At 37.6% G+C, this 288,358-nt stretch overlaps 7 protein-coding genes and 1 long non-coding RNA gene across 9 annotated transcripts in view; 7 read left to right on the top strand and 1 right to left on the bottom strand.

Moving 5' to 3' along the window:
- The first annotated feature begins 110,258 nt into the window (after window positions 1–110,258).
- Window positions 110,259–128,872, top strand: LOC140149528 (uncharacterized). The gene is made up of 4 exons (XM_072171607.1): window positions 110,259–111,175; window positions 120,265–120,957; window positions 122,144–122,182; window positions 127,847–128,872. Exons 1-4 carry the CDS (start codon window positions 110,863–110,865, stop codon window positions 128,536–128,538), a joined length of 1,737 nt encoding a protein of 578 aa, XP_072027708.1. The 5' UTR covers window positions 110,259–110,862; the 3' UTR covers window positions 128,539–128,872.
- A 5,133-nt stretch (window positions 128,873–134,005) lies between these two features.
- Window positions 134,006–143,228, bottom strand: LOC140150493 (tRNA N(3)-cytidine methyltransferase METTL6-like). Its single transcript, XM_072172514.1, has 6 exons — window positions 143,114–143,228; window positions 140,077–140,410; window positions 138,911–139,048; window positions 137,671–137,841; window positions 136,418–136,559; window positions 134,006–135,712 (listed from the first exon to the last, which is right to left on the bottom strand). The coding sequence occupies exons 2-6, from the start codon at window positions 140,311–140,313 to the stop codon at window positions 135,567–135,569; spliced, it is 834 nt and encodes a 277-aa protein (XP_072028615.1). The 5' UTR covers window positions 140,314–140,410; window positions 143,114–143,228; the 3' UTR covers window positions 134,006–135,566.
- A 297-nt stretch (window positions 143,229–143,525) lies between these two features.
- Window positions 143,526–168,103, top strand: LOC140150497 (uncharacterized). 2 transcript variants are annotated; one of them, XM_072172519.1, is made up of 9 exons: window positions 143,526–143,592; window positions 153,758–153,989; window positions 156,915–157,009; window positions 159,486–159,622; window positions 160,986–161,143; window positions 161,811–162,125; window positions 163,505–163,660; window positions 165,166–165,252; window positions 167,519–168,103. In XM_072172519.1, exons 2-9 carry the CDS (start codon window positions 153,881–153,883, stop codon window positions 167,560–167,562), a joined length of 1,101 nt encoding a protein of 366 aa, XP_072028620.1. In that variant the 5' UTR covers window positions 143,526–143,592; window positions 153,758–153,880; the 3' UTR covers window positions 167,563–168,103. The 2 variants fall into 2 exon arrangements, with proteins under 2 accessions (XP_072028620.1, XP_072028621.1); XM_072172520.1 differs by lacking the exon at window positions 161,811–162,125 and having other exon boundaries at window positions 143,535–143,592.
- Window positions 168,104–180,634: 12,531 nt separating this feature from the next.
- Window positions 180,635–189,549, top strand: LOC140149678 (uncharacterized). The gene is made up of 3 exons (XR_011858697.1): window positions 180,635–180,897; window positions 185,916–186,004; window positions 189,527–189,549. It is a non-coding gene; the product is annotated as an uncharacterized lncRNA (long non-coding RNA).
- Window positions 189,550–191,445: 1,896 nt separating this feature from the next.
- Window positions 191,446–217,741, top strand: LOC140150492 (uncharacterized). The gene is made up of 21 exons (XM_072172512.1): window positions 191,446–191,755; window positions 192,368–192,462; window positions 193,070–193,220; window positions 194,309–194,488; window positions 194,631–194,831; window positions 196,087–196,278; window positions 196,754–196,945; window positions 197,793–197,972; window positions 199,168–199,359; window positions 199,694–199,897; window positions 201,239–201,862; window positions 202,182–202,337; window positions 202,598–202,759; window positions 203,323–203,484; window positions 203,719–203,880; window positions 205,353–205,556; window positions 207,215–207,427; window positions 209,450–209,629; window positions 210,245–210,754; window positions 211,056–211,174; window positions 216,242–217,741. Exons 1-20 carry the CDS (start codon window positions 191,479–191,481, stop codon window positions 211,163–211,165), a joined length of 4,347 nt encoding a protein of 1,448 aa, XP_072028613.1. The 5' UTR covers window positions 191,446–191,478; the 3' UTR covers window positions 211,166–211,174; window positions 216,242–217,741.
- Window positions 217,742–225,400: 7,659 nt separating this feature from the next.
- On the top strand, window positions 225,401–250,632 carry LOC140149647 (sushi, von Willebrand factor type A, EGF and pentraxin domain-containing protein 1-like). Its single transcript, XM_072171727.1, has 17 exons — window positions 225,401–225,778; window positions 231,271–231,359; window positions 232,045–232,080; window positions 236,646–236,825; window positions 237,730–237,838; window positions 239,646–240,526; window positions 241,152–241,343; window positions 241,779–241,970; window positions 242,680–242,865; window positions 243,384–243,575; window positions 244,352–244,555; window positions 245,153–245,764; window positions 246,766–246,921; window positions 247,251–247,412; window positions 247,860–248,021; window positions 249,657–249,818; window positions 250,325–250,632. Exons 2-17 carry the CDS (start codon window positions 231,290–231,292, stop codon window positions 250,630–250,632), a joined length of 3,804 nt encoding a protein of 1,267 aa, XP_072027828.1. The 5' UTR covers window positions 225,401–225,778; window positions 231,271–231,289.
- A 628-nt stretch (window positions 250,633–251,260) lies between these two features.
- LOC140150490 (signal peptide, CUB and EGF-like domain-containing protein 2) lies at window positions 251,261–256,464 on the top strand. The gene is made up of 6 exons (XM_072172511.1): window positions 251,261–251,783; window positions 252,785–252,940; window positions 253,270–253,431; window positions 253,879–254,042; window positions 255,680–255,841; window positions 256,348–256,464. The coding sequence occupies exons 1-4, from the start codon at window positions 251,402–251,404 to the stop codon at window positions 253,980–253,982; spliced, it is 804 nt and encodes a 267-aa protein (XP_072028612.1). The 5' UTR covers window positions 251,261–251,401; the 3' UTR covers window positions 253,983–254,042; window positions 255,680–255,841; window positions 256,348–256,464.
- Window positions 256,465–285,875: 29,411 nt separating this feature from the next.
- LOC140150487 (peptidoglycan recognition protein 1-like) overlaps window positions 285,876–288,358 on the top strand; it is a 14,718-nt gene continuing 12,235 nt past the window's right edge. The window contains exon 1 of the mRNA XM_072172510.1: window positions 285,876–286,064. Coding sequence (XP_072028611.1) covers window positions 286,052–286,064 — 13 coding nt within the window. The 5' untranslated portion in view covers window positions 285,876–286,051. The remainder of the gene's footprint in view (window positions 286,065–288,358) is intronic.

The raw sequence follows: 288,358 nt of genomic DNA, 5'->3' as shown, positions 1-288,358 counted from the left end.
AAACTTGGTGGGTGCCATCCTTGATAGGAGGGGAATATAATACGCGAAATAAAATCGAGGTCAACCGAGGTCAAAGGTCATTACGGAGGGGTCAAATTTCAAACTTTGTCCGATCGGGGTCAAACTTGGTGGGTCGAAACCTTTGTATGAGGGGAGCATGAAAAACATTATATGGAGGTCATCCGAGGTCAAAGGTCAAAGGTCATGGATTTCAAACTTTGTCCTATCAGGCTCAAACTTGGTGGGTGGAATCCTCGATCTGAGGGGAATATATATGCATAAACAAAATTGAGGTCAACCAGTGCTCTCACAGCATTAGGGCTCTCACAGCTGCAGGTGCACTAGTACTAATAAAATAATAATAAGCGGGCTGTATCTGTCTGTCTATCTGTCTATCTATCTGTCTGTCCGGCTATGCGTTTTGCCGTGCTACGACGCATCGCGCTGAAATTTCACATATAGATAGGTATCGGGAAAAGCATGTTGGCCATGTGGTTTTCAAGGTCATCGGAGGTCAAGGTCAAAGGTCAAATGGGGAAAATACCCCACGTGGATACAAAGCAGCAAGTGGATAAAAGGAATCCAGTAGACAATCTACAACAAGTTTCAAGCTGCCCAAGCGGGTTTCATTCAGCTTTTGGCTATCTGCCCAATTTGAAATGCACTGTAATGTCTACCCAGAATGCATTGCTGCAAATGATTAGTACATTGCAAACTTTGTCCGATCGGGCCCAAACTTGCTGCCAATGAATTCTATAAGCGCCCATATGCCAATAAGTGCCCACACCCCAATAAGTGCCCATACCCCAATAAGCGCCCATACCCCAATAAGCGCCCATACCCCAATAAGTGCTCTCACAGCATCAGGGCTCTCACAGCCGCAGGTGCACTAGTACTACTAAAATAATAGCCGTTAGATGTGTGTGTGTCTGTCTGTGTGTCTGTCCGGCTATGCGTTTCGCTGCGCTTAGACGCATGGTTCCGATATTTCAGACATATATGGGTACCGGGCGTGCGCTGTTTACCGGGTAGTTTTGAAGGTCATCGGAGGTCAAGGTCAAAGGTCAAAATTTGAAACATTGTCCGATCGGGCCCAAACTTGGTGGGTGGCATCCTTGATACAAGGCGAATATATGCCCGAAATGAAATCGAGGTCGCCCGAGGTCAAAGGTCATTACGGAGGGGTCAAATTTCAAACTTTGTCCGATCTGGGTCAAACTTGGTGGGTCGAAACCTATGTATGAGGGGAGCATGAAAAACATTATATGGAGGTCATCCGAGGTCAAAGGTCAAAGGTCATGGATTTCAAACTTTGCCCTATCAGGCTCAGACTTGGTGGGTGGAATCCTTAGTATGAGGGGAGCATGAAAAAAATTACATTAAGGTCATCCGAGGTCAAAGGTCATCTCGGGTCAAAATTTCAAACTTCGCCCAATTTGGCTAAAAGTATTCTCCATATCACGGGAGCATTAACAAAATCGAACCGAGGTCACTCAAGGTCAAAGGTCGTATGGGGTCAAATGTTAGAGTATGCCCAATTGGGCTTAAACATGGTAAAAAGAATCATTGATATGTCAGGAACATGTCATAAACTCAAAAAGGGTCATCAAGGGTCAATCAGTATCTCTATCATGCAGCTGGCGCCCTAATAGCTACAGGGCCATTACAGCTGCAGGTGCACTAGTACTACTAAAATAACAGCCGTTAGTTGTCTGTGTGTGTGTCTGTCCGGCTATGCGTTCCGCCGCGCTTCGCCGCATCGTTCCGATATTTCACACATATATGGGTATCGGGCGTGCGCTGATTACCGGGTAGTTTCGAAGGTCATCGGAGGTCAAGGTCAAAGGTCAAAATTTCAAACTTTGTCCGATCGGGCCCAAACTTGGTGGGTGCCGTCCTTGATAGGAGGGGAATATAATACGCGAAATAAAATCGCGGTCAACCGGGGTCAAAGGTCATTACGGAGGGGTCAAATTTCAAACTTTGTCCGATCGGGCTCAAACTTGGTGGGTCGAAACCTTCGTATGAGGGGAGCATGAAAAACATTATATGGAGGTCATCCGAGGTCAAAGGTCATGGATTTCAAACTTTGTCCTATCGGGCTCAAACTTGGTGGGTGGAATCCTTGATACGAGGGGAATATATGCATAAAACAAAATTGAGGTCAACCAGTGCTCTCACAGCATCGGGGCTCTCACAGCTGCAGGTGCACTAGTACTAATAAAATAATAAGCGGTCTCTATCTGTCTGTCCGGCTATGCGTTCCGCCGCGCTTCGACGCATTGATGCGATATTTCGGATATGGATAGGTAACGGAAATGCATGTTGACCGGGTGGGTTTAAAGGTCATCGGAGGTCAAAGGTCAAAATTTCAAACTTTGTCCGATCGGGCCCAAACTTGGTAGGTGGGGTCCTTGATACAAGGGGAATATATGCCCAAAATAAAATCGAGGTCAACCGAGGTCAAAGGTCATTACGGAGGGGGTCAAATTTCAAACTTTGTCCGATCGGGCTCAAACTTGGTGGGTGGGATCCTTGATACAAGGGGAATATATGCCCAAAATAAAATTGAGGTCAACCGAGGTCAAAGGTCATTACGGAGGGGTCAAATTTCAAACTTTGCCCGATCGGGCTCAAACTTGGTGGGTCGAAACCTTCTTATGAGGGGAGCATGAAAAACATTATATGGAGGTCATCCGATGTCAAAGGTCAAAGGTCATAGATTTCAAACTTTGTGTTATCGGGCTCAAACTTGGTGGGTGGAATCCTTGATACGAGGGGAATATATGCGCACAACAAAATTAAGGTCAACCAAGGTCAAAGGTCATGTAGGGGCTAAATTTCAACTTTGCCCTATTGGGCTTAATCTTGATAGGTGAAATCCTTCGTATGAGGGGAGCATGAAAAAAATTAGGTCATCTGGGGTCAAACAGTATCGCTATCATACCAGTGCTCTCACAGCATCAGGGCTCTCAAAGCTGCAGGTGCACTATAATAGCCGTTGTCTGTCTGTCTGTCTGTCTGTCCGGCTATGCGTTCCGCCGCGCTTCGATGCATCGTTCCGATATTTCACACATAGATGGGTATCGGGCGTGCGCTGTTTACCGGGTAGTTTCGAAGGTCATCGGAGGTCAAGGTCAAAGGTCATGGGGGAAAATACCCCACGTGGATACAAAGCAGCAAGTGCACATGGATACAAAGAATCCACTAGACAATCTACAACAAGTTTCAAGCTGCCCAAGCAGCTGAACAAGGTCATTCATTCATAGATTCAATTCAGCTTTTGGCTACATGCCCAATTTGAAATGCACTGTAAATGTCTACCCAGCATGCATTGCTGCAAATATGCTATAGTGTCTTCCCAGCATTCATTGCTGAAAATGATTTCTATAAGCGCCCCTACCCCAATAAGCGCCCACATACCCCAATAAGTGCCCACATACCCCCTAATAGCTAAAGGGCTATTACAGCAACAGGCGCACTAGTACTACTAAAATAATAGCCGTTGTCTGTCTGTGTGTCTGTCTGTCTGTCTGTCTGGCTATGCGTTTCGCCGCGCTTCGACGCATGGTTCCGATATTTCAGACATATATGGGTATCAGGCGGGCGCTGTTTACCGGATAGTTTTGAAGGTCATCGGAGGTCAAGGTCAAAGGTCAAAATTTCAAACTTTGTCCGATCGGGCCCAAACTTGGTGGGTGGGATCCTTGATACAAGGGGAATATATGCCCAAAATAAAATCGAGGTCGACCGAGGTCAAAGGTCATTACGGAGGGGTCAAATTTCAAACTTTGTCCAATCGGGCTCAAACTTGGTGGGTCGAAACCTTCGTATGGGGGAGCATGAAAACATTATATGGAGGTCATCCGAGGTTAAAGGTCAAAGGTCATGGATTTCAAACTTTGTCCTATCGGGCTCAAACTTGGTGGGTGGAATCCTTAGTATGAGGAGAGCATGAAAAAAATTACATTAAGGTCATCCGAGGTCAAAGGTCATCTCGGGTCAAAATTTCAAACTTCGCCCAATTTGGCTAAAAGTATTCTCCATATCACGGGAGCATTAACAAAATCGAACCGAGGTCACTCAAGGTCAAAGGTCGTATGGGGTCAAATGTTAGAGTATGCCCAATTGGGCTTAAACATGGTAAAAAGAATCATTGATATGTCAGGAACATGTCATAAACTCAAAAAGGGTCATCAAGGGTCAATCAGTAGGGCCTATCTCTATCATGCAGCTGGCGCCCTAATAGCTACAGGGCCATTACAGCTGCAGGTGCACTAGTACTACTAAAATAATAGCCGTTGTCTGTCTGTGTGTCTGTCTGTCTGTCCGGCTATGCGTTTCGCCGCGCTTCGACGTATGGTTCCGATATTTCAGACATATATGGGTATCAGGCGGGCGCTGTTTACCGGGTAGTTTCGAAGGTCATCGGAGGTCAAGGTCAAAGGTCAAAATTTCAAACTTTGTCCGATCGGGCCCAAACTTGGTGGGTGGGATCCTTCATATGAGGGGAATATATGCCCGAAATAAAATCGAGGTCGACTGAGGTCAAAGGTCATTAGGGAGGGGTCAAATTTCAAACTTGGTCAGATCGGGCTCAAACTTGGTGGGTCGAAACCTTCGTATGAGGGGAGCATGAAAAACATATGGAGGTCATCCGAGGTCAAAGGTCATGGATTTCAAACTTTGTCCTATCGGGCTCAAACTTGGTGGGTGGAATCCTTGATACGAGGGGAATATATGCGCAAAACAAAATTGAGGTCAACCGAGGTCAAAGGTCATGTAGGGGCTAAATTTAAACTTTGCCCTATTGGGCTTAAACTTGATAGGTGGAATCCTTCGTGTGAGGGGAGCATGAAAAAAATTACACCGAGGTCTTAGGCCGGTCATCAAACAGTATCGCTATGGAGCATGAAAAAAATTACACCGAGGTCTTAGGCCGGTCATCAAACAGTATCGCTATCATGCCAGTGCTCTCACAGTATCAGGGCTCTCACAGCTGCAGGTGCACTAGTTCTACTATACTAAAATAACCAGCAAAGTGTGTCTGTCTGTCTGTCCGGCTATGCATTTCGCCACGCTGCGACGCATCGATCCGATATTTCGGATATGGATAGGTATTGGAAAAAGCATATTGACCGCATTGTTTTTGAAGTCATCGGAGGTCAAGGTCAAAGGTCAAAATTTCAAACTTTGTCCGATTGGGCTCAAACTTGGTGAGTGGGATTCTAGATACGAGGGGAATATATGCCCGAAATAAAATCGAGGTCAGCCGAGGTCAAAGGTCATTACGGAGGGGTCAAAGTTCAAACTTTGTCTGATCGGGCTCAAACTTGGTGGGTGCGATTCTAGATATGAGGGGAATATATGCCCGAAATAAAATCGAGATCAGCCGAGGTCAAAGGTCATTACAGAGGGGTCACATTTCAAACTTTGTCCGATCAGGCTCAAACTTGGTGGGTGGAATCCTTGATACGAGAGAAATATATGCCCAAAATAAGATTGAGGTCAAAGGTCATTATGGAGGGGTCAAATTTCAATTTTTGTCCGATTGGGCTCAAACTTAGTGGGTGGAATCTTCGATATGAGGGGAACATGTAAAAAATATAATCAAGGTCATCTGAGGTCAAAGGTCATCCAGGAACTACATTTTAATATCACGGGAGCATGAACAAAATCAAACAGAGGTCACTGGAGGGCGAAGGTCAAATGGTGTCAGTATATGCCCAATTAGGCTTAAAAGTAGTAAAAAGAATGACGGGAACATGTCAAAAAGTCAAAGGGGGTCATTAGGGGTCAAATAGCATCGCTATCAGTAACTCTCACAGCAACGGGTGAACTAGTGTTACCTAATTTTCAAGGGATTAATAATTCCCTGAAGGTTTTTGTTTTTGGTTTGATGCTCAGTGCCCTCCTGCACAGTCCACTTGAAATCACAATAACAGACAGCTAAAAGGTACAACATTCAAATAATTCTGACATTTTAATTATATTGTTATGCACACATTTACTAGGTACTACTGAATACATTGCTCATTGTAAATACATCAGAATTAACTTGACATTGTGGATTAAAGTGGCAAGTTTGATGAAAAATGGGAAAAAATCATGGAACTGGAGTAGAAAATGGAAAACACATAATATGGGGATCCATGACAATCATAATTGCCAAATTCAGCTTATATTTACATTTGAATTATTGGCTTTTTTTTTAATGTCCATTTAGAAAAAGGCCTAGGCAAACCCTGTTGTTACTGATGTTTTCTTTAATTCCTTTATTTTACTTGCACAGGGCCGATTTGTGGCTTTAATTTTGCCATTTTTTTTTTTCGGTACCATGATCTCACGATAGTAATGACTTGGATCTGGGTATTGGATTTTTACATAGTGTTTCTAAAACATCAATTTTTCGAATATAATCTTTCTCAAGATTCTACTGAATATATTGTTCATTATACAGTAAGCCACAAAATTAAGGTACTAGTTACGTTCACCAGTTTATATCCCAATCAAAGACAGATATGTCATAATTGGAACCAGCAGCCAATAGCCAGATCTTTTAGCTCAAATTTAAGACCTCATTCGTTGAAATTGTCCAAGAAATAAAGACACGGTGATCCAAAAACCCAAGGAGGTGCCAATTTAAAACTTGGCAGTTTGCTCCATTGCATGCCATATTGATTTGTACAGAAAGCGTTCGCGAAAAAGAGAAAGCGTTGTGCTTCCATTGGTAAGCATGTTAAAACTAGTGTTGTGTATTCATTGATAAGAACACCTTTTGTTTTCGTTTCTTCATTAGGTTTTAGATCACCGTTTCTTTAATTCTCAACCAATTTCAAATAAGGTCTTAAATCAGAGCTAAAGAGTACAGGTATTGACTGATTGTTTTAATTTGGACATATTTGTCTTTCTTTAGTATATAGAAGGGTGAACACAACTGGTACCTTCATTCTTTATGTAGATCAGTTTAATATTTACATATAGTCTAGATTAAAGTGGCAAGTTTGACCTAAAATCACAGAATTGGAGTAGAAAACGGAAAACACAGATGCCATAATTTATATACAAAAATCATCATGAACGATATACAGACGAACACGAAAAGACTGGTTGTGAGGAAATGTCACCGTAGTATAGTGGAATGTGTACCTAGTACAGTGGAGCTTGGTTTATGTCAGTGCAACCACGCACGCATGGCACATGACGAACGGGAATTACGGCACATGTTATTGCTTGCCTTCCCAGAATGCAATTCACGCATACCAAGTATTGGGTTGCAAATTTTGCTATTTATTCACATTTACGCAGAAAATGCTCTCATTTTTTTCACAAAGCTGCATAATGGGGACAATATTTGATATTACAATCCATATCCAAAACCAATAGGGTTACCCCCTTTAAAGGTACAACTTTCAAATAATTCTAACACTTTAATATATTGTTATACACACATTTACTAGATACTACTGTTTTCCATAGTGGCATATCCACCTTACGCCAAGTTTTATACACATTTTAAAATAGTAAACAAACTAAGACATATCGGCAAAATGAAAAACATTGCACGTCATACTGGCATTTACCTCGCTTCATTCCATAGTGGCTAGGGTCGCCTTACACCACTGGAATGAAGCCAATGTAAATAAACGCCATATGGGTTATACGGCAACCTCAGCTTAGGGTATTGTGTTCCGTGTGTTTCATACCCGGGGGGGGGGGGGCACTCAACACAAATGACCATACGGGTATGCTCCCCGGAAAGACCCACCTTTTTGGGTTTCGCAGCTCCGAAAGACCCCCTACATTTGACCAAAATAAAGCTCTGAAAGACCCTTGATTTTGATAATTTCAGCTCTAAAAGACCCAAAAATTGCTCATTCCTCACATTTCTAGTTTTTTTCAGGCGATTTTCAACCAAAAAGCCAAGAAGAACCCTTGATTTTGACTTTTCGCAGCTCCAAAAGACCCCATTTTACTTGTTCACAGCCCGGTTCGCAGCTCCGAAAGACCCCCTTTTACCGGTACGCCGTCAGCTCCCAAAGACCCACCACCTCAAAATTCCGGGGAGCATACCCACCAAAATTTTGATGTGCCCCCCGGGTTTCATACTCGTACTTATTGTTTTCAATATGCCAGAAATGATATGTCTTTATTTCTTTTGAAAGTTATATAAAGATAAAATATATTTATTTTACTACAGAAATTGCACATGAAGTACAAGTACAAATATAATGAATGTCTGATTGACACAACTTTATTTTACATGTATATTGGTATTTCTTCAAACCCAATTTTCTTGAAAAGTTGTTATTCACGTTGGAATGAAGCGGACGAATTGTGTGAATTGCTTCAATCTACTTATTGACAAGCTACATTGACTGTTCTCTATTCAAGTTTGATCATGTTTAGAAGTTTACTGAAGTTTTAGTGCCGAATATATCATGCATGACTATCTGCCAGTTGCATAAACTTATTTCACATTCAAGTAGGATTTCTGTTATCTTGACGTGGTCCACTTATTGTACTAATGCCACTCTCAATGCCACGGGAACTGCAAGAAGATAAGCACCGACAGCAAATCTTTTTCAGAGTATCACGCATTGCATGACGAAATTTTTGACAGCAACAGACATACAGGATTGGGTTGATACAAGAGTTCAGCATTAGGAACATAAACCCTATGATAAAAGCTGTTTGTTGTTGTCTTGTGTTTAGAAAGTCAATGTTAGTCACATCTTCAAGTATTTGATCCAATTTTGTAAATCGAAGTGGCAATTGACAGAGGAAAAAGAGTATGTTGTTGAGAACCAATGTACGAGTAACTTGATTCTGAGCTAACCGCATTTGTTTACTATCGTTTATAAGTTTTCGGTTCATCAAAACTAAAATAATTTTGATAGAAATACAGCTATTAATCAGAAAGCAACTAAAAAATATACCCACTGAGAGTACTTGTGAATATACCATATATGGCTCACAAAATGCAACATTAACAGGCAGTTGTGAGAATGCTTCGTCAGGAGGCCAAATGAAACAGGTTGGATAAATTTTATGTCCAGATGTTTGTACTACACTCAGTGCTGAACCAATCAACCATGCTGCAATTATCATCTTCAATGTACGCCTTTCTCCTTTCATCAGGTGGTGATTGATAGGTGTGCAAATGGCCAGATATCTTTCCACAGAAATCAATGTGAGAAATGCCACTGACACATAGTAGGGGAGAGTCGCAGTTATAATACGAAAATAACAATCTAGATTTGAACTATGCAGAAAATCCTGGATTACATCCGATGTCCAATAATCCAAACTTCCCCACATACATACAAATGCTAGAAAGAAAATATCTGCGATGGCTAAGTTGCTCATGAAAGCAGTCAAGCTACTCTTCATTTCTGGAATTGTTAAGACTGATATCAAGAAGGTAACATTTCCAAATATGCCAAAAGCACACACTAGTGGCCCTATAAAAATGTAGATAGCTGCATCATTAACCGAGAAAATCCATACCATTGCTAAAGCTGGATCAGTTACATTGATGATATTATCTGCCCCCAAACAAGTGTTGTTCTTTTGAGCAGCTTCCATGATGAAAGTACTTAGTGCCAGCGACAATTTCTTTCACAATCAGAAAAGAATGTTGTGATATGTTAGTATTTCAACCGTTTCAATTTCACAGGCACAAATTAATGCCTAGACGTTGATCCACAAGCCTCAGCACACTTTACAGTAATAGCTTTGATTTGACATAAATTGTCACTTCATAGGTTTGTTGCCTTCCTATCAGTCTATATACAGTAGTCACTGCAGTTATACAGTTAAATGCAAATGTGAGTGGAATAGCTTGTTGATGCTGGCTTCGCCCAGCTTTTGTTCCAAATATGGATACAGAATATTTTTTTATTAGACCCCAAATCAAATCTGAACAGATTGCAAGGCATAGAGTCACTGATCACATGATCATACCAACCAATAATGTGCATGATGTGGGCCAGTTCAAAAGAATAATTAAATCTATATTCGCTGGTCTGAGCATGATCAGGAAGAATGTTCAGTGATTTATAGTCCTATGAAAGGCCTCTCCTGCATATCCTTGAAATTATTTTAGTTCAATAGTAATGAAGTAATAACACTTATATTCAAATTCTCACAATGAAGAGGGAATAATATAAGATATGCTTTATGCAGACCTAATGGAGTTGCCATACAGGTGGATGAAGGTCAATTGATTTGATAGATTTGGTAATGGCCTGAGACTACAATGCAGTTTCACTTAATAAATAATGATAATAATAATAATAATAATAATAATAATAATAATAATAAAAAGAAGAAGAAACACATTTATATAGCCCGTCTATCTAGTTATCTCATCCGAGGCACAAAGAGTAATGCATGGAACATAACAATGGCAAAAAAACCATTAAGTAGCACTATTCAAGTACGTCGTTAAGTGTTGATTTTATTACACAGTTTCAGATGTTGTGAATATTATGGGCCCAGGGATCCAAATATTAAAACAAAAGGCTGACCCTTTCACTGAAAATAAAGCAGCGTCAGGACTATAAGTATGTTACACCATTTTTAAATTATCATTTCTATAATTGCCTTTTTGCCCTCACATCCAAAAATTTGCCAAAGTTGTTCATTCACAACATTTATCATACTTATTATGATAGTTTGAGAGAGGATGATTATTCTCTTAGAATAAGAAGCTTAGAAAAACCAACATTTGCTCTTTACGTCAATGCTTTGTTTCACTTAAGGTCATGCGTTATGAATTGGGGTATAGTAAAAGGGGGTGGTGTTACATTTTTCCATTTCTTTCAGGACATTTTGTCCCAGATCTCTAGAATGTAAAGAGGTACTGAACTAGAAATGGTCTCCTTTTGTAATTTATCTAGCTAAAACTGGAAAGTAAAAACTTCACATTGTATTTACTTTTTGAGATACTAGTGCACCTGCAGCTGTGAGAGCCCTGATGCTGTGAGAGCACCGGCATGATAGCATTTCTGTTTGACCCCAGATGACCTTGGTGTAATTTTTTTCATGCCCCCCTCATACAAAGGATTCCACCTATCAAGTTTAAGCCCAATAGGGTAAAGTTTAAATTTAGCCCCTACATGACCTTTGACCTTGGTTGACCTCAATTTTATTTTATGCATATATTCCCCTCGCATCAAGGATTCCACCCACCAATTTTGAGCCCGATAGGACAAAGTTTGAAATCCATGACCTTTGACCTCGGATGACCTCCATATAATGTTTTTCATGCTCCCCTCGTACGAAGGTTTCGACCCACCAAGTTTGAGCCCGATTGAACAAAGTTTGAAATTTGACCCCTCCGTAATGACCTTTGACCTCGGTTGACCTTGATTTTATTTCGCGCATTATATTCGCCTCCTATCAAGGATTCCACCCACCAAATTTGGGCCTGATTGGACAAAGTTTGAAATTTTGACCTTTGACCTTGACCTCCGATGACCCTCAAAACCACATGGCCAACATGCTTTTCCCAATACCTACCTATATCCAAAATTTCAGCACGATGCGTCGAAGTGCGGCGAAACGCATAGCCGGACAGACAGACAGACAGATAGATACACAGATACACAGATAGACAGATAGAGACCGCTTATTATTTTATTAGTATAGATTGCAATTCAAACGATGCAAAGTCAGGGGTGGTGGTGCCTACGATTGATGTGCCTACGAGGCATGTGTTAAAGTATAGGGAATATTGATTTTTAGTGCCTCTCAAATTTATTTTTACTGTAACTTCATAACCCAGCAAGGTATTGGCAGGGCTATGCTACTCAGCTCATTTGCATAGCAAAATGACCCGTCTCCTCTGCAGCCAATTTGGTTTCGCTCCATCGAAATCAAGCTGGTCACGGAGGAGACTACCCTCCTTTGTGTTTGTTCATTTGTGTGTGGAGAGCCCTTCTTGGAGTCCATTTGGACTTAGGCTACGCTCTCAGCTAGAGTCCGACGCTGCATTGCACTAGAAATACCTATTCTGTGAAATCGCTATAGAGCCAACCGGGAACACGTATTCGTTTTGAAAATATAGCATTAAAATTAGTATCACCCTTGTGGCCCCCGTGCAGTGGAAACCTTAATTCTTTCATTAAAAGAAAATTAAAATTAAAAAAAACACGGATCTACCTGTGCACCTATAAAATGGGCACAGCAATTTGTCTCAAATATGAATGAATTTAAAGAAACATACGGGATATGATGAACATTGACCTGACGCCATGATAGTAGGATCTATTAGTCGTTTTATATACAATGTATATACCGTGTTGTCATAATACCAATATTTGTCATAATATATAACGAGTAATATTTAGTATTGTAAATATGCAGTTCATATGCACAAACGAACACTGATCTTTATAATATTCAGGTTGTTGTACATCTCATATAACATGTCATGTAGGAGGTCATATGTGTTGACCTTCTCCTATTGTATTTGTTCATCTGTGTATGGAGAGGATTAACGCCATTAAAACTCCATCAGTATTAGGGCGTAGTTCAGTGAACTCACCAGATTGCTATTCCAAGTACTTTGATAATACAGATAATATCGTCGTCTGTATTCCATAGTGGCGTATAGTGGGGCGCCGCGAATAAACAACTTTTTGAGAAAATCGGGTTTGAAGAAATGCCAATTTAAAATCGAGTTGTGTAAATCAGACATTCATTATATTTTGTAAATGATGTGAAATTTCTGTAGTAAACTAAATAGATTTTATTGTTATATATTTATCAAAAGAAATAAATACATACTATTGCTGGCAAACTGAAAATAAAACTATACGTCACTTTGGAAAACAAACAAAACGCAATACCCTAACCTAACGTTAACTGTACGCCACCTCGGTCGCCGTGTAATCCCTATGGCGTTACTTTTCGTCGTTCGTATTCCATAGTGGCGTATAGGTCCGATACGTGTACGCCACTATGACATACGATGTTTTTCATTTTTGCCGATATTTCATAATTATAAAATGTGTATAAAAAGTGGCGTATGGTCGATACGCCACTATGGAATACAAAAATGCCACTTTGTAACTATACGCCACATTTAATTAATTAATTACTAATTAATTAGCTAATTATGACTGATGAGACTTAAGGCGTGTTTCTATTGGGACCGTTTACCGGTAAAAAGACGGTAAAGGGATTATTTCTGCTCAATAGAAACTGACCTTCCCCGCTATTTACCGGTAAACAGGGGCGAGTTTTTACCGGTAACGTTTTCCTTCTTGAGGAAGGAAAATAGCGGGGACGCTTACCGGTAAACGTCAATAGAAACTCACTCCGTTCCGATTGAATGCGCATACAGGGAAGAAAACGGAAGTTGAGTCGCGAAATTGACCTCTGCATCATCAATGAGCTAGCTTGTTTATGTATTATACCATGATTATACCATTCCGTTCGCAAAAATTCTTAGGCCTAATCACATACAAATATTTGACTCACTTGCTATAAATAAAGTAAATGGAAGAAATATTCATAATGCATTATCCCTGCATTATACATATCATGCTAAATATTTAACATGAGTTATGATTTATGACCCTAGTAAAAGCCATGAAATAAAACAACAACAACAACATCAGCGGATGAATCCAGCTGTGCATGCGGAAAAAAAATAGAAATCAACTCGGATCCGCGGCGGTGTGTGCTTCAGAAAATTAGAAAGATTTCATGAATTTAATATTATGTTGTTGATGTTAAATTACTATTCGCTAAAAATAATTAACTGAAATTAAACTGTGAAAGATTAAATTCTAAGATCTATATTTTTTGCGCGCAACAATACTGAGTACTCACGTCGATATCACTGAGGGGGATTTCCCAATGGCGTAATTTGATGTACGAGAACGAATGAAATTAAACGCTAATAAAAAAAACATTATTCTTCAGTCTTCTTTTCTCATGTTTGCTACCTCATTTTTAGCCAAACAATTAAGGGCTGGGGTATGAACGTTTGGACAGTATTTATTTTGGGACATTAGAGCACATCAGACATATCGAATTGCATTCTGAATACGAAGAATGTCATTCTGATATCAAATAATTTTGGTTTTTTAAATTCGCAATTTAATACACATTTTATGGCAAATCATTAAAAATTGATATTTTTGATATTTAACAGTACTCGAAGTAAACTTTATAAATCTGATGATTTATAGTTAACGTGTATGTAGGTGGGATGAAATGCCGACGATCAATTGAAAATTTTGACCTTTCGTATTGAAGATATGGATTTTTTTCCCAAAACACCAAAAAAAATTAGGTCTTTTTGGGAAAAAATCTATATCTTCAATATGAAAGGTCAAAATTTTCAATTGACCGTCGGCTTTTCCTCCCTGCTACATACACTTTAAGAATATATCATTAGATTTATATAATTTACTTCGAGGACTGTTATATATCAAAATTTGAAAAATATCAAATTTTTATAATTTGTCATAAAATTTGTATTATATTGTGATTTTCAAAAAATGAAAATTATTTGATATCAGAAAGACATGCTTCGTATTCAGAATGCAATTAGATAGGTCTGAGGTGCTCTCATGTCCCACAAAAAATACTGTCGAAACGCAATAAACGCTCATTTTAGATCCCTTAAGAAAATACTACAATATTAAAATCCACAATGCTTTGCGATTGACCCGGGGATTGACCCCAGTGCACGACCTTTCGCCGGCAAACTTTAAAGGTGTGTCAATTGACGCTGTTCATCGAGTGTTTAGTACTGTTTACCGGTAAACAACGTGCAATGGAAACTGACCGTTATCCGCCTTTCGCCGCTATTTGACGGCGAACAGTTTTACCGGTAAAATGCAGGGGACTCAATAGAAACACGCTATTAGAAAAAATGAAAGAGAACATCATTAAAAACATATGTGCCAATTTTCAAAAAAATGACCAAAAATCACTATACGCCACTATGGAATACAGCCGACGATATGTATTAATGGGTCGAGGCGATTGCATTGAAAAACCTAATAAATTATTCATAACAGTTACGTAATCGATCGATAGTGCGGACACTTTTCATTTGCAAACCACCAAAATTTGTGATCTTTTAGCGTTGGAAAAGAAACCACGTGAATAGAGTGCCCTCTCAAGAATAGGTTCTCTGTGGTATTGGGATGGATTATGTACCATTGTTTTGGTATTTATGTCTAGTAGGAAATGTGACCAGTTTTATTCCAAGCTATACAGTCCACAACTTATAAGTTCCCGCCTAATACTTTTTAGAATAAGTCAAAAAATATTTTACAAAATGTAAAAAATGTAAAAAGATTTGTATAGGCCTATTTGTTTTACACATGTGGACCAATTTACAGCGTCACATGTAATTGAGTTCAGTCACAATGGTTAATTGTGTAAGAAAAGAGACAATTTTAAAAGTGGCACCTGAATGCATAGCAATCAGGTTTTCTTTAACAAACACATGAATAGACCTGGTCTACTGTATTGTTTGAGAGCAGACACCTATCGGCTCAGATGCCACTTTTAACATGTTTGCGTTTCGTCAAATATTTTTCGATTTATTTTAAAAAGTATTTAGGGGGAACTTTTAAGTTTTGGACCCTATAGTTTAATTTGTTGTATGTGTGCTGCATTCTGTGTCATGGGTTCTAGGCTTTTCCTATGTACTAAGTATGCATTTATGCTCTGAAATGTTCCAAATGTCATATTTCTTGAAGAAATTACCCTACTTCTGTAAAAGATAACATTTTTAGAAAGAAATTTTATGAGGAATTAAAATATGCCATTGGTTTTTGTGTAGGGCATGAAGGAAACAAGTTTTGATTGATAATGTCTTAAAAATCATAAAAATTATGTACGACTTTTGAACACCCTGTATCTCAGTTAGGCAACATAACTTCCTTACAAGTTTGATGGTTTTTTTGAGAGCCTACAATGTTATTAGCACATCTAAAAAGGTTTTAGCAGAACAAGTGTTTATGTTAGTAAGTAAGAGAGGAAATTTTGTTAATACTTTTTGAACCAAAATATAACTTTTCCACCCTATATAATATTTGAGACACCCTGTATATCAACTTAAAAGTTGCAAAATTTGCCTTTCTTGCACTTTTAGCTTTATGATGATATAAAAGTTGCAGGTTTCTGACAAACATGAAATGAATTACAATCATCTTTGTGTGATTATGTGAAAGTGTGATTATTTTTTCTAATTTTTAGCATGTAACATGTTTGGCCGCCAATTCATGACGCACAAACTTAAGCATTTTGGTACCACGTTTCGCTCAATTCATTTAGACATCTATAATACCACCAACAAGTTGAGATAACATATGTAACACAACAATAAAATTGTATATAGCGCGTAACATACAGCATACGCACTTAACAAGCAAATTAAACTACAACCTTGCAGCTGAATATTAACATTATTATTATTATTAATTTGATGTAGGAAACAAGAAAAATAAGGACTAATTAGGAATTTATTTCTCAAGTCAAACATACAAACAACGAGCAACATGACTTCAAATAAAGTTAACCATACTGACACCAAGATAAGGAAAGTGTAACAAAAGAGCCAACAATAATACTGTCTTATGTTATTACACTGTCATTCCTGAGGGACAGAAACAAGCAAACAAAAAAGAATCAAAATGTTTAAAACTACAATCCTCATCAAAGCAAGATACTATGAAAAATATGCAATATTTTTATCATGTTTATGGCCATATTTCCATTACTTTTAGCATGCTGAAATGAAGGTTTCTTTGGCCTAAAAAAAGCCTAAACCTTTTCTAACATCCCAACCCCTCCTCCATTCCCACCAATCAATGCTGAGTGGCACTAGGTGCATGTGAGCAACAAATGGGATTCAACATTGATCAGGGTAGTGGGGGCCTTATTTGCGTTACCGTATCAAAAGTATCTCAACAATTTTGATGAACAATGTAGATATCATGCTTACGAATTTTTTTTCACATCGAGACCCATGTTTAGGGATTTTTTTACTTAAAAAGTTGCTTATATGACAGTTTTTGACCATTTTGTTCCAAATCAGGACCCATATTTAGATTTTTCTAAAATCGGTACCCATGTTTAGGGTTTTCTTGCAAAAAAAGCGAGCCTCTAGAGCGGCACATCACCATATGCCTTATATACGTGTGTATATTCCCTTTTAATTTTGATACAAACTGGTTAGGGAAAAGAAAGAAAATCGCTAAGCGCATATATGATGCCAATGCGTGTCGCTCTGTCAATCATGAGTTTGTTCAGTCCTTGTGATGTGTTATGATCTTCCTGCACACTGTGTATGTACAGTGTTATGGGCATTACATGCACGTTCTACTAATATTTTGATCATAATAATGAAACGACATAATAATTTATAACATCAACTATACCATAACAGAAAAAGATATGATTTTCTTCAAAATTTTACTAGAAAAGAAGGTGATGAGCGAAGTGTAAAAATCGATTTCATAATTCTCAATGAGAAACGCACATTGTTAGTTACCAGTATTGACATGTCGCATTTGAGGTATATTGTTCATTGGTCATGTATGTCTTATTAACCCTAACACTGGACCCTGCTTTTTGGGATCGGAAGTCAAAGAAGATCCGAAAAAGTCAAGGAGAAGAAGAATTTTTGACTTGGCACCCCCGGGATTCGAACCTATGACCACTCGCATGCCAACCGCACGATCACGGACCGGTAGCTACACGGGTTATTGCTGCCCGGCCAGCAATTCCGTGCTCATATAACACTCAGGCTGATTGTGTCATCGCAGACCCTGGGATTCATGCATGCGCAGAATTTTTCATCGTAAGATTTTGTACGATTTTTGGGTGTTAGGGTTAACGAAGGAAAATGTATTATGTTTGGTATCAGAAAAATTGCATGAATTTACTCTTTCCAAATATGTATTTTGATTTCCCCTCGGCCAATCCTAGTGAAATATATGAACGTTCAAAATGGTATTGAGACTTTTGGGACACCCCGTATGATTCAAAATAACAGGTGGATTTTCAAATAACTTTGATGAGCTTTTATTATATCATACACATTTACTACTGAATAATTTTATGAGTACAAATCACTTTCTTTAATATGCAACATTATAACTTTTTAACAGAATTGCCATAATTTGTAAAGGTTAAATAATTCCTTAATGTCGTTTGGTTTGGTGCTCTATAGTGCTGCACAGCTAGTCCCCTTCAAATCACTGACAAAATAACAAAAAAGGTACAACACTCAAATATGATATTTTAATATATGGTTGTCATGCACACATTTTCATTTACTAGATACTACTGAATATATTGTCCATTATACATGTAGATCAGTTTAACTCTACATGGTCTAGATTAATGTGGCAAGATTGATGGAAATGGAAAAAAATCACTGAATTGGAGAAGAAGATGGAAAACAGAAGATTGGGATATCAACACATAATTGCCAAATTAAGCTTATTTCCAATAAGATTTTGGCTATTTTTAATGCCCATGCATCAAAAGGCCCAAGCAAACCCCATTTTTTACTGATATTTTCTTCAATTCCTTTATTTACTTGACCAGGGCCAAATCAGTGTTCTTAATTTTGCTGTTTTCCTATTGTCGGTAACACAATCTCACAATAGCAATGACTTTCACCATCATGGACTAAAGAGATGCAGACATGCAAAGGCATGCAATGCTGGCACACGGCACAATCGAATGATCAGCCCTCATGAATATGCGAGAATTCACAGCATACAATGCACACAGACTTTGATTGTTGGAAAATAGTTTGTATTAGTCACCATATTGGATTTTTACATAGTGTTTCTAAAATCTAAAATGTCATTGACTTACTGATCAAATTTCCTAGAATCTGTAAGTTTTAGAAAATGCAAAAGAACACAAAATTTAACCTGCAGTAAATGGAAAACTTGTCACTTTAGTCTAGACCTTAATGCAACTAATCTTTTCAAGCAGAATTTTTCTTATTTTATTACAGTTGACTTAATCATTAGATTTAGTGCACATACATTAATTATTATCTTTACTTGAAAGTGCAGTATTTTATGTTTAGAAGATTTGATAACTTTTACATTAATACATATCTGCTATTGTTATATTTATACACATGTTACTACTGAATATATACATATATTTTCATTACACATCACTTTCTTTTGAGTATGTAACTTATTCACTTTTTAATACGATTATTACCAATTTGCAAAGGAGAAATATAATTCCCTCACATTTTTTTCAAAGGTCACTCTCCAGCACTGAAGATGTTACAAGTGGACTTTTATACATACTGGATTTCAATCAATGTGTTACAAGACTCAAATCATGGACTTGGGTGGTTCTTTCATACATGCTATTTTTCGCATGCTCATTACAGGGTGGGCCATTAAAAGTTCACACTTTTTTGATGGCTTATTTCTCAAAAGTGCAAACACATATTGAAATAAGTTGAACATATTTGTAAACCTCTATGTCTGGACTGTCATTGCTGAAAAGGGCATTAACATCCATGGTCTAATTACAAAATGGCGGCCATTTGAAGCAAGGGGTCAAAACCACTTTGCACACACGTAAGTCAAATGGAGCGGATGATCACGCGATATATGGTGGTCGCTGGTTCACACCACAATGGATTAGGAACAAAGGAAGAAAAATAACAGTACGCATGAAAGTTCTGTCAATATTTCTCTTGTAAATTAACCATATTTAAATAAATATTTCTTTTTCAAACAGAATATGTAGCCTTCCAGTTGAACAGAATATGTAACAGTAGCTTTAAATAATCTGCGCAGTTAACGTTTGTTTGCAGTCGCATTCTAGATAATGTGCATAATTTTATACCCGAGTCTTCATGATGGTTATTGCACTATAACATAAATCTTATATAGAGATATAACAAGATAAATTTATAAATAGGTGTCAGGAATGTCTCTCCTTCTCTTCGGAAATTATTTCTTCATATAGACACATGTAAACCGTAGCAGTGCTTCAATGGAAACGAGTTATTTGTCTCAAATTGTCATGAAATTAAAAATATTGTACTAGAAAAGTAAGAATACAAGTAAAATCATATTTGGCTCTGATAAAAATAGTTCTGTTCTTCATTACTGCTTATCATGGTTCCATAAAGTCACGTATTTATGCATGCCACAGTGAAAATGCTTCTGTCTTTAAAGTGTTCTTATCGTCCTTCAACGTGGCCTCCTTGCTCGCGAATACAAATCATCGCACGATCGTACATATGGTGAACTGCTCTTGAAGTAACCCTGGTGCGTCGGATCCTTGTGAACGCATCTGTAATACGTCTCCTCAGCTCCCGCAAATTCCTTGGCGGACCTTCGGCATACACAGACGCCTTGACATCACCCCAAAGCCAGAAGTCCAAAGGTGTCAGATCAGGACTCCTCGGAGGCCACTCCACATGATGTCCAAGGCCGACAACACGATGCGGAAACAACTCCTGCAATCTGTCTCTAACAGCGATAAGACGGTGGGCTGGCGCTCCGTCTTGAAAGAACCACGCCCTGCGGATGGCACCGTTCGCTTGCTGTCCAAATATTTGGACCAGTTGAGGCTCTAGTTGATCATTGATTATGTCGAGGTAAACGTTTCTATTTATGTTCTGGTCAACGAATATCGGTCCTATCAACCGGTTGTTTCCTGTGATGGCTGCGAGAACACTAACTTTGCGTTTGTCATGTGGAACGTTAAAAGCAAAGTCTCTCAGAGGATTGCCTTTCGGTGCATACATCCGTACGTTTTGAGAAGAGACAGACCCGTCCATTTGCAAGTTTGCCTCGTCAACAACAACAGCGGTATCAAGAAAGCGACGTGCTCTGTTAACTAACCAGTTACAAAACTGAAGTCGCCGATTTGGATCTCCTGGTTGCAGTCCATGACGCTTAAGGGATGAGTCTATAGGAATAACGACCAAACAAAGAAATTCTTGTTTAAGCCGTAATATTGTAGTCTTTCAACCCTTTCACAACTTCAGCTGTGTAACTTACAAAAATTCGCGCTAAAAAGTGGTTCTTTTAATTTTAGAAAATACATTAATAATCGCATTGGACTTTTCGTACTGATCGTACTATAAGTGACCACCAGCCTATAATGTTCTAATCACACTATAGACTGGGATTACATGTGACGTCATTGCCAGGCAATTGGTCTCTATTGTTCCTTGTCCGGAAATATGCCCACGCAGTCAGGGACCGTGCTTTTAAAACTCCCGCCAGATCACAATAAGGCCATTGAACTGCGTAGTAGCCATACGTACTCATTGAAGTATAACGGTAGCACGTTCCTTACCGACTCATTATTAATGTGTGGAAAGGGGTCAGGGACGGCATTCTGATCATTCTAATCCTTTCTTTTGAGGTCAATAGATAAAAGAAAGGCCTTGAACACAGGTGCCGAGTTGTAGATAATATTTAATCATCAAAGCTGATGGCATAAGAAATTTCGAGGAGGCAGCGCTTATTATTTCTTGTAAACACAATCTAATGTGGTACTCACTACATGTAGAAGGCCGGGCGGGTCTGCAAATTAGTGCATGAAGCTAGTAAAGATATAGCTTTATGTTCAGTTTAATCAATTAAAATACTATGGCTGGATATCAAAAAAATCGCGAGGCATTAAGTATTAATTTTTATATTATTATGACAAAATCCAGTCCCTTCTCAATTGAATAGGCTCCGAGATTAGACTTTCCTTTCCAAAAATAAATTATATGGCCTAGAGGACATGATATAGGCCTAATCTAAACCCATATTCGGTATCCAGAAACCTTCACAGTCTGAGCGGCGCTTGCACTCGCATCGCATTAAACTAGACAAAGTTCGCTAAACTGAGGCCTGCTTCAATTGCCAACCTTTATCGAGGGGCGAGTTTGAGGTTTCATAGTCATCTATTACCTATACCATTTTTCACCCCGATGTGGCAGTGATGTCAACGCGTTGTGAACAGCTGTTTCGCTCGCGCATCTATGCGGTGTCTTTAAGCGCGTGCGTATGTAGGCCTACACCAGCGCCATCGAACTCCAGCGAGTGATGCTGCGCCTAATAAAATTCGTTTCATATCTCTTTCCCGCCATGAGTGTCGCAAAATACATCATCTCCCCTGGGGAGTACAGAGTTATGTTCATTGCATTCTGGAAAACGGACATTTCGGCTGGTGCCTTCATCACAAAAAAGGAATCCCCGATCATCACGATAATGGCGCGCGATCACGAACACACCCGGCAAGCGGCAGAGCGTTTCAACCAATGACAAGTCTTGATTGTGTCCGTTTGTCTGCAATGCGCGTGCGCTACGCCGCTCATTGCAACCGGCATGGTAGTATGAAACCAGCACAGAGGAGTAAGATATCTTACTCCTCTGTGGAAACCAGCTTTATACTGACGTGACCCCGGATGTGACGTCACTGTCACATCAGGGTGAAATGTAGTCTCGGTACCAGCCGGTTTGTGCTCCTCCATCACCGTTAGTGACGGAGGAGCACAAACCGGCTGGTACCAAGACTAGGTGAAATGGTATTGAACAACGCACACCAGCCAAATTTGTCATAAGTTTGAATAGCCATTAGAACAACCGTGAATATAGTGTCAGAAAGTCTTACACATCTTAGTATAACCTTGTCGTTTAGTGTGATACTGAATGCAGCGCCATATTTGGAATATATTCGTACACGGTGTGGGCAAATAGTTGCTCAAATGTAGGCTAAGTAGGCCTAAATCATGAAAATCGCTTAATCGGAATAATACTAACCAGTAACGGACACTGAGACAGCACTACGTTTGAAGTTTGAGGTAAGTAAAGCTTTTCCTTGTTATAAAAAACAAGGAAAAGGCAGTCATTTTTATCACAACGCGATATTTTAAAAAAGTACATTTTGAGAGGGCCTACGCTGGTTCTTTTGATTCTAGTGTAAAATCTGTTCATCACATGTAGTCCGATTTGGTATCTATGGTCTCATCAAAGTCTTGAGAACTCTTTTTGATGTTATGTTGGTTAACAAAAACGATACTGTTAAAAATAGCGGTATTTATGCAAGCGACGTATCTATTGTGTAAAATGCATTGAAAATTGTCGGCTAAAGAGGGCATAAATTAAAATCGCGAAGAGTAATAGCAACAATAACTATCTACATTCCAAGCGGAAACGCTTTTCAAAAACATACCACCTTTTTCGGGCAATCGCTGAAACCGAAATATGAAATTCCAGGCCATCTGTAAAAAGTGCGTGAGCAGAAATGACCATGAACTTGGGTCACCGAAACAAGTGTTTATATTGGTGTCAGGCCTATCATAGTGATACAACAATTAGCCCCCAATAATGGCTTTCATTTGAACCGTTATTTGTTAAACTGCGATTTTTACTTTTTGAGAAATGAATGAATGTATCAAAAAACTTTTCGAAAGTCGATTTAAAATGGCATAACCCGTTAAGGATCTTGTAAGGGTGCCATTCGATATCATGAGTGATGATTCGTCTGAACGTTGTCCTTGGAATATGGGGACAATTGTTCCGTCAAGTACTCAATCTTGGGTTAGCTTGCAAATCCTTTCTAACATCGGCAATGTGATTGGCTGATCTTCCTGTTCGTGGTCTCCCACTGTTAGATTTGTTCCGATTGAGAACAGTTCCATGTAAGTGAAACTTTTGTTTAATATTATAGATGTGTCGGCAACTAGGAAGTCTGGTATTCGGAAACTGGTTCGGCCATGCATTCAGGACAGAGCGCACCTTTCCGGTTCTTGAAATTTCCTCCTCGATGAAAATTTGTTCCTCCTTTGTAAACTGCCGCATTTTGAACAGCAAGAATCACCTCAAAGTACTTACACGGGTATCTCTAACATGAATGACAAGAACGCACGCAAGGCATTTTAAATTTGAAGTTCCCTCCAAAACTAGTGTATTTGTTATGTAAATGAGCATGTCCAATCAGCCTTTTGTGTCAATTTCACAGGTGAATGATTTTCAAACAGTAAACAACTCATACACGCATGAGTCCGATGACCCCGGCAATGACACTAAAGTAAATGCATATAGAGTCATCAAACTTTTTTAAAACTTGCTTAAGCCTAAAAACTTAATATGCATGATCATTGTCTATAGTCTTACGTGTGTGCAAAGTGGTTTTGACTTCTCTGCTTTAAATGGTCGCCATTTTGTAATTAGACCATGGATGTTAATGCCCTTTTCAGCAATGACAGTCCAGACATAGAGGTTTACAAATATGTTCAACTTATTTCAATATGTGTTTTCATTTCTGAGAAATAAGCCATCGAAAAAGTGTGAACTTTTTACTGGCCCACCCTGTAGACATAGTGGATGAATTTGAGTTGTTCTTTCATACATATGACAGGCTTATGTATAGCAACAATTTCCCATGCTTAACTCAATTTGGCCAAAGTATGGACTTGGGTGGCTTTTGTATTCATATACTCAATTGTGTCAGATTTCTCTAGAAAAAGTTTTTAGAAAATGCAAAGGAACACAAAAATTAACTTGTCATAAATGGAAAACTTGCCACTTTAGTCTAGACCATAATGCAACTAATTTTGTTACATGAATGAAGCCGATGAATTGTGTGAATTGCTTCAATCTACTTATTGACAAGCTACATTGACTGTTCTCTATTCAAGTTTGATAATGTTTAGAAGTTTACTGAAGATTTAGTGCCGTATATATCATGCATGACTATCTGCCAGTTGCATGAACTTATTTCACATTCAAGTAGGATTTCTGTTATCTTGGTGTGGTCCACTTATTGCACTAATGCCAGTCTCAATACCACGGGGACTGCAAGAAGATAAGCAACGACAGCAAAGATTTTTTAGAGTATCACGCATTGCGTGACGAAATTTTTGACAGCAACAGACATACAGGATTGGGTTGATACATGAGTTCAGCAGAAGTAAAACAACTCCTATGGGATAAATTGTTTTGATTTGATTTACATTTAAAAAGCCAATGTTCGTCACATCTTCAAGTATTTCATCCAATAATGTAAATCGATGCGGCAATTGACAAAGGAAAAAGAGTGTGTTGTTGAGAACCAATGTACGCGTAACTTGATTGTTAGCTAACTGCATTTGTTCACTATTGTTTGTAAGTTTTCGGTTCACCATAACTGAAATAATTTTAACGGAAATAATGCAGTTAATCAGAAAACAAACTAAAAATGAACAAATGTTTATTAGTTGTGGAAATAAAAAATCTGCTTTGCAATATGCAACATTAACAGGTAGATGTGAGAATGCTTCTTCTGAAGGCCAAATGAAACAGGTTGGATGAAGTTTATATCCAAATGAATGTACCACGCTAAGTGCTGAACCGATCAACCATACTGCAATTATCATCTTCAATGTACGCTTTCTTCCCTTCATCAGACGATGTTTAATTGGTTTGCAAATTGCCAGGTATCTTTCCATACTAATCAGTGTGACAAAACCCAATGACACAAAGTAGGGGATATATGTAGATATCCAACCAACATAACAATCTATATTTGAACTATGAAGAAATACTTGGCGAACATCTGAGGTCCAATAATCCAAACTTCCCCAAAAACATACAACGGCTAGAAAGAAAATATCTGCGATGGCTAAGTTGCTCATGAAAGCAGTCAAGCTACTCTTCATTTCTGGAATTGTCAAGACTGATATCAAGAAGGTAACATTTCCAAATATGCCGAAAGCACTCATGATAGGCGATGCAAACATATAAGTAGCTGCATCTTTAACAGAGAAAATCCTTTCCGTTGCTAAAGCTGGATCAGTTACATTTATGATATCTGCCCCCAAACAAGAGTTGGTGTTTTGAACAGCATCCATTATGAAATTACTTAACGTCATCAACAATTTCTTTCACAATCAAAAAAGAAAGTTGTGATATGTTGGTTTTACAACAGTTTTTTAAAACTTGCTGATTTGACATAAATTGTTACTTCCCAGGCTTGTTACATGTACCTTCCTATCAGTCCATATACAGTAGCCACTTCAGTTCTACAGTTAATATGTGAGTGGAATGGTGTGTTGATACTGGCTTCACCCAGCTTCTGTACCAAATACATAACACCTATAAAAGCAGTACCTATACATATTTTCTAGATTCTAAAATAAAATCTGAACAGATTGCCAGGCAAAGAGTCACTGATCACATGATCATGCCAACCAATAGTGTGACGTGGGCAAGTTCAAAAGAATAGTTACATTTATATTCGCTGATCTGAGCATGATCAGGAAGAATGTTTACTAAACATTGTTTAGTGACAGTTGTATGATACTCCTCTCCTGTATATCCTTACAGTTACTTAGGGTAGTAATATCAATTCAATGTCCCACAATGAAGAGAGAATAACATGAGATATGCTTAATGTGTGCTATATTGACACTAGATCAGAGAAAAGTAAATGTATGCAAGCTTTTTAGAGGCTAATGAAAACCAACATAAACTGGTTCTACTTTAGAAATGTGCGTTATTTTAAGTGAATTCAATAGATCCAGTTTATACTGACAAATTTACTAAATGTTCTTGCTCAGAATGCATTGGAAGTCCATTATTGCTATTATTATCAAAGTTACATTGTTATGCTAAAGTCACTATTTGCTATACCGACACTAGGAATTAATAGGAGAAAAGTGAATGTATACAAACTTTTCAGAACCTAATGAAAGCCAACATAGACTGGTTCTATTTTAGAAATATGTGTAAATTGATTCAATAGATCAGATCCATGCAATTACAGAGAAGCACATTGAAAGTTCTCTGCTCAAGTCTTGTTAATGTTTATAAGTTTATTTAAGAATTAGTGCCAGATATATTTCATTTATCATACATCACTCTCCTGCATGTTGCATTTGTTGCTGTAACTTATTTCATATTTGAGCAGCATTTCTATTATCTTGCAACGATCCACTTGCATTATTAATGCCAGTCTGGATGACATTGTTACTGCTAATTAGGCTAGTACTACTTCTCTGAATATCCTAACTAAAACTAGTATTTTTATGATCTGAAGTGTAACTGGCGAGTAAGTAATACGTTTATCTTTGTCAATGGAGCAGTTAAACCCAATTTAGCGCTTTTTAGATCACTTTTTTTTAACCACACAGTCATTATGTCAACAATTGTTATTCAAAATTAACAATAGGTCCAGAGTGATGTCACAAAGTACCCTGATACAAACAAAATCAGTACTATCGATGTATTTTGCATACGTTACTTAGAGAATAAAGGTATTGTTTTTAGCCGCTGGAGTGCATCTATCGTCTCATATAACACGGGCGACATCATTATTTTAAGTAAAACAACGAGGCGAAGCCGAGTTGTTTTACGCCAAACAGACGCCGACAGCCGACAGCGGCTAAAAACAATACCTTTATTCTCATTCTTAAACACTTCAATTCAAATAAAATATTATACAAGTTTTAATCAAATTAAATCCTACATTTTGCAAGGAATTACCTAGGGCTTAAAATCGATCGGTCCCGTTGTTGCTGTGCACCTCCGATTGGTCCAAACAGCGAGTACGCGTATCGCGTCGACACACACGCGCTGACCCGTGTGATATTGTGTCATATCACACGGGTAAAGCTGGGTAAGAACCAATAAGATTGCAGGAACGTTCTCAAGTGTTTAAGAATCGATTTTATAGTATAAGCTGTGATTTACTGCAGCATGTTATTTTGTTGCACTTGGCACATGATTCGAAAAACTTATCCTCCAACCATTACATAATTATTGCACAGCCCTTACTTGTTGCAAGTTATCTTCTTATCTTCTCTTTTATACATGCACAATCTGTCTTTCCTTTAGTCAAATAATCCAAAAGGCTATCTGTATAATTTACACATCCAAATAGATAAAACTTTTAAAACTCTCCCAAAGTTGCCAAGTTTCTCATTCACACTATTTATCATACTTACTGTGATAGTTTGAGAGAGAACCATTATTCTCTTTCAATAAGAAGCTGTTAGAAAAACCAACATTTGCTCTTTGCATCAATGCTTTGTTTTACTTAAGCATTTTGGTGCCACTTAATGCTCAATTCATGCAGACATCTATAATACCACCAACAATTTGAGATAACATATAACACAACAATAAAATTGTATATAGCGTTTAACATATAGCATACGCACTTAACAAGGAAAATAAACTACAAACTTGCAGCTGAAGAAAAAGATGTTACCACACACTACACATGGCAAGAACCAAACTACATAATTGTACAGTTTTGTATATAGCAGGATAACCAAATATGATGAGAGCAAATATTAGCTCAATCATCAAGATTGATTTTAGTGTGTTAGGTGCTTGTGCGTATAAACTTGTGCATTCAAATTTACCAAACATTCTTGCTCAAAATGCATTTGAAGTCCATTATTACTATTATTATGTTGTTATGCTAACATCATTATTTACTATATCAATGCTAGAAGTGAATCAGAGGAAAATAAATGTATCCAAACTTTTCAGAGCTTTTTAACATAGACTGATTCTGTTGTAAAAATATGCGTATTTAAGCTACATACGTAGCAAGTTTTAGTAAAAGCTGACAACCAACTTATTTTTTAAATTTGGGTTTACTAAACAATACAACAGCAATAATAACAAGAGCGGTTCTCGGGTTGCACAGTTTTCGGCATACACGGATGGTGGGTAAGGTTGTTGGGTGATGGTATGGTAGTGGGTAAAAACCATTGGTCGTGTTTTATATCTGATGTTCTGTTCAGAACCCTATGTGGACGCAGGCAGGATGGTAACTGGGGAAAGTAGAGGGATGAAGAAAAACATGAAAATGTAAGGGGAAAGAAACCCATGTTTTCTTAATGTGGGACAGGGGTAGTAATTTTCGCTTATATTATAAATTGGTAGGGGATTACAATGTTTAATTTATTAGACAATTCATTGCCAGGGCTTTCTAAGGTTTTACCATTCCAAGATATAAGCAAAATAGTCAAAGGTCACATTTTAGAGCCTATACAGGAGTCAACAATTCAATTGATTTCAATGAAACTGGTCTCAAATTGTTTGTCATGTAAAAAAGTTAGAAAAGGACTAGTTTGCACCGTCAAAAATACTTTGCTACCAAGGAAACATCACCAAATAGGTCATGGTCAATAGGGGTTGGCCTATTTTGCTATATTTCCCTGTAAAGTGTTATAGACAGTGCGAACTATTTTTTTTACTGATTGAATTGAGACCAGTTTTACTGAAATCGTGGCATTTTTCAGTTTGTTTTATCCCTTTTTACTTAGAACTTGAGGGCATTAATATTGCAGGTGACATCAAACTATAATTTTTTTTAATCCATGGGATGAGAGGAATATTAGAGAGCTTGCGATTTCCAAACGTAGACATCGGACGTACGTTGATCTATTCAAAACCACTCTCCTGTATCGAAGCAAGGTCACGTATTTAGCTATTTTTAAAGATATTCCACGTGCGAAATCGACATAGATACATCGTTGAAAATGCATAAAATTTGTCCATTTTACAATATGTTAAAGACAGTCAAAGATAATGAACATACGAAGGAAAGTCTAATTATTATTATGATCCTTTTGTTTGTAACAAATCATTATAATAAAGGTACAGCGATGTGTTAAAATGGACTAAATTTAAACGCAATATTCATACGCAGAGATTGTCTATTGAAATGTGTGTGATACCTTGCGTATAAAAAATTAGCTTGCGATTTGACATTTTGGACTCAACGTAGCATTAAAACGTACGTTCCACCATGGTTCCACGTGGAAATAGGCTGATTTTACCTCGAGTCTAGGTAAAGGAAACGTAGAGAACGAGTGTTTCTCTACGAATGTTATAATCAAAATATCATGTGTTTTTTGTACAGCTGAGGGGTGGTGCAATAACTTTGTGTATCCCCGAGGTGGTGAAGTATTATAGGGGGTGGGGTGGGGGGGGGGGAAAATATTGGTTGGCAGGTCAAAAGGGGGGGGCAAGCATTTTTTTGCAGGTCGAAAGTTGGGTGGGGAGGGCAAGGAAATTTTGGCTCAGATATTTTAGGAACATTAGGAACGCGTTCAAATATGCAAAATTCCTGATCGGTTATTTATGTATTTATTTATTTATTTATTTATTTATATATATATTTATTTATTTATTTATTTATTTATTTATTTATTTATGCGTTGAACCATAGATGTCAAAGAAAGGATGTTCACTTGCACCTATAAGATTAGTATTTTAAAAGAGCTGTATTGTATTCAATCTATGTTTGCAGACATACACAGGTAATTAGTGCAATCTGCTTGTTTTGGCATGGTTGGGCGATCTATTCAAACATTGTATTCATCTATTGGGATTATTACGTCACTTCTTAACTTATAGAGGCCCTGCATTCTTTTATCGATTGGCTCCAAACAAAGGATTTGAACCGGTGTCCTTCATCGTAGTTATGGCGGAGTGCAGTTCAACAAAAGCATGATTGCAATCAACCACGACATTTCGGCTCACACACATAAGAAATGCACTACGATAAAATAGGTTGATGAAAACAGTGCAACAGAGCATTAATGCCCAAAATTGAAAAGCTGTATAATTTATAAACAATATACACTACACATAAAAAATACTACTACAAGGGATTTTCAACATATAAGAATCCAAACAATCAAGTACCAACATGCACAGTTTTGTCCTTATATCACTTTTGGGTTTATAACAAAATGTTTTCAAGCCTCTATCGTGATTGGCAGCTGCATAAGACATCTCTTTGATAGCTGATAATGCCCATCTATTCACCAAGTGGCTATTAACTGATGAGCACTGTCATTATGCTAATATGAAATCATTGTTTATCAACAAAGGCGAGGGACTCGTCTTTCGCTATGCTCAAACAAACTGCTACACTGTTCAATGGCTTTCTTGTACTATATGAAATATGGTGGGTGATTTGAAATGCACGTGCCCTGACCAAACTGCGATGCGTACGCACACTGCAGGGCAAAGAACAATGGAAATTGTCATAATTCGCGCGCATACTGCCGGGCAATGACGTCACATATCAAGTGGTCTATACCCGATCAATGTTGGAGTGCCTATAGCCTATATGTTTAAAATTCAATATGGCTACCGAACTGTCATGTGGTCCAGTGGATTAGTGCGCTGGACTTCTGTATTCTGTATGTAGCAGCGGCGTGGGTTCGAGGCCCACCTGTGCCGAACTGAAATTCCATTTTTTTAAATTTAATATTAGGGAAATGAGACTGGGCGAATTTATGTATGACGTAGAGAGGATTAAGATCCCTTTATTGATCCCTGCCCCCCACCGACTACCCCGGGCTGATTTCATGCAAAACAAATCACCAGATGACTGACTATAGGACATAGCGCCACAACACGAGCGTTGGTAAAGTATGTGGCCTCACTGCAATACATAGCTACGTAAAAACGTACGTGTTAACGTACGTAAAAACGTACGTCCTACGTCTACGTTTGGAAAATCGCAATCTCTCTAATATGGTACCGGTATGCTTTCAACCATATTTAATCAGCTTTGAAACTTTGTTACCTTTTAATGATTTTAATTCAAGATCCTTTTGGGGTTATTCGGGGTCATCCATGGTCAAATCGCAATAGATTGTTGCATGTTCATGAAATTTGGAATGAATGACCCTCGGAGTAAGACAAAAAATTGTTAAGGCCATTTTGGGGTCATCTGGGGTCAAATTGTGATAGATTGTTGTAGGTTCATGAAATTAGGTTGGAACAACCACCAAAGTGAGACAAAAAATGTCAAGGTCATTTTGGGGTCATTTTGGGTCAAACTGCAATATGGAGACACTACTTGGTGGAAGGAAGGATATCCAGCTGTGCTCTGTGCCCATACATATTTTGGTGAAATATATGCAAATTCAAGTAGTGTAGCTAATTTGCATAATTTATGCAAAAATCATCACAAATTGATAGCGGAGTTTGTGGGCAGATTATCTCAAGATCCGTCAGGCATGTGGTAGTGTAATTTGGTGGAAGGAACCATGCACACATTTAGGGTCAAATCACCATAGATTGTTGCAGGTTCATGAACTTTGGTGGGCACACCACCAAAACGAGACAAAAAGTGGCAAGATCATTTTGAGGTCATTTTCAACTTTATGTTACCTATTAGTCAGCGCAAAAACAGGTGAAACTTGTGGTTAGATGACTGCTTTGTGTTATATTATACACATTTACTGCTGAATACGTGTTTTCTAAAATTACAAAATCACTCTCTTTATTATGCAACTTTTTAACAGAATTGTTACCTAATTTTCAAAGGATTAATAATTCCCTGAAGGTTTTTGTCTCACCTGAACTTTTTTCAGGATGGGACTTAGTAATCACTATTTCTGTCTGTCTGTGCGTGGGGTGCGCTTGTAAAACCCTACGAATGAGGACTTTTTTGTGTGTTTTTCCCACTAACTGGGGACTTCGCGCAAAGCGGGGACGTCCCCAGTTGTAAAACTTGGGCTAGGGCTCCCCCTATGGGTGAAGATGTCAAAAATAGCATTACTCCAACTGGGTACTTTTTAGGTGTAGGGTCAGGTCCCCGATTGGTAGGAGTTTGGCACATAAAAGTCCCCGGTCGACACACAACTCATAAAAAAGTCCCCAGTTGTCGGCACACATTACAAGTAGGGGTTGGGGGTGGGGGGTGGATGGATGTATGTGTGTCCGTCCGGAGCTGTATCTGGGGAACCATAAGACTTATGGCGACACTACTTGGTGGGAGGAAGGGTATCCAAGTTTGCTCCGTAACCGTATGTTTTCGGTGAAAAATATGCAAATTAATATAGCTAATTTGCATAATTTATGCGAAAATCAGCGCAAATTGATAGCGGAGTTTGTGCAAAACATGCAAAAACTTTTGTTCTCGGAGACTAGGGGTCGCACGTTCTTCAAACTTGGTGGGTGGGTGCATCTTGACCCCAGACAGAACAAGTTTGTATTGGTTAGTGGGTCAAGGTCACCTGAGGTCATCCAGGGGTCATCTGAGGTCAAATTACTAAAACTGTCGTATGGGTACGAAACTTGGTGGGTACAGTCAACATTTAGAGTCAAATTTTTGGACGGTCATTTCGGGGTCATCCGAGGTCACCACGGGGTCATCTGAGGTCAAATTACTAAAAACTGTCGTATGGGCATGAAACTTGGCGGGTACAGTCAACATTTAGAGTCAAATTTTTGGAAGGTCATTTCGGGGTCATTTGAGGTCACCCAGGGGTCATCTGATGTCAAATTACTAAAAACTGTCTTATGGGCATGAAACTTAGTAGGTACAGTCAACATTTAGAGCCAATTTTTGGAAGGTAATTTCGGGGTCATCCAAGGTCACCCAGGGGCAGAGCTGCCAACTCTCCCTCTTTTCGCAAGAGACTCCCTACTTTTAAACCTTCAGAACCCTTAATTTTTGGTCATCTCCCTGAAATGGAAATGGTTTCGTCCATTATGATGTACACATTTTGACAAATCTCCCTGATTGCAACAGGAAATCTCCCTTTTTTTCAAGATTCAAATGTTGGCAGCTCTGCAGGGGTCATCTGAGGTCAAATTACTAAAAACTGTCGTATGGGCATGAAACTTGGTGGGTACAGTCAACATTTAGAGCCAAAGTTTCAGAAGGTAATTTTGGGGTCATCCAAGGTCACACAGGGGTCATATGAGGTCAAATTACTAAAAACTGTCGTATGGGCATGAAACATGGTGGGTACAGTTAACAATTAGAGCCAAATTTTTGGACGGTCATTTCGGGGTCATCCAAGGTCACCCAGGGGTCATCTGAGGTCAAATTGCTGAAAACTGTTGTATGGGCATGAAACTTGGTGGGTACAGTCAACATTTAGAGTCAAATTTTCGGACGGTCATTTCGGGGTCATCCGAGGTCACCACAGGGTCATCTGAGGTCAAATTACTAAAAACTGTCGTATGGGCATGAAACTTGGTGGGTACAGTCAACATTAAGAGCCAAATTAAAAAGTTAATTTTGGGGTCATCCAAGGTCACCCAGGGGTCATCTGAGGTCAAATTACTAAAACCTGTTATATGGGCATGAAACTTGGTGGGTCACAGTGTCAACACCCTGTATTATAAATATTTTTTTCCATACAGCTCAAAACTCCGTTGAAATCAATATTCTATTATTGACACAGATAAAGAAAGTTTACATATGCATTGTGTTATAGGACGTGCACCTGGAACTTAACTGAATGGGCTAAAGGCGTTCCTTTATACCTATAAAGTATAATTGTCATTCTCAAAATTAAATATATCTCAATTTTTACTTTAGATTTCAAATGTTTTACTTTAAAAATGCAGTAAAAGATATCCACAGCAAGCTGCAAGGCCCCGCTAATTAGTGTACTGCTTTTCGAGTGAGTGTACTGGAAACAAAACCCTGGTTTTACCTGAAAACTAATTTTTTGTGTGTAATAGAAACATCATATGGGGTACTAGAGCATGCGCAAATCATAATAATGTGTAGAATATAGAAACGCTGTGGTATCTCATATGATAGTCATGGCATGCTTAGCCTGAGTCGCTCGGCCTATCTCGAACAAAATCGCGATGTGTAGCTGTTAAAAAACGAGAGGATTCGCTGTACTATCACGGCAATTTTAACACAAAGATATAGGGATGATGACGATGTGTGGGTACAGTCAACATTTAGAGTTTAATTTTTGGAAGGTCATTTTGGGGTCATCCAAGGTCACCCAGGGGCCATCTGAGGTCAAATTACTGAAAACTGTTGTCTGGGCATGGAACTTGGTGGGTACAGTCAACATTTAGAGTTAAATTTTTGGAAGTTCATTTCGGGGTCATCCAAGGTCCAAGGTCACCCAGGGGTCATCTGAGGTCAAATTACTAAAATCTGTCGTATAGGCATGAAACTTGGTGGGTACTGTCAAAATTTAGAGCCAAATTTTTGGAAGGTCATTTCGGGGTCATTAGGGGTCATCTGAGGTCAAATTACTAAAAACGAATGTATGGGCATGAAACTTGGTGGGTACAGTCAACATTTAGAGTCAAATTTTCGGACTGTCATTTCGGGGCATTAATGGTCACACAGGGGTCATCTGAGGTCAAATTACTAAAAACTGTCGTATGGGCATGAATCTTGGTAAGTACACACAACATTTAGAGTCAAATTTTTGAAAGATCATTTTGGGGTCATCCAAGGTCACCTAGGGGTCATCAGAGGTCAAATTACTGAAAACTGTTGTATGGTCATGAAACTTGGTGGGTACAGTCAACATTTAGAGTCAAATTTTTGGAAGGTCATTTCAGGGTCATCTGAGGTCACCCAGGGGCCATCTGAGGTCAAATTACTAAAAACTGTCACATGGGCATGAAACTTGGTGGGTACTGTCAAAATTTAGAGCCAAATTTTTGGAAGGTCATTTCGGGGTCATCTGAGGTCAAATTATTAAAAACGGATGTATGGGCATGAAACTTGGTGGGTACAGTCAACATTCAGAGTCAAATTTTGGAAGGTCATTTCAGGGTCACCCAGGGTCATATGAGGTCAAATTACTAAAAAATGTTGTATGGGCATGAAACTTGGTGGGCATAGTCAACATTTAGAGCCAAATTTTGGAAGGTTATTTTGGGGTTATCCGGGGTCACGGAGGGGTCATCGGAGGTCAAATTACTAAAACCTCGTCTGGGCATGAAACTTGGTGGGTTCAGTCAATATTTAGAGCCAAATTTTGGATGGCAATTTCAAGGTCATCCGAGGTCACTCAGTGGTCACCTGAGGTTAAATTACTAAAAACTGTCACATGGGCATGAAACTTGGTGGGTACAGTCATCATTTAGAGCCAAATTTTTGGACGGTCATTTCAAGGTCATCCGAGGTTAAATTACTAAAAACTGTTGTATGGGCATGAAACTTGATGGGTAATGTCAACATTTAGAGCCTATTTTTGGAAGGTCATTTCGGGGTCACCAGGGGTCATTTGAGGTCAAATTAGTAAAAACTGTTGGATGGGCATGAGACTTGGTGGGTACAGTCACCATCGGCCAGATAATTGTGCCCAACCGAGAACCACCAAAATTTAGGGGTCAAAGGTCAAATTTCAATATTGATCCAATCAAGCTCAAATTGAACAGGCATATCACCATGGCTTGTTGCAGGTTCATTTCTACCAAAAGTTTTTGCGAAAGTAGGTGGTTGCGAAAGCAGGCAAGACTCATGGTTCGAGAACCGCCTTGTTATTTTTGGTTTGATGCTCAGTGCACTGCTGCACAGTCCACTTGAAATCACCTACAAAATAACAGACAGCTAAAAGGTACAACATTCAGATAATTCTGACATTTTAATTATATTGTTATGCACACATTTACTAGGTACTACTGAATACATTGCTCATTATAAATACATCAGAATTAAGTTGACATTGTCAAGATTAAAGTGGCAAGTTTGATGGAAAATGGGAAAAATCATGGAAATTGAGTAGAAAATGGAAAACACATAATATGGGGATCCATATCAATCATAATTGCCAAATTCAGCTTATATTTACATGTAAATTATTGGCTATTTTTTAATGTCCATTTAGAAAAAGGCCCAGGCAAACCCGGTCGTTTGCTGATGTTTTCTTCAATTCCTTTATTTTACTTGCACAGGGCGGATTTGTGGCTTTAATTTTGCCATTTTCTTTTTCGGTACCATGATCTCACGATAGTAATGACTTGGATCTGGGTATTGGATTTTTACATAGTGTTTTTAAAACATCAATTATCATTACATGTAATTTACTGGTCAGATTTTCCTAGAATCTGTAAGTTTTAGAAAATGCAAAAGAACACAAAATTTAAAGACTTGTCACTTTAGTCTAGACCTTAATGCAACTATATTTTCTTGCAGAATTTTGCTTATTTTGTCATTAGATTTAGTGCACACACATTCATTATTATCTTTTACTTGAAAGTGCAGTATTTATGCATATGTGATTCAATTATTGTAACAAATTGCTCTTCATAATCACCTCAGTAACTACAAACTGTAAAATAATTATCTTGCTTATGAAGTGTTGTACAACATTCAAATAATCCTGATATTTTAATCTATAATGCATAGTGTTGTCATACACACATTTACAAGATACTACTGAAATTGTCCATTATAGATCAGTTTAACTTTACAGTGTCTAGATTAAAGTGGCAAGTATCGAAGTGTAGTGTTGTCATGCATACATATACAAGATTCTACTGAATACATTGTCTATTATAGATCAGTTTGACTTTACAGTGTCTGGATTAAAGTGGCAAGTATCGAAGTGTAGTGTTGTCATGCATACATATACAAGATTCTACTGAATACATTGTCTATTATAGATCAGTTTGACTTTACAGTCCCTCATTTCAAATATATAGTTTTGGTTTCTCTATTGTTCAGAAACCAAAAATCAAGGGATTAAAAAGTAGAGCTGATCTGGTTTGCAATCATAACACTATTATGCTGGAAGGACACAGTATAGGGTATATAACCAGAAGTATACAATAGCCTATTGTGCTAACATAATTATTATCGTGATTGATATCGGAAATCTATCCCTCGGACGACAGTTGATGCTCTCTGTCGAAGGTAGGTGGCATATTACACTCACGAGTTCTATGCCTAGAAATCATATACATGCGCGTATATTGAAGGATGGGGCGGGGTGGGGGATTTGTTTGTTTGTATGAAACATAAACGATGCATGGAGATGATTTGATTATGAATTAGTTTATTATCCCCGGAAGCACAACCCATACCTCTTTAAGAGGGGGCTCCCTCCCTATATAACCACCTCTTCCCTAAATTACCCCTTTCCCCTCCTCCTCCCCTACATTCGATATCTTCATCTCGAGCTCTCCTCCCCCTTCTCTTTCACTTCCAATGCTCTCTCTCATCTGTTTCTCTCTCTCCCGGCCCATATCCCCCTTGCCCTCCAACCACCCCCCCCACCACTCACACGCACACACACCCCACACAATCTCTTTTCCCCTCTATCTTCTACTTTTTGCTGTAATAATTGCTTCAGTAAAAGTCATTAGGTTATTAGAGGTCATATAATGGCCTTCCATCGATTCTGGTACATGGGATTAAGGACATGAATCGATTTTGTTTATAGCACCTATACAATTACAATAGTGACCCCTTTTGTAATGTCGAATGCAAATATTTCGATGGTCTATATTTTTTCACAGGTGAATTAGCCTAGACTTATTCGGTTTTGTAAACCACGTCTTTCAATGTAGATTACCATGCTCGATTTCTCTCCTCGTGAATATTGCACTGCGAAATTTAAACATTTCTTTTGTATACTTAAAGTAGGTAACTTCAAATCAAATAATTTTACGATCCACACCACTTATAAGAAACTGAAACCAAAACCGAAACTGACTGACACAAATGTTCGGTTTTAAACAAAAGGTAGAAACAATGAGTTCGATATCTTATGATTCAAGTGGTTAGGCAGGACAATAGGAAACCACGTGACCAAAACCAAAACCAAAACTAAAACTATATATTTGAAATGAGGCAGTGTCTGGATTAAAGTGGCAAGTATCGAAGTGTAGTGTTGTCATGCATACATATACAAGATTCTACTGAATACATTGTCTATTATAGATCAGTTTGACTTTACAGTGTCTGGATTAAAGTGGCAAGTATCAAAGTGTAGTGTTGTCATGCATACATATACAAGATTCTACTGAATACATTGTCTATTATAGATCAGTTTGACTTTACAGTGTCTGGATTAAAGTGGCAAGTATCAAAGTGTAGTGTTGTCATGCATACATATACAAGATTCTACTGAATACATTGTCTATTATAGATCAGTTTGACTTTACAGTGTCTGGATTAAAGTGGCAAGTATCAAAGTGTAGTGTTGTCATGCATACATATACAAGATTCTACTGAATACATTGTCTATTATAGATCAGTTTGACTTTACAGTGTCTGGATTAAAGTGGCAAGTATCAAAGTGTAGTGTTGTCTTCCATACATATACAAGATTCTACTGAATACATTGTCTATTATACAGTAAGCCAAAAAATTAAGGTACCAGTTACGTTCACCAGTTTATATCCCAACCAAAGACAGATATGTCATAATTGGAACCAGCAGCCAATAGCCAGATCTTTTAGCTCAAATTTAAGACCTCATTCGGGGCTCATTCGTTGATATTGTCCAAGAAATAAAGACACAGCGATCCAAAAACCCAAGGAGATGTCAATTTAAAAGTTGGCAGTTTGCTCCATTGCATGCCATATTGAGTTGTACAAAAAGCATTTGTGAAGAAGAGAAAGTGTTGTGCTTCCATTGATTAGCACATTAAAACTAGTGTTGTGTATATTCATTGATAAGAACACCTTTTGTTTTCGTTTCTTCATTAGGTTTTAGATCACCGTTTCTTTAATTCTCAACAAATAAGGTCTTAAATCAGAGTTAAAGAGTACAAGTATTGGCTGATTGTTTTAATTTGGACATATTTGTCTTTATTTAGTATATAGAAGGGTGAACACAACTGGTACCTTCATTATTTGGCTTACTGTAGATCAGTTTAACTTTACATTTAGTCTAGATTAAAGTGGCAAATTTGATGTAAAATCACAGAATTGGAGTAGAAAACGGAAAACACAGAAAACATCAAAGATAATTGCCAAATTTTAAGAAATCAGCTTAAAAGCTGATTTCTCCACCTAAAATATTGGCTATTTTTCATGTCCATTTAGCAAAAGGCCCAAGCAAACCCCATCTGTCACTGATATTTTCTTCAATTCCTTTATTTACTTGACCAGGGCCAATTAGTGTTCTTAATTTTGCTGTTTTTCTTTTCGGTACCACGATCTCACGATAGTAATGAAAATCGCCATCTGATTTTTCACATTTTGTTTCTATAACAATCTGCAGCTTGCAACATCTTGAACAGAAGTAAATTTTCTAGTGCCCTGTAGAAATGCTAACATTGCAAATGTCCATGCAATTATTCTTTAGGCTGAGAAAGATAAAGCTTTGGGCTTACAGGGTTTCAAATTGGAGGAGAACCCAAGAACCGGTTCTCCTGAAGGTTCTCGCTGGATTACAACTAGGAGAACCAAAATTGGTTCTCGTAAGCTTCCAAGTCTCAGATTGCATGTTGTGTTATATTTTATCTTTCTGCAGCAGAAATATGATAGTGCAGGGCGATATATTAATTGTATTCATAAATTATTGCTCTGGTAGTTAATCTGCATCATCATCTATCCCTTGTTCCAATTAAGGCAAAAATTAAATCAGTGACAAAGGCCGATTGGTCAGATGAACTTGGCACTAGTTTTAAGTTTGAGCATTGTTGTGAAAGGGTAGTGAAAGCAACATGCATTGTCTGTCAGAAAAACTGCAAAAAAATTAAGGTTACCTATTTTTCTCAATAATATTTTTGCAGGAATCAGAAACCTTGTTTTGATGAGAACCGAAGGTTCTCGCAAGAGCTCTTTACGAGAACCTAAACAGGTTCCCGCAATTGATTGCGAATTTGAACCCCTGGGCTTCGAAAATAAGAAAATGTCTCAGTATTCCATGCACATAAGTAGCATGTTGCACTTTTCAATGTTTTTTGTAGCTTAATCAGTTTACTGGTGTGGTTAGTATTTACTGTAAACTTGGCAAATCTCAGTCTGATTTTGATTTACTTACAAGTGTTTAAGTTATGGTTAAATAATAAATGGTGCAAGTACACTCATAAGAAAAAAGAATTAAACTATTATGTGCAGATTATAGATCTTAGTGACGAGCTACATTGACTGTTTTCTGTTCATGTTTAATAATGTTTTAAACTTTTTTATATGCTTGTGTTCTATTCATGATACACATTTACTTCGGAATATATATAATTTTTTGTTACAAATAACTTTCTTTAGTATGCAACTTATTCACAGAATTGTTACCAATTTGTAAAGGTTAAATAGTACCTTAGGTTTTTTTTTTTTTATGCTCAGTGCACTGTAGACTATGCCATAGTCGATTTTTGATAAATAAAAATGTTATTAATCATGAACGCATTCAGTTGAACTCGAAATTATACTGATATTTAGTACATCAAAATACTAGTATAAAATGGTTATGAAAAAGTTTAGGCTATATAATTATATGTGTGACAGTAAAAGTAAAGTATAGGCCCTACGTAGGCTTATATTATTGAATGCAACATATCATAATGGCATAATTATAATGACACTTCAATACTGAACAATTCTAATTTTAGAATCTGCCAGTTTATTATCCGAAAAACCAACTATGGACTTTCACTTTTAAGCAGAACTTTACCCCGGGACTCACACACTGTCAATCATACTTGTTTATCAATAAAATCTAACCACAAGACTAAGCATGGTGGTACAATACGCGCTAGATGCATACGTTCATCCACCAGCACAAAAGCGCCGCATTCCCTAGATATTAAAGAGTTTCATTTGTAGGATTGATTAATTAATTCCCTAGATAGTTGTGTACCATGTATAGTTATAATGGTACCAGTACGCCTCGGGAGGATTTAAACAATAACGAGATCTGGGCGACCAATCACAAGCCAGATTCATTTTTAAAGATGCATTACATCATAATTTTAGTTAGGCCAGAAATTGGCCTAACTCTCAATCCAAAGTCAGTAGTCCACTTGGGAAGCTAACAAACAGAGGGCGTACGGTGACTGAAAAGATCAGTTGTGAAAATCTATCAATTGTGCACTCATTAATTAAATCAGAGTTTTAAGCTTAAATGTAATAGCCAGAGTAGTGCACAATTGGCAAGTAGACTACGGAGAAGTCTAAGTGCACTGCTGCTGCTAGTGCTGCATAGTCAACTTCAAATCACCAACAAAATAACAGACAGCTAAAAGGGTACAACATTCAAATAATTCTGACACTTTAATATACTAGATACTACTGTTTTCTATCTAGTGGCATATCCACCTTACACCACATTTTATACACATTTTATAATAGTAAACAAACTAAGACATATCGGCAAAATGAAAAACATTGCACGTCATACTGGCATATTACCTCGCTTCATTCCATAGTGGCTAGGGTCGCCTTACACCACTATGGAAATGAAGCCGATGTAAAGAAACGCCATAGGGGTTATACGGCGACCTCAGCTTAGGGTAATGTGTTCTGTGTGTTTCATACTCGTACTTATTGTTTTCAATTTGCCAGAAGTGATATGTCTTTATTTCTTTTGAAAGTTATATAAAGATAAAATATATTGATTTTACTACAGAAATTGCACATATAATATAATGAATGTCTGATTGACACAACTTTATTTTATATTGTTATTTCTTCAAACCCCATTTTCTCGCAAAGTTGTTTATTCACGTTGGGATGAAGCCGACAAATTGCGTGAATTGCTTCAATCTACTTATTGACAAGCTACATTGACTGTTCACTATTCAAGTTTGATAATGTTTAGAAGTTTACTGAAGATTTAGTGCCGTATATCATGCATGACTATCTGCCAGTTGCATGAACTTATTTCACATTCAAGTAGGATTTCTGTTATCTTGGTGTGGTCCACTTATTGTACTAATACCAGTCTCAATGCCACGGGGACTGTAAGAAGATAAGCAAGAACAGCAAATCTTTTTGAGAGTATCACCCATTGCATGACGAAATTTTTGACAGCAACAGACATACAGGATCGGGTTGATACAGGAGTTCAGCATTAGAAAAAAATACCCTATGCTGTAAAATGTGTTGTTTTGTTTTACATTTAAAAAGTCAATGTTAAGTATTTCATCCAGGAATTCAAATCGAATAGGCAATTGACAGAGGAAAAAGAGTATGTTATTGAGAACCAATGTACGAGTAACTTGATTCTGAACTAACTGCATTTGTTCACTATTGTTTATAAGTTTTCTGTTCATCAAAACTAAAATAATTTTGACAGAAATAGAGCTGTTAATCAGAAAGCAACTAAAGAATACACCCACTAAGAGTACTTGTGGATATACCATATATGACTCGCAAAATGCAACATTAACAGGTAGGTGTGAGAATGCTTCGTCAGGAGGCCAAATGAAACAGTTTGGATGAATTTTATATCCAGATGCTTGTACTAGAGTCAGTGCTGAACCAATTAACCATGCTGCAATTATCATCTTCAATGTACGCCTTTCTCCTTTCATCATGTGGTGGTTGATAGGTGTGCAAATTGCCAGATATCTTTCCACAGAAATCATTGTGAGAAATGCCAATGACACATTGTATGGGAGACCCACAGATATAACAAGAAAATAACAATCTAGATTTGAACTATGCAGAAAATCCTGGATTACATCCGTGGTCAAATAATCCAAACCTCCCCAAAAACATACAACGGCTATAAAGAAAACATCTGCGATGGCTATGTTGCTCATGAAAGCAGTCAAGCTACTCTTCATTTCTGGAATTGTCAAGACTGAGATCAAGAAGATAACATTTCCTAATATGCCAAAAGCACTCACTAGTGGCCCTATAAAAAAGTTCATAGCTGCATCTTTAACCGAGAAAATCCATGCCATTGCTAAAGCTGGATCAGTTACATTGATGATATTATCTGCCCCCAAACAAGTGTTGTTCTTTTGAGCAGCTTCCATGATGAAAGTACTTAGTGCCAGCAACAATTTCTTTCACAATCAAAAAAGAAAGTTGTGATATGTTTGTATTTCAACAGTTGTAATAAAGCGCAGTGATTTATAGTGCGCTACGCACAGGCACAAATTAACGCCTAGACATTGATCCACAAGCCCGGGCCACAAGCCTCAGCACACTTTACAGCACACTCAGCACACTTTACAGTAATATCATTGATTTGACATAAATTGTCACTTCATAGGTTTGTTACCTTCCTATCAGTCCATATACAGTAGTCACTTCAGTTCTACAGTAAATGCACATGTGAGTGAAATGGTTTGTTGATACTGACTTCGCCCAGCTTCTGTACCAAATATGGATGCAAAACAACTAGAAAAGCAACACCTATGAAAAATGTTCTATATCAAATCTGAACAGATTACAAGGAATAGAGTCACTGATCACATGATTATATATACCAACCAATAGTGTGACGTTGGGTCAGTTTTAAAGAATAATTAATCTATATTTGCTGGTCTGAGCATGATCAAGAAGAATGTTCAGTGATTTATAGTCTTATGAAACTCCTCTCTTACATATCCTTAACATTATTTTGAGCTCAATTATGAATTAATAACACTTATATTCCAAGTTTCACAATGAAGAGAGAATAATATAAGATATACTTAATGCACACCTAATGGAGTTGCCATACACGGTGTGGAGATGAAGGTCAATTGATTTGATAGATTTGGTAATGGCCTGAGACTACAATGCAGTTTCACTTAATAAATAATGATAATAATAATAATAATAATAATAATAATAATAAAAAGAAGAAGAAACACATTTATATAGCCCGTCTATCTATTTATCTCATCCGAGGCACAAAGAGAAATGCATGGAACATAACAATGGCAAAAAAACCATTAAGTAGCACTATTCAAGTACGTCGTTAAGTGTTGATATTATTAAACAGTTCCAGATGTTGTGAATATTATGGGCCCAGGGATCCAAATATTAAAACAAAAGGCTGACCCTTTCTCTGCAAATAAAGCGGCGTCAGGACTATAAGTTTGTTACACCATTTTTAAATTATCATTTCTATAATTGCCTTTTTGCCCTCACATCCAAAAATTTGCCAAAGTTGTTCATTCACAACATTTATCATACTTATTATGATAGTTTGAGAGAGGATGATTATTCTCTTAGAATAAGAAGCTGTTAGAAAAACCAACATTTGCTCTTTACGTCAATGCTTTGTTTCACTTAAGGTCATGCGTCATGAATTGGGGTATAGTAAAAGGGGTGGTGTTACATTTTTCCATTTCTTTCAGGACATTTTGTCCCAGATCTCTAGAATGTAAAGAGCTACTGAACTAGAAATGGTCTCCTTTTGTAATTTATCTAGCTAAAACTGGAAAGTAAAAACTTCACATTGTATTTACTTTTTGAGATATTGCAGGGGTGGTGGTGCCTACGATTGATGTGCCTACGAGGCATGTGTTAAAGTATAGGGAATATTGATTTTTAGTGCCTCTCAAATTTATTTTTACTGTAACTTCATAACCCAGCAAGGTATTGGGACGGATTATGTACCATTGTTTTGGTATTTATGTCTGGTAGGAAATGTGACCAGTTTTATTCCAAGCTATACAGTCCACAACTTATAAGTTCCCGCCTAATACTTTTTAGAATAAGTCAAAAAATATTTTACAAAATGTAAAAAATGTAAAAAGATTTGTATAGGCCTATTTGTTTTACACATGTGGACCAATTTACAGCGTCACATGTAATTGAGTTCAGTCACAATGGTTAATTGTGTAAGAAAAGAGACAATTTTAAAAGTGGCACCTGAATGCACAGCAATCAGGTTTTCTTTAACAAACACATGAATAGACCTGGTCTACTGTATTGTTTGAGAGCAGACACCTATGGGCTCAGATGCCACTTTTAACACTGTTTAAAACGGTCTCTTTTTTACATGTTTGCGTTTCGTCAAATATTTTTCGATTTATTTTAAAAAGTATTTAGGGGGAACTTTTAAGTTTTGGACCCTGTAATTTAATTTGTTGTATGTGTGCTGCATTCTGTGTCATGGGTTCTAGGCTTTTCCTATACGTTACTGTACTAAGTATGCATTTATGCTCTGAAATGTTCCAAATGTCATATTTCTTGAAGAAATTACCCTACTTCTGTAAAAGATAACATTTTTAGAAAGAAATTTTATGAGGAATTAAAATATGCCATTGGTTTTTGTGTAGGGCATGAAGGAAACAAGTTTTGATTGATAATGTCTTAAAAATCATAAAAATTATGTACGACTTTTGAACACCATGTATCTCAGTTAGGCAACATAACTTCCTTACAAGTTTGATGGTTTTTTTGAGAGCCTACAATGTTATTAGCACATCTAAAAAGGTTTTAGCAGAACAAGTGTTTATGTTAGTAAGTAAGAGAGGAAAATTTTTAAATACTTTTTGAACCAAAATATAACCTTTCCACCCTATATAATATTTGAGACACCCTGTATATCAACTTAAAAGTTGCAAAATTTGCCTTTCTTGCACTTTTAGCTTTATGATGATATAAAAGTTGCAGGTTTCTGACAAACATGAAATGAATTACAATCATCTTTGTGTGATTATGTGAAAGTGTGATTATTTTTTCTAATTTTTAGCATGTAACATGTTTGGCCCCCAATTCATGACGCACAAACTTAAGCATTTTGGTACCACGTTTCGCTCAATTCATTTAGACATCTATAATACCACCAACAAGTTGAGATAACATATGTAACACAACAATAAAATTGTATATAGCGCGTAACATACAGCATACGCACTTAACAAGCAAATTAAACTACAACCTTGCAGCTGAATATTAACATTATTATTATTATTAATTTGATGTAGGAAACAAGAAAAATAAGGACTAATTAGGAATTTATTTCTCAAGTCAAACATACAAACAACGAGCAACATGACTCATGACATAAAGTTAACCATACTGACACCAAGATAAGGAAAGTGTAACAAAAGAGCCAACAATAATACTGTCTTATGTTATTACACTGTCATTCCTGAGGGACAGAAACAAGCAAACAAAAAAGAATCAAAATGTTTAAAACTACAATCCTCATCAAAGCAAAATACTATGAAAAATATGCAATATTTTTATCATGTTTATGGCCATATTTCCATTACTTTTAGCATGCTGAAATGAAGGTTTCTTTGGCCTAAAAAAAGCCTAAACCTTTTCTAACATTCCAACCCCTCCTCCATTCCCACCAATCAATGCTGAGTGGCACTAGGTGCATGTGAGCAACAAATGGGATTCAACATTGATCAGGGTAGTGGGGGCCTTATTTGCGTTACCGTATCAAAAGTATCTCAACAATTTTGATGAACAATGTAGATATCATGCTTACATGCTCCTTTCTTGTTTGTCCCTGAGGATTAGGCAGTCCCATATTTGAGCTCTGGGTGTGGGGGGGGGGGGTACTCAAATCACATTTTGACAGGGCTGTGCCGCTGGAATTCTGAAACCCCTACCAATGTTTAGAATTTATTTTACCTAAAAAAAATGGCCGATTTTTTTTTTCACATCGAGACCCATGTTTAGGGATTTTTTTACTTAAAAAGTTGCTTATATGACAGTTTTTGACCATTTTGTTCCAAATCAGGACCCATATTTAGATTTTTCTAAAATCGGTACCCATGTTTAGGGTTTTCTTGCAAAAAAAGCGAGCCTCTAGAGCGGCACATCACCATATGCCTTATATACGTGTGTATATTCCCTTTTAATTTTGATACAAACTGGTTAGGGAAAAGAAAGAAAATCGCTAAGCGCATATATGATGCCAATGCGTGTCGCTCTGTCAATCTTGAGTTTGTTCAGTCCTTGTGATGTGTTATGATCTTCCTGCACACTGTGTATGTACAGTGTTATGGGCATTACATGCACGTTCTACTAATATTTTGATCATAATAATGAAACGACATAATAATTTATAACATCAACTATACCATAACAGAAAAAGATAAGATTTTCTTCAAAATTTTACTAGAAAAGAAGGTGATGAGCGAAGTGTAAAAATCGATTTCATAATTCTCAATGAGAAACGCACATTGTTAGTTACCAGTATTGACATGTCGCATTTGAGGTATATTGTTCATTGGTCATGTATGTCTTATTAACCCTAACACTGGACCCTGCTTTTTGGGATCGGAAGTCAAAGAAGATCCGAAAAAGTCAAGGAGAAGAAGAATTTTTGACTTGGCACCCCCGGGATTCGAACCTATGACCCCTCGCATGCCAACCGCACGATCACGGACCGGTAGCTACACGGGTTATTGCTGCCCGGCCAGCAATTCCGTGCTCATATAACACTCAGGCTGATTGTGTCATCGCAGACCCTGGGATTCATGCATGCGCAGAATTTTTCATCGTAAGATTTTGTAAGATTTTTGGGTGTTAGGGTTAACGAAGGAAAATGTATTATGTTTGGTATCAGAAAAATTGCATGAATTTACTCTTTCCAAATATGTATTTTGATTTCCCCTCGGCCAATCCTAGTGAAATATATGAACGTTCAAAATGGTATTGAGACTTTGGGGACACCCTGTATGATTCAAAATAACAGGTGGATTTTCAAATAACTTTGATGAGCTTTTATTATATCATACACATTTACTACTGAATAATTTTATGAGTACAAATCACTTTCTTTAATATGCAACATTATAACTTTTTAACAGAATTGCCATAATTTGTAAAGGTTAAATAATTCCTTAATGTCGTTTGGTTTGGTGCTCTGTAGTGCTGCACAGCTAGTCCCCTTCAAATCACTGACAAAATAACAAAAAAGGTACAACACTCAAATATGATATTTTAATATATGGTTGTCATGCACACATTTTCATTTACTAGATACTACTGAATATATTGTCCATTATAGATCAGTTTAACTCTACATGGTCTAGATTAATGTGGCAAGATTGATGGAAATGGAAAAAAATCACTGAATTGGAGAAGAAGATGGAAAACAGAAGATTGGGATATCAAAACATAATTGCCAAATTAAACTTATTTCCAATAAGATTTTGGCTATTTTTAATGCCCATGCATCAAAAGGCCCAAGCAAACCCCATTTTTTACTGATATTTTCTTCAATTCCTTTATTTACTTGACCAGGGCCAAATCAGTGTTCTTAATTTTGCTGTTTTCCTATTGTCGGTAACACAATCTCACAATAGCAATGACTTTCACCATCATGGACTAAAGAGATGCAGACATGCAAAGGCATGCAATGCTGGCACACGGCACAATCGAATGATCAGCCCTCATGAATATGCGAGAATTCACAGCATACAATGCACACAGACTTTGATTGTTGGAAAATAGTTTGTATTAGTCACCATATTGGATGTTTACATAGTGTTTCTAAAATCTAAAATGTCATTGACTTACTGATCAAATTTCCCTAGAATCTGTAAGTTTTAGAAAATGCAAAAGAACACAAAATTTAACCTGCAGTAAATGGAAAACTTGTCACTTTAGTCTAGACCTTAATGCAACTAATCTTTTCAAGCAGAATTTTTCTTATTTTATTACAGTTGACTTAATCATTAGATTTAGTGCACATACATTAATTATTATCTTTACTTGAAAGTGCAGTATTTTATGTTTAGAAGATTTGATAACTTTTACATTAATACATATCTGCTATTGTTATATTTATACACATGTTACTACTGAATATATACATATATTTTCATTACACATCACTTTCTTTTGAGTATGTAACTTATTCACTTTTTAATACAATTATTACCAATTTGCAAAGGAGAAATATAATTCCCTCACATTTTTTTCAAAAGTCACTCTCCAGCACTGAAGATGTTACAAGTGGACTTTTATACATACTGGATTTCAATCAATGTGTTACAAGACTCAAATCATGGACTTGGGTGGTTCTTTCATACATGCTATTTTTCGCATGCTCATTACAGGGTGGGCCATTAAAAAGTTCACACTTTTTTGATGGCTTATTTCTCAAAAGTGCAAACACATATTGAAATAAGTTGAACATATTTGTAAACCTCTATGTCTGGACTGTCATTGCTGAAAAGGGCATTAACATCCATGGTCTAATTACAAAATGGCGGCCATTTGAAGCAAGGGGTCAAAAACCACTTTGCACACACGTAAGTCAAATGGAGCGGATGATCACGCGATATATGGTGGTCGCTGGTTCACACCACAATGGATTAGGAACAAAGGAAGAAAAATAACAGTACGCATGAAAGTTCTGTCAATATTTCTCTTGTAAATTAACCATATTTAAATAAATATTTCTTTTTCAAACAGAATATGTAGCCTTCCAGTTGAACAGAATATGTAACAGTAGCTTTAAATAATCTGCGCAGTTAACGTTTGTTTGCAGTCGCATTCTAGATAATGTGCATAATTTTATACCCGAGTCTTCATGATGGTTATTGCACTATAACATAAATCTTATATAGAGATATAACAAGATAAATTTATAAATAGGTGTCAGGAATGTCTCTCCTTCTCTTCGGAAATTATTTCTTCATATAGACACATGTAAACCGTAGCAGTGCTTCAATGGAAACGAGTTATTTGTCTCAAATTGTCATGAAATTAAAAATATTGTACTAGAAAAGTAAGAATACAAGTAAAATCATATTTGACTCTGATAAAAAGAGTTCTGTTCTTCATTACTGCTTATCATGGTTCCATAAAGTCACGTATTTATGCATGCCACAGTGAAAATGCTTCTGTCTTTAAAGTGTTCTTATCGTCCTTCAACGTGGCCTCCTTGCTCGCGAATACAAATCATCGCACGATCGTACATATGGTGAACTGCTCTTGAGGTAACCCTGGTGCGTCGGATCCTTGTGAACGCATCTGTAATACGTCTCCTCAGCTCCCGCAAATTCCTTGGCCGACCTTCGGCATACACAGACGCCTTGACATCACCCCAAAGCCAGAAGTCCAAAGGTGTCAGATCAGGACTCCTCGGAGGCCACTCCACATGATGTCCAAGGCCGACAACACGATGCGGAAACAACTCCTGCAATCTGTCTCTAACAGCGATAAGACGGTGGGCTGGCGCTCCGTCTTGAAAGAACCACGCCCTGCGGATGGCCCCGTTCGCTTGCTGTCCAAATATTTGGACCAGTTGAGGCTCTAGTTGATCATTGATTATGTCGAGGTAAACGTTTCTATTTATGTTCTGGTCAACGAATATCGGTCCTATCAACCGGTTGTTTCCTGTGATGGCTGCGAGAACACTAACTTTGCGTTTGTCATGTGGAACGTTAAAAGCAAAGTCTCTCAGAGGATTGCCTTTCGGTGCATACATCCGTACGTTTTGAGAAGAGACAGACCCGTCCATTTGCAAGTTTGCCTCGTCAACAACAACAGCGGTATCAAGAAAGCGACGTGCTCTGTTAACTAACCAGTTACAAAACTGAAGTCGCCGATTTGGATCTCCTGGTTGCAGTCCATGACGCTTAAGGATCTTGTAAGGGTGCCATTCGATATCATGAGTGATGATTCGTCTGAACGTTGTCCTTGGAATATGGGGACAATTGTTCCGTCAAGTACTCAATCTTGGGTTAGCTTGCAAATCCCTTCTAACATCGGCAATGTGATTGGCTGATCTTCCTGTTCGTGGTGTCCCACTGTTAGATTTGTTCCGATTGAGAACAGTTCCATGTAAGTGAAACTTTTGTTTAATATTATAGATGTGTCGGCGACTAGGAAGTCTGGTATTCGGAAACTGGTTCGGCCATGCATTCAGGACAGAGCGCACCTTTCCGGTTCTTGAAATTTCCTCCTCGATGAAAATTTGTTCCTCCTTTGTAAACTGCCGCATTTTGAACAGCAAGAATCACCTCAAAGTACTTACATGGGTATCTCTAACATGAATGACAAGAATGCACGCAAGGCATTTTAAATTTGAAGTTCCCTCCAAAACTAGTGTATTTGTTATGTAAATGAGCATGTCCAATCAGCCTTTTGTGTCAATTTCACAGGTGAATGATTTTCAAACAGTAAACAACTCATACACGCATGAGTCCGATGACCCCGGCAATGACACTAAAGTAAATGCATATAGAGTCATCAAACTTTTTTAAAACTTGCTTAAGTCTAAAAACTTAATATGCATGATCATTGTCTATAGTCTTACGTGTGTGCAAAGTGGTTTTTGACTTCTCTGCTTTAAATGGTCGCCATTTTGTAATTAGACCATGGATGTTAATGCCCTTTTCAGCAATGACAGTCCAGACATAGAGGTTTACAAATATGTTCAACTTATTTCAATATGTGTTTTCATTTCTGAGAAATACGCCATCGAAAAAGTATGAACTTTTTACTGGCCCACCCTGTAGACACAGTGGATGAATTTGAGTTGTTCTTTCATACATATGACAGGCTTATGTATAGCAACAATTTCCCATGCTTAACTCAATTTGGCCAAAGTATGGACTTGGGTGGCTTTTGTATTCATATACTCAATTGTGTCAGATTTCTCTAGAATCTGCAAGTTTTTAGAAAATGCAAAGGAACACAAAAATTAACTTGTCATAAATGGAAAACTTGCCACTTTAGTCTAGACCATAATGCAACTAATTTTGTTACATGAATGAAGCCGATGAATTGTGTGAAATGCTTCCATCTACTTATTGACAAGCTACATTGACTGTTCTCTATTCAAGTTTGATAATGTTTAGAAGTTTACTGAAGATTTAGTGCTGCATATATTATATATGCATACATCACTACCTGCCAGTTGCATTAACTTATTTCACATTCAATTAGGATTTCTGTTATCTTGGTGTGGTCCACTTATTGCACTAATGCCAGTCTCAATTCCGTTTTTTAAAGTTGCAAATCTTTTAAAAACTAGATTGTCTCAGCAGCAGGGGACATTAGGCTGTCATGTGCATCTAGGTGTAGAGGCTTATCCTCTTATTCCCACTTGAGCATTCTCAAGTACACTTAAAGTGTTTAGGTCTCCTGGTCAATTCAGTTTTAATTTAGGGGTTGTTGTTATGTTGTTATAGCAACAAGCTCAGTTTTTCTGTCCAGTCAGCTGTCACTTTAGTGGTGTGCAGCCATTCAGGTTTCCTGTCTTATTTTTTAATTCCTTTGTTATGTCCATAGTTCTCCTAGTGATGCACTTGCAATTGTTCCTTCGATCTTGATGGACCAAAAATCCCACCCACCCTCCCAAAAGCTGGAAGGGTGATTCAGTAACTAAATATGGTTAAAGATACTCCAATAAAATGGTATGTCCAATTATGCTGCTTTATGCTTAAAAATAGAGGCTTTGTATGGAATTTCTTGAAATCTTGAAGAATATCATTAGTAGATTGTCTCCACTTTCTACTGCGTTTTATAGAAGGGAATGAATGCTTTGTATGGAGTTTCTTCAAAACCTGAAAAATCTCGTAAGTAGATTGTCTCCACTTTCTACTGCGTTTTTATAGAGGGTGGTGGAGTTTCTTCAAAACCTGAAGAATCTCGTCAGTAGATTGTCTCCACTTTCTACTGCGTTTTTATAGAGGGTGGTGGAGTTTCTTCGAAACCTGAAGAATCTCGTCAGTAGATTGTCTCCACTTTCTACTGCGTTTTATGGTATTGATTGGTTTTATTGGGCTATTGAATGCTTTGTATGGAGTTTCTTCAAAACCTGAAGAACCTCGTCAGTAGATTGTCTCCACTTTCTACTGCGTTGTACGGTATTGAATGGTTTTATTGGGCTATTGAAAGCTTTGTATGGAGTTTCTTCAAAACCTGAAGAATCTCGTCAGTAGATTGTCTCCACTTTCTACTGCGTTTTATGGTATTGGTTGGTTTTATTGGGCTATTGATTGCTTTGCATGGAGTTTCTTCAAAACCTGAAGAATCTCGTCAGTAGATTGTCTCCACTTTCTACTGCGTTTTATGGTATGTTGGTTTTATTGGGCTATTGGTTGCTTTGTATGGAGTTTCTTCAAAACCTGAAGAATCTCGTCAGTAGATTGTCTCCACTTTCTACTGCGTTTTATGGTATTGAATGTGTTTATTGGGCTATTGAAAGCTTTGTATGGAGTTTCTTCAAAACCTGAAGAATCTCGTCAGTAGATTGTCTCCACTTTCTACTGCGTTTTTATTGAGGGTGGTGGAGTTTCTTCAAAACCTGAAGAATCTCGTCAGTAGATTGTCTCCACTTTCTACTGCGTTTTATAGTGGGCTATTGGTTGCCTTCATGCTTTCCTCCCTTTCTACTGCGGTTTTATACCAGGGTTATAAATGCTTTGTTGCTAATTTGGAGTATCTTTATTTACTTGGTTGTAAATACCAGTGGATTATATATCAGTAAATGGTTTAAGCATTGATGCCGTATCTGCTGAATACAAAATGTTCGTTTGATAGTGTTGGCATTGTTTATTCTTTTGGAGATTTCTAATTATTTAATTGCGGTTAAAAATGCTGTTTTCCAATCCAATCCTCTGTTTGATCCAAAGATGTATCTGTTTAAGATATGCTTAAGATTTGCTTAAGATGAAATTTGGTTAAATGTGATTCAGAAGTCAACTTTTGTTTGTCCAGCCTATATGGTTGGCTTGTACACATTTTCCAATAATTCGTGTATTTATTGATTTATATGAAGATGATAAATAATTCCAAATGCTTGCTGCAATTAATCATCTCAATGTATATAATTTGTTTAATTGATATGAAATCTGTTATTATCTCAATATAGTATTAATTTCTATGAGATTGTGAAATTATTATAATTAAGCTTATGTGTATTAAATGGTCCTCATGATCGTGGGGGCAATGCGGAGTCTATTCTTTGCGTTGTTGTGCTTTCCTGCTGTCTCGAGACAATTCCACGGGGACTGTGAGAAGATAAGCAACAACGGCAAAGATTTTTTAGAGTATCACGCATTGCGTGACGAAATTTTTGACAGCAACAGACATACAGGATCGGGTTGATACAGGAGTTCAGCAGAAGTAAAACAACTCCTATGGGATAAATTGTTTTGATTTGATTTACATTTAAAAAGCCAATGTTCGTCACATCTTCAAGTATTTCATCCAATAATGTAAATCGATGCGGCAATTGACAAAGGAAAAAGAGTGTGTTGTTGAGAACCAATGTACGCGTAACTTGATTGCTAGCTAACTGCATTTGTTCACTATTGTTTGTAAGTTTTCGGTTCACCATAACTGAAATAATTTTAACGGAAATAATGCAGTTAATCAGAAAACAAACTAAAAATGAACAAATGTTTATTAGTTGTGGAAATATCTGCTTTGCAATATGCAACATTAACAGGTAGATGTGAGAATGCTTCTTCTGAAGGCCAAATGAAACAGGTTGGATGAAGTTTATATCCAAATGAATGTACCACGCTAAGTGCTGAACCGATCAACCATACTGCAATTATCATCTTCAATGTACGCTTTCTTCCCTTCATCAGACGATGTTTAATTGGTTTGCAAATTGCCAGGTATCTTTCCATACTAATCAGTGTGACAAAACCCAATGACACAAAGTAGGGGATATATGTAGATATCCAACCAACATAACAATCTATATTTGAACTATGAAGAAATACTTGGCGAACATCTGAGGTCCAATAATCCAAACTTCCCCAAAAACATACAACGGCTAGAAAGAAAATATCTGCGATGGCTAAGTTGCTCATGAAAGCAGTCAAACTACTCTTCATTTCTGGAATTGTCAAGACTGATATCAAGAAGGTAACATTTCCAAATATACCGAAAGCACTCATGATAGGCGATGCAAACATATAAGTAGCTGCATCTTTAACAGAGAAAATCCTTTCCGTTGCTAAAGCTGGATCAGTTACATTTATGATATCTGCCCCCAAACAAGAGTTGGTGTTTTGAACAGCATCCATTATGAAATTACTTAACGTCATCAACAATTAGAAAGAAAGTTGTGATATGTTGGTTTTACAACAGTTTTTTAAAACTTGCTGATTTGACATAAATTGTTACTTCCCAGGCTTGTTACATGTACCTTCCTATCAGTCCATATACAGTAGCCACTTCAGTTCTACAGTTAATATGTGAGTGGAATGGTGTGTTGATACTGGCTTCACCCAGCTTCTGTACCAAATACATAACACCTATAAAAGCAGTACCTATACATATTTTCTAGATTCTAAAATAAAATCTGAACAGATTGCCAGGCAAAGAGTCACTGATCACATGATCATGCCAACCAATAGTGTGACGTGGGCCAGTTCAAAAGAATAGTTACATTTATATTCGCTGATCTGAGCATGATCAGGAAGAATGTTTACTAAACATTGTTTAGTGACAGTTGTATGATACTCCTCTCCTGTATATCCTTACAGTTACTTAGGGTAGTAATATCAATTCAATGTCCCACAATGAAGAGAGAATAACATGAGATATGCTTAATGTGTGCTATATTGACACTAGATCAGAGAAAAGTAAATGTATGCAAGCTTTTTAGAGGCTAATGAAAACCAACATAAACTGGTTCTACTTTAGAAATGTGCGTTATTTTAAGTGAATTCAATAGATCCAGTTTATACTGACAAATTTACTAAATGTTCTTGCTCAGAATGCATTGGAAGTCCATTATTGCTATTATTATCAAAGTTACATTGTTATGCTAAAGTCACTATTTGCTATACCGACACTAGGAATTAATAGGAGAAAAGTGAATGTATACAAACTTTTCAGAACCTAATGTACCTGAAAGCCAACATAGACTGGTTCTATTTTAGAAATATGTGTAAATTGATTCAATAGATCAGATCCATGCAGTTACAGAGAAGCACATTGAAAGTTCTCTGTTCAAGTCTTGTTAATGTTTATAAGTTTATTTAAGAATTAGTGCCAGATATATTTCATTTATCATACATCACTCTCCTGCATGTTGCATTTGTTGCTGTAACTTATTTCATATTTGAGCAGCATTTCTATTATCTTGCAACGATCCACTTGCATTATTAATGCCAGTCTGGATGACATTGTTACTGCTAATTAGGCTACTACTACTTCTCTGAATATCCTAACTAAAACTAGTATTTTTATGATCTGAAGTGTAACTGGCGAGTAAGTAATACGTTTATCTTTGTCAATGGAGCAGTTAAACCCAATTTAGCGCTTTTAGATCACTTTTTTTAACCACACAGTCATTATGTCAACAATTGTTATTCAAAATTAACAATAGGTCCAGAGTGATGTCACAAAGTACCCTGATACAAACAAAATCAGTACTATCGATGTATTTTGCATACGTTACTTAGAGAATAAAGGTATTGTTTTTAGCCGCTGGAGTGCATCTATCGTCTCATATAACACGGGCGACATCATTATTTTAAGTAAAACAACGAGGCGAAGCCGAGTTGTTTTACGCCAAACAGACGCCGACAGCCGACAGCGGCTAAAAACAATACCTTTATTCTCATTCTTAAACACTTCAATTCAAATAAAATATTATACAAGTTTTAATCAAATTAAATCCTACATTTTGCAAGGAATTACCTAGGGCTTAAAATCGATCGGTCCCGTTGTTGCTGTGCACCTCCGATTGGTCCAAACAGCGAGTACGCGTATCGCGTCGACACACGCGCTGACCCGTGTGATATTGTGTCATATCACACGGGTAAAGCTGGGTAAGAACCAATAAGATTGCAGGAACGTTCTCAAGTGTTTAAGAATCGATTTTATAGTATAAGCTGTGATTTACTGCAGCATGTTATTTTATTGCTCTTGGCACATGATTCGAAAAACTTATCCTCCAACCATTACATAATTATTGCACAGCCCTTACTTGTTGCAAGTTATCTTCTTATCTTCTCTTTTATACATGCACAATCTGTCTTTCCTTTAGTCAAATAATCCAAAAGGCTATCTGTATAATTTACACATCCAAATAGATAAAACTTTTAAAACTCTCCCAAAGTTGCCAAGTTTCTCATTCACACTATTTATCATACTTACTGTGATAGTTTGAGAGAGAACCATTATTCTCTTTCAATAAGAAGCTGTTAGAAAAACCAACATTTGCTCTTTGCATCAATGCTTTGTTTTACTTAAGCATTTTGGTGCCACTTAATGCTCAATTCATGCAGACATCTATAATACCACCAACAATTTGAGATAACATATAACACAACAATAAAATTGTATATAGCGCTTAACATACAGCATACGCACTTAACAAGGAAAATAAACTACAAACTTGCAGCTGAAGAAAAAGATGTTACCACACACTACACATGGCAAGAACCAAACTACATAATTGTACAGTTTTGTATATAGCAGGATAACCAAATATGATGAGAGCAAATATTAGCTCAATCATCAAGATGGATTTTAATATGTTAGGTACTTGTGCAAATAATCTTGTGCATTCAAATTTACCAAACATTCTTGCTCAAAATGCATTTGAAGTCCATTATTACTATTATTATGTTGTTATGCTAACATCATTATTTACTATATCAATGCTAGAAGTGAATCAGAGGAAAATAAATGTATCCAAACTTTTCAGAGCTTTTTAACATAGACTGATTCTGTTGTAAAAATATGCGTATTTAAGCTACATACGTAGCAAGTTTTAGTAAAAGCTGACAACCAACTTATTTTTTAAATTTGGGTTTACTAAACAATACAACAGCAATAATAACAAGAGCGGTTCTCAGGTTGCACAGTTTTCGGCATACACGGATGGTGGGTAAGGTTGTTGGGTGATGGTATGGTAGTGGGTAAAAACCATTGGTCATGTTTTATATCTGATGTTCTGTTCAGAACCCTATGTGGACGCAGGCAGGATGGTAACTGGGGAAAGTAGAGGGATGAAGAAAAACATGAAAATGTAAGGGGGAAAGAAACCCATGTTTTCTTAATGTGGGACAGGGGTAGTAATTTTTGCTTATATTATAAATTGGTAGGGGATTACAATGTTTAATTTATTAGACAATTCATTGCCAGGGCTTTCTAAGGTTTTACCATTCCAAGATATAAGCAAAATAGTCAAAGGTCACATTTTAGAGCCTATACAGGAGTCAACAATTCAATTGATTTCAATGAAACTGGTCTCAAATTGTTTGTCATGTAAAAAAGTTAGAAAAGGACTAGTTTGCACCGTCAAAAATACTTTGCTACCAAGGAAACATCACCAAATAGGTCATGGTCAATAGGGGTTGGCCTATTTTGCTATATTTCCCTGTAAAGTGTTATAGACAGTGCGAACTATTTTTTTTTTACTGATTGAATTGAGACCAGTTTTACTGAAATCGTGGCATTTTTCAGTTTGTTTTATCCCTTTTTACTTAGAACTTGAGGGCAGTAATATTGCAGGTGACATCAAACTATAATTTTTTTTAATCCATGGGATGAGAGGAATATTAGAGAGCTTGCGATTTCCAAACGTAGACATCGGACGTACGTTGATCTATTCAAAACCACTCTCCTGTATCGAAGCAAGGTCACGTATTTAGCTATTTTTAAAGATATTTCACGTGCGAAATCGACATAGATACATCGTTGAAAATGCATAAAATTTGTCCATTTTACAATATGTTAAAGACAGTCAAAGATAATGAACATACGAAGGAAAGTCTAATTATTATTATGATCCTTTTTGTTTGTAACAAATCATTATAATAAAGGTACAGCGATGTGTTAAAAATGGACTAAATTTAAACGCAATATTCATACGCAAAGATTGTCTATTGAAATGTGTGTGATACTTTGCGTATAAAAAATTAGCTTGCGATTTGACATTTTGGACTCAACGTAGCATTAAAACGTACGTTCCACCATGGTTCCACATGGAAATAGGCTGATTTTACCTCGAGTCTAGGTAAAGGAAACGTAGAGAACGAGTGTTTCTCTACGAATGTTATAATCAAAATATCATGTGTTTTTGTACAGCTGAGGGTGGTGCAATAACTTTGTGTATCCCCGAGGTGGTGAAGTATTATAGGGGGTGGGGTGGGGGGGGGGGGAAGATTGGTTGGCAGGTCAAAAAGGGGGGCAAGCATTTTTTTGCAGGTCGAAAGTTGGGTGGGGAGGGCAAGGAAATTTTGGCTCAGATATTTTAGGAACATTAGGAACGCGTTCAAATATGCAAAATTCCTGATCGGTTATTTATGTATTTATTTATTTATTTATTTATTTATATATATTTATTTATTTATTTATTTATTTATTTATTTATTTATTTATTTATGCGTTGAACCATAGATGTCAAAGAAAGGATGTTCACTTGCACCTATAAGATTAGTATTTTAAAAGAGCTGTATTGTATTCAATCTATGTTTGCAGACATACACAGGTAATTAGTGCAATCTGCTTGTTTTGGCATGGTTGGGCGATCTATTCAAACATTGTATTCATCTATTGCGATTATTACGTCACTTCTTAACTTATAGAGGCCCTGCATTCTTTTATCGATTGGCTCCAAACAAAGGATTTGAACCGGTGTCCTTCATCGTAGTTATGGCGGAGTGCAGTTCAACAAAAGCATGATTGCAATCAACCACGACATTTCGGCTCACACACATAAGAAATGCACTACGATAAAATAGGTTGATGAAAACAGTGCAACAGAGCATTAATGCCCAAAATTGAAAAGCTGTATAATTTATAAACAATATACACTACACATAAAAAACTACTACTAAAGGGATTTTCAACATATAAGAATCCAAACAATCAAGTACCAACATGCACAGTTTTGTCCTTATATCACTTTTGGGTTTATAACAAAATGTTTTCAAGCCTCTATCGTGATTGGCAGCTGCATAAGACATCTCTTTGATAGCTGATAATGCCCATCTATTCACCAAGTGGCTATTAACTGATGAGCACTGTCATTATGCTAATATGAAATCATTGTTTATCAACAAAGGCGAGGGACTCGTCTTTCGCTATGCTACACTGTTCAATGGCTTTCTTGTACTATATGAAATATGGTGGGTGATTTGAAATGCACGTGCCCTGACCAAACTGCGATGCATACGCACATTGCAGGGCAAAGAACAATGGAAATTGTCATAATTCGCGCGCATACTGCCGGGCAATGACGTCACATATCAAGTGGTCTATACCCGATCAATGTTGGAGTGCCTATAGCCTATATGTTTAAAATTCAATATGGCTACCGAACTGTCATGTGGTCCAGTGGATTAGTGCGCTGGACTTCTGTATTCTGTATGTAGCAGCGGCGTGGGTTCGAGGCCCACCTGTGCCGAACTGAAATTCCATTTTTTTAAATTTAATATTAGGGAAATGAGACTGGGCGAATTTATGTATGACGTAGAGAGGATTAAGATCCCTTTATTGATCCCTGCCCCCCACCGACTACCCCGGGCTGATTTCATGCAAAACAAATCACCAGATGACTGACTATAGGACATAGCGCCACAACACGAGCGTTGGTAAAGTATGTGGCCTCACTGCAATACATAGCTACGTAAAAACGTACGTGTTAACGTACGTAAAAACGTACGTCCTACGTCTACGTTTGGAAAATCACAATCTCTCTAATATGGTACCGGTATGCTTTCAACCATATTTAATCAGCTTTGAAACTTTGTTACCTTTTAATGATTTTAATTCAAGATCCTTTTGGGGTTATTCGGGGTCATCCATGGTCAAATCGCAATAGATTGTTGCATGTTCATGAAATTTGGAATGAATGACCCTCGGAGTAAGACAAAAAATTGTTAAGGCCATTTTGGGGTCATCTGGGGTCAAATTGTGATAGATTGTTGTAGGTTCATGAAATTAGGTTGGAACAACCACCAAAGTGAGACAAAAAATGTCAAGGTCATTTTGGGGTCATTTTGGGTCAAACTGCAATATGGAGACACTACTTGGTGGAAGGAAGGATATCCAGCTGTGCTCTGTGCCCATACATATTTTGGTGAAATATATGCAAATTCAAGTAGTGTAGCTAATTTGCATAATTTATGCAAAAATCATCACAAATTGATAGCGGAGTTTGTGGGCAGATTATCTCAAGATCCGTCAGGCATGTGGTAGTGTAATTTGGTGGAAGGAACCATGCACACATTTAGGGTCAAATCACCATAGATTGTTGCAGGTTCATGAACTTTGTGGGCACACCACCAAAACGAGACAAAAAGTGGCAAGATCATTTTGAGGTCATTTTCAACTTTATGTTACCTATTAGTCAGCGCAAAAACAGGTGAAACTTGTGGTTAGATGACTGCTTTGTGTTATATTATACACATTTACTGCTGAATACGTGTTTTCTAAAATTACAAAATCACTCTCTTTATTATGCAACTTTTTAACAGAATTGTTACCTAATTTTCAAAGGATTAATAATTCCCTGAAGGTTTTTGTCTCACCTGAACTTTTTTCAGGATGGGACTTAGTAATCACTATTTCTGTCTGTCTGTGCGTGGGGTGCGCTTGTAAAACCCTACGAATGAGGACTTTTTTGTGTGTTTTTCCCACTAACTGGGGACTTCGCGCAAAGCGGGGACGTCCCCAGTTGTAAAACTTGGGCTAGGGCTCCCCCTATGGGTGAAGATGTCAAAAATAGCATTACTCCAACTGGGTACTTTTTAGGTGTAGGGTCAGGTCCCCGATTGGTAGGAGTTTGGCACATAAAAGTCCCCGGTCGACACACAACTCATAAAAAGTCCCCAGTTGTCGCACACATTACAAGTAGGGGTGGGGGGGGTGTGGATGGATGTATGTGTGTCTGTCCGGGCTGTATCTGGGGAGCCATAAGACTTATGGCGACACTACTTGGTGGGAGGAAGGGTATCCAAGTTTGCTCCGTAACCGTATGTTTTCGGTGAAAAATATGCAAATTAATATAGCTAATTTGCATAATTTATGCGAAAATCAGCGCAAATTGATAGCGGAGTTTGTGCAAAACATGCAAAACTTTTGTTCTCGGAGACTAGGGGTCGCACGTTCTTCAAACTTGGTGGGTGGGTGCATCTTGACCCCAGACAGAACAAGTTTGTATTGGTTAGTGGGTCAAGGTCACCCGAGGTCATCCAGGGGTCATCTGAGGTCAAATTACTAAAAACTGTCGTATGGGTACGAAACTTGGTGGGTACAGTCAACATTTAGAGTCAAAGTTTCGGAAGGTCATTTCGGGGTCATCCGAGGTCACCCAGGGGTCATCTGAGGTCAAATTACTAAAAACTGTCGTATGGGCATGAAACTTGGCGGGTACAGTCAACATTTAGAGTCAAATTTTGGAAGGTCATGTCGGGGTCATTTGAGGTCACCCAGGGGTCATCTGATGTCAAATTACTAAAAACTGTCTTATGGGCATGAAACTTAGTAGGTACAGTCAACATTTAGAGCCAATTTTTTGGAAGGTAATTTCGGGGTCATCCAAGGTCACCCAGGGGCAGAGCTGCCAACTCTCCCTCTTTTCGCAAGAGACTCCCTACTTTTAAACCTTCAGAACCCTTAATTTTTGGTCATCTCCCTGAAATGGAAATGGTTTCGTCCATTATGATGTACACATTTTGACAAATCTCCCTGATTGCAACAGGAAATCTCCCTTTTTTTCAAGATTCAAATGTTGGCAGCTCTGCAGGGGTCATCTGAGGTCAAATTACTAAACACTCGTATGGGCATGAAACTTGGTGGGTACAGTCAACATTTAGAGCCAAAGTTTCTGGGTAATTTTGGGTCATCCAAGGTCACACAGGGGTCATATGAGGTCAAATTACTAAAAACTGTCGTATGGGCATGAAACATGGTGGGTACAGTCAACAATTAGAGCCAAATTTTTGGAAGGTCATTTCAGGGTCATCCAAGGTCACCCAGGGGTCATCTGAGGTCAAATTACTGAAAACTGTTGTATGGGCATGAAACTTGGTGGGTACAGTCAACATTTAGAGTCAAATTTTCGGACGGTCATTTCGGGGTCATCCGAGGTCACCACAGGGTCATCTGAGGTCAAATTACTAAAAACTGTCGTATGGGCATGAAACTTGGTGGGTACAGTCAACATTAAGAGCCAAATTAAAAAGTTAATTTTGGGGTCATCCAAGGTCACCCAGGGGTCATCTGAGGTCAAATTACTAAAACCTGTTATATGGGCATGAAACTTGGTGGGTCACAGTGTCAACACCCTGTATTATAAATATTTTTTTCCATACAGCTCAATACTCCGTTGAAATCAATATTCTATTATTGACACAGATAAAGAAAGTTTACATATGCATTGTGTTATAGGACGTGCACCTGGAACTTAACTGAATGGGCTAAACGCGTTCCTTTATACCTATAAAGTATAATTGTCATTCTCAAAATTAAATATATCTCAATTTTTACTTTAGATTTCAAATGTTTTACTTTAAAAATGCAGTAAAAGATATCTACAGCAAGCTGCAAGGCCCCGCTAATTAGTGTACTGCTTTTCGAGTGAGTGTACTGGAAACAAAACCCTGGTTTTACCTGAAAACTAATTTTTTTTGTGTAATAGAAACATCATATGGGGTACTAGAGCATGCGCAAATCATAATAATGTGTAGAATATAGAAACGCTGTGGTATCTCATATGATAGTCATGGTATTGCTTAGCCTGAGTCGCTCGGCCTATCTCGAACAAAATCGCGATGTGTAGCTGTTAAAAAAACGAGAGGATTCGCTGTACTATCACGGCAATTTTTAACACAAAGATATAGGGATGATGACGATGTGTGGGTACAGTCAACATTTAGAGTTTAATTTTTGGAAAGGTCATTTTGGGGTCATCCAAGGTCACCCAGGGGCCATCTGAGGTCAAATTACTGAAAACTGTTGTCTGGGCATGGAACTTGGTGGGTACAGTCAACATTTTGAGTTAAATTTTTGGAAGTTCATTTCGGGGTCATCCAAGGTCCAAGGTCACCCAGGGGTCATCTGAGGTCAAATTACTAAAATCTGTCGTATAGGCATGAAACTTGGTGGGTCATTTCGGGGTCATTAGGGGTCATCTGAGGTCAAATTACTAAAAACGAATGTATGGGCATGAAACTTGGTGGGTACAGTCAACATTTAGAGTCAAATTTTCGGACTGTCATTTCGGGGCATAGGAGGTCACACAGGGGTCATCTGAGGTCAAATTACTAAAAACTGTCGTATGGGCATGAATCTTGGTAAGTACACACAACATTTAGAGTCAAATTTTTGAAAGATCATTTTGGGGTCATCCAAGGTCACCTAGGGGTCATCAGAGGTCAAATTACTGAAAACTGTTGTATGGTCGTGAAACTTGGTGGGTACAGTCAACATTTAGAGTCAAATTTTTGGAAGGTCATTTCAGGGTCATCTGAGGTCACCCAGGGGCCATCTGAGGTCAAATTACTAAAAACTGTCACATGGGCATGAAACTTGGTGGGTACTGTCAAAATTTAGAGCCAAATTTTTGGAAGGTCATTTCGGGGTCATCTGAGGTCAAATTATTAAAAACGGATGTATGGGCATGAAACTTGGTGGGTACAGTCAACATTTAGAGTCAAATTTTGGAAGGTCATTTCAGGGTCACCCAGGGTCATATGAGGTCAAATTACTAAAAAATGTATGGGCATGAAACTTGGTGGGCATAGTCAACATTTAGAGCCAAATTTTGGAAGGTTATTTTGGGGTTATCCGGGGTCACGGAGGGGTCATCGGAGGTCAAATTACTAAAACCTCGTCTGGGCATGAAACTTGGTGGGTTCAGTCAATATTTAGAGCCAAATTTTGGATGGCAATTTCAAGGTCATCCGAGGTCACTCAGTGGTCACCTGAGGTTAAATTACTAAAAACTGTCACATGGGCATGAAACTTGGTGGGTACAGTCATCATTTAGAGCCAAATTTTTGGACGGTCATTTCAAGGTCATCCGCGGTTAAATTACTAAAAACTGTTGTATGGGCATGAAACTTGATGGGTAATGTCAACATTTAGAGCCTATTTTTGGAAGGTCATTTCGGGGTCACCAGGGGTCATTTGAGGTCAAATTAGTAAAAACTGTTGGATGGGCATGAGACTTGGTGGGTACAGTCACCATCGGCCAGATAATTGTGCCCAACCGAGAACCACCAAAATTTAGGGGACAACGGTCAAATTTCAATATTGATCCAATCAAGCTCAAATTGAACAGGCATATCACCATGGCTTGTTGCAGGTTCATTTCTACCAAAAGTTTTTGCGAAAGTAGGTGGTTGCGAAAGCAGGCAAGACTCATGGTTCGAGAACCGCCTTGTTATTTTTGGTTTGATGCTCAGTGCACTGCTGCACAGTCCACTTGAAATCACCTACAAAATAACAGACAGCTAAAAGGTACAACATTCAGATAATTCTGACATTTTAATTATATTGTTATGCACACATTTACTAGGTACTACTGAATACATTGCTCATTATAAATACATCAGAATTAAGTTGACATTGTCAAGATTAAAGTGGCAAGTTTGATGGAAAATGGGAAAAAATCATGGAAATTGAGTAGAAAATGGAAAACACATAATATGGGGATCCATATCAATCATAATTGCCAAATTCAGCTTATATTTACATGTAAATTATTGGCTATTTTTTAATGTCCATTTAGAAAAAGGCCCAGGCAAACCCGGTCGTTTGCTGATGTTTTCTTCAATTCCTTTATTTTACTTGCACAGGGCGGATTTGTGGCTTTAATTTTGCCATTTTCTTTTTCGGTACCATGATCTCACGATAGTAATGACTTGGATCTGGGTATTGGATTTTTACATAGTGTTTTTAAAACATCAATTATCATTACATGTAATTTACTGGCCAGATTTTCCTAGAATCTGTAAGTTTTAGAAAATGCAAAAGAACACAAAATTTAAAGACTTGTCACTTTAGTCTAGACCTTAATGCAACTATATTTTCTTGCAGAATTTTGCTTATTTTGTCATTAGATTTAGTGCACACACATTCATTATTATCTTTTACTTGAAAGTGCAGTATTTATGCATATGTGATTCAATTATTGTAACAAATTGCTCTTCATAATTACCTCAGTAACTACAAACTGTAAAATAATTATCTTGCTTATGAAGTGTTGTACAACATTCAAATAATCCTGATATTTTAATCTATAATGCATAGTGTTGTCATGCACACATTTACAAGATACTACTGAAATTGTCCATTATAGATCAGTTTGACTTTACAGTGTCTAGATTAAAGTGGCAAGTATCGAAGTGTAGTGTTGTCATGCATACATATACAAGATTCTACTGAATACATTGTCCATTATACAGTAAGCCAAAAAATTAAGGTACCAGTTACGTTCACCAGTTTATATCCTAACCAAAGACAGATATGTCATAATCGGGTTTTGATTGAGCAAACTTCAATCAAAACCAAAATTGTCATTGGCGTAATAAGCCCTGGGTTTTGTTGAAAAGGGTTTCATTGTCCTGTAGATCAATAAAAGGTGGTGCCATGCGTGTTGTGACATCAGTCCGACACCTGTTGTGCATCCATGCCCTGTGTCGAGTCGCGTGCCAGTAGCCAATCATAGGCAGCGGTTCTGGGGGCGTGGCTGTTTTCTCAGAAATTGTTGCCGGAAAATTCATAAGCTGTTTCGATACCATCCGAAGAGGTCAGGAAAATTTTAAAACCCACCCACCACTCCCTTTATAAAAAATATGATATTAAATGGCATTGTTTCTTTTGCTTTTTACCATTTTGTCCAATATATGAATCAAAATGGAGATACATTGCTGCATTTGAGCAAGTCATTGGGAATGTTTTCACATACTTAATATTTAATGTCAATTCCAAATTAGGCTGTTTGGAAATTGAATGGGGTTGTCCTAATTCCGGAAATGAGTAATGATTAGGTCCAAGCCAAATATGCTGTTTGGGATTTGAAGTGGGTCGTCTCACTTCAGGACCATAAATGGCATCAGATGATATAGCTGTCTGATTGCGTAAAAAGGGTATCAGATGATATTGCTGTCTGATACATATATGATTTCAATGATTGATATATATTGCTTTTAAAGAATAAGCCAGATGATATAGCTGTCTGAGGCGCTAATGAATTTGAATTTAAGCCAGATGATATAGCTGTCTGAGGCGCTAATGAATTTGAATTTAAGCCAGATGATATAGCTGTCTGAGGCGCTAATGAATTTGAATTTAAGCCAGATGATATAGCTGTCTGAGGCGCTAATGAATTTGAATTTATATCTATTTAAAATATCAGATGATATAGCTGTCTGAAGTGATATTAAAAGTATGAAGATAATATAGACAGTTGATTTCCTGTCAACTGTGTATACTCTCAGATATAGCTGTCTGAGGTGATATGTGATATTAAATTAAGTATGAAGAACACAGTTGACACTTGATCAACTGTGTAAATGAAAGGAAATAAAAGATTCGGATGGTAAAGATCCAGCTCCGGCAATAGTTGTGTTTGGTCTACTTATTGCGTCCATAGGACAATTGGAACCAGCAGCCAATAGCCAGATCTTTTAGCTCAAATTTAAGACCTCATTCGTTGATATTGTCCAAGAAATAAAGACACAGCGATCCAAAAACCCAAGGAGATGTCAATTTAAAAGTTGGCAGTTTGCTCCATTGCATGCCATATTGATTTGTACAAAAAGCATTTGTGAAGAAGAGAAAGTGTTGTGCTTCCATTGATTAGCACATTAAAACTAGTGTTGTGTATATTCATTGATAAGAACACCTTTTGTTTTTGTTCCTTCGTTAGGTTTTAGATCACCGTTTCTTTAATTCTCAACAAATAAGGTCTTAAATCAGAGTTAAAGAGTATTGGCTGATTGTTTTAATTTGGACATATTTGTCTTTATTTAGTATATAGAAGGGTGAACACAACTGGTACCTTCATTATTTGGCTTACTGTAGATCAGTTTAACTTTACATTTAGTCTAGATTAAAGTGGCAAGTTTGATGTAAAATCACAGAATTGGAGTAGAAAATGGAAAACACAGAAAACATCAAAGATAATTGCCAAATTAAGCTGATTTCTCCACCTAAAATATTGGCTATTTTTCATGTCCATTTAGCAAAAGGCCCAAGCAAACCCCATCTGTCACTGATATTTTCTTCAATTCCTTTATTTACTTGACCAGGGCCAATTAGTGTTCTTAATTTTGCTGTTTTTCTTTTCGGTACCACGATCTCACGATAGTAATGAAAATCGCCATCTGATTTTTCACATTTTGTTTCTATAACAATCTGCAGCTTGCAACATCTTAAACAGAAGTAAATTTTCTAGTGCCCTGTAGAAATGCTAACATTGCAAATGTCCATGCAATTATTCTTAAGGCTGAGAAAGATAAAGCATGGGCTACCGCTTCGAAAATAAGAAAATGTCTCAGTATCTTAATCAGTTTACTGGTGTGGTTAGTATTGTACTGTAAACTTCTCAAATCTCAGTCTGATTTTGATTTACTTACAAGTGTTTAAGTTATGGTTCAATAATAAATGGTGCAAGTACACTCATAAGAAAGAAGAATTAAACTAGAGCAACTGTGCCCTTTGCAAGGGCACGAGGTAAGTTAGGCGGATGATTGTGACGATCTGATCAAGCAGCAATTACTGTGCTGGATAAGATTAATTTTAATAAGACTGATTCATTAATTGCTGTTTTAATATACCTTGATCGTGGAAAGCTGGCAATTTGAAAAATCAACCTTTGACCTCTGTATGACCCCTTAATTTCAGCTCAATTGAAGCTGAATTGAAAACTTGACCTTTGACCCCTTTATGACCCCTTAATGACCTTAAATGAATTTTAAAGTATTTTAAATATGTTTAGAATGACATAAGGATCATTGCATTTAAATTTCAGCTCAATTAGAGCATTTTAAAACACTTGACCTTTGACCCCTTTATGGCCCCTTAATGACCTTAAATAAATTTCAAAATATTTTAAACATGTTTAGAATGTTATAAGGATCATTGCATATAAATTTCAGCTCAATTTGAGTATTTTCGGTTAAAATGACCTTTTTTGACCCCTGCGACCCCTTGGATGACCTCTGACTTTAAACAACCCATAACTTTTGTAGCCAGCTACCCAATACTGCTTGTGACTGAGTTTGGTCGAAATCCGATCAAGGATGTGGAAGTAGTAGCAAATTGTGAGAAGAAAGAAAGAAAGAAAGAAAGAAAGAACTAGAGCAACTTTGCCCTTTGCAAGGGCACGAGGGAAGTTAGGCGGATGACTGTGATGATCTGATCAAGCAGCAATACTAGTGTGCTGGATAAGATTAATTTTAATAATAAAATTTTTTCTAAATTTTCATTAATTGCCGTTTTAATATAGCCTACCTTGATCGTGGAAAGCTGGCATTTTGAAAAATTGACCTTTGACCTCTGCATGACCCCCTTAATGATCTTAAATGAATTTCAATATATTTAAAACATGTTGAGAATGTCATAAGGATCATTGCATTTAAATTTCAGCTCAATTGGAGCATTTTAAAAAACTGGACCTTTGACCCATTTATGACCCCGTAATGACCTTGAATGAATTTTGAAATATTTTAAACATGTTTAGAATGTCATAAGGATTATTGCATTTAAATTTCAGCTCAATTGGAGCATTTTAAATAACTTGACCTTTGACCCACTTTATGACTCTTAATGACCTTAAATGAATTTTAAAATATTTTTAAAATGTTTAGGATGTCATAAGGATCATTGCATTTAAATTTCAGCTCAATTGAAGCATTTTGAAAAACTTGACCTTTGGCCCCTTTATGACCCCCTTAATGACCTTAAATAAATTTTAAAATATTTTAAACATGTTTATAATGTCATAAGGATCATTGCATATAAATTTCAGCTCAATTGGAGTATTTTCGGTCAAGATGACCTTTTTTGACCCCTGTGACCCCTTGGATGACCTCTGACGTTAAACAACCCATAACTTTTGTAGCCAGCTACCCAATACTGCTTGTGACTGAGTTTGGTCGAAATCCGATCAACGATGTGGAAGCAGTAGCAAATTGTGAGAAGAAAGAAGAAAGAGGAAAGAAATGGCAAGAAAGAAATAAGTTAGGCTGCACGCCTAACTTAAAGAAAGCAGAAAGAAATGGCAAGAAAGAAATGAAGTTAGGCTGCCCGCCTAACATAACTATTATGTGCAGATTATAGATCTTAGTGACGAGCTACATTGACTGTTTTCTGTTCATGTTTAATAATGTTTTAAACTTTTTTATATGCTTGTGTTCTATTCATGATACACATTTACTTCGGAATATATATAATTTTTTGTTACAAATAACTTTCTTTAGTATGCAACTTATTCACAGAATTGTTACCAATTTGTAAAGGTTAAATAGTACCTTAGGTTGTTTGTTTTTTATTTGATGCTCAGTGCACTGCTGCATAGTCCACTTCAAATCACCAACAAAATAACAGACAGCTAAAAGGTACAACATTCAAATAATTCTGACATTTTAATATATTGTTGTTATACACACATTTACTAGATACTACTGTTTTCCATCTAGTGGCATATCCACCTTACACCACATTTTACTGGCATATTACCTCGCTTCATTCCATAGTGGCTAGGGTCGCCTTACACCACTATGGAAATGAAGCCGATGTAAAGAAACGCCACAGGGGTTATACGGCGACCTCAGCTTAGGGTATTGTGTTCTGTGTGTTTCATACTCGTACTTATTGTTTTCAATTTGCCAGAAGTGATATGTCTTTATTTCTTTTGAAAGTTATATAAAGATAAAATATATTGATTTTACTACAGAAATTGCACATATAATATAATGAATGTCTGATTGACACAACTTTATTTTATATTGTTATTTCTTCAAACCCCATTTTCTCGAAAAGTTGTTTATTCACGTTGGGATGAAGCCGACAAATTGCGTGAATTGCTTCAATCTACTTATTGACAAGCTACATTGACTGTTCACTATTCAAGTTTGATAATGTTTAGAAGTTTACTGAAGATTTAGTGCCGTATATATCATGCATGACTATCTGCCAGTTGCATGAACTTATTTCACATTCAATTTGGATTTCTGTTCTCTTGGTGTGGTCCACTTATTGCACTAATACCAGTCTCAATACCACGGGGACTGTAAGAAGATAAGCAAGAACAGCAAATCTTTTTGAGAGTATCGCGCATTGCATGACAAAATTTTTGACAGCAACAGACATACAGGATTGGGTTGATACAGGAGTTCAGCAGTAGAAAAAAATACCCTATGCTGTAAAATGTGTTGTTTTGTTTTACATTTAAAAAGTCAATGTTAAGTATTTCATCCAGGAATTCAAATCGAATTGGCAATTGACAGAGGAAAAAGAGTATGTTATTGAGAACCAATGTACGAGTAACTTGATTCTGAACTAACTGCATTTGTTCACTATTGTTTATAAGTTTTCTGTTCATCAAAACTAAAATAATTTTGACAGAAATAGAGCTGTTAATCAGAAAGCAACTAAAGAATACACCCACTAAGAGTACTTGTGGATATACCATATATGACTCGCAAAATGCAACATTAACAGGTAGGTGTGAGAATGCTTCTTCAGGAGGCCAAATGAAACAGGTTGGATGAATTTTATATCCAGATGCTTGTACTAGAGTCAGTGCTGAACCAATTAACCATGCTGCAATTATCATCTTCAATGTACGCCTTTCTCCTTTCATCATGTGGTGGTTGATAGGTGTGCAAATTGCCAGATATCTTTCCACAGAAATCATTGTGAGAAATGCCAATGACACATTGTATGGGAGACCCACAGATATAACAAGAAAATAACAATCTAGATTTGAACTATGCAGAAAATCCTGGATTACATCCGTGATCAAATAATCCAAACCTGCCCAAAAACATACAACGGCTATAAAGAAAACATCTGCGATGGCTACGTTGCTCATGAAAGCAGTCAAGCTACTCTTCATTTCTGGAATTGTCAAGACTGAGATCAAGAAGATAACATTTCCTAATATGCCAAAAGCACTCACTAGTGGCCCTAGAAAAAAGTACATAGCTGCATCTTTAACCGAGAAAATCCATGCCATTGCTAAAGCTGGATCAGTTACATTGATGATATTATCTGCCCCCAAACAAATGTTGTTCTTTTGAGCAGCATCCATGATGAAATTATTTAGTGCCAGCAACAATTTCTTTCACAATCAAAAAAGAAAGTTGTGATATGTTTGTATTTCAACAGTTGTAATAAAGCGCAGTGATTTATAGTGCGCTACGCACAGGCACAAATTAACGCCTAGACATTGATCCACAAGCCCGGGCCACAAGCCTCAGCACACTTTACAGCACACTCAGCACACTTTACAGTAATCATTGATTTGACATAAATTGTCACTTCATAGGTGTGTTACCTTCCTATCAGTCCATATACAGTAGTCACTTCAGTTCTACAGTTAAAAATGCAAATGTGAGTGAAATGGTTTGTTGATACTGACTTCGCCCAGCTTCTGTACCAAATATGGATGCAAAACAACTAGAAAAGCAACACCTATGAAAAATGTTCTATATCAAATCTGAACAGATTACAAGGAATAGAGTCACTGATCACATGATTATATCAACCAATAGTGTGACGTTGGGTCAGTTTTAAAGAATAATTATATCTATATTTGCTGGTCTGAGCATGATCAGGAAGAATGTTCAGTGATTTATAGTCCTATGAAACTCCTCTCTTACATATCCTTAACATTATTTTGAGCTCAATTATGAATTAATAACACTTATATTCCAAGTTTCACAATGAAGAGAGAATAATATAAGATATGCTTAATGTATACCTAATGGAGTTGCCATACAGGTGTGGAGATGAAGGTCAATTGATTTGATAGATTTGGTAATAGCCTGAGACTACAATGCTGTTTCACTTAAATAATAATAATAATAATAATAATCTATATAATAATACGCTATTCTCTGTCTGTGGATCTGTCTGTAGATCTGTTTGTCTGTCTGTGACTGCTAATGTGAGGCCGTCGTAGGTTGTACGGGGCCCAAACTCGGTGGGTAGGTGTAGTTCTGTCATGGCAAGAAGAAGTTTATGTTCGTTAAGTCATCTGACCCCGGGGCCCCCTCCCAGGGGTCATCTGAGGTCAAATTACTAAAAACTGTCGTATGGGCATGAAACTTGGTAGGTACAGTCAACATTTAGAGCCAAAAATTTGGAAGGTCGTTTCGGGGTCATCCGAGGTCACCCACAGGTCATATGAGGTCAAATTACTAAAAACTGTCGTATGGGCATGAAACTTGGTGGGTACAGACAACATTTAGAGCCAAATTTTTGGGAGGTCATTTTGAGGTCACCCACAGGTCATCTGAGGTCAAATTAGTAAAAACTGTCATATGGGCATGAAACTTGGTGGGTATACAGTCAACATTTAGAGCTAAATTTTTGGAAGGTCATTTTGGGGTCACCAGGGGTCATCTGAGGTCAAATTAGTAAAACTGTCATATGGGTAATTGGGTATGAAACTTGGTGGGTACCGTCACCATCAGCCAGGTAATCGCGTGCAGCCGAGAACCGCCAAATATGGGTAACCGCCTAGTAATAATAATAATAATAATAATAATAAAAGAAGAAGAAGCACATTTAGTTTGATCAGCTCTTAATAGGCGGGAAATGTTAGGCTTTTACCACATACGCCAAAAAGTAGACCTACGTTAAGAGTGCTAATAGTTGACCTGTCTGGCCTATATTTTGTGTGTTAAAGAAAGTAGACAAAGTACAGGAATTCAATTAATAATTTGTGATGCTTCTGGCGAGATGTCACAAGACAATAAATTCTCAAAATAAAATATTAATCCTCGATGTAATAAGGCCCGCCGATTACGAGCTGATCAAAGTATATATAGCCTGTCTATCTTGTTATCTCATCCGAGGCACTGAGAAGAGAGTAATGCATGGAACATAACAATGGCAAAAACCATTAAGTAGCACTATTCAAGTACGTTGTTAAGTGTTGATTTTATTACACAGTTTCAGATGTGAATATTATGGGCCCAGGGATCCAAATATTAAAACAAAAAGGCTGACCCTTTCTCTGAAAATAAAGCAACATCAGGACTATTAAGTTTGTTACACCATTTTTAAATTATCATTTCTATAATTGCCTTTTTGCCCTCCCATCCAAAAATTTTCCAAAGTTGTTCATTCACGACATTTATCATACTTATTATGATAGTTTGAGAGAGGATTATTCTCTTAGAAATATAAGAAGCTGTTAGAAAAAACAACATTTGCTCTTTACATCAATACTTTGTTTCACTTAAGCATTTTGGTGCCACGTATCGCTCAATTATAATCTATAATCTAAGACATCTATAATACCACCAACAATTTGAGATAACATATAACACAACAATAAAATTGTATATAGTGCTTACCATACAGCATACACACTTAACAAGCAAATTAAACTACAAACTTGCAGCTGAATAATAACATTATTATTAATTTGATGTAGGAAAAAAGAAAAATAAGGACTAATTAGGAATTTATTTCTCAAGTCAAACATACAAACAACGAATAACAAGATTTGAATTAAAGTTAACCATAATGACACCAAAATAAGGAAATTGTAAACAATAATACTGTCATTATATTATGTTATTACTAGGCGGTTACCCGTATTTCGCGGTTCTCGGCTGTCATAGTTATTGGCTTTTGTAGATCTCAAAATCGTTGACCATGGATGACCTAACAAACGCAAAACCTGGGCTTCCTTGGCCAAAGTTACACCCACCGACCAAGTTTGAGCTCCATGAGCAATTTGAAATATTTGTTTTTGACCTGTCAACCGTAGGTCTGACAAAAAGGTCACAATGGAACTTTTGTTTGTTAGTCCAATTTCCACCTACCCACCAAGTATGAGCTCCATAGGCAATTTGAAATTTTTACCTTTTTGACCTTTGACCTCTTAACTGTAGGTCTGAAGAAAAGATCACCGTGGAAACTTTTGTTTGTTAGTCCAAGGTCCACCCACCCATCAAGCATGTCAAGTGTGAGTTCCAGAGGGGCAATTTGAAATTTTGACCTTTCTTGACCTATGACCTCTTAACCGTAGGTCTGACGAAAAGGTCACTGTGGAAACTTTTGTTTGTTAGTCCAAGGTCCACCCACCCACCAAGTTTGAGATCCATAGGGACAATTGAAAAATTTTGACATTTCTTGACATATGACCTCTTAACCGTAGGTCTGACGAAAAGATCACCGTGGAAACTTTTGTTTGTTAGTCCAAGGTCCACCCACCCACCAAGTTTGAGCTCCATAGGAGCAATTTGAATTTGTTACCTTTCTTGACCTATGACCTCTTAACCGTAGGTATGATGAAAAGCTCACTGTGGAAACTTTTGTTTGTTAGTCCAAGGTCCACCCACCCACCAAGTTTGAGCTCCATAGGAGCAATTTGAAATTGTTACCTTTCTTGACCTATGACCTCTTAACTGTAGGTATGATGAAAAGGTCACTTTGGAAACTTTTGTTTGTTAGTCCAAGGTCCACCCACCCACCAAGTTTGAGCTCCGTAGGGGCAATTTGAAATTTTTACCTTTCTTGACCTATGACCTCTTAACCGTAGGTCTGACGAAAAGGTCATCGTGGAAACTTTTATTTGTTATTCCAAGTTCCATCCACCCACCAAGTTTGAGCTTCATAGGGGCAGTTTGAAATTTTTACCTTTCTTGACCTTTGACCTCTTAACCGTTGGTCTGACAAAAAGGTCACCGTGGAAACTTTTGTTTGATAGTCCAAGGTCAACACAATGGCATGGCTAGATTTGCCATTTAAAGTATTTGAAATTAGACTTCAATTGAACTTGACCCCGTCCTTGACCTTTGACCTTAAAAAATATAAACTTGTTCTTTCTCATACCAAGCTGCACCCACCCACCAAGTTTGAGCCCCGTATGACCTGCGGTGGCCTCACATTAGCAGTCACAGACAGACACACAGACAGAGAATAGCGTATTATAATATAGACTAGGCGGTTACCCATATTTGGCGGTTCTCGGCTGGGCGCGATTACCTGGCTGATGGTGACTGTACCCACCAAGTTTCAAGCCCATATGACAGTTTTTACTAATTTGACCTCAGATGCCCCTGACCCCAAAATGACCTTCCAAAAATTTGGCTCTAAATGTTAACTGTATCCACCAAGTTTCATGCACATATGACAGTTTTTACTAATTTGACCTCAGATGACCCCTGGGTGCCCTCGGATGACCCCAAAATGACCTTCCAAAATTTTGGCTCTAAATGTTGTCTGTACCCACCAAGTTTCATGCCCATACGACAGTTTTTACTAATTTGGCCTCAGATGACCCCTGGGTGACCTCGGATGACCCGAAAATGACCTTCCAAAATGTTGGCTCTAAATATTGTCTGTACCCACCAAGTTTCATGCCCATACGTCACTTACTAGTAATTTGACCTCAGATGACCCCTGGGTGACCTCGGATGACCCCAAAATTACCTTCCAAAATTTTGGCTCCAAATGTTGACTGTACGCACCAAGTTTCATGCCCATACGACAGTTTTTAGTAATTTGACCTCAGATGACCCCTGGGAGGGGGCCCGGGGTCAGATGACTTAACGAACATGAGCTTCATCTTGCCAGGACAGAACAATAACCACCCACATAGTTTGGGCCCCTGTACAACCTCGACGGCCTCACACGACAGTTTTAGTAATTTGACCTCAGATGACCCCTGGGAGGGGGCCCCAGGGTCAGATGACTTAAAAAACATAAACTTCTTCTTGCCAGGACAGAACTTCACCCACCCACCGAGTTTGGGCCCCGTACGACCTACGACGGCCTCACATTAGCAGTCACAGACAGACAGACAAACAGACAGAGAGACAGAGAATAGCGATTATTATATAGACTAGGCGGTTACCCGTATTTCAAGCGGTTCTCGGCTGTCATAGTTATTAGCTTTTGCAGATCTCAAACCTGGGCTTCTTTGGCCAAAGGTACACCCACCGACCAAGTTTGAGCTCCATGAGCAATTTGAAATCTTTGTTTTTTGACCTCTCAACCGTAGGTCTGACAAAAGGTCACAATGGAACTTTTGTTTGTTAGTCCAATTTCCACCTACCCACCAAGTATGAGCTCCACAGGCAATTTGAAATTTTTACCTTTTTGACCTTTGACCTCTTAACCGTAGGTCTGAAGAAAAGATCACCGTGGAAACTTTTTGATTGTTAGTCAAGGTCCACCCTCTCACCAGAGGGGCAATTTGAAATTTTGACCTTTCTTGACCTATGACCAAGTTTGAGATGCATACAATTGAAAATTTTGACATTTCTTGACCTATGACCTCTTAACCGTAGGTCTGACGAAAAAGGTCACCGTGGAAACTTTTTGTTTGTTAGTCCAAGGTCCACCCACCCACCAAGTTTGAGCTCCATAAGAGCAATTTGAAATTGTTACCTTTCTTGACCTATGACCTCTTAACCGTAGGTATGATGAAAAGGTCACCGTGGAAATGTTTGTTTGTTAGTCCAAGGTCCACCCACCCACCAAGTTTGAGCTCCATAGGAGCAATTTGAAATTGTTACCTTACTTGACCTATGACCTCTTAACCGTAGGTCTGACAAAAAGGTCATCGTGGACACTTTTATTTGTTATTCCTAGTTCCATCCACCCACCAAGTTTGAGCTTCATAGGGGCAGTTTGAAATTGTTTCCTTTCTTGACCGTTGACCTCTTAACCGTTGGTCTGACAAAAAGGTCACCGTGGAAACTTTTGTTTGATAGTCCAAGGTCAACACAATGGCATGGCTAAATTTGCCATTTAAAGTATTTGAAATTAGACTACAATTGAACTTGACCCCGTCCTTGACCTTTGACCTTAAAAAATATAAACTTGTTCTTCCTCATACAAAGCTGCACCCACCCACCAAGTTTGAGCCCCGTATGACCTAAGGTGGCCTCACATTAGCAGTCACAGACAGACAGACAGACAGATCTACAGACAGAGAATAGCGTATTATTATATAGATACTGTCTTTCCTGAGGGACAAAAAAACAAACAATCAAAATATTTAAAACTACAATCCTTATCAAAACACTATGAAAAATGTGGACTTATTTCCATTATTTTTAACATGCTGAAATGGAGATTTCTTTGGTGTCAAGCCTAAACATTTTCTAACATCCAACCCCTCCCTCTTTCCCACCAATCTATGCTAGGTGCCACTAGGTACATGTGAGGCAACAAATAGGATATAACATTGATCAGGGTAGTGGGGGCCTTATTTGCATTACCGTATCAAAAGTATCTCAACAATTTTAATGAACAATGTAGATATCATACTTACATGCTCCTTTCTTGTTTGTCCCTGAGGATTAGGCAGTCCCATATTTTAGCTTTGTCCATTGTTAGTTACCAGTATTGACATGTCGCATTTGAGGTATATTGTTCATTGGTCATGTATGTCTTATTAACCCTAACACTGGACCCTGCTTTTTGGGATCGGAAGTCAAAGAAGATCCAAAAAGTCAAGGAGAAGAAGAATTTTGACTTGGCACCCCGGGATTCAACCTATGACCCTCGCATGCCAACCGCATACGATCACGGACCGGTAGCTACATCGGGTTATTGCGGGCAGCCAGCAATTCCGTGCTCATATAACACTTAGGCTGATTGCGTCATCGCAGACCCTGGGATTCATGCATGCGCAGAATTTTTCATCGTAAGATTTTGTAAGATTTTTGGGTGTTAGGGTTAACGAAGGAAAATGTATTATATTTGGTATCAAAAAAATTGCATGAATTTACTCTTTCCAAATTGTATTTTGATTTCCCCTCGGCCAATTCTAGTGAAAGATATGAACGTTCAAAATGGTATTGAGACTTTTGGGACACCCTGTATGATTCAAAATAACAGGTGCATTTTCAAATAACTTTGATGAGCTTTTATTATATCATACACATTTACTACTGAATAATTTTATGCAGTACAAATCACTTTCTTTAGTATGTAACATTATAGCTTTTTAACAGAATTGCCATAATTTGTAAAGGTTAAATAATTCCTAAGGTCGTTTGGTTTGGTGCTCTGTAGTGCTGCACAGCTAGTCCCCTTCAAATCACTGACAAAATAACAAAAAAGGTACAACACTCAAATATGATATTTTAATATACTAGTGCACCTGCAGCTATGAGAGCCCTGATGCTGTGAGAGCACTGGCATGGTAGCGATACTGTTTGACCCCAGATGACCTTTGACCTCGGTGTAATTTTTTTCATGCTCCCCTCATACGAAGGATTCCACCTATCAAGTTTAAGCCCAATAGGGCAAACTTTAAATTTAGCCCCTACATGACCTTTGACCTCGGTTGACCTCAATTTTGTTTTGCCCATATATTCCCCTCGTATCAAGGATTCCACCCACCAAGTTTGAGCCCGATAGGACAAAGTTTGACATCCATGACCTTTGACCTCGGATGACCTCCATATGTTTTTCATGCTCCCCTCATATGAAGGTTTCGACCCACCAAGTTTGAGCCCGATCGGGCAAAGTTTGAAATTTGACCCCTCCGTAATGACCTTTGACCTCGGTTGACCTCGATTTTATTTCGTGCATTATATTCCCCTCCTATCAAGGATTCTACCCACCAAGTTTGGGCCCGATCGGACAAAGTTTGAAATTTTGACCTTTGACCTTTGACCTTGACCTCCGATGACCTTCAAAACCACATGGCCAACATGCTTTTCCCAATACCTATCTATATCCCAAATTTCAGCACCATGCGTCGAAGCGCGGCGAAACGCATAGCCGGACAGACAGACAGACAGATAGATAGATAGACAGATAGACAGATAGAGACCGCTTATTATTTTATTAGTATAGACTAGTGCACCTGCAGCTGTGAGAGCCCTGATGCTGTGAGAGCACTGGCTGACCTCAATTTTGTATCGAGGATGCCACCCACCAAGTTTGAGCCCGTTAGGACAAAGTTTGAAAGCCATGGCCTTTGGCCTTTGACCTCGGATGACCTCCATATAATGTTTTTCATGCTCCCTCATATAAAGGATTCCACCTACCAAGTTTGAGCCCGATCGGACAAAGTTTGAAATTTGACCCTCCGTAATGACCTTTGCCCTCGGTTGACCTCGATTTTATTTCGCCCTATATTCCCCTTGTATCAAGGGTCCCACCCACCAAATTTGGGCCCGATCGGACAAAGTTTGAAAATTTGACCTTTGACCTTGACCTCCGATGACCTTCAAAACCACACGGTCAACATGCTTTTCCCGGCACCTACCCATGTCCCAAATATCGGATCGATGCGTCGCAGCACGGCGGAACGCATAGCCGGACAGACAGACAGATAGACAGACAGAGACCGCTTATTATTTTAGTATAGTAGATGGTTGTCATGCACACATTTTCATTTATTAGATACTACTGAATACATTGTCCATTATAGATCAGTTTAACTCTACATAGTCTAGATTAAGGTGGCAAGATTGATGGAAATGGAAAAAAATCACTGAATTGGAGAAGATGGAAAACAAAAGATTGGGATATCAAAACATAATTGCCAAATTAAGCTTATTTCCAATAAGATTTTGGCTATTTTTAATGCCCATGCATCAAAAGGCCCAAGCAAACCCCATTTTTGTCTTGCCTGAACTTTGTTCAGGATGGGACTTAGTAGTCACTATTTCTGTCTGTCCGTGCGTGTGTGGGGTGGAGGGGTGTGGGGGGGGTGTGGATGTATGTGTGTCCGTCCGGAGCTGTATCTGGGGAACCGTAAGACCTACGGCGACGCTACTTGGTGGGAGGGAGGGTATCCAAGTTTGCTCCGTAACCGTGTGTTTTCGGTGAAAAATATGCAAATTAACATAGCTAATTTGCATAATTTATGCAAAAATCAGCGCAAATTGATAGCGGAGTTTGTGGACAGACTATCTCAAGATCCGTCGGGCGCATGGTAACGAAACCTAGTGACAAGAATGATACACACCTGCTGATCACCTGATTAGTTTTTCGGCGAAAAGTATGCGCATTTAGTTGTTAATTTACATAATTTTTGCGGAACGATTCTACAAAATATGGTTGGAAATCTGAAGAAATCCGCCTTGTGGAGCTGTATCTGGTGGATTTGTAAGGTCCCTAAGCCCTATGATGATGAAACGTTGTAGGGGGTAGTATGACCAGAGGATCTCAACCCGATTCGATTTTCAGCGCAAAATATGGTAATTAAGTACCTAATTTGCATAATTTATGCATAAAATGCAAAAACCTATTTTCTCGGAGACTAATGTAGGGTTCGCACATTCTTCAAACTTGGTGGGTGGGTGCATCTTCACCCCAGACAGAACAAGTTTGTATTGGTTAGTGCGTCAAGGTCACCCGAGGTCATCCAGGGGTCATCTGAGGTCAAATGACTAAAAACTGTCGTATGGGCACGAAACTTGGTGGGTACGGTCAACATAACGTGGTAGGGGTAGTATGACCAGAGGATCTCAACCCGATTTGATTTTCAGCGCAAAATATGGTAATTAAGTACCTAATTTGCATAATTTATGCATAAAATGCAAAAACCTATTTTCTCAGAGACTAGGGGTCGCACGTTCTTCAAACTTGGTGGGTGGGTGCATCTTCACCCCAGACAGAACAAGTTTGTATTGGTTAGTGCGTCAAGGTCACCCGAGGTCATCCAGGGGTCATCTGAGTGTGTGTAGACCTATGTATTTCCCTTGGGATAGGCCTACTATTTTAGTCCCAATTTGTGGTGTTAGTGACATCACTCTATATGTTTAACAAATTACTCTTATCATACAATGTATTCTTCATGCACACTAGTACCCCCCCCCCATGTGGCCCCCTCCCACACACTCAAAGTTGAGGGGGGTCAAAAATTTAATGAAATGTTGTTTTTATATTGCGCATTATATATATATCAATTTCAGTTATTAGGCCAAAAAAAGACTTTGAAGAATGTCTCTCATGTACAAAAGTATAGGAAACTGAACATTTAAAACCACCTTTTTAGGGTGAAGGAAGCATTTTTTCAAAAAATGTCTAAAACAGGTTTTATGTCAAAATGGTCTATCATACAATGTAGTCTTCATGCACACTAGTACCCCCCCCATGTGGCCCCCCTCCCACACACTCGAAGTTGAGGGGGGGTCAAAAATTTAATGAAATATTGTTTTTATATTGCGCATTATATATATATCAATTTCAGTTATTAGGCCAAAAAAAGACTTTGAAGAATGTCTCTCATGTACAAAAGTATAGGAAACTGAACATTTAAAACCACCTTTTTAGGGTGAAGGAAGCATTTTTTCAAAAAATGTCTAAAACAGGTTTTATGTCAAAAATGGTCTATCATACAATGTAGTCTTCATGCACACTAGTACCCCCCATGTGGCCCCCCTCCCACACACTCGAAGTTGAGGGGGAGGGGAAAATTAATGAAATATTGTTTTTATATTGCACATTATATATATATCAATTTCGGTCATGTAGGCCAAGTTATTAGGCCAAAAAAAAGACTTTGAAGAATGTCTCTCATGTACAAAAGGATAGGAAACTGAACATTTAAAACCACCTTTTTAGGGTGAAGGAAGCATTTTTTCAAAAAAAATGTCTAAAACAGGTTGTTATGTCAAAAATGGTCTCTTTTGGGGTGCTACATCTGCTAAAATGTTTGTCGTCCTGAAATTCTAACTACTGTCAAGGCCCATGGTGGGGTGCCTGCCGGTGGGGTGGGGGAGGCAGTGGATGCCAAGCACAAAAAAAGGTTAATTATTGTCTTATCTTTCTGCTTCACATATATCAACATCAGCCATGTAATAAAGCCAAAAAACTTTTTTAAGAGTGTCTCTTGTACATTAAAGTATAGGAAACTGAAAACTTTAAAGCATGTTAACTGTACCCACCATGCCCATACGACAGTTTTTAGTAATTTGAGCTCAGATGACCCCTGGGTGACCTTGGATGACCCCTAAATTACCTTCCAAAACTGACTCTAAATGTTGACTGTACCCACCAAGTTTCATGCCCATATGACAGTTTTTTAGTAATGTGACCTCAGATGACCCCTGTGTGACCTTGGATGACCCCGAAATTACCTTCCGAAACTTTGACTCTAAATGTTGACTGTACCCACCAAGTTTCATGCCCATATGACAGTTTTTAGTAATTTGACCTCAGATGACCCTTGGGTGACCTCGATGAACCTGAAATAACCTTCCTAACATTTGACTCTAAATGTTGACTGTACCCACCAAGTTTCATGCCCATACGACAGTTTTAGTAATTTGACCTCAGATGATCCCTGGGTGACCTCGGATGACCCCGAAATAATCTTCTGAACATTTGACTCTAAATGTTGACTGTACCCACTAAGTTTCATGCCCATACGACAGTTTTTAGTAGTTTGACCTTAGATGACCCCTGGGTGACCTCGGATGATCCCGAAATAATCTTCCGAACATTTGACTCTAAATGTTGACTGTACCCACCAAGTTTCATGCCCATACGACAGTTTTTAGTAATTTGACCTCAGATGACCCCTGGGTGACCTCGGATGACCCCGAAATAATCTTCTGAACATTTGACTCTAATTGTTGACTGTACCCACCAAGTTTCATGCCCATACGACAGTTTTTAGTGATTTGACTTCAGATGACCCTGGTGACCTCGGATGACCCGAAATAATCTTCCGAACATTTGACTCTAAATGTTGACTGTACCCACCAAGTTTCATGCCCATACGACAGTTTTTAGTCATTTGACCTCAGATGGCCCCTGGATGACCTTGGGTGACCTTGACGCACTAACCAATACAAACTTGTTCTGTCTGGGGTGAAGATGCACCCACCCACCAAGTTTGAAGAACGTGCGACCCCCAGAGATGTCACAGGCTGACCCAAAAAATCCAGAACTTGCGAGCGTAGTGAGCGCAGCGAGCCGAAGCTCGCAAGCAACACGGCCAGGGGTCCGGGGCACGCTTAAGGGCCCCTGGTGGGTCCAGGGCAAAGCCCCATGTAGGGGTCGAGGGGGCGAAGCCCCCCGAAGCCAGATGGTTTCTGCACATTTAGCACCACAGTAAAGGCCATTTCAGAGGGTAAAAAGAACAGTTCAAAGCTCCTGGCTTGTTCTACACTTTTAATAAAAAGTGCTTCCTTCTTCCAGAAAACATGCTTTAAAGTTTTCAGTTTCCTATACTTTAATGTACAAGAGACACTCTTAAAAAAGTTTTTTGGCTTTATTACATGGCTGATGTTGATATATGTGAAGCAGAAAGATAAGACAATAATTAACCTTTTTTTGTGGTCACTGTCAACATTAAGAGTCAAATTTTTGGAAGGGCATTTCGGGGTCACCCAGGGTCATCTGAGGTCAAATTACTAAAACTGTTGTATGGGCATGAAACTTGGTGGGTACAGTCAACATTTAGAGTCAAATGTTCGGAAGGTTATTTCGGGTTCATCCGAGGTCACCCAAGGGTCATCTGAGGTCAAATTACTAAAAACTGTCATATGGACATGAAACTTGGTGGGTACAGTCAACATTTAGAGTCAAAGTTTCGGAAGGTAATTTAGGGTCATCCAAGGTCACCCAGGGTCATCTGAGGTCAAATTACTAAAAAGTGTCGTATGGGCATGACACTTATAGCATACAGTCAACATTAAGAGTCAAATTTTGGAAGGGCATTTCGGGTCACCCAGGGGTCATCTGAGGTCAAATTACTAAAACTGTCAGATGGGCATGAAACTTGGTGGGTACAGTTAACATTTAGAGCCAAATTTTTGGAAGGTCATTTTGGGTCATCCAAGGTCACCCAGGGGTCATCTGAGGTCAAATTACTTAAAACTGTTATATGGCCATGAAACTTGGTGGGTACAGTCAACATTTAGAGTCATTTTTTTGGAAAGTCATTTCGGGGTCATCCAAGGTCACTCAGGGGCATCTGAGGTCAAATTACTAAAAACTGTTGTATGGGCATGAAACTTGGTGGGTACAGTCGACATTTAGAGCCAAATTTTTGGAAGGTCATTTTGGGATCATCGAAGGTCATCCATGGGCATGACACCTGGTGGTTACAGTCAACATTTAAAGTCAAATTTTTGGAAGGTCATTTCAGGGACATCTGAGGTCACCCATCATCTGTGGTCAAATTTCTAAAAACTGTCACAGGGGCATGAAACTTGGTGGGTACAGTCATCATTTAGAGCCAAATTTTTGGACAGTCATTGCAAGGTCATCTGAGGTCACTCAGAGGTCATCTGAAGTCAAATGACTAAAAATTGTTGTATGGGCATGAAACTTGATAGGTACAGTCAACATTTAGAGCCCAATTTTTGGAAGGTCATTTTGGGGTCAGTAGGGGTCATCTGAGGTCAAATTAGTAAAAATTGTCGGATGGGCATGAGACTTGGTGGGTACAGTCACCATCAGCCAGGTAATTGTGCCCAGCCGAGACCCACCAAAATTTAGGGATCAAAGGTCAAATTCCAATATTGGTCCAATCAAGCTCAAATTGAACAGGCAAATCGCCATGTGTTGTTGCAGGTTCATTTACTTCTACCAAAAGTAATTGTAAAAGCAGGCAATCGCGAAAGCAGGCGAGACTCGTGGTTCGAGAACCGCCTTGTTTACTGATATTTTCTTCAATTCCTTTATTTACTTGACCAGGGCCAAATCAGTGTTCTTAATTTTGCCGTTTTCCTTTTCGGTAACACAATCTCACAATAGCAATGACTTTCACCATCATGGACTAAAGAGATGCAGACATGCGAAAGGCATGCATGCAATGCTGGCACACGGCACAATCGAATGATCAGCCCTCATGAATATGCGAGAATTCACAGCATACAATGCACACAGACTTAGATTGTTGGAAAATAGTTTGTATTAGTCTTTGGTCACCATATTGGATTTTTACATAGTGTTTCTAAAATCTAAAATGTCATTGACTTACTGATCAGATTTCCCTAGAATCTGTAAGTTTTAGAAAATGCAAAAGAACACAAAATTTAACCTGCAGTAAATGGAAAAATTGTCACTTTAGTCTAGACCTTAATGCAACTAATCTTTTCAAGCAGAATTTTGCTTATTTTGTACAGTTGACTTAATCATTAGATTTAGTGCACATACATTAATTATTATCTTTACTTGAAAGTGCAGTATTTTATGTTTAGAAGATTTGATAACTTTTACATTAATACATATCTGCTATTGTTATATTTATACACACGTTACTACTGAATATATACATATATTTTCATTACACATCACTTTCTTTTGAGTATGTAACTTATTCACTTTTTAATACAATTATTACCAATTTGCAAAGGAGAAATATAATTCCCTCACATTTTGTGTGTGTTTTCTTTGGTGTTCAGTGCACTGCTGCATAGTCCACTTCAAATCACTGACAAAATAACAGACAGCTAAAAGGTACAACATTCAAATAATACTAATATTTTAATCTATAATGTGTAGAGATGTTATGCACATAATTACTAGATATAACTGAATATAATTATTGTCCATTATAGATCAATTTAACTTTATAGAGTATAGATTAAGGTGGTAAGTAAAATCATAGAATTGTAGTAGAAAACAGAAAACACAGAAAATGGGGATATTAAACATAATTGCCAAATTAAGCTTATTTCTCCACCTAAAATATTGGTTAATTTTAATGTCCATGCAGCAAAAGGCTCAAGCAAACGCCATCTTTTACTGATATTTTCTTCAATTCCTTTATTTTACTTGCCCAGGGCCAAATTAGTGTTCTTAATTTTGCTGGTTTTTTTTGGTTCCACAATCTCACAATAGTAATGACAGTCGCCATATTGGATTTTTACATTGTGTTTACAATTGTGTCAGATTTCTCTAGAATCTGCAAGTTTTTAGAAAATGCAAAGCACTATAGGCAGCCATTCGATGATGTCAATGCCTTTATGCGTTACGTATTAAAAACGCCCAGTCAGATGTATTTTACATCTGCCAAGCACAAGTCACCCAATTTCGAAAATTTGGAACGTTGAATGTACACTCTCATGAATATTGATTGGCAACATTTTCCAATATGTCAGCGCTCAAATCGGACACAATAGAACAATAGACCATTCAGTGCATTGGTAATAAGCATGATAAGCATTCATACAAGGCTGTGTGCAATGACCTCTAACACTTCACGCACACACAGTGTGCTCAATGGGATGAGGCAACAATTATTTAAAGAGACTTTAGTGGGAAAACTTCCATATGGTGACATCAAACTATAATTTTTTTTAATCCATGGGTAATATGGTACCGGTATGCTTTCAGCCATAATTAATCAGCTTTGAAACTTTCTTACCTTTTAATGATTTTAATTCAAGATCCTTTTGGGGTTATTCGGGGTCATCCATGGTCAAATCGCAATAGATTATTGCATGTTCATGAAATTTGGAATGAATGACCCTCGGAGTAAGACAAAAAATTGTTAAGGCCATTTTGGGGTCATCTGGGGTCAAATCGTGATAGATTGTTGTAGGTTCATGAAATTAGGTTGGAACAACCACCAAAGTGAGACAAAAATGTCAAGGTCATTTTGGGGTCATTTTGGGTCAAACTGCAATATGGAGACCACTACTTGATATGGAGGGAAGGATATCCAGCTCGTGCCCATACATAATTATTTTGGTGAAATATATGCAAATTCATGTAGCGTAGCTAATTTGCATAATTTATGCAAAAATCATCACAAATTGATAGCAGAGTTTGTGGGCAGATTATCTCAAGATCCGTCAGGCGTATGGTAGTGAAATTTGGTGGAAGGAACCATGCACACATTCAGGGTCAAATCACCATAGATTGTCACAGGTTCATGAACTTTGATGGGCACACCACCAACACGAGACAAATGGTGGCAAGATCATTTTGAGGTCATTTTTAACTTCATGTTACCTATGGTCAGCGCAAAAACAGGCGAAACTTGTGGTTCAAGGACTGCTTTGTGTTACACATTTACTGCTGAATATTTATTTTATTTATAACATTCGGCCGAAGCCAGGCTAATCCCAATAGTGCTCAGAGGCTACTAAATTTAAGGGACGCCATCCGGATATGACGGGACAGGGATATGGGAAGAGGTCCGATTTTAGATGCAGGAGGAAAACCGGAGCACCCGGAGAAAAACCTGCGAGGACGAGCATGGATCGGCAACCGCCCTCCCACTACACTAACCCGCCCTCCCGTGTTTTTCTAAAATGTTTTCTAAAATTACAAAATCACTCTCTTTATTATGCAACTTTTTAACAGAATTGTTACCTAATTTTCAAAGGATTTATAATTTTCTGAAGGTTTATGTTTTTGGTTTGATGCTCAGTGCACTGCTGCACAGTCCACTTTAAATCACCTACAAAATAACAGACAGCTAAAAGGTGAAACATTCAAATAATTTTGACATTTTAATTATATTGTTATGCACACATATACTAGGTACTACTGAATACATTGCCCTTTATAAATAGATCAGTTTAACTTTACATTGTCAAGATTAAAGTGGCAAGTTTGATGGAAAATGGGAAAAAATCACGGAAATGGAGTAGAAAATGGAAAACACATAAAATGGGAATCCATATCATAACATAATTGCCAAATTCAGCTTTTATTTGTTCCTAAATTATTGGCTATTTTTAATGTCCATTTAGAAAAAGGCCTGGGCAAACCCTGTTGTGACTGATGTTTTCTTCAATTCTGTTATTTTACTTGCCCAGGGCCAATTTGTGGTTTTAATTTTTCCATTTTCCTTTTCGGTACCAAGATTGCATGATAGTAATCACAGACGCTATATTAATCCAGATGATGGTGGATGCGATATCGCTATATTTGACGTCGCCATTGGATTAACACATAATCATGAAATCTTCACAAACAATTCTAAATTTGTTATGTGGTGTCAAAGCAAAATTATCTTACTCTAAAACCGTCGGGGTTCTGCAAAGTACCCCACTGCAAGTATGTTAATTTTCCATTTGTAGTTGCTAACCGTGTATTTTGAATGGGGCTGTCAGCCCTGTATCTTCGCCAGCCTCGTACGTCACGGTCGCGCGTCCTATGCCGCCTGTATTAATCCGGGTATTGGATAGTGTTTCTAAAACCTAAATTTTCATTAACTTACTGGTCAGATTTCCCTAGAATCTGCAAGTTTTAGAAAATGGAAATGAACACACACTTTTACTTTTATAAAATGGGAAACTTGCCTGTTTAGTCTAGACCCTAACCGTAACCGCCTAAGGGCTTTTTGGCGACGGGAAGGGAAAGAAGGAAGGAATAAAGAGAGAAAAGAAGGAAAGAAGTTATTTGCTCTGGGTGGGATTCGAACCCGAGACCCCTCGCATGCCAGGCACTGGGTCGGCGACACTTTGCCACGTGTCTTGGGCTTCGCTGGCCAGCTTAAAACCGTGCCTATATATCACTTAGGGCGATTAAGCGCATCACACCACGTGGGATGCATGCACTGAACAGCACATATATCAAGTAGTATTTTGTAGTATACCGTCCTGTTAGGGTTAATGCAACTATTTTGCTTATTTTGTTACAGTTGACTTAGTCATTAGATTTAGTGCAGACACATTCATTATTATCTTTTACTTGAAAGTGCAGTATTTTATGCATATGTGATTCAATTATTGTAACAAACTGCTCTTCATAATTACCTCAGTAACTACAAACTGAAAAATAATTATCTTGCTTATGAAGTGTTATTTGCTTTTGTTTACCAAAATAAATGCACAGTGCTGAATATCTTTTTATAAGTAAGTTTACTATCAGCAGCTTGCAACATCTTATTCGCTGTCGTAGTGCACGTTAGTAACCATTGGTTACTGCTCCAAGCCTGGGCTCAAACAACTGTTCCGAATTTTGATATGCCATAGTCTTTGTGTTGTGATCCAGTTGACCTAACAACGGTCATATTCTAACGTGCACTACGACAGCGAATAAACAAATGTCAATTTTCATGTAGCCCTGTAGAGATGCTACTATTGCAAATGTCCATGCAATTATTCTTTAGGCTAAGAACGCCAAAGCTTTGATTACCCATGCACATAAGTAGCATGTTGCATTTTTCAGATGTTCTTATAGCTTTTATTCAGTTCATGAAGCTAGTATTACTAGCTTCATGATCAGTGGCAGTGGCAACTCTTTTTTTTTAAATTTATTTGAAGTGCTTAAGGGATCTGGAATGAGCGTTTTAAGCGTTTCGACAATATTTTTTGTGGGACATGAGAGCACATCAGACATATCGAACTGCATTCTGAATACGCAGAATGTCTTACTGATATCAAATAATTTTCATTTTTTGAAATTCACGATATAATACAAATTTTATGATAAATTATTAAAATTTGATGTTTTTCACATTTTTGATATATAACAGTCCTCAAAGTAAATTTTATAAATCTAATGATATATTCTTAAAGTGCATGTAGCTGGGAGGAAAAGCCGACGATCAGTTGAAAATTTTGACCTTTCATATTGAAGATATGGATTTTATTCCCAAAAAGACCTAATTTTTTTTGGTGTTATGGGAAAAAAATCCATATCTTCAATACGAAAGGTCGAAATTTTCAATTGATCGTCGGCTTTTCATCCCACCTACATACACTTCAAGTATAAATCATCGGATTTATAAAGTTTACTTCGAGTACTGTTAAATATCAAAAATATCAATTTTGAATCATTTGCCATAAAATGTGTATTACATTGCGAATTTCAAAAAATAAAAATTATTTGATATCAGAAGGACATTCTTCGTATTCAGAATGCAATTCGATATGGCTGATGCGCTCTCATGTCCCACAAAAAATACGGCCCAAACGTTCATACCCCACCCCTTAATCTATGGTTAAATAGTACATAAATGTTGCAATATTAATATCAAAGATTTCACTAGAATCTGCAAGTTTTAAAAAGTGGAAAAGAACACAAAATTTGACTTTTAGAAAATGGAAACTTGCCACTTTAGTGTAGACCTTTTAAATGCAACTAATTTTTTCAAGCAGAAATTGCTTATTTTGTTATAATTGACTTCAAAATTGACTTGAAAGTGCAGTATTTACATACATACATGATCCAATTATTAGAACAAACTGCTCTTCAATAGTACCTCAGTAACTACAAACTAATAAATGATTATAAAGTGTTGCTTACTTTAGTTTACCGATTTATATAACTGAATTTTTTTTATATAAATAACAAAATTTAACTTTGCTATCTGTAGCCTGTAACATTTTATACAGAAGTCAATTTTCAAGTAGCCCTGTAGAAATTGCATATTTCCAATCATTCTTTAGGCTGCGATCACATAGAAGTATACTATTCGGGTATACGGTGCACGTTTTGCAGGTGCACGCGTATAGCTTAAATCGAGCAAGGCAATTTCATAGTACCGGGTCACATAAGGCTACGATCACATAGAAGTAAACTATTCAGGTATACGGTGCACGTTTTGCAGGTGTACGCGTATAGCTTAAATCGAGCAAGGTAATTTCATAATACCGGGTCACATATATTATAAGAGGGCACTATTCGAAAAGGCCCTATACCTGGGTATACATAGTATAGTATAGTGGGAATCGTGCGTGTTTGATTTTAGTGCAGCGTATGTATGACCGTCCTAATTTTAAAACTAAACCGTATGTGGGTAAATTCATTTGTTTTAATAGATGCACTATATAATTCTGCACATTATGACACCTCATTGAATGCAATGTGACCTCAAGAAGTAAAGTTACAAGCATTTAATTAGACGAAGAAAATTGGTAACTGACCTACTAAGCTATTCACTATATGAAATACGCTCATTTGATCAGGCTGAGTTCACATAGTATACGCCTATGAACTCAGCCTGATCGAATGAGCGTATTTCGTATAGCGAATACCGTATACCGTATACTTCTATGTGATCGCAGCCTTATTAGGCTAAGGAAACTAAAGCTTTGGGTTAAGAAAAAAGAAGAAGAAAAAAATCCGGGTGTCCTATATACATAAGTAGTATATTACATTTTTTTGATGTTTTGTTTTTATAGGTTTTTTAAAACTTGTGTGGTAAGTAGATTAGTGCACTGTAAACATGGAAATTTCAGTCTCACTTGATTTATTTAACAAGTGTTTTATCTGTGGTTAAATAGTACAAATATAAATATAGTGCAAAATTCATTTTCAACTATAACTATTATATAAAATTGAATATTCATACGTAATTTTTTGACTTAGAAGAATTTTTTGACTTAGAAGAATTTTTTAGAAGAACTTAGAAAAATTAGAAGAATTTTTTGGCTCTTAAATTATCAGAGCTATAACATCCGACTGAGGACGCAGTTGGTACTGTTCTAAAGTAGTGGTCAGTTGAATCCTGATTTCTGACTAAATAATCATAAATCCATTTGAATGTGGTTTTGGCCAATAGCATGTCAAAATATTATTAATTTAACTCTTCTACATTGGGCCAAACCTTGATTTATCCATCTCATCCTCCCACTCATCATGTGAGGGTGAAGCAAGATGAAAGTAGTGACAGGAAGTTAACTTGGTTCCTGATTGGTTAGTAGTTTTATTACATCATAATAAGTAATGGTTCTATTGGCTAAAACTTGACTCTGTATTCCAATGTAAATGGTAAATGTAGATATCATATATACCGAATGTAACTTTAGGACATTTCACTTCGTATCTGACGGTCACAACAACAAGACAAATAAACTACACCCTTTGGGTCGATCCCTCAACACTGGACTCTGTGTTAACTCTTCGCTAATTTCTCCATACTACTGTATTAACACCCCGTCATATTACTGTGAAAGCGCTCCCGGTAAGCAATCAAATTTTAAGTAGTGTTGAAGTCAAAAAATTCTTCTAATATAACTATTATGTTCAATTATGTGAATTGCTTCAATAGATCTACTTTATAGTGACAGGCTATATACATCACGTTTTCTGTGCAAGTTTGATAATATTTAGAAGTTTACTGAAGATGTAATAACTTTTTATATAAATAAGGAAATGGACCTCAGACAAACTGGCATTATAATAAAGGAGAGAAAAAAATCAGAACCGTTCGGATTCGAACCAGCACGCACCCACGATTAGATGACTTTAATAACTTTTTATAAACATGTGCTTTTGCATTTGCTACTGAATATATATAATTTTCGTTACAAATCACTTTCATTTGGTATGCAACTTATTCACAGAATTGTTACCAATTAGTAAAGGTTAAATAGTCCCTCAGGTTATTTATTTTTTCTTTGGTGCTCAGTGCACTGCTGCACAGTCCACTTCAAATCACCGACAAAATACATACAGCTAAAAGGTACAACATTCAAATAATGCTGACATTTTAATATGTTATTGTTATACACACATTTTCTAGATACTACTGTTTTCCATAGTGGCATATCCACCTTACACCACATTTTATACACATTTTATAATAGTAAACAAACATATCGGCAAAATGAAAAACATTGCACGTCATACTGGCATATTACCTCGCTTCATTCCATAGTGGCTAGGGTCGCCTTACACCACTATGGAAATGAAGCCGATGTAAAGAAACGCCATAGGGGTTATACGGCGACCTCAGCTTAGGGTATTGTGTTCTGTGTGTTTCATACTCATACTTATTGTTTTCAATTTGCCAGAAGTGATATGTCTTTATTTCTTTTGAAAGTTATATAAAGATAAAATATATTGATTTTACTACAAAAATTGCACATATAATATAATGAATGTCTGATTGACACAACTTTATTTTACATTGGTATTTCTTCAAACCCCATTTTCTCGAAAAGTTGTTTATTCACGTTGGGATGAAGCCGACAAATTGCGTGAATTGCTTCAATCTACTTATTGACAAGCTACATTGACTGTTCACTTTTCAAGTTTGATAATGTTTAGAAGTTTACTGAAGATTTAGTGCCGTATATATATCATGCATCACTATCTGCCAGTTGCATTAACTTATTTCACATTCAATTTGGATTTCTGTTCTCTTGGTGTGGTCCACTTATTGCACTAATGCCAGTCTCAATACCACAGGGACTGTAAGAAGAACAGCAAATCTTTTTCAGAGTATCACGCATTGCATGACGGAATTTTTGACAGCAACAGACATACAGAATCGGGTTGATACAGGAGTTCATCATTAGAAAAGTAAACCCTATGCTGTGAAATGTTTTGCTTTGTTTTACATTTAAAAAGTCAATGTTAAGTATTTCATCCAGGAATCTAAATCGATGTGGCAATTGACAAACAAAAAAGAGTGTGTTGTTGAGAACCAATGTACGGGTAACTTGCTTCTGAACCAACTGCATTTGTTCACTATTGTTTGTAAGTTTTCTGTTCATCAAAACTGAAATAATTTTAACTGACATAGAGCTGTTAATCAGAAAGCAACTAAAGAATACACCCACTGATACTTTTGGAAAGATCATATATGACTCGCAAAATGCAACATTAACAGGTAGGTGTGAGAATGCTTCGTCAGGAGGCCAAATGAAACAGGTTGGATGAAGTTTATATCCAGATGTTTGTACTAGACTCAGTGCTGAACCAACCAACCATGCTGCAATTATCATCTTCAATGTACGCCTTTCTCCTTTCATCATGTGGTGGTTGATAGGTGTGCAAATGGCCAGGTATCTTTCCACAGAAATCATTGTGAGAAATGCCAATGATACGTAGTAGGGGAGAGTCACAGTTATAACACTAACATAACAATCTATATTTGAACTATAAAGAATATCTTGGTGAACATCTGAGGTCCAATAATCCAAACCTGCCCACAGACTTACAAATGCTAGAAAGAAAATATCTGCGATGGCTATGTTGCTCATAAAAGCAGTCAAGCTACTCTTCATTTCTGGAATTGTCAAGACTGATATCAAGAAGGTAACATTTCCCAATATGCCGAAAGCACACACTAGTGGCCCTATAAAAATGTAGATAGGTGCATCATTAACCGAGAAAATCCATACCATTGCTAAAGCTGGATCAGTTACATTGATGATATTATCTGCCCCCAAACAAGTGTTGTTCTTTTGAGCAGCATCCATGATGAAATTATTTAGTGCCAGCTACAATTTCTTTCACAATCAAAAAAGAAAGTTGTGATATGTTTGTATTTCAACAGTTGTAATAAAGCGCAGTGATTTATAGTGCGCTACGCACAGGCACAAATTAACGCCTAGACATTGATCCACAAGCCCGGGCCACAAGCCTCAGCACACTTTACAGCACACTCAGCACACTTTACAGTAATATCATTGATTTGACATAAATTGTCACTTCATAGGTGTGTTACCTTCCTAGCAGTCCATATACAGTAGTCACTTCAGTTCTATAGTTAAAATGCAAATGTGAGTGGAATAGTTTGTTGATACTGGCTTCGCCCAGCTTCTGTACCAAATATGGATACAAAATAACTAGAAAATCAACACCTACGGAAAAATTTTATATCGCCAAATCAAATCTGAACAGATTGCAAGGCAAAGAGACACTGATCACATGATCATACCAACCAATAGTGAGATGTAGGCCAGTTCAAAAGAATAATTATATCTATATTTGCTGGTCTGAGCATGATCAGGAAGAATGTTCAGTGATTTATAGTCTTATGAAAGTCCTCTCTTGCATATCCTTACAATTATTTTGAGTTAATTATGAATTAATAACACTTATATTCCAAGTCTCACAATAAAGAGAGAAGATATGCTTAATGCAGACCTAATGGAGTTGCCATACAGGTGAAGAAATGAAGGTCAATTGATTTGATAGATTTGGTAATGGCCTGAGACTACCATGCAGTTTCACTTAATAAATAATGATAATAATAAGAAACACATTTATATACCCCGTCTATCTAGTTTTCTCATCTGAGGCACAAAGAGAAATGCATGGAACATAACAATGGCAAAAAAGCAATTAAGTAGCATTATTCAAGTGCGTCCTAAAGGGCATTTCGTGATCCACAGCCTCGTCCCCCCCACTTTTCTCAAAAAAGTTGAGATTTTTATAGCACTGGAAACCTCTGACTACATAGTGTTTATGAACCAAAACTTTCTTGCAGATTAATTTGTTTAGCAAAAATATTGTCAAATTTGAATTTCGTTCTGGTATACCAAAATGAAATTGCAACAGTGGCCTATGGAGCAGTGTAATACACATAATCATGCATAACTCGCAAACGCAAAATCGTAATCAACTGAAATTTTGGGAGTAAGCTTTTTTCGTGGATATCTACTGAAAAATGTCATAAAAAGAGGATGTTAGGTTCAAGAAAGTGTTGATATTATTACACAGTTTCAGATGTCATGAAAGGTTATTCCATAGAACTGGAGCTGGAGTTCAACTGGGAAGACTCTGTCCCTATTTTGATATGTTTAATAGGTTAAATATTATGGGCCCAGGGACTCAAATATTAAAACAAAGGGCTGACCCTACTCCCCATTCCAGATAAATACAGCACTAATTTTTTGGGATTAAAAAAATATGATCAATTTCTGCAAAATAAAACATAGCTAAATCCTAATCCTTTAGTTAGTCCTAACTGGCAATAAAAGTAAAATTTTAATATTTGGCCAATTTAGTGAAAAAGAGCCAAAAACATGCATTTGTCATGTTTTCTGACAATCGAGTCACAAAAATCAAAGACTTGGAACAAGTCTAAGCATTCAAAATCGAGTAGATGCCGTAATTTTGCTCCAATTCCAACTTTTTTGTGTTACTATAATTAAATAATGGGTTATAAAAATGAAACATGTCTTTTCCAAAAACTAGAATGCATAAAATGAAATTAGTCTTAGTACAAGTCTTTGAGCTTGATTGTCACAGCATACGAAAAACACCCTAAAAACGCATGTTTTTGGCCCTTATTTTCAAAAATTGGCCAAATATTAAAATTTTACTTTTATTGCCAGTTAGGACTAACTAAAGGATTAGGATTTAGCTATGTTTCATTTGGCAAAACAGAATAATATTTTTTTTATCCAAAAAAATTAGTGCTGTATTTTTCTGGAATACGGAGTAACTCTGCAAATAAAGGAGCGTCAGGACTATAAGTTTTTTTCTGCAATTGATTATCATTTCTATAATTGCCTTATTGCCCTTATAGCAAGAAGTTGCCAAAGTTGTTCATTCACACCATTTATTCAATTCAATTCAAGAGACATTTATTTCACAACTTCAAAAATACATGATATAATGACAAATGCCATAATTTTCAAACCAATTACATACAAAACAAAGTAGTGTATCCGATCACAAGCCCACTGATGACAGTCAAATGCGATCACGTTAAAAGAAGCAACCTATTAAAAGGCAAGAGACAGGACATAAGTGGGCCTGAGACAAGATTAAGAGGGGCATCAATAAAAACCTTTAAAAAGTTGTGGGGTAACACACATGGAGCAAACTCGTGGGCGCAAACACATACAAACAGGAAAAGACAAGACATTACAATAAAATAATTACTGATACTTATTATGATAGTTTTAGAACCATTATTCTCAAAACCTAACATTTGCGGATTAACACCCTTACTTTTAATGCAGACCTGTACCCTCTCCATGGTGATAGGCCAAATATTGCAAGGGACTAAACGTTTTAAAAACCCTCCTGCTGCCCCTCCAAAGACTTGAAAGTATTTAATACTACTGATTTTCAACTTAAGGGGCTATATGAGGGCTTGAGTATACAGCAGAGTATACAGGGTGTATAAAGTAAACAGTTTGAAAAATGCCACTAGTTGAGCCACAAGCACTTGGAAACCTGTACTATCCGTTAATTTTTTCAAATGTGTAGAACAAATCTAATGATTATAATATCTAATTGTGACGTATCATGTCAAAAGGAGACACTTTTGGGCAGGTTATCAATTTTGAGGTTTTTACATATCTTAAATAAAGAGATATTTTGCTCCACAATGCTGTTTTCCCCAATGAAATCGGACATCCCTAAGCGAAGATATTGAGTTTGTAAGTTATGGTATTATAAAATTGGAAATTGAGATACCGGCCTTTAAAAATATTATTGTAAATGATGAGAGTAGGAATTACCTTAGCTTACCTTGAAAAATGTCTCAAAAAATACAAGATGCCAGTTATATTCCAGTCTGAAACTATCTGACAATTTTAAACATTAATAACATCACAAATTCACAACAAACCAAAATTTTGGTATCATTTTAAAGCTTATCGTCTAGTGCTTACATTTTTATTCTAATCATGATATTTCAAAAATGCGACTTGTTCCTGGTTTTGTCAGAACGGGTCACATATGTGTTATAATACGTATGATGTTAAAACAATTTTACTGTAATGACTAAAAAATAACACCACAGATTTTAAATGCAGTCATCACCAATACTCAATACAATTTGTCATATTTTTATTACTAATCCTTCATACCCTGTCACTGATGAAGTTCCATAGATATTTATTCCACTAGTTTAATAGGCTATCCCATGGCATGCTGACAAAAAAATGGATCAGACTTTTGTATAATTTGATTTTCGTGTCATTTTTGAATATCAATAGTCAGGATGGGCATCTGAAATGACGTAACTAAACCAGAAGATGTAGCCTAGGTCTAGACAATAGGCGGATTAGCGGCCATTTTTGTTTCCTACATGATGTTATTCATGTGTAGATATACTTTAGTACACAAATATATAAGTTAACAGGTTTACAATTTTTTAATTAAATTTTGAGTGTACAATATATTCTGTAGTAAATCGATCAAATGACGGTGATTGTTCAGGTATTATATGCTTGATAGAATTAAACTGTCTGACCAGCTAGTATTCTCCTCTGCTGTCAGTGCGATTCCAGTCACTCCATGCCGTGTTGCGAAGGTGGAGAAGACTAAAGCTGTATTGACGAACATGCATGTGTCAAAAATGATGTAGCCCGAGGTCGAACAATAGCGTGACGTAGTTCCCGACATTGCCCCTATGAACAGGCACCCTCCTGGTGCCCCTTGAACTATTCTAATAAAATTTGAATTGATTCTCTTTAATTACCTGTTCATTTTCTGACAAGTTGCATGGTTATTTAGAGAATAAAAGATAGGATTTTGTCTTTTGCCTATCAATATCGTGTCATAATGGATGGGCTGGCCAATATTTTGAGTAGTGGATGCCGCGCGCCGTATCCACTACGATAAAAATATTGGCCAGCTCATCCATTATGACACGATATTGATAGGCAAAAGACAAAATCTATCTTTTATTCTCATTCTTATTCAGTTTTAATGTATTTTTGTGAGAAAAACGGTCTTTTTCAGAAAAAATAAAGTTACTTTTGTGAGGACATCCCGTTGTTTTAAATGAACGAAACCATCACGAACATCTAAGCCGCCCGAATCGCGTTCTTAGTTCTCGCGCGTGTATTACGCTGAACGCATTATCGCTAGCGATCATTGAGGAGCAACAAGCGTGCACGCCGTTAGCGTGGCGGCCTAGCGCCTGACTAATATCACTATCAACTATTGTGAGATATTATACACCGAAAACCAATCAAATTACGTGAATTCTTTACAAGACGCACCCATTGAATAAGAATCATTTTTGATAGAATTTTGGAACATATAATTTAATGGAAAATTATGTTCGTTTTGAATATTATATAGTAGATTTTTTAAAAGTGTAAGTGTCCCACGTGCTATTCAAATTTGAATAGATTCTATTCATTTTTGACTAGGTTATTTTGAGAGTATGCTGAATCATATAATATCTAGACCATCTAAGGTTTGCAAATTGGGAACCTAAAAAGCAGACGATGGTGGCCGACATTATTCAATGTGGCAACAGCCAATAGCGTAAACAAAACAGACAATATGACAGCAACACTGCCTGGATGTTGGACCCAATTATTTTCCCCCCAGCCAAGGTGTGTTTTTAGCTCTATTGGCCCCGTTACAGAAAAAAAATGCACAAAAGATATTTCCCTGTGCAATGTATACATTTTCATATGAAAATAAATAATTTGGATTCAAAATGAATGTGAAGAAAGAAAAAAATTATAGCCAAGAGTGGGAATCGATTTCAGGACCTAATGCGTGGCAGGCGAAGATGTCAACCGCTGCACCACGAGAATACATTTATACATGTGGGAGAAATTTTCAGTATATATCATAACATGTCGTGCGTTATTCATACAAAAAAATTCAAAAAACGGTACTTACAACAAGGTTCACTGTTGAACCTCAACGGGTTTAGACTGATAAAATAGTGCTTGATAACATACATTGTACATACACTTTTGGAATTATTTGAGACATTTTCGTGTTTACGTGTTAAACCAATGACGACATCAAAATTCAGTCAATCTTGGCCCCCCCCCTGCTAAAACCTGAGACACACCTGCAAAGTGAAGAGAGTGAAGCGCGCTTCAGACTCCATATTGTACGTACAATATTGTATGTACAATACTTTTCGTGACGTCAAAAAGTATTACACGTGCAATAAATAGTATGTACCGGGAAAATATATATTTTGCTACAATCATTGGTTGCTTAATTGATACGGAGTTGCCAAATTTCTAAGAGTTCTAAATTTAGTGAATGCACGGAACGATGAACATCTTTTAATGTCTTCTTGTATTCAACCATGGTAGGTATCATAATACCTACCATGATTCAAATAATACTTGAATTATTATATAATCAATGGGCACCTTTTTAAAGTTAATAATACGTCGTATTAATACTAATATTAATAATATTAAAATTATTTGTAGACAGAAAGTTGACGAAACACACATACTTTAACTGGATCTCTAAAGATGCACTCCCGTGAAATATATAACATAAAATAAAACAAAGCGAAGGCGGAAACAGTTGTACAGCAAATTTTCGGTACTGGGCGTACCTTCTTCAGGCTTTATTACATATGAAATGACACAAGAAAACAATCTAAAAACAAGCAAGAAAAATAATGCGTAACGCGTACAAAAACAAGCAGAAAAAGATCGCGACTTAAAAACAACGCGGTGTGAAGGCGCATCTATAAAACAGCAGCGTGAAAAAGAGGGGGACCTATTCAATAAGATTAAGGCCTTGGGTTGAAGGAATGAAGTTTGTTGATCCAGAATTTCTCGCGCTGCTGGCGTCTAAATTTGGATTGGCGACCAAGTGATTCAATGACCGTGACTTTGACATCATCGATGCTATGATCTGGAAGGGAAAAGTGCACGGCAACTGGCTTGTCTGCGTGTTTGGCGTGGTGCTTGATGGTACATCTGTGGTTACGCATTCTTTCTCTTATATTATTACCAGTGAAACACTGGCACATGATCGAGACTAACCCTCGCTTACACAAAGCCCTTCCCGAAGTTCCCCTCATTTCATACAAGAGACCACCCAACCTGAGAAAACATCTTGTTAAGGCCAAAGTTCACAAAAATTCCAATATAGATCCCAAGACTGATAATGGCTGCAAACCTTGTCAGAAACCTCGATGCAAAAACTGCGCCTTTATGCAAGTCACCAGCACTTTCAGTAACAAAAATCGGAGCAAATGCTACACCGTAAGACAAGAAGTCACTTGCAGTACCAATAATGTTGTTTATCTCATTGAATGCGCCAAATGCAACATTCAGTATGTGGGTGAAACTGGTAATAATATAAGAGAAAGAATGCGTAACCACAGATGTACCATCAAGCACCACGCCAAACACGCAGACAAGCCAGTTGCCGTGCACTTTTCCCTTCCAGATCATAGCATCGATGATGTCAAAGTCACGGTCATTGAATCACTGGTCGCCAATCCAAATTTAGACGTCAGCAGCGCGAGAAATTCTGGATCAACAAACTTCATTCCTTCAACCCGAAGGCCTTAATCTTATTGAATAGGTCCCCCCTCTTTTCACGCGCGTTTTATAGATCTTCACACTGCGTTGTTTTTAAGTCGCGATCTTTTTATGCTTGTTTTTTTACGTGTTACGCATTATTTTTCTTGCTTGTTTTTAGATTGTTTTCATGTGTCATTTCATATGTAATAAAGCCTGAAGAAGGTACGCCCAGTACCGAAAATTTGCTGTACAACTGTTTCCCGTCTTCGTTTGTTTTATTTTATTTAATATTAAAATTGTAATAATAATATAAATGGCACATTTAGATCTTATTTATTTATTTATAGATTTATCTATTTAGGCCTATTTATTTATTTATTTATTTATTTATTTATTTATTTATTTATTTATTTATTTATTTATTGATTGATTTATTGATTTATTGATTTATTTATTTATTTATTTATTTATTTATTGATTTATTGATTGATTGATTGATAACTGATTGATTAATTGATTTAGAGATTCATTTATACTGATATTTAGTCATATATTGATTTAGAAAGTTTAAAAGTATTATTTGTAGGCCTTTGTATTTATTCTGGTTCTGATTTTATTGATACTGATATTTTTGTTAATTTTTAAAGTTTTGGCATAGCATTCGTTACATTATAACACGCTGTGTTATGAATTTACAACACCTTTTTACATATTGATATCGTTGAGGCATGTTATGATAGGCCTACTTATGATCATCACAATACATCCATAAACGTGTTAATGCAGTAACCGTGGCGTTAGGGAACGGAAGCCCCCCCATTGATCTGAAATATTAGAAAATCCCATAGGAAAACTGCCGAAAACGGCTTGTGCCCCCCCCTCATCAGAACCGGATGCAACGCCTTCTATACTTTTTCATTCATTAATTATAGGCGTATTAATAGTAATGCGTTGAGTTTTAAAAGTAATATCCGCCTTTTTTCTTTCTTTTTGAAATGACATACGGTACTTGTTACAAAAACAAATCAGCATGGAAAACATTTTTTTTTTCGTCAGAGGCAGATATTTGGCCTATTCAGTGTCATAAAGCTACAAAATAGACGCGATCTTTTAAAATCATTTTTAAATGGCTATTTATTTTTCAACCTTATTGTTTGTATTTGTAATGTTCACACAATCTGAATATGTGCTTGTAGGACAACGATTTTGAATTAAACATGTTAATTGTGATCTTTTAATTCCCCTAGAACACCACAGTTAAGCGTCCAAAATTGTAAGTGGGTTTTCTTTTATATAACCTCATTATTTCGCTAAAATTACTCGAAAACCCTCCTAAGAGTTGTTGTTACTAATAAACATTTCATAATTTTGGGCAAAGGAGAGCCAAATAGTTGACCGAAATCGTATATTTGCACCAATATTTGACTGAAATCGTATATTAACATTACCACCCCTTCGTGGCTTTATTGCAAGCCAAAGTGTGAAACGAGATTACTTGAAATATATATTTCAGAGTTGAAAGAGTTTCAGCCCTACTGAATATATTTCTGAAATATGTCTCTCTGATTGGTTGATGGTCAAGAGGATTACGGCATCCTCAAAGCCTCTTGCTGTAATTCTCTAATCGATATCTATTATAGGACCGATCTTCTGAAATCCATACAACCGTGTCAAATGAAATAGTCTCGAATCATAATTTGTGCACGATACAACGTTGATACGTCAGATTTCGAATTTTATTAAAATAGGCATAAATCACATTGAACAGGTTGAATGCTGGCAAAAGTAGATAAAATAACTATGGGTCGAATTTACATTAATCAGTGTCCTGGGGCCAGGATAACATTTAGGACTCCTTCGAATTCTAAAACAATACTTAACAGCCACCAAAATGGCCTTGCTTTCATTTTCTCATTTAATTTGTTTTAATTTTAATTAATTTCTTTATCCACTGGCTCTCTGGTAAATCCGGTATTGCCAAATATTTCTTGTCCATTACCCGTGTTAATCTATTTATTTATTAAAATGAACCATCTATTAAATTCCTATAATACAATGTATAGGCCTAGTGTATTTGATAACAAATTTGTTTTTATTTTTGATTGGAATTTGGGTTCCATTACACGATTTCATAATAAGATATGTTTGGGCATGGCGGAATTAGTATATGATTAAAAATAGACATACTCTTAGGCCCCTTTTTTAATGTTTGTAGGCCTACATTATTGATATCAATATTTATGTACAAAATGCAAAAGAATGTATATATATTTGATTGTTTTGTAAACATTAAATTTGATGTTTACTCATAATTATGTCTGGAAAGTCAGGGAAAAACTAAGGAGTATCGGTATTTAGTTTCCTGGGAAAGTGGATCAGATGAGCAGTGAGTAAAAACATTTGCCCTAAATCTTTATTTGATTTTTATTGTTTTATGAATTTATTAGGGCTACTGGTAAAGTGCAGAAAAAAACCTCCAAACGCACTCTAGGATTTTTCATCATCAGCAGTAGAAATTTCTCTTGCATAGATTTTCTGGTGACCTCGCTTGGATTTATAGCAAACAATGAACCGTAAGGGTTAAAGCGCGTTATTTAATCTGATTCAACTCGTCGTGGCACGTATATTTATTGCACGTGTAATACTTTTTGACGTCACGAAAAGTATTGTACATACAATATTATACGTACAATACGGAGTCTGAAGCTAGCCTGAGAGAGAAAATGAAGCTTAACTGAGCCAAGAGTTCTTTAAAAGGATGAAATTGCACAATGAAAAAACCTCTTTTCAAATTTTATGAAGGTCATATTATTAAGAGAGTATAAGAAGATTCATTTTTGCCTACAAAATTAAATATCAATTTTGCTATTGTTAGGCTACAGTGTAAATGCTTTTAGAGCTTGCTTACATCTTTTGTGAAAGACGTACTACTTTTTAAATATATCATCATCACTCCCTGTGTGGAAGATTAGGTCATGTCTTCCATAGGGGGTGTATGGATTAAAACAGGAATAGCACCATTTTGACTGGATGGAAATAATAATAGTTAATGCAATAGTGAAAATAAGAAAATAATATAGGCCTATAGCTATCTGTCCATTAAAGGAGGATTTTGTGATCCTAGCATCCTCTTTTTATGACATTTTTCAGTAGATATCCACGAAAAAAGCTTATTTCCGAAATTTCAGTTGATTCTGATTTTGCGTTTGCGAGTTACGCATGATTATGTGTATTACACTGCTCCATAGACAATGTGTTGTAATTTCGTTCTGGTGCACCAGAACGAAATTCAAATTTGTGATATTTTTGCTAAGCGAATTAATCTGCAAGAAATATTTGGTACATAAACATTATGTAGCCAGAGGTATCCAGTGGTGTAAAAATCTCAACTTTTTTTTTTTAATGTGGGGGGATGAGGCTGTGGATCACGAAATGCCCCTTTAAGTGTAATTTGCTCTCAACTGGATTCAAGTCCATTAATAAATAGTTATAAACATCATACTTCTTTCAAATGAATTTGATTTACCTCATTCGGCAATTTGTTGCCTTTGTAGGGCAACAGAGCAAAGTTATAATTTCATGAAATTATGACTTCATGTTCTCCTATAGAACTACATGTTAAACGGCCAAAGTAACCAGTAGGGTTTCTTTATCTTTACCTTGTTATTGCAGCTCAAAATTCAGAAACTCTTCCCAAAAATTATTTCTAGTATTATTTCAGCATTTTGAGTATAGAATAATAAATTAAAAATTTGAAGGAAATTGTACATTAGGGCTTTAGTTGACAACATAACCTTTGCCCCATTTTGATGTAGGTTTGACTTTATACTGGACATACAGCCATGTCCAATGTCATAATGGTCCACTTTGATGTGACTCTTATTGGCAACTTGTATTCATTTCCTGGTACAATGAGCTATTCCAGCTGAAATCCATACACCCCCTGTAGAAGACATTTAATCTCCCACTTAGGGGGAGGGGGTGTATATTTCAAACGGTCTTACCCCATTAACCTTATTTGAAATTCACACTCCCTGTGTGGATGATTAAGATCAGGTCTTCCACAGGGGGTGTATGGATTTCAACTGGAATAGCCCAATTAGTCTACATATACAATCTACACTCACAAGACAACTTGCTGCAAGCGTAAGGCTACTATAGACGAATCCAAATACACGCATTCCTACACCTGACTAGCAGCCTTTAGTTGGGTCCCCGTCGGCTACAATGCCTGGGCTATACAATGCATCCAAAATGTGAACTGATTCGGCCTTGGCGGAAATTTTAAACTGCATTCCATCACCCGTTTTACACCTTCCGCGAAAACACAGGTAGACAAAAGAATGAGTTTACAACACAATACAGTTCCAACAGTTGTGCAAATAAAAGCCGCCTTACACCTAGAGAAGGTCGAGGAGGGTTAATATAATAATACAATAGAGATAATTCCACAGGTAATCCCGTTGCATCTATTCATTTAGGGATTCAATCATGTTTCACCGTTGTTCATCACCGTTTAACAACGATGCGGCACGCGTCGTCTGCGTGGTTTACTTGAGGGCAGCTTTAGCTGACCGGCGAAGTAAACTGCGCAGACGCGCCGAACGCGAGTTGATAAACGGCGATAACAACGGTGAAATGATTGAATCCTTTCAACAACGAAAAGAAGCTAAAGATCGTATAATTCACGATTATTTTACGAGAAAATGTCAGTTAATCATTATCACTAAGTCTTACAAAAACTTCGATGATTTCTCTGTTAATATCAGCAATAAAACTACAGAATAAAACGGCAAAGTTTAGCCGCTACCTGAAAAATACTGAATTCAACTTGTAAGCTTGCATACGCACAAAGGTTCCAGGCATGACGAATTTTTGGCGCTCTCGCAGCTTCTCGCGTAGCGTAGTCTCGCTTCAGCGTTAAGCGCATACGCTACATTAAAAGTGTGGATTCATCACGGATTAACAACGGTTGGCTCCTGTACAAAGGTATAGGAGGAGTTGTTGAAAGATGTACAAATGGATGAACAAAAGGACTATGTATGCCCGGGGTATGTATGAATAGATGCGATAGGATTACCTCTATTGTATATATTATTCTATTAACCCTCCTCGTCTTTGCATCTTCTCTAGGTGTTAGGCGACTTTTATTTGCACAATCGGGCGTTCAAAACACCAGGTTGGTGCTAGCGGGAAACCAAAGATGGCCGACCAAATCCTGACCATGACTTGGCTCCTTGGATTCGTCTATAGTATAAATTTCATTTGAATGAACACAGCTGCCAACCATGTGACGATTGTCCACATACACTGATGTGTAGAAACCTGCTCTAAGTTGCCATAACTCTATGGACAAAATGGACAAAAAAAGTTTACTATTACCCTTGATGAGGGATCGGATAGCAACGTTTGCACAGTTTTTTTTTGTTGGACATGAGAGCACAACAGACATCAAATTGTATTCTGAAAATGAGGAATGTCCTTATGATATCAAATAATTTTGCCTTTTTTTGTGGCAAATTATTAAAAATTAAAATATTTTTTATTTTTCATATTTAAAATTCCTCAAAGTAAAATTTATAAATCTAATGATACATTTAAAATAGACTTGGTGATTTATTAAAGCATTATTTACAATATTGTTTCATGCAGGCCAGCCGAAACAATATTGTAAATAATGCTTTACTAAATCACCAAGTCTATTTTAAATGTATTCCAGCTCCCTTCTTGGTTGAGCACTTTACTGTGGATGATTTACCTTACTTGGATTTATTTAAATCTAATGATATGTATTTAAAGTGTATGTAGCTGGGAGGAAAATCCGATGGTCATTTGAAAATTTCGACCTTTTGTATTGAAGATACACATTTTTTTCTAAACAGACCAAAAAAATTTAGTAGGTTCGTATTTCGCTGGTGGCCAGTGGCGTAGCATCATAGGGGCACTGGGGCATGTGCCCACCAATCGATCTGAAATTTTAGAAAATCACATAGGAAAATTGCCGGAAAATGGCTTGTGCCCCCCAATCATGGTCAGTGCCCCCCCATATGATGACCCACGCTATGCCACTGCTGGTGCTAGTATTGAAACACATGAGTTAAGTTTGCGCAGTGTGTACATGCATACATACAAGAGCGGTTTGTCGGTATTGATGTCACTACCGAACTTGAGATGAACCAAAGAATAGGATCACAAAATCCTCCTTTAACATCATTACAAATAAAAATGCAACATACAAATCATACAAATAGGAGATTGGCTCCCCCTCAGGCTCCTCCCCTCTCTTGGGGCCTCAACCTTTTCATTTTAAGTTGAAATAACAAGGTAAAGTGAAAGAACTTGCCCCACTGGTTATTTTGGCCATTTAACATGCAGTTCTATGGGAGGACATATTATCATAATTTTAAATTATGATAATATGTCGAACTTTGCTCTGTTGACCTACAAAGACAACAAATTTGGCTGATTCCATTTAGGTGCAAGTTGGGACATGTGTAAACATTACAAGTATGCAAAAAAATCAGGTTTGAAAAAAATTACCCAATTTGATATTATAAGATCATACATAATGGCTTTAACTTTTTGTACCCATTTTGGCCACCAAGTCATGAGTGATGGCTCCACTTTAATTTGTTTAGTATTTCTTGGCAGTGGCTCCGGAACCGCCGGGGCCTGGGGGCCCGGCCCCCTCAATAATTTTGGTGGGGGGCCCAAGTACCCTAGAGCCCCCCCCCCCCAATAATCTGAGGTAAAATTCATAATTTTAGGGAAAAATTCGTAATTTTAGGGTAAAATTCATAAATTTGCGGGTAAAATTCATAATTTTAGGGTCAAATTCATAAATTTTCAGGTAAAATTCATAATTTTAGGGTCAGATTCATAAATTTAAGGTAAAATTCATTATTTTAGGGTATGAATACAAAATGTAAGGTACAATTCATGTAAAAATGTATGCATGTCAAAAGCTTCCAGCGCTTGGCGCCGGGAGGATACCCCCCGCACCCACCCCTTCAGCGTTTGGCGCCTCGGAGAAGGCCACAAATTTTGGGCCCCCCCAATATTCAAAATCTTCCGGAGCCTCTGCTTGGTATTTCCCAGTGTGTCCTTCGTGGTATTTGCCAAGAAATTAGAAATACTTGTTATTTCCCACACGCTTAATAATTCCATACACAAAACATATTACCATTATTCCAGTTTTATCAATGCAAAATTATTATAAAACATGATCTTCATCCATGGTGTTGTCTTTTTTTTTTTTAAAGAGAGTTCTTGTTTTAAATCATTTTATTTGAAAAATGCCCGGAAAAATGTCTTCATTTTCATATTTAAAAGTGTAAATGCACTACAAATAAGCACATTCAAGAATTTATTAAATACATTCTGTGTAAACATTGCCCGGAAACATTGTTTTCCAGAATAGTCAGTGAAGGTGAATTATTTTGATAGCCTGCATGTAATATAAATTATGGCACAAATGACATTCCATAATATTATATTGGACACTTGCTTCCCTTGAAAAAGCAAATAATGATTATTTTCAACCCCAACAGTGAGACATTGTTTCCACACTTTCACTTTTTACACCCACATAGGTGTTTTAACGCTGCATACCCAGTATCTATTGTAGAGGCCAATGCACGTGCTTGGGTGGATTTGTAAAACACCTGTTGAGTGTGGGTGTGGTTTTCTGGCAACCATATTCCAGGTATGAATGCTGTGTATTATTGACCCAGTGTTTGTTGATGCATGGTATGTAGCTGTATGTCATCTCATGGCGTTGGTTGCTCTCTCTCTATGCACTGTGTAAAAGGTGGTGTGCGGCCATTACTGCGACTGTGTGATTATGCTCAAATAAGTTATTCTGTGGATCAGCTTGGTTTAGTAATAATTTACTGATTGTATGCATATCTGATGACCAGCTACATATAGCAGCTGCAACTTCACATGGAACTTCTGTCGTATTTTATTACTGATAACTTGTACTACTACTACTACTAGACTGTACGCATAAAATGTGCATGTATTGTGGTCAGTACAAACATTGAATTGTTCAAGTGTTTATTTACATGTATAAATTTCTTGGAGATCTAGTCATCTGTGCATAGACTGTAGAATTGGCAAGTGTATCAAGTTCAAGTTTGACTCCGGCATCTTATTTATACACACTACATATGATGGTAAATGGAAATACTAGCTAGTCCTTGAACTTTGGATTTTAACTGAGACTAACTAGTCTAAACCTTCATAGCTGATAGACTGGTTAGAACTACATCTACATATTTAACCTGCTATCTTCATATGATAGCATAACTTGGATTAATATATCATACCAAATTATTCACATTAAGTGCCTTCAATCTTTTAACTTCCAAACCATGGATCCACTTTGGCGAGCTCTCATCCTCTTCCTCACATGCATCGTTTATCTCTTCGTCGGTGCCGGTATTTTTTCCGTCCTAGAAGGTCATTACGAAAAGGTCACCAAAACTGACATCAACCAGACTATATTTGATTTTCTTAGCAAGCACAAAGATGTTGAGGTCAATGAGCTGCTTACAGTTGTACATAAACTTCATGACGCATTTCATTCTGGGGTCAACGCAGATGAAGTAGTGGAGGGGACATACCATAATAGATGGGATGTGGTCAATGCATTTTATTTCTGTGTTACGACCATCACAACTATTGGTAAGTTATGTGCTACATGTGAAAGGGGAAAGAGATAACTTTGTAATGTAAAGCAAAGAAAAGAAAACTAGAGCAACTGTGCCCTTTGCAAGGGCACGAGATAAGTTAGGCGGATGACTGTGACGATCTGATCAAGCAGCAATACTGTGCTGGATAGTATTAATTTTAATAAGACTGTTTCATTAATTGCCTTTTTAATAATAATATACCTTGATCGTGGAAAGCTGGCATTTTGAAAACTTGACCTTTGACCTCTGTATGACCCCCTTAATGACCTTAAATGATTTTTAAAATATTTAAAACATGTTAAGAATGTCATAAGGATCATTGCATTTAAATTTCAGCGCAATTGAAGCATTTTGAAAACTTGACCTTTGACCTTTCATTGCCCCTTAATGACCTTAAATTAATTTTAAAATATTTTTAACATGTTTAGAATGTCATAAGGTCATTGCATTTAAATTTCCGCTCAATTGGAGCATTTTGGAAAACTTGACCTTTGACCCCTTTATGACCCCTTAATGACCTTGCATGAAATTTAAAATCTTTTTGAAATGTTTAAAATGTCATAAGGATCATTGCATTTAAATTTCAGCTCAATTGGAACATTTTGAAAAACTTGACCTTTTACCCCTTTATGACCCCTTAATGACCTTAAATGAATATTAAAATATTTTAAACATGTTTAGAAGGTCATAAGGATCAATGCATATAAATTTCAGCTCAATTGGAGCATTTTCAGTTATAATGACCTTTTTTGACCCCTGTGACCCCTTGGATGACCTCTGGCATTAAACAACCCATAACCTTTGTAGCCAGCTACCCAATACTGCTTGTGACTGAGTTTGGTCGAAATCCGATCAACGATGTGGAAGTAGTAGCAAATTGTGAGAAGAAAGAAAGAAAGAAATGGCAACTAGAGCAACTGTGCCCTTTGCAAGGGCACGAGGTAAGTTAGGCTGATGATTGTGACGATCTGATCAAGCAGCAATACTGTGCTGCATAAGATTAAGCTGCCATTTTGAAAACTTGACCTTTGACACCTTTATTGCCCCTTAATGATTGACCTTAAATGAATTGTAAAATATTTTAACATGTTTAGAATGTCATGAGGATCATTGCATTTAAATTTCAGTTCAATTGGAGCATTTAGGAACACTTGACCTTTGACCCCTTAATGACCTTAAATGAATTCTAAAATGTTTTTAAAATGTTTAGAATGTCATAAGGATCATTGGATTTAAATTTCAGCTCAATCGAAGCATTTTGAAAAACTTGACCTTTGACCCCTTTATGACCCCTTAATGACCTTAAATGAATTTTAAAATATTTTTTAAATGTTTCAAATGTCATAAGGATCATTGCATTTAAATTTCAGCTCAATTGGAGCATTTTGAAAAACTTGACCTTTGACCCCTTTATGGACCCCTTAATGACCTTAAATAAATTTTAAAATATTTGAAACATGTTTAGAATGTCATAAGGATCATTGCATTTTAATTTCAGCTCAATCGGAGCATTTTCGGTTAAAATGACCTTTTTTGACCCCTGTGACCCCTTGGATGACCTCTGACGTTAAACAACCCATAACATTTGTAGCCAGCTACCCAATACTGCTTGTGACCGAGTTTGGTCGAAATCCGATCAAGGATGTGGAAGTAGTAGCAAATTGTGAGAAGAAGAAGAAAGAAAGAAAGAAAGAAATGGCAAGAAAGAAATAAGTTAGGCTGCCGCCTAACTTAACTAAACAACTGTGCCCTTTGCAAGGGCACGAGGTAAGTAAGCGGCTGACTGTGACGATCTGATCAAGCAGCAACACTGCTGGATAGTATTAATTTTAATAAGACTGTTTCATTAATTGCCGTTTTAATATACCTTCATCGTTGAAAGCTGGCCTTTTGAAAACTTGATCTTTGACCTCTGTATGACCTCCTTAATGACCTTATATGAATTTTAAAATATTTAAAATATGTTAAGAATGTCATAAGGATCATTGCATTTAAATTTCAGCTCAATTGAAACATTTTGAAAACTTGACCTTTGACCCCTATTGCCACTTAATGACCTTATATGAATTTCAAAATATTTTCAACATGTTTAGAATGTCATAAGGATCATTGCATTTACATTTCAGCTCAATTGGAGCATTTTGGAACACTTGACCTTTGACCCCTTTATGACCCCTTAATGACCTTAAATGAATTTTAAAATGTTTTTAGAATGTTTAGAATGTCATAAGGATCATTGCATTTAAATTTCAGCTCAATTGGAGCATTTTAAAAAACGTGACCTTTGACCCCTTTTATTGCCACTTAATGACCTTAAATAAATTTTAAAATATTTTAAATATGTTTAGAATGTCATAAGGATCATTGCATTTAAATTTCAGCTCAATCGAGCATTTTCGGTTAAAATGACCTTTTTGACCCCTGTGACCTCTTGGATGACCTCTGACATTAAACAACCCATGACTTTTGTAGCCAGCTACCCAATACTGCTTGTGACTGAGTTTGGTCAAAATCCGATCAAGGATGTGGAAGTAGTAGCAAATTGTGAGAAGAAGAAGAAAGAAAGAAGAAAGAAATGGCAAGAAAGAAATAAGTTAGGCTGCACGCCTAACTTAACAAGAGCAACAGTGCCCTTTGCCAGGGCACGAGGTAAGTTAGGCGGATGACTGTGACGATCCAGAGAAGATGAGAATATCTCTGAACGATCTGATCAAGCAGCAATACTTTGTGCTGGATAGTATTAATTTGAATAAACTGTTTCATTAATTGCGGTTTTAATATATCTTGATCGTGGAAAGCTTGCATTTTGAAAACTTGACCTTTGACCGCTGTATGACCCCCTTAATGACCTTAAATGCATTTTAAAATGTTTTCAACATGTTTAGAATGTCATAAGGATCATTGCATTTAAATTTCAGCTCAATCGGAGCATTTTGAAAAACTTGACCTTTGACCCGCTTTATGACCCCTTAATGACCTTCAATGAATTCTAAAATGTTTTAAACATGTTTAGAATGTCATAAGGATCATTGCATTTAAATTTCAGCTCAATCAGAGCATTTTCGGTTAAAATGACCTTTTTTGACCCCTGTGACCTCTTGGATGACCTCTGACGTTAAACAACCCATAACTTTTGTAGCCAGCTACCCAATACTGCTTGTGACTGAGTTTGGTCGAAATCCGATCAAGCATGTGGCAGTAGTAGGCTAGTAGCAAATTGTGAGAAAGAAGAAAGAAGAAAGAGGAAAGAAAGAAATGGCAAGAAAGAAATAAGTTAGGCTGCCGCCTAAAACAACTGTGCCCTTTGCAAGAGCACGAGGTAAGATAGGCGGATGACTGTGACGATCTGATCCAGCAGCAACACTGTGCTGAATGGATAGTATTAGTTTTAATAAGACTGTTTCATTAATTGCCGTTTTAATATACCTTGATCGTGGAAAGCTGGTATTTTGAAAACTTGACCTTTGACCTCTGTATGACATCCTTAATGACCTTAAATGAATTTTAAAATATTTAAAACATGTTAAGAATGACATAAGGATCATTGCATTTAAATTTCAGCTCAATTAAAAACATTTTGAAAACTTGACCTTTGACCCCCTTATTGCCCCTTAATGACCTTAAATGAATTTTCAACATGTTTAGAATGTCATAAGGATCATTGCATTTAAATTTCAGCTCAATTGAAGCATTTTAAAAACTTGACCTTTGACCCCTTTATGACCCCTTAATGACCTTAAATGAATTTTAAAATATTTTTGAAATGTTTAGAATGTGATAAGGATCATTGCATTTAAATTTCAGCTTAATTGGAGCATTTTGAAAAACTTGACCTTTGACCCCTTTATGACCCCTTAATGACCTTAAATAAATTTTAAAATATTTTAAACATGTTTAGAATGTCATAAGGATCATTGCATATAAATTTCAGCTCGATTGGAGTATTTTGGGTTAAAATGACCTTTTTTGACCCCTGTGACCCCTTGGATGACCTCTGACTTTAAACAACCCATAACTTTTGTAGCCAGCTACCCAATACTGCTTGTGACTGAGTTTGGTCGAAATCCGATCAAGGATGTGGAAGTAGTAGCAAATTGTGAGAAGAAAGAAGAAAGAAAGAAAGAACTAGAGCAACTGTGCCCTTTGCAAGGGCACGAGGTAAGTTAGGCGGATGATTGTGATGATCTGATCAAGCAATACTGTGCTGGGTGTTGGATAGTATTACTTTTAATAAAACTGTTTTATAAATTGCCGTTTTAGTATACCTTGATCGTGGAAAGCTGGCTGGCATTTTGAAAACTTGACCTTTGACCTCTGTATAACCCCTAATGACCTGAAATGAATTTTGAAATATTTAAAACATGTAAAGAATGTCATAAGGATTATTGCATTTAAATTTCAGCTCAATTGAAGCATTTTGAAAATTTGACCTTTGACCCCTTTGTTGCCCCTTAATGACCTTAAATGAATTTTTAAATATTTTTAACATGTTTAGAAAGTCACAAGGATAATTGCATTTAAATTTCAGCTCAATTGAAGCATTTTGAAAACTTGACCTTTGACCTCTGTATGACCCTTAATGACCTCAAATGAATTTTAAAATATTTTTAACATGTTTAGGATGTCATCAGGATCATTGCATTTAAATTTCAGCTCAATTGGAGCATTTTGAAAAAAAACTTGACCTTTGACCCCTTTATGACCTTAAATAAATTTTAAAATATTTTAAACATGTTTAGAATGTCCTAAGGATCATTGCATTTAAATTTCAGCTCAATCGGAGCATTTTCGGTTAAAATGACCTTTTTTTGACCCCTGTGACCCCTTGGATGACCTCTGACGTTAAACAACCCATAACTTTTGTAGCCAGCTACCCAATACTGCTTGTGACTGAGTTTGGTCGAAATCCGATCAAGGATGTGGAAGTAGTAGCAAATTGTGAGAAAGAAGAAATGGCAAGAAAGAAATAAGTTAGGCTGCCCGCCTAACTTAAAGAACAAGGGCACGAGGTAAGTTAGGCGGATGACTGTGACGATCTGATCAAGCAGCAACACTGTGCTGGATAGTATTAATTTTAATAAAACTGTTTCATTAATTGCCGTTTTAATATACCTTCATCGTTGAAAGCTGGCATTTTGAAAACTTGATCTTTGACCTCTGTATGACCTCCTTAATGACCTTATATGAATTTTAAAATATTTAAAATATGTTAAGAATGTCATAAGGATCATTGCATTTAAATTTCAGCTCAATTGAAACATTTTGAAAACTTGACCGTTGACCCCCTATTGCCACTTAATGACCTTAAATGAATTTCAAAATATTTTCAACATGTTTAGAATGTCATAAGGATCATTGCATTTAAATTTCAGCTCAATTGGAGCATTTTGGAACACTTGACCTTTGACCCCTTTATGACCCCTTAATGACCTTAAATGAATTTTAAAATGTTTTTAGAATGTTTAGAATGTCATAAGGATCATTGCATTTAAATTTCAGCTCAATTGGAGCATTTTGAAAAACGTGACCTTTGACCCCTTTATGGCCCCTTAATGACCTTAAATAAATTTTAAAATATTTAAAATATGTTTAGAATGTCATAAGGATCATTGCATTTAAATTTCAGCTCAATCGGAGCATTTTCGGTTAAAATGACCTTTTTTTGACCCCTGTGACCTCTTGGATGACCTCTGACGTTAAACAACCCATGACTTTTGTAGCCAGCTACCCAATACTGCTTGTGACTGAGTTTGGTCAAAATCCGATCAAGGATGTGGAAGTAGTAGCAAATTGTGAGAAGAAGAAGAAAGAAAGAAGAAAGAAATGGCAAGAAAGAAATAAGTTAGGCTGCACGCCTAACTTAAAGAAAGAAAGAAGAAAGAAATCGCAAGAAAGAAATAAGTTAGGCTGCCCGCCTAACTTAAGAAATAAGTTAGGCTGCCCGCCTAACTTAAGTAAATGTAACTCCAAGATCAGGGTCGGTCAGCCAATTTTTTCCCGGAAATATTTTGTCACAGATCATATTGAAAGAATATGAAATGCAACTAATTTGTATGGTTTGTCAGGCTCAATTTTGGAATATGTCAGATTTTTTAAATTATGACAATTCAACTTTAATATATAAAAAATTTAAAGAAACAACAATGTGACTCAGAAAAAGGGTAATAACTTTTTTTTTTTTTTGCCTAAGATGAAAAGAAAGAGGAACAGAAAAACGAAAAAAAACAAAAAAAACTGAAAAATTATCTACATTTGAAGAGATGAATGCAAAAAGAAAAAATAGAGAGAGTGATAGAAATGGAAAACAAAGTGGAGAGTGAGAGAAAATTTTATATTTTTGTAGCCATAACTCGGCCAAATTCCTCATTTTTTGCACATTTTTGCCCAGAAACACACTTTCTCACGTTAATGACACCCAATTTTTAACATTTCACCACTGAATGACCCCATTTTCTTGGAACCCCACTGAATAACCCCAGTTTTTTAGACAGAAATTGCCACCGATAGACCCTAGTTTTGTATTCCGGTAGGCACAGGTACGTCACATTCATATTCGAGTACCCCGGATGATACACACTATAGAAGTTCTTAACTGCGATGCAACCCCCCCAAACAAAAGGTCCTTTCCAAATGTTGTCCACTTTTCCCAAAATCGTGCTCCCCCCCCTTGGGAAAAAAAAAGTCCACTTTTTCCCAAATTGTGCACAAAGATATAGCCCTACATGTATGTGATGCAATCAAGCAAAATCAGTCAGAACTCAAAACATTGATTTTGAATTATAGCCAAACAAAGGAAATATTTCCTTTTGTTACCTCTTGTTTTTGGAAACTCTTTATAATTGCTCATAGTCATATATATCTTTGCAACAGGTTGTTCAATTTCAATGAGGTTTTCTGCAAAATGCAGCTTTGTAAATGCTTTTTACTATCCTTTTAGAAACTAAACTAAAAATTTAATAGTTCCGACTGATTTAGCTTGATCGCATCACATATCCCAAATTGTATTCACAAGCAGGCAGAAGCTGCATTTTTTAGTGGCATTCCAGGCCAAAGCTATACATATATCATTTCAAAACCGAGTTTTATTGGGTCATGAACCTGCATGTAGAAAGGCCATTATGGCTAACATTGAAAATATCATTAATCTTTCAATATCAATTGTACATGGTTATGACTTTTTATCGACATCATACATACATATCAATACAATGTATAGAATAGGAATTCCAGGATTGGGATTTGATTAATTTACAAAATTTTTTAAAAGAGAATGGATGAACATTTGGATTCTGGATTCAAATACATGTATGTAGCGTCATATCAAAAATTACAATATGTGGGCATGTCATCATGGAATTGTAATATACAAAACAATATAATAATACAAATTGAAAAAAAATTGGTGTGAAAGGCCTGGAAATTTTTTTTTGAGGTAGGCCCACAGATGTAGCAATATTTCCCTCCTTTAAATGCAAAGCAAAATTTCCTGGGAATGGGAATTGACTTCTTGGATTTCACCATGTTTTCCAACCATTCATTGTATACAAGTGCTTACAATGCAGATTGAAAAAGGTGGCTTTTATTTTAATAAACAGGAAGCCCTGCTTAGACAGTTCTCCACAGAAGAACTGACAATACACCTGTTACTTTGATGACAGACAGAACAGAATTTACATGGATAACCATGACTGATTCCCCAAGGAACTTGAACCAAAAGTGAGGCTTTCACTTTAAGCATCATGGTGCTAGCTCCTACATGTAGCTGAACTAACTTCTGGTGAAGGAACTTTATTTATTCCCAATTTTTCCAGCCTTGCCATGCCTATTATGTTGTGGTTTTAAGAAAACGGTCAGAGCTAGAGCATGTGTATAGCTGTATACCTACAGTATTGACATCAAACATATATGTATCCTTGCTGAATCCACTAGTCTACTTCTTCTAGTTGGGTAAAGGTATTTTGCGAGTCCACACCCCTTCTAGTTCAGATGGTGATGGGTTGATTACTTTCTATAGACTGTTATGCTGCTGGTGAAAGACAAACTGCTTTTTTCCTTGGTGGTGTTGTTTTTTAAAGACATTTCTTGTTTAGTTGTGCAAGAAGATGGATATTCATTCAACCTTATTGAACTTTTGTGTTGTGGCAATATAATATTGATGAATTGAATAAGCATTCAAAACAAAATGACTACTCATCCCATCTTTTATTACATATTGACAGGTGGTTGAAAACAGGAAATTGTCCAGGTGGTCTCTTTTAGCTTGTTGTGAATATGTGCATCATATTCATTTTCATTCAAAGAACACAAACATTTAGGGGCTGTGCAATAATTATGTGTTACCCCGGGTGGTGAAATCTCAAAATGGTCTGCCCCCCCCTTTGGCCGTGCCAAAAATCTTTACCCCGCCTTTTGACATGCCAAAAAAACCCTTTGCCTCCCCTTTTGATGTGCCAAAAAATCTTTGCCCCCCTTTGCACATGCAAGATTTTGGGGAACCCGAATTTAAAACCTTAAATTGTCTTATCATATAGTCCGAGCGCAGTGAGCATGAAATTTTATGTATTTGAATGTGTTCCTAACGTTTTCCTAGAAACGGTGCCCAAAATATCAGTGCCAAAAATCGCTTCCCCCCTTTCGACCTGGCAAAAATCGCTTGACCCCCCTTTCGACCTGCCATAAAAATGCTTGCCCCCCTTTAACCACCCCGGGGGTACACATAATTATTGCACCACCCCTTAAGAGCTGACTTTGAAAGGTAAAAAAAAATGCAATATAGCTTAATATTAATCCTTTAGTTAGTCCTACATGTAATTGGCAATGAAAGTAAAACTTTATTATTTGGTCAATTTTTGGAAATAAGGCCCACAAACATGCATTTTTATGGCATTTTTTTACCTTTGAATGTTCTTGCTCTTTTCTATGCCCTGATTAAACCTAAATGTCAACAGCAAAAAAAAAAAAAAAAAAAATTGGATGAGTAGTTTGATTTTGATGCATGCTAATTTTAATTCTTCTGGATTTCTTCAATCTATTCTGTGAATTCTGATACAGTTGTGCTTCTTTTCTCATCATCCTATGCAGGATTTGGTCATCTCAGCCCATCGTCTTATGCCGGTAAAATCTTCTTCATCCTCTATGCACTCATAGGCATCCCAACCATGGCTTGGTTTCTTATTGAAGTGGGACTACTCTTCAAAAAGAAATTCAAAATCCTTCACCAGAAGTTCCAAAACAGTCTTTCCAATCACATCTCTGCACGGCTAGTCCGGTTGACCATCAGCATAATCATAGCCGCCGTTTTGACTTACATTTTCTTGATCGTTATTCCGGCTGGTATTTTTGCGCACGTTGAAGGTTGGTCACATATGGACGCACAGTATTTTGCTTTTAGTGCGATATTCACTATAGGGTTCGGAGATTTAATACCGACTGAGCACAACACAGGATGGCAGGAGTGGATTTATAAACTAGGGACAACATTTTATTACTTCATCGCAATGGTATTCTTAGTAACTATCGGGTGTGTATTGCAAGACTTGCGATCAGACTTTAACGTGGTATCTCATCATCGAATGATGATGGATAATAACGGAGGACAGACTCGGATGGAGGAACAGATGGGTGCCGATGTGGAGGAGAAGGAATTGGCTCTTGGGCATCTTGCATTGCAGACAGCTGATGCTGATACCAATATAGATATAGGTGTAGAGGACAATTATAGTGATGGAGGCGGTGATGATGAGGATATGGGTGATGGGAAATACCGCAGAATATAACTGTTATAGGGTGAAATTACTGCATGAACTATCAAAATATGTGCGAGTTTTTTCATTCATAAATTTTTTAAGGGATGTGGTTATTTTTTTAAAGTAAATGTACATTAGCAGATATCAACCAAAAACTTAGTATGTATCCAACTTTGTGCCTTAAAAGCTTCCATTTTAGTGACAAGAAAATCATTGTTGCAAAATTTTCTTTGTACAAGCACTGCAAGCTCCTGTTTATGCCTGCACAAAATCAAAATTATGTTATGGTATAGTGTGTATCCAAATTTGCTTTACATGTAAGTCTCTGTGTTCAGCAGTGTTTGCTGCAAGGCTATGAAAATGAGATTTGGCATAGGAGGATTGTCATTCTCAATGACAAGAATTTCTTGGTTAAAATTTGAGTCATTTCAGGGCTTGCAGGTAGCCCACCTTTGCACAATATTTTTGTGGGACCTAAGAGCAACCAGATACACCACATTGCATTTTTTTAATACAATACAAATTTTATGGCAAATTATTACATTGCGGATCAAAAAAAAATTCTTTGAAGGTCTTTTATGAAACTTCATGTATATCTTCAATGCGAAAGGTGAAAAATTTCATACGATGATCAGCTTTTTATAAAGATCACTTTGAGGAAAAATGTTTAACTTTTAATAATTTGCCATAAAATTTGTATTATATCGCTAATTTCAAAATTGTTTATCATTTTGGGCCCTTTTGGGGCACCAATTCACTGGTGTTTGTCCTCTTGGCTTTCAGTTTACAATGACCAGTACACGATCAATTTTTCCTCAATTTGTAAGTAGTTGTTGCATCTGTAATACAAACAAACTTGTACTATTTGTTACTACTAGTACTACAAATGTAGTGCAAAACATGGTTTTGACATGCAGTCATTCAAAAAATAGAAAATGCAGCTCACATTTGTCAGATTTTTATTGTGGGATTTTAAAAGGGAGTAGAATGTCTCAAGGTTATAGATGGTGAGGGGGCATTTATAGAGTAATGGGTAGATTTTTATTTTACCTTTTGGGGGGTAATGTGATGAATTGAATATAATGTGAGTTCGCATGTTGTCACTGACTCACTGTCACAAAATATGGACCAGTTTATCACCCAAAATGACCTGGTATACATGTTGTTCATAAGGAATTACATGTATATAAAGAATCCAAATCATGTGATTGTAGGCAGGATCAGGAAAACATTGTGCAAGATATCCAGGGAAGGTAAACTTTTTTTTTACCAAGAAAGCAACCTTCCACAGTGTATTTTACCCATACGAAAAATCATTCCGTACCGTGCATGCACAGATCACTGACAGTGACGCAATCAACCAATCAGCAGTTGGAAAATCGTTTTCCCAATGACGTCATTGCTGCATTTTCATTGATAAATCATTGATCAAATTCAGAATCGTTCAAAAACACAAGTTTTTAATTGCAAATATTAAATTTTTGTGTGTATGAATGTCACTATCTATCTCAAATTAACATTGTGTATTATCGTAGCGTTTAATGCGCTGAAGCTTGTGAGGCTGGTCCGTTGCAAATTTGGCTGTGCTCTTTCGCATATGGCCGCTGTGTGTGTGTGTGGGAACAGGGGTCAGCTATGCACGCGCTGCATGCATAAACACTAGTACTGCTGACTGAGTGTACCAATCGTAGCAGGGTGTAAAATATACAACAAAGTCAATGTTTATTCTCAAATACGTTATGGGGTAAATATAAGCATTTGAATAATTTAACAATAATTTGAACCTGAAAAATAAATGAACATGAAAGTTCATGAGTGATTTGACTTTTGGATAAATATGGGTGCTGCAGCTTTGGAGCTAAGGCAATATGGCGCATTACTTTGAAGTTGGTAATGGGTAAATTACACTGTGCCTTCCCAATAATATCTTAACATACACTGCATATCTTTATTTTCATCCATATACCAGGCATATGAGAGTTCCTCCTGTCAGATTTCAGACTTTTTCATTTATTCTGAATGTACCTTTTGAACTTAAATAATTTTTATAGTTCTTGATGTTTGGTCCCTCGCATGCCTAAAGTCCGATTCAGACTCCACATCGCAGCTGCGATGAAATATGAGCCAGGTTTTTACGAGCTTGGTGGTGAAAATTCTCATCATGCAGTGGAAATTTGAATCAGAATGACCATACATGTAAGGAGATGCAGACTCCACATGGCAGCCACGATGTCACAATATATCATTGCGGTATTTTTAATTTCATTGCGATGCTGCGACATTGTAAAAGTATGGCATTGCGCTGCGATGTGGAGTGTGAATCAAACTTGATAAAAATTCCTTGCAAAGAGGCTTCTTGGAATCCATTCTGTTTCCACCATGGCATGGTTTAATGTAGAACTGCTAAGAATATGCATGCAGTTCAATCCTAAATGACAGGGCATAAAATTGATTTTTATACTGTACTTCCTGTTCCGAAATAATACAGCACTAAATTTTCATGGCACACAATATATACAAAAGAAACAATTTTGAGAAAAAAAATGTGTTTACAACTCTTTAATTGAGCCTAATGTGTAACTGAAAATGAAACTTTAAAATTCAATATTTGGATAATGTATGTAAATAAATGCATTCAGAATTTTGTAGGCTAAAAATAGTACTTTTAGTTTACCAAAGATTCCATCTCAATTTTCAAAAGAAAATTTTTTTGTCTTAAAATTCTGAAAAAATGATTGAAAATTATAACTTAATTGCCAGGAGGGTCAAATGAAGGATTTGGATCTGGATCGAACAACATTGATTCCATCTCAATTTTCAAAAGAAAATTTTTTTGTCTTAAAATTCTGAAAAAATGCTTGAAAATTATAACTTAATTGCCAGGAGGGTCAAATGAAGGATTTGGATCTGGATCGAACAACATTGTACATGTACATGTACATGTATGTATTTACCTGTGTTTACACTGGGCAATAGTCTATCGACTTAAATGTTGTGTTTTGAATTACGTCTGTGGATTAGACCAAAAAAATATAATTGTCTGGTTGCCCTTCCAAGACAAAAATTTGGAGGGTCTGTAGGTCGATCTTTTTTTTTTTTTCATGGGCTCTTCCTCGATATTTTTGGAAAGGCTAGTATTGACAAATGCTTGATCATTTAATGGTAAAAAAAATTGTGTGTTTTTGGACTGGATTTAAATGGAAATACTTCTTGTTTTTAATCAAATATGCACTTAATACCGTAACCACTCGGTTATAAGCCCACCCTTCTAGATGGCAGATTTCACTTCGAAAATGGGGGTGGGCTTATAAACGGGGAAGGGCTAGTGCTTAAATATAAAAATAAGAACAATCACCCCCCATTGGTATATGCCCAATGTACCAGTAATTTCTATCATCTATGTCAATTTCTTAAAATTATAAGTGTGGAATGTTAATTATCAACTGATATTTTTTTATTTTTGTTCTTAAATATGAGAGCAAAGCATTGATTTGATTTAAGAACTTGGCCAAAACTTAGTACTGGGCTTATACCTGAGTGCACCCTTGTTCCCAGAATGTTTTAAAAAATAGGGGTTGAGCTTATAGCCGAAGGTGGGCTTATATACCCAGGTGGTTACGGTAAATAAAATAAGTGAATAACAAATATAAAATGTCCTTGATACTGTCCAAATTTAAGGTTTCTTCTAAAAAAGTGATTGCCAAAAAACCAAAAAAAACCTGACCCAAGATTTCTAGTTTTTTGGGTCGGTCTCTGAGGGCAACCAAACATTATTTTTTGGCCTTAGCATAAATTCATTTGTGCACTTCTACTTCTATGCTGCTCATTCAGCATCACTAGTAGTTTACACTGAATGCGATTCTGAATTCACATTTTAGGAAAGTTGATTTTGTTTCTTTGGTGTTAAATAGAAATGTAACAGCCACTTGTCATGATAAGTAAACTTGATTTCAACGTGTTCATTTTCATTACGGATAAGGAGTAAATAATGATGACTTGACTTATTCAAATTCACTGAAATGAAATGATGATGATTGAAGTCATCATTGGGATTACAACATTATGAATTTAATGATTTACAACTCTTACATATTTATACTTGCATGTATGATACAAATTAAATGGATCATGACTTTACTGAGATCGATTACGACTTTTGGGCAAGTGTAAACAGGGTATATATGTTTCATCGGTCAAAGCAATATACAAATTTTTTTTTTTACCTTGAAACAAATTAATGCTTTATTTTTTCTGACATAATTGTAGTTCCTGATTTTTTTTAATTTCATTTTTTTTTACTAGCATGCTATAAAAATAATTGCAATACCTCCAAGCATAATGACACTGAAATATGAATTAATAAGCATGAATAATGTACATGCATCATTGCATGTTTTTTTAGTAAAAACCATTAATGTAAATCAACAACTTTTTTGTTGTACAAATACCAATTACTATATTTTTCTGTAGGAATATTACATTTTAAACAATGACAGTTGAACTGCTGCAGTCATACATTGTAAAGCAGTAGTATTATTGTATTCAAGTACATATGCCTTCAGATTTTAATTGTATAAAAGTGCCTTTTGTAGATGTGAATTACAATAAAATGTTTGCTTAAAAGAATAAAGAGATTATTTGATTGTTTTATGAGTACTTAATATGGAAACATAACTACGCTATTCAAGTTGAAATGTCTTCCATAGGGGGTGTATGGTTTTCAACTGAGCCCAATTTGTCAACAAAACATTCTCATTTTCTTTTACTTGGTGTGGGTATTAACTAGGATGGTGGCCAAAATGAAAGTGTACACAGAATTGACAAAATACACAAGCATACATACTAGTAATCAGGCTATAGCCATGATTTAGTTGGGGGAGGGGTGTGGGAGCTAAAAAGTGAACCTTTTGTGAATTTTTCCTTTAAAAAAAGGCAAATAGCTGGTCGGCAATAGTCATTATTACTTGCCCTGCATAAAGCACGCCTATCATGTTTTGTTAACCCTAGTACATGTAACTCTCCACAATCCAACAGTAGGAAGCGACTTTAAGGCCCGGCATCTCACATAATCTGATTGCGCAATGATTCTGCGGTACATATAGACACAAAATCGCTGCCTGGGTAGGTAGGGTTAACACTCAAGGCTGGCTATATATCGTCGGGCTTGTGCTCAGCGACCGAGGGGTTGGTTGTTCAAAATTGCACCAGGGAAAACAACTTCTTCTACTTCTACTTCGGTAATTGGCAGAGTCCATAAGTCTGGATGTGATGCCAATGGATGCGGATAACTTTCCTCTTAGCTTCCTTCCTTCCTTCCTTCCACAGGAGTTAAGGTTAAGGACCTACATGTACATGTAGGACCTGTGCACACCAAATCTGATAGGGGCATCATAAGACAATAAAGATACAGGATAGTGAGGTGGTCACTGCTCATATGTCACTTGTCAGCTGCTACATGTGTCTCTTTGTACATAATTATCTAGGAACAAATACCAGACTCATCTCAAGTGGCGGTGACTTCAGATCATCACCAAGTTACATGCTTTGAGAATATGCGGCTTAGTGCAAATTGTTTTGGTTTTTGGCGCGGTATTAAATTTCAATTAGTAGTAGTAGTAGTAGAACATTCCTAAACCATGTGACTTGGGATGATTTGAAGTGACCTCCACTTGAGATGAGTCTGGTATTTATTCCTAGCTATTATGTACAAAGAGACGCATGTAGCAGCCGACAAGTGCATCCTTTTGATATGGATGTATGTACACATATATATACATGGCACGATCTGTTACAACCAATAGAAAAAGAACATTTTGAAAATTTACTTATTATCACCAACATGCCCTTTAAACAAGTACATGTACATATGTACTGCTGAAATCTTTGTATGCTGTCACATCAAGTATATATGTGACATGATCAAGGGGAATGAGTCGGATGTCGCTAATATTGTTTTTGATATATTGGCAAAAACAGTGTTCAAATTCTTATGTTTTATATTGTTTTTAGCCATTGATAAATTGCTCATAACTCAGCAACCAAATGTCCGATTTTGATGGGGTTTGCATCAAAATGTAAGATTTGTAAACGGCCAGAAAATGATGCAAAAAACTTCAAATTGAAAATTGCCGACATGTGACTCATTCCCCTTGATCGTGTCACATATGTTTGAATACACCAATTAAAAGTCCTTAACATGGTGGCAGATCCAGGATTGGGGGGTGTAACATGTGCAGGGGAGTAGCAAGCGGGGGGGACAGGGTGGACAAAATCCATGGCCCCCAGAGTCAGGTGTGGGGTTAGTGGGTGAGACTCTTGAATTCTCCTCTTTTCACTTTACTTTTTTCTCTTTCTCCTTTTTTTTCTCCCCTCTTTTTTGTGAGTGGAAATGACAAGGGGTGGTATTTTGCTCATACATATAAACAAACACCCCAGACAGACACCTTATCTATTATAGCCATCATACATTGAGGGGACAGTGACACAAAGGTGTAACTCATTTTTTTGCAAAAATGATGATTTTGGATTGGATATCGAAATTGTCCGAAACATGAGCACTTTCCAATAAACACATAGAAGTAACTCCATTTTAGCATCCATTGAATCAATGGGCAGTGAAACATAGACTTAACTACATAAGTTAATGTGGCCCATTTCTATTTTTATAATAATACTCATCAAAGTTGGCGGAGCAATATCACGCTGAGAACTTGTTTTTCTAAGAATGCCCAAAATGGAGTTGCGTCTTTGTGTCACTGACACTGACCCTCGACATGTCTATGCAAAACTTATATACTTAGGAGAAACATAGTTTGTGCAATTTTGTTTCCTATAATGTTGATTTCAACAATTCAAATATAAATACTAAATAACTAATTTGTACTGTTTCTCCCTGTGTTTTTTATTCAATCATGCAGGATTTGGTCATCTTTCGCCAGCAACTTCTGCAGGAAAAGTCCTCTTTGGATTCTATGCATTCTTTGGTATCCCACTAATGGCATGGTTTCTGATCGAGTCTGGCACCTTGATGAAAGAACGCATCTTGCTTATGTCACAGAAAATACAAAATGGCCTCTCACACTGCATACGTGCAAATTTCCTCCGTCTGTTCATCACGACACTCATCTTTGTCCTTGCTGGGTATGTCATTCTACTTGTAATTCCTGCTGCTATTATAGCCAGTATTGAAGGCTGGGGACACGCTGACGCTCAGTATTTTTGTTTCGTTTCACTCACAACGATCGGATTTGGGGACTTGATAGCGACTGAACACACTTCTGGATGGGTGGAGTGGGTATATAAGTTAGCTACTACCATGTACTACTTTAACGGAATGGTTGTACTAACAGCAGTTGCGTGCATCTTGTACGAGAAACGCCCCGCTCCGAAGATGGCCACTCACGAAAGGCTGATGAATAACGGAGGTCAGGTTGCCGTGGAAGAGCAAATGCGGGAGCAAATGGTAGCGGATCCAGAAGAGAGGGAGTTGGCATTAGGGCATCTTACTTTACAGGAAGCTGAAGGGCATGTTGAAGTGACTGTTGAGGATGATTATGAGGATGACAATAGTGATGATGGTGGTGGTGATGGAAAGTACAGGAAGCTTTAGCAATGTATATGTTAACCCCATGGGCACTACTGGCCAAGTTACCGGCATCTAAGAACCATTTTGATTGGTTACAAAAAGGACTATATCATGTATTGAGCGAATCGGAGACATGGTAAGAATAGTTAGTAGGGTTGAAGGGATAAGTGCCAAGAGATCTAAAAGCTCGATTTTGATTGGTTACTCAAATGATTATATCCTTTGATAACCAATCACTCACGTGTCTCCGTAAGAAAGGGAGTAGTGCCCAAGGGAATAACAATACTAACTACTAAGGGCCAGTATATAGATCAAAGTTTTGTGTGCATTTTGCAATTACAACAAAGTAATACAAAGATATGCCCCAGTGATAAAAATTTCCATGACAAGATATCCCAAACAAACCTCACAGCAGTCAACCAAATTTGACTGCTGTGAGGTTTGTTTGGGTCATACTAAAATATGGCATTTGTTAGAACAGAAAAATACAAATAAAAAATTTTGACTATATACTGGTCCTGTATAATCCTGTCATTGGAAGATGACAAGCTAGGCCTGTATTAATCTATGAATTCTGACTTTTCCGTCCATACGATAAATCACAGTTATTGTTGTTAGTTGTAGTTAATAGTGTTCAGTATTCGATTTGGTCAGTATCACATTCCAAATGTGACTCAATCTTTAGGACTCATAATGCATTGTCAGAAATCATCACACCCACTGTGGTCTTCATGAAATGACAGGCTACAAAAGCCTTCTTGTATGTATGTAAATGCAAAGCATATCTTGTGATACAACAATTTCTCTACTATCCACTATTCTACTGGTCATATTGGGCTCTTCCATTTAAAATCCACACTACCTCTGTGGAAGATTTTGGAAATATCTTCCACAGAGGGAGTATGAATTTCAAATGGAATTAACACATTAGCAACTCCATTTGAAACTCACTCTCTATCTATGGAAGATTCAGGTTGAATCTTTCTCAAAGGGTGTATGAAATTCAAATGGAACTGCCTAATGTTGTCATTCCATTTGAAATTCATACTCTCCCTGTGGAAGATATTTCCAAAATCTTCCACAGAAGAGTGTGGATTTGAAATGGAATAGCCCATTTAGAGAAATATCACTATTTTAAATTATGTGTTGCTGATGTAGTTGTTGCCCTGATTGCATGATTTGTGATCTGCTTAGTTAGGCCAAGAACAGGCAAAGGTTCATCTCTCAAACTCACCCTACATGTAGTATGTAAAATATGCTTTTGTTGTGTAGGTCTATTTCGGGGTCTTTTTTGTCCAAGAATAATTTCAGGTGAAACAAGAGCTAAAAACCCCCCATTTTGCATAGCTTTTTTATACTTAAAAAAAAGCATAGCATGTGCGTTTTTTGCCAAATGTTTGAGAAACTAACATATTATTTTTTCTTGACTTTAGCTGTCTTGAATGGCACATGTGAAGAAAAACAAATTGGGGCTTGTACTTTTGGTGCCTTGAGATTGAAATCGCCTTTAATTGACCTGTGTGTAGATAGTCAACAAATATTTTCATACAATGTATATAGTTTAGTTGGAAGAAGGGGCTATCGTGCACCCTCTGAAATCAATGGTGAACGGTGTGACATAGATAGGTTAAACTACTTTTTCTGAATCGTTATGACCAGAGGAATACTTTGGTGTGGTTTTCGACAAAATCTGAGCAATTTTAAATTTGAACCCTGTAGTATGAAATTTGACCCCTATTGACCCATGGGACATTTTTTTAACATGGCTTATCGTTTTGTACTGATTGTTTCTGATCTAGAGACGTCGATTACCAGTTGATTTCTGAGGGTGCACGATAGCCCCTTCTTCCAACACAACTAATATTAATTAGAATGATATACTATAAAAGTTTGATATTTTTGCATAAAATGAATTTTTGTGCTTTTTGCACTCAAGGCAACTACAGAAAGAATAAAAATGATGTTTTTATATATAGGTCTATTACCCCATTTACACAGAGCATGAAGTCAGCTTCAGTCGAATAGTTGACTTTAAAACAAAAAACCTCTACATGTACGCCCTCATTTGCTGATGCTTCAATAGCTATTGTGAACTGATTTGAAGTAGAGTTTGAATTTAGAAAAAAATAACCCGGGTTGAGTTCTGAAGGCGATTTAGAAATATGGTAACTCTGTTTATGCACAAGTGAAGTTGCCATTCTCGGATGGGGTCAACACCCCATCAAAAAATTTATGCTACTCCTTAGTCACAATTTTAAATTTTAAGTTACAATATAAGTTAGCTTCTCTCTGTTTACAAGTGGGGTCTACAATGTAAGAAAATCAAAACAAGCAAAAAAGTTAAAAATCAGCAAAGCAAGAAATATTACAAACAATTAGCACTTTCATAGTAACATTCTCAGATTGTTTCCAAGTAATACATAAAACGTAAGTAGGGTGTCGGAATCAACCACCGATTTACCTCAAGTGCCTGCATAATTATATAGTGCCTCCCTTATATTTGCATACACACTATTTATTTAATGTACTATACAGGGGTGTACTTACAAATGTGATGTGATCAAGCAAAATCAGTCGGAAGTCAGGCACTTTTGATATCCAGATATAGCCAAACAAAGAAACAATTGTTTTTTTTAGCTGTTCATTTTTGGAACTAAATGTTCAATTTCAATGGTTTTTTTTCCAAAATGTAGGTTTACAAATAGAGAAAACTGAAAATTAAATATGCCCAACTGATTTTGCTTGATCACACCACAAATGTGACAACATATTCTATGTACACATGTATCTGTTAGTGTATTTGAAGTGAAGGGTTGTACAGGGTGTCCCAGAATGATTTGTACCGTGTTTGCAAAAATAACTAAAAATAGAAGACGGGCAGTGTATCTATTTTTGATACCAGCATTATAATGTTGGACATGTCTCCTACTTATTCTGTTAATTTCAGCACGCTACCTTGATTTGTTTTGGCGTGGCATGCAATAATGTAAAATCGATGAAAAACGACTCGCATACCTTTGAAAAATGGCACGATACGATTAAATGAAGAGCGTGGGATGTTTGGCACAGCATTTCGACAACTACTGTTGGGGTTGCGCCTTAAAGCTTACCAGACAGCTGCAATGTTCGCTCTAGTTCTTACAGTCTTACGAGCACCTGAAGCTTCACTCTGCCGATTCCTGACAGTTCCGTGCTCGTCAAACTTCTTTACGTTATGCACTATGGTCTAATGAATCTTCTTTGCCAGTAAGTTTTTGAAAGAAATCCACGCTGCTGTACACTAAATTGAGGAGCCGTCTTTTCTGTACCACAACCAGTTTGATCTCTGCAAGCATTTCAAATGACATGGACCTCACACCACAATAACTATATTTAAAACTACCGCCAAAGAGAGAATGGGATTAGGCCACAAATCCTTAATTCCATATAATGATTGCTTCGTAACGTCATAAATAATAGATAGATATCAGCTATTTAGTGGAAATATGAACAGGGCACAACTAAAATACCTGCATAACTTTTTCCAAATAACTTTGTGCTGAACTGGTAGTAATGTTACAGATTTGCAAAATAGGTTGCGTTGTCAAAACTTAGAATTCACCATTTTTACGCAATCTTCTATAACTTCTACTAGAAACGTCCAATTTTTAAAATCTAAAAAATCTGAGAAAGCTAAATATATGTAGAACTTAAAATGCAAAACAATATGACCATTCAATATGCCCTTCATACCTAAAAAATCCATCTTTCCCGGTATAGATCATTCTGGGACACCCTGTATTACCAATTTTGGTATTATAAAGTATGATATCATTCAATATTTACGTTGAAATAAAGCATTATAAGCAAACATACAAATGTACATGTATGCTACTGCTTGAAATTATTAATATTTCACATACACCGTAAACGTTCGCCTAATGGCGTACCTGCGCTCATTTGGGGGTAAATTTCATGAGAGCTCCCTCCTCTGAAATCCCAACAAGAATTAAGGTTCTGTGCCCTTATTTGCTGGTGGGAATTTTACGGAAGGGCAGTTTTAGGTTGTGCCTAAAATTCCACTGCGCCAAAAAAAGTATCCTTACACTTGAAAAAAATCCTAATTTGAAAACTAAACCAAACGTGGTTAAATTATCTTTTTTAATAGATGCACTATCTAATCCTGCACATTATGACACCCAATTGAATCCAATGTGACCTCAGGAAGTAAAGTTTTTGATTAGACGAGGGTCCAGTTTTAAAAGTGACAAACTGGCCTATTCAACAAATCCACTGACTAGACTTCTGGTTTGACATAGGTGGGTGGCTCATTTATGCACACCTTCTTTAATTTTAATTTAAAACAAAGTAAAACTGAAACTTAGGAACTGAAAAATGAATGAAATTTTGTGATAAATTAAAAACTTATTGCTTTGAATAAAGCTTGACTGAAGAAACTGTGCTGTCTCTTTGTTGGGCTTGTATAGGCCAGTTTGTCACTTTCAAAACTGGACCTTTGTCTAATCAAATGCTTGTAACTTAACTTCTTGAGGTTACCTTTGATTCAATGGGGTGTCATAATGTGCGGGATTAGATAAAAAAATAAATTCACCCAAATATGGTTTAGTTTTAAATTTAGGGTTTTTTTTAAACTGTAAGGATACTTTTTGTTGCAGTATAGCTATCAGAACAGCATAGGACTTTTTCAAAATTTCAAGGTTAGTTGAATTTTTGTGCTGAAAAAAAAGTCAGTTTTAACTTTAACTAAATTAGTATCTTCTAGTAAGTCACTTTGTACAAAGTTGTAATTCTTAACAACTTTTGTATTGGCATATTTTTGGTGTCTTGCCACAAAATCATGTTTTGATCTCACTGACAAAACCAGCATCTGGTAAAATAGTGGCTTACCTGGACAATTCCCAAGAGTTTATTGTAATCAAAGAGTGAAGGAAAACCCATGGATTTCTTTTAAGCCAGAAAAATGCAGATCTTTCAAATAGCCTTTATAAAATCATGTAGGTATGAAAATAATGTTTTAGTGTGGTATGCACAAAACAAGTTAGACCAGGTCTAACATTAGACATGGTAAGTTAGTAACTATGGAGGTTAGAATTAGGGAGGGATCCTTTCTTTTCCTCCTTTACTCCTAGCGAAATCCGATTATAGTTAAACTGCAGCCATCTAATATTAAGCTACAAACCCTTAACGTGACAGCTCATGATCTACAATAACATAGAAAAAAAAGCGCAGTGATTTGTAGTGCGCTACGCACAGGCACAACACTTAGACGTTGATCCACAAGCCTCAGCACACTTTACATGGAATAAGGTATAAAATACCAAAAAAGTTCCTTCTCCATAGGACTAATCTCCATAGTTAGACCAGGTCTAACTAGACCTGGTCTAACTTGTTTTGTGCATACAGATCTTATGCTGTAAATTAGTTACTAAGGTTATCATTATTGTAACCTTTAAAAAGTGTAATAACACGAAGGATGTCTGATAATGTTGCCCTCTTTTTGCTATTTATTATCAAAACAACAATAACTTGTACATAATGGAAATATTTGAATATAAAAGTTACCTTGCACGCTTTAGATTAGAGTGCTTGTGTAATGGTATGTGTTAATTGAAAATAAATGAATTCAATTCAATTGAAAGTTTTGTTTCTAGTTGTATAGTTCTTTAATTTCATTCTGGTCAAACTTCGCAAGCATTTAATGAAGTTATAATTTGAGGGGCCAGTGACACAAAGATGAGATAATGGTCCACACTGACTTACGTAGTTAAGTCTGTTTCACTGGTCATTGACTTCTATGTGTTTATTGAAAAGTGCTCATGTTTCTGAAAATTTTGATATCAAAATCTCATTTTTGCAAAAAAAAATGAGTTACCTCTGACCCCTCGGATTATTGTTTTATTGACTCACATTTTTTATCATGAACTCCATCTGGAATAGTCCCATCTGGGAACCAAGAAGTGTACCTCTTGCATTTTAAGTGAAGACCAAGAGATTATAGGTGTCTATGAAAGCACAAGCATTACCAATACTATAAATATGTTCCACATTCATTTGGAGTAACCTCTATTTTTGTCAAGATATTAAATTGACAAGCTCACTGACTCTGCACTCCGTATGCAGTTAGGAAGAGATCAATAAGACTTAATTCTGTCACCTATTTCGGACAATGATCCAGGTCCAATGCTCTTTGACCTTTTCTCCAATGCGCCAACGTAATATGGAATCCACTGTAAGGTTTGCACACATTATAGCAGTCCCTACATGTTGCTAGCATGTAGAAAACTCTCACCAGGCGAAACATTATTTTCCCCTCAACATCCAAAACATTGTAAAAGCCACCTTGTCTATAGAGTGTATCCACAAAATAAAGGGTTCACAAATTCTAAGTCCCCCCAAGAAATCTGAAAGCTTTTGTATACATTAGTTCGCTTCAAGTTCGGTAGTGACGTCAATGCTGTTTTGCGGTTGCGCCGCAAGCGTGTCGACAAAACGCCCTTTTGTACACATGCATGTACCCTTTTAACGATTAAGTTTAGGCGCACGATTTGATACTGCGGCCAGCGAAATATGCACATACGTCACTATGTAACTTGAGGTGAACCAAATTTATAGCACATTTTGTTTGACAAAACAGGTCCAATTAACAATGCCACACATTGTTTGCATTCAGTCACAATTGCTAATTATGTAAGAAAAGATGCAGTTTTGAAAGTTGCACATTGGTTCATTAAACTCTGAAAAAATGCAGTAGCCCTGACCTAATATTACTTGTTTGTTTGTTTCTGCACTTCATGCTTTGTGAGAGTTGAATGAACTGAAATGCAACTTTCAAAATTTCTTATAGGACATCATCAAACTTTTGGTTTGTTCCCTAAGGCAGCTTATAATAAAATAATTTCTGTTGACTCCTCTCGGATCCCAAAGCACTGGAAGTCGCACTGTAGGCATCATACTGTTGATGATCAAGTCGATCGATATAATATTCCAGAAGTACTCCTCTGCGAGACTGTTTCACTCTTAACCAGTCTCTTATGTAGCCCTTACTCTTGTTATCACCTATGATCTGGTTTTGTGAATTTTGCTTGTACAAAAACTCTGGGCACAGATATGCCTTCTTTCTTGTTCACTGTTTGCCGTAAAACATAGTCATTGGTGCTTTCTTTGAAGCCAGCAGATACAAACAACTGGTTCAGAAATTCTGGAAATGTAACAAAAATATATGACACAAATATTAAGATCAGTTTTTAAGATAATAGTCCCAGATAACTTGCAGCTTTCAACCAAACAAAGTGATTGGTTACGTCTTTCTTTTCAATTCAACAAATTCTCATGTAGGGATTGAATACACTTATATCATCATCTTGGAACAACTTGCCTTATTGGCCAAAGTGGGACATAACCCAAGTGAGACATTGCCCAAGTGGGACACAGCCCAAGAAGGCCATGGCCCAAGTGGGACATAAACTTAAAGGGAATGATCCAAGTGGGACATTGCTAAGTGGGACTTGGACTATGGCCTAAGTGGGACATGGACTATTAAAGTGAGATTGGACTAACTGGGTCTGGACCAAGTGGATAATTAGATTAAATGGGACATGGACCAAGTGAGAATATACCAAAAGGGATTGGATCAAATGGGATTGGGCGAGTATGTGCGTCCCACAAAATTTTATTTTATGGGAAGTATATTGAGTAAGCTTAAACTAGCTTGATTTTGATTTGAAATTCAATTGCGTCTACATGGATGCAAGACATTGATGCAGCTTACTGAACAATACGTCCAACAATAGAAAATCACATCCTGGATAGACGGACATGCCTTGATAAGAGTTCAAGGTAACATCTTTGTCCTGACACTGAGATGAGGATGTTTCTTTATGCTAGTATCAAAGCAACAATTTACCTTTAGTGAAATAGTATGCTCTTGTGCCATCCTGTCTCACGTAGAAATTGTCCATGAGTTTGTGTCCTTTAGCAAACCTGAGCATTGCATGATCATACAAGCCATAGTCCCTGAAGAGAACACATCCACCTGGTCTTACAACCTGTTTAAAAAGGTAAATCAGTTTGCTACTTTAAGGGTAGACGCGGTATTGTTGGTCGATGCAACCAAAATATTGATTTTCATTATCTTAATCAATATATTATTGAAAAATAACACTTTAATGTTTTGCAAAAGTTCATTCTACAAATCATATACTTTGAAAACTTGCTTGATTTATTGTTGTTAATGAGTTATATACTTTTTTACAAAATGTTGTTGTTTCAGCCCTCTTTACAACATAACTCAAGAACCACAGGGCCTACAAAAGTATATCTGTGATATTTGAATTCTTCTACACACTCGCTATGAAATGATGAATGCAATTTTTGCCAAAGCGCACTACCATTTGCAAGATATTGTGAACTACCATATCGCAACAGTTCAAAATAGTTACTAACTTTAAATAATCTTAATTTTGGATGATGCTGTGTGCAAATATTGAATCAATCAAACAATGAATTAATTAAACAATTTAATTAAATAATTTCACTCAAAGCTCTTCAGAAATTGAAAACCTAATGCACAGTGGTTTTTTTTGTGGGTCAATTTATCTGGATAAAAGCTTTGGGACAAGTTTGCCACAAAATATGTTTGTTGTTTATGTTAAGTGTCACAAAAACATAGCTGCAAAACAATTAAACCTCCACACTTTTTTTTTTTTTGAAAAACAGGAAATATGAATTGACTTGCAATGTTTTTCTCTTCAATAATTAAAAAAAGTTCAAACAATTTTATACTGATGCGCAAGAGAGCTTTGAGTCGAACTATATAATTAAGATGGCCTTATAACCTACGCTCTTTAATTGATACTTGAATATGAAACAACAATTTTGTAATTAAGATTCACAAAGCTGCTCAAAGCTGGAAAAAAAATCCCCTAAAGACCCTATTCTATTCACCAAGCAACACAGTTCATAAACATACCATCAATCTTTTCTGCTTGGATATTAAATGTAATTGTGACATCAAGTTTTCACCTATATATCCAAACAGTATAACTTTCAAAAAGAAATTCTGGCTCTGAGAACATTTACAGGGGGAACAAAATACCATGTTTGTGATATCCAACTTCAGGCTGAGTTTGCTTGATCACGCCACACATCTAGACTTACTTTATGAACATTCTGAAGTGCTTCTATCATCTTGTCAGGATGCACTGCTGATAATACAAACAACATGGTGACCACATCCACATTGCATTCTGGGATATGTGCTACAAGGTCATCTTTGGTGAGGTCACACTGGAAGGCGTTGATTCTATGAGGATCATAAGCTGCATTGTCCTGTTCAAAGTATAATATTGTTCTACTGAATTTAGAAAATAGCTTTTACTTCTGACATATTCCGAATTGTTTTGTATAGATTCCATATCCTTGATCTACATGCAGTTTCTACATTCCACACACACACACTGTAGGTTTATGATAATGTGTCACTGGGATGTGGGAGATTCATCGCACTGTCTTTTAAATGTGTGTTAACATCCAGACATGTATGCATAATAACTTTTTAGCCAGTTGGATTACCAATGCACCTTTTCTTTAAATCCCATAAGCATTTGTAGGTAAAGCTCTGATGTTGTCATCCCGATGCACACATTGTTATTAATTACTGCGCAGCTTTGACATGCGTAGTAATGAAGTTTGATAAACGATGTGCACATTGGCGAGACGTCAACTAGTGACGACATCACAGATCTATCCACAAAGGCTTATGGGATTTACCGAAAAGGTGAATCAAGACAAAACTTTTTGCTAGCACCACATAGTGAGATCAATATTCAGCAAGCAAAATTGCTATCAGTCAGGTATATAATCTGATATTTTACAAGCCTGACTGCAAATTTATTATTCAGCCATTGGCTTTTGGACTGGCATACATGTATATGTAAAGGTACATCCCTGATAACATGATCTCAATATTAATGGTTATCATACCTTCCATGTTTCATGGTTTTTGTACATTGATGATGAACTGCTCAGCATGAATAATATGTAGCAGAGTCTTTTATCATTAAAGCCACACTTTGGAAACTCGGATGTGGAAATAAGTGTATAATCTATGCCAGTTGTAGTCATATTGGATGCCTACATATCTAGGGGAAAGTTAGCTCATATTTGTAAGACTATCCATGCCTTCAAGGTGAAATAAACCTACTCATGTTACCGTCTGGCCATGGTCTGGCCTGCTGTCTGCTGTTTTCTTGGGAAACAATCATTTCCGATGTGGGGGGTTTAATCAAAGTGAAAAAGGTAAAACATTTCAGTGATGGAGTGCACAAACTTCCAAACACAGTAATACTTTTAAATTGCAGTACTTTTTAGCAAAGTGTTATTCAAAATGCTCATTTACCTTGACAAATTGTACAGCTCTAGGGGAGAAATCACAAGCATGTACATAAAGATGTTTACTCTCAGCAATAAGAGGATACAAAGCGTTACCAACACCACAACCAACTTCTAATAGTACTGGTGTTTCACTAGTGCTTCCCTGAAAATAAAGAAAACAGAAACATGTGTATGAAATGAATAGAGGCCTTGCATGTGACGTATCATCCCGTAAATATGGCGGACTACTCAAATGTATTCAACAAAAGCATGATTGCAATCTACCGTGACAGTTCATCTCACACACATAACCCTGCACTACGATCAAATAGGTTGATGACAACATTTGTTTGAATGGACTGCACTCCGCCATAACTACGGTGAAGGACACCGGCTCAAATACTTTGTTTGGAGCCAATCAATAATTTCATGCAGGGCCTCTATACATGGATCAGGCTACAAAGCATAAGGATGGCCCATGGTCCACTCATCAGCCAGGATTGCCCCTCCTCCCCCACCCCTGCATCTCAAATTAATCTTGTTAGTATGTGGTACATATGTAATGTATAAGGAGAAAATTCAAATGTCTCCTCTCCCCTCAAGTCTTGCTCTCAGGAACCTTTATGCCAACAAAGTTCATCTGTAACACCATGCAGAAGAAACTAATAAAACCATAAGAATTCTGATGAAATAAGTATGTCAACAGTGAAAGCATTGTACCTTGTATATAAGTTGGGAGAGTGTTCCATGGTCTGGGGCCATTCACTAAAAAGGCTCTGTGTGGACTGTGTGGATCTGTGTCAAGGGGTCAATTTCACAAAACTTAATGAAAGCTTTGTAAGTCTCAAAATCAATTGTAACTTATGACACATCGTAAAATCCATTTCACTCAAATGATATATGATCGGTACCCTTTGTAAGTAATAGGGATTTACTACAGGGACCCTTTGTAAAGTTATGTTTTATAGGGTTTTCGTAACTTATGAACGGTTACTTGAGTTACGAATGGTTAAAAGTTTAGTGAAAGGGACCCCAGAACATTGATGTGCCTCATATTAGGAACCAGAAGGTTCAAACCATGACCAGAACAGGTGGTCACTAAAGATCCACAAATGGCATGCACCTGCTCCTGCCAATTTAGTAGGCCTATTGTTGAGACTAATAAATTAGTTCATAATATGACATGCTCACCTCTGTTATGCCTGCAAGTTCTTCAAACTCACGAGTTGTCCAGTGTCTATCTTTGAAGAAATTCACAGAGTTTCTCTTGTAAAATAAATCCCAGTTTCTCTGAGCTTCTTTCTCCAGCTTATTTTGCTTAAACTCTGAGACAACCTCTTTGTCGTCTGCTAGTTTTCTCTTTTCCACTTCTGTTAATTCTCTTAAACCACTGGATGTAGCTTGAAATGGATAGTCTGTGTGTGACATTCTATCTAGTTGATGTGCTACTTTTTCTTTAGTGGAAATTCTACTCCTTTCAAATTCATGAAGATCTTGATTTCTTCTCTTTGAATGACTTCAAAATCTGAAATCAAAAAATTTGCAAATACATGTACAATATGTATACAAATACCGTTTGAGGCGAGTAATCGCTCTCGCTCGCACCGCTCGCCCAAACTCAATGTCTTGCGAGCGATTTTTCCATCCAATCAATTGATACAAATTGCTGAGGTAAAAATTATGTCACTTTTGCCAGTTGAAAAAATCTCAAATTCTGAGCGATATCGCTTGACACATGAATGATTTAACCAATCATTTCTTACCACCTGGATTTATTATTTTGCTAATTAATCTTTCTCGATATTTCTATCGCCATAAAGTATAAATGCAATTAAGCAACGAACGATGCATCGCAAAATTTGGCGATTGCTCATCGCTTTTCAAAAGTGGTGCATCGCAATCACTCGACAATAGAGTAGGCCTATAATGCTGGTTTCATACTAAACTATTCTGAATAATCAGTCCCAGAACAAAATGTTAATATCTGACATGATTGTGTTCTGGGTCTGAACTGTTTCCATTCAAAATCTTGATGGCAAATTGGACAAAAGAAGCACATGGTCCTACTTCACAGTTTTTTTAATCCCCGACGTACTTTACTGGCGAGTCACATTAATTAATACCGTAAAAGGCCGTCACGTTCATTGATTGGCTTACGATTTCAAAGAATGGCTTTTGCAACCAATCACAATATGGGTTATATGACGCCCGTCGGAAATTTTGCATACGTCCACGATGACGTCATGACCCAGTACCACGAGGCTGGCTTTTCTGCGAAAGCGAGCCGGTGGTATAAAGTCAGTTTCACACCTGTGTTTTATGGAGCACATCCACAGCGCATTTGACAGATAAAAATAAAATTGGCAATTCTGAGCAACGGGATTCCATGAAATGGACGATTATATGTAAGTTATTCTACAGGATCGGTAATAATTAACAGCTGGTCTGCTGTATTTGAAGTGCATATTAAAGTTTGTAAGTTTGTGATTTCGTATGTTATGTGCAATGATATTATAGGAAGCTTAAATTGGCAGGCTGTCATGCAATTCATCCGTCTCTTCCGAACATATATGGACGTTCAGGGCAAGTCATACTGAAGTATGACTTGCCCACACAGGGTATAGGCATACCTAATACATGTACAATTTCTTGCCGCTTTGAAGATGATTTACTTCACTGCGCAGTCGCAACAGAAACCCTAGCGGTGACCAGCGGCAAACCGATTTATCAATCACTCCATCGCTTTGCCGCTGCGGCAGCACCGCTGGGAGTCAAATCAAATCGGAGCAGTGCCGCTCTGACATAAATGTACGATTTCAGAGTGATACCGCGCATGCCGTGTGCCGCTCCACTTGCAGACAAGAGCAAGCAAGCGACATGATGAAGTGTCATGCCGCTCAGCAGAAAGTGTGAAACCAGCCTAAATTCAGCTTAAGCATTACATTGCTTAAGCTTACATTGTAATTATCACTGCCACTACATTCTACAATCAATGGCAATGCAATGGAATGCATGATCAATCACATGTGACTATAGAGAATGTTCAACAAAATCCTCTAGACTGCCTAACTAGCCTGTATCTCGTTTCGGCCAAAGAATGTCTGTAATACATACCTGTTTTTAATGACTTTGCAACAATGTTTCTATTGTCAGCAATAACAGCTTGCATTCACACTTTTGAGTTTATATGGTGAATTTTCGTACACATCATAAATAAGTGAAATCAGAATATCCTGAAAGGAATTTAGGTAAAGAATTCAACGACACTGACCTCAAGCAGCAGCTAATGTTTTCATGTAAACATGGCGTCATTAAACATTTTAGCCTACGTTTAGATCCTACTACCGGATCGTTGAAACAACAAAACCTCAATCCCGCCTCATTCACTTAATTCACCCACCTTCCTACACCACCAGTTGAAATAAAACTCGAAACATCCCGTGTTATTCCTCAAAACTACATGCACCTTCATTAATAAAAAATTGAAATCCTAGTAGAAATCCGTCATCGAAAATTGTTTGATATAAAACGTCACCAAAAGTAATTTTTCTGAAGAGTAGATACCGCGTGTCAAAATGGCGGCCGCAGTCGCATCCCCCCCGCTCTGTACGTGTACCCAGGTCACGGTATGTCTACGTGACGAACAGTCAAGGTCAGAGAACAGCGCAACCTGTCTGCTGTAATATAATGGCTCCGCCCAATGAACGGCGCTGTCAATCATCCTTATTGCCTTTGTCGAACAGACTTTTACGCAGGTAAGAGCTCACGCTGTCCTCACTTTTAGGATCGACGAAGGCCAGGCCGACACAAGCTGGTTGTGTAGGAGACTATCATCGTGATGCCCACGCTGCAACCATTGGATTACGGAAGAAATATTCATACCAGGACTGAAGCAAATGTGGCCATTTCTATGTTTGTACCGGCATGTACCGCCATTTTTCAACACGGAGCTAGCGGAAAATACTGCAAATTCGTCCAAGGTAAGCAAAGGGTTGGGGATCGCATTTTTAACTTTGACTAAACTGTTTCTGAGTTAAGGCACGCTAAAAGTAGACCATTTCGGGGGCTGTATTTGGTGTACATGTGACGTTTTGAACAGAGTAAAAAACGACCACATATTCGCTATTGCTGAAGTATACTCGCCGAATCATGTACCAATACACAAGGTATTGGTACATGAGATCAGGTATAAAAATCCTCATACAGTATGACAATTATATAAACTTACATCTTTTTTAATGTCCCGACAGGTATACATCAAAACAAAAGGTATACATATAATTAATTATGTATACTCTATATAAAGTTGGTGAACTGCAGCTAATAATCTGTATCTACCGACTCATCCAAGAAGAAGAAGATAAATAAACCAGAATCAAAATTCTCCATGGGCGCCGCCATTTTTAAATGACTGCTACAAAAGACCCTTTAACCCAATCAAATTTAGACCGCTGAAGTTGACCAATATTCAGGCTTCCGTCACTTTTCTTATTAAAATCAATATTAAAACATGTATTCAAATAATACGCATTTTTCTAGAAGGAACTTAATTTAGTACACGCAAAAATTGATATATAGTTTCCTTTTGTCAACCTTTTTTGATCAGCTTGGGTGGCCAAAAAATGACCTTTGATTGACCTTATAAGCGAATCCGTCTTTCTGTCATTTTGCTGCAACAGCTGTTGAATTGTACTTGGAAAAAAATAGGTAAGATACATTGAGATTGACATAGAAGTAAATTCATGTTTGAGAAAATTATGTATTTTAACTTGTGCCTGTGTTATTTCCCAAAAAATTAAGCTGAACAGGGAAAATTTTAGTTAAGCTTATAGCCTTACTGTTGTTCATTCACAACAAATTATCCTTGCCATTCGCCTATTGCACGGTTCCGCCATTCACTCGGTCGGACATCTGGGAACATTCCGGGTTGCCAAAACTTTTTAGCCCAAGTCGCGGGTATTAGCCATGAAATGTCGCCCAAGGGTCATTATTTCTCAATTCACCCAATGGAAAACACCTCACCCCCTTCAAATTTGTTCAAAATTGGTATACAGGGTGATTTTGGCTGGCAAAGCTCAAATTTCAAATTTTAGCTTAATCGGACGTCACGGTTTTACCAGCGCTATGCCCGCCCATTTTGGCGATTTAGAAAAATGGCGCCCATCAATATTATGCTGACCATATCTCCGTAACTGTAGGTCCTACTGAGCTGAAATTGGTGTCATTATTTAGCTAATCTCTCAAAGAATCCAAATCTGCTATCATTTTGTATTTAGGAGTAAGAGAAAATTTGTGACCTTTTTTTGCACTTTGACCTTGAATTTGACCTTATTGCACGTGACCCATGAGGCGAATTTGGGTTGGAATTATACCCCATATGTTGTCTACAAAATATCAAAAATTGGAGGGTAATATTTTTTTTTTGCTAGGCTTTCTAAAGCAAGCATGCAGGTGAAAACACATGTATTTAATGCATGTACATATAGGCCTATATACAATTGGCCTATATTATAATAGTATCATGTGTACAATATACTGAGCCTACATACAAAATTACAGTTTTTCAACCACATGCTTGCTTTATGAAAGCCTAGCAAGAAAACAAAAAATATTACCCCTCCAATTTTTTTATATTATGTAGACAACATATGGAGGTGTAATTCCAATGCAAATTCGCCTCACGGTCACGTGGGCAACAAGGTCAAATTCAAGGTCAAAGTACAGAAAAAAGGTCATATTTTTTCTCTTCCTCCTACACACTAAATGATAGTAGATTTGGATTCTTTGAGAGATTAGCTAAAAAATGACACCAATTTCAGCTCAGTAGGACCTACGGTTACGGAGATATGGTCGCATAATACTGATGGGCGCCATTTTTCAAATAAATCGCCAAAATGGGCGGGCATAGCGCCGAAAACCAGACGTCCGATTAAGCTAAAATTTGAAATTTGAGCTTTACAGCCAAAATCACCCTGTATACCAATTTTGAACAAATTTGAAGGGGGTGAGGTAAAATCATATTTTTTTGGGTGATTTGAGAAATAATGACCCCCTAAATAGCCAAAAAATCGCCCAAAATTTTAAAAGTCGATTTAGGGGTTCCACACCCCGTTTTCTTTTGAATTTTTGGAAAATGCTGAAATAAATTCTAAAAAACAACAAAAACTGAAAAAAAAATGGAAAAAAATTAAATTAAAAAAAAAGTTGAGGTCGTGTGCCACGAATTGGGGGCCAAATGCGTTACATACTTACGGGGGTACTACACCCCTGCCCACTTTTGTGCCTATTTTTGGATTTTTCTCAAAAACTATAGCGGATTGGTGACAAGTAAGATATGTATATTATAGGGCAAGGACTACAACTACTGCACTGGAAATTTTATTTCAGCACAGACAACAGTTGTGGAGTTACAGTCAAAATGATGGAAAACCAATATTTGATCAATAAATCAATAACTACTTGCCTTGAGTTGTTGAATTTTCAGTGCAGTAGTTGTCGGCCTTGCCCCTATAATAGGCCTATACATATCTTACTTACCACCAATGCGCTATAATTGTTGAGAAAAATGCAAAAATAAGCACAAAATTGGCCAGGGGTATAGAACCCCCTTAACAATTGAACAATTTACATGTTTTTGTACTTAAATGGTCTAATTCATAAACTGTTCATCAAAACCCTGTAAAATTATATCACTGTAAAGCTTAGAGTACCAGGAATGAACACGTACAAACAATTGGTCAATATACAGGGTGCCACAAATGTCATATAGGGTGGAAAAGTTGAATTTTGGTTCAAAAAGTATACTTTTTTGTTCCTCTCTTATTTACTAACATAAACACCTGTTCTGCTAAAACCTTTTTAGATGTGCTAATAACATTGTAGGCTTTCAAAAAAGCAAACTTGTAAGGATGAGTTATGTTGCCTAACTGAGATACAGGGTGTTCAAAAGTCGTACATAATTTTTATGATTTTTATTACATTTTCAATCAAAACTTTTTTCCTCCATGCCTCATACAAAAACCAGTGGCATATTTGAATTCCTCATCAAATTTCCATCCAAAAAATGTAAACTTTTACAGCAGTGGGGTAACTCCTTCAAGAAATATGACCTTCAGAACATTTCAGAGCATAAATGAATAGTTAACACAGTAACATAGGAAAAGCCTAGAACCCATGACACAGAATGCAGCACACTTACAACAAATTAACCTAGCTTGGAGTAAAACTGGTCAAATTGTAATCTAGACATCAATACCAAAACAATGGTACATAATCCATCTCAATACCTTGCTGGGTTACAAAGTTGCAGTAAAAAATAAATTAGGAGGCACGAAAAATCAATATTCCCTATACTTTAACACATGCCTCAACCGTAGGCACCTCAACCGTGAGGGCACCTCCACCCCGACTCTGCATCGCTTGAATTGCAATATCTCAAAAAGTATATATACAGTGTGAAGTTTTTACTTTCCACAATTTTAGCTAGATAAATTAGCAACAAAATGAGACCAACACTAGCTCAGTACCCCTCTCCATTCTTGAGATCTGGGACAAAATGTCCCAAATAAAATGAAAAAATGTAACGCCTCCACCTTTTCCTATACCCCAATTAATGACATTTAAAGTCGATTTGAGGGGGTTCTATACCCCCCTTTATTTGGGAATTTTTGGGAAAAGCTGAAATAAATTATAAAAACTGACAAAAATGAAAAAGTTATAAAAAAAAAGAGAACAATTAAAAGACGGCTCAGGGGGTTCTACACCCCTTTTCTTTCTATTTTTTTAATGTTGAAAAAACTAACAAAAACTAATTTTTTGTTATAGGCCTAGGCCTACTGTAAGGAAAATTTATTTGTGAATTTTTGTGGAAATATATAAACTAACAATATTGAAAGAAAAAAATGTTTAAACTGCAAATTGAAATAATGCATGAATGAAAAACTAACAAACATTTTCAAAAATGTAAGGAAAATAAAATGTTGACTTTTGACGGGGTTCTGCACTATCGTTTTAATTTTTGGGAAATGCTGAAACAAATTACAAACAAACGAACAAAAATTATTTTAAAAAATGCCAGGCAAACAAACAAATTAATTAATAGACATGCCATTCATTGCAATGGGGATAGGCCTACAAATATTTGCCTTCAGCTGAGTGATAACAACATGTGCATGTAGGCCCTACTATTTTTAATCAAATTCAAAACGGCCGGTTTTTTTTTTTTTTTTTGATCATCATGCCGCTTTAAAAAGAAAATGTGCGGTAGGTGTTTAAACATTTTTATTTCAAAAGAACTGCCGCCAACGAAAAAAACACCAAAAACTTATGTTGAAGTAGACTGAACTTGGCACCCCGCTGACACTAAGGTAAGAAGCTACTTATTAAGTCGAAAGTCGTCTTAAACCACTTGTGAGTATTTAGATGGGAATATTCTAAGGATAATCCTCCAGCTCAAGTGGTCTTTAGCAACAACATGTGATGCGATTAACCAGCCCCCTCCCTGTGCGTCCCATTGTCATGGGAAGCACACTGACCACAGAGTGTTTTGTAACTTTTGTTTATTGAATTAGTTGTTTGGTGCTTTTGTTGAATGACCATCGGAAAGAATTGGCAATCATGATCAAAAAGTTTTGAAGTCGGCTTTGTCACAAATCGCCCAACATTTAAAAACATTTCATGGGTGAGATTTTCAAAGTAGCCCAAATGTCGCGAAATCGCGGAGCACTTTCTTTGTCGCGGACGGAAGTTGAAAATCGCCCAATTGGGCGCCGAAATCGCGGGTTTGGCAACCCTGGGAACATTGTCCCCTTCGTCCCCTTTGCACAAGCGCGTGCATAGCAACCAGCTCGAGAAAGGGGATCTGCACATGCGTACACTGGTTTTACAAGGCTATTTCCCCTTTCTGACGTCAGCCCAACCGAGAGAATATGCGAGGAGAGCCTCGAACTGGCAATAGACATGAAAGGAAGTATTACGTAACATTACGCAATGTTATATGACTGGTTCAATTCCCATTCAAGCATGCTGCCAGATCGAGGCTCTCCTTGCTAATATGGCGGAACCGTGCAATGGGTGAATGCATGTTGATATGTCTACCTGAGCCAGGGTTCGATTTAGAGGGGTCATTAGAAAATCATATTGGAAAAAGCCTAGTGTTATTTATCTCTAAGACGCGTGAAAGTTGATTCCGAGTTTATCGTCCCCCGCCCGCGTCACTTTTTGGACACCAAAAACACCCGCATCAAATTTTCAAAAATGCCAAAATAATTCATTATTTTCAAAGTATCAGTGTTTTCACCAGTTTTAGCAATTGGAAACATATATTTTTGTTTGTAAAACATAAATTTATAACTTGGAACCAAAACCAGGCTCTTTTCTAACTTTTCTAGTCCCTACCCATATAAAAACATGTATAAGTGTGGCTTTAAATCAACACGCACTTTAGGTCAATAATGAAATCTGATGAAATATTGAAAAATGAAAAATGAAAAAGTCACCTCACCAACCTGGGAAAAAAAAGGGACGATAAACTCGGAATTGACTTTCATGGGCCTAATGAGCGACCCACATGTAGATAGGGGTCCAATAGTCATTTTGTTGATATAGGCCTTTGTCTATTGAAGTTAAATTCCCTCCATATGTTGCTGTGATGATTAATAAATTTTGAAGAATCACAGAAAATAGACACTAACAAAATTGTCTCTTGAGTTAAATGTTCCTTTTTTTTTTTTGTATATTTAAAGGGATCAGCCGGACATGTTATGTTTTGCCCTATTATCATTGTTTATGAATTAACAAACATAACTGGTTCTTTTAAAGTACAAAAACCCCTTCGTTATAACTTAAGATATAAAATTAAAATATCTTTAAATTTCCCAGTATGGGGGCGGCCATTTTTGACCATTTCTTGACGTCACTACAGCGCATTGAGCCCAAGTCAGGCCCAAGTATCGATACAGCCGATTGGGCAATGCTAGTTTTTCCTATGGAGGTTATACACTTCACTCATGTGTGACTTCTAACAAAAGGAGCTGGTTCCTGTAGTATTCGTCATTCAAAAAAATTCAATGCATGACCTCGGAGTTACCTGCATGACTTTGGCGGGCTATTGAAACAGTCATGATTGCATGTTGTTTTCGATTTTCTTTTTCCGTTCGCGCTGATTTCCGTGTTGCCAATATCTCTTATCACATGACCTAAGCGCCCGCCTAATGTGTGCAATGTGACATCACTACAGCCCAACATGGCGACTTCCACTAATGACTTTAATTAATTTTACACTAATTAGCAAAAGTGTTTGATTCTTACAATACCGTCAATGTAACTAGAAAGGCAAGTACTACAATATGTCCTTTTAAAAAAATCGTCCGGCTGTTTCCTTTAATTGGAGAATACTGTCAACTTTTTTCCTATTCGGATCGGGGGCGATTATGCAATTATTACATAAATTATTAGGCCTACATTTTTTCCAGACTTTGAAAAAGCAATTTGAGTAATTTTGAAAATTTTGAATAAGAAAATTAAAGAGTATTTTGTTTTCAGTTATAATCAGTTTTATTTTTATTTTTTTATTTTTTAACTTTTGAATATTTATAACAGTTGCATGCTACATCGATCTACATAAACTCCTTGACCTGAGTATATATTTTTATAGAATTCTCGGAATGTGTTGTGGCCGTGTGTCAGGGGCTAGAACATTTGTTGTGCTAAATTTCAATTTTCTTCTCATTTCCTGTTGTATCTTCCATGGTTGTATAGACCTATGCCTATACGCGCGAGATTCAAACATTCTAATAATAGGCTATTATTCACCAAAGGCAGAAATCAGTTATGATCATGGACTCTATTGTATCTATTATATTGTAATATAATAATGCTGGGTTTTCTCCATATCGCTTTGTAATGGTTTTACATGCACAAATGCATGTAACTTTGGCTCTGTGCATATAGAATTTTGCCTGTGCATGCAAAATTTTGTGTTATTCATCCCATTTTGAGGAAAAAATCAGAGTTGTGCATGTAAATTTTATTTTCTAAATTGAACCCTGACCTGAGCTGAGGCTGTACACAGCCATTCTTCCTGGAATGGCTGTCCGCTATGTACTACGGTGAACCTAAATTGTTTCAGCATAATATGGCTACTTTTTTATCATGTTCAAAATGTGACTTTTTTACACCAAATACACTGGCGTGTCCAAGATCTTTTCCTGCGGGGGCTCAGAGGGGCTTTCAAGTTATGCTGGGGGCTTGCCTTAATGGCTAAAATCGCCAAAAAAAAAAACCCGGCTGATTTTACATGATTTTTAACAAAGTGGGAGGGGCTTCAGCACCCAAAGCCCCGGCCCTGGGCACGCCACTGAAATACAGCCCCCGAAATGGCCTACATTTGTACTTTTTAGTGGACCTCACTCAACTCGGAAAGATTTAGACTTGCTCAAGAAGTTTAGCCAAGAATTTGCTCACCGATAGCTTCACATTCTAGGCTAGAGACCATTGCATTCAAAACCTAGTCGGTTTCACTGAAGCATAACACCGTGTAAAGCAATGGAAATTCAGACGCAAACACAGCTGATCACAATTGGCGATTGCATAATAAATGTTGCTAAAATTAATACACTTCAGCAAAATTTTAGACTGTTAACTTTTAGAGGAGAAACCTTAGAGGAGGACCCATACAGACAAAACCAAATAGATCAACTTGAACAGATTCAACGCAGGGCAATCCGTTTCATATGCGGAAACTACCAACATGAAGCCAGCGTCACCACCATGAGATTAGATCTGGGAATCCCCACCTTGGAGGAGAGACGCAGGCAAGCCCGCTTGACCACATTCAACAACCAAATAGCCATACCAATTCCAGACTACATTAAACCAAGACAACGCACAACTCACCAACAACATCAGCAAAGGTTCATGCGACTTGGTTCTAGCTCGGACAACTACAGGCAAAGCTTCTTCCCAAGAACTCTGCATGACTGGGATGGGCTCCCCTCTAACATCATTGAACTGCCTACAGTAGAGCAGTTCAAGGGAGCCATCAACGCCTAAGTCATCTAGGAGCCACCTTATGAGAGCACATCGCACAAGTGTCCAATGTTTGAGACACCACACACATCCCTCGTTTAGTTGCCGAGCAGGAGTTGACGAGTATTTTCGTAGAAGTAGAAGTGTCCAAAATAGGTAAATCTTGCTCATAAGATACAGTTGACTCATCAATATAACTTTCGTCTAAATTTCAATTTTAACAGAGTAAAAAAGTTACACCGCTGTCCGACCGAAAATCGATAGCAAAGCACTATAACATCAATGCGTTTACAACTATCGTATGCAAATTCGAAGCTAAAGTTCTCGAGTAAACTTGTAGTACTGATAGTTAAAATTACGATCCCCAACCCTTTGCTTACCTTTGGACACATTTATAGAAGACTCTGTGTCAAAAATGCCCTGTACAAACATAGAAATTGCTTCAGTCCTGCCAATTAATGAATATTTCTTACATACTCCAATGGTTCCAACATGGACGAAATTTAGATAAAATCTGGGTGCCAAATTTTACACGTAAAAGCCCATAGCACAACAAAGAGCGTCGGAAACCACCGAACAGCACATCTAATTACAACCATCATATGATTTACTCTGGAAGTCACAATGTATTTTATGAATGAACTCAACCCTTACATAAGCATACACGATGGTGTTCTTGGACCCTGGGAGCTGACATTTTGGTCTATGTGTGTTCTTCTCACTTAGATACAGCATTTGAAAAAAGTACCGTAACGCTTTGTTGAGATAAATCGAACAAAATTTCCGATAACGGGTAATACAAGGATTTCAATTTTTTATAATATGAAGTTAAATGTTGTTTTGAGGAATGACAAAGCTTTTTTCAGGAAGTTCTGAGTTTGTTCCAACGATAGTAGGATACGAGATGTAGACTAAAAGGGTCATATATGGATGCGCGGTGGTGTTCTTGAACTCAGAATTAGCTGGTATCGTTTCGTACTGTCATGTGTAACCTGGTTTTACCGATTTACAGTTGGCGTTTAAAAACAAACTGCATTGCATACACGCAATAAACATGAAGTTGGGTCCTGATTGGCTTATTTCATTAAGTCATCACCTTATGATCAAGATTCACCGATCAATCTGCATAGCATTGCGTGACCAGAGCCGAATTTACCGATGGGCCCGGGCCCAGGGCCCCAAAAATTTGGGGCCTCCAAACTTGCCCTGCGCACTCGAAAAACACCCATGATTTAAGCCAAAATATGGTAAAATTGCAAAATTGTGCATGCTTCCTGCGCACTAGCCTTTTATAACAATTGTTATGTTCATGTTAAAATAATCTGAAATCTTTTTTTTTGTGCACTTTGTGCGCATATTAATTGTAAAATCTGAACAATATATGCTCGTCTTCATCTAAATTCAATTTAATGCTTCCGCCGCCACTGTCGATAGTATACATAAACCAAAACTTGGCCACTTGACATATCTGCTTGAGTACACAAAGTTGGCGAGTTTTAGCCGATTCTTTGGTAAAGACCGAAACCATTACGTCAATCACCTTTTGAAAGCCTGGATTGTGTCTTTCTGGAAGGGCCTTCATATGCATCAGGCTACTTTGCTGAAAGGGCCTTTTCCTGCTGCGTGGTAGTCATGTCATCCCCCAATGTTATGCAAATGTATGTTTCTTATGACCAAAGTTGGGCTAATATTTTAGCCGATATGTTCATATTTGATCATTTTAGCTCAAAATGGACATTGAAATTGGCCAATTTTCTACACTTCGCGCGGAAGTAATTCTGGGAGCAAAAGATGTGCTCTTTCAAATTACACATTTTTGCGTGCTTCACATGCAATTTGTCCCTTTCAATCCTTTGAACAAGTTCATTTGGATTGTTAGATTTCACTGTTGACATATTTCTTTTTGTACAAATCCAATAAAAATGAAGATGTTTAAAAACTCACATTTTAGTGACGTTTCACCACTACACTAGTGGTTTCATCAGACTGGCAACTCATCACATCTGACTGCTTCCTTTTATAGGCAACAGGAACCGCTATAGAGGGTGTGATGAGCACTACACACGAGCCAGCCGCAAGTCATCAATTACAGACATTCACAAGTCAGCTATCACCGATCACGTTGCCTCGACAAACCATTCCATCAATTGGGAGGACTCAAAAGTCATCGATAGAGAAGCTGACAAGACCACCAGATGGCTGAAAGAAGCCATCTGGATTCGCCGAAAAGGAAAAGACACTCTAAACAAGGACGAGGGGGCCTACTCACTCAACAACATCTTTGACCAACTCATCACGCCCTCTATAGCGGTTCCTGTTGCCTATAAAAGGAAGCAGTCAGCTGTGATGAGTTGCCAGTCTGATGAAACCACTAGTGTAGTGGTGAAACGTCACTAAAATGTGAGTTTAACATCTTCATTTTTATTGGATTTGTACAAAAAGAAATATGTCAACAGTGTCCCTTTCAATGTTCATATTTTTATTATTTTAGCTTGAAATTGTCAAATCACAGAATTTGTTCAAGAAACTTAATATCACAGCCAAACCCTACTTTCACTCCATCCCCCAATGTCACAAAGACATTTACACCACAGCTTGTTAACATGCACTGATGAAAGGGGGCACATGCTTTCCTTTTACCCTGGGCTCATAATGGCTCTCGGTGGTACCAAAATTTATAGCATGATTCAACATTTCAGAGAAAGTGCTTTAACCATTTGTCTTTTCAAAATGAAATGTTGTGAAGAACATCAAAAGTATATGTGGTGGAAGCCACAGATACAGATCTCCTTTTCTGATGAAGCATAGATAATGTATATAATAATTTTCATATTCTGTATTGCAGATAATTGATAATCAACACTTTTCAGGAACCTAGCCATAAATCTGTTTTGTCTCAGTTCTTGTGGATGATAAGAATGGCAGCCTAGTAACCAGTGACAGAGGTAGTCCAGGAGCAACCATAATAATGAGCACAAATATAACGGCCGTCTTTGGCAGTAACAGGCATGCACTGAAACTAGGGAAAAGCTTCAGCAGGGACAAGGAGAAGAGGACTGCTTTACATTCTGTCAGATGTAAGTTTTGTTCAAATTAATTTGATTACCACTATTTGTTAAGACAGCGTGATTCAAGAGTTGTAAAGAATTGCTGCAGTGACATAATGATGTAATGCAATGGAATAGGGGGACCTGCATGGGGAGCGAAAACCGCATTCTTATCAAGCATACTAGTATAGATATCTACTTCCAGTCACCGACACTAGCTTTGAAGTTCAGCATGTGCTGCGTTGGCTTAACGTTGTTTCTTGCCTGTAAATATGCGCCACTTTGATCGCACACGTAAAAGTATGTACAACCAAGTAACACTAAGCTAACGTAGAACACGCTAAACTTCTGGCTAGTGCTGGTAACTTGAGGTACATACACTATCATAGTGTTAGTAGAATGACTTTAGGACCCAATAGGACAATTGTGCGCGAAACATGAGGCTTGCTTAAATGGCCGAATTAGGTTAATTTCAGACTAAAACAGGCTAAAAAGAGCACATATTGGTACACACGCCCCCAGGGACCACTATGCAACTGGTACACATGCCCCAGGGACCACTATGCTACTGGTACACACGCCCCAGGGACCACTATGCTGCAACCTGCATTGTTCCAATGGTCTTTGATTTCTGGGCAGGCTCAAGCCCCCGGGACCACTATGCAACTGGTACACATGCCCCAGGGACCACTATGCTACTGGTACACACGCCCCAGGGACCACTATGCTGCAACCTGCATTGTTCCAATGGTCTTTGATTTCTGGGCAGGCTCAAGCCCCCCCCCTCAGGGACCACTATGCAACTGGTACACATGCACCAGGGACCACTATGCTACTGGTACACACGCCCCAGGGACCACTATGCTGCAACCTGCATTGTTCCAATGGTCTTTGATTTCTGGGCAGGCTCAGGGACCACTATGCTACTGGTACACATGCCCCAGGGACCACTATGCTACTGGTACACATGCCCCAGGGACCACTATGCTGCAACCTGCATTGTTCCAATGGTCTTTGATTTCTGGGCAGGCTCAAGCCCCCGGCCGGAATTACTGTTTATGTAATTTAGACAACAGAACCAGTTCACTTTGTCTTGAAATGCAGGCCTTGTCAAAGGTTTTGTAACAAAAAATCATTTATGAGGGCTCCATGCAACACAGCCTTATTCAAATTTTGGGCAAAAAATGAGATTTTTGTACCAAATTTTAAAGAAAATAATGGGCTTTCCAGTGATAACAATGACTTTGATAACAATGACTTATGTCCATTTCCTACCTCAATAAAGCTACAGCTTAGTTCAACATAGCCTTATCGGGATATCAATGCCTAAGTGAGGTCAGAATTATTTAAACACCTTACCTCCCTTCCCCTCCAGTGCAAAACTGAAAATTGGACCGGTAAACACAAAATTTCACCTTAATTTTGGGGGAAAATAGTGTAAAATTGGAAATTGGCCTGGCAGACAGAAAATTTCACCTTAAAAACTGACCCTGATACACCACTGGATGTTTAAAATACTTGGACCCTCCTAAAAGACCACACTGCTCTATCCATTTAATTCTGTCCTATCATGTTTCCTGTGTTACAGAGCTCAGCAAATACACTTTCATGAGGACCATGTTTCTGTGGATAAGGTGCACCGTGGGGCAGTGGTGTACAATGTAGCCTAGGGGTGCAAAGGGGGAGCAGCCGCCCCCTGTGAGAAGTCTTTCCTCCCTCTTCCGTCTCATTTAAGGCCCCCTGGGATGCTGGGAACCCTGTTATTTAAGATTTTTTATGCCTTTTTATACTTTTTAGGCCATATATTATACCCAAAGAGCTTTTAAATAGAAATAGAGTCGCAATAGATTATATAATCTTTTGTTAGTTTGATGCCGATTAGAAGTTGCGACAGGCTATTCATAAAAGTGGTACCATTGTTTCGAATAAAGGGTTCCGCCATTAAATTGGTCACTGATCCGGCATCATATTAACGCTCTACATGACAGGCGTAGTATCAATAAGTGACCACACTACAGTTATGTGTAAGGGCAGTCATGTGTAAAGTGGTACCATTGTACTTACGTATCCCAAATGTGTGCTTGTGTGGGTCTGAACTCTATAAAGGAGGCTTTTGCTGTCGATGCAATCATCTTTACCACCCACCTGACGTTAGGCATTTCATTTAAATAAATTGAATGCTCTTGGTGATCGATTACACATTAGAATGTATGAATTCAAGGCTGCCATGTCCAGTCCATATATCTATATTACACTATAGTAATCGCTATACGTATACATGTAAGTATAAGTCTATAGGCCTATAAAGGTTGTTTTAAAGAAATTTCCATTTAATTTTACTTTAAGAAGGACTGGTATAGAAATAGTGGCGTACCCAATGAGGGGAGGGGGTTGGGAAGGGGCAGATTCACCCCTGTGAGAAGTCTTGGGAGGGGAAGAGGGAGGAGGGGATATGGAGATAGAGAGAGGGCTGGAGGAAGGAAGAAATGAAAAGATATAATAAAGACAAGTAGATAAATAGAAATATAAGGAAAATGATGGGAATGAGAGAGGAGGGTGAGAGGGGACAATGAGAGGGAGGGAGTGATAAAGTGTAGGCCTAGGAAAGAATAAGTACAGAGAAGGGAAAAGAAAGGAATGATGAACACATTTAATAATAATTAATAGGCCTATATAATAACTAAACACATAACAGCACTGGGCAGCCATTCGATGATGTCAATGACTTTATTCTTTACGTAATTAAAACGCCCAGTCAGATGTATTTCACACCTACCAAACACAAGCCACCCAATTTCGAAAACTGGACGTTGAATGTACACTCTCATGAATATTGATTGGCAACATTTTCCAATATGTCAGCGCTCTAATCAGAAACAATAGAACAATAGACCCTGCAGAGCGTTGATTATACCCCCCTGAAAAGTCCTTAACATCTCATTGTATTTTTTCCAGATGACTTTAAGCCTGCATCCATAGACCACTCCAAAGAAGCCCAGTTAGATGTGGGAGAAAAAGGAGAAGTCACCATTACCCTACCAAATGATCAAGTGAGTTATTTTTAAATGAGTTAAGACTTTATAAAAAAAGCTTTGACAATCAGGGTCTTAGGCAGGATTTCAAGGTTTGAGTGTGTAAATTCAAAAACCTGGGTGTGTAAATTTAAAATTTGTGAAACAAAGTATAGACCTTAAATGTGGGCAAAAACTGGGTGTGTTTACAAATTCGGGTGTGTAAAACACTCCCTACATGGCTGGCTGCCTAAGCCTTTTAACACATCCTTCGCTGACGGTGCCTTTATGCATTATGAAAGAGAAATCTCACTCCTTGCTCTTGGTCCATAAATATGCAACTCACAGTGGCCATCTTGAATTTGCAAGTGAAGGAAAATATGCTGGGGTGTACATACATGTTTCAAATTACTATTTCTCATTTATAAGCAGTTTTGAAATTCACCTTTACTGCACACATCCATGGTTCATGCCATGGCAGCCATCTTGGATATACAGGAAGGGGGATATTTCCCATAGACTAATACAAACTATTCACCAACAGTCAAAATTCCTGCCGTGCTTTGTATGCTGTGAATTCTCGCATATTCATGAGGGCATATTGTTCATTTGTATATGTATCTAGCAATCTTATTTATGCAAAAGATATGTTATGTGCAAACATTTCATCTGTCACACTTCATGGAACGATCAGCCCTCATAATCGGGTGATGCTGGGACTTATGTTGGTTAGTCTTTATTCTTAACCCCATGAGAACTACCTGCCGATTGGCCAAAAAGAAGTTTTCATTATCAATTGGCCCAATCAGCAACATTGTTAGAATAATTTGACCACACAAAAAAAATGGGGTGAATTATTTACAAAGCTCCATTCTGATTGGTGATTAAAGTGAAGATACCATGTAATTGACCAATCAGAGGCAATGTTAGATCGGCAGGTAGTGCTCAGGGGTTAAGTCCATAATATTCCCATTGATTGACTATGTGCAGGATTTGTTTTAACATTGTAGTTGGTCCCGTAACCAAGCCTACTGTTGTTGAAATTCTTGTATCCTGAGCCTGACTTGGTTGGTTACAATTTTTTTTGTATATTTTCCAAATCTTTGCAAATGTCACAATTTCACAATTCTTGTTTTTGGCCTGAGCAGTTCAAATTGTTTTGCAAAATTGTTGCAATTTGTTTTGCAAAAGAGGAAGCTTCTGTTAAATTATTTGTTGTATAGGAAATTTCATTCATTACTTCCTTTTCCCGTCATTTCCTTGTTTAGTATTTCAAAACAATTTAATATTGTATAGAAATAAACTTGTATGAAATTGATGTTGAAATGCTTGCTAACAACACAATTAAATATTTTATTAGACATTTAAATTGGTATTTTAAATGCTGTTCCAAAGCATCTGTATATTACAAAATACAGTCTAAGCTCCCTTATGCGGACCTCTTTTATCTGGATCTCTCTGTTATCTGGATGGGTGATCTTTATAGAAAAACATGTTTTTAATGCTTTGAGACCTTGATTTGATTCTCTGAAACATTTAGAAGGCCATCACTATGTTGCATACAGCACGCAAATACCATCAGTTGGTGTTAGGAGGCTATAATTTTCTTCGGAAGGGGGGTCCCAAATTTTCCAAAACACAGCATCAATAAAATTGTGACCCCCCCTATTTCGGCAACAAATATTATATGACCCCCCCACCACCACCGATCATCTTACCCCCTAGTCCCAGGCTAAAATTGAATTGAATTGAAATCAGTCTGTTTTAATAAACATACTATCTGTGGTCATCGTGTGACTCCCTACATTTTGGTCATCAAAAATGTTATGACCCCTCCCCCTTCCGAAGAAAATGATAGCTGGATAAGAGAAAGTTGGACTGTTGAATATTTTAACTACTCCCCATTCCAGATAAATACAGCACTAATTTTTTGGGATTAAAAAGATATGATCAAGTTCTGCAAAATAAAACATAGCTAAATCCTAATCCTTTAGTTAGTCCTAACTGGCAATAAAAGTAAAATTTTAATATTTCGCCAATTTCTTGAAAAAAGAGCCAAAAACATGCATTTTTGGCATGTTTTCTATAATCGAGTCACAAAAATCAAAGACTTGTAACAAGTCTAAGCATTCAAAATCTACAGTAGATGCTGCAATTTTGCTCTAAGTCCCATTTTTTTGTGTTACAATAATTAAATAATTGGTTATAAAAATGAAACATGTCTTTTCCAAAACTAGAATGCATAAACTGAAATTAGTCTTAGTACAAGTCTTTAGGCTTGATTGTTACAACATACTGAAAAACAACCTAAAACGCATGTTTTTGGCCCTTAATTCCAAAAATTGGCTAAATATTAAAATTTTTCTTTTATTGCCAGGTAGGACTAACTAAAGGTTTAGGATTTAGCTATGTTTCATTAGGCAAAACAGGATAATATTTTTTTTATCCCAAAAAATTAGTGCTGTATTTTTCTGGAATGGGGAGTAATACATATATTTTCCTTCTTTTCCTGTAGACCAAAGGAATAAGTTGTACAAAGTTTAAGGGATCCAAGAGGCCTTACCAAAAAGAATGTGTCCTCATATATGACCATACAACAGGAGAGTTTACACTGGAGAAATTATCTAGCAATATACAAGTCAAAAAACAAAGGTAATTTATATTTTTTTGTACACATATGTGACACAATCAAGGGGAATGAGTCGGATGTCACTAATATTGATTTTGAGATATTGGCAAAGAAAGTGTTAAAATTCTTTTGTTTTATATTGTTTTCAGCGATTGATAAATTGACGTAACTTCGCAAAGAAGAGTCGTATCAACATGGGGTTTTCAGTGTCTGAAAGCACTAAATGTCCTCTTTAGACCAGGATCAACATGTCACAATAGAAAAATAACTTCTAATGTGGCCACAAAAAAAACCCATGAAATTTATTTTTTGTATTTCAAAATATTTACAGATTTTGGTGATTTTGAACAACCCTACATGTACTTGAAATCTCTATCCACCCGTAGAACAGTGTTGTTGTTTTTTTTGTCGCCTAAGGCAGAACAAAAATTGATGTTCTTTTGCCATAACTGACCTTATATTATGGTCAATCAGTGTGGTTTTTTTACCGAAGCTATGCGTATAGCTGTTAATAATACTGCCATTTCTGATCAAAACTCTTAAAACCATCAATTTCAGCCATATTTGCATTTTTAAATAGGCGTTAATATTTTGTCTCAAAAACATTAAGGGGGTAGTACACCCCTAGCCAATTTTTTGCTTATTTGTGCGTTTTTCTCAAAAATTATAGCGCATTGGTGACAACTAAGAAATGTATATTATAGGGGCAAGGACTACAACTACTGCACTGAAAATTCAGCAACTCAAGGCAAGTAGTTATTGATTTATTGATCAAATATTGATTTTCCCTCATTTTTGACTGTAACTCTACAACTGTTGTCTTTGCTGAAATAAAATTTCCAGTGTAGCAGTTGTAGTCCTTGCCCCTATAATACACATATCTTACTTGTCCCCAATGCTCTATAGTTTTTGAGAAAAATGCAAAAATAGGCACAAAATTGAGCAGGGGTGTAGTACCCCTTAAATCATATTAGGGTGGTATTCATTACAGTTAATTTTTCAAATTTAGGCTCTGTTGGTTATAGGGTAAACAAGCATTCTTTTACACTTAACCACAAGCATGGCTGTGAATTCACTACAATAGGTAAGTCGATGTATAGGTTTTGCACTGTTTCACTAGCTTATTATGCAATTTCATTAGATAATTTAGTCCTGTTTGGTTCGGGCATTTAAGTGAGAATTTCTGACAGAGTATTTTGAAAGTCGTCTCGTACGGAGACATGGAGCATGGTCAAAAAGTTCATTTCCACATCAGGCGTTTTACAAAGTTCAAAAGTGAACTGAGGATCCATGTTCTAGTTCAAATTTTGGATGATAAGTAGACATTTTTCCTCCCGGGTTTTTCCTGCTAATCTCAAACAAGTGCCATTTTTATGAAAATTTCAGGCAGGAAACCGTTAGCAGACCTCAGTTAACCAGCCGGCCAAGGTCAACGTTGGACCCAAGTAGTGCAATATCTTCCAAAACATCTCCAAATAGGACCGGTAGTGGCACCCCTGGTGGCAAGAAAGATGCAGCATCTCTTCCAGATTTAGACCAAGACGGTATGTATAGGAGAGATAGCTTCAAGAAAAATATTTTAAGGGTCAAAGCCAAAGTTATCGTTTTTGATTTTGGGAATTTGATAGACTTTTTTTCACTATACCTTTCCATAGATGCTCATTGATGTTTATAGAATCAAGTATTGTTTATACTACATTTAAACAATAAAAAGTTAACAAAATGTGCAGTGCGTTTCCATGCCAACACAAAATTAATGATATGGTGGGATGGAATGATAAAGTACACCAAATCGTGAACACAGAACGTTTGTTTAGTTTCTATCAAAATTAAATTCTAAACACTAATATCCTGCTGTTAATATGCAAAGAATGAAAGAAAATGACCTTCACAAATACAAAATACCACTGTGGTAGGGCGGAATGTGGTGGGAAAAACACTTATTTTTATGCAATTTCATTAGATATTCAGTCCTGTTTGGGTCCGGTGGTGGGGCATAATGTTGTGGGACACACTTTTGTCCACCCCATTACTAACTATTGCATATGGTAAGTTGTAAAAAATTGACAATATTGTCTCCACACTCTCTTCCAATGAAAAATTACTATATCAACTCCAGTCAAAATCCAACTTGGCCAAAATTAACTCGGCCTTTCTTTTTACCAACTCTTCCTTGTCTCTCTTTCCCCCCTTTTTTTCACAAAAATGCAGCACTGGACACATTTGTGACAAATATGTGCAAGAAAGGCCATGTCGATCGATTAGTCGATATGTACGCACGCAAAATGGGAAAACGAGGGCAGTTAACAGCAAAGTCGCAGCTGTCTGCCTCTGATAGGAAAGAAATAGCCGACTTTGTGGACTTTGTTGATGACAACAGAGACGAGACTCTTATGAACGTGTATACCATGGTACGAAACATGCCATCGCAAACAGGTCCAGTGTTCAAAACAAAAGTGTTAGAGTATGAATGCTCTGGCGATGTGATGATGCATACGTGCAAGCATCTATTGCAACAATTTGAAGGTAAGGAAGTGAATCAAATTGGAAAAGAGAATGAAATGTTCATAATTTTATATAATTAGATGATTTAGATTTTGGCGCTGAGTTTGGTTTTGACTGAGTTGATAGCAAATTGGTTTGGGCCAAGTTGGTTTGGGCTGAGTAGACTTGGATCTGTGTTATAAAAAGTAGCTGTGAATCCATTATTTTTGTAATCGGAAATGTGTGTTACCCAGGTTTTACTGAAAAAAAAAAACCCTCTCAAAATATGGCGGGATGGAAATATTTTATTTATTTCTAGAAATACATAGTCACTTTTTTGGGTACTGAAATTTCCATCCCTATAGAGACCTCTCAAAGATCTGAAACAATTTTCTTGTTTTCTCTTTTCACAAACAAATATATGATTTTTTTTTCAATTCCATCCCACCACAAGAGATACTAAATTGACTGTAACTTGCTAAAAATCTTTGCCTCTCATAATGACTCCAGACCCTTGAGATTCCCACCATTATTTCTCGATTATCTTCACAATTATGTTTGCTGTTGGGTATCTGTGGAATAAATTACAATATTAGCTGGGCTGACTATTCGCCAGCGAAGTATTATGTGCAATCCGAATATCACCATGTCAACTGGATCACACTTTTGAGTTCTGCACCATGATCGAAATGATCGCTACACAAAGTCTATGGCATGTACTACAATTCCAAAAGGTGTGTGATCCAGTTACCAGGGAGTTATGTAACCACTTCGCTGGCGAATATCAAGCTTAATACTCTTTTCTCCTGGCATGCAGTCAACATAGATTTCTGGCATTTCCATTGCGCCGGGCTGATGCTTTCCATAATTCCCTCTTTGTCGCATTCCTTAGGTTATAGTCCAACTTACCAAATCAGTAATATGTTGTGTATGGGGTTTTTGTGGTTTTTTATGAATTATTTTTCCTTCTCGTCAACAGGGTTGTCAGGGACCCACTTTTAAGTGATTTAGTTTGCTATTAGGGAATGGGCCAGGGACTACATTGACTATATTTTTTGGCTTTATTATGCTTAGGTATAGTTGGCTTTTGCTATGAAAAAGGTGATAAATCCAGGCCCAATTACTGATAATTACCCCCTTTGGTCAATTACACTTCCAGCTAGACAAGCCCACTCCAATGATAAACCACAGCAGACAATCCAAAAGATAGGAAATTGTTATGTAATAATGTTATTATGAAACCTGTTGGCAAACTTTTGATAGTTCTATAATGGGAAATCAGCAGGAGCTAATTGGAGGGATTGGTGGTTTTGATTTTTATTCATTTTTCATAGAGCAAAGAGAGTATATGTTTGTTTGCTTCCCTGGATTATCAATAAATCAAATCAATGAAATAATGTATGATATTTTTGTGTCTTCAGATGTGTCTCCCTTGCAGCCTTCGCCTATCCCCCATGACAAACCAGATGATGACGATTCCTCTTCAAGTTACATGTCAGATAGCGATAGTGATGACAGTAAGTCTAGTGACGAGGAGGATAAACAGATGAAAGTGCCTAAAGAAAGTACTAGCCCAGGTAAGTTAATCAGGGTTGCTAATCTTCTGAAATTTGGCCAGAAAAAAAATCCGAAATGTGTTTTTTTTTTCATTTACGGAATTGGATGATGATAATTCGTCATAAAAATAGCCCAAAAAACTTTTTTTAGGAGGGTGTGATATCCTGCAGCTTACACAAGCCTGTGGCCACCTGTCCAAGGGCCAGATGGATTTTCAGGAAATGGATATGTTGCCCATTTACATCCCTGAGTTATAGTGGCGTAACTAGACTTTTTCATTTGGTGGGGAAAGGGGGGGAAACATAATAAATGAGGGGGCAGGAATCCAGCACCTTTTGGCGACAAAAGAAGTTTATGGTACAAATGCGCGCAGAGCGCGCAAAAATTTTTGGCATATTGAAGCTAAACTTGTGACATATGGTAAAAAAGAGGAATAAACGGGCGCGATGCGCACAAAAATTTGTGTTTTTTAATTTAAGGATAAAGTTACCAGATATGAGGTTAATTAATAACTCTCAGAAGTAGGCCTACTTTAACTTTTTCATTTAGGGGGGGGAACAGGGGCAAGGGTTCAAAATGGGGGGCTCCAGCCCCCCTGTCCCTTTCTCTCTCCTTTGTTGTAGTGCCAGTTCACCTGAGCTTCACTTTCTCAGGCATGTATCCTTTATGATCCTCATATTTATTATTTAATATCTCACACTGGGCTATTCCATTTAAAATCCAACCCCTGTGGAAGATTTTTGAAATATCTTCTACAGGGGAGTATAAATTTCAAATAGAATGAACACATTATGAGAAAGATTCAACCTGAATCTTCAACTGAGGGAGGTTGAGTTTCAAATGGAGCTGCTTATGTGCTCATTCAATTTGAAATTGTTACTCCCCTTGTTGAATATATTTCTAAAATCTTCCACAGGGGTAGTGTGGATTTTAAATGGAATAGCCCATTGTTCTGCTAGGACACAGCAGATAGGCTGCCCCTGCTCATTGTAAAAAAACACGTGAAATATAGTTGTATCATTTCAGTATGTTGCTGTATAGACTACTGCAGTTTGTTGATATCTTTGCAATGAATATGATGAAGTTAGGAAACAGTGTAATCACATTTTTGAGTAAACTCTCAACTAACTAAACCTCGCTGGGAATGCTGGGGATTAAGATGTGGTACAGAATTAGACACTGCAGAGCCTTAGCTTTCATATGACACTAAATAAAGTGTGTACCATGTGTACAACTAACATTTTGTTATTTCCAACATCCACCTATTTTAACCCCCATAATTTTATACTTATTGCGCGACGATGTCATGCCACATTAACGCTAACAGTATTATGTGAATTTAATGTTGAATATATGAGATGTAAAACCAATTATTTTCTTGAAATTTGGCATGACATTTGGAAATTGCATGGATAAATTCAAACTGCATCGTAGTGATATATATGCACTCAAAAATACTGTTATTTCTTATAGTGGTACTAATAAGTATATTCCCTCCAAAATTTGTTTCTTTTCTTTTTTTTAGTGATGCACAAGAGTCCTGTGAAGCCACAACTAGAGAAGCTGAAGACAAATCAGAAACCTCCTAGTCCATGTGTCATAAGCCAGCTCAGTAAGTATAAGATGCTCAGTTGTATATATTTGTAGAGTAATTAATTTACAACCTTGTGCTGCATCTTACCAACAGTGTAGAGCAATAATCTTGAGACAAGTTGCCAGGGAGTTCAAGGCTGAAAATAAGTGGGAGATTGGAGATGTTTGGACCCCAGAAACTCTGAAATGGTCCCTGGTTCCACCTCAATTTTAGATGACCAGGGGACACTTTTGTAATGAATCTGGCTCACTGGATAGTGAACCAAAAATATATAAGGTCCTGTGTCACAACCTGGGGTACCTTTGTGTTACATAGTAAAAAAATTTAATGGTTCAAACATTTTACCTACACATCTCATTTGAAGTGGTTCATCCTCCAGAGCATTTTGACATCTTTTTTATGGAAATCGGTTAAAAAATGAGAGAGTGAGGGCAAAAACAATCACAAAGTAGGGAGGATGTAATCCCACCTCCTTTTTTCCATATTTACAATAATTTTGATCAAGTATTGGTCTTTTAAATGAACTTCTGTATTTATTAACTTGGTTTAGATGTCTGGGAGTCCATCTAGACATTTTTTTACTAGATTCAAATTTTTAATGGGGGTTTTAAATCAAATTTACGATATGAATCCCTCCCCCTAATCCTCCTCACCCTAATCCTCAGCCACCCTTGGCACATTTCATGGCAAACGTCATAAGAAAATAATTTTACAATATTTTAAAACAGGATAAAAACATGAGTAATCCAGAATAAATTAGCCTCAATTTAAGACCTAATTAACTCTTCTAAGGGAAGGAATACTCAAGAGACAGTGTTTTGAAATCCAAGCTGCACATCAAAATGTAACAAAGCCACCTTTTTGAGTATCCCAGTATATGACACAGGATCATAATTCAGTGCAACTAGTGCTTATAACTTATCCAGCTATATCTCCAATGTGTGATTAGTTGTGGTGTTTTTGTTTGCCGCATGCAACATCTTTCTGAACTAATTGTTGCCTTGAGTCCAACTGGACCCAAGGCCAGTTGGACTAGGTATGCTAGCAACAGTTGTACTGGGTATGCTGGGTATGCTAGCAACTTCTGATATCAGCTATACTAGGAATTTCAATTTCAATTGAATGAACACAACTTTCAACAGCTGTACACGATCCAAGCACGATCATATAGCGCATATTTCAAACTACATTGTGAACGCACAACCTTGGATACAATACTAATCAATCTACAAGTGTGTTGGCATGGTTGGATTCAGTTCCGCGTTACGCACGCACAGTCGCACACGCTGGCTTTCATCATGCAGTGCACGTATGTCCCGCTATGTCAGGCTGCGCTCATTCAATTGAAATTTCCTCTGTAGTTGCTATCAGGAAAAATAAAATAAATGATGTATCTAGTTTTGGCAAAATTTGTTGATTCTCACCCCCCCTGAAATTCACTTCCCCCCATCCCCTTGAAAAAAATGCCTGGTGCTGCCAATGCTATGTAAAAACACACCATTACCAGTACATCATTAATGTCTTCTGCAACTTACGATGCCAAAATTTGGACATAGAAATGTGGTACTCATACCATTTTTCAGCAAGTCTGTTTCCTCTGATGTCATGCTGGCATATTCCATTTATAGGCCCTTCGCTCTTGATTACTAGTTTCCTGTTTACCGCCCGCGTTCAAAATTGAAAATCTCAAAATAATTAATTATTTTATTTTTATTTCAAATTTTCTCCTTTAAAATAACTTTCAACTTCTTGTACTTGCCATTTTCTGACTTTAATAATATCAACAATAATGATGAATAAACAAAGAGTACAACTCTACCTTCACTTATTTATAAAATCAAATATTGTTGTGAAATAATTAAATGCCCGCTCTAGTCAAAATGAGTCAATAGTTGCTTGTAATAGTTCAAACTAAATAAAGAAAATAAAAGATAATTAATAATTAATAATTAAAAGTCACCTCGTCCCTTTTTCAAAATCTTTAACAGGAAACTAATAATCGAGTGCGAAGGGCCTGAATCCTTATCTGCCACAGGTGTCTGTGAATAAGAATGGAATTTAACTTAAATTAATACGGCTTTGATCTTTCTCATCAAACCAGTTTAATACCAACTTTAATACCTACTTGGTGTTGACATAATAAATGGATAAAAATTAATATGTTGTGATTCAACATGACATTTCAGTAAATTTCAAAGTTTATCTGGATTTGTTCAAAATGGGGGGTGTGAACTGAAACCCAAAATTTTCTTATGGCTTTATTTATTTATTTATTTTTTTCCAGGTCGTGATTTACAGCTGAGTGAGTCTGACAGTGACAGCGACTGAACATTGACAATAACTAAATGAATGCTGAAATGAAGGTGTATCAATGGCAATATGTTTGCTTCCTCAAGCCTATTGACCTTTGCACTAGTAATCTCAAAACTAGGTTCTACTCGCAAAGTGCAAGTGCACATTGTATGTGCAGACACCTTTCATACAATAATTTGGGATTACAAGAATACTATCCTGCTTTGCCTAATGAAACTGCTAAAGTTTAATCCTCTAGGACTTTGGCTCTAACTGGCAATAAAAGTCTTAATTTCAATAGTTGGCCAATAAGAGGGAAAATAGGCAAAAAACATGCAATTTTGCATTGATAATTGCAGTCATAAAATTCTAAGACTTGGCACAAGCCTAAGCAGTCAACATTTTGAGTATAGCTATGAATTTGCTCAAAATTTTAATATTTTGTGTTAATTTTGATAATTCTGACATGATCTGGTCCATGGGACCAAAGGGGGCATTTTTGAAAATTGAGTTGAGGCATTTTGAAAATTGAGTTACTATAATTATTAGCTTATACCAACTTCAGGTTCTCATTTACTCTAAGGTCTAGCATACTTGGTTCTAAAGTTAAGAAGTTTTGTGATGTCTATTTTCTTATGTATGTTATTGTTTCTTACACCATATTTTTGTCCTTTATCTCATTTTCAAATTTGCCGCTTTCGGCCCCCATGGACCAGATTGTGTCATAATTTGTTACTAAAGATTTAGAAAATGTGTTTTCCAGAAATTAGAATGCATAATTTTATTGCCATGTAGAACTAACTAAAGGATTAGGATTTAGCTATGTTTCATTTGGTAAATTTTGTTAATCACAATAAATGCTGTATTTTTTTCGGAAAAGGCAGTAATTACCATGTACGCTTTGCAAACTGGCACGTTGCTAGAAAGTTTAAAAAACAAAAATACAGGTTTTGCACATGCATTTGGAGGGAGAACTTTGTTTTGGTAGCAGGGTGGCGGATCCGTGCAATGGGTGAATGGGGTCAGTGGTTTGATCATACCACAGGAGGTTGTCCATGTGGGTCGGCAATACAAGCAGTTTGCATTAGTGAACTGAGAAGTACCACAAATAGTGTGATTGTAAACATATAGGAAGCTAGCGTGTATATGCTGACAAATTGAGCGCTCCGTCTACGCTTGGATGAGTGAGGTTGTCACTCTTGAACACTGTACCAACATCAGTCAAATTTGCAGACCTCTGAAGTACTGTGCTGAAAACTATAATACATGGCATATTGGATGGCTTAGGGGAGAGTTAACCCATAATTACAAGACTATTCATGCCTTCAAGGTGAAACAAACCTACTCATGTTACTATTTCGCCATGGTCTGGCCTGCTGTCTCCTGTTTACCTGGGAAACAAGCATTTCCAAGGTGGAGCTTTAAGCTTGCTCAGAAGGCACAGGCATCAGATGTGAATTTTGTTCATTTTGAATATCAACATTCCTAATGAACTTGTTCAAAGGCATCAGATGTTCTAATCTATGGTACAAATGTATATGGGTTTGATATTTGCATCTGATGCATGCATTACATGCTTCCATTTTGTTTGTATGTACAGTACGTACAAGCCATGAGGCTGACAACTGCATCAAGAAAGCAAAACTACTACATGTAAAGTGAACAAATAAGCAATGGGTTTCCATTTAATTTAATTTATTAAGATGTGCCCTGACTCGGAAATCATAGAATTGAATATCTGATTGCTCTACCAACATGGTGTGCCAAAACTTGAAAGAATACGTCTACATAATTTCATAGAATTCGCACACAATGAGTTTCAAACACATCAATTGTTGATTAATCAGCTAGATGAATGCATTGCAGTGCAGTTGAGTTGTTGCTTGTAATTGTGTGAAGCTGGCAAGTGCTGAACCCCACTGTCATCTTATAATTTTGGAACAGGGTATGATTCTTCAAAAATTTTCCTGATTTCAGGATCTTTTGTGGCCAAAATTTATGCAATTGTATTGATTTTCAGCCAGTTTTGGGGTATTTTAGCCCAATTTCAAACAGTTTTTCAGGAATTTCTACTGCTTTCAGGGTATTTCACAAGCTTTGAATCACACCCATGGTGGAATCTCCCATTATGCATTAAAGCCATAAATAATGTATGATTTCTGACACAATCTAATTTTGTTATACTTTGGCCAAAAGGAAAAAATAATTAGTAACAACTTTCATAAGCCAAAATATGATGAGGTAAAATGAAAGGAACCCACATGTACTATCTTGATCACTGAACTGTGGAGCTCTAATGTAATGTCATAATAACGACATTAATTCAGACTTGCTCTGTTTTCTTACAAATGCAACAAATTTGGATGATTCCAATAAAGTATAAATTTGGATATGTTTAAAAATGTTAAAATATGCCCAGAAATCAATTTAAATTAAAAAAAAAAAAAAAAAAAAAAAATTTAAAAGATCATACATTTATGGCTGAAGGAGAAATTTTTTCCGCAGAAAGCAACCAGGTTGAGGCATTACCTACTGGATTTATGATTGTTAAATCTAATCTAAAAACTTTTTTTTTAATCAAGCAAACAATTATGTAGTATGTTTTCTACTTCAGAGAAGTATGATATATATTAAATTATTATGAAACAATTGCAAGTTGCATATGACTCTGTTCTAGTCTGTTTAATTTAAGGGGGTACTTCACCCCTGGCCAATTTTGTGCCTATTTTTACATTTTCCTCAAAAATTATAGCGCATTGGTGACAAGTAAGCTATGTATATTATAGGGGCAAGGACTACAACTACTGCACTGAAAATTCAGCGACTCAGGGCAAGTAGTTATTGATTCATTGATCAAATATTGGTTTTCACTCATTTTTGACTGTAACTCCACAACTGTTGTCTGTATTGAAATAACATTTCCAGTGCAGTAGTTGTAGTCCTTGCCCCTATAATATACATATCTTACTTGTCACCAATGCGCTATCATTTTGAGAAATATGCAAAAATAGGCACAAAATTGGGCAGGGGTGTAGTACCCCCTTAAGACTCTGTAGTCTTAAATAGCACCTTACACACAAAACTACAAATCACCTCAATGAGTTTTAATATGTATGGTCATAATGCGAGGTTAATCTGATAACGGTAAGAGTACCTTATACACAAAACTACAAATCACCTCAATGAGTTTTAATCTGTATGGTCATAATGTGAGGTTAATCTGAAAGAGCACCTTACACACAATAACTACAAATCACCTCAATGAGTTTTAATCTGTATGGTCATAATGTGAGGTTAATCTGGTAACAGAAAGAGCACCTTACACACAAAACTACAAATCACCTCAATGAGTTTTAATCTGTATAGTCATAATGCGAGGTTAATCTGGTAAGGGAAAGAGTACCTTACGCACAATAACTACAAATCACCTCAATGAGTTTTAATCTGTATGGTCATAATGCGAGGTTAATCTGGTAACGGAAAGAGCACCTTACACACAAAACTACAAATCACCTCAATGAGTTTTAATCTGTATAGTCATAATGCGAGGTTAATCTGGTAAGGGAAAGAGGACCTTACGCACAATAACTACAAATCACCTCAATGAGTTTTAATCTGTATGGTCATAATGCGAGGTTAATCTGGTAACGGAAAGAGCACCTTACACACAAAACTACAAATCACCTCAATGAGTTTTAATCTGTATGGTCATAATGTGAGGTTAATCTGAAAGAGCACCTTACACACAATTAACTACAAATCACCTCAATGAGTTTTAATCTGTATGGTCGTAATGCGAGGTTAATCTGGTAACGGAAAGAGCACCTTACACACAAAACTACAAATCACCTCAATGAGTTTTAATCTGTATAGTCATAATGCGAGGTTAATCTGGTAAGGGAAAGAGTACCTTACGCACAATAACTACAAATCACCTCAATGAGTTTTAATCTGTATGGTCATAATGCGAGGTTAATCTGGTAACGGAAAGAGCACCTTACACACAAAACTACAAATCACCTCAATGAGTTTTAATCTGTATGGTCATAATGTGAGGTTAATCTGAAAGAGCACCTTACACACAATTAACTACAAATCACCTCAATGAGTTTTAATCTGTATGGTCGTAATGCGAGGTTAATCTGGTAACGGAAAGAGCACCTTACACACAAAACTACAAATCACCTCAATGAGTTTAATCTGTATAGTCATAATGCGAGGTTAATCTGGTAACGGAAAGAGCACCTTACACACAAAACTACAAATCACCTCAATGAGTTTTAATCTGTATGGTCATAATGCGAGGTTGATCTGGTAACAGAAAGAGCACCTTACACACAAAAACTACAAATCACCTCAATGAGTTTTAATCTGTATGGTCATAATGCGAGGTTAATCTGGTAACGGAAAGAGCACTTTACACACAAAACTACAAATCACCTGAAAGAATTTTAATCTGTATGGTCATAATGCGAGGTTAATCTGGTAACGGAAAGAGCACCTTACACACAAAACTACAAATCACCTCAATGAGTTTTAATCTGTATGGTCATAATGCGAGGTTAATCTGGTAACAGAAAGAGCACCTTACACACAAAAACTACAAATCACCTCAATGAGTTTTAATCTGTATGGTCATAATGCGAGGTTGATCTGGTAACAGAAAGAGCACCTTACACACAAAAACTACAAATCACCTCAATGAGTTTTAATCTGTATGGTCATAATGCGAGGTTAATCTGGTAACGGAAAGAGCACTTTACACACAAAACTACAAATCACCTCAAAGAATTTTAATCTGTATGGTCATAATGCGAGGTTAATCTGGTAACGGAAAGAGCACCTTACACACAAAACTACAAATCACCTCAATGAGTTTTAATCTGTATGGTCATAATGCGAGGTTAATCTGGTAACGGAAAGAGCACTTTACACACAAAACTACAAATCACCTCAAAGAATTTTAATCTGTATGGTCATAATGCGAGGTTAATCTGGTAACGGAAAGAGCACCTTACACACAAAACTACAAATCACCTCAGTGAGTTTTAATCTGTATGGTCATAATGCGAGGTTAATCTGGTAACGGAAAGAGTACTTTACACAGAAAACTACAAATCACCTCAATGAGTTTTAATATGTATGGTCATAATGCGAGGTTAATCTGATAACAGAAAGAGCACCTTACACACAAAACTACAAATCACCTCAATGAGTTTTAATCTGTATGGTCATAATGCGAGGTTAATCTGGTAACGGAAAGAGCACCTTACACACAAAACTACAAATCACCTCAATGAGTTTTAATCTGTATGGTCATAATGCGAGGTTAATCTGGTAACGGAAAGAGCACCTTACACACAAAACTACAAATCACCTCAATGAGTTTTAATCTGTATGGTCATAATGCGATGTTAATCTGGTAACGGAAAGAGCACCTTACACACAAAACTACAAATCACCTAAATGAGTTTTAATATGTATGGTCATAATGCGAGGTTAATCTGGTAACAGAAAGAGCACCTTACACACAAAATTACAAATCACCTCAATGAGTTTTAATCTGTATGGTCATAATGTGAGGTTAATCTGGTAACGGAAAGAGCACCTTACACACAAAACTACAAATCACCTCAATGAGTTTTAATCTGTATGGTCATAATGCGAGGTTAATCTGGTAACGGAAAGAGCACCTTACACACAAAACTACAAATCACCTAAATGAGTTTTAATATGTATGGTCATAATGCGAGGTTAATCTGGTAACAGAAAGAGCACCTTACACAAAAACTACAAATCACCTCAGTGAGTTTTAATCTGTATGGTCATAATGCGAGGTTAATCTGATAACGGAAAGAGTACCTTACACACAAAACTACAAATCACCTCAATGAGTTTTAATCTGTATGGTCATAATGCGAGGTTAATCTGGTAACGAAAAGAGCACCTTACACACAAAACTACAAATCACCTCAATGAGTTTTAATCTGTATGGTCATAATACGAGGTTAATGCGAGGTTAATCTGGTAACGGAAAGAGCACCTTATACACAAAACTACAAATCACCTCAATGAGTTTTAATCTGTATGGTCATAATGCGAGGTTAATCTGGTAACGGAAAGAGCACCTCACACACAAAACTACAAATCACCTCAATGAGTTTTAACCTGTACGGTCATAATGCGAGGTTAATCTGGTAACGGAAAGAGCACCTTACACACAAAACTACAAATCACCTCAATGAGTTTTAATCTGTATGGCCATAATGCGAGGTTAATCTGGTAACGGAAAGAGCACCTTACACACAAAACTACAAATCACCTCAATGAGTTTTAATATGTATGGTCATAATGCGAGGTAAATCTGGTAACGGAAAGAGCACCTTACACACAAAAACTACAAATCAACTCAATGAGTTTTAATATGTATGGTCATAATGCGAGGTTAATCTGGTAATGGAAAGAGCACCTTACACACAAAACTACAAATCACCTCAATGAGTTTTAATCTGTATGGTCATAATGCGAGGTTAATCTGGTAACAGAAAGAGCACCTTACACACAAAAACTACAAATCACCTCAATGAGTTTTAATCTGTATGGTCATAATGTGAGGTTAATCTGGTAACGGAAAGAGCACCTTACACACAAAACTACAAATCACCTCAATGAGTTTTAATCTGTATGGTCATAATGCGAGGTTAATCTGGTAACGGAAAGAGCACCTTACACACAAAACTACAAATCACCTCAATGAGTTTTAATCTGTATGGTCATAATGTGAGGTTAATCTGAAAGAGCACCTTACACACAATTAACTAAAATCACCTCAATGAGTTTTAATCTGTATGGTCGTAATGCGAGGTTAATCTGGTAACGGAAAGAGCACCTTACACACAAAACTACAAATCACCTCAATGAGTTTTAATCTGTATAGTCATAATGCGAGGTTAATCTGGTAAGGGAAAGAGTACCTTACGCACAATAACTACAAATCACCTCAATGAGTTTTAATCTGTATGGTCATAATGCGAGGTTAATCTGGTAACGGAAAGAGCACCTTACACACAAAACTACAAATCACCTCAATGAGTTTTAATCTGTATGGTCATAATGTGAGGTTAATCTGAAAGAGCACCTTACACACAATTAACTACAAATCACCTCAATGAGTTTTAATCTGTATGGTCGTAATGCGAGGTTAATCTGGTAACGGAAAGAGCACCTTACACACAAAACTACAAATCACCTCAATGAGTTTTAATCTGTATAGTCATAATGCGAGGTTAATCTGGTAACGGAAAGAGCACCTTACACACAAAACTACAAATCACCTCAATGAGTTTTAATCTGTATGGTCATAATGCGAGGTTGATCTGGTAACAGAAAGAGCACCTTACACACAAAAAAACTACAAATCACCTCAATGAGTTTTAATCTGTATGGTCATAATGCGAGGTTAATCTGGTAACGGAAAGAGCACTTTACACACAAAACTACAAATCACCTGAAAGAATTTTAATCTGTATGGTCATAATGCGAGGTTGATCTGGTAACAGAAAGAGCACCTTACACACAAAAACTACAAATCACCTCAATGAGTTTTAATCTGTATGGTCATAATGCGAGGTTAATCTGGTAACGGAAAGAGCACTTTACACACAAAACTACAAATCACCTCAAAGAATTTTAATCTGTATGGTCATAATGCGAGGTTAGTCTGGTAACGGAAAGAGCACCTTACACACAAAACTACAAATCACCTCAATGAGTTTTAATCTGTATGGTCATAATGCGAGGTTAATCTGGTAACGGAAAGAGCACTTTACACACAAAACTACAAATCACCTCAAAGAATTTTAATCTGTATGGTCATAATGCGAGGTTAATCTGGTAACGGAAAGAGCACCTTACACACAAAACTACAAATCACCTCAGTGAGTTTTAATCTGTATGGTCATAATGCGAGGTTAATCTGGTAACGGAAAGAGTACTTTACACAGAAAACTACAAATCACCTCAATGAGTTTTAATATGTATGGTCATAATGCGAGGTTAATCTGATAACAGAAAGAGCACCTTACACACAAAACTACAAATCACCTCAGTGAGTTTTAATCTGTATGGTCATAATGCGAGGTTAATCTGGTAACGGAAAGAGTACTTTACACAGAAAACTACAAATCACCTCAATGAGTTTTAATATGTATGGTCATAATGCGAGGTTAATCTGATAACAGAAAGAGCACCTTACACACAAAACTACAAATCACCTCAATGAGTTTTAATCTGTATGGTCATAATGCGAGGTTAATCTGGTAACGGAAAGAGCACCTTACACACAAAACTACAAATCACCTCAATGAGTTTTAATCTGTATGGTCATAATGCGAGGTTAATCTGGTAACGGAAAGAGCACCTTACACACAAAACTACAAATCACCTCAATGAGTTTTAATCTGTATGGTCATAATGCGATGTTAATCTGGTAACGGAAAGAGCACCTTACACACAAAACTACAAATCACCTAAATGAGTTTTAATATGTATGGTCATAATGCGAGGTTAATCTGGTAACAGAAAGAGCACCTTACACACAAAATTACAAATCACCTCAATGAGTTTTAATCTGTATGGTCATAATGTGAGGTTAATCTGGTAACGGAAAGAGCACCTTACACACAAAACTACAAATCACCTCAATGAGTTTTAATCTGTATGGTCATAATGCGAGGTTAATCTGGTAACGGAAAGAGCACCTTACACACAAAACTACAAATCACCTAAATGAGTTTTAATATGTATGGTCATAATGCGAGGTTAATCTGGTAACAGAAAGAGCACCTTACACACAAAACTACAAATCACCTCAGTGAGTTTTAATCTGTATGGTTATAATGCGAGGTTAAGCTGGTAACGGAAAGAGCACCTTACACACAAAACTACAAATCACCTCAATGAGTTTTAATCTGTATGGTTATAATGCGAGGTTAATCTGATAACGGAAAGAGCACCTTACACACAAAACTACAAATCACCTCAATGAGTTTTAATCTGTATGGTTATAATGCGAGGTTAATCTGGTAAAGGAAAGAGCACCTTACACACAAAACTACAAATCACCTCAATGAGTTTTAATATGTATGGTCATAATGCGAGGTTAATCTGGTAACGGAAAGAGCACCTTACACACAAAACTACAAATCACCTCAATGAGTTTTAATCTGTATGGTCATAATGCGAGGTTAATCTGGTAACGGAAAGAGCACCTTACACACAAAACTACAAATCACCTCAATGAGTTTTAATCTGTATGGTCATAATGCGAGGTTAATCTGGTAACGGAAAGAGCACCTTACACACAAAAACTACAAATCACCTCAATGAGTTTTAATCTGTATGGTCATAATGCGAGGTTAATCTGGTAACGGAAAGAGCACCTTACACACAAAACTACAAATCACCTCAATGAGTTTTAATCTGTATGGTCATAATGCGAGGTTAATCTGGTAACGGAAAGAGCACCTTACACACAAAACTACAAATCACCTCAATGAGTTTTAATCTGTATGGTTATAATGCGAGGTTAATCTGGTAACAGAAAGAGCACCTTACACACAAAAACTACAAATCACCTCGATGAGTTTTAATCTCTATGGTCATAATGCGAGGTTAATCTGATAACGGAAAGAGTACCTTACACACAAAACTACAAATCACCTCAATGAGTTTTAATCTGTATGGTCATAATGCGAGGTTAATCTGGTAACGGAAAGAGCACCTTACACACAAAACTACAAATCACCTCAATGAGTTTTAATCTGTATGGTTATAATGCGAGGTTAAGCTGGTAACGGAAAGAGCACCTTACACACAAAACTACAAATCACCTCAATGAGTTTTAATATGTATGGTTATAATGCGAGGTTAATCTGATAACGGAAAGAGTACCTTACACACAAAACTACAAATCACCTCAATGAGTTTTAATCTGTATGGTCATAATGCGAGGTTAGTCTGGTAACGGAAAGAGCACCTTACACACAAAACTACAAATCACCTCAATGAGTTTTAATCTGTATAGTCATAATGCGAGGTTAATCTGGTAACGGAAAGAGCACCTTACACACAAAAACTACAAATCACCTCAATGAGTTTTAATCTGTATGGTTATAATGCGAGGTTAATCTGATAACGGAAAGAGTACCTTACACACAAAAACTACAAATCACCTCAATGAGTTTTAATCTATATAGTCATAATGCGAGGTTAATCTGGTAACGGAAAGAGCACCTTACACACAAAACTACAAATCACCTCAATGAGTTTTAATCTGTATGGTTATAATGCGAGGTTAAGCTGGTAACGGAAAGAGCACCTTACACACAAAACTACAAATCACCTCAATGAGTTTTAATCTGTATGGTCATAATGCGAGGTTAATCTGATAACGGAAAGAGTACCTTACACACAAAACTACAAATCACCTCAATGAGTTTTAATCTGTATGGTCATAATGCGAGGTTAATCTGGTAACGGAAAGAGCACCTTACACACAAAACTACAAATCACCTCAATGAGTTTTAATCTGTATGGTTATAATGCGAGGTTAAGCTGGTAACGGAAAGAGCACCTTACACACAAAAACTACAAATCACCTCAATGAGTTTTAATCTTTATGGTTATAATGCGAGGTTAATCTGATAACGGAAAGAGTACCTTACACACAAAACTACAAATCACCTCAATGAGTTTTAATCTGTATGGTCATAATGCGAGGTTAGTCTGGTAACGGAAAGAGCACCTTACACACAAAACTACAAATCACCTCAATGAGTTTTAATCTGTATAGTCATAATGCGAGGTTAATCTGGTAACGGAAAGAGTACCTTACACACAAAACTACAAATCACCTCAATGAGTTTTAATCTGTATAGTCATAATGCGAGGTTAATCTGGTAACGGAAAGAGCACCTTACACACAAAACTACAAATCACCTCAATGAGTTTTAATCTGTATGGTCATAATGCGAGGTTAATCTGGTAACGGAAAGAGTACCTTACACACAAAACTACAAATCACCTCCATGAGTTTTAATCTGTATGGTCATAATGCGAGGTTAATCTGGTAACGGAAAGAGCACCTTACACACAAAACTACAAATCACCTCAATGAGTTTTAATATGTATGGTCATAATGCGAGGTTAATCTGGTAACGGAAAGAGTACCTTACACACAAAACTACAAATCACCTCCATGAGTTTTAATCTGTATGGTCATAATGCGAGGTTAATCTGGTAACGGAAAGAGTACCTTACACACAAAACTACAAATCACCTCCATGAGTTTTAATCTGTATGGTCATAATGCGAGGTTAATCTGGTAACGGAAAGAGCACCTTACACACAAAACTACAAATCACCTCAATGAATTTTAATCTGTATGGTCATAATGCGAGGTTAATCTGGTAACGGAAAGAGCACCTTACACACAAAACTACAAATCATCTCAATGAGTTTTAATCTCTATGGTCATAATGTGAGGTTAATCTTGTAACGGAAAGAGTACCTTACACACAAAACTACAAATCACCTCAATGAGTTTTAATCTGTATGGTCATAATGCGAGGTTAATCTGGTAACGGAAAGAGCACCTTACACACAAAAACTACAAATCACCTCAATGAGTTTCAATCTGTATGGTCATAATGCGAGGTTAATCTGGTAACGGAAAGAGCACCTTACACACAAAAACTACAAATCACCTCAATGAGTTTTAATCTGTATGGTCATAATGCGAGGTTAATCTGGTAACGGAAAGAGCACCTTACACAAAAAAACTACAAATCACCTCAATGAGTTTTAATCTGTATGGTCATAATGCGAGGTTAATCTGGTAACGGAAAGAGCACCTTACACACAAAACTACAAATCACCTCAATGAGTTTTAATATGTATGGTCATAATGCGAGGTTAATCTGGTAATGGAAAGAGCACCTTACACACAAAAACTACAAATCACCTCGATGAGTTTTAATCTCTATGGTCATAATGCGAGGTTAATCTGGTAACGGAAAGAGTACCTTATACACACAAAACTACAAATCACCTCAATGAATTTTTAATCTGTATGGTCATAATGCGAGGTTAATCTGGTAACGGAAAGAGCACCTTCCACACAAAACTACAAATCACCTCAATGAGTTTTAATCTGTATGGTCATAATGCGAGGTTAATCTGGTAACGGAAAGAGCACCTTACACACAAAAACTACAAATCACCTCAATGAATTTTTACTCTGTATGTTCATAATGCGAGGTTAATCTGGTAACGGAAAGAGCACCTTACACACAAAACTACAAATCACCTCAATGAGTTTTAATCTGTATGGTCATAATGCGAGGTTAATCTGGTAACGGAAAGAGCACCTTACACACAAAAACTACAAATCATCTCAATGAGTTTTAATCTGTATGGTCATAATGCGAGGTTAATCTGGTAACGGAAAGAGCACCTTACACACAAAACTACAAATCACCTCAATGAGTTTTAATCTGTATGGTCATAATGCGAGGTTAATCTGGTAACGGAAAGAGTACCTTACTCACAAAAACTACAAATCACCTCGATAAGTTTGATTATGTATGGTCATTATATTGAAAATTTGTCAGAATTCAGTTGAACATTGTTGCAAATCGGTCAAATAAGAGCTTTGACTTATTTTGTTGTCAGCACCTCTACTTCGAAGCCAGCATTCAGGAATACTTTTTGCTGTGGTAATATCAGCAGTAAAGAAGCGCGATGCAATGATCGGAATACATGGTATATGGCTGTCTACTCCACATACACAACGCCGAACCAAAAGTTCACGCCAATTACATCACACAATGAAATATAACATGATTGAATCGGTATTAAATTTGTGAGCATAAATCTATAAAGATAAAATATGAAATCCATGGGAAATTACGTGGTGTCGGAAAATATTATTTATAGATATAATCATTTAAGTTTGCGGGTTTACGACAAAAAAGTCACCGAAACTAATTTCTCAATATCAGCATAATAAATGAATTATACCTAAATGTTTTTGACTCTCTATATATTGACGCGGCACATTCGGTAACAAAAAGGAACCGCTCTTCTGTGACTTAAGTTTGATTCATTCCCAAGTTTCAGCAATATAAGTTTGTAGCCCAGGTAGTTGGTGGATTCAGTTTGTAACTGCACGATGGCAGTCTAGTCAGGAGGCATATCTCCCTGTGTTAGAGTTTTAGAGTTCTCTTTTTAACCACTTACCCTAACTACTGTTCCACACCTTGGCTTAGCAGAGAGCTTATCTTTAGATTCTGAGGATTTCAGCATTTATAGGTGAGTACTACGATATTAACTTCTTTCATATTCTACTTCTTGTTGAAAAACATGCGAGCAGCCCAGGGGCGTAACCAGACCTGACCTTCCGGGGGGGGCAAGATTGTAAAATTTCGCAATTTCTGAAAAAAAATCGTAGTATTTATGTGCGAGCGGCTTGCCGCGAAGCATTAAACTGGTGGGGTCCAGGGGCCCGCCTTAGGGCCCCTGGTGGGGTCCAGGGGCAGGGGGCGGAGCCCCCTGAAGCTCCTGGTTTTTGGCATATTAGAAGCTAAAAAATCAGTGTTTCAGAGAACAAATTTCACAATGAAAGTAGTAGGACCCTATAGATCTTCTTCCCTTTCTTTCCCTTTTCTCTTCCCCCTTCCCCTTTTTTTCTTCTCCTTTCCCTTTTTTCTTCCCTCCTTTTCTCTCCTTCTCCCCTTTTCCCCTTCCCAATTTTTTGCTCTTCTTCCCAGTTTTTTGTGCCCGGGGGGGGGGGGGCAGCTTGCCCACCCGGCCAGCCCACTGGTTACGCCACTGGAGCAGCCAGTCTTGTCGTTCCGAGGAGGCAGAAACCCCCTGAAATTTCAGAGTAACTCCGCCTGTGGGGTGTTCCTTATTTGTCGCCTAAACATCGCATTACGCAAATTTGCGAGGACCTTAAAATGCTTATATACTTCCCAAAGTCCTCTAGTTGTTGGTGTTCGTCATGCCAAGGCATTACAAAATTCGTAATACCGCTAAGTCCACACAAGGTCAACGCACCGACCGACATTAGTTAGGGGTTTGTCAATTCGCCGTAGAAGTGATGATGTAACAGGATTAACTCTATAGCGTTAGGTTAAAACAATTTTTGAATATATCGCACTGCACTTGTACATTCATGCGTTACCGCTGCATTTCATCCATATCATGCTGGTCACTCGCACCTGTAAGATTAGTATCTTTGAAAAGAGCACAATTGTATTCAGCCTATGATTGCAGACATGCATAGGTGATGAGTGCAACCTACTTGTAGTGCAGGGCGATATATTCAAAAATGATTTCAATTAACCTATTGTTATGGTAGTTAATCCTGTTACATCATCACTTCTAGGGCGAATTGGGGTATACAGCCAATGTCAAGTAGACGATTGACAATTATAGCCAACGGGGGCCATACGGAAGAATGACCCCCACAGAAATTTTCAGGGATAATATGGGGACGGCAAAATTTTGACAAAAAACAAAACTAACTGGAACAGAAAAATTAAACTAGGCTAACTATTTATTATACTCGGCCTCGGTACTTGTTTTAATACCACGATGTGATCATAACAGGTGTCTGGAAAACTGAGGTGAAGGTTCTATACGCTGCACAGTGTCATCGCCCCGATATCTTCATGGCAGAAATCGCCATGATAGGTTGAATCCACAGCCACGCATGGCCATTTTGTTCCGACCTTTGAGACGCATAATGAGCCGAGGGACATCTGACTAAGGCTACTGACAATAGCCTGGTAATTTACCTCTCTGTGTGTGTGTGAGTGAGTATGTATACGCCATTGATGAGGTCAATGGTCATATGCTTTTAGACTGCTTGCACGAGTGAGTGTAGCTAGCCATATACGTTGCGCTATAGCTCGGCACATGTAAAATCAGAATATTTTTGTCAGTTTTTGAGTTCAAGACGCAATGGTTCATTCTCAAGACGCAAGCTAACGACTATCATATCCGTTGAACACGTATATTCAAGTGCAAGGAACGAAATCTGGCTTCTTTAGACTAAATAAATTACGGGAGATATTCAACATTTTCTACCCCGGTATCCAAAGATTTATCGTCTGAATATCAAATTGTGCATAGCACATTCACGTGTATCGATCCCGGCGATTCCCGGGTACATTCATTTCAGTGTCTCTGCTGTATGATGTAATTATTAAAATGTGGTTTCCTGACTACTTTATTTTTTAAAAATCGAAAACTACGCAAATTTGACAAATTTAAGTACAATTTCCTCTCCGATCTGCATCATGTGCATACATACGCATCTGTAAGACGCAGGACGTTGAGAATTGCGCGGGTGATAACTTGGACGCGTGAAAATGATGCAGCAACATAACAATATTCGTGCTGCAGGAAAACGCAAGACTGATATTTAATCTATTGCCATTCTATTTCCAGTAATGTTTAAGTTCTAATGAATGTTTGATGACGTAACATCGATAATATGTTACGTATAATATCTGGTAGAAATATATTATCGATTTTACGTCATCAAACATTCGTTAGAACTTAAACATTACTGGAAATAGAATGGCAATAGATTAAATAACGTAGATATGTTACATACAATATTGTACGTGTAATAAAAAGTCTGCATACTGCTTAATACGCGGCTAGTTACTTGGGTATTAATGCATTTTACCCGCGAACTCACATAATCCCTTCGATACCGAATCACGGTTTAGTGGACATCTTAAAAAGGTTGGTCTGAACCCTGGAAGTATGAAACTGTTGTGCTTAATAACTGTTGGTCTAAAGTATTTAAAAATATTTAGAATGGCAAACACTTGATGAATCCATCTTTGACGTAAAATTTTGGTACAAATGCTCAGTTTGGGTGAAAATGCCAAAAAACAAAACAAACAAAAAACAAAAACATTTTTGACCCAAATTGTTTTTGGTAACATAACAAATATATTTTGGTCAACTTTGAGAAATATTCACCAAAAATGGTTGAAAATGCTAAGTTGTAAAATATCACCAAACAAATCAAGATGTTAGCCATTTGTGAGGTTGTTGGTCAACGTACTTAGCAGTTAGCATAGACCAACAATTTAGCAGTTCATTTATATAAGGCCAAAAGGTTTTCATAATTCCAGGGTTAAGACCCACATTTAAGGCTAATCTTTCAAATAGAACACTTAATCGAACACTTAATTGTAACTTTTTCCCATGTTCATCTGGTTAGCATACCAGGTGATATTGCATTAAATTTTAACCCGCCATTGCACTTATCATTGGGAAATCCCTGAGAAATCCCAATGGTTGTTTGCAAGTTAGCCTATTGTCATGATTGTGGCAAGCAACAAAGATGTTTTTAGGGTCTAATGAACATTTTAAACGAATGCTCAATAAATAAAATAGAACAATGTATCGAAACAAGTCGTAGACGCTATGTACTTTTCACCGGGACTTTTCAGACATATATCTTTTGTATTACTGTGTAGAATGTTGGTGATTATTATCCTCGCTTCCTCAACAAACAGATTATAGTATAGGGCGCTATGGGGTGATTTTTGAGTTAGCATCTAGTTTTCCTACATTATTGGAACCAATGTTTTTAGGCATCCTTACATCTTAAAGGATAAAACTAGAATTGGTTTTTTCTAGGCCCCATACTTCCCACGATGGGTCGAGGGTCATAATGGGGTCAAAGGTTAATATCTATCCTATCAGGCTGTAATATATCTCAAATTGTTCCTCTCATTGCAAGGAATAAAAAAAAGTCAATAATATTGCACTAGGGTGCTTAGTTCAGGAGTAAATAAGGTCAAGTGTTACAGAAGCCAAATTTACAAACTGCACCGATTCAATCGAACTTTGTCTTAAATTACGCATCTCGGCAAACCAAATAGGAAAATATTTTATTTAAGAAATTTATAACCTTATAATCGGATGAAATCATGTGTCAATGTTATGTTTTTACATATTTCTTTTGGACTTTGGCTGCATGAGCTCTGAAGGGGGACATGACACTAGTACAAAAATGCATGTAAATTGTGCATTTCGTGATCCACAGCACCATCCCCCACTTTTCTCAAAAAAAGTTGAGATTTTTATACCACTGGAAACCTCTAGCTACATAATGTTTATGTACAAAAAATTTCTTGCAGATTAATTCGTAATAAGCTTTTTTCGTATATATCTACTAAAAATGTCATAAAAAAGGGAGCACGGTGGCCTAGCGGAAAGGGAGCACGGTGGCCTAGCGGAACGGGCACTGACTCATAATCGAAAGGTTGCGGGTTCGAGCCCCGGCGACGCCATCGTGTTGTGCCCTGGAGTAAGGCACTTTATCTCGATTACTCCTCTCCACCCAGGTGTTTAAATGGGTACCGGCATTCTTAAATGCTGGGAAGGTAACAGACTCGCTGTAGAGGAGTAGCGATCCCCCTATAGCAACATTACATGGAGGAGTCTGGCTCAATCGCCAATGAAAGAGAGATGGGCACTCCGATCACTGTTTATACAGGATCGACTCCTTTACCTTTACTTTTTTTTATGTCATAAAAAGAGGATGCCAGGATCACGAAATACCCCTTTAAGTATATGTTAGATATCTTATGTTAAGGGGAGTAATTTGAGACCAGTTTAGATGAAATCGCACCATTTTTTAATTTTGACCTATATGTATGAAAATTTATAAAATCAATAATTCATGCCGGGAGCTAAATAACATTATGTCTGGTTAGTGCACATTGGTGTTTTTTAACATTAGGGGACATGAAAACCAACACACAGACGATTGCGGTCAAAGGTTTCAAATACTACTACTGTATTGATAATTAGAGTTTCTTGTGTACAAATCCAAAATTTGGGTTGATGTTACGTACCCCAATGACAGTTTCGTGCTAAGACTTAGCACTTTCTCAAATTGACTGACCAATTCCTGCACCTTGACGGCTGCTTCCGGTTGGAGCTGACGTTGGTGGCGCTGTTAGGAGTTGGTCGTAGATGTGCGGTAGAAAGTAGTTCGAAAGTTAGCACGAAACTGTCATTGAGGTACTTAACATCAACCCAAATTTTGGATTTGTACACAAGAAACTCTAATTATCTGTTTTATTGACAATCCTGATGAACTTACTACTGTATTTCAAACCTTATACCTGTCCCGCATTTCCTTGGTATTATTGAAAGCAAGTCCTAATTTCGACATTACTATTGTAAAAGGTCAGACCCTTCTCAAATTATTAGACTTTCTCTGATGGGAAATACTAGTTCGCCATTACCGGTTTTAGACCGTAATATTATTAAGTGGAATATTTTTATAGGTACGATCGACATACGAGAATGTTCCTCGGCAACTCGAAGACGTACGGAGCCGTTATTCTACTGGCAGTGTGCTACATTAACTACAGTGGTATGTGCATAATAGAACTCATCAATCGTGTTAATATTGTATTAACTAATATTATACGTTTATTTATTTATTTATTCCGACTCATTATTACGAGGGAGGTAGTTTGAGGTCGTGGGTTCGAGTCCCAGCGGCAAATGTTCTGACTCCCAGGGCACTACGGACTCCCACACAAAAAGTGGCGTCCCCAAGGTACCACAGTTTAACGTCTGCACCTGATTATCTACGTGAAAAAGTTCTGACACTCCTCTCAAAGGCGTCCGCTATTTTTAAGTTTCTTATAGGATAGTAAAAAGCATTTACAAAGCCGGATTTTACAGAAAACCCCATTGAATTTGAACTACCAGTTCCAAAGATATGACCAATTAAAGAGTTCCAAAACAAGAGGAAACAAAAGGAAATATTTCCTTTGTTTGGCTATATCTCAAAATCAATATTTCCGAGTTCCGACATATATTAACGCTCTACCAGGCAGGAGTCTGTCAATATGTGATGAAAGAAAGTTACTTGAAAGCGCCCTCTTGCATGACTTAAAATGGAACAATAGCAGAATCAAAGCTTGCAACAGTTGGTTATACACTGTCGAAGTTACGTAATAATCGGATTAACTACCATAGCAATAGAGGAATACAATTTTTGAATAGATCGCCCCGCACTACATGCAGATTGCACTAATCACCTGTATATGTCTGCAAACATAGATTGAGTGATCAGCCTTTCTTTGACATCTATGGTTCAATGCATAGGTACCGCGTGAACGTTATAGTGCTGGGCGATCTATTCAAAAATTGAATTAATATATGTCGGAACTCTATTGCTCGTTACCTCGTTACCTCGTTACCCCGTTGAAACTTCCTCCATAGCACATCCACACGGGAGTATCACTGGAGGTTGACTTGAGTGCTGGCTGGGTCTTGTCTAGTCAAAAATTAAGTTGGGGCTTCTGGGTGGTCAAACTTTTACTGTCGTCGTCGTCGTCGGGCACAGGCACCACAGGGAACCTGTTCCAAATTGCAATTGCCTTTGCAAAAAAGGACTGCTTCATGATGTCAGTGTAAGGAGTCTCATGTAAAACAAGCTGGTTTTCATGCCCCCTTCTGCTCCTACTTGGTTTTGGCTTAAAGTATTTTGACCCGTCTATAGCTAACCTGTTCATGATGATCTTCTGAAGGGTTCTTGTTCTGGTCTTGATTCTTCCCTCTTCAATTGTTTTCCAACTGAGCTGTTGTAACATCTCTGTAACACTTGATGTTCGATGAAAATCACCCATCACAAACCTTGCTGCCCTTCTCTGTACTAAAGCGTATTAAAGATGGGGTTTCACCATTGAGTTGTAAAAATTCCTCATCAGGAAGTTGAGAACTCTAGTAGCCTTTCCGACTGCGTAGTGAGTCTGGACATCCCATTTCAAGTTGTTTTGGATATGAATGCCTAAATATTGTGTGGAGGTGACTTCTTCCAGTGTAGTGCCTAGCATCTGGTAGGTTGGGTGACCAGGATCCCGTTTTCTGGAGATACGCATAACCTTGCACTTGCTGGCATTAAATTTCATTCCCCACAGTTCAGCCCAGCTAACTAGCTTATCAAGATCTTCTTGAAACTCCACTTCGTCTTGTGTCCCACGTATACCCCTGTAGACAATGAGGTCGTCTGCAAACATTTTTGCAATGGATGATAGACCGTCAACGATGTCGTTGATAAAAGCGATGAAGTCGTGTGGCCCGGTAACTGTACCTTGCGGTACTCCACTCAGGACTGTATCCCACTCAGACTTCTGACCGTTTACAACCACCCTCTGCTGGCGATGAGTCAGGAAAGTTTTTTTCCATTCAAGTGCGTTACCACGGACGCCGCAGTAGTTCAGCTTCAACAGCAGATGTTTATGAGGCACAACGTCGAAGGCCTTACTAAAGTCTAGAATGGCTATATCAGTGGTAATTGACTTGTTGTGGTAGGAGACGAGGTCATGAAGTGTTGTGATGAGCTGGGTTTCACAAGATCTCTGTTTTCTGAAGGCGTGCTGGCAGTCAGACAGTATGTTTTGGCTGTCAACTGGCTATCTGTCTGGCTATCTGTTTCTGGCTATCAACTATGTGTTCCAGATGTTTACTCAGCACTGAGGTCAGCGACACTGGCCTGTAGTTAGATGGCTTCGCCTTTGACCCTTTTTTAAAGAGCGGAACAATGTCTGCGCGTCTCCAGTCCTCAGGCAAGTAGCCCTCGTCAAGCGACTGTTGGAAGATGTGTGAAACAACAGGTGCCAACTCCTCGGCTGCCAATTTCAGAGCCTTGTTTGGGATGTTGTCTGGTCCCACCGCTTTATTGGCTTTGGTTTCTTTCAGGAGTTTCAGGACGCCAGCTTGATCAACAACTACATCAGGCATGCTTGGGTATGGACTCGGTAGATAAACCGGAGGATCTTCTGCCTCTCTGTTGAAAAAACACTATTAAACTGTTTCATGAGAGCACTGGCTTTACCCAGGTCGTCAGAGATTGCTTGGCCATCCACTTTCAGTGTCTGAACACCAACATTGTCTTTTCTTTTGGCTTTGATGTAATTCCACATGAATTTCTGGTCGTCAGAGGCAGCAATATCAGCAACATGGTTTCTCTCAGCTGTTCTTAACTTTCTCTCCACCTCGCGTTTCACCTTCAGGTACATGTCCCAGTGGTGATCACTACCGGTCTTTTTTGCTTTGATGTAATAACGCTCTTTCTTCCTGCACAATTTCTTGTGCTTCTGAGTGAACCAAGGTGCATTGTTCTTCCCTTTGACAGTCTTTGTAGGCACATGTGTCTTTGTTAAATTAAGCAGTCCATCCCTCAGTCTGCACCAGTTTTCCTTTGTGGATCTTGTTTCAGGTGCACTATCAAGGAAGTTATCAGCAAGGACTTTGGCATCACTTTTGAAGCCCGTCTCGTCGACTTTTCCCCACTTGTAAACTTCCCTAGGTGGTTTTCTTGGTAGCGGAGCTTGCAGCGAGAAACTTGCCAGCACGATGTCATGATCAGCTAAGCCTGAATGAGGAGACACACTGACAGCCAGCGATGGTCTATTGGTGAAACATAGGCTGAGGATGTTCTCGGTACAATTACTGTCTCGTCTGGTTGGTAAGTGAACAAGTTGATCAAGTCCAAAGTCAGCTGCAATTTGGAGAATACTCTCTTGAAGTTCACCGTGAGCAACTTGGCTGTCTTCCCAGGTCATCTTAGGAAGATTAAAATCCCCTCCAATAATAATGTAGGGTGACTTACACTCACTGCGAATTTTCTTAAGGCTGTTGCAAAGGCCATCAAAGTTATGTCTATGTGTTGGCGGTCTGTAGAAGGATGCAATGAAGACGTTTGAATACTCCCCGGTGACAATCTGACACCAGTTCAGCTCGTCGTCACTTGTTGATAAATCAGGTCGCTCAATGCTATGGTAATTAATCCTGTTACATAATCACTTCGACAGCGTATACCATGAAGATGGTTATAGATGCTTTCGTTCACGATATTTTCCGTTCTTTTGTTTACTTTTAGATTCATCGCGTTCCCATGCTCCTAGTGGTGAGTACACGTGTCAATCATAAATTATTAGAATTGCTCAAATTGTTCAAGTAATCATGTGATATCGATATTAATGATAAAGTGTCTAGTTTATTTCAGCCTTTTTTTTGCCGGATTATCTGCTAATTCCCCGGGCTAATTCGCCGTCGAAGTAGTTACATAACTTGATCGATGACCAAGAAATAGGTCTATTCAAAGATTGTGTAGGCTTATCTTGTAGTGGTCAACAAATCATGAAAACAGCGCAGGGTATTCAAACTATGCTGCGTATATCATGGGCCCGGTGTAGACCAGTTGCTGGGGCAACGATCAAGTTACGTATCTACTGCTTCGTCAAATTTTGGAATGTGGTCGTCAGGTCCCGCAAATAATACTGTGCAGAGGTGGATGACCGAGCCCTTAAACACATTAAATATTGTAAAAAGTACATTATTTTGTGCGTTTTCTACGTTTTCTGCGCGTTCATGTCGTACGTGTAGTATCTTCAATACTGGCTAAATAAGCGACCTCGCTCAGGAGGGTGAAAGTGCATAGGAACAATGCCGGGAACTACGTCACGCTATTGTTCGACCTAGGCTACATCATTTTAACGCATGCGTGTTCGTCAATACAGCTTTAGTCTCCTCCACCTTCGCAACACGGTACGTGGAGTGACCGGAATCACACTGACGGCGGAGGAGAATACTAGCTGGTCAGACAATTTAATTATATCAGGCATATAATACCCTGAACAATCACCGTCATTTGATCGATTTACTACAGAATATAATGTATACACAAAATATAATTTTAAAATTGTAAACCTGTTAACTTATATATTTGTGTACTAAAGTATAAGGACACGGGAATAAAATGGCCGCTAATCCGCCTTTTGTCTTGACTTAGGCTACATCTTCCGGTTTGTTACGTAATACTAGGATGCCCATCCCTTTGTATCGATCCCTGCCTCGCTTCGTCACAGCGTGATGATTTTGAATAGTGCAATCACAGTTTATGGGAATCGCAAACTCTCTAATATTTAACTGTCCCCCTTCTATACAAAAACTAAATTTGTATTGCACTGCACATTTTTGCTTCTAGCTCGTCTAATGACATCACTTTCTGTACACAAATGTGGAAACCATTCTAATGTATGCAAAAATGGGGTTTGATTTTGATGTTTATTATTATATTCTCTTTGTACCAAAATGGTCATTTCTATCGACAAAAACTCCAAATCGTTTATATTCATACTCCATCGCAATAAAATCCATCCAATTCCCGTATCCATAATTATGAAATCCTCATTACTAATTGTGTTGAAATGTTTTTAAGGGGGTACAACACCCCTGGCCAATTTTGTGCATATTTTTGCATTTTTCTCAAAAATGATAACGCATTGGTGACAAGGAAGATATTTATATTATAGGGGCAAGGACTACAACCACTGCACTGGAAATTCAGCAACTCAAGGCAAGTAGTTACTGACTTATTGATCAAATACTGGTTTCCCTCATTTTTGACTGTAACTCCACAACTGCTGTCTGTGCTGAAATAAATTTACCAGTGCAGTAGTTGTAGTCCTTGCCCCTATAATATACATATCTTACTTGTCACCAATGCGCTATAATTTTTGAGAAAAATGCAAAAATAGGTACAAAATTGGGCAGGGGTGTAGTACCCCCTTAAGAGAATATAGCAAACCAAATGGAGGAATTACATAATTTACAAATACTTCGAGAATTCAATAGAAATGTCAAAAAGTTGCAGCTCACGTTCATAGTAGTTTTACAGAGCCCATTTGTCTCTGGGAAATTTGCTAGTTACCCGTATTTTCACCAATTTTGTTGCAAAAATATAGGTAAAAATCTGTTGTATAAGAATTTGTTGGACTTACACTTCAATGGAATAGTTTCCATTTTAATATCACCTAATGGAAGTTTTTTATGCAAATTCAACCATCGAATGACGGGATAAATTATTGTCTCCTCCTCGTCATCAGATCGAGTTATTTCCAAAAATGGCGTTTATATTTCTTTACAGATTGCCCTGGTTTACCTAGTATAAGTTTCGGTTCGCGCAGCTGCTCTGACGGTTACAAGCACGGGAGTCGATGTGTTTACTCTTGTTCCAATGGTTTTGCAAAATGTTCAGGGACAAACTACTGTTTTACATGTGATTGCGGAGATTGGAAACCTGGTAGTATTAATCCCAGATGTTGCGGTAAATATATATTCTGTAAAATTATGTAATTAGAAGCAAACAAACAAGAGACCTAAACAAACAAAAAAGCAAACAGACAGCACATTTCTACTACCGGCCTTTTCGAACAAAAACATTACTTGTATATATAATTTGTGATCCGCTCTGACAAAACCAGAATAAGTCGCATTTTTTACATTTCATGATTTGCATACAAATGTAAGCACTAGACAATAAGCTTAAAAATGATACCAAAATTATATAAATAGCATCAATACTTTTTAAGTTGTCGATAATTTAGTAAATGATACCTTGATATTTTTGCGAAATTGCTATTCTGAGTAATGCGACAGTTAGTTTCCTGCATTACACGGGATTGAATAGGGAATATCATAGTTCAATTGTTATTTATTGATTAAATAAACCTCTTTTTAATAAGTACTTTCAGAGATTTGAAAGTCCACTTAGTCCCACAGTCAAATACCATGAAATTGAGAATAAATTCCAAAATTTCAATCTTTTTTATTGAAATGTCATCTTGAAAGGCCTGCAACTCAAAAGCATGTCGGGCGACTTGTTCCGTTTTTTTTTTTTTTAAGCTGGTCACATTTTTTTTACAATTTGTATTTACAGATATACAAGCACCGACTATTACATGTCCTATTTCAATCACGAAGAAAGCAGATCGACTCTTATCTTCTACTGTTGTACAATGGAGAACCCCAGTTGTAAGTATAGTTATATCTGATATTGTGCTATAGACCTTCATCAGCAAATGAACGCAGAATATTTGTTGAGTGCCTATGCTCCTATGATTATACCAATTCGAACAAATTGTTAATAATACTGCGAAATCGCTCAAAATGGAGATTTTATCCTGAAAACTTCACGAATGAGATGTAATAGGGGGTCTTTTCAAAGTTCGCCGACAAGCATGAATACCCACGATTACACGTAGTGCCGGAACCGGGTTCTGTCCCGATCAATTTTTTGATCCCTGTATATCCCCATGGGGTCATTTTGGAGACATTTATTTCAAACTGGGTGCCACGTTGCACTACACAGATTCCGAATCAGTAGGCCTAAAGATATAGAAAACACCAAAAAACATCATGGACTATAATTCTGGGTTAAGACAAAATGTGGGGTTTCACAACCAGACAAGACTGTCTAATTCTCACCCAAAACAGGCATTTTTGTACATTTTCTTCTTCCACCGAAAGCCCCTTATTTTGAAACTCACAGCCTTACACCTGCATCAATTTCTTATAGATACCGGCGCAGTGGCTTGCTTTTTAATGAGCATTTTATTAATGCTACATGATTTACTTTCAGGCACGCGACAACTCTGGAACAGCAACGGTACGCTTAACGTCTTCACAGCCACCCGGGTCAACCTTTACAGAAGGAAGACATATTATTTCTTACGAAGCTCGTGATCCAACTGGTCACAGGAGCTACTGCTCCTTTACGGTCACAGTCACGGGTGAGAAGTATGATATTATATGCAGGGTGTTTCATGTTTCATACTAAGTTGATACATTGAGCTCAATGCGCTCGAAGCGCGCGAAAATGTGCAATTTTACAATATTATATAGGCTACCCAAATCAAGGTGTTTACCGAGTGTGTGCGTATTCAAACAGTACTAAGAACAAGGAATATTTGTTTTCCTTTTTTCTTTGAGTTGTGGGAGGGGGGCATCGGACCTGATGGGAGGCACAAGCCGTTTTTCGGCAAATTTCCTATGGGCTTTTCTAAATTTTCAAATCGATTTTGGGGGCACATGCCTCCTGTGCCCCTATGACGACTGGAGGAAATCGCTCCTGCCTTTCCACCGTAGGCACGTCACTGCTTTGCCCTCTTCTTTAGGGACAATGCACTCTATAGGATATATGTGACGTGTCATGTCAAAATCAGACACTTTTGGGCAGGTTATAAAATATGTTGAGGTTTTTAAATATCTTAAATATAGAGATATTTTGCTCCATAACGCCACATTCCCCAATGAAATCGGACATTCCTAAGCGAAGATAATGAGTTCTATGGTAAGTTATGGTAATATAAAATTGGAAATTGAGATATCGGCCTTTAAAAATATTATTGACAATGTTGAGAGTAGGAATTACCTTGAAAAATGTCTCAAAAAATACAAGATGCCAGTTATATTCCGGTCTGAAACTATCAGACAATATTTTTAACATTAATAACATCAGAAATTCGCAACAAACCCAAATTGTGAAAAAATCAACCCGGGCAGATTGTTGGCTATTTCTCCATTTACGATCCTGCCCAAAAGTGTCTGCTTTTGACATGACACGTCACATATTTCTCAATAACTCAAGACAATGTTAAGAAGTTGCGATGTTTTATGCCCGTCTAACTATAGTCCTGTTCAAAATTAGTCATTCATAGTTGCGCAAGAAATTGAAACCACGCATATATTATGTACGTGTGTTGTAGTAATGTAATTCATGATTTCAGAATAAGTACCAGGTGTGAACATGCCATTCAATTTACAATTATTATTTATCTTTTGAAAACCGTTTTCATTTCTTGTTGCTGTTGTGCTGCAGTAAACAGGTGTGATAGACCAAATGACGTAGAACACCAAACGATGACTTGTAATGATCAGGAATTCAAATATGGCACAACCTGCTCGTTTTCTTGTGATGCTGGCTGGTGTCTAGATGGGGACAATGAACTTCTTTGTGACAACCAGGGGTCTTGGAATCCCAACCAACCTGCATGCACACGTTAGTGAATTTTCTTTTCTTTTCTTTTCTTTTCTTTTCTTTCTAGTCTTAAATAGTCTTTATAGTTCTTTCATTCTTTTATACTACTTGAACCTTTATCCGTCATGTCACTTTATTTCTATCAAATTTATTTATATTTCAGCCACACAGTGTCCTTCCTTACGTCCTCCAGCCAATGGTTACATTGTAACGTCAAATACTTGTTCTACAAGTATTGGTAGTGTATGTGAGGTTGCTTGCGACGATGGGTACAGCCTAAGTGACAATGCTCGCCGTTTTTGTCTGATGCAAGTTGGATCTGGATGTTCAGGTGCATGGAGCGGACAAGATATTATTTGCAATCGTAAGCAAAACATTATGTAATTATATTATTATGTTTATTATTTCCACTCATGTTACCAATATTTTTACTTACGATTGGATCGGGCCCCCAATATTTTGATAATGGGGGGATGGTCCATGCAATCATCCCTCAATGTTGACGTTTGCATTTGGGTTTCTGACCACATTAACCTTATATTTGCCCATGTTAGCCTCAAAAGTGTCAATATTTGCGCTCTTGTCTTCGCTCGAATTTGTTCCACTTTGCACCATATCTCACCATTTTCGCTTCAATATGGTAAACATTTTCGGTGCTTCGCACACATGTACCATAAACTTATTGTTTCCAAAAGGCGCTGGATTCACTATACTTTAAGGATTTTTCCACCCCACCTCATGTCAAAAAAATAATCTACGCCACTTGAGAGGGCAGATTGATACAATTCAACAAAATGAGTTCTTTTAAAATATTCTACCTTACATGGAACCCATTACGCACAATCTTTGAGTTAAATTGCTTGGTTTGGATAATAGAAAAGGAAATGTCGCAGACATTATAACCCCGGATTATAACATTTCCATAAAAAATAGAAAATTGGAATTAACTACCAGCGCCGATGTCGTCAATGCGTGTCACTCCATTCGGTTGTGCTACGACACGATCCTTTATGTGTGTCGCCATGTACCATGTGTACGCACTGTTATGAACATCAAGTATGCGTTCGACTAATCTTTCCATCGTAATAATAAAACGACGGTTCCTGCGTTTTATTCAAAATCTCGGATTGTGACTAAACTACAGCACCTAGAGCCTTGATTTTGCAGGGTATGTTAGTTTAATAAAGAACATTATAATTATGCAAAAAACAGAATTTTGAAAAATATTGAAGGCGTTTTCCTCAGCAAATGTTATAACATGGCCTTAAGGGATAGTACACCACAAAATCACCGTTTTCTTGTTCATATCACTGCACTGGAATGGAACACATCTCAGGTGGAAAACTCAAGGGGAAAGCTTTTAATTGGGTCACCCACTTTAAAGAACACATCCACCCCACCCCAAACTCACGCCCCCCACACACACCCCCCCACGCACCCCCCCCCACACACACACACATACATCACTCATATACCCACCCGCGTCATGTGCAGCCATTTTGCCATAATTGTGTCTTACATGATTGTACCTGTAATTATTATAATGGATAATAGTAAAACAAGTCAAAGTTAAACTCAAAGTAGGGACCTTGTCTTCTCACAATCGTTCATGATATTAGGTGTCATGTGTCCTCTGTTGGTGGTATCGTCGCCAGCTTCCATCACTGGATGTACTGCAGGTACGGAAGCAGTACCATCAGGAACATCCTGCCAGTTGCAGTGCCCTAATGGCTACCGCGGTGTTGGGGATGAGCACGAAGCCGTTTGCAATGGAGATGGTACCTGGAGCAATGAGGATTTCCAGTGTGAATGTGAGTAATTACATGAAATATGACCAAATGCTCAAACATCTTCTTGTATATTGCACTTAAATAATTAAAACTAGAAACATTCGCTAAGTACTTAACAACATTGTCGAAATTCATTGTTGTAACACAATAATCTGATCAAACCCGCAAAAGGTCTCCAAACACTTGGCCATCATTTATTTCACTAGTCACGCTAGTCTTTTTCTGGTTTGAATTCCGAAATAAAGTCTTGTCTCATGACGTGGTAAGCGTGAGAATCAAGTTAGAGTTCTTTCTTTAGGTTTTTACCAAACATTTTCATTATTTGCTTTGCTTTACTTTGTTTTACCGTCGAGTATTTATTGGTGCGTTGACATAGAGAAAAATAGGTACTTGTAAACGCCATGCAGCGAATTTACGGAACATCTGTGCGATTCCACATACAAATACCTGTTGACACGTCTAGTTAAATTTTACTTCCATGTATTCTATCCTACAGTGATCAACTGTGACTCTCTACAAGAGGTTTTCCCAGCCTATCATTCTGGCTGTAACAATGCTCCTGGAACAGATCCAATCGGTGCATCTTGTCAATGGTACTGCAGAACTGGTTATTTTTACAGCGGCGGTTCAGGTGTTTCAACTTGTCAACCGGATGGTACATGGGATTACACAGATTTCACTTGTGAAGGTAAGTAAGTAATACATGAATATCGTACTGATATTTTGAATATTTTTGTAGTTGTTCCAATCTGTTCAAATTACTTTAGTATGAATGCCAGTTCAAAATGTTTTTTTGCACTACAGGAACATATGTACGAACGTTTTTAAATCCAAAGTGTCGTTTGCCCGAAAAATAAAGTTCGGCCCTTACCCAGAAAGTTGATTTGTTCGGAAAAATTATTTATCCAAAGGTTTGTAATCCCTAAAGGTTCTTCTTAGTCCAAAAATAATAATTTCAAAGGTCGTTGGTCAAATAAATTAGATTCTTTCATCCAAAAGGGTGTTTCGCAGAAACATACATAAGTGTTTTCGTAAAGAGAAAGGCCTTTTAAACGTGTTCTTCTCATAATTTGTGAAACTGATTGCCCACTACGATAAAGTTTCACTGAACACAGAAATTCCTCTCAACTGAAGTCAGAGGGATATAATTTCAATGACGCATATGTTCTGTTACGCTGCCTCCCTGGGTTCAGAACTCGCAGAGAAATGTGATGGCAAATCGGCTCTTCTCATTACGTTTAATAGAAAACAGATTGCCATGACTAGCGCTTCACTGATCACAGAGATTCCTCTCATCTGAAGTCAGAAGTACATACTTTCAATGAGGCGGACGTCAAAATTCAGTTACGCCACCACCGTGGGCTAAAAACTCAGGACAAGTGACGCAACTGCCTACCCCAGTCTACAACCCCATCATCATGAGAAAAAAGATAGAAAGTTCCATGGCTGTGGTGCTGAACTATCAAGTAAGTGTGTATGTTGTTGAGAGAACTTCTATGATTTCATTATCGATACATATTATTTTTTCCTTACAGCAATTACGTGCTCACCTTTGACCGCAACCATTCCGACTATCATTGAATGCAATGGGTACTCATATGGGTCGTCATGCCAGTGGAGCTGTGCGTCTGGATATCGTGGTGTTGGCTCAGATACATCAACGTGTCTTGCTGACAATGGTGGAACGTGGAACAATCAGGACTTTATTTGCGAAGGTTATATGCATGTTGCTTTTAAAATATTAAAGTCGTCTACAGAATTAATAAGATAGTAGTAATATTATTAGAGAATTTTGGAATTAAATCAAATTCTGGAACTTAAATTTTGCAACTTTGCGACGTTGACCAGTCCAGCGGGACAGTTGCCTGATGAAGTCTGGTGGTTGTAGATGCAACGTCGCAAAGTTGCAAAAAGTAAGTTCAAGTATTTGATTTTATTCCAAAACTCTGTTTGAAACTGCTAGATGACTAAGAACATTCACTCAGAAGCTACTCACGATGGTGATGATGGCAGTATCATACCTAGAATCTGGATCATAGCTTCCTCTTTTGAAAGGTTCTGATATTTCAAATATACGTAGAGTTTGTGTAGCATAAATAACAAGTGCCAATTTTAGGTCACGGTTTTTGGTGTGCTAGGACTATAGCCTGCCGACAGATTGGGTGTCAACAAGTAATCGAAACTACGCGTATTCACTGAAAGTCCCGGAAATCCTTTCAAATCATATCTTGAAGACCGTATAGCATGTGAATATAAGGGTACATACAATTAATATGTATGTCACGTAACTGGTATCACAATGCAAATATATTCCTCCAAAAGACCCAGAGAGGACTGAAAGTTCTATCTTTAACATCTGGCGCGAAGAAACAGACGAAGGATCTGAAATGATTTGTAAGTGTTATTTGGAAATTGCTTAATAATCGGCATTACAAAATGATATATCTACTCGCATCTTTGGTGACGTTTATATCACACTGGCATCCCATGCCACTGCTTTAGGTTCAAAACCACCATGTCCCTATTACACAGTTAACAGTTTTCTATGGAAAAGTGGGTACTTTGAAGAACGATATTATCATAGGGTGACAAGGTCACTTTCAAGGTGGCAAACTTTGACAAAAATGGTCTGCCTTTGCTCCTGGCTACGCCACTGCTGAAAAGATATCATACAAGGCTGAATCTGCAAATGACCAAAATGTCAACATTTAATATGATGACCTTCGACTTCTTTATTTTAAAGCACCAAACATGAAGACAGAATTACGGTGCCCCCTCAATTTTGTGTTGGCTACATACAAAGCTGCATACTGGAATATGGATGTCGAGCGCCGCTGTACAACCTTTAAAGACGCTGTCAGAGAAGGCGTGGTAATCATTTCGAATTTTGTCTAATTTCGTCTTTTGCAGAGATAACATGTGCCTCATTGGTAGAAACCCATCCATCATATCATACTGGCTGCAATAAACCACCTGATGGCACGGATGAGGTCGGTGATATTTGTCAATGGTATTGCAGGAGTGGATTCTATGGTACTGGAACAAACACTTCTACTTGTCTACCAGATGGAACTTGGGATAATACAAACTACAACTGTGAAGGTAGCCATCGATTTCCACCAGTGGAATTATTTTGATTTCTATTATTTTTCAATGTTAGATGTCGTTGAAACAGTGTTTACCCTCTTGTAAAAACAAGTTATTGTTGTTAGATATCGTGTTATGCTTATTATCAGTACCAGTAGTCACAAAGCCCAAGTTGATGCAATGTCAACCAGACCGAAAATGCCGTACTGCGCAGGTCAGCAACCAATCACGCCCGCCTTTGTCCTGACGTCAGACGCAAACTAATCTTAGTTTATAAGGCGGTACAATAATATTCTACACACTCGTAAACTAATGATTTTAATTTTTATATGCATTTATATATTTTCAGTTGTACAATGTGAATCTCTCGATGTTCCAAATAACGGATCTATGGTTTGTGATACCACAGGCAATGTAAGATTTTGTTATATCAACTGTCGAGTTGGTTTTGATATCCCAAGAAGTGTGAGTCGTAATGACGATTTCCAACAACCATACGTGTGCCGAAACGCAGCATGGCTGAATCCCAACTACATGGTACCTGATTGTGAAAGTAAGCCACTAGTGACACAATTCGCTGTCGTAGTGCACGTTACAATATGACCGTTGCTAGGCCAACTGGATCACGCTTTCTTTGTTACGAACCACTGATCGAAATGATCACAACACAAAACCTATGGCATATCAAAATTCGGAACAGGTGTATGAGCCCAGGCTTGGAGCAGTAACCAATGGTTACTAACGTGCACTACGACAGCGAATACCATTTTTAAAAGGGATGTTCGGTGCTCCTAATTGGTATTGACGATGAGGAGGAATTGCGGGGTAGAATATGTTAAAGTGTTTTGCAGAATCGACGAAAGAGTTGCGGCGGAAGCATTAAAATGGGAGGGGAGCATATTTTGTGCCGGTGTTTACTGGGACATTTCCCACAGAAATTTTTTCAATTTCAGACTATATTCGCCAAAAATGAAGGTGAATTGTGGTGTTTGATGTACCAAATTTACAATTTACCCTATTTCGGCCCCAAACATTGCTTTAACACTAACACCTAAAAATCTTACAAGGAAAACCACTGCGCATGCATGCATTCCACGTGATGGCATTGCGCAATCGCCGTAAGTCATTTATGGGCACCAAGCCGCTGGTCGGGCAAGCGACTCCCCCGGTGATCGTGTGCGTGGCACCCGAGGGGTCCCATGGTCCATTCCCGGGGTGCCAAGTGAAATCTTTCTTCATCTTCTCTCCTTTTTCGTTCCTTCTCTGCCTTCCGATGGCAATAAAGCATGTTCCTTGTTAGAGTTAATTATTCTTCGATTCCCTTCCGCTTCCGTCGCCTATGTGAAGGAACCATTGTTACAAATAGGAGCCACCGTGTAGACCTAACTATTCTTTTCAGTAATCCCCGTGTTGCACAGTGTCTTTGGAATACCCGGAATTGAAGAGTACAATTTTCATTGAGCGCGCATGCATTTCGCTAGGCATCACACTCGGGTCAGTCGGGGTCACATCATTAAAATTTAATTTATTCCTACCAAATCAGTCTGATAATAATAATAGTAGTAAAATTTATATTTTTGCTATTTTTGCATGATAAACTACTTGCTTTTTTCGTATGATCAAAGAATATGTTACACTCGCACTCTGTCTTAAGAATATGATATTGCGCGTGATATAATTATGTTGTACTATCTACTGCTCGCGTGTTGAATGCTCTCCCTGCGCATATCCCTAGTATCAGGCACCGGGTCAACTATACCAAGGATATTAATACTGGGTGGAAACTTGTCAGCAGTCTATATAATCTGATATTTTCATGCCGTTACTGCCTAAAAAAATAAAATATAAAATATAAAAAAGTCACTCAACATTATATTATTTCTTTTTCATAAAGGCACTAGAAGACCAACAAATTTTCTCGGCTCTGTCGATCTTTATTACTATTCCGATGCACCCTGCACTGACGAGAACACCATACAAGAAATAGAGACAAACTTTGAATCCCTCATTCTCAGTTCAATGTATGCAACGGAATATTGTACCGGTAATGAGGGGAATTGTGGCGTAAATAATGTTGAAGTATTTTGCGGAAGCACAAGGCGGCGACGAAGTGCCGAGAATAATATCAATTGGAAAACGTCTGGAAAAACGTCCATAAAAAATCAGAAGCGCTTAGATGCTCAACTTCGTCACACAACGCGGCAAAAAGGAAACAAGGCGACACAGATGAAAAGAAATAGTCTATTTGAATTTACTGTATCTGTTGAACTCACAATGACCTTTAACCCAGACCCAGCCACCGATATGGCTGATGCATCATGGGACGCGGTTGATAATTTGTATGATATGATGGATGAGTTGTACGTAATGGCGGAAAATGATCAACTAGTTCCTAACGTTAATGGTATGCAGATAAATACCCGACAACAGGATGGTTATCCTATGAATTATTGGGATGAAGAAGTGTGTCCAGAATGTGATCCTGGATACGTAGAAGCCACTGAATCTGTACTCTGCAGTAAGTATCTCAATATTCGATAAATCAGTACTAAGGTTCGTGCATATACTGCACCAATGAACCACAAAATTGGTCAAGTCCGCGTAAGTCAGAGGTTATTCAACATTTTAAGATTCATGGCTGGTTTACATAAATTATATCAGAGTGAGTTTATCCTCAATGCATTGCATTATAGGTTATCAGCCACATTCAGTGGGGTAAATAGTATATTGTTGTCCCGGCTTGGTGTATGATCAAACATGTATTGTTTCTAGTGATATATCTTCATTATGTACATTTCTGTTGAATCTTTTCTTATGACTTTGCACTTTGTATGTAGCTGCCTGTTTTCTAGGAACGTACAATGTAAATGGTGGATGTGAAGGATGCCCAATCGGGACATACCAAGACGAGAAAGCTCAAATACAGTGCAAACTTTGCCCAGAAGGAATGTCAACTCTCCGCACTGGCTCTCAAGATATAACGGATTGCAAGAGTAAGGAGCTTGTAGTATAGATAAGATTACCCAGAATTAGACTCATCTATAATAAATACACCCTCGAAGTTCAGAGAAGCCCAATAATGCCCATGTTACATGTATTATGCTAGATGGGACATTTACCAATCATTTTAGTTGTATGGCAGCTTATGGCTAGGATATATCTAACAGGTTTTGTAAATTTGTTTAAAAGTGGATAAAATGATTTGTATATTATAAGCTTATCTTTTCTTTTTGTTTGTTTTGGGTTCATTTAGCGATATGTCACCCCGGACAGTATTCTACAACAGGCTTAGCACCATGCTCCAGTTGCTCAGCAGGGTCTTACCAACCTCTCACAAGAAGCACTGAGTGTATTCTATGTCCAGATGGTCAGAGCACTGTTCAAAGTGGATACCAGTCACAAGATAATTGCGAAGGTAGTTAGTTATATTGCTTTTGTGATATCTTGCTTGAATATACCCTGGGCCTTATACCTTTGTTAATCCGTGGGCGATATGTAATATCATACAAAGAAACTCTATTCCGTCAAGAACAGGGGCGGAGCCAGGGGAATCGGGGTTGCCCCCCCCCCCCTTCAAAAAAATAATAGGGATAAAATGTCGACGGTTAAAGTTAAAGTATCCTTAAAATGACTTAAAACGGGACAAAAAACTTAACAAATGGGGACGAAATTTGCCCTTGCCCACTAAAATACTGGAAAGAAAGATGATTTTGTTATTAACAAAAAAGAAAAAAGATAGAAAGAAGCATGAGTCACCATGCATTGAATCCCGTCATTTCCCGTAGAGTTGTTGCGTTTTGGCAATTACTGAAACCTAAAATGTTTCGATGTAAGATGAGTTGTTGTACCATGTGATGTATTAACATAATTACCTTTGACAAGAAATCAACACCTTCAAAATATCTACATTATCATGATTATTGTCACATACTTAATATATTCCGGTCTCCTTTCACGTTCCGACCATTGTAATCACAGATGTGTGTTTACCTGGGGAGATTTCATCAACTGGTGTCGTTCCGTGCACTGCTTGCTCACGTGGTTCTTACCAGCCTGATCAGATGGCGACGGGATGCTTAGCCTGCCCAGCAGGACAAAGTACAGCTCAAGAGGGCTCACAATTTCAATCGGATTGTAAAGGTTCGTATTCGTTTGAATATTCGAAGATCACTTAGGCAGATTGGATGCATGACCGTGTTATCGTAAGTTTAAGCCGGATGTAACTCAAAATGTGAACACGACTATAAACGGGTAATCATTCATAGAGATTCTTTTGGGAACAAAAACTGACGATGGCATGAAAAATTGGTAAAAAACGTAAAGGACGTGCATCTAACGTATTAAAAATGAATTTTATATTTCTGTTGAAATCAGAGCAATGTTTACCGGGATTTTGGTCCAACACTGGTCTAACTCCTTGCTTGGAATGTGAAGTCAACTCATACCAAACTGAATCGGGTCAAACTGAATGCACATCATGTCCAGATAATACGGGCACCATTGAGACTGGTGCAAACAGTGTAAGCCAATGTGTGGGTAAGTGTCGTCAAGCAAATCTTGGCAATACAAAGTGCATCCCTATTAGCAGATAAATATTTGCGCCAAATTGCGGGAAACCTTTTCACTTGACAAAACGGTGACACAGGGTTTGCATTACTATCTTACCATCCGGAAGGAAGGTTTTATTGCAAACTCTAATGGTGACCCGCAGGTCAAATTGCTAGAATCCATAGTATCAAATCACTTCGTTATTAGAAGTAGAAAGATTAAAACATTTAACTGCACTCAACCCGGTTATTTTCCCAAATATTTTAGAACCTACTTTTTCCTTCCTCAGTGGGTAATGGTGTGTGACATGCTGCTGAGATCAGTGTTTCTAGAAGATCTTCTACTAGAGTTCCCAGTTGGTTTCACTGATTTCAGTTGTACATGTACACTGGAGGTAGTTCGTACCCTTGCGAGGTGTTGAATTTGAGCTGCGGGTCTCTCCTAATGTGGATTGCTTCACGGATTTCCTTGTGTACAGCAGTGAATTTGAAAAAGACAAAGTCATGCCTGATATTTGGACATAATGAAGAAAAAGTCGTGATAGCCTTAACATACTTAATGTACAAAGCTGATAAACCTAATGTATGAAGCTCAGCAACTATTTTAAATTGTTGTGATTGGACAGTGCACGGAATATTGCGATTGGTAGTGAGCTTTGGCAATAATTGCATTAATCATTTCATAGCAAGTGTGTAAAAAAATTTAAATATCACAGACATACTTTTGTAGGTCCTGTGGTTCTCGAGTTATGTTGTAAAGAGGGCACAACTCATTAACAACAATAAATCAAGCAAGTTTTTAAAGTATGTGATTTGTAGAATGAACTTTTGGAAAACATCAAAGTGTTATTTTTCAATAATATAGGCCTATTGATTTAGATAATGAAAATCGAATTGTTTTAGCTGCTTCGACCAACAATACCTTAAGTATGCCAGAACTGTTATACGATCTGGCCCATTGGGGCCAAAGGCGGCAAATTTGAAACTGAGATAAAGGTAAAAAATGTGAAGTAAGAAAAACAATAATAAACATAAGAAAGTAGGCATCAAAACACTTCATAACTTTAGAACCAAGTATGCTAGACCTTTGGGGTTTTCAGTAAATGATAGCCTATTGTATGTGTAATGCAATAATTACAGTAAGTCAATTTTCAAAAATACCTCCTTTGGCCCCCATGGACCAGATCGTGTCACATATAGTACTCGCGATTTATATTATTTTGAATGGAATATTATCTGTAAAACATGCCTATTAAAAACGGCAAGTTGCTGTCAAAATAACAACAAGAGCAAACAAAGAAACAAAATAATATCAAGCTCAAGCCCCAGCAATTGTCATGCCTGTTTTTGTAACGAATAGTATATTCTTAATAATATCAAAATCAATGACTCCCTATTGTTGTTTGATTCAGCTACCCATTGACATCATATCAATGTATGATTCTCCTTCGTTTAATTCAGTTACCCAGTGCAGTTTTACAGAAACATTCAACAGTCTGCCAGGTGTGTTTTTACAGTGCACCGATTCAAATAGTTTTGGGAGTAGTTGTACACTTCAATGCCAAGAAGGCTATGAAATGACCAGTATCAGTGTAACAATCTTGTGTCTCGAGGACGGAACGTGGAACGTAACTGATTTTACATCCCTTGCACCAGTATGTCAAGGTAAATTTAATTAAGGAGGATCATTGTCCAATATCTTTTTTACGGTATTAGGGACGCATCATTAAACTTCAAGGGTGGGGTTAGGAAGTTTTGAAAAAAAAAACTTCCCCACTTATACACTTTCCCCACCAACACCTAACAGTGTATAATTGCATCTTGCCGCATTTTGGCGGAGAAAGAATAAAAAATTGCCCGACCCCAACTTACTAATCCCCCTCTTAAAAAAAAAAAAAGGAAGGTTTTATTTCAAACTCTAATGGTGACCCGCAGGTCAAATTGCTAGAATTGAACATTAAACACACCTAAACAGACACAATGCAATTTGCAGGCAGCAGCTTAATCAGCGCCAATATTGCAAACATTGAAACAAACAACTATACAAACATCCAATCCAACCCAACCCATCCCCCAGTAGGCAATGAGGATAAAGTGCCTTGCCCAAGGGCACAACACGTTGGCACGAGCGGGGCTCGAACGCGCAACCTATGGATTATGAGTCGGGCGCCTTATCCACTCGGCCACACGTGCTCCCACAAAGTCTAATGGTGCCAATTTGTGCACCTAACATGGCTTCCACTATAAACCACATAAATCCATCTGTCCAGTGTGATATACTGTCTCAATGAAATCACGGTGTGTGATGCTTGTACGAAATTTGGGGTAGAACCATTTCATCAGCAGGGGTGATCTAAACCAACAACAAGGAAAAGGAAGATATTTTTTCATATCATAGTAATATACTAATTGAGAGTTATTTATTAGATCACATTCTCGTGAAAGAATGGACACCCATGGAAGACAAAATTAACATAAAACACTATGATGTCACTAATTGAGAACAATTATACCTTACATTTCAAAGAGATTATAAGTGCCGTTACTAATTGAGCATAATTCTCATGGTAGACATCAAAAATTCTCGTTTCCCAAAAGGCTAGAGCAAATATTGTACCATCCAGAAAGGATTGTCAAGACGCATGTCTTTAAACGAATAGGAATTTCCTGAAAGACGTAAAAGTTTGTAGAAATTGGCCTTGTGCCAGCTTGGCGTAGAGTGGGAATAGGGGTAGTGCGAGCTGTAACCCTCTCCGATTATCATGGGTCGTTGTTGAGTTTCTACGTGAATAACATTTAAAACAAACAAACAATTAAACAAACAAACACGCACACACCCGTAGCTTCCCCGGTCAGAACAAAAAATAACCAAAAATCCCATTATTTTTGACAAAAATGCCAGCTTTTCGGCAAATTTTCAGATTTGCACCCCTCATGCTGCCGCCATCGCTACTGATGTTTGCCTATATTATCATCAATTGTTCCATGCACTTGATTGTTGCTTATTAACAAACAAAAGACAAACAAAAACCAGGAAAGGGCGTGAGCAAATCTCAAAAGCACATGCAAAAATTGTGATGTGACATCACAATTTTTTAAATATTGAGTAATCAGTTTTAGAGGTGCGGTTTTTGAGGTTTGCCATTTTTAGCTGCAGTACTAGTGTGCATCAAAATAGTATACAGTTTGATCATTTAGTAGTTTGTAAACACATATGACATATTTTAGATAGAACAGACCTTCGAGAATAGGACTCTGAGTTTCATGCCAAAAAGGCAATCGTCATATATAACAAACGGTCACATTCTTATTTTCATTTAAAGTCAAAACTTGTGAGCCAGTCGTTCCACCATTACCAGCTCATGCACGAGTAGATACAAGATACCCGTGTTCTAACCAGTATGGGAGTAGCTGTAAGATAGTATGCGAAGACAGGACAGTGCTACGAGGAAGTAGTCAAGCCACATGTGATTATGACTCTGTGATAGAGCACACATATTGGTCATGGGACCAAGAACCTTACTGTCTAGGAAAGGGTAAGCTTTATATAATGATCCTCTATGGCAAGCCAAGGGGTCCAAAAGCGTGGAACTGCTACGCGTAGCTTCTTTCTCGTTACGTGCAGCTTATTAACCAATCAGATTCGCGGTTTTAAACACGTGGAGCTGATGTAAACATCCTCTCTCACAAATATTACTTTGTTAATTTTTGTAAATGAAAATATCTGTAGTATATCAGCAAAAAATGGTATAGGTGCTATTAAGGGGGTACTACACCCCTTCCCAATTTTGTGCCTATTTTTGCATTTTTCTCAAAAATTATAGCGCATTAGTGACAAGTAAGATATGTATATTATAGGGGCAAGGACTACAACTACTGCACTGGAAATTTTATTTCAGCACAGACAACAGTTGTGGAGTTACAGTCCAAAATGAGGGAAAACCAATATTTGAACAATAAATCAATAACTACTTGCCTTGAGTTGCTGAATTTTCAGTGCAGTAGTCGTAGTCCTTGCCCCTATTATATACATATCTTACTTGTCACCAATGCGCTATCATTTTTGAGAAAAATGCAAAAATAGGCACAAAATTGGCCAGGGGTGTAGTACCCCCTTAAAGAAATATCTGAACAGATTGATGATTGTTCTATATTTAGGGGGCTATCATTTTCTTCGGAAGGGGATCCCAAATATAGGGGGTCATACATTTTTGGAAAGAAAAAAATAAGGGGGAGGGGTCATAAATTGATAATGACAAAATGTAGGGAGTCACAAGATGACTACAGATAATGTGTTTATTGTATTCAAAAAGACTGATTTCAATACAATTTTAGCCTGTCTAGGGGGTAAGGTGTATCGGTGGTGGGAGTCGGGGTCATAACATTTTGATGCCGAAATAGTGATTGCCGCAATTTTATTGACGCCGACTTTTGTAAATTTAGGAACCCCCTTCCGAAAAAAATGATGACCCATTTTACTCTCTCCATATTTACGCAGTGGCATGTGATATCGCTTTCCCTGCAATATCTTTACACAGCGCTTTACATCAGTAGTAGTTGTTGTTTGACCTTCATATCCCCTGCACCGCTAATACAGCCCGAGTATAAAGTTACTTGCTGTTAAACACGGTGTAAACTTGGAAACACTAAATAAATATGCTTTGTGTCATTTTAGCCAGGCATATTAGCAACATGTTCTCTTGACACGTGCTGTGATTTGGCCTCCTTACCCGCTCGTTATCTATGCTAATTCCGTAAATTAAGATAATAATTGTGAAAGAGGATACCTAGCACTATACTACGCGCAGCTAACGACCCAACCACGTGATTAAATTTGACTATTTTGATTGGTCAAACAGCTGCTCGTAACGAGAAAGAAGCTACGCGTAGCAGTTCCACGCTTTTGGACCCCTTGGCCTGCCATAATCCTCTTATTCTCGATATAAGACCCAATAGGAATGGGTTTCAGCTTGCTTTCAAGTAATATGTAACCAGCTGGGACACGGCGGGTTAAAGGTTTTCCCAACAGGGAAGGACATTTCCTTACTTCAAAGGACTGAAAGAACTGCATCTTAAAACGGTATGCGTTTAGCGAATACCGTATACAATATACTTCTATGTGATCGCAGCCTTACGCAGTCAATGTCAAAGCTGTCATTAAGCCTGGACCATTGAATCATAAATCGCATGAAATTCCCTTACATTTACAACTTAACACTGGAAATGCTGTGATAAGAGTATGAAGACAAGTTTTAATAAGTAGGTCTACGGATGATGTCTCTAAAATTAGCTGCTTTTATTCCCTACGCTCATAGCTAAGTAACAGCCTCATGAGTAAAACAGTTAATTCCCTTCTCTATTGCCATTACTTGCACTATTTTTAGTCCAAAAGGTGGGTTGGGTTAACATAATTTAAATAACTGAATTACAATTGCCCTGTAATTAGCCATGTCTCTAGTATAGTTGAAGAAATGTGAAAACAATCAAAATATTATACCATATTGTTGTTGTTGAAAAGCTTTAATCTTAGACCATTTTCAATGTCTTCTTTGTTCAAGATCAAACCTGCCCATCGCGACCAATACCCCAAAATGGTTTTTGGTCTTGTAATCTACGCGGATCTATTTGCAATGTACGATGTAATGGAGGAAAAGACGTCAGAAAGATTGAGGGTTCTCAATACGTCTGTACCAATGAAGTATGGGTGCCTCCAATGCCACCAACAATCGCATGCAAAGGTAAGGAAGGGTAAATTACACTGGGTTTCAGAGAAGAACGGCAGGCCCTTGCTCAGATTAACGCGAGCGCCCTGTTAATGAGCGACATACGTGGAGCTTTGTGTTCACTTCAAGGGCGCCGATCTGCGCCAACCAACGATTTAACGCACAATCGGCCAATCAGATTATAAGTCTGTTGCTATGATTGTCAGACGATTGAATCAGCCAATCAGAACCCCACTTCCGTGTTTACGCTGTGCACGCTCTTAAAATGTAAACTAGTGCCGGTCTTTTTTGGCAAAAACTGTAAAGTTGCACAATTTGTGCACAAGTAGTCATAAGAAACACACACTTTGATATGGCCAAAGGAAGTAAAAAGGAATATTCTCATTGGGACTGACAGAAAGCACCCACATACAGGTGAATTAAAATGAGCTAATTTGCGAAATAAGAATTGTTCAATATAATTACATGTATAAAGGGTAGATTGATTAGAGCGGGTCTCAAATATTTTAGAAGTAGACATTTTTTTTGACTTCGAAATGGTAGCATACGAGCGGATTGATTAGGTTTGGCCTAAAAATGTTAAAGATAATTATGTTATTTATAAAACAAATATTTTTTCTCTGCTATTAGTAACCACACCAGGAAAGGACATCCAGCAGACCAATGATGCTCAATTTGACAGTGCTGATAACTGCACTGACGTGGAGCTCATACAACGTATTCGAGCCGGAGTTGATACGTATTTGACTTCAACATTTTTCGGCGAAACATGTCAAGACAAATGCGTCGTTCAGGACGTCGACATTTCCTGCCAAGAAAATATGGAATCTGACCGTCGCCGCCGTCGTCGTCGTCGCAAGCGCCAGGAAGCAACACATGAGTTCAACATGAGGGTTTGTTTTACTGTGAAAGTAGATATCAACGAAACAGCTACCAACGACGATATCGCCGACGACGTGGAAGCAATATCCTATATAACACAGAAGATATCCAGGGAAATACAAGATGGCACCTTCAATGCCTACGTCGGAGGCATGTCCATCGCGTCCATACCTGTGAATGGCAGCCCATTAGAGAGCAGCGAGATAGTACAGACGTGTCCTGGAGGGTATTCAAAAGCTGCGTCTACGTTGACATGTAGTAAGTCTCATTTTTGGCTGTATTTATATAGAAAATAGACTGGAATAAATGCTTATTTAAGCTGCTAACCAACTTACTTTTGTTAATTCGGGCATGCTGAATACGAATATATCGTCTGCCAAACTGTATTTGAGCTCCATCAGCCTTAAAAAGAACCTACAGTTATTCCTGTAGGATCAGATTCACTCAAAAACATATCAAATTATTCGTCTGGTCCTAAGGATCACAAAATGTAAAATTTCTGTGTAGGCTTCTGCTGGTGAAAAACTTTAATTATACAAATAAATGCTTTGTTTTGCAGTTGCTTGTGATGTGAATACCTTTGAAAGTAATGGCGAATGTCACCCATGTCCTGCCAATCAGTACCAACCACAGGAGGGGCAGACATCCTGCATAGGGCCAGAAAAATAGGCTTCAATGGTAGGTATAACTATAAACTACAATCGATACGCGTACCGGTTACACATCATAAAATATTTCTAGAGCGAGTGCAGCACAAATAGCGTCTATTGTAAAATCAACTTTGCACATATAATTTCGACATCGAATATTCGTTCAACAAGTATCGTTGGTGCAGCGGTACGGGCTCTGCCTTGTAATCGGTGGATTGCGAGTTCGAGCTGCGGTGGTGCCATTGTGTTGTGCTCTTAGGCAAGGCGTTTTACCTTACTTGCCTCTCTCCACCCAGTCTTCAGTCTTCAGTCTTTATGCTCCTAAATAAAGCAGATAGCTTGTCCAAGGAGAAATGTGCTGCTCAAAACACAGGTGCAGATGTGCCAATAGTGCAGGATATGTACAAGATGTGCGAGTAAAAATGAACTCTAGATGCTTAGAGAACCTGGTGGACTGCAGAAGGCTGTAAAGCTCTAACTGCAGCGAGTGCTGCTGACTGGAAGGCTTGGACTGATGTTGATGTTACAGCTTCCACAGGCAGGCAGTTCCAAATTGGTATCGTGCGAATGAAGAAAGAATACTTGTAAGTGTCCTGAGATGCTCGGATGGGCTGATACCGGAGATGGTGGGTTAATCTCCCAACGGTTGGATGCAGTTTGATGATGGGTGGAAAGTTGACATTTATGAGTCCATGATGTATTTTGTGGAACATTGAACACTGAATGAACAGTCTCCTTGTTTTAAGAAGGTCCAGATCTAACTGGTGAAGTAGTGGTGTGACGCTAGCCCGCCTATCAAAGTTTCCACACATAAATCGGGCTGCTTGGCGCTGGACTGTTTCCAATGACTTGATGTCCCTAGATGTATATGGGCTCCATGCTGATGCAGCATATTCAAGCTGAGGTGTTACTAAACTTTGGTAAGCCTTTAGTTTCACCTTCTGTGAGCATGGTCCAAGATTTCTTCGGATGATGCCAAGGGTACTCACTGCCTTAGATCGAATGTTAGCAATGTGCTCTTTGAAAGTCAAATCACTGGAAATGGTGACTCTGAGATATTTGTGACTAGCAACTTTTGGATGACTTGTTCAGCTACAGAGTGATTGAAGACAGACTGCTGCTTTTACGGGTGATGGTGAGATGTTGACATTTTGATGCATTGAAGGCCATTTGCCAACTGTCAGCCCATGCAAAGAAGCAGCTTGCAGATCTTGCTGTAATATCTGATGATCTTCAGGTCCCAGGATTTCTCGGTATAGGATGCTATCATCGGCGAATAATCTGATGTTGGACTTTATCCCACTTGCAATATCATTAATATAAATCAAGAAGAGTGTAGGACCAAGGACAGATCCTTGTGGGACCCCTGATTGTACTGGGGCCCAAGCTGAGCACTGACCATTGATGTTAACAGACTGTTTGCGATCTGACAAGAAGCCTTGTATCCATTTGAGTGTTCTTCCCCTGATGCCATAATGGTCTAACTTTGTGGCCAATCTATGATGAGGGACCTTATCAAAGGCCTTACTAAAGTCCAGCAACAGAACATCCATTTGCCCACTTCTATTCAAGCATTCTGCCCAGTCATGAACTGCCTCGATAAGTTGCGTCTCGCAGGATCTTTTTTTCCCCGGAAGCCATGCTGGTTGTCTACTATGATGTCATTTGCAGAGAGATGTTTGGACATGTGTGATAGAACAATATGCTCCATTATCTTGCATGAGATACAGGTCAAACTGATTGGCCTGTAATTTGCTGGATTGGATTTGGTACCCTTTTTGTATATCCCACTCACATGAGCTTTCCTCCAGTCATCTGGAAGCTGGCCAGTCGCATACGATTGCCGAAAGATATAATGCAACATTGGACCTATCTCAGTGGCATAGTCATGAAGAAGTCTGGCAGGAATGCTATCAGGTCCCCCAGCTTTAGATGTGTTTAACTGCGCCAGTTGTTTAATCACTCCAGCCAGTTCGATGTCTAAGTCATCTATGCTGGAGAATGGTGAGGGCCCTTGTCAGGTACGGATGTCAGGTCTTCATGCGTAAAAACCGATGAAAACTGTCTATTTAGCGCCTCCGCTTTTGATTTGTCAGATGTAAAAGACTCTCCATCAACTACCAAGGTAGGTATGCCAACAGCTTCCCGCCTCAGTGATCTTATAAATGACCAAAATGTTTTCGGGCTGGTATCAAGACTAGGCCCTAAGATTTCTTCCATGTAGTGATGGTACGATTCACGGAGTAATTTGGTTACATGATTACGCTGTTTCTTGTAAGAGCTCCAGAGTCTCTCAGATTTGGATTTTCTTGCAGCACTGTATAATTTGTCCCGTTTCCTCATATGCTTGATTATATGATGGTTTATCCAGGGGTGGGATGGTTTCCCCTTGGACATATGATGGGGGACAGACTTTTCCATAGCTTCCAACAAAAAGGTTTTAAACATATTCCAGTTTTCATTGACTGTTCTTGTGTCTGGCTTACTCTGGAAAAACTCAGTAGAATTCTGTTCAAGTATGTTCTTTAGATTTTCTGTGTCTGCTTTCTTAAAGTTGAATACCTTATGTGGTCATTTGTTTTGCCGTTTAGGTGCCAGATTGATTTCAAAGATTAGTATATCGTGATCACTGATGCCGGAAGCAACTCTAATATTGTTCACGATATTTGGGTTTGTTGTACACACCAAGTCTAAAACATTTTGAGAACGGGGTCTTGTAATCAGTCTGTTCAGCTGGGTCAACCCTGTTTCGGTGAGGAAGTCGAGGAACCCATCATGCAGCTTTTTGCGTGGGCTTCCAACTTTGGTCACACCAAGATCCCAATTTATATCAGGAAGGTTAAAGTCACCACATAATAAGATATTTGTGTGACTTCCATTGTTCTTGTTCATAATCTTGGCTAAGCTGTCAAATAAATGGTCGAAAGGTTCAGATCCACTTTTAGGTGGATGGTAAAAACTACCAATGTAGATCTTCCCGGCATTGACAAATTCCATAGATGACCACAATATTTCACAAGGGGTATCTAACTCGGGCATATCCACCGAGACAAAACAATCTTTCACAGCAAGAAAGACCCCTCCGCCTGCTTCATTCCTATCTTTACGGGTGACATTATACCCTTCTGGGAAAATTGAGTATGTTGGAATTGTTGAGCCTAATTTAGACTCGCAACCTATGATGACATCCGGATTATGTTCTTTCACAACTGCTTGAAAAGACAGTCTTCCCTTTTCACCTTTCAATCCATCGCAATTGATCACCATTGTTTTCAGCTTTGGCAAGCTACGTTTCTTTGTTTTCGGTGACGGTTTGGATCTACGATCATTAGATTTTGTTGGAGTAGAAGTGTCTTGAGGAACAAAATTGCTACTTATATTAAGTTCAGATTCGTCAGTTAATGCTTCAAAGGAATTATGACTAGAAAACTGATCACTGTTGAAGAATGCAGAACCAATGTTGGGCATTCCACATTTGTTGCAGAGCCAAGACAAATTTAGATGACACACATACAGCTGGTAAATTTGGCCTGAGATAATGGCACAGTCTTTATGATACCAAACATCACAGGTGTCACATTGTATGGCTACATGCCCATCTTCAACTTCGTGATCACAAATTCCACACAGATACTCTGGGCCTGGGTTGGGCTCAACACCACTTAGGATAAGAATTAATATGATTGTTTGATGTGTGCGTAAACCATTTAAGTTGGACTTCATCAAGCCCCTGGCCTGATAGTTATGCTCTTTGGATCTAGTATAATGAGCCAGTGATAACTGGTGGTTAAAGCTATCTTGGGCTTTGTCAAACTGTGGCTCATTATTGAAAGAAGCATTGTTCTCAAAGGTCTCAAATGGTAGATTGGTAGAGCATGTAGGGGATACACATATGACCTACACGTAGTAGAGTGAGGAGACACTCAAGGCAAATCGGAAAAGAATATCCATAATTATGATGGTTTGTAATCAGTTCCAAACATTGACAATGCACTGCATGCCAGTACAGGTATGAAGTGATGAAGGCTACGTAAAATTACACCCAGTTCCACAAAAATTCAATATGGCCGCCTATTGTTAATATTTGGCGGGAAAATTTTTAGAAGTCCAGGCTGCAATTTGGTGTAGAGTCAGACTCCAATCCTCTTCAGATAATCAAAATGGTACTGGTACACTCTTCCGGTGTCTTTATTTAAGAGACAAGTAAAAGGAATCACCGACCTGTTAATGTCCATATGATGATGTAAGCTTAACATAGTACAACACTTAGCAAGTCTGCTGAATTTGGAAGACTATAAGTGCCAAATATGGTGGATAAAATGGCACTGAAATTTCTCCAACCAGAATCCAATACAATGTCCAAAAAGCAGCTCCCCGGGTTTCAGATGATATTAATCCACACCAGGATCCAATTTTTGAGTTGAAAATAAGTATGATGCATAAGAAATAATGAATTTTTCTGGGAGCACAAAAAGACACAACCTTTCCTGTATCATGAGCAGCACAAAACACCCAGGGGTGAAATGGGGAGCTGTTGTGAATATTGAGCACCACCCAAAGGAGTGAGCATGCCTTGAGTATTGTATGGCAGCTGACATATTCTAACGACAGCTTTGGTACATGTGTACATGTGAAAGGCGCTGTATAAATACCAACATTTAATTTTATAATTTTATCTTCTAATGAATGTGTGTTGACGGAAAATTGATTATGTTATATCGAATGTCGGGTGGAAATATATTACTGATTTTACGTCATCAAAAATTCGTTAGAAGTTAAATATTGGAAATAGAATGGGAATAGGACAAATAACGCAAACATGTTGCATCGAATATTCTACATCCATTGCAAAACGAGTTTGCACCAAGATATGATCGATAAAAGGGACGGGCATAACACGTATTGAGAGTTTTACATTGTGTTCTTCCCAACAAAGAAGATGAAGGCTGAAAGGGACAAAATTTCTGAAACTAAATGGTCCACGAACAGATTGAATGTTCAGAGTCGGAAAAAAAGGAAAATCTGTTTTGGGATTTGTTTTGAATGTTTTCCCTTCTATAATTGTTTTTAATTTCTTTTTCTTTCTCCTTTGCAGGGAACGCAACAAAGTTAATAAGAGGGACGTCTGTTGCATTTTATATTAATTATGCATCAATAAAATTAAGCTAGAAACCTTGTCCTGCGGGCCCGAACCACCTGAAGTTTTTAAAATTGGCAAAAACATTCTTCTGTACCGACCTTAAGTTCTGAAAACTTTCAAATATCTTTTTATTTTATTTTTAAGCAGCTACCTTCGACTATACGAATTTATAAATACGCACGTGACACATGGGCACGGTATACCAATTTACCAAGACCAGCAAGCGCAAAAATCCTCATGCCATTAAATTTAGATAAATATCATCACATTTAAGTATGTTAATTAAAATTGAATAGCAAAATTATGACACATAGGGATTCCAAATTTGTAATATGTTATCAAAAACAACATTATGAATTAGTAAGTATCTGCAGACGGAAAAAATATTTATCGAAACGTTTACAATATAATCAAAAAGTTGAACAAAATAGACAATTTTGCTGCAGTCTCGCGTTGAAAGAAAACCCGCCATGAAGAAGGTGACTTCGAGACTTACTGTCTACATGTTGTTATGGCAGCGCGGAGGTGGTCATGTGCGTATTTATAAATATAGTCGAAGCAGGCTGTTAATTGACGAAAATGCTATGATTTTATTGACAACTCTCAACCACTCTTCTAAGATCAAATAATACACAACAATCCGACGGACCAACCCTATTTCAGGAATCCCGTGGCAAGGTTTCCTATTGTATTACTATTATACACAGAAATATTACAATGCAGCAGAGGCCTAGTGCGAAAAAATACCGATATTTAAAAAGCAATATAATTATATTCAGTGGCAGTAGAAGAATATTTTGTTCGGTTTTTTTTTTTGGTTTTTTTTTGAGACTTTGCGAGCAAAATATTTTAAATTACAGACTGTTGTAGCTTCAAAAGAAGGTGAATATTGCTCTTTGATGGACTATTCCGCGGGAATCGCGAGATTGTTCGATTTAAGCCCATTTGGGCCCCAAAACATGGTGTTTTTTTGTGGCTAAAAAGAAAGATGCACGGGCAATTATTGCATTTTTTCTTCTATCACGATTTTAGGGGGGCGAAACATGACAAAATGCTGGCCGCTTGCTACAAGATATGTTAAATACTAATAGTATATATACTAACAGGGGCGTAGCCAGGGGTGATGTGGTGTTGCGATGCATCCACATGTTAAAAAGTATACCTTAGAATGTCCAAATTATAAAGCAAAAATAAGAAAGGGGTCACTTTCAATTAGTAGGGGATTAAGTCCACTTTTTGTATGTAAGCAAATATATTAAGTAAAAGACGAGGGGAAAAGGTCCACTTTTTGGTACTTCTACACCCTACCCACCCCAAATATATCCTGGATACGCCCCTGCGTACTAACATACTTATGTTTGAAATGGCGGTGTTGGTCACTATCTCCTGTTATGGAAGGGCGTACGTGCTGGACATGTCACCTTTCATATTTTTGTTTCAATCAGCACATTGGTAGTTTTACAGTATAGCTTATTATTTCCTCATATTTTACCCAGTAAGCTTATTCACAAGGTATAAAAATCAATCATAATACATTATCTATTTGAATGTATGGCCAAGTTCCAAAATCCATTACTGGAAGTTACTGCAAAGTATAAATGATTTATTATTTTGTTTTATTAATAACAGTATACTTGTTTCATGCACATATAGTGTACGTTGTGATTTTTTCTAAGCGCTAGATGTAATGGATTTAGAATAACGCACTGAACTGATTATTAATTAAGGCAATGGAGGACCTACAGTGTTTTGGGTTCCTAAAATCTGGCATGTGAAAATGAGTGTGGGGGTAACGATTATTTGGATGAAAGGGGGGGGGGGAGATTCACAGAGGGCGAGTAAATACTTTTTGTTTTGGGCAGACCATTTTAATAATTCATCCCGGTTACGCATAATTATTGCACAGTGCCCATTCAAACACCTTGATGGATGAGTGGGGCAAATTGCATGTAAGTTTCTTGCTCAAGGACACAAGCCAGGGCTTGAATCTACTATCTTGTTTATAAGCCACTAAACTAAAAAACGAACGAGTAATATGTGATTAATAATATGTAATGTAATGGGGTTATTCCAGTTGAGATCCATACACCTGCTATGTAATACAATTAAATACATGCCATAATCTTCCACACAGCTAGTGTGAATTTCAAATGGGGTTACCTGAATAGATGAGTCCCTTTGAAATCTACACTCCCTGTCCCTGTCCGATTCAAAAGATTCCAATAAAGTATAAGTTGGGATATGTGTAAAACATTTAAAAATATGCCAAAAATTCGATTTTAATTTTAAGAAATCATTCAAACAGATCATACATTATGGATGAAGTGTAAGCATTTCTTTCCACAGAAAGCAACCAGGTTGAGGCATTACCTATTTATGGTTGTACAAGGTGTGTATAAAAAGGGTAATGTAAAAAGTAAATATTATACAATGCCACAGGATACAATGCAAATAAATCAGTTTTAGGGCTTGACTCAAGGTAGTAACAAAATAAAGGAAGATAGAGGAGAACACGTTTTTGATGAAGTAAGTCGTTTCTGCACGCTGGATCTCCTGTCATTAACATAGTGAAATTAATATTAATCTTTTGCATTTAGTTTATAGCTATATATAGACGAATCCAATTTCATGCATTCCTGCTCCTCAATAGCAGCCATTAGCCGCGGCGGGTACCCAACTATCCCACCTAAAATGTGGGATGATGCGGCCTTGAAGGGTATTATAAACTGCATTCTATCACCCGTGTAACACGTAGACAAAAGAATGATGACAGTTTACAACACAAAAGAATCTAACATCGAATTTTAAGCGGGTGTAATCCATCCAATTGGGTACTTACAACACCTGTTTGGTGCATGCGGGTACCCAAATATGGCCGACCAAATCCTGACCATGGCTTGGCTCTTTGGATTCGTCTATACTGTAAGAATATTGTACATTTCTGACAGAACTCTAAAAATAAAACTCAAAAACTGAGTCAAATGGAGAATTTTTTCTTTTCTTCATTTGGTTTCCGGATCCGAGTGCCATGTAGACACATGCTATTGACCTTTTCGGTCAATCCCATAAGCCTTTGCGAGTATACCTGAGATGTCATGCCGATCTGCGCCGATGCGCACATCGTTTATCTAACATCATTACTGCGCATTACAAGACGGTGTGACGTCAAATGACGACATCTCAGGTGTACTCGAAAAGGCTTATGGGATTTACTGAAAAGGTCAATTATGGATGCGCATCCCGCAAGATCGCATTTATGTGGAGTCACCTATGCACTGATTCACATAAAAGCTTCCGATCATTTTGATGAGTATTAATCTGTACTGTTAGAAACATTTCTCTAAATTAAAAGGAAATTTGTGACAGCTCAAACGGACAGACGTAAAAACCCTCCAAGCATTTTTTCGATTTTTACAAAATGTTTCTGATTTTTCACAAATGTTTTTGTATTACCTTTAAAAACTGCAGTTGAAATTAATAAAAAATTCTCGATAAATCGTTGGTTTAACGACTGATACCCATTTTGGAGGCATATTATAAATGAAATTTCTGTAAAAAAATATCCGTGGAATATTTACAATTAAAAGACGACAAGTTGCTGTGAATTGAAATGGACAAGGGAATCCCTATATTGGACCAAGCATGAAGTTTTCAACGTTTGCGCAATCATTCTTTTATAACATAACTTAGTTTGAAGTCACTGTGAAAATACGTGATGTTGGAAAATAATATTATAAATATAATCATTTATGATTGCGGTTTATCGCCTAGACTATGCCATAGTCGATTTTTGATAAATAAAAGCATGTTATTAATCATGATGAAAGCATTCAGTTGAACTCGAAATTATACTGATATTTATTACATCAAAATACTAGTATAAAATTGTTATGAAAAAGTTTATATAATTATATTAGTGACGGTAAAAGTAAAGTGTACGTAGGCTTATATTATTGAATGCAACATATCATAATGTCATAATTATATTGGCACTTCAATACTGAACAATTCTGATTTTAGAATCTACCAGTTTATTAATCGCGAAAGTCCGAGTTAAAAATCGACTATGTACATTGCATTTTAAACTGGACTTTGAACGGGCAAAGTCCCTAACACACACACACACACTGTCAATCATACTTGTTTATCAATCCAATTTAACCGCAAGCAAGTATAAGACGCGCTCATGCACCTACTGAGAGTTTAATGTTCCCGGCAACACAAAGGCCGCATAGTTGTGTACCATGTAGTTATTAATGGTAATGGCAGGTGCCCGGAGGATTTAAACCATAACGAGATCTGGGCGACCAATCACAAGCCAGATCCATTTAAAGATGCATTACATCATGACCAATTTTAGTAGGCCAGAAATCCGACAATCTCATCCATTGACAACCGTGTTAAGCATGTAAACCGCAATCCAAAGTAAGTAGTCCACTTGGGAAGCTAACAAATAGAGGGAGTACGGTGACTGAAAAGATCAGTTGTGAAAATCTATCAATTGTGCACAGTTTTAAGCTTAAATACAATATACAGAGTATGCACAGTGGGCAAGTGGACCTACGGAGTAGTCTATTTATCGCCATGACAAAAGTCTCAGAAACTAGAAGACATGAGGTCCGACCAACAGCTATTTTGTTCATTCCTGTTCTAACTAATTCCAGCGGGCGGTCTGTGGCTAGTAAGGAATCGTCTTTGACCATGCGCTGATAGCGTTATCATAAATAAGCCAGCCCTCAACGTTCAACTACCCATACCATATTCTGGCTGGTCAGGAGTATATTTAATATCCCGAATTTATATGCCTACCAGTTCGATCGTATAACCGATTTACAGGAGCATATTTGTTACCATGATTAATAAATTCATATTTATCGTATAATAAAATGGGGCCAAATGTATATGATGTATACATAGTATGAGGATCACAAGAATAATATCTTCTACGGACTTGGCTACTAAGCATGTCGGGAAGGATATTGACCTATCTCAGTTATTATTTTAGACATGGGGTCCGACTTATGGCCCACGTCACTGTGTGCGATCATGCGTGAGAGGCAATTCCCGATATCATGTTAAAAGCTGTTAAATTCCCTGTTTGGTCTGGCTGAAAAAAGTCAAATTTTATGTAAGTGACATGGCATCAGCATGATCAGGGAACCTATTCAATTGATCATGATGGTATCCAGGAAGGGCGAGTGACAAAAAGTTACGCATTCCAAAGTGGTTTAACAAGTCTATGAGGCACATCGTCATCATCCCTATATCTTCGTATCAAAAATTGCCGTGATAGTACGATGAATCCTCACGTTTTTCAACAGCTACGCATGGTGATTTTATTCGAGATAGGCCGAGCGACTCAGGCTAAGCATACAATGTGAGATTTTGAGAGTCTGCCACACTGTTTCTATTCTATGTTTTTACGATTTTCGCATGATCAGATATGGCTGGCCGTAACCGCCACAACGTGGAGCTGCTACGCGTAGCTTACTTTTTGCTTCGCGGAGCTAAATTGACCAATCATGTTAGATCTTTTCATTACGCGGAGCCAGTTGATGCATCCTCGTTCCAGAGAGAGAAAACTCTTGCCAAAATTAATGTTTACTATGTGGATTTTAAGGTTACACGAAGAAACGTATAAAAAACGTATAAAAGACGTATAAAGTTGTTCTCTAAAACCGCGTTTTCTCAGCAATCAAATATCGCAGTGAGTCCAATGTTGGTGCATGGACATATCTTAACATTATTTTTGTGTCTTTATACAAATTTTTAGAATCCGTTTGAAAATCCTTCGTTTAAATCATTTTTACGCACCGTGTTCACAAGATCAAAAACACGTTCCATGCAGTTTTTTTCAAATATTCGCTCCGTATAAAACTACGCCGAGTGATTGTTTTCTCCTTTTTTGTATTGAACTACAAATCGACCAAAAATATAATGTTGCCATGGGGAAGAACCAAAAACAGTACCGATTAAATTTTATTAGCCCGTTTTTGGGAACAATTTTCGAGAATCTTGTACCACAAAACACTGTTATGTTACATTATCGATATCTGGATTGTGGAACATTAATTTTGATTTCTAACTGCCTACATTATTTCTCAAAAGTATGTCGATTCCTTTCCCATTTGAATTTCACTCCAAATTTAAGCTACTTTTGTAAAAATCGAGGTTTTTCGCCATCGATACCTCCGACATTTACAGCGGTGAGGAGATTGTTTATCATAAGAGCCTGGTATGCACTATTCCATAATAGTCAGTTTGAGATCAATCGATTTCATAGATCGCTCAGTAGCTCAAGCGGTTAGCGCGCTGGTATCGTTCGACTATATAATACTATAGTTTTGAGCTGGAAAACTTTGGTACGGGTTCGAGTCCCTATGTGGTCCATTCCATCTATTTTATTTTATTTTTCTCTCACTTTTTTTCTTGTTCGTTTCTTTCTTTCTGACTGCAGCGATTGATTGTTTTTGCCCGGTTTTTTTCATTATATCATTCAGGAATTTTTAGGCTATACTAGTCTAGGCGCGGTCTATTTATATATTTTTTACATATTAGATTAACAAAATATTGGTTGTTGGTTTTTGTTACTGTTGTTGTAGTTATTGTTGTAGGCCTATATATTGCATAATCAGGGTATAAATAGGCATACTAGGGCTAATCATCAGCCTATAGAAGCATTGATTTATTTCACGACAGATATCATCCAGGATAATTTTAAAAATTGAAAATTTAGAAAATCCAAAGGAAAATTGCCGAAAACGGCTGCCCACAATCACCCCCCCCAATATCAGCCCATTATGGTCCTATCATGGTCGCCCCTTCCCTATCCCTGCAACATATAGGATGACTCACGAGCCGCGGTTTGTCCGTGTTCTAGTTCAGATTGATACACTATTGTACGCGTGAGTTCATTCTTTTCTGCATGGCTGTTTCCATTATTAACTTCCGCCCCTCTGGAATCAAGCCTTGAAAATCAATTGCATTTAACCTTAAATGAATCGAATGTAAATAAACCACAAACAGTTGTACAGGATCAATACCATTGTTTGATTAGTGTATAATTATGTTACCTTGCATGCATGTGTCATGTGTGTGGCGTGTTTGTTTGTTTGTCTACTGTGTCAGGCCAGGATCACGGACACCCACGGTACTGATACTGTCATACTAGCACGGTGATCCTATTGTTGAATGCTGTTGACTTTAAAATAATCATGATGCAGTCATGTCTACAGTAGAATTCACCACGACCTTTGAAGGACTTAAACCCCATTAAAAGCTATTAAACCAAGATAACACTCAATGAAAACAGCTCAACTATGTTACATCGGATCTTTTCTGGTTAAATACACACTGCACTTGTGTCTGTTTTACCTGTGCAATGAGCAATGAGCTGGTATTATAGTTTCAGTTGGGTGAATGATTATAAAGCGAACGCAAGGTAACAATACTGTCTGGGCTTTTGTTTACGAAATGAGACAATAGTCTGCTTATTGTTAACCAGCGTTCTTGAAAATGAGAAGCATAATGGTTTGCAGACTTAACACGGCTTAGAAATGATTTGTTCATATTTTTTGGTGTTATCTGTCGTTTACATATCCTTCCTAAAACACAAAAGTACCAATATTTCCAAACACCTAAATTAGCTAAAAATTTAGGAAATGTTACAAAACTATATTTTCTAGAATTTCAGAGAATACTTTAAATATTGGCTGGTTATTTTTTACACAGTGACGTCAACTAGGCAATGGCATAATACTTCTAACATACACTAGGTCACGCGTCAATGGTGAGCGCACTGAGTATTGTGTATAGGAAAACGGGCAGTACCGTAACTACAGTATGTATGGCCTACTACTAGTATATAAAGTAAATCCGAACTGGTTTGCTGAAGGTCGAATTCCGCAGGCCCCGCCGCGCAAGATGTACAAATCAGCTCCCGGCGATACACTGCAGATCGCAGAATTGTGTGCATGGTTTACCACCACTCTGCCTAGCTATATAGTTGTGTACAATACTGTATGAGTTTCTTGTGAGTGCATGTCCATCTTAATAATAAGTCGGTTCGTACTTTTCATAAACTACTTTTTGAATCATAACTTTCGTGACCGAGGATATCTTGCAACTACGTGAAGCTCGTCTGGCAAATTCTTAATGAATAAATTCGCTTCACGTAATGAGTAAGTCGTACTTGATTGGTCAGTTTTACCTCCGAGTAATGAAAAACTCTAACATGATTGGTCAATTTGGCTCCACGGAGCAAAAAGTCAGCTACGCGTAGCAGCTCCACGTTGTGGCGGTTGCGGCCTGCCATATCAGTATCCCATATGATATTTCTATTGCAAGAAAATTTTATTTGTTGTCACGTAAATCACAGGTTTCGTTTAAATTAACTACCTGGAAATTAAATTAACTAATTAGTGAGGACCGGTATTTTGCTGTGGATATGTTTAACTGCAATTTTGATGTAAAACATTTGAAATCCGCTGTAAAAATTGTGATAATATTCAACTCTTTGAGAAAAAATTATATAAAGGAATGCTTGTAAAACCAGGTGCAATACAATGTACATTATTGACACACTATCACTCTCTTTATCTACGTCAATAATAGAATAATCGATTTCAATCGAATTGAATACGTTGCTCCATTTTGAGTTTGTAGTTGACTACTGAGCGACCTAAGCGATCGATTGCTAGCCAATCAGATATAACTCCTTTTCTTGCGTTCAGTGAAATACCACTCGCCTGTCGCTCACTACCACTCGCCCGTCGCTCACCAACGGAGTATTAAATTTATATTTATCGCATAGGGCGTCGACACTGTGCGTCCCCACCTACATAATTATACAAACAAACACGGGGAAGTTATATACAATATGAGCGATTCAATATCAAATTCAAAACTTATGAACATAAATCTGTTCAGACAAGATTGTTCTTGAATAAAATCTTGTTAAATTGCAGGATCATAAAATTTCTAAAAATAAACAAATCACCAGTTGTTTTGTTGAATCTCTGACGTCATGGTAGTCTTAAGTCCCCGGAAAAAAACAATTTGTTTGGGAATACTATAATTTGTGGTTTATCTCCATGACAAAAGGCACCGAAACCAATTTCACAATCTCGGAATAATTATTGAATTCATGCCTAATCCGCATTATAATAAGGTGGTGTGACTCTCGATATTAGCGCAATCGCATTTTTGGTTAAAAAGACCCACTCTACTGTGGCAAAAGTTGTATCATTTCCAAGTTTCGACATATTAGCAGCGCATCTGGTAGACTCACACAGTTTGCAGCAACTCCATCACGATAAGTAAGGAGGTCTTTCTTTCTGTCTTCAATCTATATCTTTGAGTTGTAGAGTACCATTTCAACCACATGAGATCCAATGAGACGCAGTACTTAACTTCTGCAATAAGCCTTCTCTAACTTCTGCGATACGGCTGGTCTTTACATAAAGTTTATGATACTGACGATTTCAGCATTAGGTAAGTAAATGTCAATTTATTTATCATATAATATTATTTTTATACGGATAAATTTGATGTAAAAGCATGGCTGTCGATTGTTAAATCGCAATTTTATTTGCACACGGTTTTATTACAACTGGTCACATTGTTGGAAAAGTTTGTTTTTACTGTTTATGTTGTTTTTAATTTATATAACAGCAAGTTGTCGTTTTTAATTGACATTTCACGGATATTTTACAGGAATTTCTTTATGTACATCCCAAAAATGGCTATTTGCCGTGACACTGCAGAATGATCAAAAAGTCCATTAACATGTTTAAAGACTGAGACTATTAAACTAGTCTCAGTTAAACATTGTTAAAGGTAATACTAAAATGGTCAGAAAATGCAATATTGTTGACAGCTTAGTTGCCAATGATATGAAAAACAAACCTGTTATTTCCCCGTTTGAAAGCAGACAATTCTGCGTGAAAGCAGAAAAAAACATGAAAGTTCTGTTAAAAAAAACCCGAATATTCTGCTTAAACAATTCAGAAAAGTTATAAGATCCAAAACATTCTTTGAAAAAAAAACACATCAAAAGTAACTAAACTGCCAGCACAACAGTTTTTCACTTACACTTATACTTAAGGTCAACTCGCCATTGTTATTGAACTTGTACATGGGGAAAGTCCCACAGAAATCCCAACGCTTATTGCTAGTTTACCTATTGTTGCTAACAAAGATTTTTTTGTGGTCTAATGAACATTTTCAGGAATTATGTCATAAAAAATGCGAAATAAATCAAATCGAACAATATATCGAAACACTTCTCAAGCGGATGCTTTACACTTTCGCTGCGTACCGACAGGCACTTTTTCCATTTAAGGGCTGGGATAGCGACGTTTTCAAGTATTTTTTGTGGGACCTGAGAGCACATCAGACATATCTAATTGCATTTTAACTATCTAGTTATTTTTGCGATATAAGACGCATTTTATGGCAAATGATTAAAAATTTATATTTTTGATATTTAACGGTCCTTGAAGTAAATTGTATAGCGATGATGACAAGCCGTCCATCATTTGAAAATTGTGACCTACCGTATTGAAGATATAGATTTTTCCCAAAAACACCCAAAAAAATAGGTCGTTTTGAGAAAAAATATCTTAAATATGAAAAGTCAAAATTTTCAATTGATGGTCGGCATCAAATTCTAATAATTTGCCATAAAATTCATATTATATCGCGAATTTAAAAAAAATCTAATTATTTGATATCAGAAGGACATTCCTCGTATTCAGAGTGCAATTTGATATATCTGATGTACTCAGATCTGAGGTCCCACAAAAAATAATGTGCAAACGTTGCTATCCGAGTTAGGCTAAACTAGTGCGGTTACCGCACCACACCTGAACCATGGTGATTTATCCCCCCACCATTCCCCGGGATCTACGTCTATGGTGTAGAAGAATTCAAATATCACAGATACATATGGAAAAGTCTTCGATTACACTACACGGTTGAGTGCATAGCATCGAAGAGCTGTGGAGCTTCTAGCTGAAAAATGGGTCTCTTTGATTGGTTTTTGTCGAAACCTCAAGTGTTCCCTTCATCCAGGTGAATGAGAGAGCAATATTACAAAAAAACACATTAAGCACCAAAAAAGGTGGATGGATGCACTTAAAACCACATAACAAAGGAATTATAACACAATATTACATAACAAGTGCATGATCAGTTAGGCATGGAAATCACAATCCAGTTATAGTGTCTAACAAGTTTATTGATAAATACACTTCAGATCAAAATGAACAAAGTCAAAAGTAAATGGCGTGATTGGGGCTCGAGCAAACTGGCATATGAAAATATTGAGAGAGAAAAAATCAGGACTCAGCGGGGATTGAACCCCGGTCGCTGGATTACAGGTCCAGAGCTTTTCCACTGTTCTACCTGAGTTCACAGTCGGCACTCGGGCAATCTCAACTTAAGTCCCCATGATAACTCTCTCATTGTGTCTCAGCAGCCAATTATATATTAAATAATGAAGAAGGAGACGGCCTATATGCTTCACCCTAGCAGGGCGTAAGACAATGCGAAACACAAATTAATATATGCGAGGATCGGAAATAAATGATGCAAGCTCGAGAAATTATAATTTAAATGGCGTGATTGGGGCTCGAGCAAACTGGCATATGAAAATATTGAGAGAAAAAATCAGGACTCAGCGGGGATTGAACCCCGGTCGCTGGATTACCGGTCCAGAGCTTTACCACTGTTCTACCTGAGTTCACAGTCGGCACTCAGGCAATCTCAACTTAAGTCCCCATGATAACTCTCTCATTGTGTCTCAGCGGCCAATTATATATTAATTAATGAAGAAGGAGGCGGCCTATATGCTTCACCCTAGCAGGGCGTAAGACAATGCGAAACACAAATTAATATATGCGAGGATCGGAAATAAATGATGCAAGCTCGAGAAATTATAATTTAAATGGCGTGATTGGGGCTCGAGCAAACTGGCATATGAAAATATTGAGAGAGAAAAAATCAGGACTCAGCGGGGATTGAACCCCGGTCGCTGGATTACCGGTCCAGAGCTTTTCCACTGTTCTACCTGAGTTCACAGTCGGCATCAGATAACTTAAGTCCCCATGATAACTCTCTCATTGTGTCTCAGCAGCCAATTATATATTAAATAATGAAGAAGGAGACGGCCTATATGCTTCACCCTAGCAGGGCGTAAGACAATGCGAAACACAAATTAATATATGCGAGGATCGGAAATAAATGATGCAAGCTCGAGAAATTATAATTTAAATGGCGTGATTGGGGCTCGAGCAAACTGGCATATGAAAATATTGAGAGAAAAAATCAGGACTCAGCGGGGATTGAACCCCGGTCGCTGGATTACCGGTCCAGAGCTTTACGCCGTACCACTGTTCTACCTGAGTTCACAGTCGGCACTCGGGCAATCTCAACTTAAGTCCCCATGATAACTCTCTCATTGTGTCTCAGCGGCCAATTATATATTAATTAATGAAGAAGGAGGCGGCCTATATGCTTCACCCTAGCAGGGCGTAAGACAATGCGAAACACAAATTAATATATGCGAGGATCGGAAATAAATGATGCAAGCTCGAGAAATTATAATTTAAATGGCGTGATTGGGGCTCGAGCAAACTGGCATATGAAAATATTGAGAGAGAAAAAATCAGGACTCAGCGGGGATTGAACCCCGGTCGCTGGATTACCGGTCCAGAGCTTTACCACTGTTCTACCTGAGTTCACAGTCGGCACTCGGGCAATCTCAACTTAAGTCCCCATGATAACTCTCTCATTGTGTCTCAGCGGCCAATTATATATTAAATAATGAAGAAGGAGGCGGCCTATATGCTTCACCCTAGCAGGGCGTAAGACAATGCGAAACACAAATTAATATATGCGAGGATCGGAAATAAATGATGCAAGCTCGAGAAATTATAATTTAAATGGCGTGATTGGGGCTCGAGCAAACTGGCATATGAAAATATTGAGAGAGAAAAAATCAGGACTCAGCGGGGATTGAACCCCGGTCGCTGGATTACCGGTCCAGAGCTTTACCACTGTTCTAAAGTCAAAAGTATTATAACAGATAATAAAATTGATTGATCATAAAAGTCATATCAATTAAAATACTTGAGCCAAATAAAGTTCAAAAGGCATTAAGAAGATACTTATTAGCATGACGGCATTTACTAATTAGTTCAGATCTGCTGTTCAACGTGGTGGATTTATCGGCTGTAATAATGAAATATTTTTCCCGTAAGCAGAGTTGACAGCGTTTGGAAGCATTTGAATATGAGTTAGAATGTTTTAGAATAGACCATTTTATACCAACTTTGATATAATTCCTTTTTTATGTGGTTTTAAGTGCACCCTCCACCTTTTTGGTGCTTAAGGAAGGGGTATGAACGTTTGGACAGTATTTATTGTGGGACATTAGAGCATCAGACATATCGAATTGGCTTCTGAATACGAAAAATGTCCTTCTGTTATCAAATAATTTTGATTTTTTGAAATTCGCAATGTAATACACATTTTATGGCAAATCATTAAAATTGATATTTTTGATATCTAACAGTACTTGAAGTAAACTTTATAAATCTGATGATTTATACTTAAAGTGTATGTAGGTGGGATGAACAGCCGACGATCAATTGAAAATTTTGACCTTTCGTATTAAAGATATGGATTTTTTTCCCCAAAACACCAAAAAAAATAGGTCTTTTGGGGAAACAAATCCATATCTTCAATATAAAAGGTCAAAATTTTCAATTGATCGTCGGCTTTTCCTCCCAGCTACATACACTTTAAGAATATATCATTAGATTTATAAAATTTATTTCGAGGACTGTTCTATATCAAAAATTTGAAAAATATCAAATTTTAATAATTTGTCATAAAATTTGCATTATATCGTGAATTTCAAAAAATGAAAATTATTTGATATCGGAAAGACATGCTTCGTATTCAGAATGCAATTCGATACGTCTGAGGTGCTCTCATATCCCACAAAAAATACTGTCGAAACGTCATAAACGCTCATTCTAGATCCCTTAATGTGTTTTTCTGTAATATTGCTCTCTCATTTACCTGAGGAGCCTTAGGGTGAAACAGACTGTAGTGAATCAACATGGAGTAAATTTACACATTTTCTTCTTTTTATGTATACATTTTAAAATGTATACATTCTTGAGCTTCCTGATATTTCACCTACAAATACTAGTGTTTTTTAATTCATTAAATGTTATTTATTTTTCATTTAACAAAAGAGCTGCATACATGGTTTACATAAACTTAACGCTTACTTCACAAATATTAGAAACAAAAATTACACGCCCTCCTCGATATCGTGGGCCAGGGCTCACTTAACCCTTACACGCCTGAATACTACAACATACTACTTGATATATTCGCTGTTCTTGCGTGCATCCCACGTGGTGTGATGACGCAATCACGTTAAGTGATGTATAGGCACGGTTTTGCTGGCCAGCGAAGCCCAAGACCCGTGGCAAAGTTTCGCCGATTCAGTGCTTGGCACGCGAGTGGTCTCAGGTTCGAATCCCACCCAGAGCAAAAAACTTCTTTCTTTGTTTTCTCTCTTTATTCCTATCTTTCTTTCCCTTCCCGTCGCCAAAAAGCCCTTGCGGCTTAGGGTTAAAGTGAGTAATACACCAGTCAAATGATTACCGTAGATAAAAAGGTCAAACAATTTGACAATAACATTTCAACTAGACCGGATTGAATTATAACATTATTGCTGCTTTATAATCAATGTGTATTTCTGCACAAAAATTTCACTTTTTTGTTACGGTTGATTTTGCTAGTTAATGAAGAGGCTCAATTTACAACTTGACATACGGGCAAGTAATGACTGTGTTATAACTTGCCCGACGCATATTGCCTTACCAAAGATAAGGCCTAGTGCTTAATTCGAGCCCTGTTAGCCAATGCAATAAAATAATAATGTAACTTGATTGTTTTTACAGGTACTCTCAACATACGAAAATGTTCGTCGTCAAATCGAAGACGTACGGAGCCGTTATTCTATTGGTAGTGTTCTACATTAACTACAGTGGTATGTGCACATTAAATACAACTCATTAATATCTTATTGATTGATTGATTGATTGGTTGATTGATTTATCGATCGATCGATCGATCATTCATTCATTCATTCTACCATTATGGAATGTTTCTACTTATTTTGGTAACATTTAAAATCAAAGATGGACGCCATTATGGCCGACACTAAATCACAAAAAATATTAATGTCATTAGGCTACAAGGGATCAAATGACCAGACACGTTGGTCCAATTGGTCCAACTTGGTCCAATTCAAAATTCAAGATGGCCGCGAGTTTTAGGATGGCCGCCCCTAAATTACAATGATATCAATGTTACAAAGGATAAAAGATCATACATGCACCAAAATTTGAAGTTAGCCTTCTTTTGAATCCCTTATAAGGATACTAACATTAGACGCTTGATAATTATAATATGGTGGCTATTAATATTTATCATTTATTGGTGGCATGCTAAAAATGGCAGTCATCTTAGAATTTCAAGTGGCTAATGCAAATTTTGGTGCTTGTGTGATCTTTTAATCCTTTGTTGTATTGATATTTGTAATTTAGGGGCGGCTATCTTTAAAATGGCGGCCATCTTGGATTTTGGATCGGCTAACATTTTTTGAAAATGTTGTATCACCTGAATGAAAAGTTCACTGTATTTTTTTCGTTCTTCTTTTGTTTATCCTTTAGATTCATGCAGTTCGGATCCACCTGCCCCGCCACCTGGTAAGTACATGGTAATCATACGAATAGCTCAAAAATCAGCGGATCATCATTATTATTTTAATGTCGATATCAATGTGAATGATCTCATTTTGGACATGTCTTGCTAATTGATCCGCTTACCATACTGTGCAATCTACTAGGACAAAACAAAGATTATATCCTTATTTATGTACCGTTGGGGTTCCCTCTCCTCTAATAAAAAATCGTAAGTAGGCTATGGGTCTTTATATCTTTTTGGTTTCGGTTCCTGTTTCAGTATTCGGTTTCAGATCTCATTGTTATTTTGAAGTGTTAGCATGGTACGTGTGAACAATCCTTTTATTTATAATATGTCAAAAGAAGACACTTTTGGGCAGGTTATCAATTTTGAGGTTTTTACATATCTTAAATATAGAGATATTTTGCTCCACAATGCAGTTTTCTCCAATGTATTCGGACATTTCTAAGCGAAGATATAGAGTTTGTAAGTTATGGTATTATAAAATTGGAAATTGAGATATCGGCCTTTTAAAATATTATTGACAATGTTGAGAGTAGGAATTACCTTGAAAAATGTCTCAAAAAATACAAGATGCGAGTTATATTATGGTCTGAAACTATTAGACAATATTTTTAACATTACATCATAAATTCGCAACAAACGCAAATAATTTGTGAAAAAATCACCCCGGGCAGATTTATTGCTATTTCTCCATTTACGATCCTGCCCAAAAGTGTCTCCTTTTAACATGACACGTCACATATAGTCTTTTGTTGCTCACTAAAAAAAGTTGAACGAAGAGAATTTCTGTTTTCGATTTGTTGAGTTATGTTAATTTCTAACATGAAACCTTGAGATGAGAGGGTTTGTGCTAATCTAGACAAAAGAAGTGTCTAAATTTTACGGTCTTAAATTCGCGATAAGTTGTACGGCTTCAATTGACATGCGTTTGGTGTATATGCCCATCTGCCTAGGCGGGAGTGGCTCGTGAAATAGTCTAGCATCAAAATATACACTAATCAGTGTTGCCCGGGGTGTTGCCAAGAAGTATTGGGTAGTTTTAGGCATGTAGGTATACTTGTTCGTGCAATCACACACACATTGGTCATATCGAGGGTTCAGAACCAGAAAGCCGTAATTCATTATGACCAGCTCGCACAAAATGAGCATAACGTTGGCTCCTTGCTTTTGTCTTCAAAAATCAATATTCCCTCCACTATGTCTTTTGTTGTCTATTGAATTTTGTCATAATTAATGGACTGTATCTTCTATAGTGCTCTGGCGACTTTACACTCATTTTGTGGGAGCAGGTGATTTTCAGTTGAGGCTTTCAGTCTGGCTCTCAACCCGCGATATGATTATGTAGAGATGAAACGGGGAATTATTTTCGTCCCAAAATACACATTAAAACTTGATAATTGCGTTGAAGCGTAACTGATTAATTTCATTCTTTGGTGTTACAAGTGGAATTTGTAATCTTATGATGAGTTGGCCTATATGCGAGGACATAACACATCTTGTCTTATCCAGCCTTGATTGACAGCAGGCATCCACCTCTATTGAAATATTAAGCTGATTGGTACTTCAAACTAACAATGAATTCAAATTACAGATCAACTCACATAATCCCTTGCATTTTCGTTTCTGAACAATAGAGGAACCGAAACCAAAAAGATAGAAAGACCCCGTGTTTTCATCTGACGACGGCTTTTTCTGCCAGCTCGCCTATTCTCTCAGTGTGCCAGGTGGCGCTCTGAAGCACTGCTGTGGTCTTCACAAGAGTACGCCATCTCGCTCAATCTGATGCCAAGTGCGTTGCACCATGCATTCCTTGGCTAAAAACCAGATTCACGTCATTGGTTCAAGATTTTGGTGGACGTCCCCTTCCTCGTCGGCCTTCCATAGCCCCTTGTTCAATTTGTTTTTCCACAATGTTTCGTGACAATATGACCAAAGTACTCAACTCTTTTCCTGTCATTCTTTGGCATAGCCTAAGACTCGCATCCGTAAGCAGCAATGGAATACCCAGTTGCATGTAATAGGCGTACCTTGAGGTCAATTGATAGGCCTCGGCTTTTGCATATGCTTGACATGCCTTGCACAGCTGTCCTTGTAATAGCCAGTCTTCTCTTAATTTCAGTTGTACTGTCACCGATGTTGTTCATCATTGAACCCAGGTATTCAAATTACTTCACTTCCTCAACCTGCGGTCCAACTATCACAAAGTCAACACTATTTGCTCTCTGTCTACAACCATTATTTTGTTGTCGATCGTCTTGGTTTTCAGGAGAAGACTTTTTTCTTTCTTCACTGGCCTCTTTGAAACGCTTCAAAAGATCAACATGATCAATCAGCTCTACTCTGCTGCTATAAATAAGAGTGGTATCACAAGCGTACCTCAGGTTGATCCTTCACTCCACCTTCAAACCCCTCCAAAGCTGTTCTTATGGTGTCTTTAGAGTAGATGTTAAAGAGGTTTGATGATAGTACGCAGCCCTGCCGTAAGCCTGCCTCTTCAACCAATCTGTGTCCCCACTACTTGTTCTGACTTCAGATTCTTGGTCTTCATATGAGCGGCTGATCAGGTCTACAAGATGGATTGGGAAACCCATCTTCGTCATAGTTTCCCACATCTGAGGATGGCTAACGCAGTCAAAAGCTTTACTGTAATCTATGAAGCACATGTAGAGATGAAGTCTATTCTCTCTGTAATTCTCAATAACATTTCTGATGTTGACAATTTGGTCCCAAGTCCCATCCCACTTCCTTCACGAAATCCTGCCTGCTAATCAGATATTTCTCGCTCCAGTTTGTTTTTCATTCTCTTTTATTTCGTTCTGGTGTACCAGAACGAAATTACAACACAGTGGCTATGGGGCAGTGTAATGCACATAATCATGCATAACTCGAAAACGCAAAATCGGAATCAACTGGAATTCTAGGATCACAAAATACTCCTTTAATAGAAAAATAAATATATAAATAGAGAGGAGAGATAGTCATAACACCAGTGTGCATCACACTAGCTTTTACATGACAACTCAAAGAGTAGTAAGGTGTTTCTGTGTGGGGATGCGCCATCACCTCAAAAATCACCTCAGAATGAAATCGCTAATTCAGTAATTGAGTCATGATTTACCCTAGGATCAGACACCTCTAGCTCTAGCAAGTAGAATGAAAGCCTATTATAATAGTATTCTAGACAAATCATGGATGGAACTTGCAACTAACCAAGCCAATGTTGGCTTACCTATCCTAGCAAACTGGTATGCAAAAAGAAGAACAAATAAAATGAGCAAGAGTGAAGTGACATGAAAGAGTAAAGAACCAGCCCCTCACCTCGCCTATTATGACATATTCAAACTCAACCGGACCTTGGATTTTCAAAGCTTATACAGGCTAAGTAAAAAGTTAACATGGTTAACCGATTATAGTTGAGAGTTTGCGAAATGCATTTATCTTTTCCAAAATTACTCTATTGTGAAACCCTCTACAGTACAATAAGCCAAATTGGCATTGGAAATTTGCAATGCATTGTGGGACAGTTTTTGCAGTTTTGGGACACTTTGCCCTCTGACCTATTGGGAATGATTCCGAAAAATTGGTTTTTGTGCGTACAAAATATAATCTAAAATGTTTTACAAGAATAAATACAAACCCCCAAAAACATTATTATAAAATAAATTAACTATTTAGATATTGTTAATGGTAACATTATGACAATAATAAATAAATTAATAATAATAACAGCAATTTCCCAGATATGTCAGAGGTCAAAGTGTCCCAAAACTGCTCAATGTTACAATGGTGATTGGGCTTATTATTAATGTACAACGAACCGGGACGTTGACGTCGAAGTCGAAGTAAATTTGGAACAGCATTTCGCAAACCTTCTTCTTATCAGGATTCACCAAAGTATAGATTGTCCTGTCTTTGAAGTATAGTTCTTTAGTTATATAGGCAAAATCGTCATAAAGTCAAACATTGATCTTTTGTCTATAACGCAAGAACTATTAGTACGTTGGAGGAATAAATATTCATCCTAGCGACCATGTTGGATTTATACAAATTAGGCACTGTTCCACTGTTTTAAGAGACTTTTGAAATGTTTGGTTTGCGATTTTAGGAGACGGAGACAAATGATTGTGCGATTCTGATGCTATTCTGCGGCTCTCAAGCTAAATGTAATAACACCACGGTCGTCTCGTGCGATTATCTTGACGAATACACTTTGCTCAGTGAATTAGGCCTAAAAAAATGTTTGATTGGCGTAACATTATAAAGTAAAAGGGGTAGGTCGGTCGGCATTTTTACACACATTTTAAGCTATAAACATTATATACGTATGATAAAGGCTTTGTACCTTTTTTCTTTTCTTTTTTTTAAAATTTTTTTAAAAAAAATTTTTGGTATTTTTTGCAAAAAAATAAGAAAAAGTCTTGGGTCTGGCCTATTTGTAGAATAAGTCCTGTTACGCCAATCAAACAATGTTTTAGGCATTATCCTTATCATAATGAAGCTTAGTCAATACACTCAATAATCATAATAATTCTGTAATTAGGTCTATCTATTGCTTTATCTGCAGATTGTTCTGGTGTATATCATCCTCATCACGGCCATGTTAGCTGCTCTAATGGTAACAGGCACGGAAGTCGATGTACTTACTCTTGTTCCAGTGGTTTTGGCATATGTTCAGGGAGGAACCATTGTTTTACATGTAATTCTGGACATTGGGGACCTGGTGACATTAATCCGCCATGTTGCGGTATGATTAAACTTCAAATTTGTCGCTTTTTTGTAAAGCGCAATTATCTTATAATTCGATAGCTTAGTGCCAGAAGTAGGTAAGTGCAATAGCTGCCCTGTGTAGCTACTCTGTGTCGATGAGTACAATACACTGTGTATATTGCCAAATGTTCACAGGGCAGCTATTTAATACACTTACCCACCCCTGGTACTGAGCAGTCGAATTGCGCTATTATAAGTCTGTGATTTTTGTTTGTATAATCAGACAAAAACAAAACACCCGGCAAAAACAAGCAATTAATTACAAACAATTCATAACCTCATGAATATACGCAATGTTTGCGATCCAATTACATTTAGTTATTTGTGAAAACGCGAACGCAAATCGAGGTCATTAATATCTCACAATTGACCGCAAAATGCGTAATTGTTCCAATGTCGCACACAATTGACCGGCGTTTGCGTGTTGTTGTGCGTCGAATAAACTGTGCGCGCGCTGGCTACCGTATTTGGATTGCGCGCTACCATATTTGCACAGATTTTGATACGCACGTTTGTTATTGGTCGTCATGTTTTAGCCTGTTCGATTTTTGGAAAGGGAAGATGTAAAAATCATCTATTTTTATAAACTTTTGAGCAAAATTTTGTGTTATTTTGTAAGGTGAAGAGATTAAAGTGACGGTTATGAATGAGGTTAATAACTTTGCATCGGTAATATGTCGGGCATTGTGAAAAATCTAAACATTTTGCTTTGGACCTCGGAATATCCCTCGGGGCTACGCCCCTCGGGTTATTCCTCGGTTCCAAAGGCAAAATGTTTCGATTTTTCACAATGCCCTCCAAATAACCGATGCGCAGTTATTAACCTCTAAGCAATAACATTCCATTATCGGCGATTTATTGTTTAATAACTTGTATTTCAGATATACAAGCACCGACTATTACATGTCCTAGTTCAATCACGAAGAGAGCAGATGCACTCTTAACATCCACTGTTGTAGAATGGAGTCCCGCAGTTGTAAGTATAATTTTGTACCATTTGAACATATCTTTATCACCGCATATATCATATACATCCTAACACTTTTATTCTCAAATTCCAAAAGTAGTCAATCAAATTCGAAACTACTATCTCACCATATTAGTTCTTCGGTAAGTCCAGTTAAAACACAAGGCTTCTGCATATCTGCATTAGGGTGGGGCGAAAAACACTTTTTTTCTCGGAGACTACATACTAGTAATACTATTGTGCTGAAATATCAGTAAGATCGGAGCATGTTTTGCCCAGGCAGTAGATTTTCACAAAATCTCTACTTATTTGCTATTTCTTACTGTGTAACTCTATAGAGAAATCATTAGGGATAACCTGGGAAAAGTAGACATTCAGATGACATCATAGCCAATATTAAACACTTCGGGGAGTTCGTTTGGACCCTCTAGAACATATCCAAATAGCAACCAGTCTCCAATTCGTTACCATTATTTTTTCTAAAGACATGTATGTATTCAAATATTGATGATATATAAGTTGCTAAATTAAGGGGTAGGGGTAGCATTATGGAGCATTTCTCCAGTTCTACTTTCACAATTATAGTCTTGTTACATAGATATGAACTGCAAAAGTACAAACAATACATGAGGTATGATTTTAGAGCAGCTCTGACTTGACCAGGGGTTAAAAGGTCATGTGACAAAACATGGCTACCCGAAAATCATATATCATTTAGTTTTAGTAATGTTGCAGCTCATATCTATGCTACAAGACCAAAATTGTAAAATTTGATTGAGCAGAACTGGGGAAATGCTTCATAATGCCACCCCTACCCCCTAAATTTAGCAACTCAAATATCACCAATATTTACCTACATACATGTCTTTAGCAAAAGTAATGGTAACGAATTGGAGACTGCTTGCTATTTGGTGATGTTCAAGAGGGTCCAAACAAACTACCCAAAGTGTTTAATATTTGCTATGATGTCATCTGAATGCCTACTTCCCCCATATTGTTCCTACTGATTTCTCTATATAGAGTTATACAGTAAGAAATAGCAAATAAGTAGGGTTTTTTTGAAAATCTACTGCCTGGGTGAAACGTGCTTCGATCTTACTGATATTTCAGCACAATACTAGTATGTACCCCAGTAAAATTCTCCGAGAGTTCCAAGTCGATCAGAGAAAAAACATGTTTTTCGCCCCAGATTCTGCATATGGCACGCTCCGATGCATCCAGCATGTCCAGAGCGACCTACAGTCCAATACGTACTACGTTGTACGAATATCGGGCTACGATCACTATCAAGTATCATCGCTTTTGTTACAAGACAACGGGACAACATTTTGACATACCAGCCCAAAACATAAATAGCAAATTTAACGAAGTCTTTGATCTTAATGAAAAAATATTATTTCTATTGTTATTCCTTCCACTGTTTGTCATCTAATCGATCCTTTTTGTTAATATTTTGTTGAAAAGATGGTATTGGCAGGGACACTAGATACGATCCCTGATATTGGTATCAAACACAACTGGTTATCAACTCGTCAAAATGTCTTTCATTACAAGTGAGAACACTCTTGGTCTTCTCGGTGTACCTTAAAAAATAAAGTTTGTTCTAAAAACGGATGGTTATGGTTAGAGTTAACTCTAACTGACATCCAGACTGTGTGTTGATATGGATGAAGCTTTTTTTACCTCTGCCTTTTTAAAACAAAGCATGGGTCATTGACAAGACCAAAAGGCATTTTGACATTCGGTAGAGTTGCCATACGTCGCGCATGTTTTGATACTGTAAACAAAACACCAGTCACAGGATAATATTTGTTAATCCCAAAATATTAGTGCTGCATTTTTCTGGAATCTGGACGACGACGGTCCCTCCGGAAACAACGTCGCTGCCACCAGGTGTGACGACGGCCGGGACAACGACGGTCCCTCCGGCAACAACGCCGTTGCCACCAGGTGTGACGACGACAGGGACGACGACGGTCCCTCCAGCAGGTGTGACGACGGCCGGGACGACAAAGGTCTCTCCAGCAACAACGACGCTGCCACCAGGTGTGACGACGTTTGGGACGACGACGATCCTCCGGCAACAACGCCGTTGCCACCAGGTGTGACGACGGCAGGGACGACGACGGTCCCTCCAGCAACAACGGCGCTGCCACCACGTGTGACGACGGCCGAGACGACGACGATCCCTCCGGCAGCAACGCCGTTGCCACCAGGTGTGACCACGGCCGAGACGACGGCTGTCCCTCCAGCAACAACGGTGCTGTCACCAGGTGTGACGACGGCCGGGACAAGGGCGGTACCTCCAGCAACAACGGCGCTGCCACCAGGTGTGACGACGGCCGGTACGACGACGGTCCCTCCAGCAACAACGGCGCTGCCACCAGGTGTGACGACGGCCGGTACGACGACGGTCCCTCCAGCAACACCGGTGCTGCCACCAGGTGTGACGACGGCCGGGACGACGACGGTCCCTCCGGCAACAACGTCGCTGCCACCAGGTGTGACAACGGCCGGGACGACGACGGTTCCTCCAGCAACAACGACGCAGCCAATAACAGCACCTGTTATACTACCCGTTGGTAGTGAATGTGATATTGCTTGCGATGATGGGTACCGTCTAAGTGACAACAATGCTCGTCGTTTTTGTCAGATACAAGTGGGGTATGGATGTTCTGCTGCATGGAGTGGACACGATATTGTATGCAATCGTAAGCAAAACCAGCATATGATAAAACATTTTGTTAATTTATTAAAATTTAATATTATGCTTATTTTTCCACTCATGTTAGCAAAATTAATGTTAGCAAGGACGTCAGGATATTGGTAATTGACAATTATGTGAAAATAATTTTAACACATTGAGCTCTTTTTGAAAAGAAATCATATATACATTAAAGATGGGTGGTCCAATTTTATCTGATGGTGTTTTCTACCTTACATGGATGCATAGAGATGAATAGAAATAGGTTTGAGTGAAAAAGCACTATTTTTGGCCCAAAATATGTGTGATGGTGCACTTTATTCATACTACCGAAACAAAACTTTTCTAGGGTCTTGAGAAGATGTGGTCTTTCAACTGACGCCAAACATCTCAATATTGATAGGGAAAGAAAGTGGATAGATGATGCTTTCAATTGGGTCATTCACCTTTAAAAACTGCATCCACCCTCATCACCCCCACATCCACGCACCCCACCTATCGATGAATATAAAGGCATTTTGCCGTAATTGTGATTGTGAAACACAGTGTTTTGCACAAGCACGAGTCGACTGCAACTACTTCCATTTGCTAAAAGTATTTTTCTTTTAACTTTCGTTGCTCTGTGATAATAGGTGTCATGTGTCCTCTGTTGGTGGTATCGTCACCAGCTTCCATCACTGGATGTATTGCAGGTACGGAAGCAGTTCCATCGGGAACATCCTGCCAGTTGCAGTGTCCTGATGGATATCGTGGTATTGGGGATGAGTACCAAGCCGTTTGCAATGGAGATGGCTCCTGGAGCAACGAGGATTTCCAATGTGAAGGTGACTTTCATGTACAAATATTTTAGAGTACTTTACTGAACTTGTAGAATTCAAAATATCACAAGAGAAAAAAACTATAATATTCCGAAAAGGTCTCTTCTAAACGATCGATCCGAAACACTTTTCCTTCAAAATGTATTTGTTTGTTGTGAAATTGGAAATAAAGTTGATGATTTTGATTTGATCCGGCGCGCATCGTTGACGCAGTAGAAGGATATTGGCGAAGCTCAACATTCATGTCTCAAACGTGGTCAGCGTGAGATAAGTTACACTTCTGTTTTTATTGATTTTTAGTTTCCATTCAATGGTCGTTATGGGCGGACATTGGAAAATTGGGCTCTATTATTACTTAGATTACTCCCATTCAGCGAAGTTATTGGCAATTTGTTGCTGTGCTATAATACACGTATACATTCGATGTATTCTATCCTACAGTGATCAGCTGTGATTCTCTACAAGAGGTTTTCCCAGCCTATCATTCTAGCTGTAACAAGGCTCCTGAAACAGATGAAGTCGGTGCATCTTGTCAATGGTACTGCAGAACTGGTTATTTTTACAGTGGTGGTTCAAATGTTTCAACTTGTCAACCAGATGGTACATGGGATTACACAGATTTTACTTGTGAAGGTAAGTAAGTAATAATAATCATCGGGCTGGGTGATATTCTGGAGTGTTTTGTTCCAAATCGTTATTACTCCAAGGGTTGGTTTGTACAAGCACGCCTTTGTATGAAATAAGTTCATAAACCCGAAAGGTTTTGTAAAGAAGAGTCACTTGCTAATATTCCGAAATGTCGTTTGTGCGGCAATTACAATTGAGTCCAAACAGGTTCAAATATTACACGAATCGTTGGTTCGCAAGATAACGAAGTTCTTTTCTCCGAACAAAATACACACAATGACCCTTTGGAGAAAAAAACCCAACTTCGGTCTAAAAGAAATGTAATAGTTCATGCATGATATACAGGTTAGATGTTCTTCTCATTATGTTTGGGAAACTGATTGTTCACCATGTTAACGCGTCATTGAACACGAGAGGGGTTCCTCTCAGCTGAAATAAGAGGATCACATTTTCATTGAGGCGTCAGGCGGATCTCAAAGTTCTGTTACACCGCCTCCCTAGGTCCAGTACAAGAGACGTCCTATCTGTCCAAGTCTATAACCCCATCATCAAGTCACAAGACTCCAGTGCACCCCGCAAGTCACGTGACTAACGTTACTGATACACTTTCATTCCACTGCTGAAGTCCCAATGGATGTGGAGACGACCCCGTGTGACGAACTTAGTATTTTGTTGAAAGAACTGTTTACAATTCCACTCACCATACTCTTTCCAGCAATTACGTGCTCAACTTTGACAGCAACTTCGCCAGCTGTCCTTGAATGCAGTGGATCAGCGGGTCAATACTCATTCGGGACATCTTGCCAGTGGAGCTGTGATTCTGGATATCGTGGCATTGGCTCAGATATATCAACGTGTCTGGCGGATGGAACGTGGGACAAGCAGGACTTCGTGTGTGAAGGTAATAACCCGTATGTTTTTAAAATAGTTACTATTAATTATGGATATTTTCTCAGAATTGACGGGTTTACGACTAACCCTACTTTCTGATTTCGTGACAAAATAATAGCAGGCTTATCACCCGGGGCATATCGGTTGTATTATAGTGGTGACCAAGATGTCCATGACAATTCTTAAATTCTCCTTTACCCTATTTAAATGTTTCGTCTAGATGGTATGAACAAAAACATGGCAGGTTGATCCAGAAACCATGTACATTTTTGCTTCTAGAATCCAAACTGCTGGAGCAATTAAGCTCAAAACATGGAATAAGTATATTTGAGTGAAGTGTCTTATGTAAGGTAGGAAACAACATGTGTCTCAATCCAACCAACCACCTTTATAAGATTTTCTTTCAATTACGAGACTGCCAATACATGCCACTCAATGTCCATAATAATAAAAAGATTGCCATAAAGGGTGTTTTAAGAATTTCAGTTTTGTAGATTTGTATAATCATTTTTTCAACATCATTTGCAGAGATAACATGTGTCTCATTGGTAGAACCGCACCCATCATATCATACTGGCTGTAATAAACCACCTGATGGCACGGATGAGGTCGGTGATATTTGTCAATGGCATTGCAGGAGTGGATTCTATGGTACTGGAACAAACACTTCTACTTGTCTACCAGATGGAACTTGGGATAATACAAACTACAACTGTCAAGGTAGCCATTAGTTTCCACCAGCGGAATTATTTTGATTTCTATTCTAGTGTTTCTATTTCTATTCTACCCTTGTAGAAGCTTATCATTTCGTATAGCTTCAAAATCTTTGTCACATTTCAACACTGAAAATTCTATCGAAGCGGATTCCAGTATTTTGAAAATAATATCTATAAAGAGTAGTAACAAAGCGCAATTTGATGCCATGGCGTACGTATTCACAAGAAACCTGGAAAATTACACTACATCTGCCTTAAATAATGCTTGCATTTTCACTTCCCAATGACTGAGGCATCTGGTTGTCCAATGCTACGATTTTGATTCACTGCGCAGTCGCAGTAGCGGTGACCAGCGGCGAATCCGATATATCGATCACTCCACCGCTTGGCCCAAGCAACAGCATCACTATAGGAGTTCAATTCAGGTCAACTCGGGAGCGGTACCGCTCTGACGTATGAGAACATGATATGATTTTTGGCGATACTGAGCGGCAACATTGCCTTTCATTGTCATGTCGCTGCCTCTGAAAAGTGCAAGCGACACGATGAAGCATCTTGCCGCTGCAGAAAGTATGAAACCAGCACAAGTCGCTAGCAAACCCTAGCGTCAAATAACAACCCGTTGACTTGAGGCAACTTTGTCGCTACGCTACGTTGCTAGCCACAATTGGACGCTGGTAGCGATTGTGAAAACGCTACCAGCAGTATCTTTTAAGGCACTTGTAACCTGATAACCTTCTGATGATGCATACTTTGCATTCATTAATTTATCTTTTTCAGTTGTACAATGTGAACCGCTGGATATTCCAAATAACGGCGCTATGGTTTGTGATATAACCGCCAATGTAAAGTTCTGTTATATCAACTGTCGAGATGATTTTGATATCCCAAGAAGTGTGAGTCGCGATGACGATTTCCAACAACCATACGTGTGCCGAAACGGAGATTGGGAGAATTCCGAGTACAAAGTACCCGATTGTGAAGGTAAGGTCACTACCATGTTCAACAGCGAAGTTCATCAACCTTATGTCAAGAAACACTGATGCACTGAATTCACCCATACACAAATTTCATCGTATCGTTCCTTCAAAGATTAAACAAAGTAGGGAAGCGACCAATCGGGATTCGAGAAATCATTGACCTAATGACGTCACGGCAACTGCGTCAGCCACAACATTTTAGAATTCAATCTATTTTTAAATCTCGACCCTTGCTTCTGGCTGAGATTATCCTACAACAATGCTCGAATCCTTTCCACGTAGCTGCGCCCAGTGGAAAGAATTGCGCCCAGTGGAAAGAATTGGTAAGAAATCACTGTAACATCTCATTCATATCATTTTCTGAACCGTAGCATGACCCGGTTCTGTTTCGCGATAAAAATGCCGAACTTCTCTTATGGATATGGCCAATGATGTGCCAACTAATTGTGATGAGGTAACTTTATATAGGCTATTTAGTGCATTTGTAGGTTTTAAAGGGATCTTTATACGACAAGTATTTACGTGGAAATTGTACTTAAATACTTCAAGATTATTTTGCAAAATGTATTTCGTCTTATTGATAATTATTTCTTTCATAAAGGCACTAGAAGACCATCGCATTTGCTTGGCTCTGTCGATCTTTACTACTATTCCGATGCCCCATGCAATGGCGAAAACATCATACAAGAAATAGAGGCCAACTTTGAAGCCCTCATTCTCGATTCAATTTATTCGACGGAATATTGTGAGGGAGGTTGTGGTGTGAAAAATGTTGAAGTGTTTTGTGGAAGCAGAAGGCGACGAAATGCCGAAAGTAACATCAATTGGAGAATGTATGGTAAAACTACCATAAAAGATCAGAAGCGCCTAGATGCTCTACTTCATCACACCATGCGTCAAAAGGCAGGCAAGACCAAGCAAGTGAAGAGAAATAGTCCATACGAATTTACGGTATCTTTTGACATCACAATGACATTTAACCCGGATCCAGACTCCGATTTGGTCGATGCATCGTGGGACGCGGTTGATAATTTGTATTATATGATGGATGAGTTGTACGTAATGGCGGAAAATGATCAACTAGTTCCTGACGTTGATGGTATGGAGATAGACACCCGACTACAGGATGGTTACCCTATAAATTATTGGGATGAAGAAGTGTCTCCAGAGTGTGATCCTGGATACGTAGAAGCAACTGGATCTCTACTCTGCAGTAAGTATCTCAATATTTGTCACTCGATTTTGTTACCTAATCATAACAGAAAGAGCACAAATCACTGTCCTTAACTTGACTTATTTTCCTTATTTCTTAAAGTCGCATTGGGTATGTTTCATGTTGCACTCTATAAAGCGGATTTATCTTGTATTGTCGTGACTTCAGCATACAGACAAATACTAGATCGCTATCAACCATCCGTACATGACCCGCGAAATGGTTAGGCGAGTCGCCGAGCGGTTGATGAGCCAACCCCCATATGTTTCAAATGGACAAATCATCAAAATATTCAGAAATTCGGGAAAATCTTTCCTGCCATGTAATCAAATGTGTAACCAACGCGATCTATTCCGTTTCCATGGCAACGGTTACGCTATTTAACTATTTTTGTCATTTTTACTCAAAAATGTCACATAACTAGCAATTTATTTCAAAATATATGGAGTAGAAACATCATATCTTGTGTGAAGAATACATTACACATGGATAATTAATATCTATGCACAAAATCATCACTTAGTCCAATATATTTCATCTATGGTGAAAATGCCATTTCTTGGTTATTCTTATCCAGTTTTTGTGCATCTGAAACATCTGTCCTACGAAACCGTTAAATAGAGCACTTTTGGCTGCATGGGAGTCAATATAATGCAAAAAGAGGGTCTATAGTTATTTTGGATTCACCAGTATGAGAAAGCCACGACATGTAGTATCTAGTGCGAGTTAAAGTATTATATGACATAAATTGTAAGTAAAATTAATTACGTGAGATGAGAATAGCTCCTGCATCGCCCAAAGCAAAGTGTCCGAACTATAAGAATGAGTTTTGTCCTCATTGCTTAGCATTTTATTACAGTACAGTTACCAGTACAATTCTTGTAAGTAAATAGGTATGTGGTTGTGTGATCATATGTATTGCTCGTATAAATAGTGTTATATATAACTTCCTAATTTATAATGTACATTTTTGTTCTTAATTTATTGTACGTTGTATGTAGCTGCCTGTTTTCTAGGAACGTACAATGTAAATGGTGGATGTGAAGGATGCCCAATCGGGACATACCAAGACGAGAAAGCTCAAATAGAGTGCAAACTTTGCCCAGAAGGAATGTCAACTCTTCGCACTGGCTCTCAAAATATAACGGATTGCAAGAGTAAGGAGCTTGTACTATAGGTTTGATTACCCAGAGTTCCGACTCCTCACAAATAAAAGGGAGTTGAAGGGGTACTTGTTCGTTAATACATAATTACCTTATCCAACTCCTTATAAATTGCCTCAGTAATTGATACACCTCGACGCATAACTAGAGACGCCCAATAATGCTCGATGGGACATTTACCAACAACAATTTAAGTTGTATGACTGGGATATATAAAACATAGTGTACATTTCTTTAATTTAAAACTTGATAAAGTAATACAACTGTATTAGATTCGTATAGGTAAGCTTACCTTTTCTTTTTCCTTGTTTTGAACGCATTAGCAATATGTCACCCCGGGCAGTATTCTATAACAGGCTTAGCACCATGCACCGATTGCTCCGTAGGCTCTTACCAACCTCTCACAAGAAGCACTGAGTGTATTCTATGTCCAGATGGTCAGAGCACTGTTCAAAGTGGATGTCAGTCACAAGATAATTGCGATGGTAGTTATATTGCTTTTGTGATTCGATGCTCGTATGTTAATATAAAGATACTGTAATTCGGCAAGAGAAACGAATATTAAACCTGCCATCGTTCATGAAAAAACATTAATACCACATACCAGAGTAATTCAATCCCATAATTTCGTCAGGTGTTCCTGCGTTTCGGCAATCCACATTGCCGAAGATCAGGTGTTTCTGCGGTGTTCCTGCGGGTATTCAGGTGTTCCTGCGTTTCGGCAATCCACATTTAATTTACAGATTAGTGGATATTTAACCCATAAGCCAGACGATACGCCTTTGTCAAGTGTAAAAATCGCGAAGGGGCGCATACTCTTATGGCACATAATACACTAAGGAATATTACACATCTACCTACACACCTACCCCATCATTGTTATTCGCTTCGAATAGTTCCCATTGCACCTTTCCACATATTATTAATGACAGACGTGTGTTTACCTGGAGAGATTTCATCAACTGGTATCGTTCCGTGCACTGCTTGCTCACGTGGTTCTTACCAGCCTGATCAGATGGCGACGGAATGTATAGCCTGCCCAGTAGGACAAAGTACCACTCAGGAGGGGTCACAATTTCTATCGGATTGTAAAGGTTCGTATTTGTTTTTTCTTTATTCCAAGATCAGTTTCGGGAACAAATTGTTTTTCCATAGGGGAAATCATGCCGAAGTGTATCGCTTGCATGCATCAGGAGCGTAACTGACCGAGGCTTGCATATTGTGATTCAATATTTTAGCTGACAAGGGTACTTTTCAATGTATTTTGGTCAAATAATTATGTCAACACGTACTTGACAACTAATTGACCTTTCCGGTTAATCCCATAATTCTTTGCGGTTAGACCTGAGATGTCGTCATTTGATGTCACACCGATGTGCACATCGTTGAGCGAACATCGTTACTATGCATTTGAAAGCAGTAAAGTGTGCAATAATGGTGTGCGCGTTGGCGTGACGAAATCTCAGATCTAAACAAAGAATTATGGGATTTACCAAAAATATCAATAAATAGCACAAGCGAATGTCACTTTCTGGAAAGCTGGACTGAACATGGTAATCTGGGTCACATGCTACCCAGGAATATAAGGAATTCCTTTGGGACCTATAAAGCTGTCAAGAAGAATTGACCTTTTTCGATGTATCCCATAATGCGCACGTCGAACACCGTTTCTGCACAGATCACAGCCGGTGAACGGCGCAGTTACGATATGCGCCTCTGCGTGACGTATGTAGAGGCCCAACCGCAAAGATTTACCGAAAAAGTCAATTGGTTAGAACTTCAAAGGACCATTAACATAATGAAACTTTTCATATCAAGAATTGGATGAATGTAAATAAGCTTAAACTGAATGAAGATAAAACCGAATTCTTTGTTGCTAGCTCTGCATATAATTTGAAATATATATATGAACCAACTCTTAACGTATGTGGAACAATTATCAAACCATCTGATTCTGTACGCAACCTTGGAGTTCTCTTTGATTCAACCATGTCTATGTCATCTCAAATATCTGCTGTCTCTCGCTCTTTAAATTATCATCTTCGTAATATAGGACGCATTCGCTGTTATATTGATAAAGATACTTGCAACCATGCTGTCCGCTCACTTGTTATTTCTCGAATTGATTATTGTAACTCTTTATTATATGGTACAACTGTAAAAAACACAAAAACTACAAAAGATACAAAACAGAGCTGCCAGACTTGTTTTCAAGGCAAACCGTATGGAACACACCACTCCTCTGCTGAAAGAGCTTCACTGGCTTCCAGTAAAAGAGCGTATTACCTACAAACTACTCACATTCGCTTATAAAAGTAGACATGAAACAACACCACTGTACATACAAAATCTCCTAAAATCTCACACATTTTCTGATGGTATGTTCCTACGATCACATGCTGATGGCAGTCTGCTTGAATGTAAAAGAACTCACACATCATATGGGAATAACGCCTTCTGCAATTCTGTGCCAGCTCTCTGGAACAAATTACCTGTAAAACTTCGTACTTCACATAGTCTGGCCACTTTTAAATCTAATCTGAAAACCTATTTGTTTCCAAACTAAGTTTTTTATTTTTAATTAAGTTTTACATTTTACTGTAGCCTAAGATGTAGTGTAAGTTGTACTTTTAAGATCATTGTAAAGCGCTTTGTTCATACTTATGCTAAGGCTCTATATAAATTCCGTTTATTGTATTGTATTGTATATATTTTTTATATGAAATCAGAGCAATGTTTACCGGGATTCTGGTCTGGCACTGGTCTAACTCCTTGCTTGGAATGTGAAGTCAACTCATACCAAACTGAATCGGGTCGAACTGAATGCACATCATGTCCAGATAATACGGGCACCATTGAGACTGGTGCAAACAGTGCAAGCCAATGTGTGGGTAAGTGTCATCATGCAAATCCTGGCGATACACAATGCACCAGTTTTAATATTTGCTCCAACTTGGAACCAGTTTTCCTTGACAAAATAGTGACCCATTTATAGTATTAACTCTAACACCCAACCCTGGTTTTTGCTATCGGAAGTTAAAGACGAAACGAAAAAAGAGAGAAGATGAAGAAAGAAGTCACTTGGCACCCCGGGATTCGAACCTTAGACCCCTCGCATGCCAAGCACACGATCACGGACCGGTAGCTACACGGGTTACGCTGCCCCGGGCAGCGATTCCGTGAGAATTTAGCACTTAGGGTGATTGCGTCATCGTATGGGATTCACGCATGCGCAGTGGTTTTCATCGTGGTATTTTGTGGTATCTATGGGTGTTAGGGTTAATAACTACCGCAGCATCTATAGTATCAATATATTTATTATGTAGATCTTTGGTTACAGCCCTTAATGATATCTTAAACCAATATTGTGACTCGTTTTATTGTTGGTTAAACTCAGTTACCCATTGCAGTGCTTTACCAGTGGATGAATTTACCAATGAGGTTCTGTACGGTGAACCGCTGGATATTCCAAATAACGGCGCTATGGTTTGTGATATAACCGCCAATGTAAAGTTCTGTTATATCAACTGTCGAGATGATTTTGATATCCCAAGAAGTGTGAGTCGCGATGACGATTTCCAACAACCATACGTGTGCCGAAACGGAGATTGGGAGAATTCCGAGTACAAAGTACCCGATTGTGAAGGTAAGGTCACTACCATGTTCAACAGCGAAGTTCATCAACCTTATGTCAAGAAACACTGATGCACTGAATTCACCCATACACAAATTTCATCGTATCGTTCCTTCAAAGATTAAACAAAGTAGGGAAGCGACCAATCGGGATTCGAGAAATCATTGACCTAATGACGTCACGGCAACTGCGTCAGCCACAACATTTTAGAATTCAATCTATTTTTAAATCTCGACCCTTGCTTCTGGCTGAGATTATCCTACAACAATGCTCGAATCCTTTCCACGTAGCTGCGCCCAGTGGAAAGAATTGCGCCCAGTGGAAAGAATTGGTAAGAAATCACTGTAACATCTCATTCATATCATTTTCTGAACCGTAGCATGACCCGGTTCTGTTTCGCGATAAAAATGCCGAACTTCTCTTATGGATATGGCCAATGATGTGCCAACTAATTGTGATGAGGTAACTTTATATAGGCTATTTAGTGCATTTGTAGGTTTTAAAGGGATCTTTATACGACAAGTATTTACGTGGAAATTGTACTTAAATACTTCAAGATTATTTTGCAAAATGTATTTCGTCTTATTGATAATTATTTCTTTCATAAAGGCACTAGAAGACCATCGCATTTGCTTGGCTCTGTCGATCTTTACTACTATTCCGATGCCCCATGCAATGGCGAAAAACATCATACAAGAAATAGAGGCCAACTTTGAAGCCCTCATTCTCGATTCAATTTATTCGACGGAATATTGTGAGGGAGGTTGTGGTGTGAAAAATGTTGAAGTGTTTTGTGGAAGCAGAAGGCGACGAAATGCCGAAAGTAACATCAATTGGAGAATGTATGGTAAAACTACCATAAAAGATCAGAAGCGCCTAGATGCTCTACTTCATCACACCATGCGTCAAAAGGCAGGCAAGACCAAGCAAGTGAAGAGAAATAGTCCATACGAATTTACGGTATCTTTTGACATCACAATGACATTTAACCCGGATCCAGACTCCGATTTGGTCGATGCATCGTGGGACGCGGTTGATAATTTGTATTATATGATGGATGAGTTGTACGTAATGGCGGAAAATGATCAACTAGTTCCTGACGTTGATGGTATGGAGATAGACACCCGACTACAGGATGGTTATCCTATAAATTATTGGGATGAAGAAGTGTCTCCAGAGTGTGATCCTGGATACGTAGAAGCAACTGGATCTCTACTCTGCAGTAAGTATCTCAATATTTGTCACTCGATTTTGTTACCTAATCATAACAGAAAGAGCACAAATCACTGTCCTTAACTTGACTTATTTTCCTTATTTCTTAAAGTCGCATTGGGTATGTTTCATGTTGCACTCTATAAAGCGGATTTATCTTGTATTGTCGTGACTTCAGCATACAGACAAATACTAGATCGCTATCAACCATCCGTACATGACCCGCGAAATGGTTAGGCGAGTCGCCGAGCGGTTGATGAGCCAACCCCCATATGTTTCAAATGGACAAATCATCAAAATATTCAGAAATTCGGGAAAATCTTTCCTGCCATGTAATCAAATGTGTAACCAACGCGATCTATTCCGTTTCCATGGCAACGGTTACGCTATTTAACTATTTTTGTCATTTTTACTCAAAAATGTCACATAACTAGCAATTTATTTCAAAATATATGGAGTAGAAACATCATATCTTGTGTGAAGAATACATTACACATGGATAATTAATATCTATGCACAAAATCATCACTTAGTCCAATATATTTCATCTATGGTGAAAATGCCATTTCTTGGTTATTCTTATCCAGTTTTTGTGCATCTGAAACATCTGTCCTACGAAACCGTTAAATAGAGCACTTTTGGCTGCATGGGAGTCAATATAATGCAAAAAGAGGGTCTATAGTTATTTTGGATTCACCAGTATGAGAAAGCCACGACATGTAGTATCTAGTGCGAGTTAAAGTATTATATGACATAAATTGTAAGTAAAATTAATTACGTGAGATGAGAATAGCTCCTGCATCGCCCAAAGCAAAGTGTCCGAACTATAAGAATGAGTTTTGTCCTCATTGCTTAGCATTTTATTACAGTACAGTTACCAGTACAATTCTTGTAAGTAAATAGGTATGTGGTTGTGTGATCATATGTATTGCTCGTATAAATAGTGTTATATATAACTTCCTAATTTATAATGTACATTTTTGTTCTTAATTTATTGTACGTTGTATGTAGCTGCCTGTTTTCTAGGAACGTACAATGTAAATGGTGGATGTGAAGGATGCCCAATCGGGACATACCAAGACGAGAAAGCTCAAATAGAGTGCAAACTTTGCCCAGAAGGAATGTCAACTCTTCGCACTGGCTCTCAAAATATAACGGATTGCAAGAGTAAGGAGCTTGTACTATAGGTTTGATTACCCAGAGTTCCGACTCCTCACAAATAAAAGGGAGTTGAAGGGGTACTTGTTCGTTAATACATAATTACCTTATCCAACTCCTTATAAATTGCCTCAGTAATTGATACACCTCGACGCATAACTAGAGACGCCCAATAATGCTCGATGGGACATTTACCAACAACAATTTAAGTTGTATGACTGGGATATATAAAACATAGTGTACATTTCTTTAATTTAAAACTTGATAAAGTAATACAACTGTATTAGATTCGTATAGGTAAGCTTACCTTTTCTTTTTCCTTGTTTTGAACGCATTAGCAATATGTCACCCCGGGCAGTATTCTATAACAGGCTTAGCACCATGCACCGATTGCTCCGTAGGCTCTTACCAACCTCTCACAAGAAGCACTGAGTGTATTCTATGTCCAGATGGTCAGAGCACTGTTCAAAGTGGATGTCAGTCACAAGATAATTGCGATGGTAGTTATATTGCTTTTGTGATTCGATGCTCGTATGTTAATATAAAGATACTGTAATTCGGCAAGAGAAACGAATATTAAACCTGCCATCGTTCATGAAAAAACATTAATACCACATACCAGAGTAATTCAATCCCATAATTTCGTCAGGTGTTCCTGCGTTTCGGCAATCCACATTGCCGAAGATCAGGTGTTTCTGCGGTGTTCCTGCGGGTATTCAGGTGTTCCTGCGTTTCGGCAATCCACATTTAATTTACAGATTAGTGGATATTTAACCCATAAGCCAGACGATACGCCTTTGTCAAGTGTAAAAATCGCGAAGGGGCGCATACTCTTATGGCACATAATACACTAAGGAATATTACACATCTACCTACACACCTACCCCATCATTGTTATTCGCTTCGAATAGTTCCCATTGCACCTTTCCACATATTATTAATGACAGACGTGTGTTTACCTGGAGAGATTTCATCAACTGGTATCGTTCCGTGCACTGCTTGCTCACGTGGTTCTTACCACAGCCTGATCAGATGGCGACGGAATGTATAGCCTGCCCAGTAGGACAAAGTACCACTCAGGAGGGGTCACAATTTCTATCGGATTGTAAAGGTTCGTATTTGTTTTTTCTTTATTCCAAGATCAGTTTCGGGAACAAATTGTTTTTCCATAGGGGAAATCATGCCGAAGTGTATCGCTTGCATGCATCAGGAGCGTAACTGACCGAGGCTTGCATATTGTGATTCAATATTTTAGCTGACAAGGGTACTTTTCAATGTATTTTGGTCAAATAATTATGTCAACACGTACTTGACAACTAATTGACCTTTCCGGTTAATCCCATAATTCTTTGCGGTTAGACCTGAGATGTCGTCATTTGATGTCACACCGATGTGCACATCGTTGAGCGAACATCGTTACTATGCATTTGAAAGCAGTAAAGTGTGCAATAATGGTGTGCGCGTTGGCGTGACGAAATCTCAGATCTAAACAAAGAATTATGGGATTTACCAAAATATCAATAAATAGCACAAGCGAATGTCACTTTCTGGAAAGCTGGACTGAACATGGTAATCTGGGTCACATGCTACCCAGGAATATAAGGAATTCCTTTGGGACCTATAAAAGCTGTCAAGAAGAATTGACCTTTTTTCGATGTATCCCATAATGCGCACGTCGAACACCGTTTCTGCACAGATCACAGCCGGTGAACGGCGCAGTTACGATATGCGCCTCTGCGTGACGTATGTAGAGGCCCAACCGCAAAGATTTACCGAAAAAGTCAATTGGTTAGAACTTCAAAGGACCATTAACATAATGAAACTTTTCATATCAAGAATTGGATGAATGTAAATAAGCTTAAACTGAATGAAGATAAAACCGAATTCTTTGTTGCTAGCTCTGCATATAATTTGAAATATATATATGAACCAACTCTTAACGTATGTGGAACAATTATCAAACCATCTGATTCTGTACGCAACCTTGGAGTTCTCTTTGATTCAACCATGTCTATGTCATCTCAAATATCTGCTGTCTCTCGCTCTTTAAATTATCATCTTCGTAATATAGGACGCATTCGCTGTTATATTGATAAAGATACTTGCAACCATGCTGTCCGCTCACTTGTTATTTCTCGAATTGATTATTGTAACTCTTTATTATATGGTACAACTGTAAAAAACACACAAAAACTACAAAAGATACAAAACAGAGCTGCCAGACTTGTTTTCAAGGCAAACCGTATGGAACACACCACTCCTCTGCTGAAAGAGCTTCACTGGCTTCCAGTAAAAGAGCGTATTACCTACAAACTACTCACATTCGCTTATAAAAGTAGACATGAAACAACACCACTGTACATACAAAATCTCCTAAAATCTCACACATTTTCTGATGGTATGTTCCTACGATCACATGCTGATGGCAGTCTGCTTGAATGTAAAAGAACTCACACATCATATGGGAATAACGCCTTCTGCAATTCTGTGCCAGCTCTCTGGAACAAATTACCTGTAAAACTTCGTACTTCACATAGTCTGGCCACTTTTAAATCTAATCTGAAAACCTATTTGTTTCCAAACTAAGTTTTTTATTTTTAATTAAGTTTTACATTTTACTGTAGCCTAAGATGTAGTGTAAGTTGTACTTTTAAGATCATTGTAAAGCGCTTTGTTCATACTTATGCTAAGGCTCTATATAAATTCCGTTTATTGTATTGTATTGTATATATTTTTTATTGAAATCAGAGCAATGTTTACCGGGATTCTGGTCTGGCACTGGTCTAACTCCTTGCTTGGAATGTGAAGTCAACTCATACCAAACTGAATCGGGTCGAACTGAATGCACATCATGTCCAGATAATACGGGCACCATTGAGACTGGTGCAAACAGTGCAAGCCAATGTGTGGGTAAGTGTCATCATGCAAATCCTGGCGATACACAATGCACCAGTTTTAATATTTGCTCCAACTTGGAACCAGTTTTCCTTGACAAAATAGTGACCCATTTATAGTATTAACTCTAACACCCAACCCTGGTTTTTGCTATCGGAAGTTAAAGACGAAACGAAAAAAGAGAGAAGATGAAGAAAGAAGTCACTTGGCACCCCGGGATTCGAACCTTAGGCCCCCCGCATGCCCCGCACACGATCACGGACCGGTAGCTACACGGGTTACGCTGCCCCGGGCAGCGATTCCGTGAGAATTTAGCACTTAGGGTGATTGCGTCATCGTATGGGATTCACGCATGCGCAGTGGTTTTCATCGTGGTATTTTGTGGTATCTATGGGTGTTAGGGTTAATAACTACCGCAGCATCTATAGTATCAATATATTTATTATGTAGATCTTTGGTTACAGCCCTTAATGATATCTTAAACCAATATTGTGACTCGTTTTATTGTTGGTTAAACTCAGTTACCCATTGCAGTGCTTTACCAGTGGATGAATTTACCAATGAGGTTCTGTACGGTGCACCGATTCAAATAGTGTTGGGAGTAATTGCACATTTTTATGTCAAGATGGCTATGAAATGACGGGTATCAGTGAACATGGCGAAACATTGGTGTGTCTAGGGGACGGAACGTGGAATATAAATATTACATCCTTTGAACCAATATGTGAAGGTAAGTATTTTAATTAATGTGGATTATTTCCCACCAATTTTTGGCTACTTTTTGGCTTCAGAAACAGTGAGATAAATGAGCTTTAGCTGCAGTGTGGAGTATGAGATATGACTACGACCTTTTATGAAATTATATGAAATATTAGAAGAACTTGGTTGCAGCAGGATACGTGTATATATTTTGTCAAGTTCTACCCGACATATTATGAGCATAATTTATGTCGGATCGAGCTTATCCGGCATGAAGGTTTCAAGCCTTTGATGCTGGACAGAGAACTTATACGTGTAAAATTGCAACAACACTGTTACAGGGTTTAGTTAGAGAAGCAAAACATTGACTCGGTTTTATCATAGCTAAATGTTAGGGATTACACTTTTAACTTGGTTGAAACAGTAATTTCCTTTCAACTCGGAGAAATTTCCTTTCAATAAAGAGAAATTCCGGTGAAACTCCGGTAGAATTTTGCCCAATTTTACGAGGAAGCGCCCACATTATGACGTCATGATGATAGCGACATTATGTGGGAATATGTTTATATTTATTTTGGTATCACTCACTGGAGGAGAGAGGGGCCATAGCTATACATTGGTACAAATATTACGGTATATGACGTTTAATATAGAAAATGAGGGGGTTGCAACAACTAAACCTACTAAAATAAACCACAAGGACTCTACAACAGTTTTATTATTCAAAAATCTATGAATCTAAAGTTTATTGTAATTGTAACAAAACGTTTTGTATTATTCCAAGTCAAATCTTGCGGGACAGCCATTCCACCATTACCAGCTCATGCCCGCGTAGATACAAGATACCCGTGTTCTAACCAGTATGGGAGTAGCTGCAAGATAGTATGCGAAGACAGGACTGTACTACGAGGAAGTAGTCAAGCCACATGTGATTATGACTCTGTGACAGAGCAAACATATTGGTCATGGAACCAAGAACCTTACTGTCTAGGAAAGGGTAAGCTTTACGATGATCCTCTTATTCTCGATTAAACTAATCAAAAGTCCTGGAAGATGTGGAATAATGCTTGATTGATGCATAATTACCCTGAACGTGCACGTGGTTATTCGCCCCTAACAGCCTAACAGGGAAGAACATTGTGGATCACACGACTGAATCTCTCGATACGTTACGTTTTCGGGTTACGTTATGTCCAAGCTGCCATTGCGTGAAGCCACATTCCCTCATGTAAACCCACATTCCCTTATGTTTACGAGTTATGAATACGTTATACAGTACTCGTAGAAACAAAATTGGTTGTCTCAAAATTCCCAACGCTCTTAACTAGAAAGATAATTTGCATATTCGAATATAAAAGTAACTATTGTGACAATAAACATGTTCTATTCTTTACTAAAATAGTGCTTTTAAACCTTAATTTACAAACAAATAACATTTGTCACTTTATATATCCATTTTGTGTTGTTAATAAAAGCTTGAAATGTTTTTGTTATCAGATCAAACCTGCCCATCGCTACCTAGACCCCAAAACGGTTTTTGGTCTTGCAATCAACGCAGATCTGTTTGCAATTTACGATGTCTTGAAGGAAAAGATGTCAGAAAGAGTGAGGAAACTCAATACATCTGTTCGAATGGAGTGTGGATGCCTTCTTTGCCATCAGTAATTGCATGCAAACGTAAGGATATGCACATTCAATTTGCATAATTTATTATTATACTGACGAAGACCATTCCAAGAGCGTTTTTCACGTTGACACAAGCAGCGATCCAGATCTGTCGGCTACGTATTATAACCATTAGTCAAGAAAACATATTCAAATATAGTCCCTACAGTGGGTTCACTCTCGAATCTCAACGGATTTAGAATAAAAAACATTGCTTCATACCATATCAAAATTTAGTAATTTCGTGTTAAACCAATGGCGACATCAAAAATGCAATGCCCCCGACAGTGCACATCCGTTTTAGTATTGGCCACTAATCATACTCGACGAATTTCGGAAGGTAATTTACGGATTCTCTCGGGACGGTTATAGTGATATAGTATTCAGCTGTATGCATAAATTACGACGATAATCACGATATGTTATATGTTGACTTTTTCTTTAGATTGGAGATTGGAGTAGTGTTTCAGGGATACTAACAAATCAATAATTTTGTTAATTCTGTTATTAGCAAATATTAAAAGTCGTCCTTTTCTCACTGCTATCTATTAGAAACAACGCCGGGAAAGGACATCAAACAGACCAACGATGCTAATTTCAACAGTGCTGATAACTGCACTGACGTGGAGCTCCTACAACGTATTCGAGAGGGAGTTGTTACGTATTTGAATTCGACATTTTTTGGCGAAACATGTCAAGATAAATGTGTCATTCAGGATGTTGAAGTTTCCTGCGAGGAGAATACGGAATCTGACCGTCGCCGCCGCCGCCGTCGCAAGCGCCAGGAACCACCAAATGTATTCAAAATGGAGGTCTGTTTTACTCTCAAGAAAAAAATCAATGAAACAGCCACCAACGATGATATCGCCGACGACGTGGAAGCAATATCCTTAATAACACAAAAGATATCCAGAGAAATACAAGATGGCACCTTCAATGCCTACGTCGGAGGAATGTCCATCGCGTCCATACCTGTGAATGGCAGCCCATTAGAGAGCAGCGAGATAGTACAGACGTGTCCTGGAGGGTATTCAAAAGCTGCGTCTACGCTGACATGTAGTAAGTCTTCTGTTTGCGATGTTCCTATAATATACTGGGTCTATTTTGGAAATAAGTGCTTATTTAAACTGCGTTTGCGTAAAGGCTGCCAACCAACTTTCTTTTTTGTTAATTTGAGCATGCTGAATTAATTGAATATTATTGTCTGCCAAGCTGTATTTTGAGCCCCATCACCTTAAAAGAGAACCCAATGATGTTCTTATAGAAACAAATTCCCTCAAAACACATGAAATTATTCGCATGGTTCTAAATATTACAAAATGTAACATTTTTGTGAATATGATTCTGCTGGTGACAAACTTAAATGATTTATTTTCCAGTTGCTTGTGACGTGAATACCTATGAAAGAAATGGCGAATGTCTCCCCTGTCCTTCCAACCAGTACCAACCACAGGAGGGACAGACATCATGCATAGGGCCAGAAATATAGGCTTAAATGGTAGGCATAAAATACAAATGATGTGCATACTGGTTACGCATCATTATATTGTCATAATATCCCATAACTGATTAATATAATAAACTACTAGTATTTTCTAGAGTGCGAGTGCAGTGCGAGTAGCGGCTATTGCAAAATCGACTTTGCACATAATTATAAATGACGGAGTAAGGGCTACACACTCCGAAATTTCGACATTGAATATTCGTCCAACAAGTATCGTTGGTGCAGCGGTACGGACTAGGCCTTGTAATCGGGGGGTTGCGAGTTCGAGCCCCGGTGGTGCCATTGTAATATTGTCCATTGAGCGCCACCCAAAGGAATGAGCATGCCTTTGGTATTGTATGGCAGCTGACATATTCTAACGACAGCAGAATAAATGCAAAGCGCTTTGGTACATGTGCACATGTAAAAGGCGCTGTATAAATACCAACATTTATTTTATTAACATTTATTTATTCGTTATTCAATCTATTTCAATCATTTATATCTTCTAATGAATGTGTGTTGACGGAAAGTGTATGTTATATCGAGTGTCTGGTGGAAATATATTACTGATTTAACGTCATCAAACATTCGTAAGAAGTTAAATATTATTGGAAATAGAGTGGGAATAGGTTTAATAACGCAGACATGTTGCATCGAATATTCTACATCCATGGCAAAACGAGTTTGCACCAAGATATGATCGATAAAAGGGACGGGCATAACATGTATTGAGAGTTTTTCATTGTGTTCCTCACAACAAAGAAGATGACGGCTGTAAGGGACGAACAGATTGTATGTTCAGAGTCGCGAAAAAAAGGAAAATCTGTTTTGGGATTTGTTTTCAATGTTTTCCCTTCTATATTTTTTTAATTTTTTTTTCTTTCTTTTTTACAGGAACGCAACAAAGTTAATAAGAGGGACGTCTGTTGCATTTCATATTAATTATGCATCAATACAACTAAGTTAGAAACCTTGTTCTGTGGGCCAGACCCACCTGAAGTTTTTAAAATTAGCAAAAACATTCTTCTGTACCGAAAGGTTCTGGAAACTTTTTTAAAATATCTTTTTATTTAATTTTTTAAGCAGCTACCTTCGACTATACGTATTTATAAATACGCACGTGACATATGGGCACGGCATACCAATTTACCAAGACCAGCAAGCGCAAAAATCCTCATGCCATTGAATTTAGACAAATATCATCACATTTAAGTATGTTAATTAAAATTGAATAGCAAAATTATTACACATAGGGATTCCAAATTTGTAATATGTTATCAAAAACAACATTATGAATTAGTAAGTATCTGCAGACGGAAAAATATTTACAAAATTTACAAAACGTTTACAATATAATCAAAAAGTTGAACAAAATAGACAATTTTGCTGCAGTCTCGCGTTGAAAGAAAACCCGCCATGTAGAAGGTCACTTCGAGACTTACTGTCTACATGCTGTTATGGCAGCGCGGAGGTGGTCACGTGCGTATTTATAAATATAGTCGAAGCATACTGTTAATTGACGAAAATGCTATGATTTTATTGACAACCCCCAACCATTCTTCTAAGATCAAATAATACACAACGGACCAACCCTATTTCAGGAATCCCGTGGCAAGGTTTCCTATCGTATTACTATTGTACACAGAAATATTGCAATGCAGCAGAGGCCTAGTGCGAAAGAATACCGATATTTAAAAAGCAATATAATTATATTCAGTGGCAGTGGAAGGGAGACGAGAATATTTTGTTCTGGGTTTTTTTGAGACTTTGCGAGCAAAATATTTTAAATTACAGCCTGTTGTAGCCTCAAAAGAAGGTGAATATTGCTCTTTGATGGACTATTCCGCGCGAAACGCGAGATTGTTCGATTTAAGCCCATTTGGGCCCCAAAACATGGTGTTTTTTTGTGGCTAAAAATAAAGATGCACGAGCAATTATTGCATTTTTTCTTCTATCACGATTCTAGGGGGGGGGGGGCGAAACATGACAAAATGCTGGCCGCTTGCTACAAGATATGTTAAATACTAATAGTATACTAACAGGGACGTAGGCCAACCCAGGGGTGGTGTGGTGTTGCGATGCATCCACATGTAAAAAGTATACCTTAGAAGGTCCAACTTATAAAGCAAAAATAAGAAAGGGCCACTTCCAATTAGTAGGGGGTTAAGTCCACTTTTTGTATGTAAGCAAATATATTTAGAAAAAGACGAGGAGAAAAGGTCCACTTTTTGGTACTTCTGCACCCCACCCACCCGCAAATATGTCCTGGATACGCCCCTGCGTACTAATGGCGGTGTTGGTCACTATCTCCTGATGGAAGGGCGTACGTGCTGGACATGTCACCTTTCATATCATTTTTTTTTTTCAATCAGCACATTGGTAGCTTTAGTCAGGGGTGTCAGTATAGCTTATTATTTCCTCATATTTTACCCAGTAAGCTTATTCACAAGGTATAAAAATCAATCATAATACATTATCTATTTGAATGTATGGCTAAGTTCCAAAATCCATTATCCCTAGACACTGAAATAAAGAAATGCCTCACACCAATTTTTGGACACTTATCAGTCATTCAGAAAGAACGCATAATTTATTCATGCAATGCTTTGAGAAAATTCATTGGAATCAGCCAACTAATATTTATTGATTGATGGTCAACTTTTTCGCTCAGAGTAATTACCCGACGGAGCCTTCCAAACAATTACTTCGAAAGCCAGTTGCGCATATAAACCAAAAGTTCCCCTAACAGGGAATGCACTATCTAACGATAGAGAAAATATAAAGACTCGATTTAACAATGGATAGAATATAAAGACTGCATCTAACGATGACAATATAAAAAGCCGCGGACTTACATATATCAAAAGAAATTAAATGGCTGACCCTTTCTCATTTTCATATTATATTCATATTTAGATTACATGGTGGGCATCAGCATAAACCAACGCCAAATCTTCTAGTAGTCAAATACCCACGAAGATTGGAAAGACAAAATAGAATTTATTAATGTAATATATGTATAATTATGTACATTAAATTGATCATTTTAGAAAATGATCCAAAAAACTGTCCCAGGTTCCTTGACACACATCGCCATGCTTTGAAAGCTTATGATATCGTATGCACCACTAGGTTATGATGCCTACTCTAAATGCAATAGGACAGCCTACCCTAGAATTCAACGCGATAACTAGCCGGCTGCGCAACCTCATAAAAACTTGATCACAATATTTCCTTTTTACTTATATTTTGTTGAACAAGAAAATCTGAGGGCATAGTACTTGGCCCCTGTCTAGCTACCCCATGCCAACCTGGTGTTGATTCCTTCCTTCCCGCTATACACAACATTCATCAACCAAAATACCGCCCAAGATTGAAATGGCATAAATTTTAACGCTTTTACTTATGCTTCTGTAGAAGAAGCAACTTAACCACACTATTTTACAACGATATTTGAAAATTTATAACTGCGCCACAGCATAAAACGTGTTGCTGAATTAGACCTGAACCTGAAATGATCTACTCACGCACTCTCACCCTTAGTCATACTATTCCGCAGTATATTCTAACCCGAGGGCTCTCAACCAATTATGTTTTCCTTTCTCCTTCTGACTCAAAATGGCACAAATTAAAATCAATTTCACTAATGCTTCTGAGGCAGAAGCAAACTTCACCACACTATTTCACTGAGAATAAATATTACAGCTGCGCAACAGAATAGAACATGTTGCTGAGATAGAAACTGAAGCTGAAGTGAACTACTCACACACGTACACTCATATAGTCATACTATTATGCAACACAAAGAACCGTGACATCCAACATGTTCTGATTTCATTTCATTCTTAATTACATTTTGACTTAATAAAGATGAAACCTTCATGTGATTTGTCTCACTCTTGCGATACTTATTTTCGACGTCCTGTCCTCTATTTTGATCAATTTTAATCAGATCAACCTTGACATAAAGGGAGTGGAGGGTGGGAAAAATTTTACGTCCGATTCCGAATGCTTGACTGATATAGAATGAAAACCGGTACACATGTACCTAACGGCAACCCGAGCGAAGCCTTGCCCGCGAAACTATCACGTGACTTCCTTACGGAAGGCTATTTCCGCCACCGGGAAAATAGTGAAACGTGACTTCACTACGGAAGGCAATTTCAGTCGCGAGATAATATTATGTTTCATTAGACGAGCTAATTAAACTGCATTATCCCTAGACACTGAAATAAAGAAATGCCTCACACCAATTTTTGGACACTTATCAGTCATTCAGAAAGAACGCATAATTTATTCATGCAATGCTTTGAGAAAATTCATTGGAATCAGCCAACTAATATTTATTGATTTATGGTCAACTTTTTCGCTCAGAGTAATTACCCGACGGAGCCTTCCAAACAATTACTTCGAAAGCCAGTTGCGCATATAAACCAAAAGTTCCCCTAACAGGGAATGCACTATCTAACGATAGAGAAAATATAAAGACTCGATTTAACAATGGATAGAATATAAAGACTGCATCTAACGATGACAATATAAAAAGCCGCGGACTTACATATATCAAAAGAAATTAAATGGCTGACCCCTTCTCATTTTCATATTATATTCATATTTAGATTACATGGTGGGCATCAGCATAAACCAACGCCAAATCTTCTAGTAGGCAAATACCCACGAAGATTGGAAAGACAAAATAGAATTTATTAATGTAATATATGTATAATTATGTACATTAAATTGATCATTTTAGAAAAATGATCCAAAAACTGCCAACCAAGTTCCGTAGACAAGTCAAGGAACTTGCCTGACTTCCGCCCCCTCTGATTGCAGTTTATGTTTTACATGACATCTACCCTTCCGCCGAGCTTTGCGGTGAAGAAAATGATTGACGGTTCAATTGACCAGTCATTTCATTTCATTTCATTTCATTTCATATATATTTATTTCACAATCGTGGCCATGGGCCAAATTACAGAGAAATATTACAATTATAATTAAATACTTAGAATAACCCATAAATTTAAAACATTTATAAATACACAAGTATTGCACATGGTAGTATAAACATGACACATGGAAAATATATTATTACAAGGACATAAAGATATGAAATTTGCACAAATAAAATAGGCCAATTACAATGTAAAATATCACCAAAAGATTTGATTAAAAAGCACAAAAAATCAAAATTTAACCTGCCAGCAGGATAAAATCTTTATGAAAAAATGTGTACATCCATAACAAAACGATGCACCCGTCGGACGCCACATGCGTCCCACCCCTCACAACCGCCAGGAACAAACACCAGACCCATCCCAAGCGGAGGCCACTCCAAATCATCCGCAAGTCACATGGCCAAGGAATGTTCTCTGTACTCCCAAACCATGTGACCCCGGGACGACCCAAAGCGACCTCCACCCAAGACGAGTCCGGTATCTACTCCCAGCTATCATGCGAAATGAGACACATGTAGCAGCCGACAAGCGCATCCCTCTGACATGGATGCACACAAATTGAATTTAGATAAAAGCAAGTGGGGCATTTAATGCATGTTTAAAAGTGTGACATAAAAGGGGATGGGGCTCTGTTTGAAGCGTTTTGTGTTGGCCCTGAGTTGTGTATGATCTTGAGCATTGCGCAAACTTCTGCCATGGACCGAGATTCTGGTGGGTGGTAATAAGTGACTGGTTCTTAGACTGTCTCTCAGTCCATTGGCAAAAGTTCGGCAATGCTCAACCCTTCTGTCTTCTAGCTTTTTAATATTGCACTGTTGTATTGACTTTGAATATGAGATGTATTTATAACCAAGTATGGTTCTAATCGCCCTTCTTTGTATGCGCTCAAGATCACTAGCTTGTTTACATGTGAGCCCCGAATGCCAAACCACATCAGCATACTCGAGCACTGGTCTGACATAGCTTTTGTAAACGACCGTAAGTTCATCCTGGTCAAAGCCAAATCTTTTCAGGGATCTAAGCATGAAAAGACGAGTGTTTGCTTTCTTGATCATAATATCAACCTGAGATTGCCATTTCAGGTCACTTTGAATACAGATACCCAGGATTTTGGCTTTGTCAACATAATCAAGCTTGTCAGAGCCAATGCTCAAGTCTGCATGATGTGGTTTGGTTTTACTGAAATTAACCTCAAGTGCCTGGCATTTCTTGGCATTAAGATTTAGGCCATTAGTTGCTGCCCAGTCTGAGAACTTATTCAGATCTTCCTGGATATGACTATTGCTATCACTAGTAGAGTTTTCAGCAAATGTGAGATCATCAACATACTTCCAGACTTCTGCATGTGCATCATCGGCGGCATCATTGATGAGGATTTGAAAACCAATTGGGCCAAGCTTGGTGCCCTGCGGTACACCAGCTGTGAGTTGCACAAAGTCTGAAAGCATGTTGTTGTATCGTACACATTGCTGTCGATGCTGAAGAAAGTCACAAAGCCAAGGTACTATGTTCCTACGCACACCCATTTGAATAATTTTTGTGATGAGAATGGTGTGGTTGACCAAATCAAAGGCTTTAGAAAAATCAGTTAGGACAATCGTTCCGGTATTGTGACTCACTTCAGCACCAGTATGAAGGTAATGCATCATATTGACTAGATAGTGATTAGTTGACACACCTGCTACATTTCCAAATTGCCTGATGTCTAACTTGTGACTGATATCATCAATTACCCATCTCGATACAAAACCCTCAGCTACTTTGGCGAAGATTGAGGTCAAAGAAATTGGCCGTAACTTATCAAGAGTAGGGGGTCTTTGTTTTGGTATAGGCACAACGATACCTTGTTTCCATTGACTTGGTACAATACCTTCAGTAAGTGCATTAGCCATCGTTATGTTTGGAATAACAAAAAGTCTGACGGGCAATCAATACTCCTACAATGTACTACTATCTTTTGGGTAGATTTACGTATGAGAAAAACCCAATGCCAAACAAAACAAACAAACCCAATGATTATTAGCCTGCTAAATATTGGCGTTATTTGAATTTTCATCCTCAAGGCCTACATGTGATGTTCAAATGTAGGCCCTATATGCCACTGTCGACTTCCCAAGTTTTGACAAATGCCCCTACATGTTTCATGCCCACTTAGGTGAATTTCCTTTTGTCTCTGGGTGTATCAACTAGGTGAACCTATTTAACATTGTGACATACATACACCGTAAAAGAGAATACTGTAATTTGACTACTGGAGAACTAATAATAATAATAACAATAATAATAATAAAAATGATAATAATTTCTTATATAGTGCAATCACATCAAAAGAACTCAAAGCGCTTTACAAAACATGGTATTATATAAAACCACATACATTGTAAAAATGAGAACAATATTTGAGTTTACAATTTTAGAACATACAAAGAGTTCGAGCAAATATATTAAAACTAGTTTTAAAAGACAAACAATATATCATCTTTTTTGTTTTATTTATCTGAACCAAGTCAATAATATATAAATAATAACGAAACATTTATGAAGCGCTAAAACAGATGTCGTTAAGCGCTTTACCAAGCATGCCCTAAATACAAAATTACAAGTACATCAAACATGATATAGCAATTTGCAAAGCATAGGCCTTAAATACAAAATTATATATCAAATATCATAAACTATAGCAAGCATCAAACATGATTATGATATAGCGATTTACAACGCATAGGCCTTATATACAAAATTACTTTTCAAAACAACATCAATCTACAGTAAGCATGATAAGCACATCAAAACTATATAAAGCAGGTAATATTGAAACAAAATTATAGCAATATCGTCATAAAATCAATGTACATTATGACATAGAGTTAAAAAGAAAACCACCGGCGATTTCGATAAAAGCAGAAGAAACATCCGTGGGCCCGTCACAAAGAAGCCACATTGCACGCTTATTGTTAAAAAATGACGATGCGATAAAGAAGGGAGAGGTTGCTAGTACATCACCCTTATGGATACACAGATCCAGAAATACATAAATGACAAGGCATCAAAAGGCAAGGCATCACTATTTGCGCACACTAACGTCTGATTTGATTAGTAATATTTCAATCCCATCTGATTTCTGCTATAACGCTTGTCGCTATTTGTCCAACTAGCCAAAGTCAAGTTGTCCGATGTGGAATGACCCTTGTTTGTACAAATATATCAAAGATAATTTATGCAATAACATATTTGGTTAGCTGCTACCGAGATAAAACTCGCTAATTTCAACTACTTGCTTTCGGATCAGTTCAGCGCTTAATGTATGAACTTTTATTAATTGAATGATCCATTGATGACACCCAAGATTATTCTTTCATTCCCTCCAACTGTATCCTTACTGTGCTTCCTGAATTGTTTAACCTGGATAGTTTGCCAAAGAATTGTATAAGCTCCTTCCACTGATACCAAATATTAAAAGTGTTGACCTTTCCATCAAGCTGTGAACCGATATTCCTCTATTCCTCACTGCCTACCCATCCATAGACATGTTAGAATTCAGTTCCATAATTGCTGATGCTATTTTTACTCGCACGAAGCACTGTATAATATGTTAATATTCGAGATGCAACACTACTCAATTTGAGGGAAACACTGTGTTTTAATGAAGATGTAGATCCTTTGTCTCTTTGTCTGCACTAAATGTAGTTAGCCGTTGTAGGCCCATAATTTTCCCCATATAGAAGTTCCCGTTCTTTCGTCTATCGTTCTTCCTTCTATCCCCCATCTCGTAAAATCCATACGACCTGCAATTAAAAACAGAAGAAAAGGGAAGCAAATTCTGTCTGCAAAGCCTACACTAAATACTGTATGTCATATACATGTACATGTCTGTATATTATTAGCCTCGTATATATTCTACACTCCAACTCCTTCATTAATTTATTCTAGTTGATGCCAAAACGGAAACACGTATGGCTTCCACAATAAAAAAAATGATTGCGATAAAATGTTTGAAATTGACATTAAAATTCGCTCAAATTGCCATTATATCCTCAGAGAGATTTTCCAATTCCGAACAGAAATTTTGAGTATGATTTTTTTTTTTTCAAATGTAAAATATCCCTGCTTGAGTTGAAATTTCATTTATGAAAACCTATATATACCAATGGCCGCCAATCGCGTCAAATGCACAATTAAAATGGCCTTTTTCTTTGACGACAATATTCAAGTTATCATTATTACTGTTATTATTTTTTATTTTGTTTGTTTGTTACGATTCGTTTCGTCAAAATGGAACACGGAACACTATCCAATTCGACCATTACGTGTCCAGTGCACATATCCTTGCGTTGCAATAACTTTCCCTCATAGGCCTATGGCCATTTTATACCAAGAGAGATTTTTCCAATTCAGAACCAACAACGACAACAACAAAAAAAAATTGAACCGAATTTTACTAATAAATGTAACTTTTAATTTATTTAACCAGAACAGAAACAAGTTTCCTTCTTCCCGGTTTATGATGTGTTATAGAAATGGCCACCTGCATGATTCATCGATCTTTAGCATTCATGAGTACCAATAATTGTATTACTTTCTGATGGGACATACACGCATCTATTCAATTCTCTTGTCACTTCAATGAACATGGTGAATAGAACTGATGACCATTATGGTCATCTATGATAGAGGTCGCGCGTCCCTGAAGTCATGAATAGATTACGCAGGGTTGCCAAACCCGCGATTTGGGCGCCCAATTGGGCGATTTTCAACTTTAGTCCCGCGACAAAGAAAGTGCTCCCGCAATCTGATTACGTAGGCCTATTTGGATTGTTCTAAGAACATTAACCCAGATTTTCTACCCATGGCCCTAGCTGAAATACAGCAAGATAACGTTAGATTGACATGTAAACCTGAATTTTAGAAGTAGGTATCCGTATCTGGAGCTATTCTCCATGGCTAATTTCTAAAGATGGGCTAGAACCCAGTTATTCACTGCTAATAAAACTGATTAACAGCAAGGTTTGACAAATTGTTGAAAACAAATATCTCACCGATTTATCCCCTGTTCTGCCCGTTGAAGCCGAATACAGAAATTGTGTTAGCCATCGGTCGTTGCCATTACATGTATGTTCAAGCATAAGAAACCCCGGAATATCAGCACACACTCTTGATTATCGTCATACAGCGAATTGCACTCGTAACGCCTGACTACCTCAGTATACTTGTATTATCGAGTAATTTACACAAAACTATGCAGACAACATCTTGATTTAATATCTGTTGCCGTCACAGTTTATTCCATGTGAAGAAAGCTGTATTGTATAAGCTTGCTGATTTAATTCGGCCTCTTCGTTGTACAATAGACATGATACATAGAGAAAAAAAATTTTACGTCCGATTCCGAATGCTTGACTGATATAGAATGAAAACCGGTACACATGTACCTAACGGCAACCCGAGCGAAGCCTTGCCCGCGAAACTATCACGTGACTTCCTTACGGAAGGCTATTTCCGCCACCGGGAAAATAGTGAAACGTGACTTCACTACGGAAGGCAATTTCAGTCGCGAGATAATATTATGTTTCATTAGACGAGCTAATTAAACTGCATTACTGGAAGTTACTGCAAAGTATAAATGATTTATTATTTTGTTTTATTAATAACAGCATACTTGTTCATGCACATGTAGTGTACGTTGTGGTTTTTTCTAAGCGCTAGATGTAATTGAATTTATAATAACGCACTGAACTAATTAATTAAGGGGGGGGGGGGCAAAAGATTCACAGAGGGCAAGTAAATTTTGTTTTTGGCAGACCATTTTAATAAATTATCCCCGATTCAAACACATGGATGGATGGGTGGGGGAAAATTGTATGTAAGTGTCTTGCTCAAGGACACAACGTCAGGGCTTGAATCTAAACATCTCAAAAAAGTAACTAACCCCTCTTAAATAATGACAATTATTCAAAAAAGGGTAATTGTATTACAAATCTGTAAAATGCGTTGGAAGCCGAATTTATTTCTGCACATTTTGACACCTCATTTGCAGCAATTGATTAAATATTGACGTCACAGCGTACATTTAAATCAATGTAACCCAAGATTTGAAAGTTGCAGTAAATTGTATTGACTTTGTATTTAGTGTAATGGAAGGATATCTGTGTAATGATATCTGAGTGTTTTTGTATTGTAATAACTTTCAAATCTGGACCTCACTACATTAAATTGATCGGTGTTTTATTGTTTTCTGGGCTATCGCATCAAATGAGGTGTCATAATGCGCAGAAATAAATTCTGCTTCCAACGCATTTTACAGATTTGTAGTTACTTTTTTTTTGAGATGTTATCTTGTTTATAAGCCACTAAACTACAACGAACGAGTAATATGTGATTAATAATATGTAATGTAATGGGGTTATTGCAGTTGAGTTCCATACACCTGCTATGTAATACATGCCTTAATCTTCCACACAGGGAGTGTGAATTTCAAATGGGGTTACTTGAATAGGTGACTCCCTTTGAAATCTACACTCCCTGTGTAGAGATTGATTGAAAATTGCTGTGTTTTCCAATAAATGCAATAAAAATAGATTGTTCCAATAGAGTTGGAAATTGAGATATGTGTAAAACATTTAAAAAAATAATTTAAATTGTAAGAAATCATTCAAACAGATCATACATTATGGCACGTGTTCATATGTAATAGCATGGTAATATTCGTATTGCGCGGACTTGGATGTCGACCTTTTCCCATGATACATCACGATTACATCGCAAACCGCTGGCGGCGCCCTTATTGTGAATAGCGAGAATTAAAAGTTCTGCGTAGTAAGGTGTTTTGACTCTCTATATTAACACGCCACATTCGGTAACAAATGGAACACTCTACTGGAACAAAAGTATGAATCATTTCCAAGTTTCAACAACATACAACATTAGTTTGTAGCACAGCTAGCTAGCGGATTCAGTCCTTCACGAGTATAGCCTAGTCAGGAGGTGTATCTTTCTGTCTTCGCGTTTTAGAGTACTATTTTAACCACTGGAAAGCTGCAGTACCCTAATTTCAGCATTTATAGGTGAGTGCAATGATATTAACTTTCATTCATATTCTACTTTTTGTTGAAAAATATGCGCGCAGCCAGTCTGGACGTTCGAGGAGGCATAAGCAAAATTTTCAGGATGGGGATGGCAAAATTTTGACAATAGACAAGAAAAACTGGAACAAAAACAAACAAACAAATTTATTATACTCGGCCTCGGTATTTTTATACTATGATTCAGGTGTCTGGAAAACGCGTGCCCAAACATCTTGTGTACATGTTTCTTACAAGCAAAATAACAATAAGTACATAAAACCGATAGGGCTCCATTTGATTGACTTTGTGCATAGATTTTAAAAAATATTTTGATATTTCGAGGGTTGACAGTCAGAAAGCCTAAACTCACAAAGGATTCCTTTGTGAGTTAAGGCTTTCTGTTTATTAACCCTCGATTTGGTATTTTCATTTGTTCTGATAACAAATCCGAAATAAAATAAATATATGGTGTTTTCTCCAAATGTTCTCCAAGGTTAGGCCCCATGTCACAGATGAAATTTTCCAACGTTCAAAGTTGTCCAAACTTGTCAAAATTATGAAATTTTAAGGAAAAATTTGCACAATTGTGCAAACTTTCACAGGGTTGTCTAAACACGACATTCAACGTTGGCAAATTTTGTATCATTTTTAGTAGTTTACGTCAACTTTGCACAATTTTAACAACTTTAGTTACAAAGTTTATGAAACTTGTCGCAATTTTACAAAACTTTGTAAAAAGTTTATACAACTTTACGTAACTTTGGTTAATGTTTTGTGCCACTTTGCATGAATATGTTTAGACAATTTCCCCCAACTTTTATCACTTTTTGACATTTAGTTGGTCAATGTTGAAAATTTCCCATGTGATGGGGTGAAGGTTCTACGATTTGTTTTCACATTATACTCTATGGAATAGTAGAATAACAAAACGTGGTTTCCGAACTACTTTATGAAAAAAAAAATCCGAAAACTGCAAGTTTGAGAAATTTAAGGTTATTAATTATTTTAAACTGTTGTGATTTGGTAGTTCACAGCATCTTACGAATGGTAGTGAGCTTTGGCAAAAACTGCATTGCTCAATTCATAGCGAGCGTGTAGAAGAATTAAAATATCACAGATACACTTTTATAGGTGCTGCGGTTCTTGAGTTACGTTGTAAAGAAGGCTGAAACAACAACACCTTTGTAAAACGTACATAACTCATTAACAACAATAAATTAAGCAAGTTGGCAAAGTATATGATTTGTAGAATGAACTTTAGCCAAACATCAAGGCGTTAATTTTCAATAATATATTGATATAGATAATGAAAATCGATTTTTAGGTTGCTTCGACCAACAATACCTCGTCTACCCTTAAGCACAATTTCCTCTCCGAAAATGTGCATACGTATCTGTAAGACGCATGACTCTGAGAATCGCGGGGGTGATGACTTGGACGCATGAAAATGACGCGCAACAACGCAATGCAAAAAAATTATAATTAAAGACGGAATTAAAAGGACTAGTTTACGTCTGACGTCATCTGTCAATCAAACTCGGGCATGGTTTCGTGATGTGTCGTGATGATTGAGTTTCTGAACGCGGAGATAAAACAGCGTGCTTTATGGTTAATTTTGCACCTTCAAGTATACAAACCGTCTCAGAAGTTAGGTCTTAGTAATAGAAATCTTTCTTTTCTGTAGGCACTCGGTCAACAATGCCTAGAAAAGTTGTTTTAACCTTGTAGTTGTAAAAGTACCGTATTTTTTGCCGATTTCCGCGATTCCTTTTCACCGATGGGCACCAGATGAATCAACCAATCAAGGTCGTGGGGAGTTTGATTGACAGTGACGTTAGATGCAAGCTGTAGTCTTTTTAAATTCTGTCTTTAATGTCACAAAGAATCACTATTTTTCCTATATTTCAACCATTTTTCGTGAAGTTGGTCAATATGATACTTTTTGACCAACAATTTAGCAATTATGAGGTTTCTTATGATTCCAGGCTTTTGACCAACCTATAAGGCTAATTTTGGTATCAAATGGAAACGGAGCCTCTCAAGCTCTCCCACTGAGCCTGAAAGCCTTTCTTTTTAATTACATCGAAAACTCAATTGTAATTTGTTTCCCACGTTCCACTAATTTGCAAAACATGAGTCATATTGCATTGACGTTTAACCCACCATTGTATTATCATTGGGGAAATCCCTGAGAAATCCCAACGTTGTTTGCTATTTGGCCTATTGTCACGAGTGTGTCAAGTAACAAAGATGTTTTAGGGTCTAATGAACATGTTAATTTTCATAATTGAGTGTGCAATAAATCAAATAGCATTGTCTCACACGCTATGTACTTTAGCTGATCGTGTAGAATGTTGATAATTATTATCCTCGATTCCTCAGCAAAACAATGCGAAGAGTAAATTTGCCAAAGAGTAAACTCTCTTAAATTTTCCGATAAAGTTTTAAAATCTTTTGCACACTGAAGTAACGGACAAATCCTTTCCAATGAAATATTCACTGTAAACAAGTGTGAAATCTCATTACAATTATATGCAACGTATGCAATTTGGGAGTAGCACTTGATTGGATGGTGAAATCAGTCTACAAAATGAGTAAGAGTCAATCCAAAAAGCGATATCAATCTATTTTTCGCGTAAGATCGAAACATTTCAATCGGTCAATTATTAGAGAATACATTAACTTTTACAATTTTTTGAGAAAAGGAGGAAATACTTCTCTATGAGGGTGAAATAATAATCACATTAAAACATCATGGTATACAAGTAGGTCCAAATCAAACAATAAAACCCATATGGTAATTTTAACAAATGTGCCATGGTAATTGTTTTGTTTATTGCAGCGAAACCTTGTTTGGAGCCATTTTTAAGAACCGCATTATACCAATAGCCCCTAAAATAATGTTTGCTATACCTCTGCAGTGAAATATAATTTGTCACCGTACACCACGAATGAGCCGTAAAAGTCCTAAATTGTATTGTGCTACATGTATCTCATTTTGATAGCGCTAGTCAAACACCTTTTAAACCAATCAATAATCCTATTGTTGAAGAGGATTATAAGCTTCTATAGAATTCTTAAATAGCTCTAGTCTTTGTTTGCTTTGGCTAAATCCTGTTCAAGTCGTTGGTTGCAAAGCATTGTATTTTGTCTAGGTATGTATAACCAACAATTAACAATGAGAGGACATTCCTGAACCTCGTTGACTTGGGGATGATTTGAAATGACTAATTATGACTGTTTGATATTTATTTCCAGCAATGTGGGAAAAGAGATACATGTGGAACCGAAAAAGGCATATTATTTTGTTGAAGGAGCAAAGTTCAACAAACCCCATAACCCCGCTTCTGGATATCGTTTAAAGTCAAATGATTTACCGTTTTAAAGCTTATGATATATATTTTCTAAGCACGAATAAAACAAAATTGACCGGGCCGACTTTACGGCTCATTCATGGTGTACGGCCACATTTGATAAACCTTTTTTATTTGATTTTCAAAAGAAGATTGAGATTGGACAATGTGTCACGTTTAAGCTCGTCATAGTTTAACGTGTTGAGTGGGCATGTTAAAATGCTTGCGAAATCGCGTGACACATTGCAACAATTCTCTTATAAACCAGTTTCCACCTGAGCACACATTTTCGTCCAAGAGCTCTCAAGCAAGCAGTGAATGTCTCCGCACAGTCTCTGATTACACTACACGGTTGAGTGTATAGCAATGTAAGAGCTGTGGATCTTCTAGCTGAAAAATGGGCCTCTTTTATTGGTTTTTGTCGAAACCTCAAGTGTTCCCTTTATCCAATCAGATTTTTTTAATATCAAACGAAAGCTAACACTTCCCCCTAAAAACTCTTTTCGTCACTAGGACAACAGATAACGCAATTCAATGTTATAGCAAGGCGAATGTGGAAAATCTGTTGAAAACTACCTATCCAAGCACATTTTTTTCAAATTTTATGTCATTAAATGAAAAAGCACACTTATATTCAGTTGGTGAGTGCAGTTGAAAGTTTTAATCTTTTTACTTCTCACACTTATATTGTCCATACACTAGCGTGACTAGAATGAGCAATGGCTAATTCTCTTTAAATTGCAAATCTTGTGCAAAAAGCTCCTATTTTCGCCTGTTTTGTCGGCTGTAAATTCAATGAACTATGACTTTGCTAAAAGAGCGCTTACAAATTGATATGTATCAATTTTACTTGGGAGACTGTTAAAAATAAAAATATAAAAAAGATATGAATATTTAATAATTTGCCACATAATGTATTTTATATCGCGAATTTCAAAAAATCAAAAACACTTGATTTCAGAAGGACATACCTCGTGATCAGAATGCAACTCGACAATCATGTCCCACAAAAATACTATGCAAATTTTGACATCCGATCTCTTGATAAATGTTATCAATTATTGATCATTAACTGCGATGTTTTTCCAGGTACAGTCAACATACGAAAATGTTAGTCGTCAAGTTGAAAACGTACGTAGCCGTTTTTCTACTGGCAGTGTTATACATTAACTACAGTGGTATGTGCATAATTATAGAAATTCATCAAATTATTTTTTTAATCAATTAATTGATTGATTGATTGATTGATTGAGTGAGTGAGTGAGTGAGTGAGTGAGTGAGTGAGTGAGTGAGTGAGTGAGTGAGTGATTGATGGATTTAGTTAGTTAGCAATAGTTAGTTAGTTAGTTGGTTAGTTGGTTAGTTGGTTAGTTAGTTAGTTAGTTAGTTAGTTAGTTAGTTAGTTAGTTAGTTAGTTAGTAGGTTAGTTAGTTGTTAGTTAGTTACTTAGTGAATTAACTTAAGGGGGTACTACACCCCTGCCCAATTCTGTGCCTCTTTTTGCATTTTTCTCAAAAATTATAGCGCATTGGTAACAAGTAGGATATGTATATTATATGGGCAAGGACTACAACTACTGCACTGGAAATTTTATTTCAGAACAGACAACAGTTGTGGAGTTACAGTCAAAAATGAGGGAAAACCAAAATTTGATCAATAAATCAATAACTACTTGCCTTGAGTTGCTGAATTTTCAGTGCAGTGGTTGTAGTCCTTGCCCCTATAATATACATATCTTACTTGTCACCAATGCGCTATAATTTTTGAGAAAAATGCAAAAATAGGCACAGAATTGGCCAGGGGTGTAGTACCCATTAATCAATTTCATATTTCCATTATAAACACAAAGCGTAATAAAACACCCATACTTACTTTCTTTCTCCTCAATCTCTTTCCACTTCCCCTTCTCTTTTCCCTCCTTCTCCATATTGTCCCGTCTCTCTCCACTCCAGCAATCATCGCTTTCTCCAACTTTTCCCTCCCACTACGGACCACTCCCATTTCCCCCGGTGGCGTTGCCAGGATTTTTCTTTCAGGAGGGCATAGAGGGAGACGACTTTCAATGAGGAAACATTTGGCGAAAATGGGCAAGGAAGGCATAAAACAAAATATATCACTTCGGCCAGTATCGCACAGAGCCTCTGTGCGCAGAGGGGAAAGGCAAGCAGGGGGACAAGATGTTCCATGGGGCTGTCCCTTCCCCTTAGCAACTTATAACGCCACTGCTTCTTCTTGTCCACTTCTAATGCCATCCATCTCCTTCTCCCCATCCCTTTCTTACTAGACGCAACCTGTGACATATTCTTTCCAGAAAAAGAATACTGCTAGCTCTAGTAAAAACTAGCCTGAATTTAGTCTCTTCAGTGTCGTTGAAGTCATCACAGAACGCCATTTCGCAAGTTTTAAGACATGATCACACACAAAAGTATATTACCAAGCTTGACGTTTGGAACAGAAATTTATCTTAGCTTAATCAATAACTAATTTTTAACAACATGTGCCGTATTTTTTTTACCTAAACATTCCAATATTTGGCCTTCTAACTAGATAATACAAAACTTGTAATTTTGTACCGCATGAGGAAATATAGAAACACGCCGCATGTTGCTAAAAATTAGTGGTTGATTAACCCTAACCCGTAACCGCCTAAGGGCTTTTTGGCGACGGGAAGGGAAAGAAGGAAGGGGAGAAAAGACGGAAAGAAGTTGTTTGCTCTGGGTGGGATTCGAACCCGAGACCCCTCGTCTTGGGCTTCGCTGGCCAGCGAAACCGTGCCTATATATCACTTAGGGCGATTGCGTCATCACACCACGTGGGATGCATGCACGAACAGCGCATATATCAAGTAGTATTTTGCAGTATACCGTCCTGTTAGGGTTAAGCTATAAAAAGATAAAACATCCACAGTGAGTACTGTTTTATAGGACTAGAACTATGAAACCTTTGTTATTATTTTCGTTCATAATTATTTAATGCTAGGGCTACTTTAAATTGACGGGCTCACTTCAACTTCTGGAGGCTTTCTTGGCAAAATGGTTTTTAATAATAGACGTCAAAGTTTGTGCTTTTGAACAGTAGGCCCTGTACTTGCTCTTTATTCACGGTTATTTTTTCGTTCTTTTCTTTGCTTTTAGATTCATGTTTATCCGATAGGCCTAGTGGTGAGTACACGTTACAATCATCTTAGTATAAATAGGAAAATGTGGTGGGTGTGTGGGGTGTGTGTGTATGTTCATTGAAATGCTCTGCCAATTGTGATCCAAATATATCAAAAAGTATATAGTCAGTAATGCATCTCCAGTCGTTCGACCTTACCTGGAGATCGCTTATATACAGCCTTCCGAGAGGGGTGTTAAGTTTTGCCGTTCGTGCCTCCATCGACTTTTTGCCAACTTTAAGTAACCTGCGTACTTGGGGTAAAAGGACTAATGCTAATTGCAAACTCTGTGGGAACAAAGAAACTCTTCTTCATGTGTTAAATTTCTGCCCCGTGTCTCTTGAACAGGGCCGCCTAACTTGGCGTCACAATACAATTTTACTTCATTTAGTTAACATTCTCAAATCTAAGTTTCCTTTGGCCACAATTTTTGCTGACATCGCCGGGTTCTCTACTGGTGGGGGTTCTATTCCCCCTAACATCATGATCACCAATTTAAAACCAGACATTGTAGTCCTTCATGATGACGGCATCTCCATACAAGTCATTGAGCTCACTGTCCCCTTTGAAACAAATATTGAAAAAGCCCACGACCGGAAAGAAACCAAATATTCCCATCTCATCCACGATCTGAATGATAAAGGCTATAAATGTCAACTGTTTTGCATCGAAGTAGGCAGTCGTGGCCTCATAACTCACGAAAACGAACATCGTCTGAAATCAATTTTACAGGCCAGCACGAAGAAAGTCAAACCTCTGAAGAAGGAGCTCAGCCAGCTCGCCCTCCTCTCAAGCTATACCATCTGGAATGCGCGGCATAATGCTGTTTGGGAGAATTGTTCCTACATAAAATTCTGAGCTCATCCTCTGGAGGATTTCACTTTCTTCTGCATCATCCTTCCCATTCCCAGGCTTTCATGTTTTCTATTGACCTTGCCTTTTTGATGAAATGTGTTTTTTATATTTAATTGTTATTTGTGCTGTTTTTGATGTCTACCCTGCATGGGTTTGGGTCTTCCCATACCCTGTCCTGGGTTTCATGTTTCCATTCTTTGTGTTTTTTATTGAATAAAGAGTGATTGATATATATATAACCGCAAGTAAACAAAGGAATTTAAAAAAAACAACTAGATCTGTAGACAGAACTGAACCTAGCCGGGCGTGCCGGGGCCGGAAATGCCAATCTTAAACTTTGGCTTTAAACTTTAAACTTATTTAAATATTTGTTTAGAATGTCGTAAGTATCATTCCTGTTGAATTTGAGCTCGATTGGGCCAATTTTAAAATTTGACCTTTGACCCCTAAACTTTGACCTTTGGGGTCACATATCTTTTAATATGTTTAGGATGTCATATTCTAATTTTTTTTCTGCAACGAGGTCATAGGTCAAAAATCATAGGTCATAGAAAAATGTTGTGATTGACTTTTTTGATCCAAACATCCATCTTAGTAAATTAATACAATTTTACAAAAAAATTCCCATGTAAAAATTACATTTTTTGGCCAAAAATCACCAAAAATGGCATTTTTACACATTAAATGTATTGAATTAAGCGATCATTTTTTCATATATTTTGAATATCCCTGTATCATACGTTCTGTACACCAAATGTGTAGTTTCTACTCCATTTAGTTTTCAAGAAATAGCTAGTTAAAATTTGCTATTTATAGGTAAAAAATAACAAAGATCCTTAAATAGCGTGACCGTTGCCATGGAAATGGAATAGAACGCGCGGGTTACAGATTTGACAACATAGTCGAAAAGATTTCCAGGACTCTTCCGAACATTTTGATATATAATTCAGCTTTGTGAATCATCTTTACCACGAAATCGGTAATTTAGGCACTTATGGCATTTTGGCATCTCTACTGATATGGTACAACAGAAATTTAAAAAAATAGAACCAAGAAATCAAAAATCAGTTCTATTGCAACACATATTATATTCGGTAATTCATAATAAGGAATGAAAAATCGGCTTACTGCCGCAAACTTTGTTATATTAATTACTTTATCACACATCAACGTAAATTTTCGCCGCAGAAGTGATGATGTAACAGGATTAACTACCATAGCAATAGGTTTAAACAATTTTTGAATGTATCGCCCTTCACTACGTGCAGTTTGCACTCATCACATGTCTGCAATCATAGATTGAAAACAATACCGCTCTTTTCAAAGATACTAATCTTTCTGGTGCGAGTGATCAGCATGATATGAATATTCTATAGACTTACGATCCAGGTACCGCGTGAACGTACTAGTGAATTGCGATATCTTCAAAAATTGTTTGAACCTACTGCTATGGTAATTTATCCTGTTACATCATCACTTCTACGGCAAATAGAAAGCAAAATTAAACTTATATGCTACTCAAATTTGGTACACTCACCGTGTCAACAAGTGTCTTAACTGTTAAAGCAAAAAAATATAACATCCGCTGAAGCCCGCGGTGTCCCAGTGAAAGCGCTCCGGTGAGTGTACCAAATTTGGGTAGCGTAAAAGTTTAATTTTGCTTTCTATTTACGTTTACCGCTACGTATGAATCGACATCATTATAATTATTAAATTTGAATATTGTTTTATTTGATTTAGAACCCAAGCCGGATAATGACGAATGCCAAGGCAATACAGACAACTGCCATTCTCATGCTACATGCACCAATACTGTTGGTTCCTTCACATGTGAATGCAATGCCGGATACACAGGAGATGGAGTAACCACATGCACAAGTTAGTATTAGAGAGATCGCGAAATTTACGTGAAACGTGATACGGGAACGCCAACCACATGCTACATTAGTCAAAAATTAGGTAGTATGCCCTCTAGAGGGTGAAATCCATTGTGATTGGTTAATCGTGGAATTCCCGTAAGGCGGTTACGTTGCGGTTAGTGGCAAAAAATGACGTTCCAAAATGACAAAAAAAAAGGCATTACAAAATGCAGAAAAATGTTATATTTGTCGTGTTATGAATCGAATCAAAGTATAGCGTTAGCAGTGAACGCCTCTTCACAATCTCTCTATTGTTTTTAATTCGCCGTAATATATTGCCCAGCACAATAAGCAGGATTGCCCTCGATCATCACTTGTGTATGTGCGCAATGATAGATTGACTACAATACCGCTCTTTTCAGGTGTGGGTGATCAGCATGATGTGAAAATTCTATAGAATTACAATCCAGGTCTTTATCCATATAACGACTAGTGCAGGGCAATACATTCAAAAATAGTGTAAACCCATTGCTAAGTAATTAATCCTGTTACATCACTTCTTCTACGCATGGGCGCCAATTTCTTTCAGCCACTTTTTGACAATGGATGAATGCCCCCCCCCCGCACACACATTGCAAGAAGGATTGCCGTTAATACTTCTACGGCGAATACGGTATATCGCTATTCTTTGTTTTGCAACATAGCACGTGAACACAGCAATCTAATATAAACTCCTCAACAAAAGTTTGGAAAGTTTTTTCACGCATCTGTATCTCAAATTATTTGTGACATATTCATATCGTGTTGTATATCAATGGATAGCTACAATACTCACCTTTACAATTACACCCCATTTGAAACAATAACATTTTTCACGGCTGAGTACACGCCTTGTGAATATGCAACACGATATGAATATGTCACAAATAATTTGAGATACAGATGCTTGAAAAAACTTTCCAAACTTTTGTTGAGGAGTTTAGTTCAATCAATCTAAACAAATTAATTGCAAAAGAGTTTTTTCACCGTTATGCATTTTAGAGATGTCCCCTGAATATCATACCAATAGTATATTAAAATATACTTGGTAGAAAGATTTTTGGTTTTTGGCGGGAACAGGTTATACAGGGTTCAAATTTCAAAATTGCTCTAATCTTTTTAAAACTTTACTCGTCCATACAGGACCAACGCAATATTTAGTACTATAATCAACGCCGTCAGGCGTTGGTCCTTACACATTCGGTCGCTACCCCCAGCAGTGCACCCTCATTATAATAAACAGTGACCAAAACCAAACCAGTCGATGAGTTACGTCATGAATCCAAATATGGAAAATAGCCCCGCCCACCATTCGGGCCATCATTCAACCGCATCTATTACATAACTGGGACTCTCAAGTCATCTCAAGTACTTGGTATCTCAATCGATTGATTTTGATAATGCAATAAAAGCAATACAAACTTCTGAGGTCGCTTACCAGTGTAAATCGGGTTAGTACGAAACAGAGAAAATCCTCTATTTCATTTATCCCTGTAAAATCAGATAAACACCCTGATTTGGGACAAAGCGCAATTGTCCCACCGAGAATATTTCAAACATTTGCCTCCCTCAATGACATGTGACCCAGATACCGCACCACTGGAAAAACACTATTAAGTAATAAGTATGTTTATTATACGATAAGGGGGGGGTCAAAAAGTTTTGTCTGTCAAAAGAAGGGGTCAAAAAAAGTTTAGCGGTCCATCGGGGGGGTCAAAAAGTTTTCGAGCGAAAAATATGAGGAAGACCAGCCCCCCCAAAGTATTAATAAACACTCCCTAATGTTGACATTTTTGGTTAAAAAAGGTACACAAATAACAAAAACTGCATTTTTCAACCCAAATATCTCAGCTTCAGAAATGACAGCCGGGTAAAATGAAAAGATGAGAGTGTGCAGATACATGTCAAAACCATAAGAAGCTTTGTCTAAAAAAGTCGCACGAAAATCTTAAACAGAGCAGTTAGACCGATGTGGCCTCTGTACTACATGAAAAAGTGGATCTTAGGTCATCCGAAGTCAAAGGTTAAATGGGTCAAATGTTTAAGTTTGCCTGATTGGGCTTTAACTTGTTGCAAATCATCCTTAATATAAATGTATAATGGGAAGGCAATTAATTTACTATGATCTATTATCAAAGACAGAGATAAAAAGATTTTATCGCGTCTGATGTCACTGTCAATTATGATCCTTGATTGGTTTACACAGGTTAATAGCGCGTAAAAGGAAGGCCGATTTATCTGGTGCCGATCGGAGAAAAGGAATAGCAGCAAATGGCGAAAAATTACGTACTTTTACAAGGCAAAAAGCAGCTTTTCTAGGCATTGTTGACATGGTGCCTTCGCGAAAGAAAGTTTCCTACTACAAAGACCTAACTTTTGAGATGGTTTGCATGTTTGAAGGTTCAAAATTAACAATAAGGCGCCGGTTATACCGCCGCGTTCAGCAAGTCATCATCACAACACTTGTAAACAGCCGTGTTCGAGTTTGATTGACAGATGACGTCAGACGCGATAAAATATTTTTCTCTCTGTCTTTGATAATAAATGATATACTCAGCGGCATAGCTGGGATTTTTTTCCAGGGGGGGGGGGTCAAGCCTGTATGGGGCGGGGGCCCAAATCCACCAAATTTCCCTGCTCTTGAGGTGGTTTTTGTCAGGCTTATTGATAATAATAGTATGGTATTGCATATCGTATGAATTCCTCTGCCCCTCCTCTCCCTCTCTCCCCCTCTCCTCTCTTGTTTCCTCTTTCTCCCTCCTTTTTCCTCTTTTTTCCTTGCACTGCCCCCCGGCAGCTACGCCGCTGGATATACTACATGTAGTAACCATAGATCTAACAGAACAAATCTAACATCCCTAAACCGCAAACATCATAAATGTGGGTTAATTGTCTCTTTTGACTGAAATAGCTGCTGCTTGCGTACCTATATAAATAGTAATAGCTGCTCAATAAAATTTTCATATATTCTCACAAGCCTTACGTGACTTCGATCCCAAGCTGGGTACACCTTAATTTTGGGCCAACCGTTCTTCTGACCAAGTTTGGTGGTCATTGCGCTAGCATGAAATTTACAGCAGGAGTATCATTTTTGTGGCGCCCTCTACGGAGGCGCGCCACAATATAGGCATGGACTTTGTGAAAAGCTTCTAATTTCACTCTTGCTAGATTGACTTCGCAATTGTTTTGCTAAAATTATGCCCAGCTCAGAAATAAAACCACAATTTGCTTGGATTTTATTTTATTATTGTTTTCTGATATGCACGGGATAAAATGGTGAGCGTATATACTTTGTTTAAAATACAAAATTAGGATTTATAAAAACACCAAATAAATCCTGACCTTTGTATGCGTTCAACCAGTTTACCGTGTGCCTTAGAACCCGATAGACGGTGACATTTGACCATACACTAGGATCCACAACATGCTCATCTATCATGGGAACAGTTCTTAAACCCTAATACATTTGTACATTCATCCTTTGAAAATTTGGATACACAAACTCATACTCTGCAACTTGAGGTCAAATTTTGCACTATGATTATGTAATTGAGGTTATTGGACTATGCCATTGGGATGAGACTCTTGTGGTCCATAGTACCCAGTAATGTTTGCTTAATTAGATGTTATCTTAATTAGAGCTCGAGTAGGCCAAAGGTTATTATTTGCATGTTATAATTGACTTGGAACGTTTGTTTGCTAGGAGATGTCAGAGTCAGGATGTAGGTATCATTATGTCTCAAATCACGAATTATTGTAAGATTAGTGCAGAGTAGGTTAGATATGAAAATGGAAAGTTACAACAAATGACTATACACCTGATTTGTGAACTGTGTCTTTTTGAAAGACTCTTCCTGTTTATCCTTCATCTCTATTTGATTTTCAGTGTATTAGCAAGTAGATGATGTATATGTATCACAGACGTTATACATTTATAAAAACTTAACTTAACCCCCCCCCCCCCATAGTTTGCCAGGGGAGCTTACTTATTTGTGTCTTCTATACTATTCATCATATACCCCTGCATAACGAAATTCAACAATATTCAATATCCAAAGCAAGATCCTCACTATAATAGGTCCCAAAAACAGAATGGCTTTTGTTTGCTAATTATACCATAGAATCTATATAGCGGTTATTGCCAAAGTTGCAATATGGTGGCACAATTGGGCGGCAAACTGTATGCAAACAACACGGCATATTAATCATACATGTTCTACATTGTTGTATTTTAAAACACTGAAGACCAAAATTGACTAGCTACTACCTCCATGATTGGATTAAGTAAATAACTAAATCCTGTTATCTACCCAGCAATGTTTGCTTATCTTAATAATTGTAACAAACTGTAGTGTACTAAATGGTATAAGACAGAAAAAGCAAACAGACAGAAATTTAGAGTTTTAAATTAGAGAGTTGACAGGAAGTTGTAAGAGTTAAATTGTTATGGATATGATTGGTGTAAGCGCGAAAATGTTGAATGTCAGATCAAAGTCATCCGAGGTGAATTAAGTAATGTCAATCACAAATTGTTACAGGTCATTTGAGGTGGACTAAGTTTATATTTGGATTGTCAGAACACCTTCCCCAATCAAACACATTTCTCTTGCATTTGATCATCTTCTACTCTTCCCTAGAAAAATCATTATAATACCAAATCTACACACCATGGAATTCACCATATCACGTCCAAGTTCACATTGGGCGCCACATTCCTTTTTTAAATAATCACCCCTACATGACATTGATGGGACTATTAGTGGCTGATCTCGTCCGGATCACTGATTCAAAGATTTTAAAATGTTTAAACATGTAAAACGTGGTAAGCTTTTAAATATGTTAATACTAATATCCGACGGCTTAAAACACGTTTTCTCTTAACGCCCTTCTATCTTTCCCTTACCAATATAGTTGACTGCTCTCAGACTGGTCTTAACATCATAACCCGTGCGGAATGGGGAGCCCGGTCCCCTACATCTGTCAATCTTCTTACACTTCCAGTACAGTATGCTTTTGTGCATCACACAGATGGTCCTTTTTGCAGCTCCGTTTCTGATTGTAAAGCCGTGGTGCGTGGAATACAGAATTACCACATGGACAACAAAAGTAAGATAATTATGCTATTCCAGTTTAAATTTTAATCTCACACGGATGTATATTAGCTTATATTTCAACTGGAATATCCCATAAAAGTACAAAAGGTAACGACTTTCGGTAAAACCGAGGGTTGAACAACGGGAATTAAAACGAGCGAGGTTTTAACAGTATCGCCGTCTTGGCCATTATATTCAAATTTTTCAATTTTTGTGGAAGTCACCTGTCTTTCTAAATCTAATGCTATGTACTGAAAGTTTCTTTGGGTGTGATCAAGCAAAATCAGTTTGAAGTTTGGCATATTTAATTTTAAATTTTCTATATAATTGAATCAATCATTTGTAAAACTACATTTTGCCCAAAAAATCCCATTTAAATTGAACATCTAGTTCCAAAGATATGAAGTGTTGCCAAAACATTAGGCAACAAAAGACATTATATTTCCTTTGTTTGGCTATATCTGAAAATCAACATTTCCGATTTCCGACTGATTTTGCTTGATCACATCACATATACAGCCTGTCTCAAAAAAAAAATGTGCAAGTGAAAACGCCCTCTTTGGCAATTAGAAAATACCGTTGTGACATGATGCTTACATCAACGTCAAGGGCACAGTCTTAGCTCTCAAATACCGTTTGTCCTGTTCAATTTGCTCTTTTAATCTCGAGATATGTTTAGTTAACAACGTCAGGGTAAAATCACAATTGTGCCACTTTTACTAGGAATAGAGCTGATGTTGATGCGTCTAATGCACTCCCCCCATCGGGGCTCGTGCATTAGGCCAATGGAACTCGATTATTAGTTTCCGATTGGATGTTTGAAAAAAAGGACGAGGTCGCTATTTCATTATTCATTATTCGGTCTCTTTTCATTATCCATTATGTCAACAAAATCAATGATTTTATGAACAGCTTTCTCCAAATTTAGGTTCCCCACCAGTACCAAAGTATATATTGTTGATGAAAGACCATCTCAAAACCGGTATTAATGTTTAAATCATCTTTACAGACATTTTGCAACAGATTGAGAAAAGATTTGAATTTGTTTTCATAAAAAATGAAAAGAAATTTGCAATTTTGTAATCACTAGAAACATGATGAGGTAATCCTTAAATTTCCATTATTTACTACATCCTCTACCCCTACAACTAAGAAAAACTGCTGATTATGATCAGCAGGGGATGTCAGACATTTTGAGAGTTTCAATTTTGATTATTTCCATTTCAATTTTCAGATAATTTACTTTTTTATGAAAATAATGAAAGTTTTGGTCAAATTCAAAAAGTGATGCGGGCGGTCAATAGGAAACTAACAATCGAATTCCATTAGCCTTAGACGCATCAACACCAGCCTGCGTGCATTATTTTGTCTAATTTCATTAATTTGTCAAATTTCATAAACTTGTCAAAGTTCATTAACCTATAAGTGTGCAATATTTGTTTGTCTTTTAACATGTCTTGAATGACAAAGAGAACAGTATTTACCATGATAAAATCATTGACATGTACATATATTTAATTTTACAGCACAATGTGAAATATTTATTTATCGTTTAATATGTCGTAATTGGAAAAAGAGAATCATTATACCTTTATCATGATAAAACACTAAAACCTATTTTGTACTGTTGTGTAATTGATGCATTCTTTTGATTTCACGAAGGAACTCTTGATAAACTTGATGCTATCATTGATTTACATGTAAAGCTCTCTTCCCTAGTAAAAGTGGCACAATTGTGATTTTACCCTTTCGTTGTTAAGTAAGCATATCTCGAGATTAAAACAAGCAAATTGAACAGACTAAACGGCATTTGAGAGCTAAGACTATGACCTTGACGTTGATGTAAGCACTTTGTCACAACGGTATTTTCTAATTGCCACAGAGGGCGCTTTTCACTTGCACAATTTTTTTTGAGACAGGCTGTATAGCTAGAATGAAAAGCCGATCATTATATGAAAAACTTGACGTTTCCAAAAACACCGACAAAAGTTATAAGCTTAGGCCTACAATTCATTTATACTGCCAGGAATCGTGATTTTTAGTAAAACCAGGTGGAAGTTCTTTATACTCGTGTGTGTTACATATTTTTTTTTAAATAATTTGCTATATAATTTGTATTATAATTATTTGATAGCAGAAGGACATTCTTCGTATTCTGAATGCACATTGGTGTGGCTGATGTGATTTCAGGTCCCTCAAAAATACTGTTCAAAGGTGGGCCTGCGAGCCCGTAAAGATGAACACTTTGTCCAATATGTACAAATTAAAAACCTGACCCTCTTGGTGCAAAATTGCTACAAAAAATGT

Source organism: Amphiura filiformis, chromosome 4, assembly GCF_039555335.1.
Source record: "Amphiura filiformis chromosome 4, Afil_fr2py, whole genome shotgun sequence".
In the NCBI taxonomy this organism is placed as follows: domain Eukaryota; kingdom Metazoa; phylum Echinodermata; class Ophiuroidea; order Amphilepidida; family Amphiuridae; genus Amphiura; species Amphiura filiformis.
Note: the sequence above shows the minus strand (reverse complement) of the source record. Positions and strands in the feature narration are given on the sequence as shown.

Bases quoted from the DNA above. Each gene is read 5' to 3' on its own strand.
- LOC140149528 (XM_072171607.1), top strand. From the start codon at position 110,863: ATGGATCCACTTTGGCGAGCTCTCATCCTCTTCCTCACATGCATCGTT. The intron at 111,176-120,264 runs GTAAGTTATGTG...CATCCTATGCAG, and splicing joins TACGACCATCACAACTATTG to GATTTGGTCATCTCAGCCCA. The intron at 122,183-127,846 runs GTAAACTTTTTT...TCAATCATGCAG, and splicing joins GTGCAAGATATCCAGGGAAG to GATTTGGTCATCTTTCGCCA.
- LOC140150493 (XM_072172514.1), bottom strand. From the start codon at position 140,313: ATGTCACACACAGACTATCCATTTCAAGCTACATCCAGTGGTTTAAGA. The intron at 136,560-137,670 runs GTAAGTCTAGAT...CTTTTTAAACAG, and splicing joins CACTTCAGAATGTTCATAAA to GTTGTAAGACCAGGTGGATG. The intron at 135,713-136,417 runs GTAAATTGTTGC...TTACATTTCCAG, and splicing joins AGCATACTATTTCACTAAAG to AATTTCTGAACCAGTTGTTT.
- LOC140150497 (XM_072172519.1), top strand. From the start codon at position 153,881: ATGAGCACAAATATAACGGCCGTCTTTGGCAGTAACAGGCATGCACTG. The intron at 159,623-160,985 runs GTAATTTATATT...TGAAAATTTCAG, and splicing joins ATACAAGTCAAAAAACAAAG to GCAGGAAACCGTTAGCAGAC. The intron at 163,661-165,165 runs GTAAGTTAATCA...TCTTTTTTTTAG, and splicing joins TAAAGAAAGTACTAGCCCAG to TGATGCACAAGAGTCCTGTG.
- LOC140150492 (XM_072172512.1), top strand. From the start codon at position 191,479: ATGCAAATTCAACCATCGAATGACGGGATAAATTATTGTCTCCTCCTC. The intron at 194,489-194,630 runs GTTAGTGAATTT...TTTATATTTCAG, and splicing joins CAACCAACCTGCATGCACAC to CCACACAGTGTCCTTCCTTA. The intron at 201,863-202,181 runs GTAAGTATCTCA...CTTTGTATGTAG, and splicing joins CACTGAATCTGTACTCTGCA to CTGCCTGTTTTCTAGGAACG.
- LOC140149647 (XM_072171727.1), top strand. From the start codon at position 231,290: ATGTTCGTCGTCAAATCGAAGACGTACGGAGCCGTTATTCTATTGGTA. The intron at 241,971-242,679 runs GTAAGTAAGTAA...TACTCTTTCCAG, and splicing joins CACAGATTTTACTTGTGAAG to CAATTACGTGCTCAACTTTG. The intron at 242,866-243,383 runs GTAATAACCCGT...CATCATTTGCAG, and splicing joins GCAGGACTTCGTGTGTGAAG to AGATAACATGTGTCTCATTG.
- LOC140150490 (XM_072172511.1), top strand. From the start codon at position 251,402: ATGTATGGTAAAACTACCATAAAAGATCAGAAGCGCCTAGATGCTCTA. The intron at 251,784-252,784 runs GTAAGTATCTCA...CGTTGTATGTAG, and splicing joins AACTGGATCTCTACTCTGCA to CTGCCTGTTTTCTAGGAACG. The intron at 253,432-253,878 runs GTAGTTATATTG...TATTAATGACAG, and splicing joins GTCACAAGATAATTGCGATG to ACGTGTGTTTACCTGGAGAG.